The sequence below is a fragment of the Aythya marila genome (genome assembly GCF_965140915.1).
Source record: "Aythya marila genome assembly, chromosome: 17".
Taxonomy (NCBI): Eukaryota; Metazoa; Chordata; class Aves; order Anseriformes; family Anatidae; genus Aythya; species Aythya marila.
In genome coordinates, this window is record NC_139058.1 from 2802457 (window position 1) to 3055202 (window position 252746).

Genomic DNA, 252746 nt, shown 5'->3' on the forward strand with positions numbered 1-252746 from the left:
AGCACAATTTACATCCGTCCTTTGGGGCCAAACCCCTCCGAAAATCCCCCCTCGCTTCATTTAAAGCTGATACACCCAGACGTTTGTCACACAGTTCGGGTTCTGAGGGACATTGTGTAGGCCCAGTGCTCCTGATAAACTTATCAACAAACAGTTGAAACGCTCGCTTATCTGGCAGAACATTTCAACACAGATCTGTGTCAGTGTTACGAAGTTTTTAATTGCCACATTCATGCAATACCATTAAAACTTTTTTTGTCGTGTATTTTACAGAGGGAAGCTTGAGGTACAGAGCAGAACTCCATAGCAAATATGTGGTCCAGCCCCAAAGAGGACTGCTGAAGAGGTGAGGGTTAAGACAGTGCTTGTGCCTTAACTTTGGGCGTGACAGAACTACTCAGGAGCGTTCCTTTGCGTGAAAGGCAGCCTGAGATAGCATTATAAAATACTACTCTGCTTAATGTGCTTTAATTCTTAAAACAAACAACAACCCCCCCCAACACAGGTGTTTCCTCACAACAATCAGAACATTTTCTGTATCTCCCATCTATGCTCCAGGCCATGCCTGAGCACCAGATTGCAAAGCAAGGAGGAACAATGATGCTATGATTTTCTCACAACATTTACTGTACTTGGGAAAAATTGTAACCATCAGAAACCAGGAATGTAAACATTTCCCCACATCTCAAGCAAAGTTTCCTTAAGGGTCTGCCACTTAGTTTCTGTGGAATCATACATTTAAAACTGTTTTGCATTGCTGTTTGTAAACTATAAAAATACTGTGTATGCACAGCAAGACTAATTGTTTGCTGGTTTTTCCCTGCACAAAATTAGAGTTGAACTATAACGTAACATGTTACTAACACTGCATAAGCAATGCCTAGGTCTTGAGCTGTTCCTTAAAATCAGATCTATCTAAAAAGGAGCATATTTGTATTTATAATATTGGTGTAGAAGTATTAGTTGCTTTAAAGGGAGACTCAATAGCCTTAATTAAATAACTATCAAAGTAGAACAGGGTATAATTAGAATTTTTGAATTTGTTATTACTACAGCAGCTCTTTGTCTGATTCAGTACTCTGGAAATTATAGGAAAGCCTGCAAAAGACATGCAAGTGAGAAGGATTTCAGCAGTCTAAAATAACTGTATATTTTAAAATAGACTGCTCAACTGATTAGGTTCTGTTGAAGTGATGGTGTTCCCCTGCATTACAACCAAATGACTGCTTTCTTGCCTCTGTTGTACCACTTTTAGCATACACAGTATGATTAAAGATTAGAAAATGGGAAGCTTTTCATAGCACAAATCCAGCTTACTTTACCTGTGACCTAAGAGATGCATAAGTGCTTTGAACTCACTGTTTCTGTCCATCGCTCCTGTTCCAGTTTTTTCCTTTGCCACTAGCAAAAATAAATAAATCGCTTCTTGGAATAAATTAAGGATCAAGCCACCTTCTACAATTAAAACCTCAGAACTGTAGCAGTGTACCCATTTTCTTCCTTTATGTTCCATTTTACAACTCCATTCTGAGCTACAAACTAAACAGGATAAATTCTTTTATTTCCAACCCTAATTACTCATTGTTACACACACCTCTCCACTTTAGAGCTAGCTGAAACCAAGAGTCAGTCATGCTCAATTAACTTAGAAATGATTCAGGGAATGAAATCATGGTGGAGTTCAAAGCTGTGGTTTGATGTTACCTCTGATTAGTGCAGTTGCAGAAGGCCACCAAAAGGGCGTAGTCCTGCAACCTTCCTTCATCTCACACCAGTCTTCTCTCCAACCTGTAGATTATCCCAATCAAATGGATACACAGCAAGAGGTTCAGTGAAAAAGAACGTAACAAAAAGTGTATTTTTTTTCCTTGATGGGGTAGTTTTCTGTTGGATCAAGTCACTGAACTGACTTACCCTGGGGCTGCAGGAACGCTAGACCTAATGAGGGAGATGCAGGCACAAGGAGAGAGCTGGCCTCTTCAGCAACAAGCTGCTATTGGCCTTAATTAGAGGTAACATCAACCCATTCTCTGGATCGTTTATGCATGAACACTATCAGAGGTGGCAGAAATCCAAGTTTCTTTCCAAAAAACACTATCACAAGAGTACTCATGAAACATTCTGCTATAAACACACTTCTCTGTTTTCTGTAGGAGGGCAGATAAGAAGAAAAGGTTCTGAGTATCATACAATGTTATTTATGTGTATGGAGCATGCAGGGGTGCTACCCTCCGCATTGCTGTTTCTCTAAAACGTACTGAGAGCTTCACATGCAAATCATCACTTGCATTTGTTCCTGTTATCGTACCAGCATCAAAACAGGTTATCACAGAATGGAAATTACGTTAGATCTGCATTAAAAACAACTCACCAGACAGACATAGCAGTTGTGAAATGCAATTTGAGAGGATTGTTAGTAGTCCAAAGCACCAGGGATGTTAAGGCAAACTTCTCTGCAAATCTCACCTAAGATAAAACAACGTTTAATTTCTGCAGATAAAATAAATCTTTATCTTGCCTAGAAAATCATATAATCATTTCTAATTTCCTTAACCAAGCAAAGGTTAAATACCTACTCCTGCATCTAAACTCAAAGTAAGCTATATGATGATAGGTCTTACACAACGAGAGATGTTTTGAAAACCTTTAGAAGTTTATTTCAGCCCATTCTATCCAATGGGAAACAAATGTTTGAGAGTTCAGGAGGAGTGAAATTAACCCATTTCTTCACAAACCCTTCCCAAGCACAACACCAGAGCTCTTATTGAAGTATTTTAAGCACTGTAAGACATGACTGGAACTGAAATAACTTAAAATACATTAACAGCCAGCAAAAGAGCGTTTTCAGATTTTATTTTAACACCATTCAAACTAGCCCTTTTGTCAAAGATCACCGCTCCCTTCTCACAGCATGAGCGCGCAGTTTTCTCTCTATTTCTGACGGTGAGGCAAGCCTACCTCACAGCAGCCCTGTCCCGAGCGCTGCCTGACGGGGAGCAGAACCCCCTGGTGGAAATCCGCGGCGTGAGCTGCTCAGAGGGAAAACAGCTCCCAGCCCTCAGCTGCAAGCAGTTAACCTGTGTCCCACAGCACACGGCTTTAATATTGCTTTTAAATGTTTTTATCCTATCTAATGCAGCTGCGGATATTCTCATCACCCACATCCTACCACCCCCACCCCCCTTTCTCCCCCAGTTCTTTTAAGTTTGTGACTTAGTATTTTGGTATTAATACCCAAAATGATTACAGTGGTATTTCAAAGGTAAAATGTATGGGAGTTTAGCTGGAATCACTTCTGTCTTAAAACAAGGTTAAAAACGTGTTTTCTATGTTTGGAGGTCTACAGATATTTCTGAGACATATTTACTTCCATATTTCAATAATGTGTGCTGGGGCTTCCAGGTGGCTGTGATTTATACAGTCCTTGGTGGGTTTGCTTGAGACACCAAGAGTCTCAGATCGTTTGCATCCCCAAAAAAGATTTAGAAAAATGAGCTGACTTTCTTTTATGTCTCTGTTCTGTCTTTTCTGGTGGACTTTTGTAGGCTGGATGGATGATGTGTTTTTTTGTCTGATGATTCTCTCGTAACATCCATTTATCTTGTACAAGTACCCTGGCCTCAATCATACAGATGTACACGTGCATTTAATTTGAAGATTGAGTAATCTTAGCTGAAAGGTCAGCGTATGCATACATCTTTTCAGGATTATGGATTAATAACGCTCTGGGTTTAACAGACATCTGGAACCCACACTTCAATATATAACCTATACAACACTTCTATATAATAATACAGTTCAATCATCTGCAAATAGGGAGATGTTAGAGAAAGATTACATGATTTTTCAAGATTCTGCAAACAGCTGTTGGCAGATGCAGAAACTCCCTACCTTAAACGCTGAGTTAGAACTCCATCCACGAGACAAGTCCTGCCTTTATCCACGTGTCACAGCTCATTAAAATATGGATTTTTCCGAAAGAGATGACCTGCAAGGCCCGCAAAGTTGAATTTTAATGTGTTTTATGATGATATTGAAAGCATTCATATAATACCTAGAATGTCATTGATTAGGTAGGCAAGGGGTGACTGGGTGCTGCACGAGCATGTTCCTGTTGAGAAGCAGGCAGGGATAGTGAAATGCCCCGTTTTAAGAAAAAACTCAGTCCCCACGGAAACTGCTCCACATCTGAAACTTGCTGCTGGGGTTTGGACTGGTTAGATCAGAGACTGGCTGCTTTCACCGGCCCAGGTGAGATGACACCGAGCCAGGACTGTACCGAAGGTGGAAGAAACACATTTAACGCCCGACATCGCTCTCACAAACTCCTAACGCCGCTCTCAGAGACGCCACCTGCCCGGAGCAAGCAGAGGAGCCCCCTCAAAGCCTCCAGCCCCTGACCCTGGGTGCAGGGGCTCTTTGATGTTCCCTCTGGGGAGGCGAGGGATGTCGTGGCAGGGATGAGCAACACTTCCAAGCCTGGAGGCTGTTCAAAACGCGCAGCCTGCCCCTGCTCTTGCGATCAGATGGTCCCAAGATTTGCTCGGCGTCACCGCAGGGACGGGAACCGGCGCTCGGGAAAGGGAAGGCTCCGACAATGCCAGGAACCGGCAGCACCCCAGCAGCCACACCGGGATGGGATGCGGCCACGCTTGTTTTAGGGCTCGGCTCCAAGAGCACCCACTTTGGGGCTCCCCTTTCGCACACCAGCCCTGGGGCGCTGCGGGGGAACCCCTCAACTCCCCCAAACTGCCTCAGGACCTCCAGGACCCTCTCCCGGTGCCCGGGGACCCCCCATCCCGGTGCCCTGCGACCCCACTCCCGGTTCCCCAGCCCCATCGCGACGCCTGCCCTCCACCCCCCCCCCGCAGCCGCAGCTCCTGGGACTGGATGCCGAGGCGCTGGCAGGGCACATCGCCGCCCCCCTCCCCGCCCTCTTTCTCTCCCCCCTCAAAAAAAAAAAAGAAAAAAAAAAGAAAAAAAAAAAAAAAGAAAAAAACAAACAAAAAAAAGCGCGCTGGTGCAAAATGACCAAACTTCGGGCGAGCCCCGGCCGGCTTTTGTTTGCCCTCCTCCCAGTTTGGGCCAAAAAAAAAAAAAAAAAAAAAAAAAAAAAAAGAAAAAGAAAAAATGCCGGAGAGGAGCTGTTGACAATTAAGTGATGAGACTCCCCCCCCAAAAAATGGAGGCAGAGAAAGACCCTGGAAGAAGACTGGTGTGTAGCCGGCTGCTGCCTCTTTCCTTTCTGCGCCTTTTCAGGGATTTTGCGGGATTGTTTGCGGAGGGGGCGCTGAGCCCGGGGAGGGGTCGGGATTGGGATTATTTGGGGTGTCCGTGGGCAGGGGTCGGTGGGACCCCGAAACCTACCTGGGGAGGGTCGGGGGGGGGGGGGTGCAGTGCCTCGCCCCCCAGGCTTTGGGCTGAGCAGGGGGGGAGCAGCCGGCTCGCAGCGTTGCATAATGCGCCCTGCTTTGAAACCGCGCCTTCCGGCGTGGCTATGGAAACCCCGGGATTATGGAAATCCCCCAACCTGAGCGCTGGGCTCCGGGACGACCCCCCCTGAACCCCCCCCCGGGGTCTTCCCTTCCCCACGTGCGGCGCAACAACACCGGCACCGCCAGCAGCAGCGCCCCCGCTGCCCGCACCTGTGCCGGGGATGGAGAAGGTGCTGAGCGCCCCAAAGCTCGGGGAGGGTGCAGGGGGGGCTCGGATACCGTGTGTGTGTGTTCCCCCCACCCCGGTTCTGAGCGCTCTCCTCCCGCTTTGTGTTTTGCAGCGAGCCCTGGGCAGGAGGAGGTACGACGAGGACCTCTCGGACGTGGAGGAGATCGTCAGCGCCAGGAGCTTCGACCTGGAGGAGAAGCTGCGGAGCCGGGCGTACGGCGGGGACTTCGTGAGAGCCATGGACGGCCGAGGTACGGCCCCGGCCCCCTCCTGTCCCCGCTGCTCGGGGCTGCAGCCCGGACCCCCCCCCCGCCGAGCGCTGCCCGCCCCGGGGATGCGGCTGCTGGGCTGCTGGTCCCCCCCTCTGACCCCTTGCTCTGGGAGCGGAGCCGAAACTCCGGGGGAGGAAAGGTCCCCATGCTCCCCTGGAGTTATTTTGGAGCGAGCTTCCTAAGCTCCTCTTAGGAAAGTTAATGTGGTGGAGAAATTAAATAGCTATCTCAGTTAGGAAGGTGTTTGTTTAGGAGATAAGCTCAACTCTGACCCCGCCACGCCACCGCCACCTTCCTCTAAACAAAACACAAACACCTATTTTTTATAGCTCAGAAATGTTAATTAATTTTCCAGAAAATGAGTGCGTTCTTCCCTCACTTTCCCAACACTCCAGTGGTTGTCACTGCTACACGCCAGCTCTAATAGAATCCACAGCTTCCCTGGCTCAGCAGCCCGAAAATCTTTGGGTAGCTTTCCACTTTCTGGGGAACTTGGAAATAAATGAGTGTCTTTTGTTATTTTGTTGTGGTCTGTGTCTGCTTTGTTCAACCCCAGGAGGGATTTAAATGCTTTGTTGGGGCATTATGAAGAATGGGTCTGCCTTCATAGTTGCTCTGGTTTTATTTTTGCTGTTGGTTTATTTTTCTATACATCTAGGAGATGAATTGAATTTAGGACAATGACAGTGTTTGGTAAGAAAAAAGTCAGGTTATATGAACACATGGAGCTGGTTGAGTGATATTTATTTTCCTTTCCATGGTCTTGTTTTTATTTTAATGATAACTCTTCTTTGATTTTATTTTTTTTTCCCTGCCAGGATTGTGGGTTGGAGTTTTTCTTCCCGATGCTGCAAAGCAGTGGTGTGATTTTGGGGGCTTGAATGCAGTTTGTCATACCTACTTGTTCTCTGGGCTGTTGGGCCATGCATCTGTCTCTGCTTCTTCTGCTGCTGTTGTTCCTGATGTTTGTTGACTCTGTCTCGAATGAGTGTCCTTAAAAATAAAGAAGCTTGTAGTTTATTTGTTTAACTAAAAGCAGACTGCTTTTAAGGTGAATACGTACGAGAAATGAAGACTTATCTACTACAAAAATATTTAATTGGCATCTTAGTTAATTGGGGTATTAATTGCACTTATTTGCAGACTAGTTGAAATAAAGTTTCTGTAACGTTTTTGCAAAGGAGTAATCAGAGTGCTCTGCTTTGGTTACTCTAGGTAGGAATATTACATCTGCTCTTGTCATAATCATGAACTGAACGCAGGGAGGAAAAGATTGTAAAAAGAGAGGGAAATCCATGTGTAGGCATGGGAGCTGAGCCTCTGATCCCTCTACTTTTTCCACTGTGAGTCTTTGCAGTAGAGAAGCATTACCAATACACAAGCTTGAGCCTATTCTCATACTCCCCCAGGTAGCACAAGCACTGGTGGCTAAATTTGAAGAAGTTAAACTACTGGGGTGTACCTGACTCCGAGACATGAAACGTACTATGGTCTTGGCAGTGCCATAGTTTACCTGCTGAAGATTCAAAGATTATTTTCCATTTTGAATGTCTTTAAAAGTCACTTTCCTGTAAGAAAGGAGAAAAGACAGAATGTGGCCACTGTAAAATTCTTTTCCTTTCCGCGGCCAAATGCTCCAAGTGGACTGTAGGGTTTTGCAGGCACTGCTCACCCCAATCTCTGCCTTGTAACTTTCTATTCCCCAAATCACCACTATGGTATCAGACTACAGCATAAAGAAATCCCCAAGGAAGGCCACATCTGTGCGAAGCAACCAGGTGATGCTGGTCAGTGTTAACATACCAAACTTGTGTTTAATTTCCAGTTTGCTTGGGTGCTATTCTGTGACTGCCTCAGCAAAACTATTCAATTTCCCCACCTCCCCAAGTGCCAGCAGCTGTATAAGATTTCCGTATATTGGCTCCTGCAGTTAGGTTTCTGATTAATTATGAAAATGTCATCTGTGGAAAGTAATAATAACCCTGGCATAAGAAGAAGACGTGTTCACAGAATCAGAACTTTGTGCTGTGTTCAAATAATGCTCACAACTTTTCCCCTAAATAAAAATGTAAAGCCTGAAATGTATAATTTAGAAACTGAAGTTTAAACTACTTATTTGCCACCAAAGTGCTAGGGTGATTCCCAGTAATTTTGTTAGGATTAGTTTTTAACTGTTAATTTGGTACTTCATTACAACCTGGGTGTTTCACGCCAGAGCTTAATTGACAAACTGACTGGATTCTATTTGATATGCATCAGTGAACAGGAAAAATAGAGAGCAGCTGGGAGAGTATTGTCTGTCATTTGGTTTCCGGTTTGGACCTAAAATATGCGTTCTCTTTATATTTTTCTTTAAGTGATGGTGGAGGTCTCTGGTGAGCAAAGGAAAATGGGGAGTGTTTTGAGAGAATGTAATGTGAGGTGCCAATGCCATTGTAATTGATTTTGGATTCTTTTTAATTCCTTATCCACACAGATTTTACTTTCGAGTACGTGCAAAGAGAAGCTCTCAGAGTTCCCCTTATCTTCAGAAATAAGGATGGACTGGGAATTAAGTAAGTTACAACCAAATATTGACGATGAATAGATGTTTTTTTTTATAAAATAACTATTATGCTTTGCACTTGTATGTGATATCTCTTGATTATCTCAAATGTATTACAGTTAGTAAAACTGTCAGCACCCCTGAGAAGGGCAATGATTATTTCCCACCTATAAACAAGCAGATAATGAGTTCTATAAAATTTAGGTGTACCCAGTGTGGTTCTACACAATCAAAAATAAACCAGTGATAAAAGTTAGGAATAAAATTAAAATGTTCTTCCTTCCGTTTCATGTTGTAATGACAGAACGACGTCCCTTCAGTTTTTGACTTCTCACTTGTTTTCTGCGTTACAGGTGGAAAGTCAAACGGTGCTTGTCTTTTTCTGTGATAATCATGTCTCTTCCAAATGTTACTGCTTTATAAATATTTAATAGTGTCTCATTAAAATGTGGTATTATTAGAGTCTTTTTGAGGTTGCATTTTGTTAATATCCAGTCATAAAGAATTTGATATTTTAATAAGTGACTCCTGTAAGGTGTTTTTTCTTTTTTTCATAAAAGTGACAAGGTCTAAGAGAAATACTAAAATGATGTACTTAATCAGTCTCGCAATCTAGAGTTTGGATAAATGTCCTTTGGCGCTTTTGGAAATTTTGACTGTGTAACTGATTATATCTGAAGGATAGAAAATTAATTTTGTGAAAGAACAATTACTCACTTTCAGCTGGAACACCTCAAAGTCTGGTGAACTGAGTCCCAACTATTTAATAACTGGATGTTAACAACTTCAAGCCGCCTCAGTGTAACTTAAGGAGAGGGAGAAAGAAGGAAATAGGGTTTGTGGTATAAGGCAAGGGCATGTCTTCTTACTATAAGAGAAAATAGGAGCCACTGTGATCCTTCTGCTGTAATAAAACAGTTTTATGTGTTGAACTCTGAACGAGGAGTGCTTAATAGGTACTCAATAGTAATTACAGTAAGTGTTATTTGGTTGTACCATGATGTTGTATTGGAATATTTTTTCCTTTGGTTACTAAGCCTAGCTGTTTCTCTGTTTAGCACTGGATGCTCAGTCTAGTTTCTTGTTTAAAAAAAAAAAAAATATTGCAGACATTAAGATACCATCTCTTTGTTTGTTTCCCCATTGGAATGTTTTTTTTTTTTTTTTTCTGCTGCGTGAAGAGCTTCTGTTTTTCTGACTTCCTTTTGGCTTCTCGGCTGGGCTTGGCAGTGAGTTGTTTTTTTTGTTGTTGTTGATGATTGTTGCTGCTTTGGTCAGTATGTTTCTTCACCTGATGCTCCTCTTGGAGGAGCAGTTTGAAGGACACATCTACTGTGGAAAATCATATCTGAGAAAACTGATCTCTCTATGTGCATTGGTTTTAGTCTGCTGCTGCTAAAGGACAGGTGGTAGAAGCTTCAAGAACTTCTTTTGGAAGAAGCCACAAGCTTCTGTGAAACTAGGGAGTGGTTGGGAACCAGAGGTAGTGTGATTTGTTTTCAGGTCTGCATGGAGCGCTGGCTCTGGCATCTCCCAGGCAAGCTTTGTCTCTGCACTGGCCTACCAGTTGATGTGTCCCTGTTGGTATGTATGGCTGCAGGGATTCTGAAGCTGACAGATGAGCAAGAGAGATGTTGAGCACCATCTGTGAGCCTTAGTTCTCCACCAGCCTCAAATCAAGCACCCGTTCTTTAGTCAAGTTTGACTGAAGCAATGGGGTCACTGGATGTGATTTCCCTTTTGCTCAGGATTCTGCCTGCATCTTGAGAGTGGCTTGGGAAAACTTGTGGACCTGGAAGTTACCTACAAAGTTACCTTGTTTCTCAACATCTGTAACCTCAAGATATACTATCTATCTGTTTCTTCTTGATAGTTCACTATTCAGGATTCTGTAATGAGGCAATTCCACCTCAGACATTTCAATGTCCCAGTCTCGGCTCATGTCATCATTGGCTTCCCTACTATTTTGGTTTCCAAAGTCTGGAGAGCTGCCACCTGGTGCTCCCGTCCACATCCAGCTAGCAGGATGCTTTCACTGAAGCATCATAGCATGATTCTGACTTTTGGGGAGTAGTCTTTGGTCTTTCTTGATGGAGGAGTTCAGAGACTCCTCAAAGCAATCAGGTCTTGTAATCTTTTTTTTTTTTTTTTTTTTTTTTTTTTTTTTTTTTCCACGTGTTGGCTTGCTTTTCTTCAAGATGTGATAATTTTAGATGTGGTCAAAGTCAGTCTTCCCGTTCCTCTTCCTGGAAGTCATCAGGAATTGTTGTTAAGACCTTGAAGAAGTGAGGGCTTTGGCTGTGTACCTGTCCCTTCTGCGGTCATACCCAAGGTGTATGGACAGGCCAGCTTACAGGTGTATTTTGCTGAGATATAAAAATGGCCTTGCTCAAATGCTTGTGCAGGCACATACACAGCATGAAGGTATGTGTAGGTGTTCAATCCTCAAAGACGACCACTGAAAATAAGCTACCTTTCCTTGTAAACGTTTTCAAAGCAGTCAAATAAATAGCAATTCTAGAAAATGTGCTGGAGGTGAAGTTGTTACAAGACCACGTGCAGCACCACTCTCCATTTTTCAGCTGGAGTTTTGCAGGTCTGGCAGTTAAAATAATATATCTTTGGACTTCTGAACTGTGAGAAGATGGGAGAGGAATAAATACTAAGCCACAGTAGGAGTTCTGGAGTCACTTTCCTGACTGTCACACTGCTTTGGAGGGTGAAGGAGCTTCAGTTTGCTGTGATGAGCTTAAAATAGTTTCAGCAGCCAGGCTTGACTAGCCAGTTTCTGATTCCTACCAACTGCTGCTATCATCCTAATACTGTAGCTAGAATTCACTGCTGGAGAAGAAAGAATAGGTGTGCTGATGCTTTTTTAAGGCTATTTTTGATCAATTAGTATGTGGACAAAAGTAAGAGCAAACTTATCTGATACACGAACTTTGGATGGATCCTGCATGGGATCAGTGGAATTCTCCATTTCACAGTCAGTTGGCTGAACTGGATTTATATTTCTGCTCTCTTCTGAGTCATTGACTACTGGCTGCTCTGGGGGATTAAAATGTTAGAATTTGTAGATCAGTAATCTCGTATAGGACATTCATGTTCTGTTCATTTTTTTTCTTTTTTTTTTTTTTTCTTTTACTGAAATGAGCATGAATTATTAGTCTGAAATGATGTTGTAAAGGAATTTCACACGCTTGGGTGTAAATGCCACTAGAGTGAGAGAAGGCTGGAAATGCGATTTATGTGTATTTTAAATGAGAGGAGTGAAATGCATGAGCAGTCTTTCCTATTTGACACTTGGCAGGATAACATGATTTAATTTTATTTACAGTTCCACTTCTTACATGTATCTATCAAGGATAGCTGGCACGCAATATATACCTTATGTGGATATGCAGATCCATCATTACTGCGTGCATTGTATTCCAGCGAGATCAAAATAGCATCGACACCTGCCTGAGTAGCTGATCTGAAACCTTTAGTCTCATTATCCTGACATTTGCTGCTTGAAATAACGAGTGTCACAGTCTGCCATCTTCCATCACTAGGACGAGACTGAGTAGTTTGCCTTGGGATTTGAGTCGTTTGCTGATGAAACTCCAGAACCTTATGTTCTTCTGGAGGAAATCATGCTTTCGTGGGTCTTGTCCAGCAGTGCTGTTGTTTGTCCAGAGAAGGATGTGCTCATCATATGTGGTGGATTAAGTGATCCGTGTATGTGTAGGGCGACTTTTGAGATTCAGTGGTCTATAAAATCTACACTATAAGATGATTTTTACATTTCTGATGTTTTGATTAGCTGATGATATGTGCTTCCACTTGTTTGCTGTTAAGCAGTCAGCTTGCATGTCTGTGGCTGGCAAATGTACAAAGCCTCGCTGAACAGTTTGGTTACTGTGATTGGAGGCACTCTGAAATGGCACGAAATAAGATGAATGAGGAAAAAATATAATGAAACTTTGAAAATTGCTTTCAAGTATATTTTTTAATCATTATGAGATGTTACTTGTATGGCTATAAGCAGAAAGGTCCACCTGTGATCTATTAGCAAAAGATAATTTGTATCTCTCAGAGTTTTTTGGCTGTTTCTATTCTTGTAACTCAGAGGGAGAACTCAGTTTGAAAAGATGTTGTCTCTCCTGTCTGAACAGCAGTCATCTTACGTTGTATTGTGGTTAATCAGATGGGTATGCTATCCAGAGCTCATCCTAGTAAGGACTTGAATAGGAGACTTCTAGTAAATCTTTAAACTCTCAATAAAATGCAAGTTTGCACCACTGCACGGTAAGATGTTTGCATTTTCTGTTTGCGGTAGCATGGTTTGCGTGTAACAGAATGCTGAAAGTCTCCTCAAATGCAGTTAAGTAGAAATCTCCAGGAGCATGTTTGTGTACATGGAGAAGTGGGTAATTTTGCTTCTGAACCTCAAGGCTACAGTTTCTCCCACAGCTTCAGGTAGGTGTAATTGTTTCTGGTTGCTTTAAGTCAGTGGGTAGTTTGCCATATTGCATTGTTCTACCCCAAATGGTATACTTTGGCATAAAGTCAAGGCACCCTGCTATACTACTCTTCACAACTATTTTTTTGACATGAAATCTTTGGAAGCATTTACAGGCTTTTTTACATGAGATTAATTTGCCTGAACCTTGCATAACAGTGAGAAGCAAATATCTGCTCAGTTCTGCCTTGTTGGTGATTTGGATTTATGTGCGGAAAAACAAATGAGCTAATACTTACCGATTAGTATAGGACTGGTGACAGTCAAAAAAAAAATAGTCTGCCATTACAGAGCAGTAGCAAAGCAGCCCTAATTGTATAATAGTGAGTGTGGCAGTTATGCTGAGCGAGTCTGGAGATGAAGTAGTACAGTCATTTGTGGTCTCAGCAGCCAGCAGAATTGGTTTGAGTCAAAGCTGGACCTCCCAAGGTAACCCAGCTACAAAATGGGTTCTTGTACTTGAAACCTGCTGTGTTCAAGCCTGAAATCCTTCCCTTGGTGTTCCTTTTCTCTAAAGTATGATACATCCTGAGACTGCAGAGGAAAAAACAAGGATATGCCAGGTGTGCTCTCCAAAGAGCTAAACAAGTAATTTTACTGTTAGGGAGGATTGTATTCTTCCAGTCTGGGTAAAGTTTATTGTCAGCTGCCGCTGGAGCTCTCAGAGTAGATTTGTTTGTATGCATCTGGGGTTGTTCTCTCTTTTGGTTCTTGAATTTTATTTTGATTTCTACAGATGTGAAAAAGATTGCCCATCTATGCATCTGACATAAAATAAAGGCAAGCTTCGGTATTTGAACATAAACCTGGCATATTCATATTGCCTCCAAATAGTTCCTTCTTCCCCTACCTCTGCCTTCCTAGTGCTTGGATAAAAAGATGAGCCCTGAGTGAACCCTGAAGGTCAGTGGATTCAGGCTGTTTCCTTCTGGCAAGGGAGTGAATTCCAAAGCTGGGGGGCTCTCGCAGCTAAATGCAAAGATGTGAGGGTTGGCAGAGACCTAACAAAAGATATTGTCCATCCTCTGTATCCCACTAGAGGAAGGTGATAAGGGTAAAAGTAAGTGAACAAACAAGATCTGGCAAATAGTTCTCAAGGTGCATGCATGACACTAAGCGTATATTTTACCTTTACCTTTCAGTGTTTTCTTAGTAGTAAAAACTCTAAATAAAAGCTTGCACATAGGCTCTATAATTCTGATTTCTAACTGAATTGTACTGGAAGTACTTGATACTAGAAGCAAGCTGTTTATCTTCCACCCACGGCAGCAGGGCAGAGCACCTAGCTGGCACTTCCCACAGCGCTGTTTCTCATTACAATTCCTTCCTCAGCTTTTGTGTTATGTGAAGTTTGAAGTACCCTCATTAAGATGAAGTCAATCAACTTTAAAACCCCACTACTGTTTTTGTATTCTTTTTCCATTCAGTCTATGGGTTGCAGACTTCTACTCTCGTCCTGACACTTAAAATTCACTCACTTGATGTACATGAAACTCTAAGACATTGCCTGTGTTAGAAGTGATCATATAATATCAATGAACCAATTATGTTTCCATTTAATTTAGCTCTGAATTAGCCCCAGCTGAATAGAACAGCAACTTCCCTACCCAACAAATACAGCTGAGCTGTCTTCTGTCAGGAGAGGAGGTTTGGAATAGTCATTAAAACAAAGGCTTCAGTTCATTATTTTCGATGCCTTACTATGATGATGTGACTTTAAACAAATTGGTTTACCCTTCCATGCCTCAGTTTGTGTCCGCTGGCAGACTTAAGGAATATATTTGAGGCATGGTGAGTTGCCTAGCAGAAACGAGTCATAAAGGTTTGGGATTTCATTGAAATCACCCCAACCCCTTCCCATTTATCTCACTCCAGTGCTGCCAGTGTGCTTGAAAAGACACCTCTCCTCATTCGTTATGAGTAGGGAAACTTTCATACGTTTGCCAGTGCAAGGATGTTGTGTGCCTTTAGAACTTGCACTGTCCATGCTTCAGTGAGGCCTTGCTTGATTCCACCTACTGCATAATGGACAAAGAACACTATACATTTATTTCTCTTTTATTATGGTAACAAATGTGTAACCATACTTATCCTGACAGTATTTAACATTGCTTTCTTTGCTAATTACAGAATGCCTGACCCGGATTTCACCGTCAGAGATGTGAAGCTATTAGTGGGTAAGTTATTTTGAATGCACTGGATTAACTCTATACAGAGCAGAATTGCTTTGAAATACTTGCCCAGTTGTGTTTGTAGACATTTGTGATAACTTTTGGAATCTGGAAGAAGGCACGGAGAAGCAATTTGTAAATTAAAAAGGCTGGGGAAACCCTAATTAGTAGTTGTGCTGACCACGCTCTGATCTCATGCTGGATAATTGGCCATCTGAAGGAGAGTGAATGCTTTTGCTCTTCTTAACAGGTGTCCTAAATATACTTTTGTGATCTTGGAAAGCAGCAGTTGCATTGATCGAATTCCTTTTTTTGAATCTGGTGTAGAGCATCTGTTTGTAAAAGGTCTGATGGGAGCCCCATCACCTTTTGCTTGTTCTCTCCTCAGACTTTATCAGTGTCAGGCCAGGTCAGCGCGTGGAGGAAGGGTTGCTGAGAGACTGAGCACAAAGCTTTGCAAACTGTCTGTCTTTGATAAGACACAAAACAGAGGAGTGGTGACTGCAATCATCAAACGTTTCCTAGCAATTTTGGCAAAAGAAAAAAATTTAAGGAAAGCTATATTTTGAGTAGGAGATTACACAGTATGTTTCTCTGAAATCTCCTTTTACTTAAGATGGATGTGTTATTTATGCTTGCTCTGGAATCATTACAGAAAAGTGATGCTGCACTCTGCTAAGTCATCACCGTGAAGCTAGCTGAGCTCTGGAGTTGTTAGCTGCAGTCCTTCAGAGACATTTAACTGCATTTTTGTTACCTAGAATTTATTGTTATTTGCTTCCATTTTAACAGGAGGTAGTCTTTTAAACTAGTCCAGTTACTGCATTCTGAAAGAAGAATTTTTGAAAATTACTCTTGAGTTTAATAATCAATAGGGATATTGAGTCTGGGAAAGCTGTAGTTAAGAAAAACAAAGGAGAGGAACTTCTGGCTGGGGTTATCTGTGGAAGAGAGGTTATCTCCAATAACCTTCCTTCACAAACAAAACTTGGCAATGTTGCTTAATTTATGGTCATTTTATAGGGCCTGGAAAATACCTCTCTGGGAGAAAATGTCAAAGTGATGTGGGAAGTGCTTATTTAGTAGCATTTCTGTTGGTCAATCTGCAGTTAAATTAGGAAATAACACGAGGGTATCGGAAGTTCTAACTTTTATGGCTTTTCTAAATACCTGCGTGTGCACGTTTGTAGATACTGAATGCCTCTTCTTGCTGTGGGAAAGCCTGGTGCATGGCCCTCGTATGCAATTTTCTGTGGATTTGCTCCATAGCTGATAAGCTGCCATTTCTGTTTCTGAAACTGCCGGAGCTGAGGCTCTGAGATGTTTTGGAACGGCGTCGTGTTGCATAACAGCGCTGTTTTTCCTGTGTAACAGTCAAAGTGTGGGAGTTGCATTTCCTCAAGATTGATGTCCCCTGAAATATTAGGGGGTGGAGATTCCTGTGTACATGGCCAGCAAAGCAGGAGGATATTTATAAATAAAATTAGATTTATGAAACAATGGAGCAGAAATAACAATCATAATTAACTTTTAGATTAAATTAAATGTAACAGTGTGCTGTTTCTCACAGCTGGTTCAGCAATCCATCCGTATGGTCTGGGCCAGATACTGCACGTCATTCTTTTTTTTTTGTACTGTGTTTGGACAAACTCCATTTGGAGTCATTGTACTGAGCCTGTAATTTGGGCCATAACATTGTCACCTGCTGGTTTTTATATTTTGAATACAGTTGATGACTTCTGGCATCACAGGTGGAAACTTCTGTTTGTTTGTGTTTTTGTTTTTTTTTTAAAGTCTAAAATATTTGGGGAATTGACTCTAAGTTATACCTTAAAAAAAAAAAAAAAAGGTTATTATGGGTTATCATCAGTCACTGTGGAGTTTGTGCTATATGCAACTGTCACATTGAGACTGAGAGCAAATGGGTGCAATTCCCATCTCTAATTTCTGGATTATGTACTAATGACTTCAGGAAACACTGGTGAACAACCTTCATAGTGCGTATCATTGACCCTTTTTTCCCCCCTACTTTTACCTTAATATATGTGTTGCACTCACCTTGTAATGTTCAAGTAAAGCAGGTGAAAAATTCTTTAATATCTCCCGTGACCATTGCTGCGTTTTTGGCAGACTCCTCAGATATGGACCACCAGGTGGCTGTGTTTCCGAAATACAGGGTTTTCAAAAGTTTTTCAAAGCCTTGCTGAACCTGGAAGTGGAATTTATGTTTTGCAAATGTGGAGTGATCATAGCTGTGTTTGAATGTGTGGGAGTTGATGGAGAACATAGCTTGAAGAATGTTGTGTTCTGCGTAAACTTGTTAGTGTTTATTTTTAAGTGCTCATCATAATAGTATGCTGCTGCTATTTCAACTTATCCTTTGTTCTCTTTTCTTCTTAGAATCGGGTAAGTACATTTGCTACAGAACCTATTAAAGAGGTGGTGGTTTTTTTGTTTGTTTGTTTTTTTTCAAAGCACAAATTCCAGAGGAAGGTACTGAGCTTTTGGTCTCAACTTTTTTTCCTCAAATCTCACAATAATCACATTATGAATAGAAAGTATCAGCTTGGGCACCTGTAAGTCACAAGGACTTATGACATTTGGTAGCCTAGATTCTTAAATTTCACTTTGAAAACTCTAGTCTGTAGCAATAACAGGGAGGAAGAACAATAGTGATTTTTCTTTTGTTTGCTCTTTGTATTTAATTGAGCACAGGTGTCCTCTTTTAAATTTAATCAGACTTCCAAAGAAACTACCATTACTTGTTGGCATTTTGTTTTGGTTTACTTTCATTGTTTAAAAATGCGGATACCAGCTGTTACTTAGTTTGATAATGTTTATGACCAGTGTGTTAGCACCCATGTATAGTGTGCACAGACAAAACACTCTTCCTGTACAGTAGCTTTGCTTTAAAGAACAAACACTTGAAACTGCACAGTTGGGATAATAGTTACAACGAGACACCTACCTGATATGAAAATTATCCAGCGTATTCTCGCAACCTGAAACAATGGACTCGTTTCAGCTGTTGGAATTTGTCTCATCTGTGAAACGGCTTTGAGCCAAGAACACAAAGGGAGAAGAGCAAAGGAATTACTGGCCTACTTGGGGACTTGAGACAACCCTTGAAAGAAGGAGACCTCTGTTGTAATTTAATAACAACTAGGCTTTATAATTTAGTTTTCTAAGGTAGATCTGATTACCAGTTCTGAAGAACATAATGTCGTTATCTCTTCACAAGTTGACTTAAAATTTGACAGTTGTTGGCCCTCCTAACATCTCCTTAAACATGTACCCCATCTGTACTAAATGTTTGAGTGTTATTGTGCAGTCTTGTTTTCACTCTTGGCATGCCATGCTGCTGTATTGTGATGCTAGTAAATGCACGGGGCTACTTAAAGAACAAGTGCACAGCAGTATCTAGTTAAGTATTTTTACTTTATTCCAAAAATCTTGCACACTTGCAGTTGTTTTTAGATCTGCATTGTATCTTCATGTCCTTTTGTATTTGAGACTTTGTGCCTTTCTTTTTCTTCCTTTCATAGTCTCCTACTCCCTTGTTTAAAAGGCTTCTAGAAGTTCAGAGAACTTAACGTTGTGGTGCTAGGCTGGAGCAGACCCCTTGTAGGCGTAGCTTTGTGTGCCAGAATCTCCCCTCGTCTCCAAAGCTGGGCTTGCAATCCAGGCTACTGACAAAAGGGGTGATTTCAACACATGCTGAGGATTTTAAGCAGGGGGGAAGACTTTCAGTTATTGTGATCCCTGAGCTGAAGAGGTTAAAGTTGTGACCACAGCGGTCACTTCTGTAGGATCAGCAGCATTGTTGTGTGGAATTCACCGTGCACAGCCAGGCATTGTGTCAGTGGGAGCAGTGCAAGTACAGGACTTAGGCTGTTCATGGGGTGGTCTAACAACTCACAAGCTTTTTTTTTATTTAACTCACTAAGAGTTTATTAATAGAATTTAAAAAATAAGTATGGTAGTAGCAAAGAACGTGCTATCAGTCATGAATTTTGCTATTAAAATCTGGCGTAGACTGAAGTGGGCCATAATGCTTATGTGGATGGAAGATGTTTGGTTCCCTTCATTTAGTTGCTTTGTTCTCCTCACAAGCTGTGGTGAAAAGCTTTGGAACTTTTAACTTGTATAAGGATCCAAGGAAAGCAGCAAAGCTCTTAATTGTGATAAAAATTTGTGCGAGATTTTCTGGAGATAGAAACTTGTCCCTTCAATTCCTGTGCTGTGCCCCTGCCAGACCATCACGTTGTCAGCCAGGCCAGCATCTAGCTTCTGCTGCTGCTGCCCAGCATGTGCCCTGGTACAGCATCTCTATCCCCTGTGCTGCCCGTTGGCACCGCATCTAACAACACATTTTTTTGGCCTTGCCAATTAAACAGCTCTAAATTGGTGTCCTGTGCTTCTCTTCCTTCACTCCCTACTTGCTGGCCTGGGCTTTGCTCTTTCTTGCAGTGAGCCTCACAAAGCTGAACCGGTAGAAACCTAACCCAGCTGTCCTCCTCCCTCACGGAGATGGGGAGGAACTTCCTATTTTTCTTCTTTTTTCCTCTGGTTTAGCTCCTGTCACTAACTGGTGCCGGGCTAAAACACAATGGGTGCAGCCACCTGCCTCGGTGGGGAGCATCCCCCGAGTGCCTGCAGTGAGCCTTGATCCCCAGACTTCTGGGCAGTAGAATAAACAAGAAGATGGCATTTGATGCTCCCTTCCTATGTTTTTTTTTAATTGTTGTTGTTCTTAGAAATAAAAGTGAAATATTATAACACTGGCCTATGTTTAGCATGTCCGCTGACTTGCCATTTTGGAAGTCAAACTGTCTCTATTTTTAGAGCCGAGCTTCCTGTTTGATCTCCCTTTAAGGTTGTCCTTTGCCTAACACAGTAAACCTCTCTTTATACAGAGAGAAAAATGTCAGCTAAACTGGGATAGTTTTGCTAAAAACAGTCCTGTTTGTGTCCAGATATAAACAGCAGTAAATCCACTTTGAACGAATGTTAGAATAAAAATTAAATCTCTAAAGTGTGGTGTCCTGAGCCCTCACGGGGTGCGCTGGGTGGGAGGACTGAGCTGGGGGCGCAGGGCAGCCACGTGCAGGCCTCTGAGCTGGACCCTTATTTCCCTTTGTTCTTCTGTGCCCTCTGGTGGATCTCAGAGCTGTGGTACGTGTTTCTTTTAACTTAAATTGTGTTTATGCTGGCTCTGAAACGTGGCGAAGGCCGTTAATAGCTCCATTTGAGCAAGGGCTCCCTGCTCAGCTTCCCATCCCTCCCGAGCTAGTAAAGCTTTCAGATTTCCTAGGGCTCTGTCCCTTATTGTTCAAGTTTGGCTCCTGGTTGTAGACAGCAAAGGGCATCCCTTAATCAATTCTATCACGAAGGGTTAAAATAATTGATGAAACCTACTTCTAGAGTAGCTCTGCCCAATTGATTTTACTTCCCAGCTTGCACCTCTGCAACAGACTCTTCCTGCTTTTGTCTGTGCCTCTTGTCAAAGATGGCACCTAGCTTGTCTCTTGGTTACTGGCTGTGATCCTTTGGGATTCACTTGTGCTTGATGAGTAAGCTGCTTCAGGGGAGGGAGATGTTTCTTCTTTAGGCAGCAAATCCACTCTAGTGAACCCTGGCATCGCCACTTCAACTCTGAGTCACATCAGCTGCAGCAGAGGAACTGCCACCCCTTAATCCCACACCATCCAGACCCTCCACAGCCAAGAAAAACCCTGGAGAGCCAAGGATGGGGCTGGTGATGTGCTGGAGCTTTCCATGGCAGCAGCAAGAGGTGCCCTTTACTAGCTGCAGATCCGTGTGCGTGTGCTGAGGCGAGGAATACAGCCCCTGTGAGGGCAAGAGGCTGCCAGGGTCACTGAGCTGCTGGGACTCCATGGGCAGCATCAGGCTTGGTGTAGTCAGGATATCTGGGAAATGGCTAACAGGGATGGTGCATCATGTAAAATGCGTGCAGACTGTCGGAAAGCCAGCCTGAACTGAGATCTCACAGCCTCTGTGTGCTCCTTTCCCTCGTTCTTCACCTGCCTCCCCTTCTGGATGATATTTAACCTTCTCCTAGGGGTAGGAAATAGAAGAAATAGAAACGTCTGAATATTTTCAGGAGAGAAAAAGCTGGCGGTAAGCCAGAACTGCTGGGAAGTGGGCAGTGAGCATGAGGTTGTTAACCTGTAATTACAGGTCTCAGATTTTGCAAGCGGTGCTCCAGGACTCATTATGCATGGGCTTGTTTGATAGTACTGTGGCTTAAGAGAAAAACATCCCCTCAAATTGCTCTTTAATTTGGAAGTCAAGAGACTTCCAATTCAAACCTTAGCTCTTCTGCTTGTAATTGATAATCGGGCACGTTTAACAAACCTGTTATTGAACTGGGCCCCGTATTTTTAATTCATCAGGTAACTGCTGATTTTTCTTTCAGAAAGTATAATTGAGAGGCTGCACAAGGTCGTCTCCAGCAAGGCTAAGATCAAACCTACACTGTACTATGGCAGATCCCAGACTCACAGCCCTTCAAATACAATTTTTCAGTACCAGTGTGCTTAACCCCTCTGGGCTGTAGCCCCTGCTTTAATCCCCTAGCCATGGAAGCGAGAAATCAGGCTGTCTAATTCCAGGACTGTTTAACAGGGCTTTGCTGCAGTTGGTAATTTGTTGAGTAGAAAACAGACTTTCTCCCTAGGTAGTAAAGCTTAAAAAGTTAAAACAAACAAACAAACAAACAAAACCCAACCAACAAACAAAAGCTAGATTTAATGTGCCTTGTTTCAAGCACAATACCGAATGTAAGGATTCTTCTGCTTTTTCAGACATAACAGAACTTTCTCCCCATCCTGCCTCAAGGTGGCAACACTAGGTACAGTCCTGAGCTCAGACCGAGGAATCAGCTCCTGTTGCAGCGGTGTTGCAGCACAGTTTGAGTGACAGGCCAGTGGGGCTCTTCCAGATTTACGCTGTATATATATATATTTTGATTACAAAGCTTTATGGTCTTGAGTTCCTTTCCAGAATCGTTATCACATCTGTCACTGTCATTGCTATCAGTGGCTAAGGATGGTTAATGGAGTGATGAAATCCAAGCTATCATTCTTGCTGAAATACTGTTCCCATGCACACAATAGGCCAGGTGCTGTAACTGTTAATAATTCCCTCTGACGGCATAATGTAGCTCCCCCAATTTTGTTTTAACATTATTTATTTAGAGTTATTTCTTCAGCAATGAAAATTGGTTTGGAGTGATTTTTTTTTGGAAGTGTCGGGAGTTTGTTTGCTGGAATCCTCTCCTGGAACTGAGGTGGGTCTCTCACAGGCTGCCGTTTGCTCACACGTGAATGAACTGCTAGTTAAGATAATGAAATTTCTGGGAGAGGTGAAACCTTCCAGTTGGCCAAAGAGAAGATTGTGGATTAATCTGTGTAAAGCTGAAGGCTCGCCTAAAACTGCTGTTCAACATTCTGGTGCTAATGAGGCTTGTCTGTCTGCCACTCGAGAAGCTGGAAGGATGTCCTGTAGTTCTTGGTTGGAGATCCAAAGTGGGGGCTCCCTCATGCAAGGCATTTACTGCTTTCAACTCCACCACCACCAACTGGAATCGAGAATATTCGGCAATCTGTATGAGGTGTTCAGCAGTTGATAGCATCCAGTTATGCAAGGTAGTTTGCTCTTTATGGATAATTTTTGTACATGAGCAAAAGCATCTTGAGAGGCATATGGATGTTTAGAAAATTGCAGAGTATGATTTGGAGAGCTGTTTGTCTTGCATGCCCCCTGCTACCATTTTATATCAGTTCTTCATAGATTTTAATGTACTTCTGCTTGTGCCATCTATGTAAAGGAGGGAACTACTCTCTCCACCTTTCTGAAGTAGACTCACAGGTGACTTGCTCAGTGTCATACTCGGCACGCAGCCCGGTTCCAGGTTAGTTCCCTGCTGACCGTTTGAGCCGCTCAGGACTCGTGGAGGGTCTGATGCTGGTCTCTTGTCCTCTAATAGCAGTTTCCCTGCAGTTGTTGAGAATTTACCCATTGAAAGCGAAGCAAAGACAAATGTTCAGGAGTGTTTCTGTCCGTTTGCAGGAAGCCGACGGATAGTGGATGTGATGGATGTGAACACACAGAAAGGTGTTGAAATGAGCATGTCTCAATTTGTGAGGTACTACGAAACACCCGAGGCCCAGCGTGAAAAACTCTACAACGTCATCAGCCTGGAGTTCAGTCACACGAAGCTGGAGAACATCGTCAAGCGCCCCAATGTGGTAAGGGATCCTGTGGGGACAGTGTTTGTTTTCAGCTTCTTCCCAGTCACCAGTTGCTTTGTGAGAAATAAAGCGTGGAGTTGTGGGATGAGCACTTGAGACAAAGTGAGATGAAGCACCTGCAACTCTTGCCCATTCAGGATCGCGCTTTTACCTAATAGAAAGCCGGTCTCCTTGACAGTGGAACTTAAATTACATGAATTAGGTACCTGGTGAGCTCTTAATCATGCAATTTGTACAGATATGCAGTTCTTCTGGAGGTATTTAGGGGGAATTGCAAAATTAAATACCTGTCTGTTGTCTTTGGTGTTCATGTGTAAAGGTAGCCTAATCCAAAATAACAGTAGAACTTTTTTTTTTTTTTTTTTTTTTTTAAATTCCTAGCTTTATATTTTACATTTATTTGTGTGCATTTTAGAAAGGTGGAGGGCTCTTGTGACTTTATTACCCGATGGAGTCACCGGCAGTGACACCATGATCTTTATTAATAAGATCATTTCATTTATCACTAAAACATGGCCATGTGTGGGTGAGGATGAGAGTGTCAGCTCAGTAGTACACAGTGATGCAGCGGAGGAATTGGCGTTGGAGGTTTCAAAGTGTCTTCTCAGGACACTTGGCAGAGAATTTGGATATCAGTCCTGGTTGTTCAGAGGACAAAGGAACTTCTCAAAGCAGAATGAGTGCTGCTCCTTCCCTTTCAGTCTGCTCCTAGTACTAGACGATCAAGGTGCTGCTGGGTTTGAAACTTTAGCTCTATGATGTTTTTTTTTTCAAACACTTTTCTCATTTCTAAATGCTGTTCTAGTTACACCAGCAGGTTTTTTTCACTGGGGACATCTCTTGCCTATGCAAACAGTATAAACACCACACTTGTGCCTGAACAAGTCAAAAATAGATGGCAGCTTTAATCACTGATTTCTGGATATAATTCTGAAGTAGGCTTTTGTGTTCTGTTACGCACATATCACAACTTGAATATTAAGCACATATTTAGAAGTTTGGGCAGGTTTTTGTTGTCATTCAGACACCAGCAGGCAGTTTGGAGGTGCTCTGGGGAGTTTATGGTGTTGAGCTGATCCTAGTTTTTCCAAGCACATCATGCTCACTGAGCTTTTAGAACATCTGTGTACATTTCCTGAGTGTTCAGGACTGAAAAATGCAGTTAGGTAGCTGTTACCCCGTGGAAATGAATATCTCATGTCTATTTAATATGGCCTGAGTGCACAGTGCTTTGTAAAAGCAGCAATATTTGGATCTTGCATCTCTGTTAGGTATTGAAGTGAGGGATAGAAGAGAGGGTGCTGGGGGCTGTGAGAAGCTCAGTACACCAAGTCAGATACTAACCAAATACTACCTTGGTAGGAGTGGATCCCTTGAATGCTGCAGGGCTCTTTCAGCCCACATACGGCAGAAATACTTGATTCATGTTCCCTATTGTGTAAAGGACTGTGGGCTGCAGTTCAGGATGTGGGAATTACTTCAGAATCTGGGCAGTAACCATCAATTTTGTTTTCACGTACAGCCGTGATATTAATGGAATTGGTACTACTTCCACTGGCAGCACGATCTCCCCTTGCCTCTTCACAAAGTACTGTCTGTTATCAGCAGGACCAGGTGCAGATGGACAAATAGCTGAAAGCCAACTCCAGCCTGCAGGAATTTACCACGCTGGCTGCAGTATCATGAAAATGCTCTGGGGATACAAGCTGTTGGGCTGGCTCTTACAAACAGCATTCTTGTGATACTTTGGGCCTTTTAAAAGACCAAGCAGTCAGGATGCTAAGTCAGGTGCTGCCCATGACTGAATTAGACCTCTCAGTTCTTGCTGCACACAGGCAGAGGACGGCTTTGTGACCAACACCTAGGATAGGACTTGCATCCTTGTTGACCCACACAGGGAGATTCATTCGCTCACCTGAAGTTTTGGAGCTGGCTCAGGATGTGCAGCCACGCTGTGGCCAAATGCAGCACTGCACCTGCCTGGCCGGACTTCCCTACTTCACTCGAGTTTCCCGTTTTGAAACCTGCACATGTGATCCACTTGCATAATCAGAAGGGAGTGTTATGGATACCTAGCACAGGCTCCATCGTTAAACAGACCAAAGAATGAGTCATGGGCTTGTCCTTGCTGTGGTTGCGATGGACAGAGCGAGCAGTTCGTGCTCTGGCATCCAAAGGAGATTTGTTTCAATGTCCCTGAACAATCTTCAGTTTCCATCTCCTCTTCATCTTGCTGGCAATATCTTTCTCACTGCTCAGCATTCACTGTTTTCCTTCCTAAAAGTCTGGCTCTTGGACAAGAACTTTGATGAATTTTATTCCAAGGTAGAACAATGAAGGAGGTGCATGGTAGGCGATAAGGTAATTACCCAAATCAGAACGTCCAAAACAATGGGGTTAATAATCCTTGAAATGTAAGGCATCAGAGTAATGTAATCTCTTTTCTGTTTATATTTTAATGTTCATAAATGCAGTTTCTAGGATACTGGCTACAAAAATGTATTTGAAAACAGACAACAGGTGATGCTGAAAGAGGTTATGATGCTCACAGGTGCCCAGAGGCCAGACTTAACACCCAGTTAGATCGGTGGTAAAGCCCTCCTTAATCTAGGCTGCACAGGGCTGAGTTGCAGGGATGAAGTGCTGCTCCCAAACAAGTTGGGTCCCAAGGACTCTCACTGCAACAGTGAGGTTCTCACTGTCTGTGAACATGTCAGCTGCTGATCTGCTGCTGTTGCTGTTAGAGTTTTAGCCAACAGGAGTAAATCCTACCATGTGCTCAGTGACTAACACTTGATTTTGGTGACGCTTTCAGGTGGACTTAGTTGACTGGGTGGATAATATGTGGCCGCAGCATTTGAAGGAGAGACAGACGGATGCTACCAATGCCATTTCAGAGATGAAATACCCCAAAGTGAAAAAGTAAGTTTTTTTAAGTCTTTGAAATACTTTCCTCTTGACCTCCTTGTTTAATTCCTTTTGAACTTAAAAGCTGGTAGGAGAGGAAATAATGATTTATTTATTTTTTTCAGTGAGCAGGAAGGGGGATTGATATGGTTGACCTGCTTGAGCTGTGTAATACTGATAGACTGCTCCAAGCTTTGAAGGAGAACAATTTTGTATTTGAGAACTTTATAATGGATACATCATGTTCTTAAAGCCTGTGGTGAAGTTCTTTAGGAACAGAATATTCTATTTTTTCCTCTGTATTAATGTTAAAAGTTCTCAACACGTTTTAATCTAAATATTTTTAATTGAGAAGCAATCTAAGGTTTTAACACATTTTTAACCAAGTCACTTCAAAAAGTGCCTTTATTTCTTTATTTCTCAGTTTTGAGCAATTGTTCGGAAATGGCAGGCTATCTCTGATCTGAAATAATATTGATGTGAGGGGTGGTCAAACACTGCAACAGGCTTCCTAGTGAGGTGGTTGGTGCCCCATGTCTGTCAGTGTTCAAGAGGCCTTTGGATAATGCCCTTAATGGTATGCTTTAGCTTTTCTTTAGCCCTAAGGTGGCCTGGCAGATGTACAGGATGATCTACAAAGGTCCCTTCCAACTGAATTGTTACGTTTTATTCTCTAAAAGTGCTCCCTAAAGATATCATTTCACAAGATACAGATGTGCCATACAATTCGCACAACATAATTCAAAGTCCTTCCTCTGTGGACTGGGTTCAGATCCTTCCCAGGTTCTAAATTACTAATGGCTGAAAAGTTATTAGCTGAGAGATGTTTCGCAAAACGACCTTGCAGTCCATTTTTAATAGGCGTGGATCTCCCCCCAGCTTTGTCACTGCCATTCATAGGGTTGTAGGGGAAGTAGGGGTTGCTGCTAATAATGTAATAGCTGTTGACCTGTATGGCCAATGAACAGCATTTAATCCTGGAAGCCCTAAGCTGCCTTCAGTGCTGTTTCTGGTTTAGACGCATTTTCTATTGGCCAGACCTAATGCTGGCAGCATCCCAGGCTCTGTTGTTGAACCGACCTCTCGTGTTTTGCAAACCGCTTAGAACTGTTTCCAAACTGTAATGTCTAAAATAGATTGATACCAACATATACAAAAGAGTGTGCAGTCACAAAGTGATACGCAGCATTTAGTCTCTTACTCTAAAAATACATGTTCTGGAAGGTGCAGGTCTCCATAACAGAAGGGGCTTTGTGGCAAGGACTGGAGGGAAGCCCTGTCCTGCAATGTGCTCAGCACCACTGATTTTGGTGGAAGTCAAAGCTGCTCTATCCTGAAAAAGTACACTGCTTGTTAGGGTAACCAGATAGGGATAGGAGTGCCAAATTTCATGCGTGCATTTAGAAATGTCCTAAGTGACTTGCCTAAGGTCACACGATCAGTCAGTGTCAGAGCAGAAATAGAACCCAGGCAACTTGCTTCCCAAGTGGTTAGTCTACTAAATAACATGCTTTGTTTATAATAAGCTAAAACTAAGAAACAAAATCATGATTTGGGGCTTCAGGATTCCTGGATTGTACAAGGTAAGAAATGAGGAAAACTGTCCCTTTCCTAGTACAGGCATTCTCCAGATGCTGAAAAAAAAATGCAGCAAGTAAACAAAACAAGGCAGAAATGCTTTAAAGGATAAGGTAACAACATGACTAACAGAATTTAGCAGAAAAAGCAGAGTATATTCTTGCAGTTCACTACTTGCATCATGAAATGCCAGATGGTAGGTTTCAAAGAGGGATTTTAGAGAAGTAGCAATTCAACAGATTCTGACATGGAGCTTTTCCCATTTGTGGGGGATGGCCTAGTAGAAAGGAAGGGATGGCTGATAAAGAAGCAGACACATAGCCATTGAGGTTGCTGTCAACTGGCAAAGTGAAGGTGGAGGTTGACAGCTTGATAAACTAGTAGATGTGATAGGTAAAGGGAAGCTAATCAGTGAAAGACTGAGTGCTTGAAAGGTGAAAACAGTTTGTTGTGGGTAAAAGGAGTTACTGTGCGTGAGGATTAAAGGCAAGGGTGATGCAGCTGGAGTGAGGGTGTATGAGGATGATGCTAGATGACGATTACTAGCATCATCTAGCAGAAAGGCTAGAGAGATGATTTCCAGCACTGGTGGCACAAAACTCTCATTGGTTTGAAGAAGCATTAAAGATAAAATTAAAAACAAACATTGATAGCCCAGGAACATGAGAGAAGTTGTCCTGGATCGGGACAAAGATGCTTGGTGCTCAGTAACCTCCCTGCTGCTGCATGCTGTCGTAGCTGCTCTGAGAGAAGTGTGAGAACAGTGTGAGCATAAAATGGTGCTGCCCTTCAGTAGACTTCTGAACTTCCACTGTGTGCAGTTCAGGCAGGGCCTTTCTGAGGTGGAAGTGGTTTCTGTGTGCTCAGTTACTCAAGAGATTTCTCTTCCATGAACTTGCCCAGTTTAAATATGAACTCCTCCAGAGATTAGCTTTCTCCATCCCTGGGAATTCAGATTGACCCTTTTCTGTATGGATACCAGTCCCAACTATTGCTGGGAGTACCCAGAGGGCACGAGCCCTTATTAAAGAGATTGTGTTCAATCATGGAGCTAAATGTCAGTGCTGTCACTCGCTTCATGTGACCCATTCTTTTTCTGTGAATCACCGATATTCATATTCTTTAATACGGACTGTTGTTGCTTAGGAATCGGATTGTTTTATTTCATTCTTGTTTTAAGCGTGCTCATAATACCGGGAGTTTGCAGTATGCGATACCCACCATTAACGTGTTCCCTACAAACAAAAAGCACTCCAGCGAGCGCGTTGCGGTTTTGCAGACACAGATGGCATTACCAGACACAAATGTCTGTCTTGGCTCCTGCACGTCGAGTTCCGTGCTGGGAGTGAAGTTAGAGAACGCTCCATCTGCTGCGCTGCTTCAGTTACTAGGAGCACTACAAGCGCTGGAGACCGCCCTGGCTTTCACTTGGACTTGCACCATTAACTTGAAAAATAAATAAATAAAAAATCAGGGTAATAAGGTTATACTTCTATCTGTAAGTAAATGACTACTTTCCTAACGAGAGCCTTAGAGGACTGAATTAAGTGCGGCAAGAGTTTATGTCGAAAATATGTAAAACTTTCAAAGTACTACCTCTTAAGCAATAAGACAACAGGAGAAATCAGGGGGCTGGCCAGCTGAGACTGCAATGTGACAAACTTCAAACTGATAGAAGTTGGCATTGCCCCTGAAAAAAACAGTCCTGTGCCCACATTGTCCCATCCTCATCACTAGAACATGTCATTGTGCAGCTGCAAAGTAAACTGGACTGGGGACTGGTCTGGCTGAAAACTGACTCAGAAATAAAGAAAAATTGGTTAGTTTTCAGGCCATCCTAACCACCACATGGCTGCATAAATGCTTGTGCCAACTGGAGAGCAGTGCAGAAGTGTGAAAAAATCATAGCAGTGGGATCGTGGTCAAAGCCCTTCTGCAGCTTGCGCGAGGTGCAGGACCATGAGAGAGATGTTGGGGAGCAGAGAGCTGCTCAGTGCTGCTGAGATGAGGAAGCCTGTTTGCACAGCAGCTGCAGTCAAATAGCAACTGTGCCAGGACACCACAGCTATAGAAACAGTAACAGGCATTTCTGAAAACTTGATAAAGTTCGCACTGGGGAGCAAATGAGGATGAAACCCTCAGTCCCTGCAGCATGCTTTTTGCCTTCAGAATTCTTCCTATTAAAATACCGAAGCACTGCTGTAATAGGTCTTTTGTATCGCTGTTATCCTTCAATTAAGGATGGGCTATTTTACATGCAACATCCACCTGTTCACAGAAGGGTGCTGCTCTGATACTATATACTCTGTGTTAGCTGTTTCTTCCTCTGCCAGGCTGTTATTCACTCATCCATTCCTTTCTATTCATCTCTTTACTGAGCAGGAATGGATTTAAGCAGATGCTAAAATGCTTTTCAAACTGTGGTCTAGTTGGAAGCTGAGGGTGTGCCTCTGGAGACAGAAATTGCCCTTTGATTTGAGGGAGTTTGCAGGTCCTGCAGCGCAGCCTGGCACTGGTTTAAGCGTTTGTGATACTCACATGCACTTTGTGTGCCATTTTTGAATAGCTTTGGATAGAAAACTGCTCTACAGATGTAATTAAGGACAAGAAAATTGGGCCAGTAAGCACAAGTTCTCAGTCAAACTTTTTAAGCTAGCAAAGTAAATAGAATTTAATGTCTTCAAGTCATTGGATCCTCTTGGAGGATCAAGGAGCAAGTCCAGCTTGGAGGACTTGCAGTGTTACGTGTATAACTGAAATAAATGCTGGCGTTGAGAATTGCTTGTGGTGAAGCTGAAGCCGAGCAGCCATGTCACAAAGATGGAGAAATGAGTTGCATTTGCACAGGCACCAGAAGGCTGCTCCAGCTCCACGTGCTCACAGGGCAGCCAGGCCAGGTCTGCAGCAAAATGGCAGGTTTTGGTTCATCTCCTCGTGCCCGCCGCTGCCTCCTCAGAAATGTAAGCTTCCAATTAAGAGAGGCCTCTCAGATCTTAAAGTTCAAAGGTAACCTTCCCAGCATTAGCTGGACACGAGCTGTAGCGGCGAGGTTTGCAGGCAGCCTGAAATGGTAGCTGGGTGCAGTTCTGCTGTTCCTCTCTGCGGGCTGCTCGTGCCAAAATCTGATGGCTGGAATGTAAATAACTCCTTCCCTGCGAAGTCCCCGCATGCGGCAGGAGGCACGCGGGGATCGTGAGTGCTCCGGGGCTTGGTATTTCACCGGGGCTTGGGGTTTTTACTGACACCTTGGTTGGGAATGGGGTGAGGGTGGGATGAGGATGGTGCCACCGCTTCACAAAATCTCTGGTGCAGGCTGAGGTGAATGGCAGAAAATCGGCTTGCTCTTATCTGGGGTGTTGTTTTTGTCTGGCTGACTCAGATCGTAACCCCCCTCAGGGCAGGAACCGGCTCTTTTATGTGCTTTTTGAAGTGCCTGGCGCACGCACCCAGCTTAATGATTAGTTACTACTTCATCTTGATAGGTGCTGCTTCGCTCGCACCTCAGGCTGGAGGAGCGGCTCGCTGAGGGGGGAACGGGGCTGTGGGGCTTCGCTGGGCCCCGGGGAGAGCGGCCGCAGGTGGGTGCCCGCCATGAGGGGACACCAGGGCCCCCTTCCGTGAGGGGAAGCTGTGGCCGTGAGGTGAGGGGAGCCCGGGGCCATGAGGGGAGGCCGCGGCCATGAGGTGAGGGGAGGCAGGAGCCCTTTGGGCCTTCCCTGCTGAGGGGAGCCCCAGGCTGAGGAGGCCGAGCGGGGGCCCTGTGGGGCTGGGGGCGTTGCAGGCCGGCCAGCAGCGGTGTCTCCCGGGTGACAATGGTTTCTTTTGTCTGGCGGCGTAATTTGTGGCTTTCGGTTACAGGGCCCCTGTGTGGGAGCGCTGCTGCTGCTGCTCGTGGTGGGGGGGGGTCAGGCCCGTTAGGAGCGGGGCCTGCTCCTTCTCCCCCGCTTTGGCACTTGCAGCTGGCTCATGGGTGTGCGGTATTCGGTTTCAGGCTTAGGGATTTCAACCAGCCGGCGCTGCTCCTGGGAGGAAGGAAGAGTGAGCTATACTTTTCTCATTGGCCCGAACAAAAAACAGAAGCCTCTGCTGGGGTTTGGGAGTGGTTTATGGGCTGAGCTCAGTGGCAGGGGAGCCCTCGCAATGCCAGAGGGAATAGAGCCGTATGGTGCGCTGTGCCTCTTGCGAGAGACAAGGAGCTCAGCTCAGGGTAATGCTGCCTCCGCGTGTGCTCACGCGTCTCCCCCGAGTTCATGTGCATGTGCCTTGCGCCTTTGCATTTCCCTGCCTGCGCGTGTGCCTGCGCCTGTGCGCGTCCGCATCCCGGCGTGTCTGCTGCTGTCTTTGTTTCTCTGTTTGCTTGCGGGTTCGGAGCTCTGCGTGGCGAGTGCATTGTGGGTTTGCCTGGGAGTGCGGTGGCCGCGCTCGCTCCCGGAGCGCTGCCTCTGCCTTGTTCCTGCGTGCCCAGCTGCTCCCCGTGTTTGCTCAGCGGTTTGTCCTCGCTTGCAGCATCCCCCCTCAGCTCTTTCGGGGGGTCTCTGTGGTTGTTCTTCCCTGCGAACTCGCAGGTTACTCCATGTTCCTTCGCACCGTTTCGCTAACTAACAAATCCTCCCAGGTTTTGGGGGGAAAGCTCCCTTTTCCCTCGCACCATAGATCCTTCCTCCAAAATAACAGGACGTTAACCTGAACGATTCCAGGCTGGTGGAGAGCATAAAACAAACTCTTCAGTGGGGAAGGGAACCTCCCCCTCCACCCCCCAAGAGATTACAAGCAGCTGCATATTTTAAAACCTGAACTGATGCTATGCAGGGAGATAAAAGTGGAGCGTGCAGGGGCTGGATGTGGTGGCCGTTGCGAGGAAAATTAAAGTTGGGGCATCCTTTTGCATCGCCTGTGCTTTCAGGGTGTACATCTGGCAAGCTGCTCTGCCCGAGTGCTGCCTCGGGCTGTGCTCCTCTCACCCATGTTACCTGCTCCGGCCCAGGGCGCTGAAGCTGTGACCTGGAGGCGCTCAGCGGGATGTAGTTTCCAGATTTCTTTCAACATGGATGCTGTGTGATGGCTCTTTTTTTTTTTTTTTTTCTTTCTTTTTTCTTTTCTTTCCTTTTTTTTTTTTTTTTTTTTTTTTCCTTTTTGGGCGGGCGTGTGTGAGGGGGAAAACCTGAAAAGTTGAGCCGTTCCCCGAATTAGCAGCTGTTAAGCGACGAGAAACCGCTCGCTGAGGTTAGAGCGGAGCGGTGTAAGATTAGCCGTGGCGTGGAGCTGCGCGGGGCCCATGTGACTGCGGTGTACATTGGAAGAGGAAGCTGTAGAGGTCAATGCAAAGGCATTGTGCCAGGCTCTGGCAACGAGGGACGTTGCTGGATGGCGGAAGATCGCTTTTCAGGCTCCTCAGCCCTTCGTTAGCTTCTTGAGGCTGGACAAAAGCAGCCCTGTTCGATGAACAGCAGAAATTAAACGTGGAATGGCTCGTTTGCGGATGGAAAGGAAAACTGTTTGCTTTCCAAATGCTTTGTAGGTTTTTGTTAACCACCATGTGTGGCTCTTACACTGAGCCCACCTTTATTGGGGTGGAAATTGCACTTAGAGGAGTTTCAAGAAAATAACAACAACAAAAAGTTGCGTGTTCACCGTTCTCTCTGCCATGGTGTTTTCTCAGAAAACTAATTTTTAAACGCTTTGATTTGATGGTAGGATAAATCCCACTATTTTCTCTTTGAGTACAAACAGATCAACAGCTTCAGCTTCCTTTTATTGGCTGTTGAGGACTAAAATCAGGCTGGTGCAAGGCCATTTTCGCCTTTTAGAACGCCTCGTGTCAGCGGGCAATTGTAGGTAGGTAGCCCAGGCTTAGAAAATTGTTGTTAATGTGATGGATTTTACATCTGACCTTTTGCAAACTGGCAATAATTGATTCCATCAGGATTTTAATTTTTACTGAAAAACAGTGGTTCTCAGCGCTGCCCGCAGACTGCGAATTTCCATGTTGTTTTTTGTTTTATTAGCAATTATTCAATCTGTGACTTTTTGCAGCTTGGCTCGAAGAAAGGCAACTTCCTTTCCGGGCTCCTTTTATTGTTTTTAATTTCTGTCTGACTTGTAATCAACAACATCTTGGTAGAGGAAAAAAACATAAAAGGAGAAATAAATAATAAAAAAAAAAAATGTATTTGGGAGGGAAGGACTCATATTTTGAAATGGAGCATATTGAGAGTCTAGACAGCTTCTTGGCTGGCTGTGATTTTTGAAGCATCTGAAATACCCCAGGGGCGGAAAAAGCTCTCTTCCTGCTCCTGCAGGAGGACGGATTCCAGAGCGGGCGAGGGGCGAGCGGCGTAATTGCGCCAGGAGAGGCTTTAATTGCGAGACGGAGGCGCAGGACCTTTCGAAGCCCGCAAATCGACCGTCTTCATGACAGCATTGCGCACGGGTCCGTCAGCTGGGCTCGGGATGTGGTTGCTTAGCAGCGGGCTCTTATGTGCCCACCGCCGCGCTGATTTGCCAGCCTCCCGCAGACACATGGTAAGGTCCTTTCCAGCCTATCATCTAGAGGGACTTCTGCACGCCGCCTGCATACTGCCGAGATTCTCCCTACCTGACTGTGATGAGAAAAAGACACAGTTAAACGAAACCTGTTTTCTTTCTCCTTTTTATTTTTTTCCTCCAACTCCCCTTCTGGTACTGTTTCCGTAACCAAAAAAAAGAAAAACAAAAACCAACAACCTAATAATAATAACAATAATAATAAAAAAAAAAAGCCATGAAACGGAGACCGGAACAAGGAAAAGAGGTTAGTGGGTTAAGTGGTGTGTGTTTCCTGCGTTTGCAAAGGTGCCTATAGTGAGAAGGGCGGCTGTGTTTCGGCCATTAGTTACAGATGGTGGCTGGAGGCTTGAGATTCGTGCAGCGAGATGAGCGCTCGTGTGTATCTTGCCAGTGATGTCGACTTTAAACCGCTCTGAAAACCTGAATCAAGACGGCATAAAAAAATAGAGGATTTGATAATACCCAGCACTGCTGCCAGCTGGTTCCTTTATGCCTTTTGATGCAGAAATGCCTAGAAATGTGAACAAAAAGGAGTTAATCTGCCAAATGAGGTTTCTGTCCCCAGGTCCTTGCGGAAATGGCATTAGTGGCAAGTAGGTAATTAAACGTGTGGGAGGATTTATAAGCAAATTAGATTTTTCAAAACTTTGCTCTTTGAAGCTATTTGTGTACAACTTTTGCTGAAGGTTGTGTCTCAGTGCGAAGGAGAGCATTAAAGAGATCACCCCAGGGATAGGCAGTGGCATCAGAAATATTTCTGCACAACATAACTTTTATTATTTTTCCATTCCTTAACTCTGAAAGCTTTCTTTCTAGTTGTATGAGCAGCAGACTCAAACTTCAAGATGCACGTTTTTCAGCAGAAACCTAATTATAGTTACTTTGAGACAAAAAAAGCACTGTACTATAAATGCAAAAACTTGAGTGGATGGAAACAGTATCACACATGTTACCTCTGCAAATTAAGGCATGAAAAATACTGTTTCAGACTGATTCATTTTTGTCCTTTGCTCTGTTTTCAGGTACTGTTTGATGAGTGTGAAAGGATGCTTCACTGATTTTCATATTGATTTTGGTGGCACTTCAGTGTGGTATCACGTTTTCCGTGGGGGGAAGGTAGGTGAACCTTGTCTGAAATTTATTGTTAATCCTCTGTGCCTGTTGTGGAGGGATGGGGTTGCTTTATTTCATTTTTCACTTTTTTTTTTTTTTTTTTTGGCTAGTCAGTTAGCAGTCTATTTCATTTACCTTTGTTGATGTACATGGAGTGTGCTGAACTAGAAGGACACCATTCACCTTTATGAAACAAGCAAGTGCTTTATTTGAAATATCTAATGTGTTATTCCTTGGTGGTTTTATGCTTGTTATTGCTGCATGGTTTAGAAGCGTCTTGCAGTGAGTACATGGCTGTGTGTACCCTTGTTGGGTCAGAGTGCCCTCATAAGTCTCCTTCTGTAGCTAGAGCTTTTCAGTTTCCTATTAGAGATTCTGTGTTCCTTTAGTGTGCACACCCAGCCTGAAATATTGCAGAATACAGAAATGATAGAATATACAGTGTGTGTGGCTACGTTCACATCTTTGCTATTTTAGGTTGCTTTTTCCTCATTCTAGTGTAGACAGCATATGGTGGGCAGTGAAGTAAATACAGCAGATTGAACATCTTTGTGGTACAGGCACTGGTCATCTGCATCCAGTGAAGTTGTGCTATGCCAACACATTTTTCTGAACTGAATGTAAACTGTGCAGGCAGCTTTTGAATAAGATGCTTCACGGAAGAGAGATGACAACTGACAGTTACCTTGACGTTTCCAGCCCCTGTACTAATTGCTGCTGCTGTCTGCTCTGGATTTCTGTGTACAGTACCTGGAAATCACGTGTTTTATGCAGAAAGCAGGCTGGGTGCTATGCATTCCTTCCTCTAACACACGATAAACTCCTCGGAATTTTTCAGTTGCGTGTTTTTGTTGATTGTTGGTAATAGTTAAATCGTTGCTTTATTTTTAGATCTTCTGGCTGATTCCGCCTACTCTGCAGAATCTAGAACTTTATGAAGAATGGGTGCTCTCAGGAAAGCAAAGTGATATCTTTCTGGGAGACAGGGTGGAAAGATGCCAAAGAATTGAGCTGAAACAAGGCTATACGTTCTTCATTCCTTCAGGTATCGTTTGTTAACTGGTTTTGGAATCACTGGAATTGTGCTTGACTAAAGTTGTCTGTAAAACAATTCTTCACATCTGAACCCCATGCTGACCTCTGTATTTCCTGGGCAAAGGAAAGGCAAGGAGCTGAATGCGCTTGATTTCCGAGCAATTGTCCCATTCAGACTGAGGAAGTGTATGCAGTGATCACTTGGGCTGTGCTAGGGAAAAGGAGAGAGGACTTGGGTCCCTGGGGCTGTCAGTCCACCTCTTCTCATCGGGGTCTTTTGTTACTGTTATTTGTCTTATTGGACAGGTACTTTTCTGTTTTTCTTATTCTGAGATAAAACCAGTGTTAAATGTATTCAGTGACCAGAGATGTCAAGCCTCTGGCACTCTTCTGGCAAGTTTCACCTGCGGTTCAGGAACCTACTTCTTTGCCTCTGTCTGTGGTCTGAGGTGGACTGAGTCCTTGATGGAGCCTTGTGGTGAAACAACTTTTATTTTATTGTTGTAACTCTTCAAGACTTCTGTCTGATGGAGGTTGTGCTGAGTCCAGGCATCTTCCAGGAGCTCAGACGTGCTTTGTTTGTACACTGCTGCCCACCTCAGTGGCTGCATTGCATGATTCAGCCTCTTCTTGCAAAGCAACCAAATAGTTGCTGCTTTGAAGGCTGGTGGCTTTAGGCCTTTATTCTGCTGCCTAAAATGGATTAAGGATGGTGCAATCTGTAACGCTCTTCATTTCCAATGATATCAGGCTTTGCTCTCTTTGAGTATTACGGGACTGCAAGTTTCTTTATAATGGTATAATACATTGCTTCTGTCTAGCGGATTTTCCCAGGGAAAAAAATATGGATAGCCTTTTTACGTGACAGAAGGACTGGTTGGTAGTTCTTCAGCTTCTAGAATTACTCTGTGGGGATAAGATTATTGTATATATTTTTTAAATTTTGGAGACAGATAGAATGCAGGTCACGAGAAGACACTGATAATGTTCCTGCTAACTAAGGAGCATTATTAGCATCAACCAAAGGCCACAAATTTGCATGTTTGGTAAGCATTTGGCAAGAATCTGCCTGGGATGTGACAGGCAGAATGACTTGGAGGGTGTAGGAGTTAATCCATTAAAGGAATTAGGTCTTCCCTTGAAGCAGGTCAGAATGTGCTGTTACTGTTTGAACTAGGTGTTTGAGTGTGCCTGTGCTGTTTGCTTAGATCCCGTTACTGCATCTTTGTATTTATCTTCGTTCCCTTGTGAGCAGCCTCCTACGAATAAGACTTTCTGTCTGTTAGTTCAGTCATGCTCAGCAGTTGGAACCCAGCAAGTTGTGGGAGCCTGAACGGGACACAACTGTAACATGGTGGCTGGAGCGAAGTGGTTCCAACTGTGTTTTTTGACTGTAGTTTCTGTTTTCCTAGGAAAGCCCAAAGAACAGAAATGCCAATACCTCAGCCATTTTAGGCTCCGTGCCACGTTTGAAAGGCATACATGAATAATTTCTCCTTAAGCACCTCATGGATTCCACGGTTTTGTTCTGGTGTATTTTGTCAGAAACCTTTTCCACAAATCTCTTACTTATGTGAAAGGATAATATTTCCCCGTTTGTTTTAAGAGCGTGGAAATGCCTAGTTAAAAGCTGTTCCAGGTCAGCAAATTGAGCATAGCCTTGTAAAACAGGTCAGTTCCTGTGACCTCTTCCCTCTGGTTTGTGAGAGTATCGCACTAGTTAATGTTTGAATGTGTTTTGTATGCACTCAGTAACCGCTGGTAGTGCTCAGCTTCTGGTGATGGGTGCCTGTAAAAGCAGCGTGTCCCCCACTTCCAGCTGAGCCTGATAACCTCTGAACCAGCCTCAACTCGGCCGCAAGGCAAATACCTCCTAATGACAGGTCCGGCCTCAGAAAGTGTGTGGAGTGATTCAGCTAGTGCTCAGTTGGACTGCGAATGGAGAACGTGTCGGTGACGGGCCTTTTTGCATCAAATCTCCCGCTGTGCCCTCATTTTCAAGTCCTTTTTGGGGGTGGTCCTAGCGATGCTATTATATCATCACAGGGTAAAGGATGAAGTCGGTAGAGAAGACTGTAACAAGACACATGGGGGAGTAAGATCATGGGCTGGTGGGAGATGGAAGGTTTCTTTGAGAATCTAGGATCAGCAGTAGATCCAGTAAATCCCTGAAACTACAAAGCACTTGCACAAGAATGGGAGTTATTCTTACAGAAGGCATAATTATAGTGCTCACCAGGGCCTCAGGGTATTTCCCTCTGCATCACCGCCTTCATCTTTTCAGGATTAAGTTTAAACCAGTTAATTTCTACCTGTGCTTCTAACCCTGGAAAGCACCAAAAGGCACAAATCACAGCTGTGGTATCAAGGAGAAAATGAGCCAGGTATTATCAGCGTAGTGAGTCGTCCTGGGTCAAAGTGCATCTGGCAGTGCTTTAGGAGTCCTTCCTAAGTATGGGGTGGAGGAAGTGAGCTGAGATTCAGAGGGATGCTGTATCCAGTGCCCTGTGTAGGACCCAAGCTGCACTCCTCATGGCCCCATAGGACTTCTCCAAGCAAGTGGTGCACTGTTACCAGCTCTCACTTCCCACTTTACCAGTTCCCACTGGTGAGTTAAGGATGATAAACTGGTAAAGTCTGCAGTAAAGTGATAATTTAACTAGGAACCCAGCCTTTTCCATTAGTACAATCTAAACCGATGTCAGAATTTAATTGTCAGTTGTCACCCCTTCATGACTTGTTGGGGTTTATGGCTCAAGGTGTGAGAGCAGCTGAAGGCTCAAGAGGGGGGAGGAAGCTACAGTAACTACTTGAGACAGCGAATGATTTTAATTTTTTTTTCCTGTAGAAATCCAGTTGTTTATCTCCAGGAGGGGAGATGTCTTTGTGCATAAGGACAAGATACTAGTGAAGAATGCTGTGGCCCTTGGGTGTTGGCACTGTGTGTGTTTATCAGAAACAATTTAACCTTTCATATGGTTGTGTGTTAACGTGGGTGAAATTTGATCGAGGTAACACATCTCGCTGTGATGTAGCGGACGCTGCATACCAGACCTACCTGCCAGACAGAAGGGAAGCTCTTTGTAGAGCGAATTTTTCTCTTTTCCTGTGTAAGCTGTGAGGGTCTTGAAGAGGAAACCATAATCTCTGTGTGCAGCTATTGTCTCAGCAGGGACACAACATTTTATCAATCACAATCAAATCTAGAGCTTGTCCAGCATTGTTTGTGCTGTTAGCGTTCTTCTGTACAGTGTTGTGTGTGTTCAATGGGGGTTTGCACTGAGGACGTGCAGAGTGGGAGCATTTGGAGTCCATTGTGGTGTTGGTTATGGAGAAAATGTTCAGGTGTTTGGCATCACTGTGGCAGGGATGGACTGAGCAGTGTCCCTCCAGACTTCTTCCACTCAGGATTTCTGTAGGCTCTTGTCTCCGGCTTGCATGCAGCCACTTCTTCAATTACCTCCTGATTGCTCCCCTGCAGCCTGCTTGCAATGTACTGCTCACTAAGTCAATGAAAATGTGCTACCTGGTTTTTGACTATCTTTAGTGCCCGTCTTTTTGCTTTGAGTGTAAATATTTTTCTCGTTTTACATCACTGCATAACTTCACTGGAACCTGTTCTCTCTCCCCTTCGTGCCCTTCACCTGCCACTCCATTCTTCATGCTCTGTAAACCATCTCAACCATCTCTCACTTTTATCCTTGTGCTTCTTTTATATATATATATTTTTTCCCCGAACGGTTGCTTTATGCATGGAATTCCCTTCCCATCTTGGTTCTCTGAACATCACATTCATTCCTCTTGTGTACTTCTAAACTTCACTGTTGCTTCCTAAAGCTAAGCTCAAAATTAAGCATACACAAAATGAAAAATTGATCCTTTTTTCAATCCAGGTGCTCTTTTGAGTCTTCTAGTCTTGCTGACTGTGTTGTTTTGATTGTAAGTGCTGGGGGTCTGACAGGGATATTGTCCCTCTCCTCCTTCCCTGTTGTCCTCTACAAACAAGATCTTGCAGTAGCTGGGAATATGCTAAGCTTGTTTGCTTTTTTCTCAATTTCCTCTGATACTTCTCTTCCAAAAAAGTGACCTTTTCTTGTGTGTGTGTGTGTTTATGCTTGGTGTAGGCGCTTGTACCTGAAATTCAAGAGTGTTTGCGCATGCAAAATCAGGGCCTGTGAAAGCAGGCCAGCTTGTAGTCTCTTGAGGGAAATCTGTCTTGCAGTGTTTGTCTCTGTTGCTAATATTGTGAAGTAAGTGTGTAATTGTGCCTGGAAAAGGTGAACTCAGCTGGTTTTGGGTTGTTACCAACACTGCTGTCAGCTTGACCATGGGTAAGCTTGCTTTGGGTGTCTTTTACTGCAGGCTTTCCAAATCTGCAGCATTAATGTGAGTACAGGGAGGGATGTGATATAGTGTGAGTGAACTGGTAGTTGGGAGAGCTGTCTCTGGGGGGAATCGTCAAGTAGCCAGGCCATTCTGAGTGCTTTGGCTGTTCTTTAAATCTCACAGGAGCAGTTCAAGTAATAGGCCAATATGGTCCATAAAGAAATGCACAGAAGCCACCATGCATTTTTGATTTCCAAGACTCGACCGATGTACTGCCACTAGATCTTGTAGGCAACTTTTGAGCTTTTAAGCTTTTAGGCTTTCCTGTGATCAAAATCCAGGTGAGGTCACTTGCTGTCAGCTGGGCACGGTGTTCCTTTCTGCCTCCTCTCCAAACTTCTCCCTAGTGTTGCTGCACACTTAGGAGAGCTGTGTCTCACCCTGCAGTTAGCTGCTCCCCACCAAGTAAGCAGTTTTTGTTTTATTTTGTATGTTCTTTACTATAACACGCTGTGGGGCCTTGTGCGTGGAAAGATGCTGTTATAATCTCTCAATTTCTTGAGAGATGAAAAATGAGCCACGGTCTAACCAAATATTCTCATTGTTCTGTGATGGTTATTGTGGTAACATTAGAGTGCTCCAAAGTTCTGGTTCTCAGTCAAATACAGAAATAATGACTTCTCTTGGATGAACGCTTTTTGGGGGAAGGAAAGTAGCTGGAAAGTGTTAGACTGTGCTAGACTCTATGCTGTGGTTAGCAAGCACTCAGAGCGTTTCAAATACTGTATCTGTGGTTATCAATAAGATTCTGCCTGTTACGAGCGTGTGGTCCTAGGTCACCTCCGCCGTGCCAGTCAGTATTTGATGAATTATTGTGTAATGGGGCCAGAAGGTAGCACAGAGGCTTTCTATCAAGGAGAATGACAGGCTATTAAAATCTGACTGGTAAATTTTTTTGCAGGGAGTCGTGCTAGGGCTGCATAGCTGCCTGGCTATTTTCGGTTGCTGTTCACTTTTTCCATTTCAGGAGCTTCCACTGACATTAATGGAAGCTCCGTGCCTGGAACCTTTAGGGACCAAGCGATGGAGATCAGCGGAGAGCATCAGAGAGAGTTTTTGCCTCAAGTGGCTACTTTCAGATGGAAGGTGACAGCATAATGTTGGATTTTAGTTCTGTTCCTCTGCAGTGCTCTACCTGATTCTTATCAAATTATGTAAGATTGAGAATTGCTGGATTACTTGTATTACTGGGGACAAAAATCATTAATTTTTTACTCTAAAAATGTAAGGATGATGTTTCCTTGATATACTTGGTTATGGGTACTACTGTGACCCAATCATTATTCTTTTGAGGTCTGAGAAATTATATCTGGTTTCTTGGCATCCTTCCCCGTAAGGACATGTCTTTTGTCACTTTTGATTATTATTTTTTAAAATTTGTTTACATATTTTTTGCTTTTCCAGACAAAGTTGCTGTAGAATCACAGGAAAATATGTATGTATGTATATCACAGAGCAAAATACCTGTTCAGTTACTACTGGAAATGGATGCACCATGGTTTTGGCTTGGTGTTTGTGGTCCGTTTGCTCTGTAGCTTTCTTGATAAATTCATGTTCTGCTTTATTATTCTCGGAAGGACGATTCCATTCTTGAAGATATAGCAGGAATTTACAGGGCCCTGAAATCTTCTAACAAGTTTGTAATGTTTAATAATACTTGTTTTATAAAATTCAGAAGATAATGAGATAGTATCTTTCTTTTAACTCTTAAGAAAAGCTTTTTTTACTGTTAATTTTACCTCCTTGATTTGCTAGAGATGATAACATCTAAATATTCGTGTGTACCTTAGTAGCAGTGGAATAATTTCTAACTGTAAACCAGCTGAGGGCATTTCTGAGTCTCCTGAATAAGATTCCTGCCCAATGCTGGTTTTACTTCATAAGCTAGGGGTGTTTTGGGAAGGAAGAAATGCTCATTAATCATCAAGAGCTGCAACAAGAAAGATCACAGTGGCTGGTTCCACGTTCAGTTGCTCGTTAGCCTCTTTCTTAGACAACGGGTGCTGGTTCAGCGGCGTCTGCTGCAGTTGGGGTTCGGCCTCACCAAACAGGGATCAAATGGAACTGGTATCAACAGGCTGGTTTGAAACCAGTCACCTCTGAGGAAGGTTTCTCTTTATTGACTCATCCCTGAGGCCACACAGTAGGTGTCACATCTGTGCAATCTAGCAGTAGCTTTAGATAATGTTCAGCAGGTGCTGCTTTTTTTTGTGTCTTTCAACCAAAAATTAACAATATCTTATTCCTCTGACTTTAGCATTTTTTTCCTGCCCTTAAACCCTTTCTTCTGATAACGCTCCAGTGCTTTTTTAGCGCTAAGGATGAAATTAAATTTGTGGTATTGTATTCTGTGTTGCATTCCTTTTCCTTTTTTTTTTTTTTTCTTTTTTTCTTTTTTGAGAGAGAGGAACAGAGACAGAGAGAGGTTTCTGGGTTTGGGAATGCTGCCAAGGGGAGAGATGTTATCTCCTGTCTCGCGCTAACCCATGGAACATGCAGGGTTGTGCAGCAGTACCTGAGTTGATGTAGACAGTAGAAAGCAGCTGCGGAGGAGAGAATTGATGACTCCCTTCAGAGGTGTCTCTGCTGGAGGCTGCGTGGAAAAAATTTTGCTGTGAGAGCTGAAAGATGCAGACACAGGTGAGCAGATGTGACCATAGACATGGTGATGTGACCATATACATGTCAACAGACCTGTCAGTCCGTCCAGCAAAATACCGGCGTAGCTGAAGTCAGACATGCAGGGTGTGTTGATGTGGATGATATCAAAGCAGTCCCCTTGGCCTTCATTGTTGTCTTAGGGATTACACACACCTCTGGAGGTCTCTCTTCCTCTTTACAAGCCTCCATAATTGGGAAGCTTCCAACGTGGGTGTATTTGTTAGCAAGTGGTCACAGTGAGCGTTCATCCTCCTCACAGTTTATTTCTGAGTCGTGCTTGCATCGAAGCTGTGGAAATTAATGGCATGTGCCATCCAAGTTTATCTGCTCTCAGAGCTCGTTTTCACAATATACAATGCTCATGGGAAGTGTTTCCTGCTCGTCTCTTTCCTCCTACTTCTGGTACTGGTGTCTTCAGTTTGTCTCTGTACACAGACTTGTTAATATTAGAACAGGAGATTTTCTTTTCCCTTGTAGCTTCTGTGCCAATCTTTCTGGTTTTTCCTACCTTGTCACTTCTCTCTCTTTTTTTTTTTGTCTAATCTTGCACATAGTGTCCCGCGTCCCTGGAACACACCTCTTTGTGTTCATTTCTTTGCAGTCTCAATATTCAGTGTTCCTCAGGCGAGCTGAGACTATTTTGGGACGCAGTGTGACTGAAGAATGCTCAGCAGCCGGGTGGCCAAGATCTGTGTTGCCAGCAGGTGACTCCTCTGTCAGGCCTGCATCCTCTCACTGGTAGAGGGGCTGTGGGCTGGATCCTCCCTCTGGGAGCAAATGAACTGCTGGAGATGTTAGGGTGTCCCTGGGGCTTGGCTGTGTCCCTAGCTCCATGCTTCCACATTGTTTCTCCACGAAGGGACAGTACCCACGGCATTGTCCTTTCTCATCCCTGAGAGCCACGCGTGGAAATTGTCTTACTCTCTGCTTTAGGTAGGAGTGGGGAACTTGACTTCCAAGGGCTTTACGGTAAAAGGCTGTCTATGTGTTGCTTGGTCACTGGTTTATTTTAACTTTTTTTTCCTGGTGGCTTTTTGGTGGATTTCAGTGCTTTATTATTGAGAACTATATTGTAAAAAATACTGAGAACTGTGTCATAAAAACAAAACAGTATTTTCAGTCTAGTTACTAGAGATACGTGTGTCTTGAAGGTCCTAATGCTTAGTTCATAAGTCAGGAGTTTGCATCTGTCAGTTGAAGGTACTAATTGTTTGTTAAATGAGTAGCTACCTGGTTTGGAAACATAAGTAGGAAATTCAGTGTATGATCTGCAGAACCAGAGGTTTTCTCACATATTTTAGTGAAGACTTTAGTTTGCACCTCTTCCATCTTTTCTGTAAGGACAACATTGAAACTACATTTATGCTCATTAAGCTTTCTGTTGAGTTTTTGTCAGGTCTGGGACACTTGTTTTTGCTTTTTTTGAGCATTGGCTACAGGCATTTATTGGTCTTTTCTAGCTTCTCTCAATTATATTGGGACTGCTACTAAGGAAGTCTAGAGGCTGTTAACGGTGACATTTAATGGGGACAGAGTTGAGAGGTCAGAGAAGGTGTGATGAGACTGAAACCCAAAGAGCAAAGAAAAAAATGAAATTGATTGCACTCCAGTGTGAAATTTTCACTGAGGAAATAAAATTTGTAGGAAGAGGCTGCTGTGGGGTTATATTAAAAACAGACACTTGAAGAACAATAGCACTGATGGTGTTTCATTTTATTTCTTCTTAAAATGAAGGATTTTACCTTTCTACCTTTCCTACGTGTCTAGAGAGCTCAGTTACTCTTCTTACTTGAGCTGTGAGTCTCTGGTAACAGGTTGTATTTAGAATGATGTTGATGATTCCATTAAAATACCTCGTTGCATCTGTCAGTCTGTGTTTACATTGAGTGATTTATGCTGGGAGGTGTGTGGTGTAAACAAGTGGCGAGGGCTCCTCAGTGTCCTGCTGCTAGCTGGCTGCTTGTGGCCTGTCTTCTGCCACCGCTCAGCCCTGTGGCCATGGATAAGTCGTTGCACTTGTTGGAGCTTCAGCTTGTTCACCCCTGGAACTGGCAATGAAGCTGAATTATCACACAAATTGACCCTGAGTTGTACCACCTATCCAATAAATCAGCTTTGGGGACCCAGCAACCCCTAAACTGCAGAAGTCTTTGATACCTCGTGGAAGCAGTAGCCCCAAATTCCTTCACCTTGCATCTTTTTTCCTTCCCAAAGACTAGGATCGGGAGTATCATTTATTTTGCAGTAGTTTGTTCTTAGTACAGGCTGATTGATGTATTTCATGTGAGGTGATGAACTGCTCTAACTGTGAAGTGTTTTCATGTTATTGACATGCATGGTTGCTGTACTACCCTTACAGGGAAAAAAAAATCCTTTCTAGTTGGTCGTTCTTGATTTGGAAGTAATAAACGTGCTGGATGATAGTAAGTGGCTTGTAGCTGAAATTACACTAACAGGAGCAGGAAAGATGCAATACCTAGAGCTGTCAGCACCACGAGCCACCTGCGTTTTTCTCTGCATCCCATTTACCACGTGGAGTCAGAGTTGTGAACTGACGGAGCACTGGGACAGGCTGCCCAGAGGGGTTCTGGAGGCTCCATCCTTGGAGATACTCCAAAGCTGCCTGGACATGGTCCTGGGCACACAGCTCTCGGTGGCCTGGCTCACACGGGGGGCTTGGAGCAGGTGACCCCCAGAGGTCTCAGCCAACCTCAACCTTTCTGTGATGTTAACATTCAGGAAAAAATGTATCCAGAGTGATGTTTCCAGGGAAAAAATTCTCATGTTGATTTCTTTTCCTTCCTGACTCTCCTACTAATACGCCCTTAAATGAAAGCTGCAGTTCTGCCATCTGCTGGGGCTCGGGGACTTCTCAGGTGTGCCTCTGCAGGCCTTCAGGGTCTAGGGATTGCTGCAAAAGGCTCCCGTGGCTGCTTGCTGGAAAGCCCTTTAGGCAGAGCAGCATTTTCCTGCTCCCTCAATGATCTTGAAGTGAAGGAAAGCCACCAGAGCTTTAATGGAAAGTGCTGCCCAGTTAGGAGAAAATTGACTGTCCCTGATGTTGCTTTTATCTGCTGGTTTATAAACTGTAATACTTTTCATTAAAAATCAGGAAAAAAAAAGCCTCAGGTCTCCACGGGGCCCAGATCATTAGCAGGATCAATCCTTTCACCACAGAGATCAGAGGCTCCAGTCTTGCATAGCCAGGCCTTTGGCTGCTGGCACACCAAGCAAACAATGCAGAAGCGGACGAGCTGTGTGTGGCTGCCTGAATTGCTACATCTGGATTTGTTATGGCAGAAAGTTCTTCCCTCACTTTGGAGCCCGTGAAATGAATTCAGGCCCTTCCAGGATAGGGTCAGAACAGTCAGCTCAGGTACTAGAAATGTTAAGTCCTTTAACTTGGGGCTGGCAGTGAGGAAGATTTCCAATTGCTGCTTCAGGAAGTTGATAATAGAACATAAAACTTTCACCCCTGAAGGAGGGCTGGCAATAACCTGAAATTGTTGACACCTGGAGACGTGTGCGCCAGAGCTGGCATGGCAGAAGTTTGATGTGACTCAGTCCAGTTGCGCAGCCCGAGCCCACCAGCACCACCAACATGATTTGCAGCCCTAGTGGAGGTGCCAGGAGATCATCTGAGCGCCAAGTGTACTGAGCAGGCTGAGTTTGCTTCTTAGTCATGGATGTGGTTGAGTCACAAGCTTGCGTGTTCTCAGTAAACACTGAAACCGTTCTGTGGATAAATAGAAGAACTCAACACACAGAGGGTTGTGAGACTGTGCATCATAAGATGCCTTCTGCTATTATTAGTCTTAGAGTGGCTATGAGCATACTATTTAACCTTTCGCTACTTAACTTCTCTTCCCCCCTCAGAACGGGGTTTATGGGGTTGTTAAAATGTGATTGTAAATTGCTCTGTGATGCTACATAGTGCGAGGCATTCTCAGTTCTTTGCTTTCCCTCTCTAGGGTGGATACATGCGGTTTATACTCCAGTAGATTCTCTGGTGTTTGGTGGAAATATCCTGCATAGCTTTAATGTTCCCATGCAGCTTCGCATCTATGAAATTGAGGACAGAACAAGGGTAAGGATACTTGATTCTCTTCTTAACTCTGTGACCGTGGTCTGCCCGTTTCTCTCTCTCCCCCGCTTTTCCTTTCTGAGAAACAAGAACTGATGGGATCTCCATGCCAGAATTGTTGGGAGGCAAACATGAAATAATGAGACTTTCAAATGTTGGTGATTTTTAGTGATGTTTACTCATCTGTTTTTCCCTACTTCCAACAGCCATGCCCATTCTGTATCTTTTGTCTGCCTGCTAACCTTTATAAACAAACTCCCTCGTGCACACAAGCATATTGACCTCTACAGGGCAGTTCCTTTGTACCAGTACACTCCTGCTAACCTCCTGGAATGGATACCAGGGCTGGAGAATAATGGGACAAGGATGGTTTTACTGTCCGCAGCTGAACTGAGAAAGCTGTGGAGGAGTTTACTATGAAACATCATCTTCTGTGCTTCTCAGGATTTTCTTCTGCAATGACTCCATAGAATGCAAAAATTTCATGGGGCTAACAAGAGTCTGGGCAGGGGCATTAGTCTGAATGGGGATGTTCACCTGGCTGCAGCAGAGCATTACATCTGGAGGAGGTTTCTGTGCAGCCTCATGAGGAGTGAAAATTATGCCCTTGATTAATAAGCTTGACACCTAGCTGTCATATGCTTTGCAGTTCCATGAAGCAGCAGCATCTGAAGGAAGTGCCAGTCTTTTACTAGGCTATTAAATAAACCGTGTAAGGCAATCACAGCATTTTGATGTAAATACGGACCAGTATGTGTACAAATTTAGATGGGGCTTTTTGTGGCTGGCTATTTTGGAGGCGCTGCACTGTGACAGTGCTGGTAGACTGCAAGCACAGGTGCCAGGTCAAGCGTTTGTGGAGATTTGGGCTGGCAAAACACACAGCGGGAAGCTGTGATGCTTCTTCACTAAAAAATCTTAAAATGGTGTGTGTTGAACGTCAGCTCATTGTGTTCACCTCTACAAGAGGGCACAGAGCTGGCTCCAAGTGGGCTTTTGCCCCAAATCCCTTTGCTTGCAGTGACAGTGCGTTAGTCCGAGACAAATACGTGTTGTTTCGAAAGGCATCTCTGGCTCAGTGAGAGGAAGGGTGTCCTCCCCTCAAGCCTCTCTCTGCCAGTGTTGTGTCGGGAACAGAGTGCTCCCGTGCTTCGCAGGGGTACGGGGCCTGTTAGTCTCCACACTGCAAAGCGGTGGTGGGAGAGATTGGTTTCCTGCCGTGATTGTAATGAAGAGAAGGAATCTTAAGTAGAAGAATGAATTCCTGGTGGAAGGCAGATGAAGGCAGAAGCTGAAATTCGGAAGAATTAGAACAGAGGGACTGCAGCAGAGGGCAGAAGTAGAGGGAAAGGCCATAAAGGCCAGAGTAGAGCTCAGCCTGGCTTTGAATAGGTGTTCCCAAGGCAAGAATGTGAAATATCTTAAAAATAAATAAGTAAATAAAGAGTATAAGGACTGGACCAGGAAAAAGTTGGGATGGCAGAAGCAGGAAGGGACTCACCAGCTTCTTTTGCAGAGTGAAAGGCGATGGGATGAGCTGTAGGAGTCCTTCAGAAAAAGGACTGGCGGCCAGAGTTGAACTGTGGCTAAGTTCAATAGAGGAGCTCAGCACAGGAAGGTTTTTAGAGTGGCTGTAAGTAAGAACCAGCAATACACACTGGATACGTGCTGCAGCTGCTCAAAGGAGAGGCGTGTTGTTGCCATGAAGGGTGCTAGCACAGCTAACTGGAATGGAAAAGACAATTTATTTATTTCCAGTGATGTCTGGAAGGGAAATGCTCTTTTTCCTGATATAAGGAGAGCTGGCATCTTGTTCCCACAGGACCTGAGCAACCCAAAGCCACGCACATTTTATTAGAATTGCAACTGCTCAGCAGTGCTTCTTCATGTCAGGTCCTTCTGCTTGGGAAACTGGGGGCAGCTTTGATCTCCTGAGCTTTTATACCAGGCGGCCCCGTTAGTTTTTTGGTAACTTTCAGGATCTTACTGGGCAGCTACAGTGAAGTGTCTTTGAAAAGTCACTACTACCGTGATCCTGTGGGAAGGTTCTGTGGGTGTGATGTCTGCCTCTTCAAAAATGTCCTGTCACCATCTTTTGGAAAGGGGTTCTGTAACATTTGGAAATCCCAAATCAGACCGTTACTCTTGTTGGGTTTGATTTATTTTTCTTCAAAGTATCTGCAGTTCTTTATAATTTGCCCTCCAAGAAATACTTGAGTGCTTTAAAAGAGACTAATGAAAGCCAACAACCCAGAACTTCCACAACTTTACAGTAAGTTTCAGCACTTGTATGTTGCTGTGCCAGCGCTGTGTCTTGCCCAACCCCAGGCCTTTGTTCACAAACTTGTGCTTGTGGGCAGCTGTATAATAACAATGCTGTGTGAACAGCCAAAGACTAGCAAGAAGTTCAAGACAGAAAATAGAAGACTTGCAACTAAAGCATGCAGAAGTTTGATGAGAAAGAGGCAGAAAAATCAATACTGTTATTTAGAAATAATAACGCACGAAACAACTAAAAATATCACGCAGGAATCTTGAAGGGGCAAATGTTTTCAAAATAGAATTCCAGTGTGTACTACTTTATTTGCTTTGCCAACCAAATTTTGTAATTTCTTTGTTCAAATAATTTTATTCATACAGGAGCTAGAATAGCAGACTCAGTACAGTATGTAGTTCACACAAATTTGGCGGTGTGAACATACTGCAAATGAGTTTCTCATCAGTATTGATCTTTCCATTGTGTATAGCACAGAAGTAAATTACACGATGTGATTGACGAAGTAATTTGCCACGCTCAAATCAAAGTGTAATACAGGTGTGTTTCCCTTCTTCATTTTGCAGAGAGCAATTTTATGGAGGTTTCGCTGTGTTTAAAGCTGCTATATAATGCTTAATCATCTTTGATTGCTGATATTCAAAGTCATTTTTATGCTAGGTGTAGTTGTTATTGTCTTAGCAGCTAAGACAAGAATAAATACATGGTTGAAACGGTAATGCTGATTTACAGCCTGATAAAATTGCCTAGTTTATATACTTGTCATGCTTATTCTAGCTTAATTTCTCAAATCCCTAGGAGACTTTTTAAGAGGGTTATAGCCATTTAAAAATAGTTTTAAGGAGTAATAAAAAACATGTCTATTGTTGGAAACAGCTCCTAATGTGCAATTGAGGTAAACAAATATTCTCCAGCCTTACAGTTTGTAGAGACTCTCATTTTGCAGTCTGGCTTTCCTAGAGGCCAATTAACAGCTAGTCAAATAGGCCAAGCTGTTTAGCTCTCTGCTAGACCAGCTTGAATAACCGCAAAGCAGGCTGCCATGCAGAGATTCATCATCTTGGCACAGGGGTGTTACAGCTCGGTATTACTGAAGAGGAAGAATGTGTCAAACTCACTCCCAACTCGTCTAAATTTAACGGCGTTAAAAGACTGGAACATGGATGGGGACAGGAGCACTCAAAATACATCTGGAAGGTGGTCACTCACAGATGACGGTGTTTGCTACTGATGTGGTTTTTTGGAACTTTGGATAATATCTAAAGTGGATAGATGGATTATTTTGTAAATAATCGAATGTTGTTTTTCAAGATTCTGATTAGAGTGATTAAACACAAGTAGAGTTTGTACTTGTAACAAAATCTTAATGGGTATTGTGGAAGAGAAATGATTTTGTAGGGAAACTTTGTGCCTTACTTCCTACGTTTTTTTTTGTTGTTGTTTTTGGAGGGAGGTACAGGTCTCTAAAAGTATTTCACTTTGAAATAGATCATACTCCAGAGAGGATTTTTCTCACTGTACAGGAATAATTTTAAAAAATTATTCTGTGGATTGTAAATTATTAATCATAGAAGTTAGAGCTGGAAATGCTGGTTAGATGTAGTCTATTTCCCTGCTGGTAGGGGGTTTAGTCCTCTGGCAGAGTCTGTATCAGGTAGGACACTTTTAAATGATCACCTAACTTCCCCCCAAATAAGAGTTCGTTTGACCGTGACTGTACAATGGAAAAATTACAGACTTGTATGTAACACAGCTCACACCCATCAATTAAGAAACGTTCAAGGCTATCGTAAATAATGTTCCCTGTGCTTCTTCATAAGGCAAATTTTAAAAGATTTTAAAGCTCTGTTGGACTTACTCTAATGGCGAAGGCCACGGCAGGTCTCTGCACAGCACCTCGTGTTGGATGTGGTAGCTCTTAGTTCAGAAGGCTTGCAAAGGCAGAGCCTTCCCAGGCAAACAGTGAATTACAGAGGCATGGAGGGATTTGCTGTGGGTTGGAACATTGATAGTGAGGCAATTAGGAACTCAAATTGAATATTAAAGATTGATATACATAATGGGAGCACTGCATGCATTACTGCCTTGTCTTTCACATTGAATTAACATTGGTAACAACTAAATTTGGTGAAGCTCAGAATCTGTCAACAAATGTTGAGCAATGATGTCTTTAATATTCCCAGGCATGTGGCTGAAAACCTTTTGAAGGCAAGGCTGAGGGGTGGAAGGCGGCTTCCTGTTTGTAAGTCAATTCTTTGCAAATTTTGTTTCCTGCAGTGCTCTCTTGGAAAAATTTGAGTTCCTTTATTAGCATATATTTTAGCATGGCTAATTTCCCCTGTGTTCCGTAATAGTGATACGTGACTCGAGCTCTTCTTTATGACAAATAACAAAACCAAAGGAAAGAAATTCTCGACTGCAAAAAGGCCCTGGGGTTAAATGTTCTCACATTTAGGGGGATTCTGGTTGGTTGGTTGGTTATTTTTTCCATTTTTTTTTTTCCTTTGGTGTCTGTTCTTTATAACAAACATCAGGGAAACATATGAAAAGTTGCAGCATTGCTGGATGCATGACCCATCGCACCACACAGTTCAGATTTGCCAGCTCCACTTGTGGAGGATTTAAGAAATCTTAACTTTGGGGAATTGCCATGGAATATCGAAGTCCTACACTGTGATACATTTAGTGGGATGACGCAGTGTGTTCTCCCTTAATTACATGTTGTTTCACTGCTGAAAGTGCTTGTGCTCCCTGTGGGAGCAGAGGCAGGTTCTTTGCCCATGTTGGGGACAGTTTTTGAGCCTTCTTGTGTCTTTGGCGTGGCCGAGTGGATGCTGGTGTCACCAGGCAGATGTGCAGACTGGGCCTGCTCTGCAGAGCTGGATCTGAGTTTCCAGGTGTTGCAGTAGTGGGTCTCTTTAGACCTCACAGCTTTTTGGGTGATGTGTGGTGGGGTGGTGGTTTTTGTTTTCAATCAGTTAAGATAATGGTCCTTCTAGTGCAGTCCAGCTTTTCATTAAACGTGGGTGGACACCTCTTAGCTAGGGGAGCAGTTAAAATCCATAAAATGCCTTAAAGCGATTCTTAAATACCAGCACAATGCATGCATGCAAACCTGCAAAATGCAATTTCTGTGTCACCAAGAGAAAAAGAAGCGTACAGAGCAAGTACAAGTGCAGGCAAGATGCATGGCATCCGTTTCTAACAAATCACAACCAATATTTCTATGTTCTTGCATTTGGGGACCTTCCTAGGTTGTTCCTTGGTACAGTGACCTCCCATGGATAGAAAACTATTGGGGAAGACGAGGAAACCCACTTCGTTTTCTTCTGAATCTGAAATGATCTCACAAATGCATACCATTACAGATTAAGATTTTTGTGTACAAACAGGTCTGGGATGAAAGAAAAAATGCGCAGCTCGACAGTCTTTTGTCAAAATCCCGCTTTCAGTTTTGTTTGTAGCAAAAGTTAGCTCCCTACCAAAATGCGAGGTGTAAACCACAAAAGGGATTTTTGCTTTTAATGTGTATACTAATCATCAAGAATTTGTGTTTGTTCGTTTGTTTAATCAAATTGTTGGGAAGGTGGTAATTGGAAAAAGATGTATTTCCTGCTTGAGTCATTTTAGGTAGTGCTGCCATTTTGATTTAAAAAAAATGATGATAATATAATCATGTGCTAGTGCTTTGGAAATGAAATAAACCACTTCTGTTTTAACTTGGATTTTAGTGACTAACATCTGTATGTGACCACCCTATGTTTACACAGAAGGTAAAGAATGCCGTGGGGGCCATCCATCAGTTTCATGATTTCACAAGAACACAAACCCTTTCCTCTCCCGCCACCCCAAGAGGATACAAATTAGTGAACCAAGAAATGATGCTATCATGGCAGGCAGGCAGGCGGCCTCCTCGCTTTGTATGCTGAAGGCATCCGTCTCACGCGGCTCCCCCCGCCCTCCCCTCCCCCTGCTGCATACTGTGTGTGCTCGTGCTAACACGATGAGAATGATGGCTGGCCCTTGTGCTGCAAACTTCTCCTCCCTTCCCCGTGGACTGACGGTCTCAACCTTGCTTTCAGGTGCACGCCAAATTCCGTTATCCTTTCTACTATGAAATGTGCTGGTATGTTCTGGAGAGATACGTGTCCTGTGTGACCCAGCGCTGCCACCTCAGCAAAGAGTACCAGAGAGAATCAATGTTAATTGGTGAGTGAGCCTGGTGTTAATTGGTGAGTGAGCCCGGTGTTAATTGGTGAGCGAGTCCTCCGAGCGCGTGTTCAGAAACGATGCTAGCACCTTAGGCTTTGGTTGCTTTGGTTTCTGCAGAGATATTAAATTGCACTGGAGAATTGTGGAAATTCTGGTGAACTGTTTCTTTATTTTGAGGTGGGGAGGTTTTGGCTCTGAAGCATTTTCATGAAGTACCAACTTACTTTGAATGATATTTATTGAGCATTCCTTAGCAAGTGGATCCTAGAAAAAACAATTTTTGGATGCATCTCTTTCTTGGTTTCAGTACTGTTTGTGTTAAGGTGATGTGCCAAACAGTTGAGGATTTACTGCTGTGTTTGGCACAGTACCTTAGTAGCCAGAAATGTGTGCGTTGCAAATGTGCTCTGGTAGGATGGATATTTAGTCCTTTTATAGCGTGTCTCCTCCACAGAACGCTCCACAGTCACTATACCTGGCTTCTTTCTCTTCTCCTTTTTTAAATCTTGACTTCAATTCTGTCTGTTTGGTGACTGACTTCTGCTTCAAGAGAATACCAAAACCAAGAAAACACCTACACAAATCTACATGATCTATAACCTCAGTGCAGGGAGGTCAAGAAACCTTTAAAACAGCTGAAAATGGACCAGAGCAGAGATGGATGGACGTGCCTGCAGCGGGAAGGCATTGCTTGGTGCTGCTGTGAGCTTTACATCAGTGTGTTGCAATTCCAGTTGCTGCCTTTCTGAACTGCCCTTTTTTCCATCCCTGTGTTGGAACAAGGCAGCAGGCCATGTTACCTCCCTGCTTTTAAGCACAGAATGGCTGAAAGGAACATGAGCACCAGCTAAATCTTCACTGATACGTATTAAGTCTGGAGGAGAACTAAAGTATTTCTGTGCTTCCCACCCCAAGATGCCAGTTGGAGTGAACTTGGACTGTGTGGAACTGCTCTGGACAGGAGGGAAATGATTGCTCTAGCATAATCTTCAGTAGGGGTTGAAGAACGTATAAGCCCATAAGCCCCACTCTAGACATATTTTCTGTCCAAGACTGACTTAAGGGACCTAAAAGGCCATGTAGATCAGCCAGAGAATTTTTTGGGGTCCCTGGGAACTTGAGTAGTACACATTTTGTGTCTTTGCTCCATGAGTCCCTGATCAGAAGGGATTAGTAAAGCAGGAATTCCATGTGGAAGAAGTGTGATGTAGGGTCATCCTAGAGCAAAGGACAAATTAGCCCTTCAGATCTGCTCTTCAAAAAAGCAGCAACAAAGCTGGTAACTGTGTGCCTTGGAAAATGCAGAACCAACCTCCCGTAGTGAAAACCAGTGGCATGAGAAGAGGCTCTTCCTGGTGGCAGGGTGAGGGTGCCAGATCACCGAGGTGTAATTGCAGAGCAAATTAGATGTGGGGAGTGGATGGTTCAGGATATTGAGACAGGACCTTTTCCAGCTAAATGACCAGTGTGAATTGAAGCCCAGCTCAGTGATTACTGATAATGGGTTGGTGATCCCCATGAAGTGTGTCTCAGTCCGGTTACTAGCTGAGAGAGGCTGAAATCATACAAAAGCTCACTGGGAACTGCAGTTGTCCAGCATCTAGAGGGAAAAAGATTGTTCTGCATGACTAAAGAGTGTCAACCGCAAAGGCATCAGCAAAAGCAACATTGGCAGCAGTTTCTGGGTCTTCTTGCCTCTTTGTGGTGGCTTTGGTTGTTGGCCTGCTGGAAGGTGAATATTAAACTGTTTACATATTGATTCAGTGCGGTTTTATGGTCGTTCCAAGCTAATACAAGAAACATGCTGCTCTCATAAGATGAATCTCTTCTGTGAACCCTCGAGGTCGTGTGGCTGCCCCATGAGCTGAATCAGCTCAGTGACCCGACTGAAATGAATCCTCCCCAAAAAGGAACACGTTTGTTATCGGTAGGACCAATGAGCTGATCTCACCTGCAGCCCTGCTGCAAGGCTGCTAGTGCCAGCTCAGTGCTGGAGTGCCTGCCTGGCAGACCTTGGGCTGTTGGTGCTGTCTTGAATGAACTGGTTCCTGCAGTGTGCTCAAGTGGTATCTGCTGACAGCGTGTGGCTCATCCACCTGCCGGCTGTCTCTTGACTTCAGGGTATTAGCATGCTGATAAAATCTCTGACATTGACATCCAGGGCCTTTCTCTCCAGGAGTGACAGATTCCTACTTTGTCAGGCACTCGCTTTTTATTTCTTAGCAAAATCTTAACCTTAAAATAATTATTTAGCTGGAGATTGCAGTTCAACAGCCCAGATCTCCTGCTGGATCTTTCACTACGGCATTTATCAAATTCTCTGCAGGAGTAAAGGGACATCATTTACCTTGACAAAGCTGTGATGTTTTGTTTTGCTTGAGTAATACTGTTTCATATACTTGTTTGTCTTTCTTCTACCTGGTCTCAGTGTCCAGCCTCTTGACTCAAATAAATCTCCGTGAACTTCAGTCCTTGAATTACACTCGTTTGTCCTGTGGGGTCTGTATCTTGCTATCATTCACCTGCTATGGGATGGGAGATCTAAATGAAGTCGCTACTCCAAAACCCCACTGCTTCAGTTTTGAAGTTTTTCTTCAGAACTGTTAAGGTCCTTAAATTGTTAAATGCTCTTCTCTTCCTTAGAGACTTTCCTATCTGCAAGCAATGCCTTGATTTCCCATGAGAGAGTATCCCCTGACGAAGAATTTCCCGTCGTTCTCCTTAAAGAGTAATGAAACAAAGTACTTAACTTCCCTGCAGGCCCCTCAATAGATTTAATTGTCTTCTCTCCTCCTTGGTTTCAGAGAAAAAAATCTTCATGTCCTTGCATTGATTTTCAGAAACTTCTCTTGAAGAATCAGTGTTTCTACTGCTTATTTTTCCCTTTTTTTTTTTTTTTTTTTTTTTTTTTTTTTTTTTTAATTTTCTTGAAGTACTTTGTTGTGAATGTCTACTTAATAACTTTCTTTTGGGTTCCAGAACTTGTTTTTTTCCCCACCCCTAAGCTGTGCTGCTCTCTTTCCTTACAAACCATTCAATATAGTGGGCCCACTGGGTCTCAGAAGCCGCAGAGATGACCACAAGTTGATGAGGACACATCCTCCAGAGAGAGAGCAGCATGCTGCCTGTGATGTCTGGGATTCACAGGGTGGTGACTTTCATAGAGTCAATAGAAATCCAGTTCTCCTCTTTGGGGAAAAAAACAGGCACTACTGTGGTGATAGAGAACATCTTGGGAGAATACAGAACTGAGTTCATAATGATTTGTGCTTTAAGGATATCTTTAGACCCCTCGTGTTATGTTTTCATCGCGTAGTATTTATTTACCCTGGCATGACGGCTGCCAAATTCAGAGTGACTCTTTCAAGATAAGACCTACTCAGGAAAATGTATTCCTGTGATACCCCTGCCAATGCAGTTATATGCTAATATAGCAATTTTTACTGTTCTTTGTATTTCTGTTTCCTAAATGTCTGGACTCAGAACTTCAGAAAACAAAAACCAGCCTCAGCATAGGTGAGGCTGAAACCTTGGAGTGTTCCACTCCTGAAATGAAAATGCCAGCCCTTCTGAAGGAGTCAGAGGAAGGCTCTGTGGCTTCTTTTCCCATTCTTCAGGCCTGGGACGAGATTTCAGGCAGTTGCCTCCTAGGTAGTGAGTGTTCTTTGTCTGATCTCTTCCACAGAAGGGCAAACACTCAGGGGAATGACGGCACGACAGAAATCACAGGCTGCTGTAAAAGCACACAATCTCTTTCTCCCCCTTTTTCTTTTCCTTGTCCCCCTCAGCTGTGACATTTGTCCTGCCAGCTGAAATCAGAAGGGGATCCTATTCGGGTTTCCACCTAGATTTGAACACGCGCTGCTTCAGGAGGGATGTGTCTTCATTATTTTTACTCTTATCATGAATGAGTCTGTACTGGTTGTTTTCAGCCACAATTGACCTTCAGCGAGATACGGATCTGGAGAGTGAGCTGACAAAGAGTAATTGGGAGAAAATACTGGGCTATCAGAAATCCACTTTCTCTGTAGCCTGCAGCTTTTAAGATTCCCATTGCTAAAATTTTAACGGGATGGCTCTAACTATATATTAAGCCTGATGGATGAAGAAAATGTGCCCTATGGCATGGCGAAGGAGCCATGTCGTCTTTTTTTTTCCTCTCCTTCTTCTCAGAGGATGGAATGGGTTTGCTTATCGGTAGGCAGGTACTGGACTACATTGAGTGGTATCTGTATGAGGTGCTCCACACAGCAACACATTTCCAGTATGCACAGTTTTGTTTTTTCCTTTTTTTTTTTTTCTGCTAATGAAAATGTAATTTCTGTCTTTAGCAGGCCAATAGGAACTGCTACTCCCAAGCCACAGTGCCAAGGTTTGAAACTGGGAATGGCAAGGTAGATAATGGACACTGGACTTTTGTAAAGAGTTCAGAAAGATTTTGTACTCATACCTCACCCTCCTCCCTGTCTTTTAAGTTCTGTAATACAAGTCACTTTTCAGCAACGAAAGAAACTGTGTGTAATTATCTTTCTTGTACAAGTGGGTGACTGTGGGGAAAGTTAAGTGATTTGCCCAGAACCACAGGGAAGTGAATTGCTGTAGGGAAAAAAACAAAACAGTTTTTTCTAGCTTTCTGTCCTGTGGTCAAGCCTGTGCTGCTGCTTCTCCTCACTGAGTTCTGTCATTGATTGGTTGTGTAATGTGGTTTTATTCCCTCAAAATGGGGAGTGTTGAAGGTCTTTTAGGGCTATCTCAACTGGGTGGGAGCTTGGACTGGCCAACCACTCTGAAAGTGGAGTCCCGAGCAGGTATTGGTTGGGGCAGTGGCTCAGGAGGAGAAACCACAGTTGTGCTTAGCAGGGGCTCCTTTCCATGGAGACGCTTCATAAACTAAAATACTACAAGTCAGCGGAGCCCTGGCGATATAGTGCTTAAAATGCCCTTCTTGACAAAGTAAATGCAGATTTCGTTTATGTAGGACATAAGTGTACAGCATCATAATTCTGAGTCAGATACTGTTTTCATTACAATGAATAAATAAAACTCATGGCATGTTGCATTACACCAAAACACTTGGAAACACAAACTGAAACTTCCTCACTTTGAAGTTACCCATCCATTATTGATTCCCTTGGAATTTTTTAATTGTTTTTAAATTAGCAACAGTAGCAGACAGTTGCTGCCCTTTGAAAGCAGTCCACTCTCGCTCCCGATGGTGTAACAGGGCTGTAATCCCCTGGTGCTCCAGCATGGGCCGATGCACTTCGGGTTATGAGCAAGCCCCATCCCCATGGGTAAAGTTAGGGCCAGTCATCGTGTAACTGTCAGGCTGGCAAAGAACTGGCCCTTGTTTGGTGATGTTCATTCATCCTCAGGTCAGATTGGGATTATTTTTTGCATGTGATTATGCTTGCTGATTATCTGTACCCAGGTGTAGCTGGGCCAGCAGTGCCTGGTTTGTGCAGGCAGCAGCAGCTGGCAGAGCTGAATTGCTGAGCCCCACATGTGCCTGCTTCCCGTGGGAATAGCCCCCAGGATGCTGCGATGCTCCTCTCCTCTCCTCTTTTGCCTTTTGCTTCATTAGATTAGAGCAAGAGACAAAAAGTGGAGCGCTGTCTCAAAGGCTGTTTTCTCTTAGCGCCTGAGAATTCCTTGCAGTAAATTATTCACACCTCCATAACGTGATCTCCTTCTCTTTCCTTAAGCTTTGGCTACGCTTGCGATTTGCCCCACTTACAGCCAGCAGTTCGTGTTCAGCAGAGCCACAGCATAGGAAGACAAAAGCACGGTTTTCTTTGTAGAGTTTTACCCCAATTTCAGTCAGTGGCACTGCACTAGTACCACTAGCACAGTGGTACCCGCTTTCACCTGCTTCTCTTTCATTGCTGGCTTCTTCTCCCATCTAGCCTAGGCTTCTGTGCTTCAGGCAATTAATTGTTAAATGCTTCACCAAGGCAGTGTGGCCTAGAGAATGGGCTCCAGCCCTGAATCCAGCAGTCTGTGCTCTGATTCCCAGTTTTGCCCTAGATTTGGTGTGTGACAATGAGCAACTCGTTCTCCCAAGCATCTGTTTCCTCAGCTGTAAAATGGGAAAATGACATAAGCTGATTACATAGCCCCTTGAGGTGGGTGAGCGTGCTAGCTACTGTGCACAAAGGAGAAAGCAGTGTCGAAGAAGTTGGATAACCTCATGTTTTTAAAACGTCCTGGTTAAGGTGTTTTCTAATCCTGTTTATTTTTCTAAGAGCAGCTTGGTGGGGGCGTGTGAGCACAGACCAGAGGGGAGGAGCTGCTTTGGGGCGCTGCGTGCCCCCACCTCAGCACGCAAAGCAAACTGCTCTGCTGTGCACGGAGCTGGATTTGGCTGAGAGCAGCCTTGCTGGTTGCTGGTATTTTTTATGAGTGCTGTATTTTCACAGGCATTTCAGCTTAAATATGTTTTTCAGGAACGATTTTATGGCCATTCTGGTTCTGAGGAAAAATTCAGATGTGCCTGAAGGAGCAGTCTGGACAGAAGTCCTTGAGTTTTGTGCACGCTGTGCCATTGGCATGCTTGCCCTGAGGGATAAAGTGGCCAACTCCTTTCTCAGGCCCTAATGCCCAGAGGTGCGCCTGGCCCTACAGAGCTTTTCTGTGAAATTGCAAAGCTAAGCAGGGAGGGTAGCTGCCCTAGGACAGGTACTCTACCACTGCCTGTTACATCTTTGTTACCTAGCTGACAAGCAACATGTGTTTTGTGAGAAGATGCAAGAGGCAAGGAGTTGCTCTGTGACAAGAATCAATTTGCCAGTTTGGAACTGGGCTTTGGCATTTGTTTTGAACCTCGCTGTTAAACAACCGGATGCTGAGCTTTCTTTAATGTTCATTTAATCCTTCCTTACGCATGAGTCACCTAGTCCTGATCCAAAACTACTGCACAGCAAAGCATGAAAGTACTCAGGGTTTTGGCTTGCTGAAAAAAAAATAAAATAAATGAAAGAAACTTTTAATTAATGTTAACTCATTTTTCTGTACGACTTCCATTTCCCTTGCAGAGTGTTTTTGTCTACAGCTTCATCTCCTACCCATTTCAGTCAACGTTAAAATCCACATTGACTTAACTGGGTGGTGCTGGTGGTAACTGTATTTTCCACACAAGTTCTTGCTGTTGCTAGCCTGCATTCAGTGGTGTTCACTTAATAAGGGAAATTGTGTCTAATAAACAAGGGAAGAGCAGCGCTTTAGAGAGTCCTGGCTACCAGTTTCCTACGTTGCTTTTACTGCTTGACTGCATGCAGTTGGGCAACAGTGGGGATTTTTAGGGGAAACCTAGTATAAAGCTAAGATTAATGGTTCTTTGGACTTGGAAACTCGTATTTAAATTTTCCTAAAAATTTTCCTAAAAAGTACCTAGAACGTATGAGGGACTGCCTTAATTAAAACAATATCATGTGAGTGTCAGTCCTTGCATTTCTCAGTGTGTTTAGGCTTCTTGTACATGAAATAAGCAGAACTGTAATCCTCTGCCTCAGAAGAGCACTGGGTATGCGTGCAGTAACAAGTGGTAGTCCTTGTTTTTACTAATTGGTGCTTGCAAAGAGAGAGTATTGGGAAGTTGATTTTTTGCTGTGCAGAGCTCGCGTAAAAGTGATGATGTGCTTCATTTTAACACGCTTTTTTTTCCCCCATAATTTTCCCTCCTTTCTTTGCTAACTTTCATCTTAAAGCTGTAAGATTACTGAATCCGGTCTTTTGGGTTTGTGGGAAAAGTGACTGTATGTGACTTAAGAGCTTGGCGTACTCTTAGTTGAAGGCACAGAAGGTTGAAGTTTTGAAGAAAGCATAATTTTTCCCTTAATTTTTCCCAGTCATTTGAACTGAGCAGATGTTAACAAAAACCAAAACCAGCATTAAAAACAACAAGAACAACAAAATTGGCTGAATGCAGCTCATTCCTTTTGCATGCTTATCGAGTAATGTCAAAGGGCATTATCCAGTCCACTTCTAAATAGGCAGCTCCTGGCCCCAGTCATACAAGTGTTTAAGTTCCAAACTATATTGGGTAAAGCTTCAGCGTTCTTTTTCTACCTTTCAGATGCAAGAAGAAAACACAGCCTAGATAGCTACTCATCAGATTCGTGGTTAGACATGGATGAAGAATCTTGTGATGCCCATATCCAAGAGGAAAAGGATGACAGCTTGGATAAGAACTCCAAATCCCTGATGGATGGCTCCTCCTCGCCCAACAGCACGCACTCAGAGGACAAGGAGGGTGCAGGGAGGAAACAGAAAGCCACAGTAATGAGGTACCTAAAAAGAACTTTGTCTAATGAATCAGACGACAGTGTAAAATCCACGACCCCCACGGATTATCCCAAAACGCCAACGGGGTCTCCAGCTACAGAAGTTTCAACCAAATGGACTCACCTCACAGAATTTGAACTGAAGGGTTTAAAAGCCCTGGTGGAAAAGCTTGAATCTCTTCCAGAGAACAAGAAGTGTGTTCCGGAAGGCATCGAGGATCCGCAGGCTCTCCTGGAGGACATGAAGGTGGGTGTGATCTCTCGCTGATCCACACAAACTGTACGCTGTGGGCAGGGCACAGGAGAGAGACAGGAGGAGGTCAGAAGGCAAAGTGCTGCGGTGTAGGGGTGGCAGCTTGTGTGGAGCGACCCCCTCGTGTCAGCCTGCTGTGCCGTGCTGAGGGAAATTATGCCTCTGACAAAAGCCATCTTTGCACTGGGGAGGCAGCTGTTCGCAGCCTGATTTAATTGATGCGCTCCTTTCTGACTGTCGCAGCTGTGCTCAGGGGCCAAAAGTTTACATCCTTTCAAGGCTTAGCGCTTGTTATGGCCCGTGTGTAAATATTATACCTCAAGAAGTCTGTTTATATTTATGGTCTTAATCTGCCCCTTTTGCTCTAGTTTCTTCTCTGGAGTATCTCTAACTGACACGTACAAAATACGCGATTTTAATGCAGAAGATTATCTAATGTTTGCTGTTGCGTTTTCTTTTCTTTTCTTTTCCCCCCCCCCACCTATTTCATTTTCTTTTCCTCCATTGCCCTCTATAGGTTGGTAATTATTCTCCGCTGGTACAATTCGGAGGCGGTGTGAGCAGTGCATGCCCAGTAGTGACACAACTTCTGCTCAGATCTGTAGTGTACTGGAAGTGGTACTCATAGGAGGAATCTGTCCCTGTGTCCATAAGACCAGCACAGCCTTGCTGCTTCCTTATCCGCAGCATCCCTCTGAATTACTTGCTTAGCTTTTCTGCATCTTGTTTTCACGTTGTATAAAATAGGCATATTAATGCGTTTTTAAATAAAGCTGAGACCAGCATACTCCTCATTTTGCTTGTACTTGTTAAATAAGGCTAAAATTGTCCTCTAGTACTGGATAGATTTGATACCACGGAAATTTGGCCTGATTTGAAACTATTGGTATTAATTCATGATCTTGTGTTTGGACTGCTAGTTTCGTGCTGCTGCTGCATCGGGTGTAATTCTTCAGCTGTGCGGGTTCTGTACATGAGCTGTGTAAGGCAAAGTCTGAGGGAAAAATGTGTTTATACGGTAAAAGGGGGAGCCTGTATTTTTTTTAGTGCTGGTGCAACAGCTGCGTAGAAAAGGCTTCAAAGCCAGCTGAAGAAGGCTGGCGTACGCAACGTGCAGTGGAAGCTTATTCCGCAATCTTGGAGCCTGGAAGTGTGATACGCGGCACTCGGTTTGGTAAACCACAAGAGCTCAGAAAGTCTCTTCTTGCAAAATCAGCTGCTTTGTGTATGAAAGTGGTGTGCGTGCCCACAGTCGTGGCAGCAAGATTCACAGGCTTGCTTTGTGATCAGTCACGTTCTAATCGGAAATCAAAATGAAATTTCACAACCAGGGGTTGAGCTTGGGGTGAAGGAGGAAGAACGGTAGCGTTACTTTTCTGAGCTTCAAGCACAGACCAAGTTCCACCTAAAAATAAACGGCCCCTTCTTGAAATCCCAGGAAGGGGTACAACATGATAGATGGTACAGATGTTCGGAGTGTGATCGTGCATGCTCTTCTGGTGACGTACCCCGTACGCTGTGACACATCCCACTAGAGCCCGGCAAGATGCCATATGGGAGTCTGCTTTCAAGCACTTCCTAGGAGCAGGGCTGCTTTAGTCCTCTCCAGAGCAGTGGCTTCACAAGCTAGAGGTGGAGAACTTTGAGTGGATGTTTAAGAAAGAGGTCCAAGTCATGCACTTTCAGTGATTTAACCGTGCTTTAGCCAGTATTAAGTGGGTATTTGCCAGTTTATTTTGTTCATCTTGGCAGAGTTGTGATCTTGATGTTCCATCTCCTTTCACAATTGCTCAGAAAATTGCCTGCATCTCAGCTTCCCTCCCCGTGCCAGCACACACTGTAACCATCAGGATGTAGCCCAACATCTGGATCTTGATGGTTCCCTGCTGGTTCAAGAGCCCATGACCACATCTAAACATCATCCATGCTGCAGAATTGTTTTCTCTGGAGTCACCTCTGTATGTTTGGCGAGCCTGGGACTGATTAGTCAGGGCAAGGCTCTCAAAAGGACGTTGACTGACAAACATTTGCTTGAATGGCGTTGAAAGCACTGTTAAAGAACTTTCTTTTCTTACCCATCTTCATACAGAGTGGGCCCACATACATGTATATGGCAGCCCTTAATTTTCAGAGAATGAGAGTGAGTACAGCTCAGTAAATAATGAACCTTCCCCCAGCCTGCTTCCTCCACAACTCCCACTGCAGTTCCGTTGTCTTCTTGCCTGGTGCTCTGAAGGATTTGGGGCAGTTTGGGTGAATTGTGCTCAGACCAGTGGTTGCCTGAGTTATGCTGCTTCTCATGTCGGGACTGGAGTTCCCCACGCGGCCCTGCCCGTTGTTTGCCAGCAGGGTGTCTGAGAAAGCTGCCGACAAGGTGCATCTCGTTGCCATCTCATGCAGGGACCCTGTGGGGACTGCTCTCTGTCACCGTGTCAGTCGTGCCAGAAAATAAATGGTAGAGCCAGAGCATCCTATCTCCCTGTAATCCCTGCGATACCGAAGCATGAAGTTTGTTTTAGTAGGTTCGTTGGCTTTAATAAACAAAAACAAGCACATCAGTGCGTGTTTGGGGCTTCCACCTTCAAAGGACAGAGCTTACTGATGGAGAAGGTGCCGAGTGACTGATTTCAGCCCCTTGAGTTCCTCTCACATAACGATCCTTGTAGGGTTACTGTGCTGCTCGGCGTTTCGTTCTGTCCTTGCTGTGCAAGGTGTGCTCGGACCCGCGGCTGAACACGGAGATACGAATGTTCCCCGGGGTTCTCAGCGGTGCTCAGCCCTGCAGTACTCGTGTGTGCTTCACGAGTGCTAATTGCTGAGCTGTTGTTATCTCTGGTTCACAGGTGGGGAGCTAACGTGTGAAGAGATTCAGATAGAAGTGACCATAATTTCGGGTGCTGTTTTTCCACACCTCTCATGTGACTTTCGGAGCAGTTATTTAAGCGTTATTTAAGAATGATATTTGCAAAAGATGATTTTAATGGGATTGAAACTGCAATTGCTTAACGTTTCTGCAGCACGGAAGTTCTGAGCTGTAGCATCCAGTTCCCAAACCAGGCGTGAGAAGAGAAGGTGCACATAATTCTTGACTGCCTGCGGAAACTTGATTTAAAAGGTTTGCTGTGTGTCACTTAGAGACATAATGGCAGAGGAAGAAATAGAGTCCATTTTTCCAGAATGGTGTTTATCTCCTTGACCACCAAATCATATTTCCTCTTACTTTGCTACCAGTTTTCCAACCTGAACAGCAAATAACGTGGGGATTTTGCTGATAGCAATAGCAGTAGAGTGAGCGGAAGCCCAGCACCTCTACCTCAGCTCTGATGAATATCCAGAGCACCCGTCATGTGTGTGATTGAATGGAGGCCGAAATCCTGTAGAAAGAGCTTTGGCTTTGCAGATCCTGTGTGCTGGGACTGTATTCAGCTGTATTCATGAGGCTTGTGTCATGGGCAACCTGAATTTTGTGCACGTGATGTATTAATAATGCAGCCTATAAAAAGCACCCTTTTAGTGCTCCCGCTTGAGAGTTATTTTTAACAAATGTGTAGCGAGAACATGCCCTGACAGAAAGTCCGTAAGTCTGCTTGGAAAGTCTTAAGCAAGTTTCTTTCTGAAGAAAATCAAACCCATGTTTATTGTAGTAGCTTTATTTCTTAATGAAGTATGCTCAGGAACTTTTCTGTATGACGTGCAAGTCTTTGTGCCTCGGTAAGATAATTAACATTTTTGGAAGACAGGACAAGGGTGATTAAACTGGAGAAAGGAAACCGTTTTATTCAGTGATGCAAAGTTTTACAGAACAACTCAGGGTAACTTGTAAAGAATTCATGCTTTCCTGTCTGAAGCAAGGATACAGTAAAGGATGGGTGAGTGGATCACTGCTCTTGGTGGTAAATACAACTACAGCTATATGCAGCTGTTTAATGTCAAGTAGGTGAGGCTCTCTGAAGTCAAGTAATTTATTTTCCTTATGGGAAGGGAGAGTGAAAACTAATCTAAGCCCGTGTAAATTCCTTACATGTCATCTAAGCTCCTAACTAACTGTGACTATCTAGTGGGGACCCAGCAATCCAGAAGTGTCCAGCTAATGCCTCTGCAGATTGAGATCCCATTTATCAGCATGATCGATGGAGTGCAGCAAGAAAAGGGAGGCTTATTTGCGGAGCACAGCACAGGCCTCGCTTGAGGAGCAGGTCAGTTCTTCCCTCAGCTCAAACGAGGAATTAAATAATTGCCGGCTGCAGCTCTGCTGTATGGGAATTGTGTCCCATGAGCCTTGTGTTCACCACCAAAGGAGCTTCTCAGAGGCTCCAAGCAGCGATTACTGACAGCAACGTTCTCTCCCTAGCAGATGGCATCTGAACAATCGTCAGAGGAGATGCAGCATTGTCTGTATCCAAATATCTGTGGCTGGGCTCTGTGTGAGCGTGTATGTGCAGCACATGTGAGGGGAAATCATTGCCCAGGTAACACGTCCTCTCCCTGAGGTGCTCGGCTGTCCCAAGTGGCAGAGGAACAGCAGGCTCAGCAGTGTAGCTGGTGGCAGGGTGAGCAGCCAGGAGATGCTCCAGCCATTGTTGCCACATCGCTGCTGCTGATGTTACCTGTTGGAGGCACACACAGCCTGCAGTTACACCTTGTTTTCCATCCATCTGTGCACCCAACCATGCCTGCTCCCTGTCTTTCAATTAAAAAAAAATAAAAATGAAGTAGCAACTGAACAGTTAAAGTACTTACAGTGAACAGATGATGAAGAAAAAAAAAAGGGATAAATATTCTTAGATGGGGACCCCTGGGACTGGAAGAGTTTCATTGTGCCACTTCTCTGTTTCATGTTTAGCTGCCAAATGGTACGGCAGCCTGCTAAAGATGCAGTTGGGGTGGACTTAGGCATGAAGAAGTGAATGGAGAATCAACCATCTTACACCCTGGTGTAGTTTGCGCACCCCACATCAGAAGGCAGGTAAAGCTGAGCAGTCTGCATCCCACATTAAACACTGCCAGTGATAGCTGTCTGCATGCAGGCTCTGATTTCAGCACACGGCGTTTCTGTTGTGTTGCTAGCAGGATGGTAATGCCTTTGCTGCTGTTGGGAAGGAGGATTGTGAGATCTGCCTCCTAATAATGCCACAGACCTTCCCCACTTCAAAGCAAAAATGCTGCTCTGCTTTCGAAGGGACTGTTGAAGTCCATTAGGGCAGAAGAAACTCAGTTTGCAGAGCAGAGTTTGTCAAATATCCGCAACTCCTTGGCAGCAGCAGCAGATTCTTGTGCAAGACAGATGATATCTACTGAAATATGTTCTTACTTTTTCTTGCCAAGAAATCTTACCCCATTCTTATTCTGATGGCAGAAAAACACTCCCTTTACTGAATGCATTTCAGGGGAGTCATTCCTTGCTGTGCTTGTGAAATTCATGGCTAAGCTGGATTCTTACATACTTACTCAGTTTCTTTCCTTCATACCTGCCGTTGTCACCACAGCCTTCAAGTGTAGTGAATCGGGCGGTTTTGTGCTGGATGAGCATCGTGTTGTTTGTCTAACTGAAGCCCCACGGCTTTTCTTTATCTCCTTTTTTGTTTTTCTTTTTTAGCAGGTGAAGTGTGCATCCCCCAGCCCGTTGTGTGCTGACCTTTGGCACCAGTCAGTGCAGCTGTGGCTTGGTTATGGTTCTGCTGCTGAGACATCCGTTGTTTTCAGCTGGCTGATACGATAAACTGACATAGTTTTAAGTTTCTTCTTGGATAATATTTTCATGTGATGCATACGATAAGAAGAAACCCTCGGTACCCTGCCAAGTTCCAGGAATACGCTCTGCTTGCTATTGAACTTGGAGTTTCTGACAATCATGAGTGGAAATGTTAAGGTTTTCCGTCTCGCAAACTTCCAAATTTAAGAGTAACAAAGTAATGAGGGATGAATTTGTCCTTTGTTTATATGGCTCTCAAGCTGCCTTCTCGCTCTGGAGAATTTGGGCTTTGCTATAAAAATACCAAGCCCTCTCCATTTTTAGGACTGAAAACTGGCTTCCAGAATGTGCTCACAGTTACCACGCTGATTGCTGCCTCAATACAAAGGGGCTGTGGGAATGGAGGTGCTCACTTGGCCTTGCTCTGCTTGGTCAGGAGTTAGTTAACTTGCCGTTAATTAACCTGTCTGTAGCAGCTTTTGGGGCTGGGTGTTTGCTGCCTGCCTGTGCTCCACAGCAGGGACAGAAGCCTGGAGTTAGGTGCCGGTGCTTGGGCTGCTGGGGTCTGGCACAGGGCCGTCGTGTGCCCAGCCCTTGGCGGACGATTACAGACAAATTCCAAGTGTGTTTCCTATTAAAAATGCCTGTATTTTAAGCTCTCTTTGTATAGTGTGTGAAATTTCTCATTATTAAATTAGAGAGTGCCGGCAGTGGTGGTGGTTCTGAGAGTGCCTGGTGCCTGTTGCTGTCTAATTAAGTTTTTTTCGAGAAGTCGGTATAATTGGGAGCAATGGTGTTGACTTTCATTGTCTGGGGTTATCTCCGAAATTCTTTACAAGGCGGTTTCCAACCTGCTGCCCTTGTTTGTGTAGTTGGAGCAATTTTTTTCTTCCTTAAGCTGTTAGTGCTTATTTGGGCCTCAGTTTTCAGCAGCTGAGCAGGATCCCCCTTGTTTGGGGTTTGTGTTTGTCGTCATCTTCAGCTGCTGAACTCCACCTGAAGAGCTCTGTAGCGAGGTTAGTAAGCGTGTAGGGAGTTGGGGAGCATGGACGATTCCCAGCTACAGCACCAAGTACACTTAAAAGGAGTCTTCCCCACCTCAGCCTTGGGTTGTGTGGCAATGGGAACAATTCTCAGCGGCAGAAGCTGTGTAGGGCAGCACAACACACTCACGAGGTGTCTGGGCCAGTGCTTCAAGGCAGAGGATTTGGTGGGGTCACGAAGACCAATCTTTTCCCTTCATCCTGTGCCATCCCAAGTCATACGGTTTCATAGTGAATACTCAGGAAACTGAACGTCTTATCCGATTGCATGAGTGAATTAGGTTACAACAGCTTGGCCTGCCCTTTGGTGTGGAAGGAAGGCCGGTGGAGGTGTTGGTTGTGGTGGTTGCTTGGGTTTTAGTGAGCTAGAGTGTAAAGGGAGAGCTAATGGTTGGCATTACCAGTGGAAAGCACTGGTGTGTCTTCTGGATACACCAATTTTGAAGAAATCTGTAATATTTGAGACGATTCATTGATTGGTTTTGCCGTCTGTTGTGCAAGAAACTGCACTTCTGGCATTTTAACAACGTGTGAGCTTTGTTGTGAATCGGAAGCTCTGAAGCAAAATTAGCTCGCAGAGGTGTAACAAGTCAGCAGGGATCACGTCAGTCTTTTTCATCAGGGTAGGTGTTGTGTTCTGTAAGTCTCTGCACTCGTCAGCTGGAAAAATATTTCTCTGGTTAATAAAGACCTTTTCGTTCGCAACAGAACATTCTGAAGGAACATGCTGATGATGACCAAAATCTTGCCATTTCGGGTGTCCCTGTGGTCAGCTGGCCCAAGAAGACCCCAAAGGTAATGAGACACAATTCACAATTCCTTACTAATCGTTGCCAGATCCTGGTGTTTTCTAGCTGTAATCTGACAAGTGGTTTCTGTGATACTTTGGCAGCAGCTAGCGCTTTTAACACGAAAAGTTATTTTTAATAGTTTTATGACCGCGTGTTGAAGCAGCACACATAAAGGTGCCTCAGTAGGGAGAAATTAGTAGGGTTTCTATTTTAAAAAGGATTTTTTTTGCGCCTTACTTATCTGTATAAAACTTTGATATGTCTTAGTCATTTACTAATCATAGTTAAATTTGAAAATGTTGATGCAACATTTTGTGTAAATTTAAATGCTGCGTAAGTCCGACAGACTGATCACTTAGCAAATACTTTGATCTGGATGAGAGGATGTTTTTTGTGTCATACTGCACAAAATTTTTCTCATACACATCTTCCACTAACTTTGGAGGGTTTTTTGTCTCTGTACCTTCATTTTTCTTCCTACATATGGGAGTAATTCTCTCCACTTTGCAGAAGAACAGGGAGGTTTGCTTCATTAATGCTTATGAAGAGTTTGAAATAATTAACTAAAGAATAATGTCAAAAGGCTGAATGTTATTTATAACAGTGGTATGTTTACCACACTCCAGTTATTCAGCGTGCTGTAAAAGCAGCTTTGCTTATTTGGATGATGTCTCATCGCTTCTATTTTTATTGTCCTTTTTCACTGAATTAGTTTTATAATACATAATTTCTTTAGAAATCCTGAAAGGGTCAGTCAACTTTAATCAGGCTTCTAACTGAAAATCTGTTGTTATTATCATTGTAAATAACTTTCAAATCATTAACTGCGAGTGAATTATTTTCCCTGTTCTCTCTTTGCTGGTGTACTTGCTGTGGCTTGGTATATAATCACTTGTAGCCATGAGAGTTTGCTGGTTTCAGACGGGGAGTAGGAGACCATGGACTTCAGCAGCCGCTAGGGAAAAGTGGAGCAAAGGCAGCATGAGATCCTGCTTCTGCCTTATTTCTGGCTTTTAGCTGGGTGCATTTCAGATAAGGTACAGCTTGCTAAATGCCAATTTCCCTTTTACTTTGTAATAGGTCTGTAGGAGCATGCATTGTGTTTAAAACATTGAGTTGTTTAAAAACAACGATTTGTTTAAAAACCTTGAGAGGAATAGATGTCAGATGCTCCACTCCTCTGCTTCGATAGCTGCTGTTCACCAGCCAAGTATACTTTAAACATCAAATAAAAAAAAATATGTCTGGGACCAGAGGAAAACTGGTGTGAGAAACTTAGAAAGCAAAACTAAGGAACAGTTGACTCTTGTGCTCAATTTTTTGAGCTTGTGTTAGAAGTAAGCATCTTAATATTTGGAGGGTTTTTTTCATAAGCTTTGGTGTTTGTTCATGTTCTTGTTCACTTTATTTTGGAATCCTTGATGGATGTCTCACTTCTTATATTTTATTTCTGTGCATTGGCAACATAAGTAACTGTAAAAGATTGAGATTCTGGTGTTTTTTTTTTTTTTTTTTGTGATTTTAATCTCATTCCTTTTTGCAAAATCCATCTTGCTGCCTGCAAATTTGTGTATGTGTATTTGTTTTTTTTTTTTTTTTTTTTTTTTTTTAACTTTCTGGTGCTTATTTTCCATCAGCCTTTTTGGAAGCAGACATTTTTAAAGGCATCATTCCTAGTGCTAAGTTATAATAACAAACAATTCTACACATCACACAAATAAGAGGAAAACTTTATAGAAAGTCAGAGTTTAGCTTGAGATTTGCAAATAAAAACCATTTACTTACCATAGTATTCATACTTATTTTGCTTAATCAGTAATCAGCTGGTATTATGCTTAACTTGAAAGGTACACACAGGTTTGGCTGAATGTTCTGCAAAAGGAGTTTGTTGGATTCCCTTCTGATGCACAAACGTGTGCATCACCTTTCATGCCACAGCTATTTCCCTTCTTGGAAGCAGAGGCGAAGTGAGCAGGCTCAGAGGACGTGTCTTAGTGTTGCATCTTTGGGCCCCAAATTAAAATAAGTTGGAAAGACAATGTAAGGGAAATTTGTATAAAAGCAATGGTGTAAGTGGTTAAGGTTCATTATTTCTCCTTTGTTCTTTGTAAATCCTGATAATGAAACAGATTTTACAGAGAAGAAACCCCTAAGGGAGAGGGAAACTCCCTTTAAAATTGGAGTGTAGCTGGTGGAGCAGGTCTCCATGGCTGGAAGATTCCACAAACGTTGAGGACAAGGCAGGGGAGTAACGCCCTGCACTAATTTTGCTTCTGTAGTATGGTTCTTCTAGTATATAGGAGAAATGCCAAATATTTAAGAGTGCCTTTCCGGAGATACTGATGTGTAAAGCAAGCAGCAGATAGGATGCAGCACGGCACTGGCTTCTGTGGGGCTGGTAAGATGTAGCTGGTGCACCAGCTTCCAGGGAAAGGAGGATTGTCTGCTTCAAAGTCCTTAAAGTAAGAGAAAGGAAATGGAATTCAGAAAGAGGAGGCAATAAACGAAAAACGTGTCTCTTACTTTCTCCCAAGAGAAGCCTCCAGAAGAGATTTAGAAAGACAAGAGCAGCAGATGGAGAAGGAAGAATAAAGCCGGCACTAAATGCCAAAACATTTCAAAGAAAATGGAAATGACTGTAAAGAAAGGAAGGGAAGAGGCTAGAAACAGCAAGAGAGCAGGATGAGGAGAGAAACAAGTATGGAAAAGATGGAACAAGGAAAACGTAGAGCAGAGGTAGAAAACTCTTACTAAGGTAAGAGATCCCCGAAGAAGGAAGGGACAGCAAAGAACTTAACTATGTGAATAACCCATGTTGTGAAAGGGCTTGCTTAGTTATGTTGACTTCCTTCTGAAAGAGCGTGCTTTTAATAATCTGAGTGATTTTAGAAGCAGCAAATAATATTTCTATTTAGAATTGACTCACAGGTTCTTTTACACATCGTTAATGTGCATGACAACAGTGTGTGCAGTTCTGTGCTGCAAAACCATTGTTTGAAGACTGAAATTCCGGGTTTTAGGAAAGAAATGTTCACTTGCCTTGATTCACAGCTCACAGCGGACAGGGCGATGGGCAGACACTCAGCTGAACGCATGGGAGTCCCATCCGTGTACTGTGCTCCCCTTGTGCTGCATCCATCGCTCACGTCTACCCTTTCTAAAGGTATTTGAGGCTGTCTGTTTTTCTGCAGCTCTCTCAAAAACTTTGTTCACTGAGAAAAGAAATGGAAGTATCGGTGAGATGTATTGGTGAGGAGATGAAACAAGGAGGTGACATTTGAAGGTGTAATGTACAGAAGGGGAGGCAAAGGTCTGCATTGTGTTCCCAGCTCTGCTGCAACCTTCTTGGGCTGCATGCAGCAGGCAAGTGGCACCTCTCCGCTCCCAGAGCTTGTTCCTGGTAGATGCTGCTGCTTCACATCCTGGGTTGTGATGTGGAATTACTGTTTGTAAAGATCTGTGGGAAATTTCAGCAGAAAGTTTGGTAGCAAACCATTTCATCTGCACAGGGATTAAGGCTAATGGCTTATTAGAGGAACCCATAGTATGGCCCAAGCAGCAAACGTATTTTTTCAGATCCTTTCCTATTTCTGGAAGACAACAGTCAACTACAGGAGCACGTAATTACACTCTGTGGCAGTGCTTTCAGTTTTTATTGTGATAAAGATCTTCAGTTGTCTATGAAGAGTGGCTGTAAAGAAGTAAAACGTGTTTGGACTCTGTTGCTCTGTGAAGGGTTAGAAATGCAGACTGCACCAGATTCTCATCTCTCTCACCTGGCATAAACCTAAAGGCACTGCATTTGTAATGATAGCAAGTGTCCAAATATGTATAGCTCTGGCTGTGAGCAGGAGATGAAGCTGTAATTTGCAGTGGCTGGTTAACAACACTGGAAAATGTGGCTGGTTTTCTGACCTCCCTGTTCCTACGCTTCTTCTGTGTAATTGTTGCTTCATGCTTTTAAAAGAAAATACTTGAAAAGTATCATAGAGCAGTGCTAATATCCCTACTTAAAGGAGTACTATTAATTAGTATATGCTACAAATCGAAATTTTAATTAAACTGTGTTTGTTTGCTTTTTTAAACACCCTTCCCTGCAATTGCAATGCAAAATAATGTTTGTAGCTATGTATTGGTGTGTGCGAATCAGGAAAAAAAAAGTGATTTTAAAAAATGGTTGAGGAAGCACTGACCTGGACATACTCGGTCAGACCAGACGGTCTTTGTATGCAGCGTCCTGCTTTGACAGTGGGCAGCCCCACTGTTAGAGGGGCTGTAAGAACAGGGCAGACAGCAGTCTTTCCTTTGCTTAACTTCACAGTTAAGCTAGAAGGTCGTATCATCAGCTTTGTTTTGCTGTCCCTTGGTAGGTACTTTATTTCCCATGAATTTACCTAATAATTTGTGGAACCTGCTGATCTTTCTGGTAGCCATAGCATCCTGCAACAGTGACCCCGTTGTTTAATAAAGTTCCGTGTAGAAAAGCAGAAAAACAAGCTGAAAAACACCAGGAACTTCAATGTCTTCTGGTATACAAACCATACCATATGTTCTATCACTATTCTAGTTCCACTACAGGTGGTTTTGAGATGAGGGCGGGTATGGGACTCCAGAACCACATATAGAGTTCAAGATGTGATGTTTGAGAGAGGAGACTAGAAGAGCATGCCTTGTTCAGCATGGCACAACAAAGCTGAAGGGGGAGATGATTGCTGTGTGTAAGTACTTCAGGGGATATAAATACCACGGGAGGAGAAGAGTTATCTAAGTTAGTGGACAATGTTGGCATGAGAACAAGTGAGTATAAACACACCATAAATAAACTTAGTCTGGAAATAAGGTTTCTGATCACTGCTCATAGTCTGAAGCAAATAGCGTGCATACATGCACACGCACAAAGTAGACTGGTGGGGAAAAGGGTGTTAGATTCTTCAGAATAACTTGTATTTTAAATAATAAAAGGCAGTGATGGTTTGTCTGGATCTGGATCCCATAATGGTCCTTTGGCACATGTCTGCTGCCATTTTCTAGCAAGGAAACTTCTCTCTTCTTGGTATTTCACATGAATAATGCTGGGAAGGGAAGATGATCTACCAGTTTCTAATAATAGAGCATCTTTATGCATAGCTCCAGTTTTATGAACATGTATGCAACTTTGTGCATGGCATCAAATGCCAGAAATAGTATTTAAATGGTCTAAGAGTTAATAAAATTGGAATGTATGTAGAAATTAGAAAGAAAAATAGCACGAATTCAAGAGGTTGGGTAAACTTAAACTTGAAAAAAAAAACTTAGCTGTGGTTAGCACCACTGATGTTTCAGAAGTGTTGAGTGTTGTTTTACATCGGGTTTTCTTTCAATTCAGAGGAAGAGGTGCTAGGTGGACAATGAATGTTTTTGAAAACCTTTGAATAAAAACTTCTAGTTTTTACTTGCTTGCTTACCAAGAATTCCTACCATAGCTACTGCTAGGCCAGCTCCTCCCAGAGCAGCAAGAGCACTGAGGTACTCGTTCCAGCAATTAGTGTTTTAACCGGAGTGGTGTCTGAAACAGATCTGAGCACGTATAAATGGCACAGCATCAAAACAGCATCAGTTTCAGGAGCCTGCCCGGGGGCTACCACCAGGAAAGCTACATTCCTAGCAGCAGGAAACCTGTGCCAAATTCCCTAGGACAGAGCAGCCCTTGGAGAGCCATTCAGGGTACTTCCTGTGAAAATATGAACATGTTAGAAAGCAAAAACTGACAATTAAAAGCAAGCATTGAACGACTGTTTTTTTAGTTTAGTATTTATAGTGTAAGAAAACAGCTAGGAAGGTGGAGAAAGGGAAAAAAAAAAAAAAAAAAAACAAACAAAACAAAACAAAAGGACATCAAAATAATTCTGTGTAATTATTTTGTTTATATTATTCTGTTTATATTATTATTTCTGTGCTTCAGCCTCTTCCAAACATTAGTTCTCGAGACAAATTCATTTCTGTGGGAACTCCACGCAGGCCAGAGGAGTTTCAGGGTTTGGTGTATGTATATCATACATAATATCCCCAAAGAGCTTCGCTTCTATTGCCTCAGCATTCTTCTAAAAGCTTTGCCTGGTGACTTGACAGATTATTTCTCACCTCAAGAGGCTGTACTTGAAATATTGTGTCCCTTCAGGGAGTAATTATAAATAGCAAGGACTTGAATGAGCACCTTCTTAATCTTCCATCTTTGACTTAATATTTTCCCTTCTTATCAACTCTCAGCCACTTGCTTTGAAATTTGACCGATGCCTTTATGTGATTAATACATCAAACAGGTAAATTAGAGCCATTTTGGCTCTGAGTAGAAATTTGAACAGATTGGAAAAAATGAGCAGACATCTCTATTTTCAAACTGTTGTGCTCCAGGTATCATAGTGGAAGATTTATGTGTTCTTCCCATTGTCATTCTTCCAACATATGCAAGAATATTCAGTAACATCAATTTTTTCCAACTAAGGTCTTGACTGCCATTTTTCAAGATTGCCACTTTATTTCATGGCAGTAAAAGTACTGATGAAAAAACTGCGTGAGTCCTAAGACCTTTTCTGAATGTGGTGCGCGTGAAATGGGTTGATGGGTCTCAAATTTTATCACCAGGAGCTGGACTACATGCCTTGCCGAGTTGGCCAACAAAACCAAACCAAAAGCTAAGATTTGAATCTGATTAAATATTTGAGCATCCTTAGGCTCTCCCCCGCCCCGACATTAAAACCATTCAAGCTTTGAGTTCCGTATCTGAGATTTAATAGTTTTGTTTCTGGATCGAAGCACATTGGCAGAGCAACGTGGAAGGCGTTTGTCATTCCACGGTACGTGCTGCGCAATTATGGACATTAATCCTGCGTGCACTTTTCAGAACAGAATTGAATTGTATGTTCTGTCCCTGAGAAGATGGCTTCCTTTTAGTTCCATAGCACACTGAAATTAAAGTCTGCTGAGAATATAAATGAGGTCTTGTTTCAACTTTATGACTTTCCTGCAGGCACTGGTAGACCAGATCTAAGAGGCACAGAAGCGCTCTCCTTTTTGAAAATTAGCTAATCTAACAAAAGAAATAGAGAAGGTCTGATAAAAGTGAAGCAGCTTTGAGACATAGTTAAGCGTGTTTTGCTTGTTTTTGTCCTGCATGTTTCCCTACAAATCCAAATAGAGGTTGTAGTTGACAGCCCAGCACCTGAGCTCTCATGAGGAAAAACATACTTGAGCGCTTTCTTTGCTTACATTTCAGTGTACCGTTTGTTTGCCACTGAATGTTTGGGTTTGGTCTCAAGGTTTGAGAGCTGCTGCCAGACATCGGACACAACTGATTGTCTCAGCAAGAGCGTTTTGTGCTGTGTGTTGAGAGTGCAGAGCTACTTAAAGGAAAGCAGGTTACATATTCTGGTTAATCCACTCTTTTAGCTAGGAACCACATTTATTTGCATGTTCCTCCACAGCATGGCAGTCATTTCTTACCTTTTTTTGAGCCTACTTCACTAGTTTTTGGATTTACTGGCAGGACATGGCTCTTGGAGGTGAGCCCTCTGTGATATAAGGATTTGTGGAAGGAAGCATGGCAGGATTTTCCTCATTTCCCAGCAGATAGCCCCAGTCATGCCATGGCTCTTCATGTAGAGAGTATATTTGTACATCCAGATCTCAGGCACTGTTGAGTTTCTTGGTACCTCTCCATTTACACAGATGTGATGCTGTGAAGACCTCAGTTCTGTATCAGCAGGTTCCCAAGATGTGGAGCTTTTGCCTTGTTTGACAGACGAAGTCAGTGTTTCAGCAAACTTTCTGTGGTCTTATTATATTCTTAAGATGATGGGATGGCTTTTTTTTTTTTTTAAACAAGGCTTCTGAGAAAGATTTGAGTGCGTGAGTTGCCACCAGCACGTTCTGTCTGGGCTCCTGTTGTTTCATGTGTTGCTCCTCAGCTACCCTGTAATAGCCCAAGGTTGTCAGTCTTCAAGAGAGTCGTACAGCCCTTGCCTTCTTTGCCTCTCATGTGTTGGACACTGACTGGGTAGAAAGTATGTGCAGGAGGCATTATGTGGAGGGAGCAATCAATAGATTATTTCATCTTGAGTTACTTTATTTGATCTAAGGTTGATCAATCGGATGGTTTATTAAAGAGATTGCAATGGATACTCAGGGCATCTGATGACTACTCTTATGTCATAGTTCAGATAAAATAAATAGTGGGAAGTAGTAAGATCAAGACACGAGATGGATAGTTGAAGACAAAAGGTTGCCAGACTGTTTCTGACAGTGTTGAGAATATGACTGAAATACTGGCCAGAACTCTTGAGAAAAGTGTTATGAAATTTGACCAGGCCCAACAGTTAGGATCATATCTCATACGAATGGACACTTGCACCAAAATAATGATCCTTAGAAAGCTATTGGGTAACTTTCTTATTCTGATACAGGTCAAGAAGCTGACTCGTAAGCATCTCAATGGGTTTGTTTTTCAAAAACATACCTACTGGCCTATAGAAAGCAGCACAAGCTCAAATCACAAGATCTTTTTTCCAAGAACTTACATATAAACCAATTTTGCATGTGTTTTTTTTTTTTTTTTCTAAACTGTTTTCTCTTAAATATTTTTCTACTATCAGCAAAATACAATTATTCCATAAAGAAACATAGAAAGCTTCAAAAGAAGGTTCAAATCAACGGTATATTTGTATTGTATTGAAAACCTTTTTCACCTTGACTTGGGAATCATAGAATCGTAAACTTCAGTGTGTAATATGGAAACATGGGTGCTGTTTAGCACTGAGCACTGATAGCAACAGCTGAAATCTGTTGGTAGCAGAGATGCTCGAGAGCAAGCACGTACAGTGCAGGTTGTAGTCCTTCTGTCCATCCCCATCTTGGTTTTACTACAGGGTATTTGCATGAGAATGAAATCTGGTTGTTTGGCACTCACCTCCTCCTGCTGTTTATTCTTCACTTGAGGTTTATTGTCTCAGTTGGTGACAGTGTAATTGATTTCTGTGGAGCTGGTGGTATTGATGAGACTTACATGGGACTTCAGGAGGGACACAATCAACACAACAGTTCAGAATAGGAAGTACTGGCTGTTTTCATGCCGTTTCTGTTAAGGCTAGTTCAGCGGTTCAGTCTAGGATGTTATTTATTCCTTATCACATCACGCAAATTACATCACACAAAGCTGAAGTACGGGCACAGTTACACCAGTACAGGCATGGCTAGGGTCGGTACTGCTTGTTTTGTTTTCTGAACTGCTGTAAACCGTAGCAGGACAGTGAAATGTGCACTGCTAGAACAATTCGCACAAGGGTTGCTCACTATTTGTTGTAATTTAGTGTTCTCCAGAGTAGACAAGCCGAAAGGATCAAGCTGGAAAATGCTCTTTTAATAGTTCTTTCTGTGTATTAAATATATCTTTGAATGCTTAGCTGCTCTTGTACAAGATGAGATTTTCAGAGAGCAATTACAATTGGAAAGGTTCATTTTGTTGCGGTGTTTCCCCCCCCCACTGATTCACAATTTGCTATTTTATGTCATATCCTATCCGCTTTCTTTTTTTTTTTTTAATGCCAGCTCTGCAAAGTTTACCTAGCATTTGAAAATCACTCTGAGATCTTGGCGCGTGCGTCTTCAGTGGTTAACGCAGGCCTCGTAATTAGAGCTAATTTGTCAGTTGTGTTGCTGTTGCAAGTGGCAGACTGGAACACGCTCGCGGGTGGCTGGGGAGCGCGGCTCGATGTGACCTGCTGCAGCCCAGGTGGGCTAACGCCAGTATCACCAGTGCTGGGGCTTGTCACAGATGAGAGGAGGAGGATCTATGTCATGATTTAATTCGTTGTGAATGACATTTCACCGCAGTGTGACTGGTGGATTGTCCTTGGGGGATGTCACGAGTTATTTTTTCTCCCATCTGGATTGTGGAGCTAAACGTGGAGTGGGGAGCCTGGAGTGGAACCTGAGCCTGGGCTGGAGGCTTGGCCTGCCCCAGGCAGGTGTGGGACCCAGCATATCCTTCCCGATGTTATCTGTTCTCCTGCCCCTGCTGGAGGCCGACTGCTTGAACCACAAACACCGCGGTAAGCGTGTCGGTTATCCTCGCTTTGTATCTTTAAGCTCTCCTTTGTAGGCCTCTAGTGGGAAACGCATCCCCCCTTCCCTCTCTCCTCCAGAAAATGTTGGATTCTGATCCTACCTTGTGCTTCTGAAAGCCAAGGCCTTAGGCACATGCCTTGCGTGCCTCAGCTTTCATCTGCTCCCGCTCTGGGTTGAGTACGAGCACAATGGGGGAGAGAGAAACCTGAGGAGACGGGCTGAACGTAGCCCATGGCACGCTGGAGAGCCACACCATAGGCTGCAGGTAAAGGCCTCGCTCCTGGCATCACAGCAAGCAGGGTTTGGGAGAATACCATCGCTTACCCATAATGGGAGCTTGATTTGGCAAGAGGACAGATCTGCAAACAAGAAATGGATCTTTAATGCGTTCACAATAAGGAAGGGGTGTAATGACGCGATTCGCTTGGCTTGTCCAGCAGTCACCTGTAACTGTGTTTAAAGCTGGGCTGAACTTTGCTGCTTAAAGCTGGGAGGTGAGGCTCTGAGGGGCAAAGGCACAAGGCAGCATCGCCGCTCGTGTGCCAGCTCCTGCCTGTTGCTGCCTCTTCTGCTGGGCCACCGCCGGGCCGGTGCAGCCACGTGGTGCTGCAGCCCAGGGCACCGAGCCGCGACTCGTTTGGCAAAAATCCTGCCGCGAAGACCATTGGATCTGCCGCTGTATGGCTTCTCGGTTGCTCGGCACATGCAAATATTTAATCTCATCTTTAATTCTGCGTTGTGGGCGTCGGAGCCAGAGGCGAAATCCTACCAACTTGCATGGAAGCGGGACTTCCCCTGCAAGCAGCAGGCCCAGCGGCGCGATGGGAAACCCAATTCTCAGCACCCTGCTTCAGGCCTGCCTGCCTTGCCCCCCAGCAGTACGCCCTCCACCGTGCCTCCTGCAGCCGAGGCGCTGTCCTGGGGCTCCCCAGCAGCTCCCCCCGTGCCCATCTCACCCCCCCAGAGGGGCCTTTATCCCCCTGGGGCCCCTCTGAGTTGTGCAGGGCCAGGGGTGCAAGGGTTCAGGGGCAGCATCCCCAAAACCCCAGCTCCGTGTGGGGGTGCCCGGAGCCGTTCCCAGCCCGGTTCCTTTGTCTCCCTCTCAGCCCGTGCAGCGCCGCTCGGCCCGGCTCAGCCAGGCAGGGCCCCGCTGCTAGAGGGGGAAAAAAAAAAGGGGGAGAACCGGGGGGGTGCCGGGGGTGCCCCCGCTGTCCCCGCTGTCCCCGCAGGCCGGCTTTGTGCGAGCGGGCCGCGATTGGCCGTGCCGCCAGGGCCAGCCCCTTCCTGGCTGCCTGGCATGAATATGCACGGCCCCCCCCTTCCTCCTCCTCCTCCTCCTCCTCCTCCTCCTCCTCCTCCTCCTCCTCCTGCATGTGTGTGTGTGTGTGCGGGGAGCGGGGCTCCGCCAGCAGCGCCGCTCCAGCCATGTCAGCTCGGCTCCGCCTGGGCCCACCATGAGCCATGGCCATGTCTGGAAGCGCCGACGAGGAGGACTACGAGTCGGAACCGGAGCCCGAGCCCGAACCGGGACCGGAGCCGGGACCGGAGCCGGAGCAGGTCCGGAGCGGGCGGGCGAAGTTTGCAGCGGGAAGGGAAGGGGAGAGGAGAGGAGGAGGAGGAGGAGGAGGCCGGGCCGGGCCGGGGGAACAATGTGGGGCCGGCAGCGGCCCGGCTCGGCTCAGCACGGCCCCGGGCACCCGGCGGCGGCTCCGGGCGTGGCGGCGGCCCCGGGAGGAGCGGGAGCGGAGCGGGAGCCCCCGGCGGGGCCGGGCCGGGCCGGGCCGCGGGGCAGCTCCGTGAGGGCCCCGCGCCCCGCTCCGCCTCATGGGGGGGGGGGGGAGCCCGCGGCTTCTCGTACCCCATCGAGGCTCTTGGGAGCCAATTTGGGTATTTTTTTACCTCACGAAACGCCTCAAATCGCCGCGCGACTTCGGGAGTGCTGAGCCCGGTTACCTGGCCGCGGCTCCGGGCACAGCCTCCTCGTTGCCTTCCCAGGGATGGGGGATAAAGGGGAGGATGCGTGGGGAAATGGAAAGAGAAGTTTTATCACTTCGCCCAGGGTTTATTCCCTGAAGGGTTCCCTTTCCCTCTGGGGGGGAAGGAGAATAAACTTTTTGAATTTATGAAGTAATCTGTGAAAAATAATCCGGAACGTGTGTTCTAGATCGCGCCTTTTGCTCTCTAAGAACTGCCTAAGCAATTAAAAATGCACCAGGGATAGAATTAAACATGCGTCCGCAATTTAAACACAAACTCGATATTTTTGTTCGTAACTCAAGGTGTTTTGCTCTTTGAAACCACCTCATAATGTGCTTTTAGGGACCAGTTGGTACGTAGGCCGGGCATTGAGTCTGCCCTCCGAAACCCCTCTCATCCCTACCAGCTTTACTGTGCTTTTCTTTATAATTTCCCCAAGAAAGCAGAGCTGCAGGAGCTGGGCCCGGGGGACAGCGGCGTGCCCCAGGTGCTCCCCGTGGTGGCAGATCCAGCGTGGAAGCATCAAGAGAGATGGGGCTGCGCCGCCCAGGAACCTCAGCCGGGTCTTGGAGGAGTAACTTCATTAAGCCTTTGCTTAATGCCGTGGGTGGTGTGGCACCTAGCAAGTGAAACTGCAACTCTCCATGTGTACCTGAACGGCACGGCTCCCATACGTGGGTAGCACAGTGGCTTTTATCAGTCACTTTCTTCTGATGTTGGCCTTCAGCCTCTCCCCTTCCCCTACTCCGTGTCTGGACTGAGCAGGTAAAGCCCGCCGTGTGCTCCAGCAGGAGCACAGATAGGATTTACCACGCTAAAGTGGTAGCTGATGCTGGCAGCAGGGCTCGGGAAGGTGCATGCCGGGCGTGTGTCCTGCCTGCTGGGGGAAGAAGCGTGGTGGTTTTTGTTGGGCCAACCCCGATGGTTGGTCCCACAAAAGCCGTGTGCGTAACCGGACTGCGAAAAACGCTCCCGGGCGGTGGTAGTGGAATTTCTTCCAAAGATGAGAAGCCGTGTTTGTGTGATGTGCCCTAGCTTTGTGTAGCTTCCTGGTGCCTTTCTTTTTAAGAGCTCCTACTTTGGATGCGGCTTATCTACAAACGCATGTTTTTGCCAATGTGTCTTATTTCACCCTCCAGGCCTAACTTCTGCCTCCTCACCACCAGAGGAAAATAAATGGGGGCACTTGCTTTGGCACTGACGTGCCAGCTTATCACGCCCTGCACAACGTCGCTGCGTTGGCAGAAGAGCTGGTAGAGTGCTACTTACGTGCAGATGGACCTGCAAGGTAGAAACTTTCCCATTTGGTTGGGAACGAAGAAGTTCCCCAGGTTTCCCTTACCCCGATGTGCCCCTTACTGCTCGGCTTGGGCCAAAACCTGTCTTGTTGGCCACATCCACCCAGCAGGAAGGTACGGGTGATGTGAGCATCGCCACCAGCAGAAAAGAGAGATCTGAGTTAGCACGTGTACACTTTGGGGCAGATAGGCTGGAGTCAGATGCATCGAGTCTGTGGCGTTGGCTTGTGCTCTTCGCTTTGTGTGGCTTTTAAGGATGTTACTGGCCATCAGCCTGATTTTTGCTGCCTTACACTAGCTTCCTCCTCGTTGCCACCGAATGCTTGCAGCCACATCACCCTGTCCTTTCTTCCTCCTTCCTCTGGCTAGGGTTTGTGTTAGTGGTTGAAGGAATTGCATCGGGATGCAGCACCTTACAGAGGTCTGTACAGAGGACTGGTGCCCCTCAAGTCCCCAGGTCCTCCTCTGTTTTGTTGCTAATATTGTTGCGTGGGTTTGGTCGGCATAACTGGAATCTGTCCCGTGCTACAGCAGGAAATCATCCCGGTCTTGGGAGCGGAAGGGATACGTTTATGTGGCACAGCACCTCGGAGCAGTGAAAACCACAGCTGTGAGATGTCTGCTCTTGAAGAGATTTACGCAGTGGGATACATAAGCTGTACAGATCATACTTGGGTAGGAAGTGAAGTGCTTCGGGGTGTCAGAAGGGCACTGCAAGTGCCCTTGGATGTTTCTGGAGGCGCTCAGGCTGAAGTTGTGGTGCGGTGCTGCTGGCAGCAGCAGGCAGGTTGCTGAAGCTGGGTGGTGGAGCAGGACCCATGCCCGCTTGTAGAAAAGCTTGTTTCTGGGCTACAGGCTTCATCAGCCTTGCTTTTAGGGCAGGCCAGGACTCCTCCCGGACTGGCTCAGGCTGTCAGCTGATGTTCCTCTCCAGAGCAGAGGCGTTTGTATGCAAAATTGCCTGGTGACAACTCCAGCAGAGCCCGGTCAGCGCTGGGATAGCAGTTGGGGAACATCAGCACCCACTTAGCGATGCATTTACAGCTGATAGCTCTTGAAGAGTTGTCTCCAAAGTTTGATTTGGTATTTTTTTGCTAATCTGAGATCTTTTGAGTTATTCTTTGCAGCTGTGAAGGTCAGAAGCATGATGCTGTAAACACCAAAGCTGTGATGCTGTTGCAGACAGAGTGTGGAGTTCAGATTGTATTGCATCCGATGGCCAAAATGTGCTCCCAGCACCCAGGTGTTGTATGGGTCATGCTGTGTCTGGTGCAGGAGCAAGCTCTGAGCATTTAAATTTTGGTTGGTGTGGTTACCTTTGTGTGTTTCATAGTGGTAATATGGGGAAAAAGCCAGCAGAATGCCCTGTTATCACAGCTTGTTTTAGAGGGTAGTGCCAGTCCACCAGCTTTCTAGGTCTCAGTGTAACAGAAGTAAGTATTTAGTCTATTAATCCTAATAGGTTTCGGGAGCTGCTTGCAGAGCCTTTGTTAGGAGCCTGGGAGAGAGCTCGGCGTCGCCTCAGCATCCTCCTGCCCCTCTTCTGGAGGCTCTTCTGTGGCCAGAGAGGTGCGGGCAGGTTCTGCGGAGGTGCCAGAGAACACGGGACTGCTTTTGGTAGCAGTTCAAGCAGCTCTGCCTTGACCCTCTGGTGTTTTTTGTATGAATAGGGGAAAAAAAATTCTCTTCAGGTATGGTGGAAGCCTTCTCTTTGGGACAGCTGACAGCGGTGGCTGCAGGACAGCTCCATGGAGTCATCCTGGGAGGGTGCTGAGCTGGGCAGCCCCTGAGAAGGAAATCTCCACCAGGTTAACTACCTGGCTGCTGTACCGTGAGCCTGCAGGCTGAGCTGGGGGTCCTGAGGCATCTCTTCCCTAGCATCCACCTGAAATTCATCGGGCTGGCTGCCACGTGCTAAATAAACCCCAAGTCGTGTTGGAGGCTCCTTCTACCCCCCCTGAATCCCAGCACCTTTCTGGGAGAGCAACCCACAGGCCAGCTTTTCTTCTGTTGAGGTTTATAAAGCGACCGCATTCGAGCCCCTTGAAACTGGATACGAGTGGGAATTCCTGCTGGGCCTCTCCAGCCCTGCTGGCTCGGATTGGGACATCCTGGTAGGAAACTGGGGGAGGATCGAGGCTGGTGGGTTGTAAGTGAGCACAACCCCAGCTGGTCCAGTTGCTTGGGTTTCCTGAAGAGCAGTGAAGAGGGCTGGGCACAGATCCGTTACGTTCAGCGGGGTCAGAGCTTTGCGTGGCTGCTTTCCGCTGCGTGGTGGTGATTTACGAGGAAATCTGAGTTGTGTGGTGTGCTCTGGCTTCCCACTTGTCCTTACAGCTTCACCTGCCTGCTTCTTTCTTTTATTTGTATTTTTTAATCAGGATTCTCCGTTTCTGCGTTCAGCGATACCTTTCCACTACTTGAAACTTCCCAGTGTCCTTGAGCTCAAGAGAGTCACCAGAATTGGGGCTTGGCTCGTGCCACTGTGGCAAAATCAGGAGTTGCCTTTGGGCTGGGAAAAGCACCGAGTTTGAATTTTCCTTGCGAGAGGTTGCCTTTAAAAAAAAAAAGACCGTGCTGATGGCATTGTAACTGCTGTTTGCCCTCTTAAAAAACTTAATCGTGTTCAAACCTAGTGGGAAGGAGCCGGGCTAACGCAGAACCTTCCACGTGCTGTCGGCAGACGGGAGCTGCCCGGGTTGCTGAATGTGTTTCAGTTGAACTTAACTCCCTTCGGTTCGTTTTTCTCATTTCCTCTGCTGGTGGAAGGAGGTTGTAATAGAGAGAGTGGAGGGGTGATTCATGCCGAGGAAGGAAATTATCTCTTATCTAGGTGCTAAGCCAGTCCTGCCACAGCCGACTTTAGCCTTGAGAGGCTGCAATGTTGGTCTAAAAGGCAAATATTTATTCTTTAGAGTGTCTGAAATTGATCTGAAAGCTGTGTCTAGTGCAGTTTCCGATGGGAAGCTACACCTCTCTGCGTTCACAGAGCACAGCGGGATTCAGCTTGCGAGGAGAATAGAAACTGCTGTGGAGGAGCGTAATTAAAAACTCGCAGGGATCCGTGTAACGTCGTCAGCTGAGTAATGCTTTCTCCCACCTCGGTTACAACAGTGGGTCTGTGGGAGAGGAGGCAGAGAGGTGCAGCTCCTTGCTCTCTGCTGTGTCCTAAGTCACTGGGGGCTTGCTGGGACGGATGGGAGGAAGGTCAAATGCTCACCCACGTGCCTTTTTGTCAGGGTTACCATACAGCAGGACGCTTGGAAGCTTTGGCAGTACCAAGCCGAACGTGTCCGTAGCTCTTTCTTTTAAAAGCTGCGGTGGAAATTGCGCGTGGCTTTCTGTAGCCAACCTCCTCCTGCCTCGGTGACTGCCCAGAATTCAGCACAAACAGAAAGTGAAACTGGTTACGTTTGGCCTCTGTGTGCTGGGGGGCACCGAAAGTGGAGGAGTTGTGCAAATACTAAACCAGATGAGCTCTGCAGTCCTGTCACTGTCATCTTCATGGTGAAAGTTGTCAGTGGTAAGAAAGCCACACCAATCAGTGGGTAATTACCCCGTATGATGACACCGTGCTTGGCGATGTTTGGCTTGAGCTCTGTGTTCTTGTGCTGAGCAGGGAGTTTCTCATTTAACGTGAAATTCAGATATCTGGAGTGAATATGTTGCAGTTAACCTCATCATTTAAAATCTTTTCATGTTCCTTTAGCTTCTGCCTCAAAGGTCATTGAAATCTAGACCCGGGATGCCCTTTTTAGCCTTTGCACAGCATCAGTTAGTGTTCTGGTTTTGAGCACTTGTTAGTGTTGGATAGGAGGGGAGCTGTTCTGGAAGGGGTTTTGCAGGATTTGTGGTTTATTTCCTGGCTTGTCACTTGGCAGCAGTTTGTGCTTTTCTTTTAGGGAGACTGCTGTGACTTGAGCCGTTGTTGCAGAATGTTTCCCTGCTGTATCTAGCCTCGGAATTACTTTTGCTGCCTCCTTGGACTCTTCTGAAGGAGGAAAGTAGACCTGACTTAACCTGAACACAGTCCTAGGAGCTCCCTAGCCCAGAGCTCTGCACTGGCACGGGTCTTATCTTTGACCTAAGCCAAGAACATTACTTGGGGCTCGGTCCTGCATTGAGTTGTGCATAAATAGTTTCTCAGCGCCCTCCTGTCGTGTTGGGTTTACGATAGATTTGGCATCTCTCACTTGCGCCTAGGTTTCTTTGTCTTTTTACAATGCATCTTTCCCTCTAAAGGTGACAGAATTCCTTTAGCTCTAAGAGTGATTGCGTGCATCTGCTGGGTATTAGCCATCTGCGTATGGCTGATACATCTGCTGGCTTTACGTCTGCGCCGTGTGCGGCTCCTGCCCAAGGACTTTCTGTAGCTCAGGTGTTCCGTGGGATGTGCAACTAACTTTTGTGTGTCTGGCTCTTTCAGAACAGGGCGGTCGGACGGCCCAAAGGGAAGCTGGGCGCTGCCTCTGCGGTGAAGCTCGCAGCTAACCGGACGACCGCTGGAGCCCGCCGGAGGAGGACGCGATGCCGCAAGTGCGAGGCGTGTCTGCGGACAGAGTGCGGCGAGTGTCACTTCTGCAAGGACATGAAGAAGTTCGGGGGGCCTGGCAGGATGAAACAGTCCTGCATTATGAGGCAGTGTATCGCAGTAAGTGCACCTGCTGGTACAGCTCGTTCGGAGATTTCTTTCCTACAGCTTCCTCTCCTGGTGACAAGGTGTGGGACTGAGCCTAAAACTCAGTGATGTGGCTTTTGTTCTCAGTAGTCTAGAAGGTAGATGTGGAGGTCATCAATTCGCCAGAAATTGGCACTCAAATCACACTGAAATTCTGGGATTGTGGGGAGAAGAGCGAGCGGGAAGTTATCATTCAAATTTGAAGAGGCCTCTGCGGTTTGAGCCTCTGAAATTTCTAATAAAAGCCACCTTGCAACAATCTTTACCACCTTAGCTGCTTGACCACCTCAAGATGTGCAAAAGTCTTTGGCATCCCCCAAGACTTTGGCATTGGTGACCAGAGGCTACTTGGGATCCAAATTTCAATTAATTTGCCATTTACCTAAGCGTACAAGAGGGGTCTGATGGAGAAGAGCCAAAGAGCCATCCATCCCGGGGCCTTCTCTTCCTCAGGGACTGGAAATGGCTGTTGGGGGATGCGGTGAGTGTCAGAACAGGACAAGTGGTAGTCAAAGGCAGTTTCCTGGCCTATTGTGATGTGTTTCTTAGAAGCTTCTTGAGTCGTAAGTGATAGCTTTGTGTTTAACACGTATTGACAGATTAGTCTTCCATGAAGTTCTGAATCATTGCTTTCATATCGACTGTCACTGAGCTCCTCAGGCCTTTTGTCCACAGTGCTCTCGTTGAAGAGGAAAAATTAGCTTTGGCTTTCTCATAATTCTTTGGGAAGGCCTTTTGTGTAGTGTTGTTGAAGGTTTTGTTTTGGTTTGGTTTGGTTTTCTTATTTTTTTGTGTGTTGTTTTTTGTTTATTTTGTTTTTAAGGGAAGGAATGTTGTTTATTCATAACTGAATTACACCATCTATCCTGATTCCTCAGTAACTCTTGATTCAGTCTTGTTACAGTTCCTTTCACTTACATTTTTTTCTCTAATCCTGATGAAGACACTGAAGTGGTGGCATTTTTAAATGGCTCGGGTCAGGTTTTACTAACTGATTCGCACTCAGGGTTTCCAGTAGTTGCTCCTGGTAGCCCACGCTGTGTCCTGCTCTAAGCCATGCGGTGCTCTTGACAGAGGATTGGATTCAGCTCTCCTGGATCTTTGAGTAAAGTGCACAGAATATCTATCTACCTTTCCTCTGAGTGCTTTTGCAGCTCAAGTGTCTTTTCTTTGAACACTTGATTTCCTGGAGTGTGGCATGAATCGAACAGCATGGATGAAGAATTTATCATTCTCCAGGGAGAAGAACTAGTGAAATCATGCTGCCTTTTTAGTGGAGGGATTACATTAGGGCTGCAGTGTGCTTCCTCATCCTGCCTGTAGAAGGAAGTTTTCATAGTAAGGTGTTTCAGTCTTCACACAGGCTGGGCCTTGTGGAGGAGAGGAGCTGGGTTCTCTCCTTGCTGTGTGCAGTCATCTTCTCATCCCCTCTTTTCTTCTGAAGAAGTAGTTTCCAGTTGTTACCTGCAGGTTTATTTCCAGGAGCCGTGTTTAGAAGACATGGCTCTGTAGTCGAGGCACTTTGCTTCCTTGTCCCATCTGTGCATGTGCTCAAGGGATATCTGCTCTTTGTGAGGTCTCGGCGGTGTGAGTAACGGTGGGAATATTGCAAACTTCCTTAGAACAGCGAGAGCGCAGTAAATTAACAAGTTGAACCGTTGCAGTTTTTAATGGTGCCTTCCGTTTCTATAGGCAATCCAATTGTCTTTACTCTTGTTCATTATGTTCTCTAACAATCGCAGCAGTAATATATTGTGGTACGCATCCAACAGCTCCCAGCTAAAGGAAACCACCAAAGCGAGGCTCTGTGGAAGTAATGATCCCCACAGTGCTGGGACTGTGCCTTCCTCTGCTTAATAACACTGCCGATATTAACTAGGCGCAGGCTTTCATTAAACTCAGAAGCCTTCAGAGAGCCAGCACTGCCGCTCAGAGAACAGGAAACTCCTCTGCATCACTGCTTCAATCAAGGGAGGAAGGAGGAGGGCCTGGGACACTTGCTGCTGCGTCGAGTAGGTCTGAAGGAAGTGGGGGGCTCTCTGCTGGGAGGTCAGGTTGTGACAGCAGAGCTGCTGTTCACTCCAGCAGTGGGACAGAGCTAGGTGGGGCACAGAGGAGGTTCCCGAGACACCCTTGCTCCCAGCAAGAAAAGTTGTACTGCTTCTGGGCTGTTTGTTCCTCGGGGGTGGATATAAATAGGTGTCGTGTGGGAGATGGGACAGAACAGGAGGACAGAGCTGTCGCAGCTCTTAGCTTTCCTCTGGTTCACCTGCTGGCAGAGTGGGATCCTGGGGATTCTTCTTGTGTGCATGGAGGAAGGTTGGGAATTCAGTAACATTTGCAAAATGCTTTGAAAAGGGACTGTGGGTAAGTACTGGCATGAGAAAGCAGAAAAGCGTTACCACATCTGATGCTGGTGCGTGGGGCAGCACGCTGTGCTCTATTGGCTTACCATAGTTAGTTTTATCCCTGTCTGAAACTTCCTGAAGGATGGGCTGTTGCTGCAGAGGTTTGATTCAGTGTGCAGTTTTTCACTTCCAGTCTTTATTTGCTCCATAAATGAGAGAGCCTTGCCATGAAAAGCCACATCTCTGCTTCCAACTACTTAATAGTTAGGGAGTTGCAACCTGATCGATTCCATTTCACGTTATAGCCAGCTTCTTACAAGGATCTTCCGTTTATTTCTTGTAATGGCTTGTACCTTATTGCAGGAAACAAGAAGTTTGCTCCTCATTAGCACTAAGGTAGCTTTTTAATTAGACTGGCATTCAGTGCTTTGACTTGGGTGATGGATATAAGAGATGCTGCAGTTCCCTTTCTGCTTCAGCAAAAGATAGGAAAAAAAAACACAGAGCTTCTCACTTGTGACACTTCTGGAAGAGGAATTCTCTCTTTAAGTGCCTGTGCAGTGCTTTTTGCAATGCTTTGGGAGCAGGGCCTCCTGTAGTAGGCTATCAGTCAGCGAAAGGTCTGTTCTGGGTCTGTCGTGGGCTTGCTGTGAGGGCTGGGTTGGGTCCCACAACATCTGCCTGCCCTGCCTGTAAAACAGGGGCGCTGCCAAATTGCCAGGCAGCCTGCGAAGCTTCACGGATGTGAACGGTGATGTTCCAGGTTGCTTCTTTTGCCTCCCATTGTACGGTAGAAAAGTGACACACGTGCCAATGTCTGTGTCAGCTCACAAAAAAAGAGACCCGCAAAAAAAACCCCAATGCTTTCATCCCTGCAATGCCCCGTGGATTAATGCTGCTAGAGGGAGGGCACTTTGATTCCCTCAACACGTCCTGCGATGCTTGGTCTGGGTACCCAGCCCCAGTTACCAGTTTTTCTTGCCTTTGTTGATGTGCTGGGACGGAGCCTTCAGCAGTTTGCACAATTAAGCCCTATTTATCTTCTCTTTGGAATGAAAATACTGTAAATGCATTTTGAATTCTTCTGTTCCCATATGTCTTATGTGCCCTGATCAAGACTTCCTTCTGATATGTGTAAACAGCCGGTGTTGCCTCATACTGCTGTATGTCTGGTGTGTGGAGAAGCTGGGAAAGAGGACACTGTGGAAGAGGAGGAGAGCAAGTTTAATCTCATGCTAATGGAATGCTCCATTTGTAATGAAATAATACACCCAGGATGCCTTAAGGTGAGTGCAAGGATGTAATACCTGTTGGAAACAAGCAAACTAAAAGTAGATTAGATGTCACCTTAACGTAAAAGTAGGGCACAGAAGTTAGAAAACTTTCACGGTTTCGTCTTTGGAAACTGAGTGAGCGCAGAGTTGGGGTGAGAAGCAGGACTGAAGCCGTGGCGTGCGTGGTCCTGGCTGGCAGGAGGGAGCTCTCTTCTGATGTGACCAGCATCCATCCCCTGGCTGCCCAGAGCAAGCCTGCAAAACGTGCGTGCATGCAAGTGTTTTATTTATTTTTTTACTTCTTATTTAAGTGAGGTATCTCAGCTGGCACAGGAAGCTCAAGGGGGCAGAGGAATCTACCTGTACGTAGCGTTGGATGAGTTAGTCACAACCCAGCAGCTCCTTCCCGTGTCCCACAGAGTACAAGGAGCAGTTTGCTGTCTGGGTTTGTCCAGGCACAGAGCTGCCTTTTGGTGGCAGCTGGCTTGAAGGTGCTGTGAGCAGAGGTTGCAGTAGGACTGCAGCTCTAGAGAACGAACTGAGCAAGGTTCAGGCTGCAGGAACACTCAGCCTTGGCTGCCTCGAGCGCTGCGAGCAGATACCCTCCTCGTCAGTACCAGAAGTGTGATTTTGGGCAAGTCCGTGTGTCTGAGCACTTGGAAGCCTCCTTTCTCCAGAGCTGCTCGTGTCTCGGCTGCTCAGCCATTTCCTGTTGCTGATTTGTTTATGGTTAAAGTGATTTGCCAAAGCAAATGTGCTCTGACATACCGTGCCCCACGAAGCAGCCTTGGGCCCCCGGGGATCTCCGGGAGGGGAGGCGCGTTCCTCGTGCAGGCCCGGGGTGCTGCTCTCCGTGCCTTTCACTGTCCCTGCACCTTGTGCTGAGATTCACCAACCGACCCGTGTGTCCCTAGAGCAGAAAGCAGGTGGCTTTGATACCCACAGCTCCTGCCACTTGAGGACTCGGGGAGCTTTGCTTGCTTAAAACAAAGCTTCAGGGGGTGAGAAAGCGAGGGAAGGAGCTGCTCCTTTCTCGGGGTGCCCCAGTTCTGCCTTGCAGCTGCTGCTTTCCTACTCCAGCCCCCCTCAGAGTGCTCCACACCCCCCTTCCCTCTCCTTGCAGTGCCAGTTACACTTTTTGGCTGGGTCCAGAGGCTGGGATTGTTGTCTAGTGGCAGTTCAAGCGTGGTTTCCTCTCACCGTACCACATCTGGGACTGGTTGCACAGGATGTGGGTCAGATCTGTGAACTCAAGCAAGTGCTGTTTGTTCCTTTATGCATATGTGATGTTCCGAGTGATGTTTTGGTAACTAGGAACAATGTTGCTCGAGGTATTGCTGAAAATGAAGCGGTGGGAGACTTGCAGCATGTCTTGTTTTTTTAATTACTCAGTGCTTCTGTTGAGCTGGAACAGTGGGAGAGCTGGTGGTGGTCAGATACCCAAACAAAAGGGCTCCAGGAGGATTTCAGAATCACCTTGGAAGGCGAGAGGAGAACAGCAAAAAGCAAACGGGACCTTTTCCTTGGTTCCCTCCTTGCTCTTTGTTCCTGGGTTCTGCAGTTTTCTGTGAGACAAGAGCCTGGTGCTTTATTTATGTGCTGCCCCCTGATGTGGGTTTAAAAGCCCCGCAGACAGAGTCCCATAAACAGCCCTTGTGGGAAGTGCCTTTGAAAGCAAATGTGGCCCCAGGGCAGCTGCTGTGGGTGCCCACCGAGAGGAGATCCCCTCCTGGCCTGCTCAGAAAGCAGGCAGCAGGAAGACGTGTGAACTGTGGGGGTTGTCTCCAGCAAACATACTTTTGGGGGAAACCAGCAGAAATTGGGCAGGGAGGGGAGGAGTGAGGGGAGAATTCTCTCCGGGGTGCATCTCCAGGGCTCGGGCACACGCACTGGGCTGCTCGTGGGTAGCTTGCTCTGTCCTGTTCCAGCTTCCCCCTTTGGCTTTACGTGTTCGTGGTGGGTTTTCTCCAGGAAAAAACAGTGTCAGGGGGTGGCCTCTGCTGCGTCTGTCTTGTGCTGGTGCCTAATACTTGAGCTAGCTTTAATGCTAGCTTCTGGAGGGGCTTTTACAGCTGATCTTTAAGAATTAAATGATCCTTAAGGTCCCTTCCAACCCGAAGCATTTCATGAAGGAAGCTGGGGTGCATCCGTGCTCTGCCACACTCGCAGCCTCGAGGAGCTCCTGCGGGTGCCCCACTAGCACAGGGCATGTTACACGCCTGTGTGGGAGCTGTGTGAAGGGCAGCCAGGTTGTGGCATGTCCTGAGGAGTGGCACGGGGTGCTTTCCGACACGCTGCTGCTTTTCTTAGAAAACACAATACCAGTGTGAGCGCTCATTCTGCCGAACAGCTTCTTAGGAAAATCATGTTGGCAAGCCTTCCCCCAGCACAGCGCTGCTTCCAGAGGAAGCTGCTGAGCTTTTCAGAGGGATATTGCCTTTCGCTGGAGCAGAGCGTTCGAATTGAACCAGTATTGATGGGTTTCTCTTGCTGCAAGTCCCGTTACTAGTAACGCTGGTTAGCTCGGGTGACCAAGTGCAGTGTCTGATGCTGTTTCCTTAAGGAAAAGGGGTTCGTTTTCCCAGTCAGATCCTCTTCTTTTTCATCTTACGTAAATGTAGTGATAACGATGGAAAACAGGGGATATTTTAGTTGCATTGACAGAAAAGCAGAAAGAGTAAATGAAAAATAAAGACCTTTTCCAGCACAGCTGCATTTCTGCCCCTGTCTTCAGCCCAGGTGTGTCCGTGCCTGGGTTATTTCAGTCTTGGTGCTGCCAGAAGTCAGGGCTCTCGCTCAGCGATACCAGACCGGCATCCCGGGGTACTTTACTCCCCAAAAGGCAGCCCTCCCGGCAGGACAGGCTCACGCTGAGGCTTCCTGAACCTCCACCCTCGTGCTGCAGGTACGGTCCTGAGGCTGCCTCCCGCCGCGGCTCAGACGCCCACCTGCTGGTGGTAGCAAACACCCAACTGGCTCCCACCCAGCCCAGGAGGCTTGGGACAGATTCGGTGGCAGGTTTGTGTGTGTCTAATTAGTTTGCTTACAGTTCCTCACATCTGTTCAGTTCCTTCAACTTCACAGAAGGGACGGAGCTGTAATGCTTTCCCTTTGGTAGCATTTGTTCTATATTCGGTGCGGGAAATAACTTGTTCCCAACTTGGGCTCGGGCCAGGGATTGTTCCCCCGAGGCAGAGATGTATACAACAGCTCCTGGAGTATCTTACACCTACCATGGGAAAGAAGGTTCAAAGGCGCACAGTTGTGATAAAACCAGTATTTAAATTCTGCCCACTTCATTTACTCGTTTATTAACTCCAAAAGACTTGCTGAGAGAGACTGACATGTCATCACTCTTGCTGGATGGTGAAACTAGCAGGGCTGCTGTCTGGCTCGGGGACTGGAGGAAGCAGTTCCCTAAAAGCGGGGCTCGCTCCTGCACAGCCAGCACGTTTTCACCCAGCTGGGAGGAGGAAATGTTTCAGAAACAAGAAAAATCTGCAGATCTTTGCCCCTGCCTGTTTCAGCAGCAGTCTCCTGCTACTGTGCTGCCGATGCCCAGCTGTTTGTCTTGACTGTAGACAACAAAAACATGCTGCTACAGCCACGAAATCATCTTCCCGTTTTCCCCTCAAGGCTTTTGTCTAAATATATATCGAAATCCTTGAGATGTGAATGTGCCATCAGTGAGCATATGTGTTTGTGTGGAGGTGCTTTTAGCCTAGCTGTACTGTTCCTCCTCAGTTTCATTCACAGAAATTTCTCTTCAAGCCACCGATCTCCTGTTTGGAGAGTAACGAGGGCTCCCGTGTGGAGAGGCAGAAAGCAGCCTCGCAGCCCTCTGCTTTCGGCTGCGATGCAAAATGCAAAATGTCCCTGTCCCGCAGGGGTAGCTGAGCAGTAAGAGCTTCTCTTCCTCGTGCTGGCTGGATAACTGGGGGGTGAGGAGCCCTGAAAATGATTTCATGTGTCCAGTCTTCTGAATAAGTGTGTCTGTTCTCCAGCTGACTTGGCAACCAGCGTTTTTACTGGCACATGAGCTTGGGGGCTGGGTGCACGGGGCTGCGAGCTCCGGCCATAAAGAAAAATATTTCAAGGAACACTTGATTACAGTGCAGGGTGCTCTGCTTCTAAAAATGCCTGCCAGTATTAATATATGTGAGAACGTGTGTATGGGAAAAATCCCTTCCTATGAAAAGCTCAGGCTGTGCCTTGCTTTGGGGTGGGGGGGGACATGGGATGGGGCCTGAGCTTTTCATATCGAAGTGGGAGGCCTTTGGAGATGGCACAGTTACAGCCCTTCTTGGGGGGAGCTTTGTGTTTTGTTTTCTGTTTTTGCTTTTTTTTTCTTTTTAAATATTTTTCCAAGAGCAGAACGTCCCCTGTGTTAATTAGGATTGCCCCTGACCTTCACAAAACCCCAAACCTGAACCCCATGTCACATACCAAGTTGACCAGCATGCTTGCCTCCCGTCGGTGTTACCACGAGGGTGGTTTTGTGGGACTGAGGCTGTGCTCAGCACCAGCACCTGTGGTGATCGGGGTTTCTTTCCTGTAGCCATCGGGAGGGCAGCAGTCGCTCAGAGAGAACGAAGAGCTGTAAGAGATGCCTCTGAATGATTCTGCCTGTAGACTTTTACAGCTTCCTGTGGCTTGCTGTGAATTGAGTTGTGCCTCTCTTTCACCAGGTGAAGGAATCAGATGGTGTGGTTAACGATGAGCTGCCGAACTGCTGGGAGTGTCCAAAGTGCAACCATGCAGGGAAAACTGGAAAAGTGAGTTTAATGGGGATAAGTGGTGCTGGAACGACCTACAAAATCTCAAGCTATTCCCTCTGGCTTGTAGATACAATTTCGCCCAGTACCAGCTTTTGTTTTTGTGTCTAATTCAGTTGAGTCAAAGGAAATAAGCTCTTGGCTTTCTGTTTGTTCCCCAGTCGTTTTCTTTATTTTTCCCCCATGCGCTTCACCCAAAATCTGGGGAGAATGTAGGTTAGTTCTGTGCATTGCTGCATGTTAAATTCTAAGATGAAAATACTTCTTTGGATTTTGTAAAAGGGAAAAAAAAATAGGCAAAACCTGAAGTGTTGTTTGTTTTCTTTTTTTGTGTTTTGTTTTTTTTATTTTTTTTTTGTAAACTGAAACACTGCAAGTGTGTATAAGAACTTCTTAAAGGTTGAAACTACTTCTCCTGTAACTCCTTGTTAATGCTTTTGTCTGTTACAAAGTGATCAAGCCACCAGTGCTGGAGACAACTTACATAAATAGCTGAGAAAGGCATGAGATATAAAGTTTGTTTGTGTTTTGTGTCTCTTTGGCGTACAAGCAAAAGCGCGGACCAGGATTCAAATACGCATCAAATCTCCCAGGCTCATTGCTGAAGGAACAGAAAATGAACAGAGACAATAAGGAAGTAACAGATGCTGCAAAACGGAAAGGGGACTGTGAAGAAACTCCCAGGCGGAAATCTGAGGAACATTCCAAAAAGACTCAAGTTGACTCAATACTGAGGAGAAAGTCAGACGAAGTACATCTGCGGAGGAAAAGGAAATTTGAGAAACCCCAGGAACCCTCTATGAGAAAACGGGTATGACAAAACACCCTTATGTACGTACGCAGATGCGCGTGGGCTGGTTGGGGCTGATGTCTCTTGCCTTCTGGCTTGTACCTCGTCTTGAAATCCCAGATTGCTACAAAAGAAACGGCGATGTTTTACCTTCCGCCCTGAAAACTGCTAGTCTAACAGGACAGTAGTTTGAATGGTGAAGCTCGGGTTGACATTCAGAGGCTGAAAACACTGGGCTGTGGCTGTTGGTTTATTCAAAGTACTGGAAAACCCACTTTAACTAAAAAGTCACTACAAGATGCTTGGAGTAGGATCAAGGTGAAAATCAATTTTTTATGGAAGCCTTTTCATCTTTAGCCACTTGGTGGCGCGTGGCAGCATGTTTTGTGGCTGATTCACAGATGTACAATGCTCGTAACTGATCAGAGGACCTTTAGAAATGACACCTTCTGTAGCCTGCAGAGAGGAGGAGCTGCTCACAGCAGCATTGTAGGCAGAGCTTCTTCCCCGAATTTAAAAGTCAAAGCTCTTGGGCCAGGCAGGGACACTCCGAATTGTCATGTGGATTACAAAACACACTAATAAGGACATACAGAAATGCTGGTTTGCAGAGATAGAATTGAGGACCTAGATTTCAATTCTTTCACTAATCATCAGATGGCTTTAACACCGGGATCAGTAGCAGGTTTTGTACTGCTTGTGTAGTTCGCTAGGACTTGGTAGTCAGTCTGCCCCTCACGGCTTGGCAGAGGGAATGCTACGGTACAGTAAATACAGGGATTGTTGGTGCTTTGGTGGAGTGGGAGAGCAAAATTCATGACACCAGGTTATGCACATCTGCTTTCTGGCCATGATTTCCTTTTCCCATCCCTGCGGACTCACTGGAGTGTTTATGGATGGCTTGAATTGCTCCGTGAAAGCCCCCCAGCGTGTGAGGAAGGCATTGCTGGTCACCAAACCTTCAACAGACAGCAGAACAAATGTCATGTTTGGGGGTTTTTACTTGTCTTTCTTCCAACAGCTAAAACTTGGACAAGAAGAGAAACTCTTCAGGAAGAAGGTGCTTTGCCTTTTTAAAAGATGTGTTCTCAATCCCTTTTCATCCTTCTCACATGAGCCGAGTGGTGAGCCAGTTCATCAGCCATGTCTTTATGTCACAGCAGGCATCTTTGTTATGCCATATACATCTTGAAGTTACAGAGTCTCTCTCTTGCAAGCCTTTACGCTCCAGAATAGTTAGCTGCAGTGTCTGGTTCTGTATGTCCTGGGTTTGTGTCCTGTATTAAAACACAGTTGAAAGCTGTGTTTTGATGACACCAAGGAATGAAATCCCGTTTCCGTACTGATGTTTTGCTCTCCCTGCGTGGCTGAGCCCTGCCCCTGTCACGCACCCCCTCAGCAGTCTGTGTCACAGCACACTCACGAAGCCCCCCGCTGGCACAATATTGATTCACCTCTCACAATCTGCTGTGATAACAGGACTCTGATACCTTTAAGTTATGCGCTCGTCAGTACCCTGCGTGAAGGATGCTGCAAGCTGGCAGCAGTCTGATGGTTTACTTCTTTTCTTCTAACCTGTCATTAACGTTCTGCGACCTCTTCCTTTATAATGTGTTTAAGGACAGGGTGATCAGCTTTCTCTGCAGTCTGGAACACAGGAGCAGATCACTGACTTGATCCCAGTAGTTCATTGCAAAGGGATAGGCATTCTGACACAGCGAGCGTGTTCACAGCAGTTCTCCTTTCCTTGCCAGTCCTGATCTCTTCTCATTAAATCTGTTTCATTTTAACAGTTGCTAGCTTCTTCTTGCATGCAGCGATCAATTACTCCTGAAGTCTTCCTTGCTTTTGGCTGATCCATCTCCTACATTTCCATCCGGTGCGCATCCAGGAGAGACTAGATTAAAGCAAGCGAGCGAAGCGCGGTTCGCTTTTACGAACAGTGACCAGGGCAGGGAAGAAGGCGCCAGCCAGCCCTCGTGAGCCCGCGTTGCGTCGGAGATCGTGGCAGCGTGAGGTCCCGTCCGCCTAGCAGTGTCAGAGCTGTCAGTCGCATCCCCTGTTCTGCATGCACCGGAGGTGGGGGAAGCTTGAGAAGATGAACCGAGTTCAGTAGGACATAAAGGGGCAGCTAAAGTGTGGTTGACCGAGGCTGTGAGTATCCAGCAGTAAAGGCCACAACAGGAGCACAGCCACAGTGCGAGCCGGGGATGGCAATCCAGGAGCTTTCAGAAATTCAACTTCTGGCCATTGGGCACCCACGTGTGTCAGGCAGTGTTGACAGTGGGAGCTTTGCCCAATGAATGCGTCCCGAGCCTGGTTTCTTCTGGCCCGTTGGGGGAAAAAAACAAACTGTCTATCGTACGCTGTTCATCTCGTGTATGTAAATTGTCTGGTGTGTAACGATAAGGCCCTTAAATCTGCAGGATTGTGCATGCTGAATCAAGGCGTTTATCGCTCCCTTGGAGTCCGGAGAGCCCATAGCTGGCCTCGTCATCCCTGTGATGGCACTCGAACTTGATACCTTTGGCCGCCGAATGTGCCCATGTGCTGGGACGGGAGGGGCGCTGTGCTGGCAGGCAGCCCGGCCCCCCGGGCACGGCTGTCCTGTGGAGCATCAGCGTTGCCCAGTGTTGCCGGGCGCCTTCTTGCTCAAATAGTCAGCCCTTGTCTCTTCCTTTTCAGCGGCGATCGTGGAAGGCTTCAGATGACCGAGCTGCCATGATCAAACCCCTGCGGCGCCTCAAGCAGGAGCCGGAGGATGAGCTGCCAGAAGCACCCCCCAGGTCCAAGGACAGCGACCAGTCGCGCTCCAGCTCGCCCACCGCGGGTCCCAGCACGGAGGGCGCCGAGTCCAGGGACAAGAAGAAGTTCAAGATGAGGCGGAAAAGGCGGCTTCCCAATAAGGAACTGAGCAAGGAGCTCAGCAAGGAGCTCAACCAGGAGATCCAAAAAACCGAGAACAGCCTTGCCAATGAGAATCACCAACCCATCAAATCCGAACCGGAGAGTGAAAACGAGGAGCCAAAGCGCGCTTTGAGCAACAGCGAGAGACTCCATAGGTTCAACAAGGGTTTGAACGGGACTCCCCGGGAGCTGAGGCACCAGCTCATCCCCAGCCTGCGAAGCACCCCTCGGGGAATAACCCGGCCCCCGCCTTCGCTCTCTCCTCCCAAATGCATTCAGATGGAGCGGCACGTTATCCGGCCGCCTCCCATCAGCCCCCCTCCGGACTCGCTCCCCCTGGATGACGGGGCAGCCCACGTGATGCAGCGGGAAGTCTGGATGGCTGTCTTTAGCTACCTCAGTCATAGAGACTTGTGCATCTGTATGAGAGTTTGCAAGACCTGGAACAGATGGTAAGGAGCGGGGGAACCGAGCTGGGTCTGATGGGAGGTGGGTGACTGGCAGTGATAACGTCCACTTGGAGAGCTGTGCAGGTTATTACTGAAACTCTGCTGAGCACAAGGGGAGAGGGTGCCCAGCAGCATCTGAAGAAGTAGCTTGTCTTCTTCTGGTGCTCTCTCAGAAGCAGCAGTTGCCGGCACTTCTGGTGGGAGTTTTGTGTTTGTGCACCGGGCTGCTGAAGCTGTAGCCCCCAGAGCAGGCTGTTCCGTACGGAGACACCGCAATGTTCCGCGTGCTGGAGCAGCCAGCCTGGGTCGTGCTAAGCCTTGGTGTCATTGTGCCCCCAGGAGCTGCTCGCTGCTAGCACAGTTGTTTTTGCAGCTCAGCCATTAAATATCTGTTGAGATACAGTGAGGATCTCCCGGTGCGCTCAGTGTACTCCAGCAGGTCCATTCTGATCGTTGCCCTGTAGAGGGTACACAAAGAGCGATCCCCGTTGCTGATTCTCTACCAGCAGAGCTGGTGGAGGAATCCTTCATCATCGCCTTTATTTACAGTGTGTCTGTTGGGTGCTCAGGGCACCGGAGTGTAAAAATTAACAGTGAGTGACTGTACCACAGCAGGAAGCATTAGTGGACAGGTTTCCATGTTTCACTGAACTTGCAGTAAAATATCTTTTTGTCATCTGAGGTTGGGCTGTGGTGTGCACACAGGTGGGCAAATCAGGCAGAGGCTCCTTGGTAGCACAGTGCAGTAACAAACTGGGTAAACACCAAAAAGGTCGATAATTTGGGGCAAGGTGATGCCCATGGAGCCCCCCCTCCCTGGGTTTCTTGGTGTCACAGAAAGGTGTTAGACTCTTTTTCCACTTAAGCACAATATTTTCTAGTGGAAGATTCAAGAAAATCTGGAGTCTCGCAAACCCATTCGGGTTTCTTGTTGGTGGCCCTTAGAGAACCAGAAAGACAGTGTCAAAATGCAGAAGCCATCTAGATGGCAATAATGCAAAACCACAGAACCAGGAGAGGGGGATCTGTTTTATAAAATTCACTGGGTTTAGGTGGAAAGTGCGGGGAAAATCAGAACAGTAACTTTTAACCAGTCTTTTTATTCGAAAGATAAGAAAGAAGGTGCTTATGTTCAGGCTAGGAGATGGATTTTAATAAACAAACTGATGACTTAAAATGAGATCCTAAGTTGCTGACACTTGTAATTCCGTAGAAATAATTCCATACTTTATTGCATGGTACATTTGATGGAGAAACTTCAAACCTATATAGCGTTGTTTCTATTTGCGTGCTCATCTTAGCACCACTGAGCCTTATTTTGGCTATTTCCCATTAAATGCTGTAGCTTTCCCTCCCGTTCAATGACACCTTTTAAAGTCTCACAGAAATGAAAACGAGTGCCAAATTAAAGCGCTGTTGGCTTTTTTCTTTTTGGGTAGGTGCTGTGACAAAAGATTATGGACCAAAATAGATTTAAACCATTGTAAATCCATCACTCCACTTATGCTTAGTGGCATTATTAGGAGACAGCCTGTAACCCTTGATCTTAGCTGGACAAATATATCTAAAAAGCAGCTGAGCTGGCTTATCAACAGACTGCCAGGTAAGTGACGTTTTCTTGATCAGTTTTCACCAAATCTGGCAAACCCGTTTGTATCTAACCTGCAATCTCTGAGGGATGGCTGGCGGGATCCCTCTTATCTGATGCGAGGAATAGATATGTAGGGATGAAGCATCAACATGTTAAAATGAGCCCAAAAAATAGTTATGCTGTGACTACTTGGCGTTGTAGGTAGAGTAATTTGAGGCAGGTCTCAGTCTACGGGTAACATTGCTGGGGGGAGTGCCTGTGCTGACTTGATCAGCGAAGCGTGCGGCTGAGGGCTGCTGCAGAACTGTTCTCCCCCACAGGAACGAAGTTGCAGGAGGAGGGTGGGAGGGAGGGCTGGGCAGGAGGAGGCTCACGGGGTCCCTGCTTGCCCGGGAGCGCTGGGATCGTTTCAGAGCAGCACTGGGCTCACCCCAGCCTGCTAGGGATATCAGATCACCGTGCACGCCTCTCTGGGTAGGCCACATGCTCCAATTTCTTCTGTATCTGCAGGTCTTCGAGACCTGCTGTTATCAGGGTGCTCATGGATAGCAGTGTCAGCACTTTGTAGTTCCAGCTGTCCTTTACTCCGAACTCTGGATGTGCAGTGGGCAGAAGGCCTGAAAGACGCCCAAATGAGAGACCTCTTGTCGCCACCCACAGATAACCGGCCAGGTAACAGGCGGGGGGAGCGCGGGAGGCCTGTCCCATCTGCTCTGTGGCACGTTCTGCTGCTAGTCCCACCTGCAGGGGGTGGGCAGGAAGCCCTGCAGCTAGCACCGGCGGGGTTCTGGGCTCTGCTTGAGGTGGTTCAGTAGTGAGTCGCAACACCTCGCTGGAAGCCGCTGGGTATTGAGTGATGTTCTGACTGCTGAGCAGTCATCTGAGCCACTGTGCTGGTTTTCTGTCTGACTTTCTTCTCTTCAGGCTGCAACGGGTGTACTTTAGAGAGTATGGAAACACTTTCTTCCAGTTCAGGGAAGGAGCAGTTCTGTGGGTCATGCCACATTCGCCCGGATTTCAGCTCAGGTGAAATTTTGAGCAAATCAGATCTGCTTTCTGGCATGCACTGCACAGCCTACTGCTTATTCCCGACTTGTAATTCCGCTGGGCCCCTGCAGTTACTTTTATCCCTTTTTGTTTTAAAATCAGGAGGTGGTTCTTGCCCACGTGCCTGTGCCAAAAATAGACAAGTGTTCCTGCTGATGTCCCCTCCAAAGCAACAGACAGGCAAAAGCATCTGAAGTTAACTTAGGGCAGCAGTGTTGTGTGTCACAGTGCATTTCCTAGAGACGTGCAGATGTTCGCGATGCAGCGCGAGGCTCGGAGGAGTGACCTGCCTCTCCTGCTTTCCAGGTCAGATCGACAACCGGAGTAAGCTACGGAACATAGTTGAGCTGCGCCTGGCCGGCCTGGATATTACCGATGCGTCTTTGCGGCTGATCATAAGGCACATGCCTCTGCTCTCCAAACTCAATCTCAGTTACTGTAATCACGTGACAGATCAGTCTATTAACCTGCTGACCGCAGTTGGAACCACCACGCGGGATTCGTTAACAGAAATTAATTTATCAGGTACGCAGCACGAACTCTGGGGAGGGGAGGATGGGAATGGCTCATCGCTGTTAGACCTGTGTGAAATACTCAGCAGTGGAAATGGTTTTCCCTAGCTACCTCTATCCATGCCCCCTGTGTAACAGCCCCACCAGTGCTCCATTTCTGTGCTGCCTGTGTAAATAATCCCGCAGCTGCCCGGCTTTCCCAGGGCCCTCCCTCCTCTGGCTGATGTGCAACAGCCCCTCCCTGGTGGGAGCCACGTGCTGTTACCTCGCTCATCCTCCTCCTCCTTGTGGGATTTACAAACGCTGCCGCTCTGTGCAGCTGGTGCTCTGCTTTATCTCAGCAGTTACACAACAGAATCTCAGGGATCAGAGCACGGCAGCCGGGCTGTTTGGGGTGATTTTGGTGTCAGCACAGCACAGGAGCAGAACAGGCCTTACTGCGGTCAGGTTAAATTGTCCTTGTGCTGAAGAACAAACCAAGACACGCTGTTACATTTATTTCTCTCCCCTCTTTTTTTTTGGCAGACTGCAATAAGGTTACTGACCAGTGCCTGTCTTACTTCAAACGTTGTGGAAACATCTGCCAGATCGACTTGAGGTACTGCAAGCAAGTGACAAAAGAAGGCTGTGAGCAGTTCATAGCAGAGATGTCAGTAAGTGTTCAGTTTGGGCAAGTGGAAGAAAAACTTCTGCAAAAACTGAGTTAGTTAAAGGACCTGTGTAAATACTGGGGCGGGGCGGGGGGAGGGATGGGACTAAGAACATGTAGGGATTTTATTTTCAATTGGGAACTTGGAATATTGGAAGATGCCGCAATTGGATTTTACAACTCTTGTCAAGGAGAGAACAACGTTAAACTACCCATGTTAAGAATTTCAACTTGTGCCACTAATTCAGTCTACCTGGGATGTCCTGCACTGGCTCTTATGCAAATTCATAAGGCGACTGTTATTGATGATAATTGTTCACACCCGGAAGAAGACTGATCTCCAAGAAATACTGTTATTTAAAGTACCACAGCATGTGCTTGGTAGTGTAAATTTGATTTCTGCTTTTCATTTCTTAAAACAACAAAAAAAAAGTTGGTGTCATTAAAGTGGACCACGCACTGCATTTCTGCCTTCTTAACACATTTTGTTTTGTTACATCTTACATTATGCAGAACTATTTTTGTACAAAAATTGTTTAAAAATTATTTATGCAATGTTTGAATGCATTACCAGTGTTTCGGTTTTGATTGCCAATTTTTATCTTTACTTATGGTAGGAGAGAACTTAACCTATACTTCGTAGACAGTATCTATCTACAAACGTGCCCAGGTCAGGAAAAGTAGGTTAATACTTTCAACTTAAAGCATGTTTTAATGGAAGTTTATATCCTGCTTTGTATACTTCAGAAGTGACATAAGCATGTTGTGGAAATAAGGTGTAAATTATAGTTGAAGTAAAACACTTTGCCAAGTTTTATCTGTATAGAAATCACCTTTTTCTCAAAATTTTAAAAATTCCAATTTCAGCTTTTGCACATAGGAGGGTTTCACTCTGTAGCATGAGCTCTTGTACTCAATATAAAATTAATTTATACAGTGAGTCCAGCAGTAGAATAAATGGTCAAACGTAGTCTCTCTTTCTTTGAAGTGTGAGTTGAGTTCTCATTTAAGGTTTATAACATGGTTATTTCCTGATTGTAAAATTCTGCATTCATAAGTGCCATTGTTGTAAGGTGTTGTTTTCGTAGACCTTCCTGATGCAGTTTTACCTTTGTTGAATTTGTATAAACAATTGTACAAAAACAGACACTGGCTCTGAGGGCTTTTGTTCCAATTTGGGATTGCCGGTGGGGAAGTTGTGGGGACTTTAGGGGTGGGGAGTGCTTGTAATTAGTGCAATTGAGCAAAGAGAGCAAGTAGAGGGACTTCTTGCTGAGAAATGGGACTTGTTGACTTCTCTTTCATGTGTTGTGCAGAGCCAGAGAAAGTAATTGTACTGAGCAAGACTTAAAGCAGAGAAAATTGCCTGGGTGTGTGGTTTGCTGTGTGTAGTGTAACACAGCCAGGTCCTGGTTCTGCACGCTGAGAAGGTAACTGCTTGCAGCCTTGGTGAAAGCCCTGACTTCTGACACATTACAACCAGGCTTTGGCCTGTGCCTCTATGGTGGCCTATTCCGGTACCTTATTACTGAGGGAAAATAGAATACACATACCTTCTTCAAGCTGGTGTCTGCCACAGTACGTACCTGTAAAAGACTGTTAAAGCGCAAGCTGAATCTCCAACACCTCCTGCGGCTGGTTAAGAAAAGAGCCAGAGGCTGAGAAAGCCCATCACAAATCTTTATTGAACTTGTGTGGCTAATGATCAGCATGGAAGTAACATATATAGTAAGTCTGTCTTCATTAGCTTACCCATTGAACAGAGACTCCAGGAATTAAGTATCATTAAAAAGTTACTTCTAAAAAATAAAGCCATTGAGAGGTTTGCTCCCTTCTGAAAAATAACCAGCAGTGTCTTTAAGCTGCATATTTTAATTTAAGGAGGAGCTACTTTCTCTTTTTCAAGCCAGCCACATAAAAGACGAGAGCAAGAATGACAGGCAAGGTAGCAGAGGTAAGAATTATCAGATACTATATCCATGGCAAAACATCTTCGTATCCATTACTTTGCTAGCATGGGGGAAATTTAAAGACAAAACTGTGGCTTTAGGTTCTTTCCTCAGCTTTTTGGAGCATGAACTTACTCTGTTAAGTGCCAGCATGGCCATGCTTAGGTATCCCGTCCCCACAATTCTAGTGATTTTTGCAGCTATTTTCCCTAAGAAGGCTGTCACAGATACCCCACAGGCACCGTTAAAACGTTTGCTCCAAGAGCACACTTACCCCACTGCGATGGCACGGAGCCCTGCTAGAACCCGGGCCAAGGGCTGACAGCAACACAGGTCAGGCAGCAGCTGATCGGAAGCGTGATTACTGGTGCCGCAGCCTTGGTTAAAGTCCATGAGTGTGAGGTTTTAAACAAACACCAGGCTTCCTTCCCCCTATCCTTAATAAAACCCTTCCCGTTTAAGGTTAGTAATACCGTACATTCCACATGTTAGCAGCAAGTAGTTTCATGACCCTGATTAGTATTCACAGTAATATCAGCTTGTCGGCACATGAAATACAATCATCACCTGTAAGTTAATAGTTACAATAGGCATGAGTGGATTAAGAACCACAAGAATATGGTTTACTCTACCCCCTTTTTAAAAAAATACTTTATTCCTAAACTGAAAACTAAACAAAGAAAAAAACCCTTAGTATTTGGACACCACATAATAGAGCCCTACATAATGACAGCTTTTTGCACACTTAGAAAGAATGGCCAAGACAATACGCTGGTAATGTCAGACATTCTGAGCGAAGCAATCACCAGAAAATAGATTGCTTAAGGACTTCTGTGCAGGTACAGTTAATGGCAGTGCTTTCTACAGTCTTTATACTGTTACCACTGTTGCAGGAACAGTGCCGGAACAGTTACATTCTATATTTAATTACATAAGAGCTGAATATTCAACTGATAAAGTTGTTGCTTTTAACAGGCTAGACAACCTAACACTAATTTGGTCAAGCAAAGGTGTTTTCTGCAACCACTTGCTGAGTACTGAATGCGATAAATAGGGGTGGTATTCTTCAGAAGAGAGCAAGAACTGCTGTAAACAGTTTGACTCGGACAGTTTGCAGGTTTAGAAGGTAAGTCAGGCAGCTCTATTACTGTACACACAGGCATCGGCTGGTCCTGCCCAACCATGACTCAGTATGCTGTAGAAAAGTGGTTCATAAACTTCTGTATCCTGATGTTCAGACTGTTGTGGTTATTTTGAGAACTAAAAAGCTGACATATGCCCCAAGGGTCAGCACTCCTGCCCCCCAGAAATCCTGGTGGGATGACCATACCATCCACTTTTGGTCTTCGTTTATGATTTGAACACATGCACAGCCCGCACAACGTACTGTCGGCAGATGGGGCACTCGCTCATTCTCTTGCCGCACTTTGTGCATGTGACCATGTGGCCACACTCCAGCAGGACGCAGTCGATCACTGCATCCATGCAGATCCGGCACAAGTTGTCGTCATTATCGTTCAGCTGCATCTTCTCACCCTCTGAAAAGCAACAGAGAGAGAGGTCACATATTCAGGCCCTGAAAATCCTTTTAAGTTCTAGCCCAGACAACAGCTAAAACACCATTAGTTTAGCATCAAGTTGTGCTGCTCCATGCTTAGAACTGTTCTAATTGAGAGCTAAGAATTTCTATTCCTTAACCTCTACATGAACGTCTGATTCTCGACTGAGCATCTAATGACAGTGTTTAAAATTCAGAGCATGCTGCTTTTCCATTGCTGAGCTCACCTCACTTGGCAGAATACTTTCCTTGTGATTATACACAGTAATACAGAATAAAGTGAACCAAGAAACCAGAAGCATGAGTAAGCTGTGAAGATGGCAGAATTGAACAAAGCCTGTCAAGTTTCACTGCAAACAGACATCTCAGTAACCGTGTTCTGTCAGACCATACTGAAAAAAAATGAAGTTTAACACTTGATTTCAGACAGGTTTTCAATTCTAGTTTAATCACCAGACTGAGGTCTCATTTGAGCCATGCTTTGACATTCATTAGCAGTACCACCAAAGAAGTGAGCAACCATCACCTTCAGAATCATCCTTCTCCACCCTGATGAGCTGATTATTTCACACCTGACTACTGCAGCCACCACAGCCAGCAGCTGGCAGCACCTGGCTGTGAAGCAACCCCAGGCTAGCAAGCTGCTCGCTGCTGTCCTCCCTTCCTTACAACCTGACTGGTGGATGCAGGAATGAAGAGCCAGGCAGGAATTTTTCAAGCCAGTGGTGTCTCAAGAAGTTGTTTCTCAGAGCACACTTTGTTAACAGAAATCAGACTGTAGCTATACTACAATCATGCAAGTGAAAGACTCCAATTGTTGAGTGGAACAGAGGTTAGAATATCAGTCATTGAGCTGCAGCCACGGGAGCACCTTATCATCAAAGCATGGATTGAGACCAAACCACTTGAACTTGGACTTTTGCCACTGTAGCTTTTAATGCTGTACCACAGCAAAAGACCTGAATTACTTTGGTCTGTTGACAGCTACAGAGAAGCTCTCTTGTTAATGCCTTGTGAAACCTAATAAAGGATGCGGAGGTGCCAAGTTTCACGTTCTCTGAGAAACTAGTTCTCTGTTGTGCAATTTTACCTTCCCTGTGAAAGCTGAGCTCTCTTATTTTCCAAAGCTGTCTTAAAAAAAAAAAAGGCATGAATCCTGAAAAGCTTTACGCACTAGTACGGCATTCAGCTCTCCTAGATGCAGCTCGAACTATGAAGACACATTGTCAGTTGTTCCAGAAAGGCAGACCAGGTTAGATACCAAGTCTGTTGGCAGAACCAGCTACTGGAACCCAGGAAAGGAAGGAGAGAGTTAAATATCAACCTACGTGTCTTGTGGTTTTCCTCGCTCTCTCTGTATAGCCTGCTCACTTTTTCCACAAGTTCCCATTTCTCACAGCATCCTGAGTAGTTGACAAAGTTACACGCGAGTATTTCCTTCAACTGCCGAACAGTCAAGCCTTCAATGTCTTCCAGACTTGAAATATCAGACAAAGATGCCCTTGCTCGTTTTCTGGACAACCCAGGAGTCTGAAACACAACAACTGCATGTTTTTAAACGTCCCGGTAAGTTCAAAGCACCAGGTTTATCCATCTTACCACCACAAACTACATTAAGCTGCAGCAGCTCAACTGAAGTTGTATTCTTTTTAGAGCAAGTATTTACAGATATGCATTACTAGACAGTTCTTCCAACATTAGCTCTACACCATGATACTGAACAGTGACAGAGATCTAAACACTTTATGGTATCACAGGCCAAAAATGTATTCTTTGCATAGTTCTTGTCTTACCTGCTCCTCAGCACTTTCTTCTTCTTCGTTATTTATAGAAGATGTTTCAGTTTGTCCCTGTGTACAAAATGAAATTAATCAGGATTTAAAAAAAACACACATGATCCCTTCTAAAATATATTCCTTTCTGCCAAACTAATCACAGATGACAAAGACATTTTGAAGTTCAATTGCTACTAATCATTACCAATTTAAGTCAACCCTATCATCTAAGCCAGCAATCTGATCTAGTAATCTTCCATGTTCAGGCCAGAAACACAAGAGGCATTTTTCCAGCCACCCCCAACTGTACCAGTTGGTCTTTTGTTTTCTTTTAACATGATGCGTATCCATTAAAAAAACACACATAAAACACATTCTAGTTATTGTACCCGTAAAGGTGTTCCATTTCCTGTGCTTCCCCTTCTGTTTGCAAGTTCTCCTTGAGAAGACACCGATACAGACATAGAAAATGGATGAGTAAAAAACCCAGAAGTCTGTGACCGTGATGAGCGCAAGCTACCAGCGTCCGTATCCTCCCCAGGACCTAACCCATGATGGCACAGCACAAGATCCACCAAGTCTTCTTTCTCTCTGCACGTATCTGTGGGTATGTTTCTGAGAATAAGGTACTGACGCAGATCCTTTACTTTGAGTCGCATTAACTGAGGTCGCTGAAACGCTGTTTCTTGCAGCAAGTGACAAGTAGAACACCTTCTGAGATTCTCTTGCGAGACTGAACAAACCGAGCAAAAATCCTTCTTGCAGTCACAACACACATGCTAAGAAGAAAGAGGAAGAAAAAAAAAAATTCAGCTGTTTCATAGAACACAAGCCTATAACCCTATTCTTTCTTTTTCCAGACTCCATTATTTATTATGTGTCTTTCCACCAATTTTGACATACATCAGTTTTAGGATCTAAGTCTAGCAATTGCCCTGTCAAATAGTTCTGCAGGTGTTCCAAGTTGGTCTGTTGCTTTTGTAGCACTACCACACACTGACTTGAGATTTTAGTAAGTAAAAACATTATGAATAAATAACCAAATAAAGTATTCACATTTTAGTTTACAAAATAAATGAAGTTGAAAGCTAATCAATGTTATGGTATGTTAAAATAGTTTTGAATATACCACCACTGCTCTTTTCACGAGTCCAAAAGCCAGTATAATCCCCAAACTTTAAAGAGCATTCTTCTTCCTCACTCGATTCAATGAGCTGTATGTAGGTCTTAAACATGACAAATCAGGCTGTAGGTAAATAGCCTGCAAGCACTCAGATGTCATTTCTGCAGAGAACTGTGTTCGGAAGGCTGGCCGCAACATACAAAAGCTCCAATTGAACTTCCAGCTGCAATTTTACATGGTTCACCGTGGATGCACTGTGAACAAACACAAACTCAACCCCAGAGTTTTCTGTAAATTAACATTAGCTCTGGAAAATGACCCTACGCAACCTTTACTTCCACAGCGTGCTTGTATGCAAACAATGGGGCTCATGGAGAAACAGGACACAGAGGAAAGGGGAAACTAAATAGAAACTGAGGGAAGAGGCTTTATGTTTCTCCAAATGAGCTGCAGAGAATTAGGTCGCTACGTGGACAAGATAACGCTGCTGGATGGCCATCACAGGTAAAGGTATTACCAACAATCTCAGCTTTATTTATCTGGAAACTTCACTAACCCACCAGCTTGGCTCCAAATGAAGCAAGAGGCCGCTGGAGTGCAATAGCATTTAGTAGAACTAAGCCTGTTTAGGAAACAAGGAGAATCATCCCAGGATTTCACAGGAAGAAGCTGTGACGCTAAACTGAGTTTTTAGCTTTTCCATCCTCCAGTTTATTCATCTCAGCTCCCCACTTTTATGTTTGGTGTTACCTTCAAAACCAGATTTGCCTTACTATTCAGGATTCTGAAATTAAGGCACATATCTTACAAGTTAGAATCAACTAATTTTCAGATCAGTCCAGATCCAACATGTACCCGACTAATGACCATCAGACCTCTTAGCTTCTAATCCTGTCTGACATTAATTTCCTGTAGCCTCAGAACAAGGCACTTTCACCCTCCCTGGCTATCTGCCTTGGGCTTCCTCAACTAAGGAAATAAGATCCAATATATTCATATCACAATATGCCTACAGATTAGTTCATATTAGTAAAAAATGTTGTGTAAGGAAATATACTCACTTTTTTCCTAAAAACTGAGAAGGAAAGTCCACAGGCTTTGCAAACTATGTTAGCACCTGCTGCAGCTGGAGACGGGTATGCCGAGAAGTCTGTATTTGGTGCAAACCTGAAGGGGCCAGCGCCTCCCGCAAAGCCAGACTGTTGGCCACGGACAGCTCCAGTACCCATGACTTCATTCAGCAATCCACAGCAGGAAGCCCACATGGAAGTAGCTCCCGCCTGCAAACATCCATAGAGCAAAAAAAATTAATATCTTAAAGCCCACGTCACGTGTGAGTTGCTACTGAAGAGCCACTCCATCTGTCATCATCCCAAAAGCATGTTGTGCGAATTCCCAGAGCACGAGGAATTCAGTGCACAAACATCTGCACAGCCCAGTAATCTCTACTTCCCAGCTGCAAACCAAAGTAGGTAAGATTTGCTTCTGAGACGCGCTGGCTTTCACAACTCCTTTTCTAGCAGAGTTCTGCACAAAAAGGGTAAGGAATTTGAGGAGGTAATGCAAGAGCAGAACAAAGAAGGAAGAGGCTAACAGCTAGTCTTAGGTGAGGGCCGTGACCTGAAAGGACAAGCCAACAATACAACAGTTTATCATAATTAGAGCAGAGCTGTCCCCCGTGGGATCTTCTCCAGAACTAATTCAGTTCTTATATGACTCACAGTGAAACTCTAAGAAAACATTTCTGCTTCTTCAAACTAACCAAGCTTTATGCAAAACTAGTTCTGCTCTAATTTCTCTGAGGGAAATATCTTCCAGCCCTCCCTGGACTTGCTGTTCTGTTGTCTTATAGAAAATTTAAGAAAATTAAAGTAACTATGAATCACCTTATTCCACAATGACTTCAGTTCAGTTTTGAATCAGACTCTACTATCTTGAACTCTAGAAAAATAGAGTAAGCAGATCTGTGGAGCTCTTTGCTACTCCTTTCTCCTTGGAAGCCTCTAGCACTAGATTCTCTATCAAAGCGCTCATTCTACTTTACGCCAGAATTTGGAACCCGTGTTGCTCAGGTCACACATTTAATTACGGTCATGTGGCTCACTGAAACCCCCTGAACAACAACAGCAAGCAACCAGAAGCATGCTGGGTTCTTTTTGGAAGGAAGCCGAGTGGTACAACTTTCCAAACATAATTTTTAACTATTCTGGTAAAAGCTGTTCTGTTTTTTATTCCAGGACAGCAACTCCCTTCCCCTCCCTCCCCAAGCACAAAGGCATGAAGTTAGTGGTTTTGAGCTTTGTAGTTCTTGCTGCAAAAGCTAAACCAACCAGAACGCGCACGTCAGCTCAGTAATGGCAGTGCTCCTCTAGTAACTCCACTGATTTCTACACTCAGGTGCTTAGTTCCCCTGGCTGAACACAGTCCTGTTACATTTGTGGGAAGTTAACGCAACAACTGGCAATACACCAGGACGCCTTTCTCCAAACGACTAAGCATTAAAGGCAAGAAAGGAGTCCTCTGGTTTAGTGGGAAACTACAAGACACAAGGCCATAGGACTAAACATGCTGTACTACACCACTGTTGTGTAACTGCCTTATGTATGGAACATCAAAAGTATCTCTCCAATGTACACAAACCTCGTGCTTTGCTTTTACTCCTGTAAGCTGACATTACAAGCACTGCAATACGAGCAGAACACCCCACGCGGTCAATCATTTTGCTTCTAGGCTGTATGACAGGTAACACTGTGAGCAGTAAGAACATCAAATGCATACACAACGGATTGGATTCACCGGTCTAAGGTTACAGGTATTTCGAGAGCAAAGGCCACCCCGGGTGTGACAAAAACCTCTCCCAACCCGGAGACAATCTTCCTAAGCCGGCTGTGAGCAGAGCCCAAGGAGGGTGAACTCCCACGACCCCTGACCCCAAACCAGACACAGGTATCAGCAGCACGCGGCGTGCAGAGTTCACCCCGTCTGACATGTGCTCAGACCTTCGTGATAATCGTGAAGCAATCAGGCTAAGACTTGCCTTCTGCTTCTCAATGACAAAGAATGGAAAGGTCGATGTGCACTCCTATACAAAACTAATCATGCATAATTATCCTAGCTTATTAGGCAAGAGTTAAATAACTCCTCAGGACTGCATTCTTCAAACTAAGGACTTAAAACTTGGAGCCCTCTCAGACTAAAAGCTGGTCTTTGAAAAGTGTTCTTCCTCACCTTAAAGGAAAGTTGTCAGTTACAGAAACACGACTAATTCTTCACATATCCTTAAAAATTGATGAGTTAGCTTCATAGCTTAAAAAATATTTTATAAATAGCTGCAGGCAAATTAGCACAAAGATAAAAACCAGTGACCCAGAAGCGTGTCAGAATTCAACTCGCTCCCTTACAGGACTACTGCCTCTTCAGAGGGCCCCGGCAGCAGCACACACAACGAGGCACTAACACACTTGCTTCTTAAACTTTATTCATGAGCTTCTAACAACTGATCAGACATCACCATCCACACTAAATAAATACCTACTTAGGAAGTTCATTAGCCACTTTTGATACATGAAGATTGTACGTATCAAACGGAAAAATCTTATTACATTTTCTTTAAGCCTGCGCTTGTGCAGCTGAAAGGTGAGGCAACACGGCATCGTTAATTTTCTCCTTAACCTAAGTCAGCTGTGGATTCTTTCTAAGCACTAATGCCATTAAGCAATAATTCAATTACAGAGTATAGACTCTTCATAATACTCTGTAAAAGAAATGAGAGCATGCTGAAAAGCACCAATACAAGACACAAATGAGACACGCTGAAACTAAAAACTCCCTCTCTTGAGAACTAATTAAAACCTAGCCAATTTCTGCAGCAAGAGCCTTTGCAGCTACACCAGCCACCACTTCCTTATTCTCTTCTCACACTGCCATCAGTTATCTTTTCTCTCCATACTATACGTACATCCTATTTGGCTAAAAAAAAAAAGTGTTTGAATCCCTCCAGTCTTTTTTTTTTTTTTGACTTTAAGTGCCTTTAGTAACCTGACAGGCACTGCCATCCACCAAGGAGCTGGGAGGCTGCCCGCCTGCTCCTCACACATCTGTGCCAGCAGGACTTGGTATCAGGCGGTGTCAGCGCCAGCACGCCAAGCACAGGGTGACAGGAAGGCTTTCTGTTGAAGCCCAAATGTCATTAATTTCAAAATATTGGATATAAATCCATGCAACTCCTAGGTTTAACACCTGAGACCAGGCCGAGCTTTATCAGGCTCCCCTCAAAACCCACTGAACTGGGAGTGCTGTGAACGGCACCCCACAGCCCTGGCCTAAAGGCACCACAACGACAGCGAGGAAGCGGCTGTGGGGAGCCCCCTGTCACGCCGTCAGCCCCTATCACCCGCTCCAGCCTCCTCCAGGCCCCTCACAGCCCCACCAGTAGCCATGTGGAGCCTGAGCTCGGCCTCAGGCAGCATCCCCAGGCCCTCTCCAGGCTGCTCAGCCAGCGGAGGCCCCTCAGCGAGGCGGGGCCCGGCCCAGATCCCCTCAGTATCCCCCCGGGAGCCCTGAGGGCGGGGCGGGGCGGGCCGGGCGGCGTGAGGGGAGTGGGGAGGCGCCACCCAGCCCACCAAGGTCCCTGTCCCGGCCCAACCAAACACCACTTCGCCCCCTTTCTCCCTCCCTCCATCCCCCCAGCGCGGACAGAGCCGCGCCCCGGCCGGAGGCGCCGCCGTCACCTTCATGGCCGCCCCGCGCCGCCGCCGCCGCCTCAGCCGGGCGCCGCCCCCGGCCCTGCGCCGCTCTCCGGCGGGCCGCCTCACGGAGGGCGGGCCTAACCGCCGCGCCACATCCCATTGGCCGCTGTTCCCCTGACAGATAGCGGGAGAAGCCAATCGGAGGAGAGGAAGCGCCGCCGGCTGGGCGGGGGCGGGGGTTGGGCGGGAACGGGGCCGCCCCTCAGCGGGGAAAAGGGCGGGCACGGCGGGGCCGTGAGGTGACGGGGCCGTGAGGTGGCGGCTGGCAGGTGCCACACGGACTTCGCCGCCTCGGGTCGCCCTTTTAGTGGTCGTGGGGCGGAGGAAGAGGCTGGCTTCTCTCCCTCGCCACAGTCTTTGAGAACTGAGGAATTTTATTATTTAAAAATCCAGTTTCGGCTGGCTTCCAAGGACCTCTTGCTTTATCTGTGCTAGGAATGGGGTGTGTCAAAAAATAAAAATAAAGAATGGTGTATAATAACTAAAAGCTTGCAGCCAAATAGATTTCATTTAAAAAAAAAATAAAAAGCCTTGAGGCAAGCTTTACATAAGAGCACACAGAGCCAGGAACAAAAGAGGCTGCTGCCAAAAGGAGGGATGGACAAAAGTGGCTGAAAATAGATTTTGACCACAAACCCAATTTACTCATACAAAAGGTTGCGTAGAGTCTCTAATAATTTGTGCAGGCTGGATCTATTTTTGGAGCAGGGCTCATGGAAGAACTGAGTCCAACAAATGTATGTTATTGCCACCAGAATGTCACAGTCTTGGCAGCTCCGGCAACAAGAGTGGAGCCAGCTCCTGGATTTGCTCTGTTCCCATGCTTTTGTTCAAACTCAGGTTGTCTCTTCTTGGAAGCATTTATGTTTCTCGAGAAGCTTCTGATAGACTATTAACTTTACACGTGTTTTAATAAAAGATATTGTACTAATATTTTTTTTTCCCAACAATAGCCTGCAATTTTAGTCAACGTACTCGAGAAGACAGTTGGAAAGCTTTATTTTCTCCTATCAGTGGTAGAACAAGAGGTGGCACATATCCCACATTTCTCATGAAAGAGATTGCTTTAAGACACCTTAAGACACCTTGTTTTTTATAAACTTTTATGTCACTTAAACTCAGTTGATTCAGAGAGTCATCCCTGCAGTACCGAAGTATACGCAGATATTTTGTTAATGATCTCACACTAAAACATGAGAGCTCCTCATGCAGTTGCTGTAAGTGACATAACAGCTCTGTCCCACAGATGAGAAAAAAACGAGCAAAACCTAGAGTTTCTCTTTTAGCTCTGGTGAGGACTTGTGACAAGAAATCCTCCCCAGCACAGATGTTTTAGTGAGCAACGTGGGCCTAACGGAGCTGAGATCTGGTGACTGTGCTGACAGCTGCAGTTGCCACTCCCGCCTTAGCTTGGGCAGATCTTGATGATTCATATTTGTAACATGTGATTTGAGATCAGTTTATCATGTCTAAATTGTAACCACATGAATTGTTTTTAAGCAAGGGACTTGACTGCATAAAAACCAGTTTAAGAACAGAACCCCAGCTGCTACTGTGTGGCTGACGAGTGGCATTTGTGGAGGTTCTATTAATAAGAATCTTGCCCTTGCTGAGCCTCTGGATTGTGCCAAAGAAGCATTAAAAGATTTAAATCCATTAATGCTAGATGTCCCATTTACTTCTGTCATGAAAGAACAAGTAATGATGACTTGCTGCAGCTCTGTAATCCCCCAAGGTTTTACACATCATGAGAGAGTGAGGTAGGGAAGTGATTCTTACTAGGAATCATTTTTTTTTTAATGTAACAGTTTGCAAAATTTTACGTTAATGTTGAAATAAAAGTTAATCTCTGGATTTTATCTGGGAATTTCAGACTGGTTGTTACCACGCATAGTAGCACCAGGCATTACAGTAGTCACTTTTTACACCAGAGACACAATACTTCGGGATTACCTTTTGAGAAGGTTTTCAGATTACAGAGTCTTGGTTCAGCAGATTTAGTGCTGCACTAAAATACAACAGTTTCCAAATCTATGTGCCAGCTATTTAATGCTTCATAACTTCAGGTACATTACACGGGGGCTTGAGCCTTGTTCTGGTGTGATAAAGGATGACTTTTCAATTGTGTAACTTAATCTTTAACTTAATATGACCAACATAATCTCTTGCTGTCTATTTACAGGGCTGGTTATTGGGTATTGCGGGTTAATTTAAATATACTTTAAAAACGTATTTTAAACTTTACACAATATACTGTACAACACGCTGAAGGTTTATCACTTTCATTTGCATGTTGACTTTGGAGAGTTACACAGAAACGTCAGGATTTGGGCCAGATGCGTGTCACTTCCTTTTTATGCCAACTTCTGCAAACGCTGACCGCAGCGTTGGGTCTCTCTTCTCCCACTGCTCCCTGGCAGCCAATGTTGCTATTTCAGCGTTTCCGCCCAAGCTGTCATGCTTTGTTTTCAGGAAATACCAGTAAATTAACTCATATAACCTCACAGCTGTCGCTACTTCCTGCTCTTCACATTCAGATATTATAACAGAAGCTCTTTATATTCAGATATTATAACTAATGAGCATTAGTTCCTTGAGATCTAGGGTCATGCCAGCAGCAACTAACCACAACACCAAGTTTCTTAAATGGAAACGAATCCTCGGAAATTACTCCTGGCTTGATTTGCCTCCTCCTCCTCTCACAGCCCGCAGGCATGAATCCAGAGCAAGTCAACTGAGATCCCTGGGGACACGCAGATGTCTAATAACAGCGGTTTGGGGTTCTCTCACCAGAAATGGAGCTGTTTTAAAAACCGGGTGTTTTGTTGGAAGCACGACACCACAGGGAGGAACCAAAAAGCACCGCCCCCCCCCTCCCGGAACGTCTCCCCGCGGCCCCATCCTCCGGCCGGCCCCTTGGTAACGGTGCACAACCCCCGCTCCCGATTGGCCGAGGCCCCTCCCACGTGACGGCGGCGGCGGCGGCGATTGGCTGGGCGGGCGCGGGCGGTTGCCTTGACGACGGGGCGGCGGGTGATGGCGGCCGGGCGCCGCCATGGCGAGCGTGCACGAGAGCCTCTACTTCAACCCCATGATGACGAACGGCGTGGTGCACGCCAACGTCTTCGGCATCAAGGACTGGGTCACTCCCTACAAGATGGCGCTGCTCGTGCTCCTCAGCGAGCTGGGCCGCTCCGGCTCGCAGCTCGGCCTGCTGGAGAGGCGGCGCCTCAACAGGCTGCTGCTGCCCCTGCTGCAGGTCAGGGCCGGGCCGGGCTGGAGGGGAAGGGAAGGGAAAAGAGAAAAGAGAAAAGGAAAGGGGAAGGGAAAGGAAAAGGAAAAGAGAAGTGGAAGGGGAAGGGAAAAGGAAGGGGAAGGGGGCTGCTCCCTGGCACCATGGCCTGTTCAGTTTTGGGCACCTCACTACCAGAAGGACATCGAGGCCCAGGAGTGTGTCTGCAGAAGGGCTCTGAGGCTGGTGAAGGGCCTGGGACACAAGTCCTGTGAGGAGCGGCTGAGGGAACTGGGGGGGGTTGGTCTGGGAAGAGGAGGATCGGGAGAGACCTCATTGCTCTGTGCAACTGCCTGAAAGGAAACTGTGGAGAGCTGGGGGTCAGCCTCTTCTCACAGGTAACTGTGGTAGGACTAGAAGGGATGGCCTCAAGTTGTGTCAGGGGAGGTTCAGGTTGGAAATGAGGAGACGTTTTTTCTCAGAAAGAGCAGGCAGGTGTTGGGATGGGTTACCCAGGGAGGTGGTGGCATCACCATCTCTGGGGGTGCTTGAGGAGAGGTTGGACGTGGTGCTTAGGGACATGGTTTAGTGGTTGACATTGGTGGTAGGGGGAAGGTTGGACCAGATGATCTTGAAGGCCTTTTCCAACCCTAGTGATTCTGTGTCACTGTCCTCTCCAGGGTCCCGACATGCCGCTGTCACGGCTGCGCAAGGCCATCGAGGAGTCGTGCCCACACCTGGCCAGCTCCGTGCACATCAGGTGGGTGCCAGGCCCTGGCAGGCAGGGAGCTGCCCAGCACAGATGCTAAGTGGTGCTGCAGCTGGGGCGTTCCTACACTCTCACATCAGCCCCACTGTCTCTTGATAACCTCTCTGCCCATGTTTACGTGCCCAGTTGAAAGGGCTGTTTGTCCAGAGCGCAAACATGCTTCTGCAGCTTTCCTAGTTGTCACAAACAAGTTCTGAAAGGCACACAAATCAAGCATTGAGGAAATCTAGTTTAATTAAGTGTCTATGATAGAAACCACTTGTTTCAACATTAGCTAATTCAGAAAATGACAGCTTTAAAATCAGTATTTTTTTTGATTCCTAATTTTTGTTAGAGTAAAAATTCCTTCTGTTTGTTCTCTTTATTACAATAGCAGTTTAAAAAAACCTGATCATTAATTAGATTCTTATTAAAATTTAATGTGTTTTGATTTTATTCATTATGTAAAAACCTTCTGGACATAATGAACTATCTGCCTTTTGGATCTGTCAGTGCTTATTCATCTATACCTGAAATAGAGGAATATTATTTGATGTATAATGTTTAAATCCTATTTTTTTTCCCCTTTTTAGGTTGAAACTTATGGCAGAAGGAGAACTGAAAGATATGGAACAATTTTTTGATGACCTTTCAGATTCATTTTCTGGGACAGAGCCAGAAGTTCATAAAACAAGTGTAGTAGGTAACTAGCTATTGCCTGTACGCTTTAGTTGATATGATAGCTGTTATTGAAGGAATTCACTCAAGATACAACTTTGTAACCAATAATTTTCCACAATCTGCAGTTCTTGCTGCTGTTAATTGTTCTGCGATCAGATAATCTGTGAGCTTTGCCACTGAATTAATTAGAGATTTATACTGAGCAGACCTGAATTTTATCAATTGGTAGGCTGAGATGAGACACTTAAGCTAAATTAAATAGTGCAATTTAAGGTTATTACACTGATTTGTAGTCTCCTCTGAATTGGAAACCTTACCTAAAGGTGTCATAACACAGATGTTTTCCTTTGCAGGCCTGTTTCTGCGCCATATGATCTTGGCATACAATAAACTTTCTTTTAGTCAGGTCTATAAACTTTACACTGCACTTCAGCAGTATTTTCAAAATGATGAGAAAAAAAGTGGAATTGATGAGAATGATATGGAGCTGACGAATACAGAAGAACAGGAGGGGAAAATGGAGAAAGAAGAACTTGATGCACCTCTAAGGTGATATATTAATACGTTAAGTCTTTTCCACTTCTGTCAGCAAATTAGTTGCATTTCAGATTGCTTCTGTACACATCAGTGTAAGCTGAACCTTTGTCCAGGTCAAGCTTCTACTCCTGTTAAACTTCGCGAAGTCCATGGACGCTCATCTGTGCCTGTCCTATCACAAATGCCACATTACAATCTGGGATAATTTAATTTTAGTGCAAGTGGACAAATTATAGGAACTTCAGCTGCAGTATTGAGATGTAGTGTACCATAAACTCGTATTCGCTCATATCCAACTTAGAGCAGGATGTCGCCAATTTGTCTAATGCATAAAGTTTAGGTCAAGGCCAAAACTTAAGAATATTGGCTTAAAAATTCATGAACAGTATTTTTGCTAAAGAAGTGATTATCATAGTAATCTGATCTTGTTGATTTTTTTTTTTTTTTTTAGGCCTGTGTACAGATCACAGAGCTTGTGCTGATGTTGTTGGTTTGCGGTTACTCAACTTTAAATGGTTATTGTAGTTCAGCAATACACACTGAATCTGGTTTCTTTCCTGTAGCAGCTGCTTACTGTTTTCTGCACAGATAATGTTAAAATACTGCATGTTAAATGTTAAATATTATGTTTAAAATACCGATTTGCTTGAGGAGGAGGGGAAGAAAGGGGAAGTGATGTCACCTTTGTATTCAGAAAGTTCTGTCTTTATATTACTGATTAAGGCATGTGAAGAGGAGATAACCAGCTGTGTGTGTTTTGTTTTTTTTTTTTCTCTCCTGGAGCCTAGTGCACTCTGGCCGAGTTGGGTGGCCTCCCCGTTTCCGTGGTGCCACCCTGTGGTATCATTTGTAAATGGCAGCAGTTGTGCTTGCTCTCAGAAGATGGCGGTGCCCCATTCTCACGCTCACACAGGGAATTGCAGCCTAAAGGCCAGATGCTGCCCATTTTCCTTCTGTACAGCCCGCTGCTGAATGATTCTTACCTGGTTATGCTAGGGTGTGATGTGCTAAAGCTGTTGGAAAGAGCACTGCTGCTTCCAGCAAGGAAAGATTCCTCTTTGAGGAAAAAAAAATAAGCTTAATATTTTGGTTTCTCTTTTTGCTTTTCTCCAAATAAAAATAATGACATTTATTTAAATAAAAAGATGTATGGGAGGCATTCCACTCGCTAAAATGTTACACTGTAAGAATAATCCTCAAAGTATTTTGTGTATCCATTTACTTAAAGTGTGCTTTTAAAATTGTCTTCATATAAGCTCATGCTTGGGCATGCTCTACTGTAGCTTGAGTCAGTTAACAATTTTGGAGTCTTGCTTTGTGCTGTAGCTGTTGTCTTTCCATGGAATGAACTTTGGGCTGCTTTGCAGAGCAGCTGTTTTCTGGAGTGATGTATGTGGTGAAAGTGCCAGTTCATTTCTTTGTGAATATCTTTAGAAAAAAAGGAAGAAGAAAAAAAAAAAGGAACCAGACATTTAAGTATATCACCACAAATCTTGTATCTGCTGTTGTTGTTTTTGTTTGTTTGTTTGTTTGTTTTTAAATACATGTGTATTTGGGGTAACATTCATACTGACCACAGTCTGTGCAGGCTGAAGATTGCAACTAAACAGTGTAAAATCACTTGGATTGTTAAGTTTGATGTGGTGGATTTTATTCTGTATTATTTTTTCTCCTTTTATTTTCCTTTTGTGCTGTTGAGCTCTACTATCTCATAAAAATTCATAAAGCGAAAGTGTGGAGTGTCTGATAAAAAGTATTTTCTCTATTTCATTGCCATTGTTTCTAACCAGAGTGCTTTTTAGCAGGGAAGAAGAGGTATCTTGCAGTGGGCCTCTTTCCCAGAAACAAGCAGAGTATTTTCTTTCTCAGCAGGTATGTTAGTTCTGAATGAAGTTGAGTAAATGATCTGTAAGATGATCTTCACCTTCAGTTTTATCCACAGTGTCAAAATGATGTTTTTTTTTAATATCTGTTAAAGGTTTGTTAATTATCTCAAATGTAGTTGCTCAGTATGAGCACTTGGGGTTAGAATTGTTTCATCTAAGCATGTACACCAGATGATGATATTTGATTCTGAGAAGGTCACTTCTGTTCTGACTGCTTGCTTCAGATGTGCTGTCTGCTAAATGTGCAATGTTGTTGGTTATTTCAGCTGGTAAATACAAAAAGGAGCAAAAATACAGATGGGCACCATTGTTAGTAAATGCACTGGGTGCTTATAATCATTTGCTAATAAAATAACATAATATGTACCGTTTCATACGCATTTAAAAAGCTCAAAGTGACTTCTCAATCCCACTAGGACCTTTACTTTTAAGGGTTGTTGCATCTAGCAGCCTGACCGCAGCAAGGTTCTGCAGCTCCACGCCCCCTGGTGCAACCAGTGGCAAGGCTGAATGTTACCTGCTACCCCAGTTCCCTCTGGCTGCTCAGGGTGAAGGTCTGTTAGGGGAAATGTGTGCATACTTTTGCACCCTTGCTCTCTCAATTCTGCCAGTAGTTGAGCTTCAAAACTCAGTTTATCAAGTAACTGTCACCTGGATTGCCCTGTGTCTAGTTCTGGCACAGGCACGCAGAGTCCTGCAATCCAGCTCCAGTTGCTGGCACTCTAGCTGCCTTATACACACGTGCACGTGGAATGGAGAGCCCCTCATCCAGGAGCAGTTAGAAGTGAGATTAATTGAGAAGACAAGACAGTTATGATTTACAGATTTTTTTTTACCTGTGTGTATAACAAACCTTTTCTCTCCTAATTAGAATATTTTGGAGGAATCAGATGCTTAGGATGGTTCTGAAATGTGAAGTCCTTTTATTATTCACTAATGCTTATTCCTGTAAATAGATTATTAATTTTGCTTATCAATTGATCTACTTCCTAAAGCAAAATATGGATTCACTTTTGCTTAGTTTGGTGTCCTGATTGTTTTTTGTTCGTGAAAGAAGCGTGTAATTCCAGTGAGCAATCTGCTGTACTAGTTCTTAAAAAGGAAACTTAAAATTCTTTAAGTACCTTTGAACAGTCATTTGAATAAGCTTTTATTTTACTCAGTCTCTCTGATCTCTGGAAAGTGAATGCTGTAATATAGGATAGAATAAAACTGCCACGGATGTTTCAGTGTCATAATAGAGCTGTTCTGAAATCTTCTTTAACGCTTTCTCTGGAGATGACAGAGAAAATGACAATCATGTACCAAAATGTATTCCTAATGCTCCACTTGGAGTTACTTAGCATTGGTTTCATTTTTTTCCAGGCTTCTTTACTAAAGAACGATGAAACAAAGGCTCTTACTCCAGCATCGTTACAAAAGGAATTGAACAACTTGTTAAAATTTAATCCAGACTTTGCTGAAGCAGTAAGTGTCTTTTTCTTCATCTGAAATGGTTTTAAAGGGATTTCTTCATATCTCTAGGATGGGATTATTTGGGAGTATTTTATTCTATATTGAAACATAAGCAGATGATGAAAATGTGAGCAAGTTCCATGTAAATGTTTAGTAATTCAGACCGAAACTCCTGAAGGTACCGAAACCTCAATTAAGCTAAGTACTTAACAACATGTCTGGCTTTATGCATAGAAATAATCCTCTTAATTTTGGTGGGTCTGTGTCAGTGCATTCTTATTGAACTAAATCTAAAACTTTTTTCCTCAAAAATGTCAGGCCTCACACTTGCATAGATTAAAAACTAGCATTGGGTGGAATACCTGCTGATTTTGATTTTTGATGTTCACTTCACTTCTGGAGCTTAGCTGCAATTCACAGTGAAAGCAACAGACAGCTCATGTTGAGAGTTGGTTCCAGACCTGCACTGCAAGCATTTGCCTTGTTCCTAGAGAACTTACTCTTGAGCGGGTGCCTTTCTTTCTGCACAACATTTGGAAGCCGTGTTCATGCTTCTGAGTACCTTCCTGAGTGCAGACACAGTAGAAGTTGTGCCTCCATTCCCACTCAGCACATAAATACAGGCATTCTGCCTATGCAGATGTCTTGGGCTGGGTGGAATAATTCTCATGGCCTGATCTTGGAAGATCCTGTTAGGAGAATGACCAGCTCTATTCAAGAATTAGAGAAGTTCTGCACATCTCATTTTATCAGTATCATTGTGACTTCTGGTCAGCACTTTCCTGGCCATATCTATCGCTTCATGCTTGCACTTGCTGGACAGTAAGACAACACATGGTAAGTATAAACCAAAACTTTGTTTTAATAGCTCCATATAGTTGAAACTGATTTTGTTTCAATTTTTAGCATTATTTAAGCTACTTAAACAGTCTCAGAGTGCAAGATGTCTTCAGTTCAACGCACAGCCTTCTTCATTATTTTGACCGTTTAATTCTCACTGGAGCAGAAAGCAAAAGCAATGGGGACGAAGGTTATGGTCGGAGTCTGAGATATGCTGCTCTGAATCTAGCTGCGCTGCACTGCCGCTTTGGCCATTAGTAAGTCAAAATGTTGTACTGCACACTTAAAATTCATCTCACTGTATCCCCTAAGTACTGACGGATAGGCCTTCAGTTCATTTTGAAAATCTGTTTGAGAGAAGGGACTTGTCTAATTTGATAGCAGCTATAGTTGGCTTGGAATTTTCTTGTAATCCTGATTTGTTTTGGTTTGTTTTTATTTTGACATTTATTTGGTTTCCATAATAACCGGGCCATTTACAGCACGGTGAGAGCTGACATTTGTCTGCATCCGTTTGTGACCATTTCCTAGGGATTTAAGTTCTCCATTGCTACATTTCCATGACCTCAGAAAGGTCAGTGGACATAAGTGCTTATTTCCAACTATATTCCCAAGAAAGTACAGTTGTTCTTCTGTTATATTCAAATCAATATAGAGCTGATCATCTGGAAGAAGAATAATTAAAGAAAAAGCCATTTAGGAGATGCATATTTTTAAAAAGCCGTAGCGGTGGGTGTTATTTTATTGATAAAGCTGGCTCACCTATCTCCATATACAGTTTTCATTTATTGGCTGCTTCTTGGATGGATCCTGTAAAAGGACTGGAGATGGAAAGGAGATAAGAAAAATTAATGACCATTATTTCTATATAGGGAGATACTTAATGTTGCCCCTGTTCAAACACTAATTTGGCACTTTGGCATGTACACAGGTTTGAAAGCCTGCTCAGGGGTTACAGTTGCATTCTTGTAGTGGCTTGCAGATGCCATCGTGCTCATTAGCCTTGGGTCTAGAATATGTTGCTGGACCGCTAGGCTTTGCCGTTCAGTCTTTTAAATCAGTTTTCTTCTGAGTGCGATATGCATAATTTAGATCAGTATTCCTCTGTGGTGTTGTAATGCTGTATTTTAAGCACGGTGGTGATCCTAATACGTTCTTTTTTGTTTGCTGATAGTCAACAAGCTGAACTTGCGCTTCAGGAAGCCATCCGAATTGCACAGGAGTCTAACGATCATGTTTGCTTGCAGCACTGCCTGGTAAGATAGCCATGTTGAAACAGAGGTTAAGTCACCTTTGTCTGTTACCTCAGCCTTTGAACTGTTGCAGAACTACTCTTACAGTAATATTTTGTCAAGCGGATCAATAATTTGAAGGTGACTGTCCCGCAGTGGGGTGATGTTTTTAGCAGATGGGTCACCAGGAGCAACAAACACTGGAGAGTAGGGAGATCACAGGACAGTTTTGTTGTGACTCGGGTTTACTTCCTTAAACAGGAGTTGTGATCCCAGAGTTACTCAGTACTAAGCTCAAAGTTTAGTCTGATGTGCTTTAAAGAGCTGAAGTATTTCATAAGCTTTCTTCTTACTATCTTCTGGATTTTCACAGAGTTATCCTCCTTTTCACCAAACAAAAAAGGAGGAAGGGAAGACTTAATTTTCTCTCTATTTTCTTCTGTAATGAACATCAGTACTGTAATGAGAGAATCTCTGCAACCAAACTCTGGAGTTGCTGCATTCCACAATTGACTGTATAATGGGTTTCTGTGCATTACTCTGAAACCTCCAGTATTGACTCCAGTATTGTGAGGCCCATGCCCAGCCAGGCTAGACTTCTGATATATTTTGGTGATTCCAGAATTTTCATGCATTTCGTGCAATGCTGTAAAATGCTGTAGCGATCAGCTATTTGCAGTGACATTTTAACTTTTTCCCTTACTAGAGCTGGTTATACATCTTGGAACAGAAGATATTTGATAGCTGTGTTCTGCTGGAGCACTCAGTAAACAAATCTTTACACTTTGGTTTGCCCGTAAGTCTGTTTCATTTATCCTTAACTGTATTCTAAAACCTTTATATGGGAGTGAAGGGGTGTATGCATGGTAGGTTTTTTGTTTGTTTTTTTTTGGGGGGTGGACAAAATTATTATTACAAAATATGTAATTGAATTTAAACCAACCTATTTTATACTCCAAAATCTACCTGTTTCTATTATTTTGACTCTTTATATTAACAACCAGAATTTAGTTGCTTTATTGTGAGTGCATTATCACAAGGCATACTGTTTTTCCTTCTGCCTTGTTTGTTTTTCAGGCAGGAGAACTGTGGCCACTAGCCTGGCCCTATGCACCATTTAGGTCCATAATGCAATCTGCTGGTGCTCAAGGGAGGTTCTTATGCCTCAGCCTTCCCTGAAACTCAGTGCTGATGCCTCTGACAGAGCTTTGAATGCATTTACTTGTATGGCTCTGGCCCAGCTGTGAAATCTTGCATGGTAGCCCTCCCTTTAGATGGTTTTATGCCCTGTATCAATTGCTGTTTTCCCCAAGATCTGCAACCTCTTTGAATTGTTCTAAAAGGAACTAAACTGCTGATGTTGGGAGATGAAAGCAGACATGGCTATTTGGTGGGGAAGGGGAGGAAAGGCTCTCTGTTTTCACAGCTGTTTCATCACTGGAGAAATCCAGGTACAAGTCCAGTCATCCTCTTTAAGACTCCTGTGTGGAGGAGTGGAAATTACCTTTCACATCTATCAAACTGGCATTCATGTATGTGTGGGTGTGTGTAAGTGTGTATTTAAAGAAATGCCTGGAGCAGTGTTCCTTTGTCTGTGCTGAATAACATCACATCTTTTTCTTTGGGATTTTTTTCTTAATTTATAACTCTTGCTCTGGTATAGTTCACAGGTGTAGTGCGTAGCTATCATCTATCATCTTTCAATGACTTTCTTTTATGTTTTTTTTCCCCTCTTCCCAGTACCTTGCTTCCCTGGGAATACAATCCTTGGTTCAGCGAAGAGCTTTTGCAGGAAAGGCTGCCAACAAACTAATGGATGCCTTAAAAGATTCTGATCTGTTGCACTGGAAACACAGCTTGTCAGAGCTTATTGATATTAGTATAGCACAGAAGACTGCCATTTGGAGACTATATGGCCGCAGGTATTTCATTTCTTTTCAACTCTTGGGTGAGCTCACTGTACTTGGTAGCACATAATGCATTCTGAGTTATTTATATAGATGTAACAAGTGACTGTGTCTCTCCAGTGCACTAAAATAAAGCAATCAGATAGTGATTTGGTATAGGCTGGGTTCAATTATTTCCATTTCCTTGTGTTCATTCAAAAATCATACTGGAGAAGAGATTGAGTTTGCATTTAGTAGTGGCAAATAGTGCATAAGTCATTGCCGTGTCCCCATTTTCAGCATCACTGTGCTTGGACCACGTGCAGCTTTTGGTTTGTAGCGTTGGATGTGCTTGCATAGTCTAGAGTTCCTGGGTAGCAGTTGTTTTACAAGTTTGCATTCTCCCCCAGGCCACTGGCTTACCCTGAAAATCAGTCTGTAGACCACAGTCATAACAAGACTCTAGATTAAAAAATGGTGGTTGGTTGTTGCTTGAAAGCTAAAAGATGTTTCTCTTGCTCAAGCACCATGGCACTTCAACAAGCCCAAACATTGCTGAGCATGAACAGTCTGGAGGCTGTGAATGTGGGCGTTCAGCAGAATAACACGGAGTCCTTTGCTGTAGTATTGTGTCACCTGGCTGAGCTGCATGCAGAGCAGGTGAGTTTTATGGCTAGTCGCACAAAAAGTCATTTGGTTGAGAGGATGTGTGGGTGGTGTTGACAGAGAGTGCGAGACTTGAATCATGTTTTCTTCTGCCTTTAATGTCTGTATTAGGAACAAAGAAAATAAAGGGCTTTTACCTGGCGAGTTCTTGCCATGAAGGTTGGGTCGAAATCAAGGGGAGCGGTGCTTGCCCTGGTCTGTTTATCAGAGTGCTGTTTTTGTGTTACAGGGGTACTTTGCAGCTGCTTCTGAAATACTGAAACATCTAAAGGAGAGATTCCCTCCCAATAGCCAGCATGCACAGGTAGAATATATGCGATTTAGCCTGTAACTTGCATAACTGTTACACAATAGGACCTGAATTCATACCCTCTTTACTCTGGATGCTTTGGGTTATATGTTTGCTGATCTCATTTGGCTCATGACCCCTCCCAAAGCCACATAGCATAAACTCTGCTGTAAAAGCATGAAGAAGAAGCCTTTGTTTTAATTGCCTCCTAAGAAAAGGCTGATTAAATAGAACTGTAAGTAACAGAGGAATATACATCTGCTTCATGAGCACACACAGGAATCAAATGGTCTACGTCAATTTGGAGCTTCAAAGTACTGTTTAATTAGTGGTAATTATTTTGATATATTACACTCCAGAAATAACTGAGAAGAGGCTGTTTTTGTGCAACACTGGGAAACGTTAATATGTCAGTCTAAAAGGCACTGTTTATTTTAAAGTGTTTAAGATTCTATTAAATTTAGCTTGGTCCTTCTCTTTTTGTTATAGAACAAGTCTACTATTTTAAAGTAATAGTAATGGTTTTAAAGCTTTTTTTTAACTTAAAATATGGTCAAATAGGTGAACTGTGCCATTGAAACACTACTCCAGGCCTAAGGATTTCTGTTGAGGACTGTAATTTAAAAAATACAGTAATTGGACAGTCGAGTTAGTTGTGTCTAGACATAAATATCCACGGGGGAAATAAAAATTAAGTTCTAACTTGGGGTTAGACAGTGAGCAGGTGCAACTTCTAAAACATGTTCCTGGATGTTCTTTGTTTAGCTTTGGATGCTGTTTGATCAAAAAATACAGTTTGAAAGAGCCATGAATGATGGCAGATACCATATAGCAGATTCTCTTGTAGCAGGAATTACAGCACTTAGTAGCATTGAAGGAGTATACAGGTAAGAAATCGTGAATCCGCATATGTTTGCAGGTGTATCCCATGAAGATAATGAAAAACATAGCAAAATGGTTGCTGGCAATCACGTGTGTTTGTGTTCTTCCCTTTCCAGAGTTAATTACAGTCGTGTTGTCTAATGTGTAGTGCTTATTCCATTACAGTATATCCTGTAATCATAATTTCTAGTTGTTTCTCTGGACGTTCTAAGAACAGGAATAGCACCGGTGGATTTCTTGTTGTTTTAGCGGTGTAGATCTGGCCTGAGAACACAAAATATTTCTTCAAAATTTGCCATGGTAGCTGTAGTCAAACCTGAGCACTATGCAAAATTTTATAAAAAGACAGATCTAAGGGACCTAAGGCCAAATCTCAACTCTGATACAGTCAGAGCTTGAGTTATGTCTTCATCTGTGTCCTAGTTTCCACATCCGCAAAATGGGACAATACTTTTTTCTGTCACCTCAATTTGTTCTCGTTTCTGAATGGAAACGTTAGAAATAGAATAGGGTTAAAACTTGTTATTTGCTGAGCATGAAGACAGTTTGCTGTTGAAATAAATTTCTTGTTGTTTTGCAATGAGGCAAAACACCTAAAAACATAGCCGGTGCCAGTAAGCCGGAAGATCGCTATTCAAGCTGTGGGACCTGATGCTTGTCCTTCTGGAACTGGACTGTCTGTTACTTCCCTGATCTTTAAATATAGCACTCAGTATATGGGTTTGGGGTGTTTTTACACATCCCCTACAGCTATGTATTTGTTTTTTTATTTCCTTGTTCTCACTCTTTCCCTCTCGCTCTGTGTCCTTGTTAGCTTATGCCAATTTTAGCTACCTTACATCATACCTGTTTTTCATCCACAAATAATTACTTCTGCTTTCCAGTTTGCATGCCCTCCCACTTCTGCTGCCTCTTTGGCCTTTGTTTTTGGCAATCCCTATTTTCTATCTAAAGCTGTTTCGTGAGTTTGATCCTTTCTGCTGTGAGTTGTCCAGCAATCAGAGCTACTTGGTTTTCCCTCTGCCTCTGTGCATAGCACGAACATGCTTTGTCAGAGTGCTGTTCTGCTGTCACAAGAAACAGAGGTCACAAAATAAAGACCTGTTTTACCGTGTTCTGAAGAGCAGATTTGTGTTTAAAATATTTATATATCAGTGATGTCTTCTTTCTACCACGGCAGAAAAGCCATTGTATTGAAAGCCCAAAATCAAATGTCAGAGGCGCACAAACTCTTGCAGAAACTGTTGATCCACTGCCAGAAAATCAAGAACACTGAGATGGTGATTAGGTAAGAATGCTTAATTTTCAGAGTATTAAAGCCACTTCGCAGTGATTAGAATCAGCCACTTCAATTTGTCTGTGTTCGGACTTCACCAGTCCTCAGGTTACCTAAAATGATTTGGAGATTGTGAAATAATTATTTCATTTGTTAAACATGGTATGGAGGAATCCTCAAAATATCACGGAATTGAAACCTAGCACCACGTTATATATGTATATGTAACCTAAAAGGTATTGAATGTTTGCAAAATGAATAATAAGAAGAAACATGAATGTAACTGTGCCTTTGTGCCAACCTTCAGAGTAGTTAATGTTATTTCATCTTTGTAAGGAGGTGGGATTTCCTCTTAAGGGTGCAATTTAAGTTTATTGTATGTACAGTAATGTAATTCATAATAAAATCAATACTGTTACGGATGGAGTAATTGGGAAACAAGTGGCCGTGTTTCATCAAAAGAAAACAGTTTATAGTTCTCTCCTTCTCTGTTGATTAGCGTACTGCTGTCAATAGCAGAGCTCTACTGGAGGTCTTCATGCCACACCATAGCCTTGCCTGTTCTACTGCAGGCTCTGGCCCTCTCTCGAGAATATAGTCTACAGTACTTGGCTTCTGAGACTGTGCTGAACTTGGCTTTCTCCCAGGTAGGTTTGATTTGTGTTTTCACAGGGCTGTGTGGCAACATTTTTGCTGGGGATCTGGGTACAGTTTTCACTCCTGTGAGATTTAAAACCATAACCTTGTCGGAATTAAATTATCGATTCTGATGAAGTACATTCTAAATGTAAAATCTTTTGGGGAAGCTAATAAAAGTTGAGTTCCATGTGTATCGGTAAGATGGGTAGCTATTGTATATACTTAAGTAGGCAAGCATAAATTGGCCCTGCATTCATTTCTCCAGTTGTTATTTTTATGCTGTTTTTTCAGCTTTCTAGTAGCACAGTTTGGCATGTGGCTGAATTAAAAATAATGCTGGTACTGGAGTTCAGTTACACTGTTTATTCTGAGCTGGCAGGGACCTGGTTGTCAGCACTGACTGGAGTGGAGGAGCCATGCCTAATCATTCCAGATAGTAGTTCATGTCTCCTAGTAAATTTTGATTTACAAGAAGATTGTGGGGAAGAAAATGACGTCCTTGTCTGTAGCATTGCTGTGTTGGAAACAGATGTGGCTTTTGTGGCTTATTCTGGTCTTCGCAGAAGGTCATGATCTCACCAGTAGATTCCAGCATTAGACAAGCAAAGTTTCTCTTTCAGCTGATCCTTGGCATTCCTGAACAAGCCCTGAATATTTTGCACATGGCAATTGAACCTGTCTTGGCCCATGGAGCTGTACTGGACAAAGGCTGTGCCATGTTCCTGGTGGCCAAGTGTCAGGTGGCTTCTGCAGCTTCCTACGCTCAACAGAAGAAGATTGAAGGTAATGTGAAGAGTTAACTCTTCCCCACTGAAACTGCGCTCAGTTGAGAGATACAAACCAGGGCATATATTGGAGTCCTGCTACACAATCACCATTAATGAAGTTTAAACGATATAGGGGAGTGTATTACCTGGTAATCAGATAGGAGAATTAATTTGGAATTAGTTGTTCAACAGATGCAGTGTTTATAACAGCAAGTTGTTTATGCGGTTTATCTGCGTGCTTCAACACCCGTATTTTGCAGCAAAGGTTGAATAACAGACACTAGCTGAAGGACCATGTTGCTAAGACACAAACTGTTTTGAAAAGCTGAGGAATTTATAATTGGGCTCCTTAGAATGGAGCTGCATTGCTCGGAGTTGTTGTTGTTGTGTTATTTTCTTAAGTATGACTGTCCCACCTTTCTCACAGCTTTGGAATCCGCTATTCTGAATCTAAATGAAGCTAAGACTTACTTTGCCAAAGTGGACTGCAAAGAGCAGCTCAGAGATGTTCTCTACTTCCAAGCCCGGCTGTTCCACACCCTAGGCAAGACCCAGGAAAGGAATAAATGTGCCATGTTGTTCCGTCAGTTGCACCAGGAACTGCCTGCACATGGTGTCCCCTTGATAAATGCATTCAAGTGACGCATTTAAAGATGAGATTTGTTTGTTTTCCTCTTTTTCTTCATTTTTTTTTTTTTTTTTTTTTTACAAATGTCTTTTTACTATATTCAGTCATTTGTGTTTCAGAATAACTGCCAATAAATCATGGTCTTCTATGGAACATGCTTGTACTTTGTTTGCAATGACTTAGGGGAATGCATAGGTTTTCACCCATTTTGCTTTTCTTCTGTGCTTGAAATTAAGAATTGAAAGAGGGGGGGGGGGGGAAAGAAAGGAATCGACTGCATTACAGACATGCTGTGGGGAGCAGCACTGTCACGATGAAATCTCTCAGTGACATTTTCAGAATCAGCGCTGCCCTTATGAACACCGGGGTACAAAAATAGTGAAAAATGTAGGTGAGGCTTTTTTGTGCTCAGTTTAAGTGGTACAGAAGGGGAAGTCTCATGTGAATGCTTTCCTTTCCTTGTGCTTAACCTGCCCATCATCTGTGTTACTCTGTAGACATGGATGGTGCTGGCAGAAGGGGAAAACAGGATTCAGTTGGAAGGCTTTAATGGTACAAAGTCCCGGCACTGTTGCGTTAGGCATGTCCTTGTGCAAAGAGTGGCTCAGAAAAGGAAAATGTGCAAACAAGAGCAAGAGCCTTAGCTCAGCTGAACTACGTTTACTGTGTGTGTTCTTCCTTAGGTGCTGGCTATAACTTAACCTGCGCTGATTTTATCTGTGGATGACCGAGGACCGCAACTAACTCAGTATCTGATCCGTTGCCATCGAGTGTAAGCAATTAAATCCTTGTTTGGGGGGGAAAAACAATTTGGATGCCATGTGGGATGTCATGGGCAGGTGGGATTGCACTGGTGCAAGTGCAAATGTGTGTGCTGAGTGAACCCTGAGCACAGGGCTGCCGCCGGTCCCTTCTGCTGGTACATCCTTACACCCCGCTGCTGTACAAAAGCTGAACCTCCTGGTTGTAAAGGCAGACAGGTACCGTGGCAGGAAGCGCTCCGTTAAGCCGTGGGGCTGGTAGCGATGAGAAAGCAGCTTTGGGACCAAAACCTGCCTCTGCTGGAGCCCTGCCAGGTGAGGCAGGAGGATAGTAATAATAATAATAATAATAATTTAGCCATGTTTATTAAAATGAAAAGTGGTCCGTGTGCCCTGAGGGATGCTGGAGCCCCTTGGGCCGAGGCCCGTTTGCAAACCCCGTGTGGGGACAGAGAGGAGGCCGAGCTGGGGACCCCCCAAATAAATAAATAAATAAAATAATATTAAAAAAATATATACAAACATCCCCCCGGTACCCCCAGGGCCCGGCTGCTGGCGCTGGGGGCGGGCAGGATGCGGCTGCCCGAGGGGGGCGGGAGGGGGGAAACCTCCCCTTCCCCGGGGCGGAGCGGGGCCTCCCCCCCGCCTCCCTGCCAGCCTCCAGCCTCCATCCCAGCCTCCGTGCCCGGCTGCCTCCCTCCCTCCCTCCTTTCCTTTCCCTCCTTTCCCTCCTTTCCCTCCTTCCACCGGAACGGAACCGAAAGCAAAGGCGGCGCCGGGCGGCCCCGCTCCGGCCCCGGGGGCCGCACCCTTCCCCGCGGCCCGGTACGGTCCTATACAGCCCGGTACGGCTCGGTACGGTCCTATACAACCCGGTACGGCCCGGTACGGCGCGGTATCGGTCCGGCCCACTCAGGTCGGTGCCTGCGGGCGGGGCGGGGGCGGGGGGGTTGCGGCTGAAGCCGAGACAAAGCCGAGCCCGGTGCTGGGGGACGCCCCGGTAGCAGATCCGGCCTGCGCGCGGCTCCGCCGTTATTTATTTCATTTAATTATTATTATTTTTTTTTTATTTTATTGGGGGGGGAGGATCGGTGCTGGCACTGCCCCCAGCCTGGGTTGCGGGGTCCCGGTGGCATCCCGGGAGGGGGGCTGGAGGCTGGAGGCAGAGGGGAGGCCGGTGCCAGGGGGCTCCAAAGGGGTCTGGGGGCTTTTGGGGTTCCCCGGGGCTTCCCCTGAGCCTGCAGGGTTCATGCAGAGAGCAGCGAGGCTCGCTTCACCTTCGGGACCAAGTTCCCATCTCTGCTGCACGCCACTCGCTGCCCCCCCCCCGGGGAGCCCTGCGGCTCCATGCCCCCCAGGGCTGAGGGTCCCAGCCCCTCCCGGCCCCCCGCCACGAGCCCTTGGGGTGGGTGCAGTGCTTTGGGTTGGGGCAGAAGGATGGAGCCTGCTCCAGGGAGCACTGGCATCGGATGTTCCAGGGGTAGGCGGCCTTAATGAGGCTGGGGAGGTAATTCGGGGGAGGTTTTGCTTCCAGCTTGGCCCCAGTATCTTTAATTAGTGTTGGCAGCGTGCGGGGCCATAGGGCGAGAGGCTCAGAGCCCATCCTGATGCCAGGTCCGACGCTTGCACTCTCATTTTGGGATGCTCATTGTGTCCCACTGAAGCAACGTTAGGCGGTATCATCGCCGTTAAAAAGAAATCTCGTTCAAGATGCTTTTTTCTTCCAGTTTGAACCTGCCACGGGATTTTCTGCCCCCACAGTGCTCCCGGCCAGCCTTGGTGGTTTCCTCCCCAGCTTGTCCCGGCCGCGGCGATGAGAAGCCCGGGGACACCCGGCCTCGGTGGGGGCTGGGTGCCTCATTCCAGTACCTCGTTATTTTGGGTGTCCTCCGACTTCTGAAGAAGCCGCTGAGAGATTTTTTCCGTTAAAAGTCAGCCGGGGATGCATATGGTCTTTGTATACTACGGTGACTAATAGATTTCTGGCAAGGTCCGAGCTCGCCCGTAGGAAGGGAAGCGGCGCTCGATGCCCCGGAGCTGCCGCTGACACCGCTCCTGGCACCGGTGCTTCCACCGCTCGCTGGGACCACGGAAAGCAAACCAGAGGCCAGATTCTGCCTGGCCGGAGCTGCCCCAGGCAACTTCCAGGCTGCTTTCAACTTCTGGGAGCAGGGGGAGGACGTGTGGGGGGAGCCTCTGCAGTGCAAACCGGCTTTGGTTTAGGTCTGTGCTGAAATCAGTAATTTTTGGATCGTTTTTTTGGGTAGCACGTGAGCTGATCCCCCCCGAGTGGGATGGATGGAGGTGGCGGCCTCTGCTTGCTTCTGCTGTGAAGGTGAAAATGGGGCTGTGGGGGGCTCGGAGCATCCCTCACCCTGGTGTTTTAGGGTCCGTGGGTGCCCCCTGGGCTCAGGCAGGACTGAGTGCCACCTGCGGGTGGCTGTGCTGTGTCCCCATGCTGCTGAGGGGCTCCTGGCCAACTCGGGTTAGGGTCAGGGGCACGATGTCCACAGAAACAACCCCCAGAGGTCTTGACTCTGCTTCCACCCTGAGCTAGGCATTGGTTTCTGTGTGCTCTGGCATCTATCAGTGTGGGGCCTACATGGGGACCCCGCTGGGTCACCTCGGTGGCCACGTGGGCTGTGTTGGTGGCTTCATCCTTGCAGGGGCCACTTTTGTCCCCATTCGTTTCCACCAAGCCACGTGGCCACGGTGCGAAAAGGAGGGATGACGCCCGGGCTTCCCAGCCCTCTTTCCCTTTAATGCCCCTCTCCTCGGTGAATTAGATGCGAGACTGATTGCTTTGATAATCCTGCTGCAGCCGCTATGGGTTAGACGTGGCTCGCAGCCAAAAGCTGGCCCGATAAATCATTCCTATACACCAGGCTGCTACAGTTCCTGAGGATTTTGTGGCATGTGCTTTTTGCTTTTACGTAAGGATCTGCTGGATTTCACACCAGAACGCGCCGCTTTTCCCTGCACAATGCTGGGGGTGGGCGGGTAAAGCCCCCAGGCTGTGTTTCTTCCCTTTGGCTTCATTCCCCCACAGTCAATTTTGGTTTTCCTCTGCCCAGTTACACGGCTGTCTTCCTCCTCCTCTTCCTCCTCCTCAGCATCCCTAAGTGCTTATTAAGGCTAACTGGCTGCGTTATCCTTAGAGGTTATTCCCCCTCCCTTCAGTAGCTGGGTCTCACTTTTGGGTTTTGCTTGGGAATGGCATCCCGGCATCCTCTAAAAGGCCGGATTCTGCATCCACCCTTTATTCCGTACAGACAGAGGGGAAAAAGAAAACCACAAAACTTATTCTCCACCGTAGGAGTTGTGAGGATGGTGCTGGGGTGACTTTTAGCCTCTTTCCAGAGCCCTGGGACGCCTGCTTGAATTAATCAGCCCTGAGCTGTTTATCCTGCTCAAGCCAATTAACTCCATGGTCCAGGGCACGCTCGCTTCCGAGCCTTATTTCACACCTCCACTTTGCTGTGGCCCGGCAGAACGGCTCTCGCGTGGCCACCGGGAGGAGATGGGGACGGCCACGTCCCCCCTGGGGACCAGCAATCCCCCGGGGGTGGCACTTGGCCGTGGTCCCCCTCGGCGCTGCCTTTTTTGGTGCGTTTTGCCCGGGCGGCCGCGGCGCTCAGCCAGGGTGCAGGGCACGGCGTTTGGGCCCCGGCCCCGCTGGGTGGGATGGCTATTTATAAACGCTGCCTGGCGCGCTTCCCCAAGCGATGCGGGCAGATGGAAACTGCCGCCGGGTCCGTCCGGGCCGATTTGGGGCAAAATCAAGGGGAAGGAAGGGTGTTCCTAATTATTTTAGCGTATTTTTGAGCGTGCTTTTAAACGAGCTGCCGTGGTCCTAACGGGTTCGTACGTCTTGGTGCTGGGATGCGCTGCCAGCTGCACCGGGGGAGTTTCGCAGCCGTGGTTTCGCTGGCAGCGCCCGCGGGTCCCGGCTTTCTTGAATAACGAAGCCCCGGCCAGGAGCGGATTGAGCGGCGTTTCTGAAATAGTTCTGTCCTTGTTGCCGTTCGGCGGCTTATTTATAGCTGTCGCATCGCTCGCGCTTCTCTGGAGCGGCGAGCTGCGCTGTGCCGACTCGGCTGCGCTCTCGCTTCAGTGCCGGGGGTGAAATAACTCAGGTTTACAGATCAGGGCTGGAAGTGGCAATTTGGCCTTCAGAAAGTCTGGAGGAGGGGGGCACCGCTTGAGTTTGGCACTTGCCTTGTAATCGGTCTAAAGCACTTGTGAGCTGGGTGCAGCCTGGAAACTTCAGCACGGCCGAGCGGAGCTAATTTTAACCTGCGGCCCTGCCAAGGTGCAGGAACTGGGCGGAAAACCCAGCGAAGCCTGGTCCTGGGCACTGACCCGGGGTGGTTTTATTCATTTGCAGCTCGTGGCGACTCGGAAACCTAGAAATTAGAAATGATGGCACAGCACGGCACAGGAGGAACGGGTGTGTGTCTGCTGGCCCCATGATGTGCTGCTAACAGAATCACTTTCTCGTTTCTTCCAAGGTGCAGAAATCCTGTCCTTGCCAAGGAGGAAGCAGGGAGGAGGAGAAGCCGTGTGGATGCGGCGCGGCGGGCAGAGGTGGTGAGCCTCAGGGCTGATCCCGCACCCCGCGCTTGGTAAGTGTTTGTACACCCCTGGGAGCAGCTTCGTTTGGGGGCAGTTTGGCAGAGATCTGCCCGTTATGAGAAGGAGAGATGGGAACCAAGCGGTGTTTTTGTGTGCTTAGTGCAGGGCCTGCTCCTGCCCACGTAAAATACCACTTCGGGGGCCTGGTTGCTGAGTTCCCATGGTGGTGCTGTGCCCTGGGGGTGCTTAAATAAAAGGGGTGAGCAGAGAATTAGCGGTGGCTGATAAAGGGGGAAGAACCCTGCCTGGTGCCACTTGGTTTCCTCTGCTCATTTCACCTAACGTTAGCTGAAGCCATTTTTTAGGTGTGAAAGCCCTTTAGGGACCTTCCCCATGCGGGATCCTACCGGTAGGTGAGGGAAGGGCACAAAACCTCCAAGCCCTGACGCAGCCCTTGTGCAACACCATCTTTGCAGGTGCACGTCCCCGTCGGAGCACCGCCGGCTGCCGGGATGAGGCCGGCGGCCTCGCCATGCCTTCCTGCGTCCCCGGCAGCTCCCCCACGGCCCCCCGGCCCCCACGCCACGCCGGAGGGCGCAGCCAAGCACCCGAGCTGCCGCTGAGCTCCTGCCGCCGCCGCACCATGGAGTCGCTCATCGTGGTGACCGAGTGCGAGGCGACGGGGATGGCGAGCGAGGAGGAGATGAGCATGGCCACCGGGGAGGATGGCCGGGAGCCGAGGGCGAAGCTGAACCTCTCCGGCCGAAAGCTGTCCCTGCAGGAGCGCTCGCACACCGCGCACTCGCCCAGCAGCAGCGACGGCGCCAGCGAGCGCTTCATCTACCCCTCCCTGCCCTACTCGCCCGTGACGTCCCCGCACTCGTCCCCGCGCCTGCCGCGGAGGCCGACGGTGGAGTCCAACCGGGTCTCCATCACGGGACTGCAGGTGAGGCTGTGGGCCTCCTTCCTCCTCCTCCTCCTGCTTCCCTCCCTTGTATTTTTGGGATGAAGTCCGCAGGAGTGTGGGGGGAGGGTGGCAGGATCCTGGTCCATCCCTGGCTGTGGGGACAGCCCCAAGCTGGGGGACAGCACAGCTCCCTGGGTTAATGCAGTGGGGAGAACGGGTTGGCTGCGATTCCCAGTGCTGCCAGCTCGCCTGGCTGTGTTTTGGGGAGCTGGGGTGCGGAGCAGCCAGAAATCAGATCCTGGTCCTGCTTAATCTGCCCAGATGCAGGCAGCTTCACTCTTTAGCTCCTTTCAGGAATTGGCAATTTTTGGGTTTACCCTTAAAAAAGACAGACCTCAATGAGGCTCGGAGAGAAAAATTGTACTGCCTGCCCTGGCCTTCTCAGCACCGACAGCAAACGGGCAGCAAACACCCCCAGGGCAGCACTTCGGCTGTTGAAATAAAAAAAAAATTGGTGCCGGGCAAGCGTTAAAGCCCCGGGGCTGCCAATCGCCGCCGCCGCCCTTCATGCTCTCGTTTCGCATGAGCGGACAACGCCGCCTGCCCGGCGGTGAACGTTGGTAATTAGCTGTCTCTAAACGAGCCGGCGCGTGGCCGCGTAGCGTTATTGCCACTGAACCTGAGCTCTCCAGCTCCATCCTGGAGCTGCCAGCTCGGGCGTGGAGGGCAGTGGCCACGCGCCTCAGCTCCTGGCAGATTCGCCCTCTCTCCCCGCAGGACTGCGTCCAGCTCAACCAGTACAAGCTGAAGGATGAGATCGGGAAGGTGAATATTCTCTGGCTTCAGGGATGGGGTGGGAATTCGGGGTGGGAACGCGTTGGTTTTGCTCTTGCTTTCAACCCGGTGACATCGATTGTTGAGTTTAGCCCTTCTCCGTGGCAGCTCCCCTGGCTCCATGCTTCAATGCTGGTCTTTTGGGGTTGTGCCTGTTGATTTATTTCTTTTAGTGATCATTATTTGTCCCCTTTTGAACAAAATGGGGTATCTGAGCCTTTCTGTGTCCTCCTGGGAGAACTGTGCTCCCCGCTGACCCCCAGCATTGCCTGGGCTTTGCAGAGAAGCCTGGCTTGGTGCTGGTTTTTGTTTTTTTTTGGATGGGTCACCCATGGCTGTGTCCCTCTCTAGGGCTCCTACGGCGTGGTGAAGCTGGCCTACAACGAGGACGATAACACCTACTATGTGAGTGGCACACGTTCCTGGAGCACGCAGTGGGGACAGGGATAAGGATGGTGATGGGGACAGGGACGAGACAGGTCCCCTCTACTCACCCATGCCCGGTTTTTGCCCCAAATCTCACCGCTTCTCCCTTCTTGCAGGCAATGAAGGTTCTCTCCAAAAAGAAGCTGATGAGGCAGGCGGGCTTCCCCCGTAAGTGGCACCCGGCGGCATGACAGCTCCAGGGCAGGGGACACGGAGGGCTCGGAGCCATTCCCACCCCATTTTTGCCTTTCCCGCAGGCCGCCCGCCGCCCCGCGGGGCCAAAGGCGCCTCAGAGGGCTGCGTGCAGCCCAAGGGGCCCATCGAGCAGGTCTACCAGGAAATTGCCATCCTGAAGAAGCTGGACCACCCCAACGTGGTGAAGCTGGTGGAGGTGAGCGGGGCGGGCCACCAGGACATCAGCATGGACGGAGGAACCATGGAGGGGCTGGGATTGGGGTAGAGGGGCTGGGCAGCTTCCTCTTGTTGCAGATTCATGTTTTCCCTGTTACGAAAGGTCTTTTCTTCCCTCCTCCCCCCACCTAATAATTTTCTTTCCTGCACAGAAGGGAAAGTGCAGAAATAATTTGCTTCCTCTGAGGCTGCGGATCAGTTTTGGGGAGGAAGTGGTGTGCCCGTGGGCTCTGCAGCCGCACTGCCCACCACCCACTGCCTGCGTGAAACGGTCCAGAGGAAACAAAAATTGAGAATTAAGGACGGGCAGGCTGGAATTCATTTGGCTTATGAGTCAGATGATGCTTCCTGCGTGTCTTAAATATTTATTTCCAACTACATCTTTTCTCTTCTTCTTCCCCCACCTTGTGGGTAGAAGCTCCGAGATTAGCAGACCGAACCCACATGTTTTTAAATTAAAATGTCATGAGCAGGACCCGAGGGTGGGTGGGAGCTCACAGCCTGCCAGCACCCCCCTCCTTGCCCGCCCTGAGCTCCTGGGGGGGCTTGGTGCAAAACTGAGGTGGCTGATGCAAAATAAATTGCAACATTTCACTTGCAAGGCAATTTCTTGATTTTATTTTTGTTCATTGTCTAATTTCCTTTCTGCTTCTTCTGGCAGGTGCTGGATGACCCCAGCGAGGACCACCTGTACATGGGTAAGTGCCCACAGTCCATCCTCCCACATCTCAGTGTGGCTGCTTATGGGGCTGGGTCTCTGCGGGGTGCACGGGGCATTTTTCATATCTTTACCATTAAAATAATTGCTTTTGTGCTGGGACCATGCTTGCAGGAGCTCGCACCTGTACGTAATCAATAATTCCTGTTCCATTCTCTGTTGCAGTGTTTGAACTGGTGAAGCAAGGGTGAGTTTTCCCGATTTGCCCCCCGATGCATTAACATGGGGCCCCTTTCGGCACCTCCAGCCGGGAGCCAGCTCTGTCCTCTGCCTGTGCAGCCCCGTGATGGAAATCCCCACCCTGAAACCTCTCAGCGAGGACCAGGCTCGGTTCTACTTCCAGGACCTGATCAAGGGCATTGAATACTGTGAGTGCGGACAGCACCCGATTCCACATTTTTATTGTTCCTACTCCCGGGGGCTTGGCTCCTGCCTCCTTCTGCTGCATCCGTCATTTCCCTTCGATCGCAGTGCACTATCAGAAGATAATCCACCGGGACATCAAACCTTCCAACCTCCTTGTGGGAGAGGATGGGCACGTCAAGATCGCCGACTTTGGTGTCAGCAACGAGTTCAAGGGAGCCGACGCCCTCCTCACCAACACGGTGGGCACCCCCGCCTTCATGGCCCCGGAGACGCTCTCAGAAACCAGGAAAATCTTCTCTGGAAAGGTATTTAATAGCGATTTTTTTCCCTAATAACCCTCCTTGCACATGCTGTTGCAGATCTGAGGATGCTTTCTTCTCTCTGCAGGCTTTGGACGTGTGGGCCATGGGAATCACGCTGTACTGCTTCGTGTTCGGGCAGGTAATGGTGTTTGGTAGTGCTGGTTTTGTTCTGGTGCCTGCATCCAGCCAGGCACTGGCTGGATTTTGGGGGCAGGAGCTGTTGTAATAATTTGGCCATTTTTAGTCAAATGTTATTTTCACGGCTTTTCAAATAAGACACTGCTATAATAAGAAGCCTTCCAGTATTTCCCTACAAGCATCTCCTTGTTCTCCCTGGGCCCCATGAGCCCCCAGCATTCTCCAGGCTGCCCTGCTCCTGCTCAGAGGCTGTTCCTCTCCTCAGTGCTCTTTTCTTTGCGGCAGTGTCCTTTTATGGATGAAAGGATCCTGAGTTTACACAATAAAATCAAGACCCAAACGTTGGAGTTCCCAGACCAGTAAGTACTCAAAAAAAAAAACAACAAAAAAACAAAAAAACCACAACCCCTAAACCATCAGCCCTTATTTTAAAGCATGTCTGTGCTGTTGTCCTGGGCAGATTCAAATTTTTGGGCTCTCCCAGCTCCATGCATGTGGGTCCATGCTCCACATTGCCCAAAACAGGGATATTTTGGTTGTCTGGGGAGGACAGCGGCTCCATGCCTGGGGCTGGGTCCCCGTCTCATCTCTCCCCTCTCCTCTCCCAAGGCCAGAAGTGACGGATTTCTTGAAGGATCTGATTACGCGTATGCTGGATAAAAATCCCGAATCGAGGATTTCAGTCCCTGAAATTAAGGTACTGCCCCCAAAACCTGCTGGTGGCCGTGGCCTCACTTTCATGGGGCTCTTCTCGCTCGGCTTTTTTGGGCTCAGTTTGCTCGCGCCAGGCTAGGTTCTCCCCATGTGCCCAGGCCCCTCCCGGGCAGGTAAGTCCCTGCTCCTTCCCCTGCTCCGGGGCCCGCTCAGATTTGGGACCTTTGGTGCCTCCAGAAGTCACAGGCAACGGAAATCCCCTGAGCCTGGTATTTCCTCTGCTACCAGGCAAGTACCTTGCAACAGCCTTTGGCAGGAGATTTCTGGTCCTTCGCCCCTGCGGGAACCTGGAAGGGGCGAGAAGCTGAGAAAATGGAGACGAAGGTAGGGGGAAAGGATTGCGGGGGATTTGCCGAACCGGTCCGTGCTCCTCCAGCGGCTGCCCGGGACGCCAGCTGTGCGGGCAAGGAGACCAAGGGGTTTCTGCCTGGATTAATTCTGATCCGAGCCCGGGGCTCGATGGGGCTCCCCATCACGGCTGTTCCTGCGTGCGGTCTGGAGGAAATCCCCTCTGTAAGATACGAGTGGCGATAGGTTTTCTGTAAAACCCACGGGGACGCGGTGTTGCGGCGCTGCACGGTGCCGAGCTGGGACGCCGCGTCTCTCCCGTGCTCCCTCGCATTTCGGAAGGGTACAGGCGCCGTAGCTTGGGCGAGGAGATGCGTTTGCCAGGCCTGTTGTGGTTGGAGTTACGAAAAAGAGGCAATCGTCCCTGACAGGCTGTGTTATTAATTGAAGTTGCACCCTTGGGTCACCAAGAACGGAGCGGAGCTGCTGCCCACCGAGGATGAGAACTGCACCCTGGTGGAGGTGACGGAGGAGGAGGTGGAGAATTCGGTCAAGCACATCCCCAGCCTGGCCACCGTGGTGAGTATGAGCAAGGCGTGGTGAGTGCAAGTGAGGCACGGCCTGCAAGCGTGCAGGCCCAAAGGGGAAAAGCCCAGGATGAGAGCTCTCTCCCAGTGTGTTTCCTTCAGCCCCAGATAATTCAACGTGCAACTCTACCTTTCTCGTGCAAGACTAAAAACCAGCTCTTGCTCTAAAGTGATTGCAGCTCAGGGTGAATCAGGGGAGTGTGTTCCTGGGAACCTTTTTAAATAACGCACTGCCTGTGGGTAGATTTGAATTTTCTCATTTGCATTTGTTCCTCAAAATTACCCTCCAGCCCCTGATCTCCATACATCCAACTGCGGGCATCACACTCGAGTGCCAGCCACACGTGGCTTCGACTCTTGAATTAAATTCCTTCCCCCACGGGACCTGGCTGGCACGGGCATTTCACATGTGTGAGGGCTCTCGCTGCACGGTGCTGAGCAGATGGAGAGCCCAGAGAGGGAAGAGAAGCAATAAAAATTCAGCTGGGGGTTCCCAGGTGCCGAGGGAAAACTGCACTGGTCCCTTTCTTCCCCTTTCCCCGTCCCTTTCCATTGAATTTTTCAGCCAGATAATAATGGGCAAATGGGGATTTGCAGTTACGGGATGCAGGAATCAGTGAAACCTGCTCCCCTGGGTGGAGGAAAGGATCCCACACTTGGTTTTGCTCTCCTGCCCAGCCTCGTACCAAGCGTGGCTGTGATCTGCACCCTCATCTGTTGTACCACGGCTTTCAGATGAGGATACAACCTCTGCGTTAAGCAGTGGGAGGCTTGTAAACGTGTGTTTATTTATTTATTTTCTTTTAAAGAAAGGGAATTTTGTTTTCAGTAGTTTAATTTGTTGAGCACAAGGGTTGGGTGTTCCTGCTGCTCTTGAATGAAAAGAAAAGCAGTAACGCCCTGCCCAACCCCAACCTGGTCTTGCAGATCTTGGTTAAAACGATGATCCGGAAGCGATCCTTTGGGAACCCGTTCGAGGGCAGCCGGCGGGAGGAGCGCTCGTTGTCCGCCCCTGGGAACCTGCTGCCGTAAGTGTGGGACGCCCACGACCTGCCCTGCACCCCGGCCAGGATGTTAACACGTGCTCTGTCTGATCACAGCTCCTTTGTGGGGCCTTGGGGGGAGTTGGGTTTGTGGTTTCGAGCACCCCTGACCCTCCCCTGGGGTGCAAAGCTTCTTTTCCTGGTGTTTCCAGCCTGTCACCAGGAAGCTGGGGTTGGGGGAGCGTGGTCAGGGTCATGAAGGCTCTGCGGTGGGGACGGTGCTGGTGTCACCTTCTGCTTTGTCCCAGATGCTCAGCAGGGGTTAGGGGGCTCCTCTGGAAACTCGTCCTGCCCAGAGGTGACTTGTCCTCAGCCCAGGTGACCCCTGCTGCCCTTAAACACTCCCCACAACTCCCAAACTATGAGACAAGGCTCAGTTTGCCTCTTTTCTCAGCCACGTTTTCTTCTTCCACACTGGAATGGGCAGGCTGAACAGCAGCACATTTTGTTACCCCTCTGGAGCAGGGTTGGGATATTTCTGGGTCTCCCCCATCTGCCCATGGGGCCACTTTTTCCTGCAGTCCTAAGGGAGGGGGACTGCCAGGAGCACTGGGAGCTCCAGCCTGGCTCTGGTGCCTGCCCAGTCCTCCAGACACCCACAAAACGACATGTAGGGAGTAGAGGCAGCTTTCTCCTCCCTCTGTCCTCACCCTGCCCCAAACAAATTGCGGTGGAGGAGGCTTAAACCGCTTACCGTCCTTTTAAAGCAGGAAGCAAGGCAGTGAAGATAACCTAAAATGCAACGACTTGCCCAACGTGGGAGAGGAGGAAGTCCTTTCGTGAACGGCCGCTTTACGGTTCTGTTGAGCAACTCGGTCCGGGGCATGTTACAAAGCGTGCGGCTGAGGATGAGCGACATTAACAGAGCCCACACCAAACGCAGCATGACGCGGCGCTATTTCAGTGTAACGCTGGGTGTAGAGCTTACATAGCAGCATGTTGTAAGACATCCGACTCCCGTATCCGTCATAACCATTGAACATCTCTGATTGCTTGGACCGCAGACTTCTCGTGGGGGGAAAAAAAAAGGTGCTGGCAGATCCCGGAGAGGTGAGCGATGGTGTTGAGCAGCAACAGTGCATTGCAAAAAAAAAAAAAAAAAAAAAAAAGGCAGTCAAACAAAAAAAAGCATTTGGAACTGCTTTTACCTGGTTTTTCATGCCAAAAAAATTTCCAGGCACTATCGCCAACGTCCCAGGGGTGTTCTATGCCCATCTCGTGCGCACGTGCAGAAGTGTGAAGCTTTTGCAGAGCGGCATGCGCGACAGCAAAACGACACTCACGCACTTGGAGGGTTCACGACCTGCCAGAAATGTTGCATCTATTCCTCGTCGTCCTGTTTTGGTTTTAATTGACACCTTTTTAACTGCATGAGAACAAAGCAAAACCCACCTTTTCAGCTTTTTTTTTTTTTTTTAAGAATGCCTACCTTTGTGAGCCGAGTTGTATTAAACAGCATCTACAGGATGTTCAGAAAGTGAGGCTAATTGCAGCGTTTGAGGACGCTGCCTCTCCTGAGGTCTTGGTGTTGGTGGGACTGCCAAGGGGTAAGTTCAATACTCAGTGTATGAAAGGAAAAGGTACTTAAGGGCTTAAGTTCAGTCTGAACTATTTTTGCTGCAGACATAAGAGTGAAAGGTGGTGTTTAGCTGAATGTTTTGAACAGCAGAGGAAGCACTAACAAAAGTTTGTTTCTAAATCTTTTACTTGATCTAGATAGCTATACTAGTAACTATAAAATTCAGGGTAAAATCCTTCACTTCCATGTACATTACATGGTTTACTACAATTAAAAATAATACAACTTATGCTATTTTTTAAGTATAGACTTAGGGCTTGCTTAGACTTTAAGATCTTAACGAAATACATAGATTAGCTAGTAATTTTCAAAGAAACCTTTGTTTTCCAAACTCTTCATTTGGATTTTGGGGCCAATGCTGTGTACTTTTTGCAAGTTCGTTACCAGTAATTTGTGAATGCCTGTGGATCAGAGACTTGTTAGTAAATTAAGTGTATACCTAATTCATGGATTGTTTCTTATGAAGAGCTCCTTCACCTGCAGTCAGATTTCTCTGATCATTTTTGTGGTGCTTGTTGAAAAAAAAAAAATAATCGTGTAGTGGGAGAGACTCTGGCTTCTGGACTCATGTTCACAAGGTCTCTGTGCTCGGCCAAAGCTGGAGAGCGGCAGCGTGTAGGTGAGCTGGTGGAGATCAGGGTTTGGCTGAGCAAAGGGGTCCGGGTAAGTACGGCTGGGCTGTGGCTGGAGCATGGGACCAGGAGGAGAAGGTGCTTTAGGAAACTGAAGTGTTAGGAGTGGTGGGATGGCTGCCTGCTGACCCCGCCACAGCTGCCCCGTTGTAGGCTTTTAGGACGTGACTGTTCCCTTGTCTTCCGTCACCTTGGGTGCTGCTGGCAGCAGAGTGCTGAGGCTCTTGGCTGCGGTGGGACCTGGCCCAGTAAGTCCTGGCTCTGACAGGTCCTTGTTGAAGTCGGGTGGTGTTAGTGAGCGCACAGGTGCCTACACAAACTGCCCCGTACGTCTTTTGATCACCTGAAGCAATGCTCCCCGAAGGTCGCAATTTGTTACTGAAAGATTGTGCTGCTGGCCTCTCTCCAAAACCAGTGCCTCTGGTTTGTGGTTTGGGAGCAGTACGGTGGATTTGGGAGCCATAAGATGCACTGTTCTCCTCCCATTTTTTGTCCAAGGCTATGCCAAAGCCCTGCAGCTTCAGCTTTGGGAAAACCAAACAAGTAACTTGGGTGCCAGCACTACTACCACTGCCTCCTCCCCTGTCTCTGAACAGAATTTGTTCATCGTGGAAACGATGATTGGGAGTGGGCATCTTGGTTCTATAACCTTGTAAATGGACTTATTCTGAGGGAAAAAAAAAAAAAAAAAAGAAAAAAAAAAGGGATCTGATTACTTGTAGCTGGTGTGTAGTGATGTGTGTGGTGTGTTTTTGTTAGAGGTGGGTGAGCTGTAGCGATGCTCCACGCTGAGCATCTCCAGCTGGTGATTTGGCAGGTGCCTAGCAAGACGGGTTAAATTCACCAAACAGGATTGCCAGGTGCAATGCAGCTTCTGAACAGAACCTCCACCAGTTCCTTAGTGCCCAGTCACAGTTACTGGGACTCAGATGCTAGCATAGATCGGTCTTATGGACAGTGTGGGCTTGGTTCGTATGGATCCTAAGGCTCAGCACTTCCTGAAGGTGCTCTGCAAAAGGCTTGGATCTTAGTGCCAGCTCTGGTAAGGCTGCAGCCAAATGCACGTTTCCAAACGAAACTCGATGTAGATTTTCTTGTTGATTCGTTCTGTTGAAAGCGTAAAGCTTGGGTGTGTGAGGAAGATGTATCTCAATGCATGACCTGTTAGAGAAGCAGTACTGTATGTTTCAATCTGCCCAGTTCCCTGTCTGCTGTTCCTTAGTAATAAAGCTCGCTTTTTTCTTATAGTGAAGTAAACATTTTGCTTGTGCCTTGGAACTGGGCTACAGCTTGATTTCCCCAATTCCCCTCCTTTCAAGCGAGCCCAGTGCTGACTGTGGGGTTAATGCTGGGTACGAAGCCTTTTGGGCTCTGAAAGCACACACAGGAAAGTGCTATGGGGAAACCGGGCCTCTTGTGCTGAGTAGTTTTCTTGGTGGTCCCCTCTTACCTATCAGGCAACTGATCTGTTTCTTTTTTAGAGTCCTGAATATTGGCAAATTTTTATACTGTTTGTTTAATGACCAAGGCTTGTGTTCCATTCCTACCCCTTTATTATGCATTTAACTTTATCAGGTGTATCAAGTTTAAATACTGTGTATTTACCACTTTTAAATTATATTACCGAAGAAGAAAACAACTAAGTGTTTTTCCACACAGCTGTTCAAGCTTCTCTGTACAAGTTGAAATAAATGACATGCAACCACACCCTGAATTAGTTGATCAAGGGGAACCGTTATCCTGTTTGACTGGTCTTTATCAAACAGATTTTGCTGGTTGAAAAAGGAGTCTGAAAGCTCCTTCCTATGTTACTGGAGCCTGGTGCTGTACCATTACTGGGGATCTTGGACAAGGAGGAGACAATGTGAATTATTTGTGGGCTATTCGTGGGCACAGACTGGAGAGCTGACTCTTGGCAAGACATCATTTGAGTTGTTATTCTCAGCTTGGTGCTCAGAGCAGCAGCAGGCAAATCAAGAATGAAACAAAAACAAAACTCAGCTTGCAGGATGCCAAGAGGGCTGATAGAAGTTAACATTTTATTAAAAAAGAAAGCAAATTTTAGCACAGTGGCACAACAAAACAGAAAACAGGACTTATAACCAGTAAACCACGTACCGTAGCACAAGGGAATGGGGCACCGCTTTATCTCAGTTGATGGCCACTGGAGCTTGGGGACAATTAAATAGAAGGAAGTCTCACCTAAACATCACCATCCCTCATGGTGAGGAAAAGTGACCTGATAACTGCTCTCCTAAGGTTAGGCAACACATGCCAGGAGCCATGTTTGCTGTAAGGAAGAGCCTTTGCTGCTCTCTGCTACCACTGAGCTCAGGGAAAGGAGGACTGTTGAAATGACAATGATGTTATCCCAAGCTCATCTGTGCAGAGGTCTGGCACAAAACCACGAGGCTCTGTATGTGCTTAGTGCAGTTCACCTGGAAAGAACAGACAGATCCAGTTCTCCTCTCTGGGGGTTGGTTCTGGCTAGCAAAAGGTGGCGAGTAGTGAAGAACATCCCTTTCTTAGGTTTGTTCCCCCCTTCCTTCCAAGGAAGAGAGGGACAGGTCTCACAGCAGGGTCAGGGAAACATTCACAGCGTCAGTTCACAGCAGCAGCTGGTGCTGCAGCAGCAGGAGATCAGGAGTCGGTTCCGTAGGTCTCGCCGTCTCCCTGCAAAGATCAGAGATTACGTTTATCTGCCAGAGAACTGTTCTTCCACTTCCTCTCACACAAAACCCTCTCTGCACAGGCGATCTACTCTCTGCTACTGGACTCAGACTTTACAGTGCCAGTGGCAGCAGGTCTTTTGACTCAGAAATCCTCCTTTTTCTGCACTGCCTACTGAGCACAGGGCTGCAGAGCACAGCTCTGCCCTCAGCACCAGCCAAGGAACCCCACCAGAGGCAAGAGGAGGGCTAAGTCCTACTGGCCTGATGGATCCTTTAGCTCCTGAAGGGGAGTGGAACTGGCCATCAGCAGCCTGGTTTCAGAAAACACCTGCCCAGGGGCTGTGTTTGCTTGCAGCAGCAGGAACCTCCAAAGGCTTTGGGGGGATTTGAAAACAGCAGAACTGTCTGCAGCTTGTGGGAGGCAACTGCCAAGGATGGCAACCCAGAAGAGAGATGCAGTGGGAGCACAAGTTCTTGAACATACACTTCCCTCTCTGAGAGTGGTTGCCCAGGAAACACAATATTTTTTTCTAGTGCTTCTCCCCACAACAGCTCTGAAGTAAAAATGAGCTGCTCTGAGGACAAAGTTTCCTCACAGCTGTGGTGCAAAGCCTGTGTTTGATGTGGACTTTGTACATCCTGTTTCAGAATGCTTCCTCCTCTGATTCCACAGGCATCTCGCCCTGCTTTCATTGATGCTTACCATCTCATAATCCTCCACATATTTGTATTTCTTCTCCCGATAGTAGTATTTCTTCTTCATGCAGTTCAGGACAACAAGGTCGCATAGCACTGTAGCCTAGTGGAGATTGGAAGAATTTAAGGCAATGATCCTCAGAACTCAGCCACTAACCCAGAATTCAGTCCTAGTGCAGTCACTTACCACTCCGAACAGCGCTAAGCCAGAGCCAATGTTAATCATTGTAGGAATTACATCAAATTTTCCTGCCTGGAAGACAGTTACAAGGCTAAATGTTTTTTCTGCGTCTCTGAAAGCCCTCACCCCACAACCTCCAGGAATGAAGTTGCCCTACCTTTCCAAACACTATGATATCAAAGCGGATTCCATAGGCTTTGACAAGTGTCCGCGATTCAATGCCACTGCTATCCTTGTAGTATTTTGCAAACCTAAAAAAAAAAAAAAGGTAAGTCAGAGCTTAGCTGGAAATATTGAGGTTCCTTATGTGATCTTCATGCAGCATCCAGGTGTGTTCCCCATCCCAAAAGGATGGGCTAAACATTTGTACTTCCACGGATTAGTTTACATGCAAGCAAGCACATACAGGAGAAAAGCCCAGAAGAGGCAAGTTTAAAACTGCAGTTAGCACCAGCCCAGTCAGGAGACTTCTAAAGGATAGAGAAAGGAGGAAGTTAGGTGAGCAGAAGGACAGATGGGGAGAAATTCAGCTACACATGAGAATCAGCCCCTCACAGAGGCAAGCAGGAGGCTGTAGGAGCACAGCAGCCACAAGAGGGCAGGGCCGGGAGCAGGCAGCGCAGGAGGCAGCAGAGCTCACAGCTCAGCTCGGCACACAAAGGCAGTTCCTTGTCCCACACAACGTGACTCGCACGCAAATGACACGGAAAAGGAATATGAACAAATAAGTGAGATTAGACTTACTCTGTCACATGGTTCACTAAGCCAGGAGGAAGCACAGAAGAGGGTAGAAGAGAACAGGAAGGATTGGTAAGGGCAGGCACCATGGTCTGCAATTAGCAAGAGCATCTCAGAGCCTGCACCAGCTGGGCTGTGATATCCTCCAGCCTGAATCATCTGACACCCCAATACCTGCAGGCCTGGCACCTCCCAAACACGGACGTGCTCTGTCTGCATGGCAGCAGCTTTACTGGTGGTACTGAACCCACCCATACCAACCAGCACCCGTACGTGGTGGTGTACGCCAGAAGGATGCTCCTGGTACAGATCTGGTCTCTGACTGACAGAGACACCTTCTAGAGGCTAGTTTTTCCCTCACCTTGTACAGTGAAGGAGGCCCTTCAGCCTCCCACCCCCGTGCTCCCTGCCCCTTACATCTCACAGCACCAAAGAAAACCTCCAAGCAAGTTTTACAGCATCAGAGGAAGTCCAAGGACCAGCTGCAACTGCCAGAGGAGCGCAGGCAGCCTGCAACACTGTGCCAATGGCAGGCGGAGCCACGGGCACAGCAGGGTCCCTTCCATTGCCACATTACCTGAAGTTGTACCCAGGTGAGACGGTGTGGGCAGTGTCCTTGTTGTCAAGGCGCCGGAAGGAATATTTCGGCACGCAGTAGGAAGCACCTCTGTCAAGGTTGCAGTCCCAGTTGATCTGCAGCCCCATGACTCCACCCTGCAGAGCAGAGGAGAGGAGCTGGTGAGCAGTCCAAGAGCCTGAGGAGCCTAGCACAGGGCTCTGGGCCGAGCAGGACCCTGATCACTGGTTCATGATGCATGCCCAGTCTTTCCCACTGCTACAGGAGAACATAGCCCCACCAAGGCACCCAAGGCCAAATGTTGCTAAGTAGAGCTGACTCTGCTCCCTCTGGCCAGGGCAGCTCTCCATTTTGCAGCTAATGCACGTCCCATGGCTCATGCCACCAGGCGGGGGGGATGATTACTTACTGCTCCTATCCTACACACCCGAGAGAAAGGTCTGCCAAATACCTCCACAGCCATCTCCTGGAAGTTCTGCCCTGCAGCTTCAACTATTTTCCCTAGGCGAAAGATAGGGCAGAAGGGATCTGTCTTGGAGTCATAGATGCAGTTCTTGAGGTAAGTGGAGTTGATAGTGGGGAGGATGTTTCGTCTATAGGGGAACAGAGAGAGGAGATCTGTTGCATCTTCTTCCGCTTCTCCAGCTCCCCTTTACTGTCCAGGAGGCCAGGCAGCACAACGCCTCGCACACTACTTACTTGGTGAAGTTGAATTTGGGATACCAAATATTGTTCTTCACCAGAATGGTGAAGTTCTCGGCTCCTTGCAGGAATGCTGGCCTGCAAAACAACAGAAAAAAATAAGTAAGTTTCATTTATATTTTCACATACAAGGTCTTCATCACTGCAGGGCCTTTGATGATAACCTCTTTAGCTTTTCCCAATAGTAATGCATAAGGAAACACCATTGGTTGTGGCAGAAACCAGCTGTGTACTGCTGGCCTGCTCTCAGGAGGGCCACCACAGAGTAAGAAGACAGAGCTCTCACTTGGGTACATGATAGTCATCCTCCACGGGGCACCATGCAAAGACTTCACAGGTCTTGATGCTGTCGTTGTAATTTACACATTTCCCAGTTTGGATGCCTGGAAAGACATGCACATGGAGACACTCCCAAGGAAAAGTAAAGAGGTAGTATTTGCCCTGTGATGTCTCCTCACTCTTTAAGGTGAAAGCAGTCTGCTCGGAAGGGAAGTGCCACTGTCTAATCCTCATTATTTTCCATTGCAACTTGTAGTACAATTTCAGAGAAAGAAGCGTTTTCCAAGTCAAATCCTCATCTATGCATGTGAAACTGCTTCATGGACTTAAGGTCTTGAAAAAACTCTCACACTGTTTACTAACTCACCAAAGCACACATCCATCCAGTATCCACCCAACGCAGTTAAGCCCATCTGCTCTTCCCTGGAAGAAAAATGTGAGCTTCCTTTTCAGTTCTCTTAGGTAGGAAAGAATGAGAACAAGGAGACTCAAGTGGAATGCTGCTTCCTTCACAGGAGAGTGGGCACAGCGCAGAGATATCACAACACAGAATGAAAGAGCCCTTGCAACAAGTTTCCTACCATTGCTGTGGGTGCTGACATATCCTGGAACACAGCTGTTGTTCTTGCTGCACTCTGTTTTATCATCTGGAAGCTGGACAGGAACAACAATTAAACAAAACTCCAAAACCATCCCTCCCCACACTCCTGACCACACCACGTAGGATTAAAGCAGACCCTGTACCTACCTCTGGACATCGGCCCTGGGTCTGGTTTAGTGTGAATATCATGTTGGTCATGACAAACACGCTGTTCTCCTCCTGAGCATGCAAAGCGAGAAGGAAATTTAAGAGTGACAATACTATGCACAGCATATCCACGGCACTGCCCCAGATGTCAAAATGTCTTTACTGACAAAGCTGAGATGGTCCTGCAGAGGGGGCTTGCTAAAGGAGCAGGATCCCACGAGTATCGCCTGATACCACTGCCTTTGGGCAGACGAAGGAATGTGGGGCTAGCAACCCCTTCTGTCCTCCCACTTGGCCCCTCCTTTACAATATGAAAACAGATCACAGAGCTATTCTGGGAGTTACAAGGCATGACCAGGAATAAAAATCCAGCTGCAAGCTTGTTCACGACTCTCACTTTTTTTTTTTTCAGTATATCTACTGAATATTTGACCAGTCTTGGTTTGTTTCTGCAGTGAACACCACTTCCATTACTTTCAGATCTATATGAGTTGGGATCTGTTCTTTCCTCCTGCTCAATTAACATGCAAATACGATCACTCAGCCAAAAACTGGCTGAATACTATCACTTTCTGCACCACAACTGACGCAGACAGAGTGACCCACAACTAGCAGCTTGGCCACGTCTGCCAACCCTGAAGGCCACGTACTTCCCACACAGCGCAGATTCCTGCAGACACACCACCAATCAGTAACTACAGCAATACCTCCTGTTCAGTTCCGGATCAGATGAGTGGCAGGCTATTCCTTGGGCTTCTGCCAACAAATTATCTTTGAATTGTTTGCCTTTGAGAGTAAGAGGGAGGATGTGGTTATTGCCACAACTTTTTCCTTAAGTCTGCAAAATTATCCTTCATATGCATACACACACACACATACACTTTGCTTGAAACAAGCTTCCTAATCTGCTTTATTTGCTACATTCTCTTGTATAAAGGCTATGCTGGAGCAAAAGCTGCTCCAGACCTCAGTGGATTTTGGCAGAGCAGCAGCTGTTTCTTAGAAAACCCACCGTCTGCATGTGAAATGATTCATACCTGAGGAGGGATGACATAGTCAGCTACATCCCAGACCCTGGCTCCCAAGGAGGATGTGTTTGTCAGCGTTACTCCTTTCACCTTTGTGGTTACAGAACTGACCACAGAGTCTGTTTCCTGGTAGCCCTTCTCCCACACAAAGACCCAGCTGCAAGATAGGGATTGCAAGAAAAAAATAAAGAAATCAAACCACACAGCACACAACAAAAAGCAGCTAAACATCATAAATTAGCACAGGCAGTGGGAATTTCACCTTTTTCCATATGTAACCTGAAAAGGCAGGTCCATATAGTTTCACAGTGTTTTGCTACAAAAGTCACAGGATCAGCCATCTCCCTTCTGTTTTTTTTTTTAAGTGGTTTGGCAGTGTCTCATTACTGCATAATTGTATGTACGTCCTCCCACTCCCACAGGTGAAGATCAGTTCACAAGAGGGGAAACAGCACAGGGCTTTGCCATGGTCTCCACTACAATCGCCAAGCAAACATCACCTTGACTCGGGGCAGTCAGGATGGCCCTTACTGCTGTATAGGTGGTGGGTCAGGCCCTTTGGCTCTGGTCCACACCATCTATTTTTGGCTTTTTATTTAGGTATTAAACGAGAATAGGATGAAGTTTCCTTTCACCAGCTGTGTGCAGGAACAAGAAAGAGACAGAGAGTGCGCTGCAGAAACCCCCTGTTAGTGAGAGGTGTAAGGATGCAAGAAAGCAACTCTCAGGATAACCAGTTCGTGACTTTTCCCAACTACATGCCTTAAATAATTACAGTTTTCAGGTTTCCACTGGCACTTACTGTAAAAGCTATACACTCACATCCTTTGCTGCCAGTGAAGGATCCATCTCCTCAAAAAGCATTTCAGAACAACTGGAAATTAGGTTAACTTTTACAGCTTATACCGATATTTCATATCTTCTCAGACTGGAGCAATCCACACACAAAGCACAATCTTTGCTCCTGTGACCAGGAGGGGCTGCCCTGGTTTTTCCTTGCTCCTAGGGATGGGGCCACACTGCAGGAGTAATTCCTGTCAGTAAAACATTGACCTGCTGCCTCCCTGGTCTCTCTCATGGCGGGCTGTCCACCACCTGGTTGCCAGGTCTTTCCTCACAACACAACGCTCTTTGCCTCGTGCGAGCTTTTAAATGTTTTAAAATGCTACCTGGGACCTGGCGACAGGTGGGAGGGAAAGCCACCAACCCCTCTCCAAACTTTACGCCATTTACATCCTTCTGAAAAGTGATTTGAAGCAGCCAAGACCCAGTTACCGTCACCAACAGGCACACATCTGCCCTATTCCTGGAGCTCACCCCACATTTCTTCCCCCAAAACGCCTCTATCCCACACATTTCTTCCCCCAAAACGCCCCCATCCCACACACTCCCTCTCCTCAGGCACGACCCCAGCCCTCCCCTCAGCGCCCCGGGGGTCGCTTCCCGCCTCCCAGCGCCTCCCTGACAGAACCGGGGACCCGGGCAGCCGCCGGCTCCTTCCCCTCAGCCCCGGGGAGCCTCCGCCTTTACGGCAGCCCCAGACCGACCCCTGCTGCCCCCTCAGCCCCTCGGGACTCCCATGAGGAGCCTCCCGCCCTCCTCCCTCACAGCAGCCCGCCTCCCTCAACGCCCAAGCCCCCAGCTCACCCGATCACGTAGGCGAGGATGGCGAGCTGCACCCCGCGGTTGACGAGCCCCACTTTGCGGCTGCGGATCAGGACGATGCGGGGGGTGTCGTACTCGAAGAGAAAACTCTGCACGGCCCCGCACCACACCATGGCGGCGGCCGGGAAGGACGGGCGGGCTGCCCGCCGCCCTCCGGCCCCACACGGCGGGCAGAGGCCGCCGCCGCCCCGCCGCGGAGCCACAGCGCCCCGAGCAGCCCGGAGAGCGCCGCGGCAGCCCCCGGGGCTCGGAGCGGCTCCCGGCGCTTCCCCAGCTCCTTCCCCGCCCGTTCTCCACAAGCTGCCTGCCAGCCGCCCCTGCGGCCTCTCCCCGGGCTGTTTTCGGCAGGGTTAAGGGGGTGCCCCGCGGCCCTGAGTCCTGTGGGGCGCCCCGGGATGAGCCGGGGCAACGCTCTGCCCACAGGCTCCCCTCAGCTACCCCGGCAGGGCAGCGGGGGTGGCCTGGGGCCTAAAAATCCGTGTTAAAAGAAAGAACTGGGCACTTGTGGGTCCTGATTTTTTTTTTTTTTTTTTGCTGGTTTGTTTGTTTTTCCACACTCCTTGTTAGCAAGGTTACGGGGAAAGAAAGTAGCAGACAAAGAATTAGATGAAGAGAGCTCACCAAGTGGCGGTGGGGTTTTCAGACATTGCAAAATCATTGAAGAGATTCTAACTCAACTAATAAAAATGCTCTGTTTATTGCAAAGCCAGTTAAAAGTGACAGGAGAAAAAAGGGGGGGGGGGGGTATTAAAGAAAAACATACATGAGAAAAGTGAAAAGAACTTAAAAATCACAGTTTTAAGTGAATATCCATTGTAATTCTTCCAAAAGGAAAAATAGCGCACATGTCAGAACAGGAATGCATTAATGCCAACTGTAATCTTTTCTCACTCCAGATATATAAAATGATGCAATGTGAATGTTAATACAATTAATGTATATTACAACTGAAGATAGAAATATAGCTGACAATCTCCCAGCCATACATCTCAAAATGTATGTTGGGAATTGAAACGGCAAACTGCTGGTTTAGCTCGGAGAGAACAAAGCTTAGTTGAAAGGAGTGCAAAATATACACGTTACAATCCTTCTCACCCTGTTTCTACAAAAATAGAACATGGCCAAGTACAACAAAAAGAAAGAACTGAAAAGGTGTTGGAGCACTGATTAATCTACCCTAAATTTGCTGTTCCTTGGCTGTGGCCTTATGCATCACTGTAAAAAGCAACTTGCACTGTGCTGCATGCAGTAGGAGGAGGTGTAGGAGGCAAGGCCTGTTAGAAGCTAAGAGCAAACAGGAGGACAAAGACTAACATTAAAATTCAATGAATATGAATGAAATGCCTGAAAATATTAGACAAAGATGGTAAAAGTACTTTCCACTGTAATTCCCGGTTTAAGGTAAAAGGACCAATACAAAGAGAACAGCTGGGCTTTTCAGAAAATGCTTTCTCTGTGCCACTGAAATCTAAAATAAGCCTGTTTAATCTGGACAGACTGTCAGGCCTTTAACAGCGAGTTATGAAAATGCATACTCACTGGCCTCCTTCCAGAACCTCTGATCCAGAGCTGCAGCAAGGTGGTGAGGCTAGGGGAGAGAAATGCTCAGGACTACATCTTCAACTGATCTTTCTTTTGGGCTTCCTTCTTTCAGGGGTCATGCTTTTAGATGGTTCTTGGCTCCATCTTATTTTCAGGGTGCTGGTCATCTCCTCACTCATCTGGGAGTCTGGCACACGCCAAAGCAAAGACAGGAGACCTGGAACCTCTCACTAAAACGTAGCCTTAAGAGTTCACCCCAGAGGCTACATTTCTAAACCACACAGGGTGAGTCACAGAGCGAAACAAAGGGAGAAGTACGTACTTTAGCTCAAGGTACTTGTTCCTCTAAGTCAAACAGTAGGCAACAGTCCCTCTCTAATGACAATATACAACAATTCAGCTGCACAGCAAAGATTTTGGGAAGTCACACACTTTCTTTTTCTTCTTCTTTTACACGTATCAAAAAAAAAAAAAAAATCCTATGAAAGAAATCAAAGGTTAAATGCCCAAGGTAAGCCACAGCATGAGCTCAAGTTGTGCTGCTTCCTCATTCTATCTTAAAACCAGTATAGTTGCCATCTGCTTTAGGATAAGTACTTCTAATCACCCCTCTGCAGCAACTTGGGATGACAGCTCTGTCTTCCAACTCAAAAGAGCCAAAACGCCAGTGAACATACTGCTTGTAAGCAGCATGACGTAGCTGATTGCTGGTATTGTCATCTTTCAGGTCCAGAAAGGGGTCTTCGTAGAGAAGGGCTTTATTCAGGGTTTCTTTGGACAGCACCAGCTTCTTAAACCAATAGGTGGTTGTGATGCACGGCCCATCTGTGCTGCGGCAGCAGAGCTGCTCGTGGAACTTCTGCGTCAGATTGCATTGGCCACAGCAGCACCACTTGGGGCACTTTGGAGAACGGGTGCTTTGCATTAGCCAACTAAGCTGAGATTCTTCAGTGTCATGGTTCTCCCTGGGCTCCTTGGTGAAGAATCTGCAAGGATCACTGAATTTCACAGGGTGATTCTGCAAAGCAATTCCCAACATAAATTAGATGATAAAGCATTGCTGCTGTTTCATCCATCTGCAGAGAGAATTTACAAGTGATCCTCACCACTGGGTCTTTCATTTGACACAGCACAATAAGTATAATGATGATAGATCAGCAGATCTGGAGGAGGCTTATCTTTCTGTGTTGCCAACGCCCACCCTTGCAAAATCGAATTGACACCTTACAAGTTGTTTCAACACCAACACACTCCCACTAGCACATGCCCACTACAGGAAAGCAGCAGTTTTTAGCTGACTCTAGAAAATACATCCTCTGGTCACAGGACTTACTAACTTTAGGGGGGCAATAGGAATCCATTTTTAGTCCCTCAGGATCTAATCTAGAAATATGGGGAAGGGGAAATCCAAATCAGTTTGATATGACATTCCTCAGTTCTCCTTTCTGAAGAGGGAATCCCAAAGGTTAAGTGTCTGCCTTTACCTCAAAAATGCTGCCTTCAGCATACTGCAAGCTTGTTTTCAGAGGCTTCTTTATCAAAATAACATGTGGCTTATCAACATAGGACACAAGCATCACCTGTAGAGCAGAAGAAATGAGCACTGTCAGCTGGAATAGTTACCTAGAAAGCTGGGGATATAGCACAGTTTTGCAGTCTGTATGCTGACAACAGTTCCCTGCAACTGTGTGCTGCAAGGGTAGATGTATCCCAGTATCTGGGATAGCAAGGACATGGGCAGCAGCAGGGACAGACAAAGCTAAGAGGAAGAGAGGTTATGGAACTAACTGTAGCTAACTGCAGGAGTGCGGTTGTGCAGGGCCTTTATGTGGAGAGTTCATCTTTGCCTTTCTTTAAAAAACATGTGTCTAAAATGCTGGGGAATTAGCAGGTGTACCCAAGAGTAATAACTGGTAATGCCTTGAAAAAGAGGAAGAGGAAATTCAGGTTGGCAGGGAAGAGCCTTTGAGCAAAGCCCTCTTTGTAGATAACCCTTCTGTGACCTCCTTCCCCTATTTTAAAGGGTCACTACTCCCAGCGTGTTTCTCTGATAGAGATGGTGTTGCTCTGCTCTGCCAATGATCTATGTGCAGAGCCCACTGCAGCCATGCAGTGCACAGCTCCATAGAAGCTACCTGGAGATTCTCTGGCATGAAAAGGAGGAGGCAGTTCCCTTTGCCAACTCCTTTATGCACTGGATCCCACAATCCCTCTCACAAAAATCTCTGATCTCCTAAATCCACAACTGCAGGCTGCACGCAGGGTGCAGAAGAACAAAGCCCAAGCAGTGAAGCAGGAATGAACCACACAGCGATTACGAAGGGTTTGATCTGTGGCATTTGTGTGTCTACTGAACAGCAATTTGCATTCTTTACCTGTTTTGGCTCCAGCACAGTCTCATACTTCTTCCTGATTATATTATCACAGAATGGTATTTTGCAGCAGCAGGAGCAATTGTATAAGAAAAAAAAGATTTCAATGGCAGTAAAAGCCTGCATAAGAAAGAAAAGCAAGTAGTGATTCCACTTTCTTAATGAGACTGGAGTTCTCCAGAACTGGCTCTATTAACACAAAAACCAAGTCTCTCACCAAACCAAAATAGGTGATTGTGGATCCAATGAATGTGAAGAGTTCAACACTTCCAAATTTTCCACCCTAAAGGAAGCATAAAAGAATATCTGGGTAGCAAGATCTATAACCACTCACTCATCTGAATGCCAGTTCTCTTTTTGTCCTTTCACAATGATTCATCCATCCAATCCCAAGATTACATAAACTATCTCTAGCACTTTGCAGGGGAAAATAAACAATTTGAGAGGGAAACAGCGGTGACACACAAGGTTCATGATAGACAAGATACCTGTTATTCTTTGTCTAAACAACAATCCTGTCTCTCTCAACCCTGCTATTTCATTCTCAGTTTTGTTCTCCTATGCCAATTGAGTTTAGATCTACTAATCTGACATGACTTCCTTTCCAGAATGATGGACAGAAGAGGGGAAAGGGGAATATGGCAGACGTAGGGCTAAAGAAATGGTAAGTTTTTTTCTCTCCTCCCTCCACAAAGAAAAACAATTGCATTTACTGTGCCAAAGACGAGGATATCAAACCGTATTCCATAGACTTTGAAAAGTGTTCGCTGCTCCTTTCCATTTAGTAGCTTGTAGTACCTTGCAAATCTGCAAAAGAAGTTCAACCATGGGTAAAGCAGTTAGAAAACCCTAGCAAGAATATGTGAGGAACTGGCAATGGCAAAAGTGCCCATGTTCTTAAGTCTTTTAATGCTACATTTTCCACTACCTGCTCTGAACTCCTGAGGACACTTCAGCATGCTGGATTATCACTCATTTCCAACTCCTTAAGCAGCAGAGAGTGCCAAGAATCACATGGGCCTTTATGAACTTCCAGTTTCTTATTCTATCAACAACATGACCCTCCTGATGCACAGCTCACATCAGCTTATGGATAAATAAACAGTCACAGAGCATGCAACAATGAGATCTTTTTCAAGCCTGACAATGAAAAGCTGGCAGTACAGACAAAATCATTACATTGAACTGAAAGACTTACTAAAACACACAATGGCACTAATTCTCAGCTACTGAAAACAATACCGTATGTCTTTTGCCTCAGACTCGCTGTCAGGATTTAAAATGCTGTGTTGTTCTTGACTGGTTTACTTGAGTGATCTCTAAATCCTCTTCTCCTTCATTTAGATAAATAATTTGAATTGCAATTTGCTGAGCTAAAGGGCTGCAAGGTTAGTTCCGTGGGTGTCAGATACTCACAGATCACTCTGTCATTGTTAATCAAAGTTTGTTTTTATAGTTGGCTGCCTGTTCTACTACAAGAAGAGTAACTGTGTTTAAGAGGATATGTCTAGCATAAATACTATCAGCTTAGCCTTCTGATTTCCAGTGTCTTGGTTTACTCATTCAGATTATAGAGACATCTCAAGAAAAAATACTTTTTCCTCCTTTTTTTACTCTTTGGGTTCAGTCCCTGCAGCTCTGCTTTGCCATCTTGATGCTAACGAACCAGCCCAGAGCAAGCTTTTACTTGATTCCACTCTGTATTTCGCATTCCCTTTGCATTCTACTCCAAGGTAAGTTTGTCAGACTTTTAGACTACTCTTAATCAGCTTCCTAGATCATTTGCTTCTCATTCACAGAGATACGATATAAAATTCTCTGAAGGAAAGTCACTCAGAAAAACACAGCATAATGTGTTCTGCTTTCTTCTTGCTTGCACAGATATGAAATACCCTTTTTGCTTGTGCTGAATGGTTCCAAAGTCTGTGACCAATGCATGTTTTACCAGCCAGCTCTTAGCCTCCAAAGCTTGCAGGTCATTTAGGCTTTATTTTAAAGTTTTCCTAACTGTTTTCAGGATCAGAGGTTTTCTCTAGCCCTCATGGTAGAGGTTATTTCATATTTCTTCTTGATGGCATACAAGCTTTCTTCTCTGTAACAGCTTTGTGCTCAGAGATGACCTGTTGGGAGCTTTCTTGACCACCGTCTGAAGCTTTGCTCCCTTGCACCTCAAGTAGTTATTTTCTTTTAGAAGGCTTACATCTTCCCATTCAAGTCTATCACAAAATTTCCTCTGGAACTGGGCTAAAAGCAATAGGACTCCATGCAGACAGGTTATAACCTGCCCAGAGTCCCCATCTGGACTGCAGGGGAAGCAGCGTTCTATAACCTGTTTCTTAGGGTTTTTTAAAGTTTTCTTCTGCTACTGATGCTGGGCTGGATGGACCTCTGATCTGATAGTATGTTACATTCTTATGAAATGCCACACTGATGAATAAAAGTTTTCTTGAAAAATATTTATTGTAGGATCATTTCCTTTGGGTAATTCTACTGAAATCAGCAGCCATTTATACAGGTTTGCATACACCAGCTCAACACTGGCAGAGTTTGTGCACATTCTTCCCTGAAACACCCATGGCTGTTTTAAATGGTATAATGTTCAAACTATTCATCATCCTTCAACTTTCACTGTTTTCACTTTTTGAATTGCTGCACAGACCTACTCTGCACCTCTTTTTTAAATTTTGCAGACATCAGAGAATGGCTTTCTTTTGCCAATAAAACCCCTTGATTAACAGCTGTAGAATCAGGCCATCTGGATGTTGTCTGGTATCCTGTACACCCTCCCAGCAGGCTTGCCTGTGTTCTCAGATGAAGCTCACTTCCTGGATACTAGAGTTTTACTTCCTTTCAGCACACATTTCAACTGCACCACAGCAAAATAATCTTTCCACTGATATTTTGATGCTTAAAAAACAGGATTTCGGGCAAACCCATTCTTGGCATTTTGACCCTAGCTGTTAATCGGATACTAATATCCTCAAAACTACTCCAGTCTTCCTCCAAAAGCCTAAGAAATCCCCTTTGCCTGCAGAAGTCTATTGAATAGAAACATCGCTGGCCTCGGCCTTGTAGAACTGTCCCACTTTTAACTTGTGTTCTCCCCCATCTCCTGTCTGTGGTTGTCAGCTGAGAGGGAACACCTATTTGTTCCTTGTTTGCACAGCTCCAGCAGAACTCAGCTTTGACGTATATTGGCAGCTCTTTGACAGCTCAGACACTCATGCTAGCATCACCGACATATGAAAACCCACGATAATAACCAAAGTCAAAAAGTGCCGTTACACAAAAATTTTGTCCTAGATTTGAGGGATAACTTTAATTTTAAACATGCTGATATGCATTTGATAAATTGTGTAACTATTTAGAACTAGAGTCACAACAAGATTTTTTGTCAGGATTTCTCGTAGGTCTGCTGTATGAACACAGAACCAAATGCTCTAATTTACTTTTAAATATATCTTGATTCAGTGAACTGTAGGGTTACCCAGATGTTAGCAAAACATTTTATTTTATTTTATTGCCTTAGGAAACTCACAAATTTAGGTAGTTTAAAGCTTCAATTACCATATGGTGGAACCTGCCCAAACTATTTTCTGTGTTAGTTCCCAGAACACTTGTGGAAAATTTCTAGGCCTTTCAACACAGAAATAAAACCTCCTACCATACAACCATGCTCACCTGGAAAATGACCATGATGATACAACTGCAGTAACTGCAAGTTAAGGACATGAGCACTGAAGCAAAGCAGAATCAAATGTTCAGTTGTTCCAAGCTGTCATCCTCCATACCTCATCACATCTTCGCTTCAACTCAGAAAACACCTTACTTGCTTCATCTAACATTTTTTACCTGAAGCTGAAACCAGGGTATTGGGTTCTTGTTTTGTCATCAAGGCGGCGGAAACCATACTCTGGACTGCAGTAGTAAGACCAGCTGTCTAAGTTACAGTCCCATTTAATCTCAATGGCAATTATTCCTCCCTAGGAACAGAAAAAGTAAGTGTGAGGACTAGTGTGATTGCTGCCTTTGCTGAACTTTTTAATGCCAAACATAAGCCACTATTTGTGCCAGTCCGACTTTTGGATAATTTTTTCCTGAAGTAACATGATTTATGATGTGCTTTGGTAGAATTGAAAGATGATCATGAGTGACAGCCTTATATAGGGCCTGTTTAAATGAAAGGTGGTACAAGGGCCTCTACAAGCTACAGTAATACAAACCAAATAGTGTCAACTCTGTCAACGCAGGTTTCATCCTGTGAGATGGTAAATACATTTATTTTTTAAAATGTGAGGCTATGTTGGTTCTCAAACAACCTGTTTCTAAACCTAGAACACTTTCGTTATATGGCAGTCAGCAAAATATTCAGGAAGAAAAAGAAAGAAGTTTCCACACTGAGCATAAAAAAGAAAGTAGTATCACAGACCTTTACTGCCACCTCTGAAAAGTTCTCTTTTGCTTCCTGAAGGATATCTCCCAGACGGAATATTGGGCAGAGAGGGGAAGTTATCTTGTTGAATGTGCAGGAAGAATTGAAATTTGGTGAAATATTTTGTCTGTGAAGAACACATAGAGTTGTTTAAAATTAAAAACAAAAGCTGGAGCAGCTATAAATACAGCTAAGGGACTTCACTCTTAATAGAAGCTGTGTTAAATGTGCTCAGATAGTACTTACATGAGCTTTTGTTTTCACATCTACCAGATCTATATTTCCCTAAGTGAGATCTACAAATCAAGATGAATTCTTTACTCTTTGAATATATCACAGGCAAAATTTACCTGAGTAAACTAAATATTTTCACTTTATAATCTGGATCACACAACTGTTACATTGTACTTTAGTCGTTTTAGCCCAACATAAACCAGTATATCTGAACGAGCGATTTGATTGTCCTGTGCCTGGGAGGCTGTGATCCCAAGCTCTTCTATTTCTCTTGGTTCCTGAAGAATTAATAGGACTAGAGACTTAACAGCTGTTGCTCATGCAGATAAAGCCCTGAAGACAGCCTTTCTGAGTAAAGAAGGTGACAATTTACACAATCCTTTCTTTAGAGCACAACCACTCACTCTTCAGAAAGCATTTGGGAATGTTTGCACTTACACGGTGTAATTAAATTTTGGGAAGTGAATGTTGTTCTTTATTAGCACTGTGAAGTCTTCAGAACTCCTCAGAACAGCAGGGCTAGAAGAGAAACATCAAATGAAGTAACTTCTTGTACTTAAATGCATCATTTAATGCTATGCTAATTTATTACCTGGAAAATTGTCAGTAGGAAGAAGATTTTGCTGAGAAAGAGATTGAAAAGCAGAATTAAGTGACTCAGGGAACCAAGAAAGATAAAGGTCATTCTCTTAGTTTTAGATATAAATTGTTCTCTCCCTCTTGCTCTTGCTTGTGTGGGCTGAGCCTAAATGTGTGCTACGTGCAGCTAAAATATGAGCTCACAAGACTTCTCATATAACTCTTGCTACAGAATAGTAGTAAGAGCTTATACCATTTGACAGCTGATTATTTCTGCACAATGACAAAGGCAGTTTCATTGCTGGTCTCCGCAGACAGGTGGTCATTTATGCCAGAGCTGCACAGCTAGTAAGAATATAAGAATGAGCCATGCTCTTATTCCTAGAGGATGTCTCTGGAAGTCAGGTGTCAATCACATCATCAAAGACTGTTCTGCCTTTCTAGAAGATACCAGTTCAAGGGCTTACCCTGCAGACTGTGGGGAGACAGTGGTTTGTGTCACTAAATATGTTGGTGAACTGCAAACACCATGGGAAGCAGGCTGCCAGTCCTACCCTTCCTCAAAAGTCATTTCTCTGAAGCTAATGTGGCAGGAAAGAAGGCACTTCTCTACAAGTTGCCAGCTGAGTAACCTTGGCCTAGATTGCATGAGACAATCTCTGCTACACCCCAGGACTTGCCTGGGCTATAGAAGAGTAACAGATGCAATTTTTAGCAGTATATGTCGTGCACAGGGACAGTGCTGGACTGGAATATTCGCACAGCTCCGTTTTGAAAATGAGTCAGGAAAATTTTAATTTTCATCAGGACAGCCATTCCAAGGGGTGTAAACAGTCTTCAAAGCAGTCATCCATATCAAGGACAATGCTTCTAAGCATGCAGTATTTTTCCTATCATTGCACTTTGAGCAATGCCTCTGCATCAGAGATCTATGATGACTAGAAGCACATTAGTTGGGTGACAGTTTCCATGAAGGACATCTCACAGCATCTCCTAAACAAAGTCAATGAATGAGAGACGTGGCTGCAAACCAATTTAGTACTTGCAGGTACTATCTGGACATAAAAGCTTCTGAAGAATTTCAGTGTATAACAGTCAAGACATGAATAATGTATGTTAACTGTTAAAGAGCTAAAAATGAATGAACCTATAACGTGGAAGTGTCTGCAACTCATCCACTGGGAGGCATCTGAAATCTGATCCAAAGATGTTCTGGAAAACGCGGTGTAAACACCTATCCTTGGGCCAGCTAATCTGACAGCTGTGCCCTGTCTGAAGCAGAAATTAACAATCAAAAATAAAAGAATCTTCTTGCCAAAATGCAATAGCTTTGTTTGGCTCCTTTGTTCAGCTCCAGCCATAACTAACGGGAAGGAAAAGGAGTACTCCTGTATAGCTCATGAAACTTATCTTTCAAAAGAATTTGGACAATAAAGACAATCATGGGTGTAACCAAAACCCAACATTGCTCCCTCAGTATCTCAACCAGACGGCAAAACTTCCTGGGCTCTGACCTTTCTCTTATATATTGTTCTGGTAGCAAACAAACACTCAGCTTTGCTATTTAGCAATTCCTCCTTTTTTCCTTGCCAATGAAAATTGTGAAGGAACATTTTACATCAGAGGTTTGGATCAAACCTCTCATCCATTATTTTTGGTCCCTGGTAGTGATCAACTACTGGCACTGTAGAGGACGATTAGGAAACAAGACAGAATGTGTCAACTGTACAATGTAATAAACGACAAAATTCCCTTTGGAACACACGGCAGTAAGCCTACACAACATGGCATTTGGAAATGACTGGCAGTCACTGAGACTTTATCAAAAAAATCCTAAGATTCCAATAGCTCAGGAAGCTCATGCATATCTTTCCAGGATGCTGTATGAACAGTAATATCCTTCCTGTTTCTGGGCAGAGCCTTTTTTCGGATCACAGCTCTGTCTGCAAAAGTAATGGCACTTCCTTTAAAGAGCTGAAAAAATCTCAAAGTTGCTGCAGGAAGTGTTGTGAGCCCTGGATGGAACCTGGCAGTGGAAAAACTTCTCAGTCTCTGACATAAAGAAAAGATGGGATACATACACAGAATCATGCTTGTTATCTTTTAAAAGCAGTGAGTTAATGGAAGTGGTAATTGACCTGGTTTCTTACATGTATATTTCAAAAGCTGGTTGAGAGAAGCTAAAATTGATTACTCATCCACTCTAAGTCTTAGAGCGTAATTTCCAGCATCTCTGTAGAAATCAAAACGATTATAAAATTTCTTCATGCTTTGGCTGATACAGAAAGAAAATGGACCAGTTTCTTCTTGGAACACTGCACACTTATGCGATTACAGAGCAAGATGGCCACAGGGCTCCTCCATTCCACTCTCTGGGTCACAGCAACATTGTTCCCCAGAGTCTTTTTCCTCCAGTTTTCTTCAGCTCACTATTATATATTGCCAGCATTTCATCACCTGTCTAGAAAGGATGAAGATCCTGTTCTTCAGTCTGGAGAGGACCCCCAAATGCTACTGTGCAGCACAGACAACCAATCCAGTGCTACTGTTCTGAGTGGTAGAAGCAACCCTGCTATGGTAAATGCACACATGAGGAGCTTCTACACCCCAAAGCTCTGAGCCTGGCAGAAGAGAACCCCAAGTCAGGAAACCTATCTCACGCTTTCCTTGACATTTGAATTCATGACCTAAATGCCTCTAGTGAACTCAAAATGAGCCTGTGACATCTAAAATTGTTTTTCTGGAAGCTGTATGACGTTACAAACCGGAGGCTTCAGCTTCACTGCACAATCAGCAGGACAATTGCAGAAGGAATTCATTTAGATAGAGTAAGCATTAACAGTATGGCTATGAAGAAAATAGCTGTTTTACATGAGATCTGTACGTGCCTGAGCAAAGTGATTATCCTAAAATCGTATGACTCTGTCAAAGCAAATCCTTTTTTTTGACAAAAAAAAAAAAAAGGTATATTTTTTACTTACACAGGGGGGTGTTCCTCCATTGGCACAGGGCACCATGCCATGATCTCACAGGTTTTAAGAGTTGCATTATACTGCACACATCTTCCTGTCTGAACTCCTGTAGAGAAAGAAGCTCTTATTCAGCAAACACGAGTTTTGCACCATATAGAGAGTTTCCACATGGCAGTGGATTCCTCCTCAAATATAAAGCAGAGATTTTGACATTATAAATTCTTGCAGCTTTCTGTTCAGGACCAAATCATGGTCCTGCCACACATCATCAATCCTTATTTAGCCCTTTACTTGAGTCAACAATGCTTGCTGTTGTTTGGACTGAGGATGAAGTACTTTCCTGCAAAGTTTTACATGAAGTTACATATCTGAGTCTTGGTATAAACTGAGAAATTAGCTGTTTCAGTCAACTGAATTAATTAACAATTAATTAAACAATTAACAAGTTTAATTCAACAACATAAGCAAATTAAACAAGGATATAAAGGTAAGCAGAAAAACTTAATTCTTTCTATATTCCTGGAGAGTCAGCATTTTTTGTGAGTGCCCTGTCTTTACCAGCTAAAGCGCTAATTCAGCCAGATGCCTGAATTCAGGAATCCCAGCACTACAAACAACTCACATAGCTGATGAAAACTGTAAGATATCTTCTGGACAACTGGCCCTCAAAAAACGACAGATGTCATTGTCTCATTCTGAGAACTAATTATCATGGGGATGTTACAGACCCTTCAAAAAGATCCTGTAGTCACTCCCCTTGCTGAGCAGTCACGAACTTCAATGGGAGTGACTGGGAGTCTTAATTCACATCACGGTCTGCACTCCTCTTCACATTTGCCCTTCCTCTGCTCCCTTTCACTGTTTTTCTTTTTAGAAAGGGCATATACAAAATGGTAAGAACTCTGTTTTGTCATTTCAAAAATAGGTTATCAGATATCTCTCAGGATTCTGTATTGTTCTACTGCAATTCTTCTCCAAGTTGGAACTTGTACGTTCTGCACTGGTCAATAATGCAACAGAAGGTAGTACCCACAAACAATATTTAAATCTGAAAATGCCATTTACCTACCATTACTGTGGACATCTGCACTCCCTTTTTCACAGGACTTGTCTGTAGAGCAGATAGCTTTGGCAAAGGGAGCCTGAAAAAATGACATAAAAGAGCAATATAAATATATTCCTCTCCACACCTATGTAAAAAGTCTTTCTTAACTTCAATGCAAAAACAGTAAATAATGAGAAAATAATGCAGAGAAAGTATAATCCTTACTTATTATTATGCTTATAACAAGCACAAGGCTAAGCTAGCTGAAAAAAAAAAAAAGGAAAACAAAATATTTTTCTCGCTTATAATAACACTTTCCTTTATTATGTCCTTTCCTGTTTTGTGTACTCTTTTCTGCACTACTAGGTGCAATAAATCTAATACTGGACTATTTCTTTGTTTACTAACAGCTCCATAAACTTTTGCCAGTTAAAGTCAACTTGTGTTTAGGAACTACTCTGCAAAGTCCCACTTCTAGGCCAGGCAGATGAATGAAGAGGAGAGCTGCAGCTGACTACCACATTCGGGCTACAGAAAGGAAGGAAGGGAACATGTAGGAATGAGCGACAGCAAGAGCACCATACCAGCAGAGAAGCCTGATAGCACTTCTCTAACTCTGTCATCCCTTCAGGTTTTTCTCAAGACCAGCAGCAAAGCCAGAGAAGCTACACCAGCCTGAATGTCACCACTTCCTGAAAGCGATGCAGGTACATTTGGCAAGGTCATTGCTACAAGGCAAAGTCACAACTGACAACTGAATCCCCAAGAAACACCAGAGTAGAGGAAAGAAATGGAGCAATTAAAATAGATTTTGCATGCTTTCTGTTGAGATACAAGCATTAAAAGCAGCAGTATTTGCTTGCACAGGATGGTCCCAAGGACAGTCCGCTCTTTTACATCAACGTTAGTATTTGCTCCTAACTACTGTCTATTTGTATTCAATAACATCATCCTAAATATAAATTACCAAAAAAAATATAAATATATATATTTACCTCAGGGCATCTGCCTTGAAGCTGGTTTTCTGTCTGAATGATGTTGGTCATCACAAAAAAAGAGTCTCTCGACTACATGGAGAAAAGAAAATGAATCTGATTGAAATTTCAGAGACTTGTTTCAGACCTCAGTCACTCCAGATCATTACCTGGAAGGACTGTGAGGCTGTTTCTGCTCTACCACCCCCCTAACAGACATTAAAATTCAATCTGGCTTAAACAGGAAAAGCCAGGGACATCATCAGGGCATAAATGAGCAACCAGGGCAAAAAGGCCCTGATTTTTTATTTTTTAATCTGGCATTGCAGCCAAGAAAAACATGCTGGCACTAACTAGTAATGATACTACTGTGTTTAGTACCACTATACTGGAATAAATCTGTTGATTTTGTAAAAATTCATAACAAATAGCACCACAGAATTATCATAAAAGATGATAATCTTTTTCCTTGTACCGGGGAAGAAAGGGTAGATTTGGTTTTGTAGACTGCTGTCTCACTTGTAAAGTCTCCTTTAATGTTGCTGCTCATTCCAGGAGAGACATATCAGGAAAAAAAAAACACAGATGTACCAACAGAAGTTGAATATTATACTGACATTAAATTAAGACTTGCCTGCATTGGTATGGCATATTCTGCTGTATCCCAGATCCTGCTGACTGCATGAGCCACTCCCTTCACACTAGTGCGAACTGAGCTGGTAACTTCTTCCTTCTCCTGATAGCGCTTGTGAGCGATGAGGGTGTAACTGGCAAGATTAAACAGAAAGAACAGGTACACTCATAAAAATAAAATTGGGTCAGTTTTTTTCTGTATCATTTTTGGACAAAATGCACTGCAAGATAAAGTCAAGCATTTTCAAGTAACTGAGAGCCTTTTGGTGTGAGACTGATGCATCAACTGGGCCAAAGTTTCCCTTGGATTCACCTTTGCAATGTTCAGCTTTGTCAGGAATGAGTTCAAATACACACAGAGAATTTCTATTTTCACCACTTAAATGCTATAGACAGCATTAGGTCACATCCTGGTTCTTCAGATGCCATTTGTGAAACACCAACTAACTGCAAGGGGGCTTAATGTCATCCAAAAACTTTTGCCCATGGTGCATTACTCTACTTAGACTTTGACCTTTTGTGTCACAAACAGTAGTGTCCTCTCTATATTTGGGATTTACATATATTTTTTTGGGGGGTGGAGAGCTTAAAATACTTAGTCTTTAACTTTCCAGAGTGAGTACTCTTGCATGTCATTCTGATAGCTTTAAAAATCTTGTCCTAATGCTTTTACTTCCTCATGCATTGTGTGTGTTAATAGAAAGTCATCTCTGTTTTTATGCTGACAGGGAAGTCATTTCACTCATCTAATTCATGAAAGAACTGACAACTTTGAAAACTATTGTATGTTCAGAAGGTACTTTCCTCTCTACATAAAAGTACCATAAAAGGCTTTATTTGACAAACAAACTGGCTGCATAGCCACAGCAGCCAGCACCATTTCAGTTTAACAACAGACTCTTCTGGAGGGAATAAAAGTTTCTGAAGGACAGAAACCGAAAGCAACAGATCAATGCTCCTCCATTTATAGTGTCTATTATAACAGTGTTTCAGCCTTTTCCTTCAGGAGAACGGTACTTTGGGATAATCATGCGTTTGGAAATTGGCAGTAGGAGCCCAGGTCTGAGCAGCAGTAGGTGCCTGCATTTCCTGCCGAATTGATTCTTACTGAGATTGCGATCAGTGTGCTCAATGTCCTGGCGTGTTGCCCTCCCATAAGAAAGAAACCAACCATCTAAATTTGCAGACTTTGTTCAGCAAAGACTTATCACTGAAAACAGCCCTACTTTGGGAGCAAAGAGGAAAATCTGCCCTTTAGAGGCAATGAATTACTGCATATTCCTAGAACACCTTATTGTTCTTGAAATCTGCTTCAAGGGCTAATTTGGCTATTTCGTCTGTTAGGTGTATCTAACCCTAGATAGGAGACTCCAGAACAAGATCTAATCTCAGAAACACTGGTGTAAATCTGAGATTTTTAGTGCAGGTAGTGTGGTTTTAATAGAACAAAAATGAGAACCACACAGCAATAAATGAAACTGAAAGCATTTGTTAGTAGAAACCCAGCTCTGTCCTAGTAACCCCACCCTGTTAAGTAACCTCCTGTGCCCAACTCCCACCACCAGGTTCCCACTGCCACATCCATCTTCCAAGAACAGCCCAACACTAGAACAATGGTCTTGAGTTGCTGCCACAGAGCTCAAAGCACTAAAAGCCACGTTGCAAGCCAGACAACCTGCGAAACAAGCAACATTTCTTAGTGTACAACACCGTGTCCCATCACCCTGCACTTACCAAATATATATGGCAATAACTACATAAATGAACCACTTCGCACATACACATCCAACGCTCCGAAAGCGGATCGATTTTGGAGAGTCATAGTGAAATGGATCCTTCAGACAGCCACACGAGACCATCGCTGACACTTCCTTTGAGAATGAAATTTCTAACAGTTGCAACTGGTTGGTGCTGTCTTTTTCCACTACTTCTCAAGCCACACCACTTAAAGGCACAGGCAGAAACCTATGCGAGTACCGGGGTTCCCCAGGCCTTCTACAGAAAGGCAGGTAGTGGATCAAGGACTGATATTAATCACAACTAATATAAAGAAATGGCAGACAGGATGCCAAACACCTTCTTTACCTGTCCAGAGAAGGAAAAGGACAAATTAACCTGTTTTAGTTTTATAAAATAAGGCGAATTCCACTAAAAAGCAGTCTGACTCAGCCTGTTGACAGAAAAACAAGCTCTTTGCAGCCACCCACGTTTATGTACGACAAAGACAGTTTTCAGAGAGGGAAGATTTTTTGAATTCCCTTCAACTGAGTACCCCTAGTGTAAATTTATGAATTCAGACTTTTTTCAAAGAGAAAAGTCAAAATGCCAGATGCATTAATGCTGCTAGTATGGTCCCCAGCTAGCCCAGCTTTCTACAGTTAAAAAGTTCTGGTTTGGAAAAAAATGAGAGAATTTCCTGCTAAGTTCTCAAGTCCTACTTGTTCAATGTCTGGGGGAGAATTTCCTTTCACTGAATCAATCCAGACATCAAGCCTGACTTTGAAAGCTCCGTGAAGCAGTAAATACTTTCAAGCCCCTGACCTGACTTGAAGAAGGATGTGAAGCTTTTATATTGCTTAAAAGGCTTGATTCTTCTGTGTGAATTCAACACTTTTTTTTTTTTTTTTTTTTTTTCAAAACGCTTCAGCAGGAACAGGATTAGGGTTCACATTAAATTTGGAACAACTACCGTGGATCAAACCACGGGACTGTTAGCACAGGACACTTATTTTGTCTCCAAGAATGGCCATAAATAGATGCCTAGGGAAGAACGTAAGGACCAAGAAAGCAAAAAAATGATTCTTCCAAATAGTTTCCCAGTCTGTTTGCAACTCAAGGACACCCTTAGTCAGATATGATTATTATTTTTTTTTTTATATTCAGTAACCTTTAATAAATCTCCCTTCCATTAACTTATCCAGTCTTCCAGGTAAAATTTTAGCATCTTCAAATCCCTCTAGTAAGCATTTGCACAGCTAACTGCACATAGCCTGAAGAGTCACAACCGTTGATTTGTTTAGAGAAGGAGCACTGAATTTCACCCTAGAGCTCCAAAGCTGATTGCTAGCACTGCTTGTCACCTTCTGCCAACAGCACCATCCCTCTGCCACCTGCAAACAGCACCACCAGCACTCAATCTTTCTGCTCCTCTGAAATCCCACAGACCAAAGGCCTTAAAATACAGTGAAATGGGAAAATGGAAGCTCACTAGTTTCTACCATAGAATTACTGTGCAGCCTTCCTCACATCAAATCCTCTTCCAGTGTGCCTTACTCAACATCTTTAAAATGAGCTGATCATTTACTTCCCACTTCCTTGGCAAGCTGTGGGTGCATCACTAGCTCTGGTTTACATGAGGAACTGGGTGGCCTCAGCCACCACAAAAGAACCTTGCTGGGTGTCCCTTGTCCACATATGCAAGGGGGAAGCTGAGAGCTACAGGAGCATAACGGCAGAAGCAGCAGCTCAGACAGTGAGTCCCTGCACTGGGAGACAGCAGTACAGGAAGGTCAGGAGGCTCCTGGCCATGCTCCTCCCACTCCAGAGGTGTATTCCAGGCACCAGTGCAGCTCTTCTCCTCAACAACCATATCAATAGGCATTTGCAAAAATAAACTGGGTTCTGGTTGCACCGGGAGCTGAGCACTGCACTGTGAATTATGCTGCTTGGCTTTCCAGGAGAGGGCACTGCTACATCAACACGCAGGCCAGCACCTCACTGGAGGAGCCTCCTTGTGCATTGTATGTCAACAGCCTTGCAACCCTTGCTCTCAGCATCTCCCACAGTGAGCAACACTCTTGCAAGCAGATGCTTTGCCTGAAGCTGGGGCAACTGTAGAGATCAATCTAAAAGGACTGAAACCTGCACGATGTTGGCCTCCTTAGCCTGACTCCCCACCTCCCAACACTTTACATCAGTGCAAAGAAGGTGCCATATGCTTCCAGACTGGACAGATGCAGATGACTTTCATTTCACAGGGTTGACAATGATGACACAAGGAGCAGAGCAACAATAAAGCAAGCTTTGGGGACATCAGTGGCCACAAAGATTTTCAGCTTTTTTACCTCAGGTTGCATGGGACACAGTCCTGTTTGGTCTCAGGATAGTTTTGTGTCAGGTAGGATTAAAAACAAGTTCAGCTAGCTGACCAAGTCCCTAGTCTGAAGGCAACACAAAGTATGCAGTTTGGCTCCAGCTTCTGATATGCCATAGTTCCATGCACAAGCTGTTCAATGTGCTGCAAGCCAGCTACTGGCATCTGGCTCAGGGGCTCAAGGAGCAGGTGTGAGGCCACCATCTGATGCTATAAACACAGGAGAAGGAGCTGTAACGAAGTAGAGCTGTTGAGGTGGGACCTGTAAATCTCATTTTCAGTCAGAGAAAAGAAGACTGGATCAGAATATATTAGATTAATAGGACTAGGTTCCTTCCTCTTGTAACAGAAGACCCACACAGAGGCACAAAATGTATAAAATCTGCAGAACAGATTTTTTTTTGTTTGTTTGTTTTTTTGTTTTCCCCAATCTTTTACTATTTTAAATCACCTAGGATGCTATGGCTGTAGTTGTGATTAACTATTCAGAACCAGTTTTTTTTAGCTGTTAGAATTGTCTTAAATGCTTTTAGCACACAGGAAGAGGTCACATTCTGACCACAAATATGCTTGATTGTTTGAGACATCAGTGATCATTCCTTATGCTTTTGCTGACCACAATCCATACCGCTACACTTGATATTAGTGACTTCAGCAAGCAAAATACTGCTATGTACTAACAACTGCCAAAGCTGCAACTGGGAGGAACTAGAAACAGACCTGGGATGCATTTAAGTGCTAGAATAGCCAGAAACAAATTGATTTTTAATATAAGCCAGTCAGACCTAACTGTACGTATAAAAAAACACAATAGCTATAATAAAATAAATTAAAAAAAAAAAAACACAAGAGGACCTGGATTGCATAAGACATGCTGCAGTAATTGGTGTCTTCACTTCCTAAATACTCTCATTTTCACATTAACGTCTTCCATCTGTTTGGGATCTGAACTCAGCAGCTAGGCCGGATGCATTCATCTTCTTCTCCATGGATGTTCCCATATAAGGTGATCTCTCTTTGCCTGTGGAGCACGATTTCAATTTGCTCAGGTTTCGTTCCTCTCTGATTTGCTGGCCTCTATGGTCGAGCTCCTCTTGCAGTTTTGTAAGGCAGTCATCCACGCAACAGTAGCTATAAAGGGAGGAGAAAGTAATGAAGATGTGCCTCCAGATCTAAAGAGACCTAGATAGCTTATTTTGCTTCATTCTCTTTCTTCTGCACACTGCCTCTGCATGATACCCTTTTAATAAGCAGTTTCCATAAGCCTTTTCCATTCAGTATAAAACATGAGCCCTATCCAGAGAATTGGACAGAACTCTAGGGCAGCACTGTTGCAACAACTCACTTGTCATTAGAAAACTTTGCTTCAAATTCTGTATAACTCTCTATGCAAACTAACTTGGGAATTTGGAAAATGCCTGCAGAATTGTACAACAAATATGTATGAACATTGGCCTTCAATTCTGTGAGACCTGATCCAGGCATCACATCACCTCAATTAAGATCTGAGTTCATGGATTTTCACCACAACAGTGATACAATCTCATGACCTTTTTTTTTCTTATTGTTGTGTTTTCTAATTTTCAAACATCCTTCCTCTTCTTTATCATCTCTGTAACACTAAGGAGACATACAAAGAGGGGAACTGTCCTTTATTTCTTAGAAGGTGTGAGGAATGGAAGACTTAACAAGAATCAGAGCAGCACCCTCCCACCGTGCCCAGCCCAGATCCAGATCCCTCTCGCTGCCCTTGGCACTGAAGGCACAATCCATTTTCTCCCCTGTACTGAAACAAGGATGTGTTTCTGTATTTGCAGAAACATGGCATTTCTCCAGCATTAAGGAAGTACTGCCCAGGATCCATGGGTCTGCCACTTCCTATTACCTTTCTGTGCAGTCTACAGGGAGCAGAACTGGTCCCCAGTGCCTCCATGGGAAATACCCTTCTCATTTGCTCCCTCTGTGTATTCTATATGCTCAAAATACTCATCAGAAGAAAAGCGTAACTGATACCAGGAAAGCATGACAAGGGAAAGTAGATCTCTTCTGGGAACTTGTAGGTAGATACGATTCCTAAAGGTCAGTATACAGCCTGAAAGCACAAAGGAAACATGATCTGGTTTTTAAAGTTCAAATCCAGGAGTCAGGAGACTCGGATTATGTTCCTGGCTTTCATGCGCAATCAAAAGCTCCTCATCCATCCCCTCTGTGACTGAGTTTATCCAGTTAAAAGCTAGGACAGCAATGTAGTGTCACTTTTCAGGCTCTCAGAGAAGATCAGTAAATTAGGATTTTATGAAGCATTTTATATTCCTCAGAAAGAAGAAAGGAGCTAATCTAAGATAGACGCAGTACTTAGAATTGCAAAGCGTTACATTTATGATTGCTATTTACTGAATAAAATTCCGCAGTGATTTACAACCTGTGCATTTCAATTGGCACCAATTTAATATGACTCACTGCGTATTTTACTCCATCATCTGTGGACTCACGTGGGTTTCTAAGACAATCCAAAAAGCTAATTGTAGTAGCAGAGGCTCCAAAATCCACCTATTTGAGGTCTAAATGTGATTTTTGAAGGATCTGCAATTTAAAAAATGTGCAAATTGGAGATACCACTTTCATGAACAAGCTCTGGAGTCTATTTTTGATTGTTTGGTATTTTTGAAGTGCCTGTCCTCGTTCAGATGTGGTATTGCTCACACTGACTGTGTGCTTATTGCTCTGCTGAGGCACACTGGCAACCCAAGGACATAATTTGCCATTCCCCCCCTCACGAAGCGCCCCGTTTTCCACACAGATCCCCCGTGCTTTCCTCCACAGCACGGAGACAACCATTCCAGTCACGCACACCAGCGCCATTTCCCATCTTTTTATTGTGCCAACGACCGCCAGAAACCCTAACTGGGTAACGGCAGCAATGCTTTTATACATCTACACGCCACAGCATCCCCCTAATAAACCGGGGTGCTCATTATACGCGTTAAAAGGCGAATAAATTCCACCAGCGCCCCGCGCCGCTCTGCGCATGCGCAGCCCCCCTCCCGCTCTCAGCCGTCCCGGCGCGTTGGCTGAAGCGCGCGCGCGGCAGCGTCGGAAGTGACGCAATCGCCCCGGCCTGGCAACCGTTACCATGGTAACCGGGAGGCGCTGAGGGGAGGTGAAGGCCCAGGCGGCCCCGGCGCCTCAGGGCGCTGCCCCCCGAGGGTCTCCGAGGGTCCCGGCCCTTCCCTCGGAGCCGTGGGGCTGCCAAAATCCTCGCTGAGGTGGTGCCTGGCCCCGCTGCCCCTGTCAGCCCTCCCCTGGTCCCGCCGAGGCCTCCTCACATCACCTCCGGCCCTGCCGCCGAGGCTCGGCCCGGCCGCCACCATGAGTGACCAAATGCAGTTCATTGTTGAGAAGCTCAATCAGGAGCCCTTCAGGAAGAGCTACAATCTGATCACGTTTGACTCCTTGGAGTCCGTGCAGCTCTTGCAGCTGCTCAATGATGTGCTGGGGGAGATTGACCCGAAGGTAAGGGGGGCAATCGGAGCTGCTCAGGCCTGGGGAACTGCAAGCGTCATGGATGGGCTCGTCACAGAAACTGCGCTGAATGCTTTTATTTAGGTCTGGCTCCGTGTTCCTTGTGGCATGTTTGGTTTACCAAAATAGCTTGTATGAATCTTCCTGGAAGTAAATGTGCCTGGCAAAAATCCTTTTTGTCTCTACATCAACGTGGTTTTGGCAAACAAGCAAATGGTTCTTGGGCCAGGGATACTGGACCCTTGCCCCCTAGAGTCTGATGACTATATTTTATCTTGGGAATCAGGACACAGATCTTACATTGCTTCAGACTGACAATGACTCCATTCTTAAGTCAAAAGTCAGGCTGTGTCTTACGCACTTACACAGGACAGCGACTGATCAAGAACTGAGCCTTGTGATTTCTCACTTGTGATAGATATTGAGTTGTTAACTGCCTCAGCCTCGAGGCTACCAAAGGTGTGTGTGAGATCAGAAGGGTTCATTCACGTACTTGGGTGCAGATACATGTGCCCTGGTCTGGTAGGATCCCAGACTTCCTTGGTGGAAGCAGATGGTTTGTCTGTATAGAAGCAGTCCTGTGAGCAGGGAGAACATATGCCTAGAATAAAATTACCTAAATACACATGTAGGAGAAAAATCTGTTAAAGAGAATCAGAGCTTGGTGATAAAAAAGAATGTTCTGTATGGAACATCTCACTTCATTGACGTATCATATGAAAAGTAGATGAAGTCAATTCTTTTAATGTTACCAGTTAATTAACATGATTTGAACAAATACTGTTTATTTGTTTATTTACAACTATGTAGCATGTTGTTGACATCAGAGAGGAGCTGCCAGAGCAAACAGCTAAAAGAATGTTGACTCTCCTTGGTATCCTTAAATACAAACCTCCAGGAAGTATATCAGACTTGTAAGTATCTTTTTGTCTATAAATTGCAGCAAAATGTGCTTTACATATTATGTGCAATGACCTGTAATTCAGTAGTTTTTAAAATTTTTGACCTTGACTATTCAAGCGGGCACCTGTAGAGCTTCAAAGATTGTTCCTCGACTGTCCCCATGGCATATGGCTCCAGTGGTGGCAGGAGAAGGCTCCTGCAGGTGTAGGGCAGCCTCTGGGGCTCTGCTGCAGTGGCCGCCGTGCCCGGGACCTGCTGTGAGAGCTGCTATTGCGGAATCGGCCAGGAGAGGGTGCCGCCTGCCTGGCAGGGTCAGTCCTGCCCCGTCCCCTTCAGCCCAGCCGCACAAGGTTGCCTTGCACCGTCCTGCTTCAGGTTGTAGCCCCCAAAACCTGTGATCTTTCCTCATTGAAGACTATACTCTTCCTGAAGAATATCTCTGGATAGGAAGAGGTGTTGGTGCAGGCTTTAGGCTTTTTATGTGATACAGGGTTTTTATTTGCCTCATGGTAGCAGAGTTAGGATCATGACCAGCAAACTGGCATCATGAGTGCTTTTTGTTTTAACACCATTAAGAGAACCATTAGGCAAGTGGAGAGAGGATGTCAAAACATTGCTAACTGTTCCCAGCCAGCATTCTTGAGTTTGAGATTTATTGGTACGTGATGTTTGCTTTTTCTTGTTTTTGTATAGGAGTGCGTTTCGCCAAGGGTTAGTTACGGGAAGCAAACCTGTAATTCATCCTGTCTTATACTGGCTTCTTCAGAGAACCAATGAACTCAAGAAAAGAGCTTATCTGGCACGTTTCTTAGTAAAATTGGAAGTGCCAGTGGAGTTCCTGCAGGATGACACTGTGGCTGACGTCAATAAACAGGTAGTAATTTTCATGAATGCCAATGTTTTCTTGACATTAATTAATTGAAGTGCCAGTAGGAGAAGGGATAAATGAATCAGGGAGTTACCGTTGAAGTAGATGTTCAAGTGACTTATGCTAACAGTTAAAAGCATGTTGGAGTCAAGGGTGGGCGACAATTCATAAAGAAAAGTATATGTATTGACCTGCTTTCTTCCGGTAACCCTGAGATTGTATGGTAATAGGTAGCATTGAATTAAAAGGTTTTAAGCTAATTAAATACTATGTGCTAAATAATGGCTAAGACAAAGACTTATTATTTTTTAAAACACTTTTTTTTCATTCCTGTGATCTCTGACATGGATACTTTTAACATTATAAATTACCACTTTAAATCAGAAAACAGTATGACCAAAAGCCACTGCTTCCTAATTGTCAACTGATTGTATAATATTTAGCCCCTAATATTTATATTAGCATTACCCCACTTCTGCTTCAACCATTTTTTAATTTTTTTGTGTGTGAATAAATCTTTTTTTTTTTTTTCTTGGGCTGACATTCCTACTCATTATGTTCCCACTTCTTTTGTGAGCATTAAATGTTGATTTTAGATAGTGAGTCTGGGTGGGTTTAAAATGCAAAGCTTAAAGTGAACCAATGTTATGTTTTTACATTTGTGTTATCTGAGGTACATATTTACTTAATTTTTATCCAGTTTTCTCTGCCTTTTGTTATATATAGTTGCTTGTAAAATCCCAGCGTTTTTTTAACGGTTGTAATAGGTAACTCCATTTATTAACTGTGCACCAGCAAAGCTGCATAGCCTGACTGAAGCTTGACTAAGCCTTTTCCTTTTTTTGTTACCACTTCTACCATATCTGATTTATAACTTAGAATAACTAAGCGGAAGTAGCATGGAGAGAAAGGAATGCAGATTGTAAGTTTTTTCAGTATGTCACAGTCCCAATATATATAAATATCCAACTCCATTAATTCCATTACATAAAATGTGTTCCTTTTTGGGATTACAGTAATGTAACCATCTTATTAAAATAATACCCTACTGATTTAATTCAGAACAGAAGCTGGGGTAATATAGTGCCTTTATGTAATTTAGCATAAGCATGCAAATAATTTAGATACTAATGAATTAAATAATTTTGCCTAGGTATTTAGATAGACATGCATGGAATAGTGCATTTTAATAGAAACATTTAAAGTACGAGAATCTGGAAATCTTAGAACATGATCAAGTTTTATGGGTGTATAGAGTCAAACTCAAGTATAATTTTGCAAATAATTTTAAAAAGATTGTCAGAATACCTACCACCTTCCCAGTTGTATTGTGATTTGGACATCGGATTGGCTGCAGTGTATAATTGTAAAAACAAGCAAATCTAGGCATAAATCTAGTTGTCCACTCTGAAATTAGTAGCTCCCAGGTGCCAGGAATCTTTTTTTCCGTGGTTTAAACCTGGATGTTCTTTGGTCATTGAGTGTGTCACTTATTTCAGGTGTGCGTGGGCCAGCTGCAGAATGTTTTTTACTCAGTGAAAGTAAAAAAAAAAAAACAAAAAAACCCTTTATTATGATTTGGCAAACTGTGCTGTGCCCTTGTTTGAATTTTGCCATTGGTCTTGAAATTTCATATCCCAATAAGGAAGAGGCTTGCTAAACTCACTTGTTGAAAAATAGCGAATCCACACAAAGGAGAGCTGTTGGACATCAGCAATCACGAATACAGTTGCTCAGAGATTCAGAGATTACTTGCTGTTTCATTATTAGCTGAACTACTTCTATAAAGCCTAAGTAACTGTAGGCTAGTTGCTTTTCTGCTAGTACCTTTTTTATTTTTTAACTCATTATTCATCATCCAGCCTGTGTATACCTTCTTATCATAACTTATTTGTTTAACTAAGATCTTTCTATTATTTAATCTGTTTCTCAGTAGCTGTTTTGCTTTTTTTTTTCTTTTTTATTTTTTTTTCAAATTAATTTCAGCTTGTCAGTGTGAGCCTCATAGTGAAACAATCAGAAACAAATGAAGTATTTCTAGAGGCTGGTTGCTCAGGGTTTTATAGAATAGGATTGCTGCTTCACCACTCAGGGATATGTCATCTTTGTTTGAACTGGCCTTTGCTGTTGCTATTTTGTGTTCAACAGTCATATCAATTGCTCTTTCCAGGAAGTAAAAAATGACTTGATATTCTCTGTTTAGATTTCTCCATCTTACTGAATGGCTGTTTCTGTGGAGATTATTCTTCCCTATATCTCAGCTTGCGTTTCTCCAAGTTGAATCTAAATTTATTTCCTATCCATATTTCTAAACTCTTTCTGTCCCCTGTTATTTCTCTGCCCACACAGACTTTCACACTGCCTCTCAGTTGAAGATTACTGGTGGGCAACGTACTGGTGTGGAGCTAGCACACTGTCTACTTCTCTCTAGCTGTCGAACTACATATATCAATCTCTATAACATACTGAGGGCACGATTATGCAATATGTCAAAACTATTTCTCACATGTTAAGTCAGGTGTGCTCTCGGACTGCTTTGCTAGATAGAAGTTCAGTGCTCTATAAATTCAAGCCCTGTTGCTTAGCTCAAGCATCTTGTTAGACCCAGCTCATCCTTTTTAGCCTGATAATTTTAACATGTGTGATGTACACAGATTTGTAGTAAGAGAGAATAATTTGTTAACGTAGCTTTGTCCCTTTCAGCTAACATCTTATCCTCCTGTTTTGAAAATACAGTATGCATTGCAAGGGAAGAGGTGAAAACATCGAAGACGTTGTGAAACTTCTCAGTGTACCTTCAAATGGAAGATAATTCACTGACAGTTTTTACTTTTGTTTTATAAGTTGATAAGCTTTAGTGGTGAAAAATCCCTTGAATTCTTGTCTTCACCTTATTTCTATTTCTATATTTACTGTCTCAATAGTAATGCAGCATGTTGGTCTGAAAGCCCATAGCCCTAGAGCTCATTCTGTGTATTTTTATCTCATTTTATAGTATGAAGAACTGATGGAAGCATTTAAAAACCTACATAAGGAGTGTGAGCAGCTCAAAACATCTGGTTTTTCTACTGCAGAAATAAGAAGGGTAAAAATATGAAAAAATAGCACAACTTTTGAGATTTTTTTTTGAATGTCAGTTTTATTTTTCTGGTTCTGTGGACTCACAGTGTGGAAGTTGTAGAGGTCAGAGCTAATAGGCACTGCAGTTGCTTTTTTGAAACTGTTCTCTGTTGGCAAACATTAGAAAGTCCTCTCTCATGCTTAGAACTGAGCTTTCTGAAGCAGATTGGGAAACAAGGCTGCCAAGACTGTGTTCAGCATGATTTTCAAATATTAGAACTCCTTATTTTTTGTGACCACAAACTGATATAAAACCTTTTCCTTTACTGATACAGGGTAATAATGTCAGAGGTTGTTGAATGAATTAAGGACTTAAGTCAACAAAATGGTGCTTCTGTGTGGCTAGGGTGTTAAGTAAAGATATTTGCCCCATTTCAGCAAAATATTTAAGCATGAATCCAGCTTTCCAGTAAGACACACACATAAGTTAAGCAAGTTTTGAGATAAGGACTAAATTGGAGAAGTTATTTCCTTTTCTCTCACAACTGTCAATCTGTGGAGTCCTGCTGTTGTAAGATAGGATTAAAGGAGGATAATAATTGGGTACATGTTTTAGAACTATTAAGTGTTTCTTTTAACAAAATTTTAGTGGGAAAAGTGGAAGCAAACATCACTCCTTTGCAATTTCATGCAAATTATCTGCCAGGAAGTGTGTGATGGTGGTAACCTTTAAGAACATGTGACCACATCAGTTCTTGAATTCATGCTGATTTTTGCTTGTTTCTGTTTGTTTTTTATTTTAGAGAAATACACAAGTTTTTATTTTAAATGTTCACATTAGTACTCAAGGATGCAGATAAACTATTGTTAACATAAAGAGTATTTGAGCTGAGGAGGATGTAAGAGAGATGAAAGAGACTGGAATCCTGTGTGTTCTGATCATAGATTGATAAAATTATAACCAGTTCAGTGTATTCAGAGAGGAATTATGATTTTCATGTTGGTTTGTACAGTATTTAGTCTCATCCATATTATATAGTAAAATACATTAACATTTATTTATTTTTGCTGCCGTTTAGGATATCAGTGCAATGGAAGAGGAGAAAGATCAACTCATCAAAAGAGTAGAGCGTCTTAAGAAGAGGGTAATAAGAGAAGTAACGCTGTTACATTTCAGTGTCATAGTCCTTGGCTTGCAACTCTGATTTTGGAATGCAAACAAGGATTAGGATAAACATACCGTATGTCTAGGAAGGAGTCAAATAACTAAATGACCCACAGGGAATCTCCCTAGGCGTTAGTCCAGAGCTTTTAAGAATCTTGAGTCCAGTACTTTGCTGTCATTTCTGAGTAGTAACATGTATGGAAAGGAAGTGCTAAGTGGGCTTGTGAGACATATGATCTCTTTTAATGTATTTCTCAACTATCTGACAGTAACATGCACTATTTATCCACTTGCTGTAGGTGGAGACAGTACAAAATCATCAACGAATGCTTGAAATAGCAAGACAGCTTCGCTTAGAAAAAGAGAGAGAAGAGTCTTTGGCTCAACAGAAACAAGAACAAAAAAATCAGGTATTGACATAAGAGAGTACCTATTAAAATAAATAATTGTTGACATCTGTTTGGGGGTCATGCGTATAAAGAAATAAATCAGAAATAAACAGAGTTTCTCCCAACATCAGAAAATTAAATCTCGTTTAAAATAGAAATAGCTGTGTACATTTTAAAGGAAGAGGCTTGACCCTACAAGTTTTGAACATCTCATTTAAGATATTTGGCTGCCTCAGCTGCCCCTGACATAATCATTTAGCAATCCCAGGAAATGTTCCATGACTTATTGTGGTAGCACCCAAAGAGAGGTCATTATATTTATGGTAGTGAGCAAATGTTTCCTTAGTTTGATTATATCTCTGTACACTTGCACTAAGATTTCAGCGGCTAAGTGATACAGCAAGTACCCCAACTTTTCGCTGTGGATCAGTGCAGAGGGAATAAATATTCAGGAGCAACCTTTGGGTTTTGGTCCCTAAGTCTGACAAAGATGATGCTGTAGGAAGCACTGGAAGCAGCTGGAATCTGACTATAGGGCAGGGTTTATTCCTAAGATATGTTGTGGAAACAAGATTCTTTAATAATAAGTCCAGCACCAGACTGTTGTATCATCTCACCAAATTCTGTTGATTTCAAATATAACATGAGCTTCCACACTGTATTAAAAGGAGAAAAACTCAGATTTCTAATATTGCAGTCTATATCTGGATTTCAAATTAATGTGAATCAGGGTTTCAAGCTGTTGGGTCTTTGCTTGAGGGAGATCACAAGTAGAATGAAAGGGATGTCTATCTAATTCCACTTCTTTTTATGCCTTTCCCGAAATTGCAGAAATGCTATTCACTTGGATGTTGTTTGGCAACAAGCTTTGCAGTGTGTTCTCCACTTGGCTCAGCGTTAGAATGGTGGATCGCTGTGACAACTCAGCTGCCTTGCAGGAACTGCAGTAAAAGATAGCTAGAATCAGGGCTGCAGTAGAAAACTGTCTTTTTTTTATTGTTGTTTTAATGTTCAAACCACTTGAAGGTTTGGTTAAAAAAGAGTTGAATGATTTTCTGCCATAGAGAAAATATCACTTGGGAATACAATAACACTTTTCTTAATTAACACTACAGAATATCAAGTCAATCCAGGCCAATTGTTGAAAATTTCTTTTGGCATGTTCCCTTGCGAACCAGCTGCTTATAGCTACCATTTTTTTTTTTTTTTGTATTTGGGGTTCTTTTTGATACCTTTTTGTTTTCATTGCTTGGATATGCTTTTCAAATGAATTAACTTATATGTGTCCAATTGTGTCTCAAAAGTTGTTCCATGCAGAGCAGAGACTGCAAAGAGCACAGCTCCAGCTGAAAGAGATGCATCATGCAGTAGTGGATTCAAAACCTGAAAGTAAGTGGTAATCTATAACGGTTGGGGGTTTATGCTTTTTCTCTGTTAGAAATGAAATCAAAACTGTATGACTGTCAATAATATGGTAGTGCCAAAAAGCCTATAGGAATACTGAGAAGCTAACAGAAGAAATAACTTGTGTTCTGAAGTCACATGCTTGAGATCCTAAGGCTGAATGTGCCTTGCCATAAAATGCCAGGTTTAGTGAAGTTTTATGTTTTTTGTGTTTGTAATTGAGCATCAGTGAAATACTGCTTCTTAAAATTTTTCTCAATGAACGTACAAATACACTGAATACTATGTTTTAGTCAGTGTAGATTTGTGGGATTTTTTTAGTTTCATTCAATAAAACATTCGCGTGAAGGGCTTTAAGGTCTGTTTCTTATTGTATTTTTGTATGGTATCAAAAATAAAGCCACTTCCTAATTAAGCTTTTATAGAGCATGGATTTTACACACACACATGTATATACATACACACATACACCTATACGTAAGATTATGTACACTAGATACTTGTATATTAATGTATAGACTTAATATAAACATTTATAATATATAAAATACTTTGTTCTCGTGATGTCACTGTAGCTGAGTTATTTGTATGTTGCTGCATTACATTAATAATGTCAAGACTGCTTCTGCTCATTTTCAGTGGTATCTCAGTCTGCAAATAAACTCAACAAAATAAATTATACTACTTGTAGAGTAAGTTAGTCCTCTATGATCATTTATAAAAATAGCAGGTGGGAAGGAATTGTGGTTAGTAGATTAAATGCATAATAACTATCTCCAAAGGCTACAATTTTACAACATCTAAGCTGCTGATGGTGTAGTTACTTTGAAGGAAATGTAAGAAGGATTAGCCTGAGTCAATGTAGGGTTCAGTGTTTCTGATGCATGTGACCACAATAAGGTTATCAGTAACCCATCACAGGATTGATACAGGTTTTATGCGCTGTTTATACAGGCATTGTGGATCATCAATATAGAAAAATTCTACTGTATGGAGGATTGTATTGTGAAGGCATAAGACTCAGAATGGTTCTTTTCCCAGAACTTTTGCAGTTGCATTCGAAGTTGCTCTGGTAAAAAAAAAGCCATAGAATGATTTTTGTTTTATCTACAAATTACTTCCCAAATGATAGCTATAGATTTAAATTTAGCAAAGTAAGTCATTGGCCTACTTTTTCAAGTACATTTAGTATTTCAGTTGCATCACAGAACAGCTTTGGCAGTTGTTTTGAGTTAGAGGATTTTTCTCAGTCAACAGCATGTTATGTTTTTATTAGTTCATAAATTTTATTTTTTTTTTAAACAATGTTCATCAGCTGCTGAGCCACAAATGGAACTAAAAGAGTATCTGAACTATCTTCTTTACTCTGAGGGACCTGCAAGTAATTTTGTAACCGTTCCATTTTTGCAGTAGCTACCAGAGAGTTTATACAGCAAAGCTGTGTCAACATTTCTATTTCAGTTCCAGGGGTATTTTTAAGGCCAGTGGAAACTTGATGGGTTCAGTTCACAGAAGCAAAGGTAACATAATAAAAAGTCAGTAAATATGTCGTTTAATCATTGAGATGAAAATAAAGTTTACTCATTTAATTCCCTTGTCTTGAGTCCTGCTTGCAGGGGAAAAAAAAGTGTTTAGATGATCTGAAGATAAACTTGGAGTCATTACTTAAGAAAACTTCTTTTGAAATTTTGCCCAAACAAAGACTTCAGGACTTAGCTTTGTAATTGCTTTTCTCCATACTAGTTACAAAGACGCTGCTTGTCGTAGCAATTACAGAATGCTTTTTTATTTATTTATTTTTAATAATTAAAATTAGGTGACCAAAGTGCATTGAGTAGGATAACATTTATTTTAAAAGCTTTGTTGGTCTACAGTTAGCACAATTTATTTTACATAAAAAAAAAAAAAAAATCCCTTTGGCTGAAGTTCTGTATCTCAGCTGCATACTCGCATCAGTATAGCTTGTATGCTGACAATTCAAAGGCTGTTTGGTAGTTGTGGATTTTCTGTACAAATCAGATGCTTTCCCTTAACATAATTGAGTTCCATTTTTAATACTTAGGTGTTTTTACTTCCAAATCAAGATAAAATTATAAAAATTGTTGTGAATGAGTGGAAACTTTTTTATATGTCTTACGGACACATGCTGCTTCAACTACTTCATCTTATAATTACTTTAGGATGACACTTTTTAAAGAAATGTAAAGGAATTCTTTAAAGGATGCAACTAGCATGTATTTAAGAGTGGCGTTAATATGCAATTAGCATCAGTCTGCTTTAGCTGTACCAGGGAAGTATAATTTATGGTTAGTAGTTTACTTACTTTTAGAATCATAATAAGTTATTTAGAAAACCTTGTACTGTTTCATGAAAAACAGTTGATCATTGTCAAATATCTTTCAGACTAAAATTGATAACATTGGTTTCCACAGTGCACTCCTTCCTTGTTTATTAACTTCAGTACCACCCAGCATGTTGCCTAATTACAGAGAGGGAGTTCCTGCTGCTAGTACTGACATGAATTTCTGATTTTTTAAAATTCATCTTTCTTTGTTCTGGATATGAATAGTATTTTTATTGATACTGATCACTAGTTTGAATAACCTAGCCCATGATTCCTCATCAAGGTTGCCGTTTTTTTTGCTTGGAATATCTCTGCTGGAACAAACACAAATTGTGAATGCCAAGAAGTGAACCGAATTACTGAAATTCTTTATCTCTGTCCATTTTACAGAACTTTATTGTTCATTTTATTAGCAGAAATATCGAGAAGTAGATGACTAGCTTGAAAATATTGATTAAAGAATGGGTTAAGAGGATTTTTGTTGATAAACAGTGAAATGTGTGATTTATACACTAAATTAAGTTGGTATGGAACAACATTTAGAGCAAAGAGAACATCAAAGATACCAGTTAAAGAGGAAATGTTTTATACAGATGTCTCTTTTATATCATTTGAAACATTTTATGAAAAATAGAAACTTAGGAGACTATTACTAATATCTTCTATTTGAATGAAAAGGTTAACATTTTTCTTTTCGTTAAGTTTAAACCTTTTCATTTGCCACAGAGCTATCTTTCCCTAAAATTCCAAGTTTAAATAACTTCCTTTCAAAACTACAGACCAGGTTACAATTATGGCAAAGGAGAATGCTTAGGTGGAACTTGATAATAAAATTGCTTATAATTATCTATCGGAAATACAATCACTGTCAATTCATACAAGGTTAGGGGGAAACCACTTTTAAAGTGGTTTAAAAAACTAAGAACTCAGCACGACCTATGTTAAATGGATTAAAAGGAGTTTACTGGAGCTCCCAGGGTCAAAGAGTTGGTGCTATCCTTGCATTTAGTTGTAGAAGGAAATGTAACAGAAAAGTTGTTAGCTCTTTTTTTAACTCAGGTATTTCTATCACTGCAAAACCGCATCTGTGGTTTAGAATTTGAGATGGTCGTTGAAAGTTAGATTTCAAAGAGACACAATAATATTATAACATGGAAAGCATGCCTTACAGTACAAGATTCAGGAAGCTGTTTAATTTTTGAAGGAGATATTGAAGGGATGATCTGTCATCATCTGTCATTATTTGTATGTCCCAGATCTCTTTTTAATATGGGGAAATGGGAAGTGATATCATTAGAAGCTGTGGACTGAATCACTTAAATACTGCTTTGTAGAAGATGATTGCAGACAGGGAAGTGAAGGCTTTGACGTTTAGCAAGTGAATGCCACGTGGAAGTCTATTCTACACCTGCCTTTGTCATAGCCTTTCTATGTGATATTAAACAAAGCGTTGGTCAATAACCTATAAAATGAGCGCTCCTTTTTTTTTTTTTTAATTATTAAATCAGTTAGTGTTGCAAATGTTTTTGGTATAGAATACACAACTGGTAGCCCATTGAGGGGAAAAAAGTAGTAATCTGAGCTCAAGGTGGATCAAACTTTAGCTCAATTAGCAGAATTATGCAGGGAAACTTGCCTTTTTCCTACATGACTGAGCAAGCATCAAGAAACTCTTTCTCCCACCCATCTCTTTGCAATAATAATAAAAATTGAATGGAAAACATGAGGAATTACTGTTAATAGCTCTTCACATGTAAATACATGGTTGGCACAGTCTTGCTAAAATAGCCTTAGGGCACGGAGCCAGGCTTTTTGTGCAGCTTACGTATGTAGATTTTGTAATCATAAGTCAATGTTAAAACATTAAAAACAGGGTTTATGTGTGTAATGGAAAGATTTAAAGTATGCTTGCTTTTCTTTCCTTGAGCCTGGGAATATGAAAAAGGGATGTCTTTCACTGAAAACAAATCTTAAAAGAGCTGCCCTGTGTTTGTTTTCTAAGGTTCAGTTAAGCAGCAAAAATAGCTCTTAGGTAGTTACTTCTCCATATGTCAAATCATATAGGAGGAAAATATCTCCAGAAGTATTTAGGAAAGAAACTACATTAGTCATGAGGGATGTTGACATCATCATGTCTTTCCCTGTCAAGATGTCAAGTTTTAACTTGCTTCATTGCTTGGTGCACCTTCAACAGCAAGCGTGAATGCAGAACCAGCCAGTGTTTAAAAGAAGCCGGTAATAGCTCTTGGGTTATCTGTGAAGCAAATCTAGATAGTGATCAGGGTTTTACCCTGTGAAGCCAATAGGCCTCTGCTCTTTTGAAAGCAATCATTTAGGCATGGTTGTTTCCTGAGTTTAGTGTCATATCTATGATGAATTATTTAGGCATATTTATGTGGTTTTATAAGAAGGCTGGAGTAGGATGAGAAATAAGATATGGTATGTATGCAGATTTTCTTTTGCTACCAAGAGGAAAGCTAGAAAACAAGAAATTAGTTTGATTAAACTGTTAATATTAAATATCAGGGTAATTTAATTGACATCACTTTGATTTCCACGCCAAAGTTCTTGGTTATAAATATCTAGTTGGGAGTTGTGCTTCTAGTCAGTTCTGAGGTGATAATTCAGCTCACGGTGTACGTGGGAAGCTTTGCTGCTTTTGCAGAGGTGGTGGATTTCTAGTGAGACTTGAGAATGTAGTCCTTCCTGCACAGCTCTCTGGTGGGCCGAGGAAGACTGGAACCCAGTTCTTTTGCAGGAAAGAAGTGGGAATTTTCATGGGTTGATTAATGTTCCCTCTGAATGTCCAGGGGTGTTTCTCAGGTTACAGCTGTAGCGCCCAGTGCCTAATGGTTATTGCATGCATATAGTAAGTACGCTTTCCATTCTGAAATTAGTACTGATGCTGTTTATTTTGTGCAAGATGAATGACCTTTCCACATAGAGGAAAAGAACCTATGACATTGTTGCTTTTCATAAACACAGAGATCAACAAACCGAACTGCTGGAAAAGAGGAATTCCCACTCATTTTTAGTTTGCGTTGACTTTATTTTTTTTGCAGCACTGCTTTCCCTAGGGTCTGTTTCCTTTCTTCTCATTCTCGAGGCTTTCTTAGAACTAAGAATGGCTTATTTCCTCTCTGGCAGCTAGACCAAGTAGCTTTCCTTTCAGTCTAAGCTGAGAGCAGAGGCTGAAGAGGATCTATCAGTACTGTTTCTAGAGGTAAATAGTTGCAAAAGAATGGGCCCCCCTTTTCCAAGGCTTGTATTTCACTGTGCTCTGTTTTCTTTTGCCAGTCAGTGATATGGTCAGCAGGCTCTTTAGCCTGAGAGCCAAAACTCTTCTTTCAACCTGCATCCTTTCCTCTGTCTGTTTCAGCAAGGTCAGCTCTGTTATTGTATCTCTGTACTCAAGCTTTTCTTTGTGTAGAGAAAGACAGAGATTTGAATTTCTTGTTTTTCTTTGTGTTTCATAGTAATTCCATGTTCTCAGACAAACAACAACAAAAACCACCCCACTCCCTCAGCAAGTAGTTTTAAAATGTACCCAGGATACGTACCTTTTAGTCATCTAGATCATGAAAAATACTCTGAAATACCTGTTCCCACTCTCATCTGACATGTAACTCGCGGATCTTACAGTAGTCCTTAGTAGAGGTGTCTTGGAGGAGTAATTGCACTAAACTGCCTGTTGTCAGCAGACGACTGTGTAATGTAATTTAAATAGCAGCTTCATTTTATTCTGTCATATTTTTCTAGCTGTATATTGCTCTTACCTGTATATGCCTATGTTTATTTATAAATTATCTGTAAAGGAGGTTAAATTACTTTACCTAGCAAGAGCCAAGTCATAAGCATGGTATCATGCAGTGTGCATCAGGCTTGCATAGAGAAAAACTTAAGTGTCATTGCTTTTCTCAGTAGAATTTTTGACATTACACAGCATTTTCTTCTTTTTTTTTTTTCAATTCTTTTTTTTTTTTCAGTATTCACAGTCAATATACTGTCCCAAGACCGAACATTTGTTCATGAAAGAAAAAGTAGTCTGTTCCTTAGAGAAAAGCAATTTATAAGTGTTACAGCAATATAGAAGACTATTAAGTGTATGTAGGCATCCATTTAATTCCGCTCATTTTAAGGGCAAATTTTAGATGCCAAATTAGAACAAAAGTTTTATTTTAAGGAAGAATTTCCAAGTGTATAACAGGTCTTACATGAGGCTGGCCAAATTAAGATCTTTGTTCTATTTTGAGACACAGATAAAGGATTCATGCTGAGATAATTTCTGTCTGTAGATGATGTAATTCACATGAAACAATGACCCACGTAATCTATGGGTAGAACTGGCTTCAGGATGCTTGCTCCTCTGCGCCAGCCTGGGAAGCTGTAAGGGATACAATCTTCAAAGGAGCCCTGAGCAAGTCAGCACAGCTGTGATGTGTTTTGCTGTCCCTTACCCTGAATGCATATAAGCAACCCAAGCCTAGCCATCAACTTTTTGTTGTGAATTACATTCTTTATAAATTTTAAATGTAACACAGAATCAAGTATCTGGATGTGTGAGACATGCACAGGGTTATCAGTGTTGTGTGTTGAATTTTAGAACTGATTCAGCTAGACTTTCGTCTAAGGGTTTTACTTGTTCATTGATTAAAATAATTTGTTGAGAAATTAATAGTTACATGTTAGAGATGCAGATGGATAATGAATGTAATGCATATTGTATCATTTAACAGCCAGATTAAAAAGCTAAAACGAGTAACTACCTGTTTCTTTGAGTTTTGAGAAGAAGACTTAAACGTTGTGCTGTTGTTACTGTAATCTGCTGAATACTTTAATATGTTGGGGAAATGAAACTTAATTATCCTCTACATGACTTTGGCTATAGACATACATTGATTTAATCTGTTTTTAAGGTTTAATGAAGAAACTGGAAGAGGAGATAAATTTCAATTCATACCTGACTACTGAAAAAATACCTAGGGAGCTTGAAAGCAAAAAAAAATCAGTATATTTCTTACAAAAGACAGTTGGAGAGCCAGCTTTGAGTCAATCAGATCTCAATGTACTTGAAATGAAGGTAAGCACTTAATTGGTGTTCCATACCATCTCTAGAGTTCTTGTATATTGCAGTTTTCCTATCCTTACTTTACACCCATGAAAAAAGGTTTAATTCCCAAAGGAACATCTTTCAGCTGTAAAAGAAAAGATGCGCTAACTTGCTGAATGCAAGCTCTTAGATAAGTTAAAAAAAAAAAAAAATCAAACCCCAAACCACAAAGCCCACCCTATCCTTAAATGCTATATAGAAAATCATGTTAGCAATTTGCTATGGTATGAGCAGAGATGTTAATTCAGCGTTAAATGTTTGAGCAAGTTAAATATCTGAAAGAAAAGTTGTTTATGGAAAAACTTAATTTATAACTCAGAAAAAGAGCAGGATTTATTGCCACTTAAGTACATTTGTATTGTTTTTATATTTGTATCATTCTAAATTCAAGATTAAATATGTAATGTGGTGGTTTAGAGGAATTTAGAGTAACACTAATCGTTAGTATTTCTGTTGATGGTGTTGAAAGTTTACAACAGTCTTAGCTAGGGTAGGAAGAGCAGTTCTAAGTACTACTATGTACACTGTTCAGTCTTAAATGTCCTCTCCTTCTCTCACCAGTTGGAGATCCTAGAATTATTAAAAAAATAAATTACTATGAAAGACAAATAGGCAGAAAACAACGTATTTGTAATTGATCAGAGAATGATTACCCCATGGAGGTGTGAGGGCTGTCATCCACCATTCTTCTGGTGTCTTATAGAGAGGTTTAACAACTTCATCAACATCATGATAGCCTGCGTGTGCCTGCATGCATTTGCTCTGTGGCACATGTCATACTAATGTAATAAATGCCCATAGTTTGGTTGTTTTTTTTTTTTTTTTTTTTTTTTTTTGGATCAGTCGTGAATCAGCAGTTGAGTGTCATCAAGAATACGCTCTATTTTAAGGTTACGACTACTTTTTGTGAAAGAAAAAATAGTGACAACCCAATGCCATTTTGAATCCTGATCGTTATAACTTCTAAGAATGACAGCATTATTAAACTGTAGATTAGGTCTGAAACATTAAACTAGCTCTGTGATTCAGCCTCTGCTTTCCCAGTTTCTTTCTTTAAATCAAAACAACATTTGTGGTTGCAGTTATTTCTTTTAGGCATAGTTGAAGCCCTGTTTTACACCTATCTTTTCCAAAAGTATTCTTAGGATTTTGGCAATATTTCAAAGAGCTTCAAGATTTCTTTTTCACCATGAGGTAACCTTTTAATTTGTTATATTTTGGAAGTGTGTTCTTAACAGATAATAAAAACATGTCATATACTTGGCTGTAATCACAGCATGGCCTTAGCATTTCTTTCAAAGGCAGTCTTCTATTATCTCAATGTCTTTAAAAGGAGCTGAATTGCAGTAAGTATGATATTATCATGCATTTTATAATATATAAAACAGGAATTTTATTAAAAAAATTGAATCCTTATGCCATCTTCAAATTCAGACCTGTTCTAACCACCAGTAGGAAAAGAAATAGGCTTTTGTAAAGGAACAGAATTTACTAGTGAGTTTCTTCAGGTGTTGGACTATTCCTGGTCATATTAAGCACTTTATTTGAAATATTTAGCTTTAAAAATTCAGATATTACCCATAGTGATGTTAGGGTAATGTCCAGCACTGCACATGTATTATGTTTTGACTTTGTTGGATTTCAGCACATATTTACACTGCTTGCTTATCAACACTCATCTAGGTAGCAGAGAATTAAAGGAAGGTTGCTAGGGCTGTGGTTCAATGGCTGATGAGAGCCCCAGTTTAGCATTAAGTCAGGAGTGGAAAAGCTGGAATCAGTTCACTGGTGTAGCTGTTTATTAGTTTCCCAGTGCAGTTAAGTTTCAGCTAGAATGAAGATCAACAGTTTGAGCCTATGGACAAACAGGTGCATTTTGCGTCAGTAGAAAAAAGGTACCAGAGAGATGGAATATAATGAGACTCTTCAAACCACTGATGCAATTTAGTATCAGTTCAATTTTATCTGTTCCTCTTTAAACTTCTGATAGATACTTGAGTGAAAAGGAATTTTAGTTAATATCGCTAAAAGCACATTTTCATATAGTACATGACAACACTGTTCTTTTTTCTCCCTGTGTGTGCCAATTTACATGCGTCTTCTGTCTACGTGTACCACTTTACTTAATTTTCAGAATAAGCTTCATGCTTCTGCCTTATCATAAAGGCACAGAACTGGAAATAGAAAAACATAGTCTCTTCCTGGCCAATACTGAATGACTCATTGAGTTGTTTTTTTTTTTTTTTTTCTTTTTTCTCTATTTTAAAAATGGAACTGGTAATATTTCCTTGTAACTGGGTTGTTAGTCTGGCTTGCAAAGCATTTAATTCTTGGAGAAGACAAAGAAAGAAAGCTCTGTTTCTTTTAGTTTTCTGCTCTGTTTTTCAGATAAATGAAGTAAATGCACAAATAAATCAGCTTATTGAGAAAAGAATGAGCAAATATGAGCCAATTGATAGTAAATTTTCCATGTATCGCCAACAGGTAAGGAGGAACAAAGCATTTTTTAAGTAGAAGCAGTAAAGCAGTTTTAGTCACTGACTATTTGACAGACTGATTTTTTTCTTTAATTTATTAAAGCATAAATCAGAAGAAATAAATAATAGTGCATGACAAAACCAAAATCAATAGCTGTTGAATATATGTATGTTTAGGGCTTAGTCAAACAATTGTTTTCAGTCATTCTAGTGAGTTTACGTCAATTGCTGTCCGAGGTGTTGCCCTCACAGTAATTCTGGAAGGATCATTTTGGAGGAGCTATTTTGGTAAGTCTCCAGCTGTGGACAGATTCTTACAAGGCAGCATGTGGGCTGACTGCTGCAGTCAGACCTGGATGCAAAGCTTGCTTTGTGTTTGACCACATGCTACTTTTCCTTTTACATCTGTTAAGAAGGTATTCTTTGATTTTATTATTTTTTTTCATCCTGAGGCTATAAAATAGTCTCTCTATAAAATGGGCTCTGTGGTCTAGTCTTAGTAAATTTGTAAGTTATAAAAAGGATTTATGAAATCTAAGATTTTTGGAGCTCACGCAGAAACATACGTGATTTCTTTTCCAGCCGACCTGTGTAGCTGCTGATTTTATTGAAAATTTTCATAATGATGCTTATGGTGATGAAAAAAAATAAAAACCAAAAAGGCTTGGGTAAAATATTCAGTGGTAGGAAAAATTGTGATAAAATGTATACTATAGTTCAATCACATATGAAATATGAAACACCCAATTCTGTTTTGTAAGAGATACGCTTCTTCCCTAAAGAAAAGCCTGCTACATAATATGCTGGTGCCAAAGACCACCTGGCTAGTGATACTCCTAGCTATTCTAGGAGTTCAGGTTGCTGCTGTGAGTTGAAAGCATATGGTGGTCTTTGCTTTGTTCTTCTAGGGACAACTTGCTTCTGTTTCACAAAATAAACATATATATTGTACTACAGTTTGTTGCTGCAGATAGCTCATGAAGCAAAGAGCTGAGTGGATCCCAGCAGAATTCTGTTAGATATATCTGTTAGAAATAAAGCTGGCCCTCATAATGTAGTGTGAGAAAGCCGTTACGTTTTGCTTCATTTTTTCTGATTTTTTTTTTCCTTCAGATGAAGAAACCAACCATGCATCCAAATTCAGGCGCATACATCTAAATTCATGTGTTGTGTTAAAATATACTTTGGCAAGATAAAAATACTTTTTTTTTCCTGAACTAATGTATACTTATGTTCCTAAATCTGTTGACTTCCAGTCAAACATTAGGTACTTTTAAATATTCTGCCTGGTACAAAACATTATTTTTTAAATGCTTTATCTTCTAGACTAAAAAAAAAAAAAAGTAATCTGTAATCTACACTATTTCTGTACTGTACTGCTTTATTCATTCCCTTTTAGCTATTTGCCAAGATTTAGCGGCTAGGTTCTGCTGTTAGCATAACATATTTCTGTAGGTTGGAGTAGGTTGGAGTTATAAAAATCTGTATTATGACATTTGTGAAATCTTGGATATCTTTCCAGTTAAGCCATGTTGATGTATCTCACATATGCACAAAAAGGGACTAAATAGATTAAATGGAGCAGCTAAAATGTGTACCTTTTTCTTCAATGAAAATGAAAAATGAGGTGAAGAAACATACATCCAAAATGTAAAGTAAATCAGCATGAATCTGAGAAAAAGGCTAAGATAGAAATCTTGGCTATACTAAAGAAAGTTGGGAATTTGCAATTCGCTTCAATGAAGCTGTGGTTTAACCCGATGTGTATAATGTGTAACTGATGCTTTTTTCTTTGCAAAGAGATACGCTCATGTTTCCTAATGAAAATTAGTTTGCTACAATTGAAATGTGTTTACAGTGGTGCCGTGCCTGAAATTTAAGTGTTTATGTTTTACTAATGATTAAACAAGTCTAAGCAAGAGCAATTTGCACTTTACTTGTCCTTATACATTTGTAATATTCATGCAGGCATCTATAATTTCCCGGAAAAAGGAAGCTAAGGCAGAAGAACTTCAGGCTGCTAAGGAAGAGATGTCCAGCATGGAAAGACAGATGCTACAAAAGACAAATCAGGCCCAAGAGTTAGAAGGCTCTGAAGTTTTGAAAGGGGATGAGGTATGCAGTATAACTGTGCACGTGAGGAAAAGGAAATTTGTAAGAGAGATTAATTTTTTTGTTAACTAATAGTTTCCATTTAACTTCACATTTCAAAAACTGCATCTACAGTATCTTATCCATTTATATAGTATGGTGTCAAACTACATGGCCTCAGCACTGCAACAGGCTGGGCTCTGCTTTTTTATGTATTCTCAGTAAAAATTGGATGACAAACAATGTATATGAAGACATTTTTGAAGTGCAGATAGTACAGTGCTGTCTAGTGCTTTCTAATGCTTTCCAATATTTATGCTGTAACAACACTTTTTTAAATACTTGATTTGTAGCTGTTTTCAAATTAATAATTTAAATTATTCACATTGTATCTAATAGATTATAAAGTACATGCAGACTTAATGTTGGGCTGTCTTAACATTCCAGAGCTTTGAGTTAAAATAATGTCAATATCATCACAATGGTATGATGATAAATAACTTTAACCAACTATAGAAGTCAACAAGACTAATGAGGGGATTAGGACTTAAAGTGATTAGTCATGTAGATCAATTTAATTATTCAATGTATAATAAAAACCTACAATGTTACTATCTATTCTTTATATGATAGATGATCATAAGGTGCAATACCAGCAATTACCAGAAATGCAGGGTTTTTTTGTGTGTTTATTACCCACAAATGCTTTTACTTCAAATAATATTTTCATAGACCCACCCTTTAGGTGCATCATTCTCTGAATTAGTGTATCTCTTTATTCCTCATGTACTGTCTTCATTTGTACTGCTATACTTTAGTAAGAGTAACGCTCTTTCCTTTCTTTTTCTTTGTCTGTTTCTGTGCTTTTTTTACATACTACTCAGTACGGTGAACGCCCTTTGTAGAAGGAACTCCCTTCCTGATCCCATAGGACATGCCTGTTCCACAAAAATCTGTTTTCTTTTAAAGGAGTCTTACAGAGTAAATAAGTATGGGAATGTATGTGTCCACTCATGCATAAAGACTTCCTGCATATTATGGAATCTGTGCATATTTCTCTTGTGCCTTCTTGCCTGTCTACCCTTCTCTAAATCAAGATGAAAACTATAGATGGAATTATCATCCAGGGTTACGTTTAGAGCAATGAATATCTCAAGTCTGCTGAAAGTAACTCATGCTACAAGACTTCAGCAAATCTTTGAAGAATTAACATGTTGATTTCTCTTACTATGATGTACTATAGACATTCATAGGTAGCAATAGTAACAAGACCACTGAATTATACTTCTCTCCACCACAAGGTTTTTATCTCCAGTGGGCACCTTGATAGAACCTTTGACAACTTTAAGACAAGAATAGAAAGCAGATAATCTGTGTTTCTGTCATGGGAAAGAAATGTTTAATTAATCATCAGGAATGCATTACAGAGACATCACATATGTTTTACATTATCTGTAAATACACTTGAAAGGTAAGAAATACTTGCGCCTACTCCTGAGCGGGGACAACATACTTTGATCAATAGCAATTTAAGGAGAGCAGGGCAGGTGGGAAACACAGTTACAGAACCTAGGCTTGATAATGAAAAAATTAAGTTAACTGCCTGATACAAGGAAGAGGCTCAATACAGAGGGGAAAAAAAAAAAAAAAAGACCTGTTTTGAACATAACATGCATTCCTTTTGTTCAAATCTGTTCTACTTTTGGCTTTTTAAATATTTTAAGTCTTCATTTTGATGCATGCAGAATACATGATGGAGCACTTTGGGCAAAACATCAGCTTAAAATAAGAAGTGTTTGCCTTTTTCTAAAAACCATTTCTTGTTCTGTAAAATACTTTCTGTATGTTGGCCCAAGGAAGCCAGCATTATATGATCAATGTTCTGTTCCTGTTTATTAGTTCATTATTAGGTACACTGTAGTGGCACTCACAGGCACTCCAAAGCAGTAAAAAGTGTTTTCTATGGCTTAAAGCTAGCAAAGAATTTGGATTCTTGATGATTTTGATTGCTTCATTTTCAAAGGTCACAGTTACCTCCTCATCTGGAAGAAGGAGATAGTGATGTTATTATTATTTTCTTAAATGTCAGCTAACAAAAATGCTGCAAAGGAGTTTGGTGCTATAGTTTTCATATCTCCTTAAAGTAAATGCAAACACGTATTATAGAAGCAGTCCTGCTTCACAGTCAAAGCTGTGAGAAGATGAGACTGATAGATGATACAAATAAGTTGTTGGGGAAGAGGTGATGAAACAAAAGTGAATTGAACAGGTTATCTTTCATCAGTAAGTTTCAGTTCATCGCTCACCTAGACAACCTTTCACTGTAGATTTGTTTCTAATGTGATATGTTTTTCAATTTGTATTTTCTGTTTCACCGCTCTGTTACTCCAGCTTTGAGCCAATACCAAAGGAAATCTTGATTAGTGTAATGGTGAATCACTACTGCACTACGTATGTTCAATAGAGACAGACAGGTTGTAGATTCAACCTTCACTTTCCACTGTCTGACAACTGAGAGCTGCTTTTATGCTTTCTTGTTGCAGTCCCACACATTAGTATTTAGTTCCTCCATTTTCGAAAAGGAAGAAAGATTTATTTATCTTTTAAAACAAATAGATTTGCTGTCTTAAGTCGTAAACAGGCTTTAATCCTGTCACATTTAACTTATCTAAATGGTGTGTTTAAGTCAAAGAATTATTTTTCTCCTATGCTCAATGTTTCTCATCTTCTCTTTGTCTACCTTTACTGCATCCTCTTACATCATAGCACCCACAAGATTTGGCAATCAAAGAATTAGTGCCTTCCTAGCTTGTGCTCCTGTACCACAATTTGGATCTTCAGTTGAGGTGGTCTTAGCACTTCATTCACCCAAAGGTCAATCCTGGCTTATGTTTTTAGGTGCTAGTATTTTGCTTTCTCCTCTAATCATAAAAAGGAATGTTACAGCATTCCAGTTGGTTCAAGAGGTTGTACAGCTAAATAGAACTTAGAAGAAACAGCAGGGAATAATCAATTCATTTACATCAAACACACACACAAAAAGGTAGGAATAAATTGTCTGCTTCAATGATTACGAAATCTTTTTAAGTACTTCAAACAAAGTACAATGAACACGGGGCGAAGTTGGCAGGCTCCTAGCTGCAGCTGTCAGATCCTGAAAATTAGGGAATCAAATGTTGACACTTAGAAGGCTAGATGGTTCAATTACAAGTGATCCTAGGTAAAGCTGTGATATTTTTAGTTCTTTACACAACACATTGTACTTTTCAGAGTTCAGCATAGGGCCCCAAGAGCCTAGACTTTCCCAAGGTATCAGAATAGACTAGTACCATGGCTGTGCTTAGCTACAGTAGTTAAAATAATGTTTTTGAGAATGTGATATAGAAAGTCCTATCTGTTAGTTAGCAGATATGTGAGGTTTGCGTATTAATGAGTTAATGCATATTAATTAATGCATATTAAGGAGTTTAATCTGTTCATACAGATGCCTGCCTGTACCCTGGTAAAACTATAAAAAAGGTAGAGGTTGATACCCTTTGAAAACAGAAAACAAGATGTATGGCCAAAAAATCTGTCATTCTTCCTCTAAAATGATTGAGTCAATCCAAATCGATGAGAAACAGTTTTCAAGCCCCAAACTAGGCAGATGGATTTTTAAGAGAGTAGCTGATAAGGAGCTCACTAGTTGACCATTAAATGGCTTAAACCAGACCGAGGACATATTATCCTGTTTATTACCTTTCCCCTGACCTTTTCATTAAAGTCCTAGGTACAGTTATATTCCTGTTTGTCAAAGGCTCCTTAAACATGAAACGCGGAGAATAGATGGCAGCGAAGTCGAGAGAACAAAAGTGGCAAATCTGTAGGATTCTTACAGAAGCCAGAAGCTTTTTGCTGTAAGAAGTTAACCATCATTTAAGCCAAATGTATGCGGTGATTCAGACATAAAATATAGCTTCACAGAACTGCATGCTCTTTCAGCACCCACTGGCATGAATAAATCATCGATTTTATTGATCTGTGCATTTTCTGTGATAACTGAAAATGTTTTTTCATTAAAAATATTCTGATTGGCCCAAATTATTAGTAATGGCTATTTTAATATTTCTTTCCTGACCAGAAGCAAGCACTCCTAGAAAAGATATCCTAACTCAGTGCTAATGAAGAATTTTCCTGATCTATCTGTCTAATGAGCAGATTATAGGATACTTTCTTTTCAATAGATTGAGATAATACTGGTTGGATCTTTTAGAAGTTTGCCCTTCTGTGTATGAGTTAATAACTATATCCAACAGTGGCTGTACTTGCTCAATTTTAGAGCCTCTTAAAAAAAATTACTGAAAATCTGTCATGATAAGGAACTTTTCCTAACTGAATGTTAATACTTTGGACAGTCTGTATCCCATTAATTGGTCTAGTTAAAAAAATTAAAACATCTGCTCCTTAATTAATAGAAGTAGAGATAATCAACTAAGATTTTCTGCAGTTACTGTCCTTATGCAAATGTTATTAACAAAACTGTTTATTTGGAATCTTCTTTTGATTTTGTGTTTCAGAAAGATTTTTTTTTTTGGTACAATTAATACTTTATTTTCTGTAGCACTTTCATGTGAAGAATATTTTGATGATTATAATACAATCAAATTGATACAGTAATCCACAAAACTTCTAATTGATTTGAAAGTGAGGGATTAGTCTGTGGTCTGTTCTCTTCTGTAAACAAGTTTATCTATTTTCTCCTTTAATGATAATCTTAGAATAAGAACTGTAAAAACTTCACATAGGGCAAGTGTTACTTTTAAGGAGATGAAAGGAAGGATTTATAGTTATAGTATAGGCACAAGCATTCGAGGAGCTGGACTGTGATCATTTGATAGTTGCAATTCAATTTTGTCATATGTAAAATTACAATAACACTTACTTCAAAAAAGCGTTGAGAGAGAACCTGTTGATTGCAATTGCTTTCAGCTAAAGTAAGTGGAGAAGTCTAACATACCAGAACTGGTGGATTTTTCAATAAACATGGAACACAATACAGGAAATCTGCCCAGGGATGCTAGATACCTGCCTGCTACGGGACCTTATATGAGATAGCAAAGTCCTGCTTCCATTCAGTCTGTTTCACAGTCTGGATTCCACGCTTTTTATGTTACAGTCGCCCATAAAAATAGCCAAGGGGGAAAATCATAATCTTTCGCTGCTTTCATTTGGATAGTTTTTATATCTCAGGGGGCTCTGGCTCGGCTAGCAAACATGAGTCTACAGGCTTGTTTACTTTAACTGCTAACTCAGTGCCAACATTTGGTCCTTGTCCAGTCATTTAATCTTTGAAGCTTAAATAACTATTTGCGTTAAGTTGCTTGAGAAAGAAAAGCTCACTGGCGGACACAGCCTCGAATGGTGCATTACTGGGGGCACTGACAGATCCATGGGAATTCTGTAGGTTGAGCCTGCTGAGTTTCTACACAGGGAGCAGTTGACCTGCTCTATGGGAAAGTGCTGTTGGTCAAAAATGCAATCCTTTTGGGTGGTTAACTTTACTTTAAAGTGATATGTCTTGACATAGCTATTCTTTCTTGAACTCTTTGTAGTATTTAAACCGCAGTACAATCCAATCTTTTATAGCATTTTAAGGGCTTGATTTTTCACATACATATAGATGGGAGCGTGAGATATACAAAGCTTGAGAAGTAATGCTTACAACAGTGAAAGCACTAGTATTTTGCAAGAAATTTATTTGTAGTTTTTGGAAACCTAACAGAATGATTCTTAGCTTTTAGACTGGAGAAACCTAATTTTTCCTGAAGATCCCTATTAGCTGCTGACTTAAGTGGAGTTAAATCTAACAGCTCCAGCTCTGCGTTTGGCCCTGGATCTAAAGAAGGTTTCAGTTAGTGAGATTTTGAGGGGTAATCTGTGCCACAGTTGGAGTAGGTGAAGTCTTTTGAAAATTCTGCCAAACTATTGATTGATTTTCTACAGGCATTATATTATCATTTTGCTGCTGTTTTTTGTATCTTGTTTCACCTTCTTTGTGGGGGGGGAAAAAAAAAGTTATGTGAAAACTTGCTTACTTTTAAAAAGCCAGAGATTGCGGTGAAAGATAGACATCTATCTCCTAAATGAATAGATTTCACTTGTCAGTGTGAGCAGCTTGTAGTTCATTTTGCATGAATTTTTTATTATATAGACTTAATCAACTAATAATAGAACTTCAGTGGAATCAGTTCTTTAATCAACAAGATCCTTTGACTCCCATTGTAAAATACATTATGCTGTGCATATTGAATATGCAAATACTCTACCTCCCACTCAAGCTATTTTCAAGACCTTAGAAGTAGTTATAGAAGCGAAGAGAACAATAGTTTGCTTTTCACCCTGGGATAAACTGTCAGAAAATTGTTCAGTTTTGATTGGTGTATGTGGTCATACAAAATAAGTTTAATCCTTTACATAATTTTTTACTATATTCCACTGATCAAATGAAATCTCTTAGGAACTACTCCATCAAGACCAAAGACTCTGCTCCTCTTAAATTTTCCTTGGTTTGCTGGAGAGATTCTATTTATATTCTTATAATCTCTTGAAAATCACAGAAAACTTGGTGTTACCTAAATGAGAAAAAAAAAAAAAAAAGTCTTTTATATTAACTAGGAGGATAGAAGTGAATTTGCTATGAAAAATAATTAATTCTGGTAATACCACACTAATTTGGCAATCATATAATGAAGACAGCAGGACTGTAGCAGAACTGCCTCCGTTGTGCAGTGCTGTGGCTTAGGTGACCTTGTCTATCCTTGTCCTAGGTAGTACGCACAATGTAAAATGGTATTCCAAAGCCACACATAGTCCAATCTGCATAGAGCACATTGAGTAATTTGTGGGTTTGTTCTTTCACCAAAAACGTTTATAGCTTTTGGCTTTAAAAATAGTTGTGGAGCATAGCAAGGGAGAAGCAGCTTTGGCCTAGATATTGCACAGGATGGCAGATGAACAGGGTTGATTTCATTTTGGGCGTTTTGCCCAGGACACTTTTTATAGAACATACAGTTACTCTGGGGGTTCTGAGTCTGTGGTCACATTGCTTTTTTGAATTTCTTCTTTAGAAGGGAGAGTGGCATCATTTTGCAAAAACAAGAAAATAATGTAATTTCAAAATCTAAGTTCTTTTGAGTTTTAAACTCCTATCAGTGGTAGCAGGGCTCCTATTTTCTGCCTGGGCCTGCCTGTTTTGCACTCACTCTGTACATGCTGAACCCTCCTCAACGAGGAGCATTCTGCAGCCTATTCTTACGCTATTTACTCTAATAAATTGTATTTGTTTTCCATCTTTGGATCTGAATGCATTTAGAGCTGTGACTGGCAGCTCAAAGAGCTAAGCCTGTTTGACATATGGAAAGCATTCAGGCAAAGAAAAACATTACATGTTTCTTTCAACACCTGATTTTTCGTATCTCTTACAAATTGAGCACACTTGGATTCTGATATAATTTAGTGAAGGCTGCTATCTGTAAGGATATGAATTATTATGCTTAGTCTTTAATAAAAATACAAATTCTCCATTACATTAGGTTGGGGTGAAACGTACTGCATTTCTTTGCTTTTATTTTTCTGTTTTTAAAACCCTAGCTTGTGATATCATTTAGTTCTGCAACAGTCAATGCAACAGAACATAAAATTGTAACTATTGAGAACTAGTAGTCAAAAAGAAAGCTAATGTTTTTCCCATGCTCTATTTTTCTGCACTTTCTTACCATGTTTCTTGGTCTGCAGAGCTCTCTGCGGGTAGGCACTGCTGAGATCTGGTGCTCTGTTAAAAGTGCAAATTCCTATTACATTACCTTTTTATCATCCATGATTCTCAGAACATTTTGCAAACAGTGATTAGTTTTCCAGCTGTCAACCGGTGATGAGTAGAGCTGAATGATCTCTGTATTACAAATGAGTGAGCTGGGATGCGGAGCAATATAGCTGGTTTTCTTATCTCACACAGCAAACAGAGAGCTGGAACTAAGTAGACCCTGGGAATCCTTAATTCCAGTCCTCTATTTTAAACACTTAACCTTCAATATGCAGTCCAAATAGGATAATTACATGTTATATAGCAACAGTCAGTGATGAGGTCCTTTTTTGCTTTACATTGAATGACAAATGCTTCGATTCTCTCTCTTCTCTCTCATTCCAGTTTAAACACTATGTTAATAAGCTCCGGAGCAAGAACACATTTTATAAAAAGAAGCGACTGGAAATAGCAGAAATTACAGCTGAGTATGGTATCCTCCAGAGGACAGAAGAACTTCTAAAACAGCGCCACGAGTCTATTCAGCAGCAGTTGGTAATACAGGCATTTACTACTCCCACAGTCCATCATCCGTGCTTCCCTGATAACTAGCTATATAATAAGATAGATGCTGTTTTGTTAGTTTCTAATATATATCATCCTCAGTGCTCCTGCTGTCATTAGTCATTAGGGTACAAAATTTATTTTTGTCTGTTGATTGTGCTAAGCTGCTGTACTTTATGTTCAGCAACTTTTTTTTTTACAAGCAGTCATGAATGTTCTGCCATTTCTTAGAATGAGGGGCTTGACCCTGCTTTTTGAAGTCAATGGTAAATCTTCACTAACTCCAGTTAGAGCAAGGCTGGATTCTTAAATTAGTTTTTGGTATCCACATACATAGTAAGGGCTTTGAAAATAATACCAACAGCAAGTAGGATTCAAGTTACTGCTACGAAATATATAGGAATAATGTTTAAAAAAAGAGGGGGCAGGAAGTAAAGATTCTATCCCCAGAAAATCTAGCAGAAAATGTGTTTCACAGTAAGTGAAAAATGTTAAACTGGATGAATGATTTTTCTAGGCCAGAAGAGTAGAAATCTTTTTGCTCTTCTTAACTGTAACCATGTGGGCTGTATACAATCATCCCAAATGCAAAGAGATTCATTTTTTAGCTCACAAAAATCAATTGTTGTAGAATTTTCTTTTAATATCAGTACTCTTGTTATCAAAATATTTTTATTTATATCTGTTTTTGGTACATGTACATATTTTGCATTTTTTAAACATAAAACTATTTGCTCAATTAAAAAAAAAATACACAAAATAGTCTGTGAAAAGATATTCACATAGTTGCAGTGGATGATGTCATGGTATTTCAGTAAGGCACTCACATTTAATTAAAAATAAAACCAGAACTGCTACTGGGTAGAAAGAAGCACCTAAGCAGTAGGATCAGAGCTGTTCTCGTGATTGCTACTCAGCTAGAAGGAGGGTGTGTGGATGTATGTTGTCACTTACGATGTGTTTATTTACAGCAGGATAACTAACGTACACCAGTCATCTCACAATATAATCACTGCAGACAAAAAGCACTAAATGTTTTTTTTGTGATGCAGCTACACATGGTCAATACCATGTTCCTATACGAGTCTGACCTTTTCTAAACTACCTTGTAGCAAAACCAAAGAGCTTTGACTTCATAACGTTCTTGTTATCTGTAGGTTCATTCCCGGTGCATCCTGCCAATTCTACATTCGTACCCTCAGATGACTAGTGCACACGTTTTCCCTATGATATCAAAGATACCTTTCCTAGCCTTGGGCACAATGACCTGTCAGACTATACCCTGCTATTAAAGTCAAAATGCTCCCATCATAGTAGCAGTAGCTAATAGTAGATATAAATCTTTTCTTAAACGTATGGTTATAAAAGGTTTTGGAGGACAATGGGCTTGGAGTTCACAGATAGACGACGCTTTTAGGAATGAATATTTTGCTTTTTAATAAATTGTGGATGCATAATCAACACATAGCTTTCAAATTAGAGCTCTTCCTTACATACTTAATGAGCAAGCATTGCTAAATACCATTACATCAGCATTTAATTAAATGTAAAGTTTATGTAAGTATATTATGTAGTATATTACTATAGTATAGTGTATATATATATAGTATTACTATAATGAATACAGTGTTCACTTAGTTTAGCTTGACAGTTGTTTATAAAATAATTAGCTACATTGCATCTTCTGATTAAGCATCTAGTTTTACAACAGAGCCTGACCTAAAGCTTAGTTTACTTTGTGGAAACTTTCTGTTAATTTCATTGGGTGTTAGATGACACAATAGTGGTGTATTATAGGAAGTTGTTATTAGCTTGCTGTACAGGCCCTAGATAAAAAGTCAGTTGTTGGAGCAGCTAAATTATTAATCACTTTCAAAATAAGTTGATTACAGTACGTTTCCACTTCCTTTACAGTATTTCACTTCTTTGAAGGAATTTGGTTTATTACTCAGTTAATGGACTCACACTCAGCCTTTGTTTGTGTGTGTGTTTGCAGCAAGCAATTGAAGACAAAAAAGGTATTTCTGGATATAGTTACACTCAGGAGGAGCTGGAAAGAGTATCTGCAGTAAAGAGTGAAATGGATGAAATGAAAGGCCGAACACTAGACAACATGTCTGAAATGGTGATTTTTGTCTTAAATTGTTGTACTACTTCAATCTCAATTTCTGGTTCCTCAGAGTATAAAACTAACTTTAATATTTTTGGTTGTTTTTTTTTCATTTTCCTTTAGTATATGTTATATAAACATAAACATATATAAAAACGTGTATTTTCAAACAGTATAGACCTGCAAATGTATATTGGAAAGGTTTACTAAAATGTACATTTCTTTTGATGAGTGAAGAAGAAATTTAGAATTATTAAAAAAAAGAAAGAAAGAAACACCTACTTCCCTCCTCTTCAGAAACAGTAGAGATATCGTCTTGGTTTTAACTTTTTTTTTGTGTGTGTGGTTTCATATTTGTTCCTGCACAGTATTTGAAAAGTTAAGAGGTTTGAATTGTTAACAGAATCTTTTTTTTCCTTGTATCACTGGAGTTAAGCATTCATTAAAAACCAATATTTAACATTCCCAAAGAGCTAAATATTTTTTTCTTTTTCTGTGTAGCCTAACTTTCAATTATACTTAGATCTGTGGTCTTCCAACTTAATACATAGCCACAGAAGCAAAATAAAAGAGCCCAAAGCAAAACAGCGTTCTTTGAAATCATTAAGGCACGTTAGAAATAAAATGGTATAATTAAATAGAATGAATCTCAAATAGAAAGCTGGATAGAATTTGAATTTTCAGTATAAATATTTTAAATTGACTCTGTTTAAGCATGTTCAAATTTTATTTAACCTATGCAGGGTGTGTTTGTTTGTTTTGTTTTGTTTTAAGGATCTCTTTTTTTTCAGTCATGTCTATACAGCTCATTCCTTTTTCCCACTCCTTAAGTTGTTTAGGTGTCTGGCACATAGACTGTCTTCTGGACATGTCTGTGGTGTTCTCACTTCAAACAATGGAAACAGAATTTGTCTGGTTTGTGGTACTGACCCTACTGCAATATGGCCTCTTTCCCTTAGTTAATTAGGCCTGCGCTTATGTTTTATTATACATAGTTCAGTCTCCTTACGTCACATGTTTTTTCTTTCCATATTTTGGTTTTCTTTTTTCTCCTTACATGCCCAATCATGTAAATGTAGTATTAATATATTATTAAAGTATATTATTTTGTCACTCTATCAGGTAAAAAAACTGAATACTATGGTGGCAGAGAAGAAGTCCAGCTTAGCTCCTGTTATCAAAGAACTGAGACAATTGCGCCAGAAGTGCCAGGTTAGTAGAAAAACTTCAGAAAAGCTTTAAACAGTGCTTGTTAATGAGTTAGGGTAGGCAGCAGCAGACTTTGGGAGGCAGTCCTATGTTTTGCTCTGCAAATTTGTCCATGTAGTCAAGTGTTACAGTTACAGCAGGAGTTTATTGTATGTACAGACTTCTAGTGTTTATATGTCTATGCACATCCTCTCCCTCATAAGGCACCAGTAACTTCATGGCAATGCAGTTTAGAGGTTGAGCTAAGACCACATAAAAATGGAAGTCAGAATATGATTAGTTTGATTCCACTTATCAGATGCCTAAATGCTTCAAATAATGCAAATCCCTTGTGTCTCATCAACTTTATTTAATTGCACACCTTGTTTTGTGTGTTTTTTCTTGCCTTTGAAGTAGGTTTATTTTAATCTATTAAACCTTCCTCTCATTCTATGTAAATAAGGTCAAAATTACAAAGAAACATCATTTACAGCTCTCTGTTGTGTTGTACAAGGACATAATCAACCCTGAAGGAAAGCTGGAAATACCAGAATAGGTCAACAGTGATTTTTAACAAGCAACAAGAATGGAATTCTTAAAAGCTGACAGTACAGGCACAAAATCAGGCAAATATTTTGTCCTTTATAGTAATTTCTAAAAATAATCTAAATAATTAAATAAAATAATCTAAAATGTAATTACTATACCAGGGGAAAATTTAAAAAATCGTAGTTTGAAATCATAGCAAAGTTAATTTTGAAATTAGTTTCAAAGCTTTTTCTGCTTTAAATGGATTGCAAATAATATTTAATTGATCTAAGACCTATATTAGTCCGTATGAATGACAGATTTCTCTCATTGCTCTAGAATTAAATAGAGCTATGAAATTTGTAAATTCTTAATTTTCAGTTTTGTAATTATATTTCCTTTCTTCTTGCAAACACTGCCATATTTGTCTACCACATTAAAGCTATGGCTGTGGCTGTAAAGAGGAAATTTGCATGCTGTGTTGTGGTGTATACAGCTGATCTGCCAGTATGCAGCTTTACCATGTGTAATAAATAATACCCACGTGCCAGCTAGTTTTATGTAAGTGCTGGTGAGCATGCCAATAGCTGAGGTTGATGTGTGACACCAACAAGAACGGAGCCTGCTTGAATGTCACATGTCAGTCAGTTGAAGGCTTTATTTATGTACTCTTTTGCCCTTTTCACATAAGGAATTAACTCAAGAATGCGATGAAAAAAAAATCCAGTATGACAGTTGTGCAGCAGGGCTAGAGAGCAATCGCTCCACGCTGGAACAGGTAAGATGGTGCCTTGGTCACACATTAATAAATGCTGTGCAACATGTTATTTATTATATATATTTATTATGGTTTGATATATCCCTGTCTTCCCTTTTGATATGGAAGCTCACTGCAGGTGGAAATGAGTAAGTGGTGATCTACAACTACATAAATCATGCATGAAGCTGCTGTGGACTAGCTACAGACCCACACATCTCCTGTTCTGAATGAGCTCAGTGGTACATCGCTCCATCCACTGAAGTCCAGCACCGGTTAGCAAAAGTATTGTAAAAGATCCATCTGCCAGAAATCCTGCTGACCTAATAGTATCCGTTAGGAAAGAATCTGACAACGAAATGTTAAGGATTAATTTGTGAAGACAAATCTTCAAATGCATTTAGCAGATTCACTACATTAGCAAAACCAATCCAATGGTTAATTAATGCACTGAAACTGATGGCAAGGATACTTATTAAATGTGATTTGTCTTGCATTCTTGAAAATTATAGACAAAAAAAATAAATATATATATATATATATTTAAATGCAGCCATATAAGTATAGCTAAGGGCTTGTCTGTATGTAGTTTACATATTGCTTGCACTACAACACTTCTAGGAAGGGAGGTACCTAAACTAGTTTTATACTCTGATGTGGGGTCAGTATTAATGTACATGAATCTGCTTTATCTCACTAGATTACCTCCTATGAGCTTTGTCTGGACTTGGATTTCTCAAGGGTTTGCCAACATAAGTAATGTATTTTGCAATAAAAAAGGTGTACATTTAAAGTGTAGGTGGATATATAGATATTCTTTCCCTGCAGTAAAAGTACCTATATATGGTTTAATCCAAGAATAATAAAAGAACGTACAGATGAACCTGCTATGAGGTAGACCTTCTGTAAGAACTATTTTGCAATATCAACCTAGGCTTTTTCCTTGGCAGACAAACCTTAGTCATGTTCTAACACACGATGACAATCAAGTCCACTGATTAGGCTGGACGTGACTGTTAGCAAACTTTTGCAGCGGAACTGGTGAATTCAGTTTTCCAGCTGATGGTCTGAAATTCATATGGTGACACAGCTTTGGAGTTGACAACTTCATTGTGGTTTGGGAGTACATGTAATCCAAATTCCATTGAATTACCAATATTCTTGGTATGTTTTCTTTGACCGTTAAGGGATGGGACTAGCCCCCTATCTACATACCCCTCAACATAATTATTGATTGCTAATTGACATACCATCAACGTGTTCATAGCTTCTAACATACGTTTTGCAGACATGTTCTAGGAAAGGAACCATATTTAGCACTTAAGATGTGCTTAGAAACAAGACTTTTGGTAGTGCTTGTGTCTTGTAGAAGATTTATTAGTAAACAACAATTAACAGTCTTCTCTAACTGTGACTGAAACTGCACATCTAAAAATGTTACCCTTTCAGTTATCTTTCCCTTTAAGAGAGATTTCTGTAAAGCCCAAATATAAACATTTAAGAAAGGATCAGTTCAGAATTATGCCTGTTTCTGTTATGGACTCTCGTGGTTTATATAGCAACACAGGGCATGTACTATGGACTTTGAGTTATGTTATCCATTGAAATCTTATTCCTGTACTACAGGAAGTGAAAGGACTCCTTGAGGAGTGCATTCAGGAAGAAAGCAACTACCGTTATGTAAACTGCATGAAGAGGGTAAGATCACAGGAAGGACTAAATCGTTCTTTGTGAAATGAAATAGGAATTATATATTTTTAAAACATTTGTGTCTTCATTTATAGAATCTAGAAATACAGCTCCAACGTGCTAAAGAAGAAATGAAGATGTACGTCTCCCCAGATCCTCAGGAGAGGCGAAAGGCAATTCGGTAAATGGATTATTGTGTTTCCTTGTGTTAACTTGAGGGATATTCATAAACTAAGACTAAAGTTAGGAATTTTCTCACTGGCATTTGAACTGAAGGAGTTCACCTGATAAATTTAGAAACACTATAATAATCTAAAAATAAGCATCTTGAATTCCAGTATATACTGTTGTAAACCTATGAATTCTCTCAGACATACCAAAAGATTTTCCCTTCCTGCTGGAGATTATAGGCCCCAGATAGTGGTTTTAACTTGCAGCCCCTGCTGGCAAAGGCTCAGAAAAGCTGTGCTTCAGCTAGGTCCCGCAGGAAGTGTGACTCTACCAGACATAATCCCTCTGCCAAGTCTATACCAAGACTCCAGCAGGCAGGAGTTGGTCTACCACCTCTCAAAGACAGCAACCACATGCTGCCCTCAGATTCTGGCCAATTCTTACAAATCTACTGTTCTTTCAGGTGTAATAGCTATCACCATCCCTAGTACAGAAATGGAGGACTTCATAGACAGATCCGAAATGCATTTTGGTTTGCTACTATTTGCAGTTTTCACTGGAGGTAGAATGATTAATGTTCCATACCGTCACAGTAACCTTCATTTTTACACTCAATTTAATTGACAGAACGATTGCTTCAGACTGAGAGGTTTTTCAGGACCCCTTGCCTTTGTCTGGTAGGAAGAGAAACAGAAAAGGTTATGAATTGAGCTGATAAATTATTTTGTGTAGTTTTCCATTTCAAATAATGCAGTCCTGCCAAAAAGATTGAAATGTTTTTTGAGAATGAGATATTTTGGTTTAATTATCTGTGCAAAGAAATCTAAATATTACCATGTCATACAGATTTTTTATGCTTTACAACATACCAAATATTTTTGTAAAAGTATCCTGTTTAAAATTGTGTATATATTAAATCTTTTCATACAATATAAAAGTTGAAACAAAATTTAGGCAATAAAGTCCACAGGCTGGTTCAGCCCCACCAAAATTAAACACCAGAAAAAAAACATAATGAAATATTTTTAACTTTCATTTGATAAAAGTGTGAAAATACCTGTTTTATTCTTCATATATTTTTTTAATTTTAGAAATTTGTATGAAATAGCGATCCTGTTTTCCAGCTAGTTTTATTTTTGACCAAAAAAAAAATCTTAAATTCTAGTTTTCAACGAACTGAGCAAGTTTAAGTTGTTGTGACTAGATTTATGAAGTTGTCTGTGGCTTTCACACAATAGTATTTATCAGTCATGAAAATATTTACCCAAACAGTAGATCTATAGTAGTAAAGTTAAGGTCTGCTGTGTTAGACCAATAAGTCTGTTTTTGTTTTTTGTTTGTTTGTTTTTATTTTTATTTTTTTTACATTTTTAATGAATGGAATGAGTGAAAAACATTTTGATCTTTTGAAAGTACGATTGGGCCTCCTCAACAGTGCAGTCACACTGTCTAAAGGAATCTCTGCAGAGTACACCAGTTTTAGTTCACTGCAGAGGGGACAACAGCTCTGCCTTGTACCTCTCCATCTCACAACCTGCATCAGTCAGCATTCCTACAGTTTGCTTTATTGTGTAGGCTTTAAAAAGCCACAGCAATATCAATCTTTAACGTGAGGCCTCTTCCTAAATTCCTGCGTTTGTATTTCAGAGACGTGACAGATTGTTGCTTGAGATCTGTATAAACTGTCATGTCAGAGCTGTGGTTCATGTACAGCTTTCTGTGCAACATGCCAAAATGCTTCGCAAAATTGTCCCATTCACAAAACGATTCAAAGACATGACTGAGTGGTAAAGCAAAGACAAAACTAAATTAGATAAATAATAATCATTCTGCATTTCATTTTAAAGCTTTAGACAATCCATCATGCAGATGTCACAGCAAGAAAACAGAACCACTAGCTTTTTATCACTTCTTAAAGAAAATGGAAGAATAAGTTAATTTCCCAAGATATCTGTCCTCTTAGGTCTCTACCTCTCAGAACAATTTCTGGACAGTTCTCTTGCGGTGGTGGCAACTAGGGAAGGAACCGTAAGTGGGTAGTAAACACAGAATCATGGAATGGTTTGGGTTGGAAGGGACCTTAAAGATCATCTAGTTCCAATACACCTGCCAGGGATACCTTCCACTAGATCAGGTTGCCCCATCAAACCTGGCAAACAATCAAATATCATTCAGTATCACCTGAGGCAATTTCTTCACTCATTGGGGAAGTGGAGTGGAAAAAGGCAGTAGCTGATAGCTAAGATTTTACAGGCTCTGGAGTGGGGCCATTGATAGAGACAGCCACATGTCAATGAGAAAACTCCAAGGATTCTGTCAAGAGACACTGAGAGATGAGATCGTCTCCTCTGTCAGATCCTTCATAAACTAGAAATTGTCCTGAGGCACCTTGAGAGTGGTGCCAGTGGAGCTGCATCTCTTGCTGTTCCAGAACATGAACCAGAAGTTGCTAGGAAATGAAAGGCTAGATTAATATCCATCAGAGGCCTTCTGCAAGGATCCAAGCCATGAAAATAGTGAAATACTATGCAGAAAACAATGTAGGAAAAATAAGAGTAAGAAATGAATTAAAACCAATAATGTTATGGTGAGAGAAGAAAAAGATGTAAAGACATAAAGTGAGTGGAGGCTAAGGAGCTTCTTACTCTCACAAAATAACAGAAAGCTGAAGGATGCAAAAGATTTATTGAATGAAGGCAGATTTAAAAAAAAAAAAAAAAAAGAAGCAGAAGGGTAAAAAGAGAAATAGCTGTGAGAAAAATCTTAGTGATGATGTGAACATTCATTAGTATGAAAGGCAGCAGAGCTCAGCCAAGCAGCTGAGAGGAAATGCGGGTCAAGCAGCAGGCACTGGCCTTTTATGGCCTTGCAGGGAAGGGGAGGGTCCGAGTTTATTCACAAATGTTAAGCAAAAAAATGCTCCAGCTCAAACACTTGTGACAGAAACATCCACAATGTCGATACTCACGCAGACAAGCCCCCAAATCCAAATGCTGGAATTAAGGGTGAGTCCAGCTATGTCATTCCAGGTATGGTGAGGAGAATGTGAACAGAGCATTATCTCTGCTGTCCCTGCTTCACTTGCTAACTGTGGGCACAGAAGCTAGAGAAATCATCCCTCTCACGGTGACTACACACATTTCTGACCTTCCGTAAGAGGTCGCAAACCAGTTGTGTTTAAATGAGTTACAACGAAGTTCCATATAGAGATTTTTACAAAAAATGAGAAGATAACAAAATGTTTCTAGACATCATTTTAGAATGTGAACGTATTTTTCAGCAGGCACTGGAATGTAAACGGAGTGAAAATGAACCATAAATAGAACAGCACTTTCCTAACAACGTATTGAGCAAAAAATGTCTTAATTCCAACACTCTTTTTTTTGAACATAAACTCTCTGTTCCGTGGAGTCAGTTCTTAGGAATGTGAAAAGTTAATTTTCTTCTCTAAAAATAGAAGTTTGTGTGTTGTTTTTTTTTTTTTTTTTTAAATGAAGTTATCAAGTTGCATTCTTTCCAGTCATCATTATAAATAGTAAAGAAAAACTTACTAGGAAAGACATCTTATTTTCTGATGATTACTTTGAAAATTCTATTAAAGAAAAAGAAAAGCACGTGTTCTTGAGGCCAAATGTGTGTGAACATACGCTATGCGCCAGTGGAAATGAGAAGATTCAGTGTTGTTCTGATTTGGTGAGGATTGCTAGGGATCAGCTGTGTCTGCACAGCGCTTGGAGCAGTCTCAAGACTGCTCTGATTTGTTCTGGCTTGAATTGTCCGAGAGTGACAGATCATAAAACGATCCAGCTGCATTCCTTGCACATCCCTTCTGCAGGGAGGATGGCAGGCAGGACCAGGTGGCCTGGGGCCCAAGTGCTCCAGTTGAAATCCTGGAGTAGCTCATAGAAATAGAAGGAAGGGATATAAGAAACATGATGCATTGGTTCTACACGGCTGCTCACTATGCTGTAGCAAACCTTCACACTGATAGCAGAAAGGCTGGTATTTCTTTCTGGAAATTAGGATTTCGCTATACCTAGTTCTTCTATCCTGAGCAATTTGAAAATTTCTTTAGATGAACTGGGTTAATTTTTATTCCACTAGCAAAAGCTCAGTCTCTAAGCGTACCATGACACATGAAATACAGTAATTTATTTTTAGATTGTTATTGTCCTATTTCAAAAACAAACAAACAAATACAAACATAGTAATGTATCTGAATCACGCCGTTATGGTTTGCAATATCATATTGTCAGGTTTCATGTATTAAGTTTGCCTGTGTCAGAAGGCGACCCAGCCACTTGTTACAGGCAAAGGTGTACAGCCAAGATTTTTAATAACGAATGTCAACAGTTACACTTCTAAACCTATATTTAGGCACCTAAATGTGACGGCTGTCTTCGGAAGGTGAGGGACACACAGCGGTTCTATTGCAGTGACTGGATTTGTTAAACCTGGACTGAACTGCTATTCTTCATTCCTCTACTTTCCCACTCATTCTATCCCTACATTCATGGCAATTAAGGGCTGTGGATTTGTAAACTCTGATGTTTGTACAAATTAGGGCCAAGGGCTAAGCTTAGAATACCACTAGCATAAATACATCATTAAAAAGGGATCAAGTATGTCTTATCTAAACGATCTTGCTGTTGTCTTCAAGCTGGAAGCAGCAGTAATTATGCCTGCTTTGAAAATGTAAGGGATTTTATCCAATACCACTTTTGCCAGCTGCACAACTGAGAGAATCAAGGCAATCCCTGATGTCAAGGATATGTTGTCTAATGAATAAAAGGTTCCTTCATGCTTTCTCTTCTGACTATCTATGCATGAACCTCATAATACCTTCAGAATTTTCCATGGTTATATCATTATTCTGTCCTATTATTTAGAACCAAATAAAATCATAATAAAATTATCATATATTTCCTTTAGAGAGCAGTATACACGAATGATCCTTGAGCAAGAAAACCTGGGGAAGGTAAGAATGAGGTTTTTACTCTGTAAAAACATCACACAGTTCATATTTTTGTGGGCCTTACTACCAAATGTTGTGGTCAGTCTTTTATAAAAAGCACATTGCAGCCTACAAAGAAAATTCCATTACTGCTGGCAATGGTAATTAATACCCTGAAAAGAGATCATGCTCGCTCTTCAGGGCTTGATTTCCTGCAGAGTATAGCATGAGCCACTTGTAAAAGATAGTCAAACAGCTTAATGTGACAGCACATTCCCTGTAAACCATTTGGATAAGAAACTGAAACATGGACATAACAAACTGTGCCAGCTCAAATTTTATGTTGTATATAAAGCAACCCGTTGAAGACAATAAATTTTGAGCCTGTCAGCTTTATCACTGTTATTAAAGGCCAAGGGATCATCGTTGTAGCAGTGCTAAACAAAAGCAGTTGTCCGTTTTTAATCTTGCATGAAGCTCAGATCAGCGCGGAAGAAGTTAGGCTTACGATTCATGCTAAACATCTTTCTTTTATTAGTTTTCTTTTTATGAGTCAGTCTGTGAGTGATTTCTGCAGGTTTGGGCCACCACTATTAATGATCAATAGCAGGTTTTGCTGTGAAACATTAATTTCACGTCTATAATATGATAATATGAATGCATTGCAGGCTGCAACTTGACACTGCAAGAGCTCTGTATGGAAATAAACTCAGATTTCTACCATAACTTCTCAAGTATATGAGACCATTATTTAGGCGGTTTTAAGACACTGAAAGGATTGTCAATCCATACAAAGCAGATAGATAAGTCCCAGGTGCTGATTCATTTATTGCTTGCAAGGAGTGTTATTAACTTGAACAAAAGGTAATAATATTTCAGTAGCATATAAAAATCCTTGTCATTCCAAGCTGTCTTTGTAAGCAATTTTTGTGGTTTAAAACCGTTTCAGTAATCTAATATTTTTGTATTTTTAACAGAAATTACGAGAGAAGCAGAAAGTTGTACGGGAAAGTCATGGGCCAAATATGAAGCAAATTAAAATGTGGCAGGACTTTGAGCAGTTAATGGAATGTAAGAGAGAATGTTTTCTAAAACAACAAAATCAAACAGCCATTGGTCAAGTCATTCAGGAAGGAGGTAAAGATAGGCTTGTATTATGAATTCTGCCTTTTTTATATCAGCATAAAGTGGGAAGACATTGCATTGACTTCTTAAAGGTAACCTCTTTCTCGACATTGTTGCTTTCATCATTTCTGAAAAAAACTGTTGTATTTTATTTGGTTTTGGTGGATAAACAAGGAGGGCAACTAAGCACTCGATGAAGCTTTTCCTCCATTGTTTAAGTGACAACAAAACATGGTTAGGAAGATCTGTTATGAAATCTGCACTAGGGTGAACCTCATCGTAAATCTGTTTTATGAGTCTGGGAATGGCATGCATCTGCAGAGAGATCAAAGGGGAAAAAAAATCCTTTTCCAGGGTCACGGAAAACTTATGTAATTGCTCTGCTCCTTATTCTGTATCTCTAAGATTACATTTTTGCAAGGTCTGGGACTCAATATTGTATAATTGTGGACCTCCTGGCTTGGCCCTCTCCTTCCCTATTGTATTTATTCATCTAGTGTGACTGGCAAGAATGGAGCCATTTTCACTCCGAGCTGCACAGACCTTGCCTGCACACTCCTAGTCATACTTTCCTTGCATGGTTGAATTAAACTGATTGTGCTTCCAGGAGACAGTTCATTGCTACAGCGTCAGGAGTAGGTTCTGAGAACAATTACTTGGATTATGATTTTTTTTCCATTGTCTTTTGTTGGTTTTAACAAATGCATTTTTCTTGCACATATACCTTTTTCTCATTTTTCTTAGTTGTCCACCTGTGCCAGCTGTGGTCCCCTAAAGGCTTTCTCCACTGAGGGCATCTTGCTGTTTCATCTGTGCAGTCTGATTCCAAAGTGGTTGCACTAGCCAAGGAAGGACATCCCAGGGAAGGAGGGCTATTGATGGATGTAAATATGGCACAGTGGTTCCTGTATACGTCCAGCTACACCAAACAGGTAGATATGCAAGGCTCCCTCGTACTGTGGTTTTAACCTGTGAGCCACAGGCAACTGCCACTGCCCTTAAAATTGCATCGTGAGACCCATGGCTGACCCAGGGTAAAAGGAATGCAGATGAGGCTTGAAACTGTCCCTCACGCTTCATCATTTCTGATGAGCGCCTCTTAGTCACAATCAAAGACTAGAAGCAGAGAGATAAGTCTAGGTGACGAGAGCTCCTGCTGTTCTTCTTTAGTCTCTTGGCTTAGTGAATTTCTAGATAGGTTTTTTTCTTCTCTTTTTTTTTCCTATTTCCTGCCTAAAGTAGAATGGACTTTATCACTGATAGTTCTTTCAGATGTAATTTGGACACAAAAAATTACTTGGTTTTCTCTGATACATACCTATGAAATCTGCTGCTGTTTTCTCTATCAAGAGAGAGTCTGGTAACTGTACAGTTCCTAGTTTGCCTTTACATTAAATATATTTGATAACAGAACTAAAATAAAATATGATGACTCCATTTTGGCTGTATGGTTTTATTTTTCACATTTTGTAGGTGAAAGAAGTGATAGAAGATAAATGCTTTGTGCCAAGTTTCTTGCTGGGTTACAGGAAAAAGAGGTTTGGAAAGCTCAGGGTCATTTAATGACATTTATTTCAGATGCCCCCCAGAAGGTTCAAAACCCCACCAATGCCTAAGGAGCACGTCCACAGATGCTCAGGACATCCTCATGTAAGCCCTCCCACACTGCTGAATAGCTGAAGATAGTCTTTCTCAACAGCTGCACGCTAATCTTTCCCATGACAAGGAGAAGCAGCACATTCTCCCCTACGCACATTTTCAGGGAGCGTGAAGGGAAGGCCGCTGTGTAGGACACAGGCACAGGTAGAGTTAGCTGAAGTGAGGGGAAGGCGATGTGTTGCCACCAGAGGCTGCTTCCATGATGGCAGCAAGAGAACAGGCTGGAGGAAGGAGTGCAGTAATGGAGCTGAAGGGAGACCGTATCAATCAGGAAGGGAGAAGCTCAGGAAAAAGGCATGTGCAGACTACACAGTGTGGGCACAGCCATCTCTAGAGCCATCTGTAAATTTTCTTCTTGCTAGCTCTGTAGCATCATTACCATCATGTACCACCATCACCACACATCACCCGCATTGCATTGTAGAGCCTATAGGTCTGAAGGTTATGGGAGTCATGTACCTGGACTTCCAAATGACGGTTTGCTGAATAAATGCCCACAACAGTAAGATAACATAGACATCTAGACATAAGATGTGCTGAAAACTTGGGATAATCACCAAAACCGGGCATCTAGGTTACTTAGGATGCAGTGCTGGAGGACTGCCTGTGGTTCAAAGCCAGCAGAAAAAGGGGGAGGGAAAGGGGATATCATACATTTCAATTCAAAACTTTTACCAAAATCCTAAAAGCTCTATTTGACTAGACCATTTATACAGAGATTTATTATGTGGATTAGTCTGCTGCCCAGGCAAAAGTAATGCTTTTGAAATTCATAGCAATGATGTAGAGTAAGACAGTATAATCATTTTCTGTTTTTCAGTTCAGAGTTACCCTAAAAATAGTTCATCTTTCTTCCTTGTAAAAACAGTTTATTGCTAGTTACTCAACGATGACGTGATTGTTGCTCTGATCTGATTAGTGCTCTGTCATTTGTACTGCACCAAGAAAGGGCACGCAGATTATACACTACAGCAGCAGCAAAATTACTTTCTGAGATGAAGCAGAAAATCATAATAACTGTTATGAAAAGAAAATTGGAAAAACTCAAGCTATTTTTAGCTTTTATATAAGTGGACATTTAATAAATGCAAATTTAATGGATTCTGTTCACTGGCTTTTCCACATAGTTTGGGATTTGATGGGAGCATTCAAAAATCTTTGAGTTTTGCAATTGTATCTTTACTTCCTAACTTGCAACAAAAAGCTTACTTCTGTTTTTTTTTTTTTTTTTTCTGTTGTTATTATTAATAGTCTAGCTGGTTAATTAATAAGATTAAACATACCATAGAGAAAAAATACCTGCCTTTCCCTTGTGAAGGCTAAAATAAATAAAAAAATGTGCACAGTTAAACTTGGGGTCTCAGCACTTACCAAATTTCTTCCATTTGGAACACCGATCAGAGCAGTCACGAGCAGCAGCTTACTTTGCTTCAAAAGGCTTCTCCTTATCTTTATCCAGAACTGGATGAGAAAGTATTCCAGCTATAAAAACTCTTGTAGTGTTGTGCAGCTTTGCATTAGTTAGTCACGTTGACGTCAACTGTCCCTAGAGCCACAGGAGATTTGCACATAGTGCTAAGAAATGAAATAGTTACAGGCATCAGAAACAGGCATGAGAAAACATCACATTCACCATATTATTTAACCAGCCATTTTATCATCTGGAGATCAGATTATTTTGTTTATATTCACAGTACCATTTTACCTCCATAGGAGCTATAGTAAGTAAAGTAAATGTTCTTAGGCTTCCTTAAGTAACCCAAATCTATGAATACTTACTTGTACACCTTTATTCGCATAGGTATTACTGCGAGTAAAGTCATGTATAGTTGCCTACAGACATCACAGTTAGGTGCTGCTATGGTGTTTTATTATGTTTAAATATAGTGATTTCCAGAGCTTTCTTGATAAGGCTTTCCTACAGCTGTGATGGTGATCACTGTTATAAAACACAATACGGCAGAAGCATTTAGAACAGTTCAGAGCCTAGAAAACAGCCTTATGATGAGCATGAAAAACTGTTCTCCAAATGACTTGCTGGTTCAGGAGCTGGAAATGAAGTCGAGAGCCTTTTTTCCTTAGATCACTGTTTCTTGTCTGGCCCAAATCAACAGCGACTGAAAATTCTCTGTTATACCCAGTGGCTGTCCTCAGCAAGTGCTCTAAGCCGAGCAACTTGGCAGTATCGCTCCAGTTCCTAAATCACCACTCTGGCAGTGTCTGGTGAGCCTGGAGTCAGCGGCCACGAGAAGGCAGGCAGACACGGCTGGGAGGCCGCAGAGGCTGAAGTGCTGTCGCCTGAAAGGTGTCACCTTGGGAGAAAGGTCATGACACGTGGCCGGGGTGGTGTGGGAAACTGGAACGCCGTCGTCTTGGTTGTGGATGAGGACAGCACGGATGCTTAGAGATCTGCTTTCTCTCATTGGCCCTGCCTGGATTTGCTCAGATTTAAGTGAAAAAGACAAAGAACTCATTCTCAACGTTTGCCCTACATTATCTTTTGTAGCACTAGGTCTCCTGCTGAAGGAACGCTGTTAACTCTTGAGCTGCCTATCGCAATCGGTAATGGGAACAGATTTTTTTTTTCAGGGATGTGTCAGGGTTCCAGTGAGGAAATACTACATGAATCAACATTTTGTCACAAGGTACTACCTGTCTTGACAACATCCAATTGATTAATTGTTTTTTAGCAATCAGAATTTGACCTACTTTCAGCTTGTTTAAAGAGTTCTTTAAATCTTCAGTATGAATTTAAAAGGGGTTCTCCACATTCTCAGTGTCTCTCTTTCTTTAGTGTTAGTTACACAGCAACAGTCTCCAAAACCCCAAGGCAGCCCATCTTATTCCAAGGTCATTGGGTGAAAAGGGTATTTTTCACAGTCGCATTACACTGATTTTCACGATTGTAACAAAAAAAAAACACGCTGTCAGCCACGGTGCCGCGGTAACGTCAAACTCGGTGAGGAGCTCTGGTGTTAGCAATCATACTCCAGATAATCAGCAGGAACTGTGAGACAAATCGTGCAGTCCTTACTCTCACAAAACCCTTACTGACTTCAGTGGGAGTTTTGCCAAAATAAGGTCTGCTGGATTTAGCTCTGTATTCTTCCTCCTGACAGAACAAGTAGGAATTAAAAGGGCCAGCATCAGATTTATGAGACAGAGGAAAAAAAGAACTATAATTATCTTTAAAGTAATGACTTTCATCTAACACAAATCAATGTTCCATTAGACACATTCTAATTTATAACAAAAATTGTTTGTGCAAGTTTTTCTCAGCACAACCAAAATCCACAAGTAGTTAGCAATACGATTTGATTTTTATTAGACATGTATGAGAGGCTGTCTTGCACAAATCTAGTGCTGGAGTACTTAGAGTGTTTAAAATGCAGCCTTATGCATTACCTTGTGTTTAACGGCATTATTTTTATTTATTACAAAAATAAGAAGTATATTTTTACCTTTTTTAAAAATCTCCATTTCTCATAGTTTTGAGAAAAGTGTGTTTTTGCAAACTGGGATGCACACAACTGGCATTTGCTGAATGCCAAGAACTAGAGTACTTTTTCTGCAAGAGGATCTGCACAAGCCAATGCCTATTGCACCGTTTCAGTTCAGTCTGTCATTACAGAACAACATTTCATTTTTAAGCTTCTAAATTTTATTGCAACTGCTCAGGTCTTAAAAACACTCATTTATACAATAAGCACTTAATTAGGTCTACTTCTAAAACAGGATAAAGCCAAATCCTGCACATTTTGCTAATAACGGAAAAAATGCAGTTGATAGGAGTATGGAAAATGGGATCTTACCAATTTTCAAAGATAAATTCTCTTCTCTCTCCCTACTTCTTTTCCCTCTAATGGAATAGAAAATACGCCTGGCATGTAGGAAACAACAACAAAACTATAAAGGCATACATCTTATACAAAGAATAACATGTAAGGGAAATAATAAAAGAAATAATCTCACAATGTCTTTATTATATATTTTACAACTGGTTCATGCTGAAAAAATCATGATTGAGATTTTTCTCTAATTAAAATAAGTCTGAATGCAATTTTTTATCAGATTACTGTTTTTTAAATATGTTGAAACTCTAAGGTTATAAAATGGGAAGAATAAAGCAGTTTATTTGGTTTACATTATTGCAGCATTTTCTGGCAAGTAACAGTGTTTAGGCATTTCTTTGGAGTTAGCACATAAATCTTAGAGCCATTAGTGATGAATTAGCAAAAGCAAAAAGGGTTGATTAATTTAGAATTCTAAAAATTGAAGATCTAAAAATTAAAAATCATGTGAAAATGATGCATTTTGCGTATCAACTAGCATTTAAATGATGCATTTCTCTGAGACAGCATCCTGTGGACTGCAACATTCAGAAACTGATTTTTTTTAGAGTATATATAAAACATCATACCCACCTCCCTTTTTCCATGTTTTAAAGCTTGCCATGATTTCACAGCATATTTAAAAGAAAACAGAACTGTATCAGAACACTGAAAGTCACCCACAGACAACCTGTTCCACTAATACTTTTACATTTATACAGCATCTTTTGTCCTAAAGGATTTCTCTACTTCATTTTCATTTTATGTAGGCTGATTAGAGTGCTCAGGTATCTGCATGAGTGAGTCAGGAAACACTGAGAGATGCAGTTAATGTTCAGAGGACAGCAACGAAAATTGGGAATTTATTATCTCATGAGCAATGACAAAGTCATCTCAAATCTCCTTAGGAAAATAGATCCCACAGCTACAAATGAGAAGAAAACCTGAATCCTTCTAACAAAGAGATGGAATGTGGCATACTTCGTAGTGGGTTGTTACTGATGTGCCTACTATTCCTTTTGTATTTACCACACTGTACTTCAACCATTTGTATGTGAAATGCATTGCTTTAAAATCTCTATACACTAAAGGTTCTTTTCTGCTTGTTGATTTAATTGCGTGAAGTGAAGCTTGATCATAAAATATAACGAGAGGGGAAGAGAGAACTCTTATCCTGGAAAAAGCACTATAAATATTTTCCTAGGATCATTAACACAACCTTGTAACACTTCGCTCAGTGCGGCGGAAAGAATTATACAATCATTTTATGAAATTTCTAAAAAGTGCTTACAATTCCATCCCAAATATATGTGTTTTTTTTTTCAAGTGTAAAAAAAACATCCTAAAATTCTTAATTCTGTTATCAAAGTTATTTTCAACTTTTGAAGGGATTCACTTGCTAGGGACTTGGCCGTGTCAAACAAATGTTCGACTTTTATTCTGACACTTCTTGAAGAATTTGATTGAAACTATATATGTCTAGATAACACCCAACAAAGTGCCCCTCTTGCGTTTGTTTCAAGATATTTTTGGAAACAACAGAGGCGACCTTGGATGGAGCTGCTTTTCCAATTTAGGACTTCATTTGGTCTAAGAGAGTAAAATTATACTCTTCAATCCTTTTGTGTAGCCACAAACAAAACAGTGTTATTATTTTATGCTGTTGTAAAATTGTTTTTCTGTACCTTGCTAGCAGTGTCTATCTGTTTAGGATAACAATTATTTTCGGTAATCAACAGTTACTTTCAAATGTACATATAAATAGACCTCTAGTGTATCACATGTCCCTTTAAAATATTGTGTAATCAAAATGGGCACTGGTCCTTTATGGAATACCTTTGTTTCTTAAAACTAGCGTTAATAAATAAGTGTTACCCTTTGTCTTTGCTTATAGACAAGAATCTGATTTCAAGCCAGGGCTCACACACACTTGATGTAAAGTCTAAATGAGGAGAGTGGTAATGCTGGCAAGTGCTCTGTGATGGGACTGCCACCTGTCCCGATCACAGGAGAAATATTGTTTGTCAAGCTTCAAGTTTAAAAGCCAAGGTTAGGAGCCAGGTTCTCTGTACATCTAGAGTGGGGTGATTGTTTTCTTCTGACTTTGGTCTGCCAGCTGTGCAATTGTGTCTGCAAACTTTTATTATATTTAATCACTTAGGAAGTTTTAAATAGTTTGCACTTAATTTTTGTTACAATCAATATAGTTTAATTAATTTGTATTAGTGTCTGTTACAGGCACAGTGCAATCTGTAACAAAATGAAATTAGCTTGTTGCAATGATAATGCAGTTTCATTGCTGTGAATAGAAACAGAATTGACAGAGTATGGTATTGTCATTTATCCTCTATAATATTTACTGTCTTAAATAATAATTTAGCCCTGTGTCATCTAATGGTCAAATGCAAAATATAATATGGAAACTAAAGCTGGAATCTATTTGGCATATGTGGTATATGCAAATGCAGATGTAAATCTACTGCTCGGGTATATTGTTTAAACTCATTTGGTCACGCTCCAATGTCAATACATATTTTTATAGCTCCATTTTCTTGTATAGAATCATAGAAACACAAGGTTGGAAAGGACCTACAAGATCATCTAGTCCAACTGTCCTCCTATCACCAATACTACCCACTAAGCTACTAAATTATATCTTGTATAGAAAAACCAGATGCTTGTTAAGCAGGAATTTCCACTCATTATGACTGATGGTTCAAGAGCTAACTCTAGAATATGTAGTTCCCTGATTTTATGGCATTGTCATGTACAGTAGCTGCAGACAGCTTCAGAGAAGTAACTGTTAATTGATCCTGTGAACCTGTATGTATATGAGTATGACTATATTAGCACATGCACAAATCAGGTTAAAATAAACTGTTTGGTACAGCAATTTTCATCACAGAATCTCAAGATAATTTACAAACAACCTTTACTAAAGTCTGTTGACCACACAGCCAGACAAACTAGTTGCTATTATTGTCTAGGTGAACAAACCACGGTACAGAATGAAGCAGAAGCAAAACTAGGAATCTGGTCCTTGTCTCTGGTATGCCCAGGATCCCCAGCTTGATGCTCTGCAAGAAACCTGCCTGAGTCCTCTCCTGACCCTTCATGTTCAGAAGCCCTAACCCTCATCCTAGCCTGATGCTTACCAGTGCAGTTGTCAGCGTCCCAGCTCTGAGTATCCTCGTCTGACCTCTGCCACTCCCTAAAAAGTAACTCAGAAGTAAAACATTTGTACATTTGCAATGTATTAATTTATTGAAATATGTAAAGGAAAGGTCATAACAGGTACTGATAAACAGATATGATACGAATGTGAAGCCATTTTTCTGAAATTTTAAATTAAATTCTAACAGGGAGTTTCAAACTATAAAAAGCATCACAGCTACCTTCACTGAGCTCATGGAGGCAACAAGACCAAATGTGAGATTTTCTGTTATCCTGACAGCTTTTGACAATCATGAAGAGAGAAATACCAGGAGAAGCAGTCCTAAGTAGAAACACGGTGTGCACATGCATACATACATGCAAACAAAGATTAGGTTATCTTAGTTATAAAGCAGTGGACAGCATTTTAGGGCAACTTATTTGTGTGCCTGTCCTGTATAAATTTTTAGCCTTTTACAAGTGCCTACGTTGTGCTGTAATTGGAACATTAATTATACAACTAGAGAAATAACAAGAAACTTTTTCTTAAACACCCAGAGGAAATCAAGCTATTTTTCACTATTCAGTGTTGCTTTCAAAAATTTAAAGAGGCGTGACTGAAAGCACGTGGGAAAACCTATCAGGCTTAGAGCGTGGTGAGGGATGAGAAAGTGTGTGCTTCTGGTTCAGTGCCCTGGCCACTTGTGGTCAAAGCTGTTTCTTCTGCTTGCTTGGTGTAACCTCAGTGTTCCGGCTGCTGGAATTGGTTGGAATTGGTTGCAATGAGACCCTCTCAAATACGCAGGAAGCAGATTTATCACTGGAGCACTAATTTTTGTTTTTATATGTGAGAACAAATCCAGGGTCACCTCAGTTAATGAATAACCCAGTCAGTGGTGATAGGCCCTATTTATTCTGATAAATTTGGCTTTAAACAAAAATTGAACTTTTGGTGATACAAGCGTATATACCACAGGGGAATAAAAAAACATTTTCCCTACGAAAAATACTCAGAGTCAACAACACAAAAGACTTACATATTAATATTGTACGTTGAAGAAAATCTGGAACATCATGGCTTTCACTAAAAAACAACACAAAACAAACAAAAACAAACAAACAAACAAAACACCTTTTTAATGCAAAGTGAAAACTTTCCAAAGAAAAATTATACTTTCTGAAGAAAAAAAAAAAGTTTCCTCAGCAAAACAAAACAAAACAGAACAAACAAAACAAAACAACACTATTAGCTTTAATGGAAATCTTCTCCTTACTTACTAGATATTCAGCCTGTAATTCCATTAGAATCAGATGAACTGTTCACAGCAGGCTCAGTGATGCTTACAGCATTGTATTCTCCCTGGAAAGGCATGGATACTGGGGTTTAATAATAAGGGAATTTTTCTTTGCTACAGCAGCTGCATCAGAGCCAACTTTACCTGCAAATACACAGTGCTAATGCAATTTATCTTTGAAACAATCCCTATGGGTACATCGAGGTTTTATAAAAGGCATTCAACAAATAGAGCGGGTTGCAGTGTTATTGCTTCACTGATGCATAAATATTGAATATCCAAACACAACACTGGTTAATTAAGTTGGGGGTGACTATTGGTCAGAGATAAGGCACACGGTAAGTAAGCATGGATTAAGCCTGCCCTCTTACTGCACATACTGTGGTTGCTCCCTGCATACAATGAGAATGGAGGTTTCCAGGAAATTAAATCCAGCAATAATTTACACCTGGAAGCTAAAAGAAGGTCAACAAATATTAGATGGAGCTTCTTAAATTGCAGTGTGTTGTACAGACTGCATGGAACTTCAAAAACAAGTAAAATAACAGTGAGAACCTTGCATTTAACTGAAAGCATTACTTGGCATATACTAACACCTTCATGGAAAATTGTCTTTGCAAGGCAGGCAGTAAACTAAAATTCACAAAATGATGCTTCAAAACCTGACATACATGCAAACCATGCAGGCACGCACCCCCTGCCGCTAGACCAGAGCCAGCATCAGGCCCAGCCAGCCAATCTGCCAAAAGCAGAGACATCACAAAACATGTTCTGTTTACACGATTTTATTTTCCAACATCACAGCCATTACTGCACTGATGGTAAAACACTCAATCCTCATATCTATGTGCGTGCAGTTGTACCCACCTTGTGCAAACTGCTTGCACAGCTGACTCCATGTGAAGAGTTTTGGAGAACTGACCCATCTGAAACCCCTTTTTCCAAAGGTTTTCACAGCCACCCATAGTGGACACACAGGTCCACAGACTTAGCTACAAGAGTCTGTATGCAGGCTCATGCAGCTTGCATTTTTTTTTTAAAGATAAATTACTACATAAAGTGCTGTCAGTGAACTAGAAGGGTCTACACCAAGAAGAGTGGGCAAGTTAAAGAACATGAAAGAAGCTAGGTGATGGGCAGAGCACACTCCTGCTCCCACTTATCCTGCCTGTGGAACAAAACTGCTGTAAAGAAAACCCAGACTGCCCAAACAGAAAGTTATGCAAGACAGTTGCTTCACATTCAAAAGAATTCTGTCCCAGATGACTTAAAAAAGCCTATGTTGGTATGTTCTTTGACAGGTTAGACTAGCAAAGCAATGCACGTTACTGAACAGTTAGGAAAAACCACCTGGTAGCCCGAAAGAGGTGGGACTGCCCTTCTCTGCAGTACCATTGTTTAAACCAGCCTGCAATTATTGTGAAAACATTTCTTCCGCTGTGCTGGCACAAATCTTTGTGGGGCTGCACAGCCAGCCTGTTATTAACTCAGTTACTCAGCCTATAGCCACAACTGAAGGGGAGAGCAGCAAGCAAGGAGCTGGGAACAAGTGGGCATGGATGAAGAAAGGGGTCTGGAGCTTCCGAGATTGCCTTCACTGTCAGAGAAAATGCAGAACTGCACCAAAGTCTGCCGTTTCTGTTGTCCTTGATGTGCTTCGGTGATTAGCCAAAGACATTCTGAAGACAAATTAGAAAAATAACAACTGTTTTATTAAAAAGCTCATGAGCGAAGGTGAAATATCCCCTTCATCAAAACCTACGTCCCTAATGGGATGTTAAGTGATCGCAGAGTGAAATAAATAATAATTAAAAAATAGACAGAAACGCTGCATCATTTAACAAATGCTTACCAGGCGACCAGTAGTGGAGGGCAGGAAATTAATACTCATAACTTCTGATTAGGTTTGCCAGAGGAGTCACATGCTGCTGTCCTTTGTGTGATTCTCAGAAAATGAAAGATGCAGAATGAGATTAACACATCCAAACTTCCCAAGCTCACACAGGCCTTTGATTTTCCAGGGAATGTTCTTCCCTCCATCGTCCTCCCCTCACAGGACGTATGTATTTGTTAACTAGACCAAGAAGTGGGGGAATCTGTTTTCCTAACAATTTACCTGATGGCATAAATCAGCCTACATCACTTTCCTGATACAGAATCTTGGGCAGATCCCTTCCCACTTCCTGACCAGGATTTTGGAACAACCAAAGAGAAAACAGTCTGCCCTAATTAGTGTACTCCATCATTAACACTGAGCCCTGCTTGTTAGAAGGTAGGACTTCACCACTTCTACTGAGTGTCACCTTAATGTCCAGGCACGTTGGATCTGTTCTGTAAGACTGACAGTTAATGTGAGATAAAATACAGCAATAGGAGGATCATAAAAATGCTTATGCAAAAAACAGTGGAAAGTTCCAAAATACTGGAATGCAGTTATGGGTCATTCTGTAATTCAATTAGACAGTATTTTTCAATCTCTTTAGCTATGTGAATTTAAAATATGCAAAAAAAACCTACTTCATCATGTGTCATGTATATGGTCAGCTTAAGGTATGAACACATGAATGACAGGCACCACAACGGGCTGTTTTTCATACGTTCCTTTGCAAAAACAATACTGCTTTGTTACAAAAGAAGCACTCTTTAACGGTATTTTTCTAAGTAAATGCTTTCCTCCTGAGCTTCATTCAAAATATACATAACTAATACAAATGTAATAATAACATATCTAACTGCCAGCAAATCATGTCATAGCATTACGATATGCTTAACCATTTACAAAAAATGTCGTATAAAGTCAGAATATTTGCTTATGGGAAATATACTATTTTTCTAAGGATTAATAGGATGGCAATTATTAGGGGAATGATTCACTTGTGCTGTATCTTCTCCAAACTGAATGAACTAACCTCTTTTAAGTCAACCAAGTCACACCTAGCTAGGAGAAAAGAGTCCGACCCAAATAATCCATAATTAGATCATCAGCTGCTAACACTATTGATCTCCTGAGATTTGGGGTGGCCTCAGCTGCCCTCATTCTCCAGCTGCAACTCAGACTTCATTCTTGAAAGAAAGGAGAAATTTTAAAAAGACGTGTGGAATAGTAAAATAATGATGTTGACTATCTGCCTTAGAATTGTCTTAATTTGTTAACGTATGATCAGAAATCAGATTATGACCATGTCAAACAGAACAGCAATTATATTATTGCTTACATAACTGGGGGTCTGGTTGCTGCCTTTTATTACAGCTTGCAGGAAAATTCAGGGGCTGTTCAAAGAGATTTAAGTCGATAATATCAGACTTATACTGTCAAAATCACTGCATAAGGTTAAGCAGCAAAGACAGCCTTTCCACAGTTCCACTTTTACAAACCCAAACAACTGGATCAACACTGAAGATATAAAACAAAAAATTTCTGTATTCTCACGTATTGAGTATTTTATGCTTAATGCCTTTAAGAACATGATATTCTTGGAATAATTCAAATTGGTATACTGCGTTTCTAGTATTTCTTTTCCAGTGGTCAGTATATGAATGTAGTAGGTTACACTGAACTTTCTTAATGATATATACTAAAGTAAAAATAAACATTTCAAATTTAGTAGCTTATGATGTAATTAAACAAAAAATGTTAAGTGCAACAATTTTACTTTGATTTAGAATATCTGACTCACAGCACAGCTCTGATGACTATTAAATCTGCTTGAAAAAGCAAATCTTATTGGTACCAGGTACAAATAAAACTCACAATCCTTTCCAAAAATATCTGTATTAAATCCTGTCAAGCACAAACATACTGAGACACACAGGATCCTTCAGAAGGATCAGAAGGCCCTCACACTAACTGCAGGGTTTTTTCCTCATTTCTATGGCATATGTTGTATCAAAAATCACAGCAAAAAGAAATTTCATGCTCAAAACTGAAATTTTTTCTCACATTTAACTCAGCCAAAAATCCTGTGATGGCAGAATTAAATTTGGGTTTGTTCTTAAATGGTAAGGAAGCTACAATATGGAACAATTACTGGTTTTTTACTCCCAACTACAAAGACTGTTACTTTCTCTGAACATTTATAATCATTTTAAAGTCATCTGTAGCTGTCAAATAAATCCATTGCCTCTGCCCAGAATTTCTTATGAACTTTGTTAAAGGAACTTGCGTATGTACTGATCTAGAAGAAATAATTAATCTTTTTTATGTAAAATGCAATGAGTAGAGCAGATGGGAAGTGACATTCACTTATAAACACTTACATTTAAGCAACATCTTAACCTAAGCTGAGGCTCTCTTCCTCAGATGAAAGATAAAAAGTGGACTGCTACCTTAGGGCCAGATCAGGCAGCACATCTAAAAATTAAATTCTAGACTGGTCAGACTCGGGCTGGGGAGAAAACGGTTTTGGTGATTTCAGTGTCTTTGTCTTCCGCCAATATTTTTATTCTCTTGCGGTATAAATATCCTTAGAGGGAAAGATCTCACTGCATGTAACTCTTTTTTTCTGTTGAGTCATTTGGCTTGTTTATGTATCCTATGTAGAGGTGTAGTTTTACAAAATGCCTACTGCATGCATGAAGAACTCCTCTCTGAACAGATCCTCTACCTGAGCATCAGGGAAAGAAATAAATGTGTAACCGATGACATTTCAAGGGCAAGGAAAACAACTGTTCAGAGGAGAATTAGCTGATTTGGTTGGTGTTTATTTTTACTTCTATCTAGCAATCTGCTCTCCAACAGAAGATGCTTATTTGCAGCAGAGAAGGCTGTCTCCTGTTTGGACTGGCGCCCGATCTGGAGAAAAGGTGCGACTAAGGACAAGAGGTATGTCTTAAGCATGTATTGGCTAATGGAATAGGGTCCTGGTGTGGGAAGGGATATTGTGTGTGTCATGCATGATAGCTAATGAAGGATAAATTCTGCATTTCTTCCCATCATGCTTCTCATCCACTACCATATATTAAATCTGCCTTACGCTCAGGAGTACTTATTCCAAACTAAGATATTCCACATCTGGAATTTTAGAATTAATTATTCATCAATAACTTATGTAGGGAAGCTCTAAGGTATAGCTCAGTTAATTTATTTTACACATGCTTACTGCCAAGTTGGAGGGCATAACAATTTCACAAGTCTGTTCCTTTCAAGAACTGTTTGGAGAAACTTTTACAGTCCTGGTATCCTGTAATGAAGGTCTGAATAGCTGCAGATTGCAAACTGAAGTAAAACAGATTGCAGCAGAATGGCGAATAGGTTAAGAAGCAGAAAAGAGCTGTTACTTTTTGCTGCAATCCCTAAGAAAAATGTAAAAGGATAAAATCCAATTCCATCTGCCTAAGGCTCAGCCCTTATTTTTAGGTTATTTCTACTGTAATGATTTTGTCTTGCATGCTCTCTCACGTAAGACATTAAACAATGCCGAGTTACTGATGTGCCAGCTATGGTATCCAGTAGTTACCGAATATAAACCCGAGTGTTTGCTTTCTCCAAGTCTTTGCCTCGGTAATATCTTTAAACATAATAGCCTCTGCCTGTTGGCTTGCTTTCTCATGGGGAGGGTGACAGAACATTTTGTGTTCTCTTATCTTCAATAGCAATGAAACAGGAGGAGCTCCACAATGCGAAACCAAATCTACTGCTATTAATACAACATCCCAACCACAGAGAAGAGATTTGTTTATTTATCAAAGCTAGAGATGCCTCTCTCTGACCTTTCCAGAGCTTGTGTGCTTTAGCTGGGAATAGATTCCATAGAACTGGATGCTCTTTTTAAAAATATACAGTAAAAAACTTACCCGTCCCTGAAACAGAGCCAAGGCTCTATCCCCAATTACATGAAATGCCCCGTAACTTGGAATATTTAGAGTCTAACCAGGGCAACAGTCCGTATTCAGTTTTGATTACTTTGCAGCTGCACAGAGACCGGCCAGCTTTCCAAAGCCCACTCGCCCTTCTTGCTGCCACTCAGCGGCATGCTCAGCTGGCTGTAACCATACATGGGCCCACTTCTCTCGGAGGCCTAACATCTGCCTGCAGCCTAAGAAACCTGCCAGCAGAGCTTGTTTTTTCTTTGCAGAATTAAAAAGTGTTTCAGACCGTACAGTTTTGTTTGTTTTTCTTCTTTTTTTTTTTTTCTCCTCGGCCATCGAGTTCCCCAGCTCAGCACATCGATTCAAACACCGCTCACTTGGTGCCTGCTCCATGACTGCTCGGTATTTCAGCCTACACAGACTGTTAATGAGTTACAGAAGCAAACCTGGGAGTAGGAACTAGAAGCCCTACGTGTCCTGATTCCAAGGCAATAATCATATTATATAAACGAAGAACAATATTTATGCCATCTCCTCCTCCCCCAACAGTTACAAGAAGGCAGCACACAGCCCTAGGAAGCCTCAGTCTTACCTGATAGCTGTGCTTGGAGCGTGCCTGCTTAACAGGGCCCTTCCAAAGACCAGGGCCTATGTCTGCCTTTGTGAAATCCCACAGACTGGGTTGGTTCCCCTCTCTTGCCCGCTGTCCCTGTCCCTGGGCAGCTGCAGCATCCCTCAGCTGTGTTGGTCCAGCGCCCATGCAGAATTGCCAGCCGCATCACCGAGCTGTTCACCTGAAAGGTAACACAGAGAAAAAATCATAAGCAGTCAGTTCAGCAACTAATCTATCTGTCAGTTGTAGTGATAAAACCGCTTGTGGGGCTGAACAGGGAACCTTTTTTTTTGCTAAGTGACTTTGCAGTGCCTGTACCCGTGAGCGAAAGTAAAGGGACTGAAATCAGCACCAAGGTGTAAGATGGGAGCACTGCTGCTTCTTTGGGCAGAAGTACCAGATTTGGGGTAGGGTAAGTTGTTTGTTGACCTGTCTTATGTCAAAGTCTTGTTTTAATTATCACTTACAGTTTTCTAGGCATTACATGCAGGGTCCTGTGGTTTGACAGACCAATTATTAAAGTAGCCTTAGAAATAAAAGGCAAGAATCCAAGATAACTGTCTTCTCTCTCTAACCATTGGGCAATATTATCTATAAATAAAATCTCCCAAATATTATTCTGAACCATATAGCAGCTTGGAAGGCCAAAAATCTGTCTTTCATTACTCTAGAAACTACTTCACACTTTTGAGGGAACTGGTTTAGCAGTGATGCATCCCCTCATGCTCTGACCAACTTCACACTTCATTTTTTATCCAAATCCAAGTAACAGGCTTTGGGGACCTTGTCTGTATTCCTTCCTACTCAAGTCTGTTCCCATCTGCCTGATCCCCTCAGTGACTTTATAATACTTCTTTTGTGTCACCAGAACTACTGCTGCCTCCCAGTCAAACTTCCCACACTGGTCTCTAAATCTGCACTCCCTGCTTTGCCATGTTCAGATTTTGGATCTGCGAGTGCATGAACAAGGGCTTGTTCGGAGGCACAAAATTTACTACGGCCATTTTATATTTTGGGTTCAGACTGAGCTCTGTCTCTGTGGAAAATCGCCAAAAGGTATCTGATCCTGGTAATTAGGGGACGGTTATGCGAGGAACCTGTGGAAAGAGGGCCCTCAGCCTGCCCGCTCTGCAGCTGGGGTTTCTCCCTGGCAGTTGAGCCCGGTGATGTGAGAGGTTAGTCAAGAGTGGGAGCAGATTCCTGTGGGGCTTCACCAGCCAAATTCCTATCTAGCAAAAGGTTGCTACAGCAACTCTGAGCCTCCCGAGATACAGAAATTATTGTAATGGCTGCTGAAACGCCTCCCTTCTGCTCTGAGACTGGATAAGGAAAATCCTTCCCTGTGATACAGCCTGGTTGCCCACTACCATGCTGCCACACCAGCTCTGTACAAGCTCCAGGCTTCCCAAACTTGCTCAGGAGCTGTGGCCACCTTTCACCTGAAAGCAAGATGCAGTTACCCATTTGCATGTAATGCAAACATAGGAATAATAAACCCAAACGCTACACAACTAGCACTACGCTCCCAGCACATTTTTCCCATGGAGAGGATATGAGAAAAAAAAAAAAAATCATAGGATAGGAGTGAATATTCTAATGAGTGAGCTGAACAGAATATAGAAACCTGTACATAGCCAAAATGTGTATAACCAGGGTTTCTCATTTACAAAAAACACATAGATACGAGAAAACATAAACAAAGCAAAAAAAAGGGACAAAACCCCTCATAGCTTCCCAATGACTGTCCAGAAGTTTTTTGGCTGCCTCCAGCCTGAGCATGTTTTCCTCTGGCATTTGGCCCGCTCACAGGTCATTCAGTCCACTGGCGTATGTAATAAATACCAGACAGAGATGATGCTTTGGACAGAATGGGAACACTTGTGACCTAAACAGGACCTGGATCTAGTACGGGGTGGACTAAGGATAACAGGGGCATAGAACCAGCAAGTGTCAGCATACTCCTAAGTGCAAAAACTTTCTCAGAATTGTTCCTGTTTACCTCCCTTTTGCTTTTGAGCTACTTGGTTTGCTCTGGAAGCCGAAGATGAAAACAGCCCAATATCTGTTATCTGAAATCGTAAGAATATCTGTTATCTGAAACAGCACCCGTGCTTACCTGAAATAACTGAATGACTTTTAAAATTATTTCTTTAAAAGAGAGGCCGTAGCTTTTTTACAGTTGCTCAGTTTAAACCTGACCATTGCATTTTGGTCACAACAAAAAAGGATCAAATTGCTCTGGGTACAGATCCAGTAAAATTGATACAGTTACCTCCTGGCAGAATTTGGCCCAACACCCTTGGAACATCCTATGGGATTATTCAATTCAAAATATTGCACTAATCCAATCTTCTAAAGTTGCCAAATGTTGTAATGTCTGGTATCAGCATGTGGCTGATATTTTTTGATGCAAGCTTGGTCTCTAGTTAATAGGGTATTTCTCTGGTTTCTTACTTCCACCAGGTCTGTGAGTTTTTGGGCTAACCCTGAGAAGCCTGAGAACGAACTTTGCTTTCAGTATATCAGAACACCGTGCTCAAGTCAGAGGAAAGTTTTTTTTTTTTGCTTCCTTCAGTGTAGTGTCTCCTGTGAAACTGATTCTCACAGATCAAGAAAAGCATAGCATTTTTAAAACAAAACATTTGTTAACTAAGGATTTCCTGGATTTTTCTGCTTTCTTATTTATACTGTGATCTGGATACTGTGAAACCACTGTTTAACTTCCCGTATTATTTATGGAAGCCAGGCTGTTGCTGTTTCCAGCCCTTACAGAGAACTTTCAGTTTGCAGTTTCAGTACCAGGTGCACAACCCTGGCTTAAATTAATCAGCTGAGAAGTAACACACTGTAAGTACGCAACCCTCTGGCGCCCTGTCTGAAGCTCCACAGGTAGCACCTTTTCTGCAGGCTGTAAGCTACCTCAGTAGTTGGGGTCCCGAATCCTGAAAGCTCCACATCAGTGACATCAGAACTTGGGATTCTCCAACCTTTTCAGTAGGTACAAGTTTGGGAGCATTCCTGTTGTGCACAGAGAGAAATTTGAAGTTTTATCAGCAGACTTCATGCCTAAGCACAGAAACAGATTTTAGGAAACGAACAATTTTTATGAGGCTTTGCATGTTACAACTACTGATCAAAACTCTTCAGTTCACAATAGAAGGAAACGAGCAAGGAAAAATGATTTAAGCAAACTGGATCCAGTTTCTGTGCAGTCAGTGTGACTATTCTGACTTACAACCATGGTGAAAACATCAGTTTGAAGTGTGACTCCCCCAGCACATGGGCCCTGGGTTTGCATGCTGTGGCATTATGTGCTGCCATTCACAGCTGCATAAACTAAGCGCAAGTAGTTTGAAATTGTTAGAAAAACAGAAATCATGATTTTTAATTATTTTGCATGAATAAAAATGACCATGTACGAGACAGTACAGAACCAGGTCAATGAAGCTCACGTGACTGCTATCTAAGCAAGGTTGTTAATGATTGCACAATAGGGAGCTGTAACGAATACAAGAGGATGAGAGAGAGCAACAATAAGTAACTTATTGCAAACTCTGCTCAGGTGCTCCTTTACCTTACAGTTCTCCTGTCTGACACCTGCAGCTTTCTGTCACCTGGCAGAAGACCTGGCATCATTGCACAACCTTCACCATCACATCAACATCAGTTACAGCCGCCAGAAGTCTTCTAGGACAACAGATAAAGGTTACAGCCTGCTGAGGACCCAAGTAGATGTCAGTAGGATGGAATACCATTGTTTTCAAAGGCTTTTTTGAAAACCCGGGGAAACACATCCTCAAAGTCTTCATTTAAAAGTATTAAGACTACAAAACCAAACGCTTGCTGAAATTAGAAAATGCTGGGTTAGAAAAAGAAGCCCGGAATCACGTAATTAAAGATTACTTTAGGGTACATGCTTGGAAAGGCAACCTTTCTTCTGGCATTTTCTAGCTTCAGTGTGCAGCGAATTATTCATATTTTGGCAAAGATGTTGGATATGTAAAATGTATATATTATATATAGAACCGTATTTATCTCTGGTATATTTTTGTCTCATAAATGCAGTTTCCTGTTTCCATGTTAGAAATTACAACATTAACATATTCAGATGCCAGTTGCTGGATTTATTTGCTTCTCGATAATCCAAATGCTGAGCCTGGATGTGCTCAGCCTCTCCATACTTCAGCCTTATCTAGCACTTTTTCTAAGCCACCCAGATAAATTATCTCAATGTCCTGAGGTAAAATGATTCTCTTCTCCAGGGTGTCTGGATTGCTCCACTTTTTTTTTTTGCCACACAAGCATAAGGTCTAGTGTTAAGACCGATGAACAGAAGTTTTCTATATTTCACTAATTTAATTTTTAAAAAAATGTGCAATGCTGTACCAAGAATTTTGAAATAAAAGAATTGGCTTTAAAAATACTGCTTTAGCAGGAATGTGGCCAAGTTATTTCAGTGTGCAACAATCCACATAAATAAAAAGCAACATATGAATCTGAAAATAATCTTCATGTAGAATGAGAAAAGCGGAAAAAAGAATAGAGAAGGAGACCCGCTAATTCATCTTCTTTCAAATCATGTAAGAATGAAACATTCATTTGCACTTGAACAGATTTAGTTCTCCAGAAGGAAGCAAAAACAGTTTCCCATGATTTTTTCCCTGTAAATTTTGTAAAAATCCTTTGAGTTACTAAGTTAATATAGAAGCAAAAGGAACATATTTAACTTTTATGGCATTCAAATTCTGAATCACACACCTCACTAAAAGATTTATTTTCATTCACGTCCTCTTTCTGTAATATGGATGTTCTGCAAAAGCAGCAAAACACTGCTCTTTGTTGCTCTGTTACTGTTCAGTATCTCAAAGTGCTTTAAATGGAAGTAAGTTTCGCAACGTATTGTGCAGACACTTCAGTTTCATTTAGCTCAATACAAACTGAGGCACTGCTAAATCTGAGAGCAGAGTGCAGTGCCTTCAGTAACCCATCTGCACGCCCATTCCTTAGCCTTCCTCCTTCTTTCCAGCATATGCACACTTCCAGAAAATAAAAGGCAGGCAATGCACTTTGCATCCTCTGGCCTGGTTAGGGAACTAACACGACACAGACCCCAGAAAACATACATGCAAGATGCAGGACACTGAACTTGTTAGTTTCAGGAAACCCTGATTGCCTCCATTCAGAGGTTAATGAAAGATAATTGTGTACATTTGCTGTTTGTTACTCAAATATCACTTCCTTATGACAATACGTGTTACCTAATCTGCAAAGGTCAATGAATTACTCTTTAGTTCCTTCCAAATGCCTGTGCAATGAACTTTGCCATTTCTAATACAGACCTCTCAGTAAAGAACTGGTGGTGCAGGTTTGAGGCTTAGAGCACCTCTCAACCTGAAAGCACCTTTCATGCCAATGTACTTCTAGCACTAACCATAGACCTTTGTAACTCTCAGACCCAAGCAGAGACTTCCCTGTAGAGCTGATTCAGAATTTGCACAGAATCCAGCACACACTAAGCACATAAGGAGTGTAGTTACGGTTTTTTTTTGGAATCCTCATGTGATATAAATATGATTACCCAACGTATTGGTCCTCAAACACACGTGGAAGGAGATTTAGGGACACTGAGATGCACTATCATCTGAGGTATGATAATAGGTAATAGCTTGGGTGAACAACTTACTCCGCATTGTCAATTGGATCACTTGGAAAAAAAAAAAAAGAGGAGCAAACATGGAAAAATTGCAGATCCACAGCTGGTTAAAACTGCATAAATACACAGAGGCTGGTACCATTGAAATCAGTCCTAACGCTGCACAGAGCTGCTGACTTTTCACCCCCTGTGGGGCTCCACTGAAATCAGACATGTTTGTAGAGATCCTCAGCACAGCTTACGGGTTTGGGGGCTGTGTTCTGAACCGGTGTGGATAGTTTGAATAGCACTAGAAATCTCCATGTAAAACCAGGACAGCAGGGTTTAACTTAGCAGGTAGTGGAATGCACAAGCATAGCACAGAGACAAGGCTGGGGAATTAGGCTGCTGGCAAGGAGCAGCTGAAAGCTGATTGAACACAACAGATTGGGCTTTCATACTGGACAGATAGGCAGCAGCTATTTAAATGGAGCATTAACAGTTTTGCTCTTAATTATTTCCAAACCTTCCAGCTAATGCAAACTCAGTATGACATGTATCCTGGCCTCATTTACTTGCTGTTTCTGTAGGAATCCAGTTAAAGGAGAGTTGAATGGCTTGTTGAGAATTTCTGTTTTAAATCATTCTCCTGTAACTGCTGGGCTTCTTTCTTCAAGCAGCTCTCATGTAAGTAATCAAATATATACCTCACAAAAATGCTTACTTTCTCCGTTTGAATTAGGATTTCTTTCTGAAATGACGCTGCCCTGCAAGGCAAGGAATGGTCGTCATTCTGAGCCGGCAGCAGGTGGAAGGCCAGGAAACTCCAGAGCAAAAGAGAAACTTTATACCTTCACAAAAGGGAGATTCCTGTCCTCACAGTTGTGGATCATTTGCTTTTTGGTCTGGGATGACCTGAGATCATGGCATTTCTATGTATAGCACAGCTTCTTCTAGAAGTTTTAAAAAGTGTATTAGTCACAAGTTTTATCTCAGATAATTGTTCAATTAGACTTGTGAAAGCCACAAGGGCTGGTTTATACCTCAAAGCACAAAACTAAATAACCTCATAAACCTTTACTAATAAAAACGTCAAATTCAACTCAAACATCCCTGAAATAAGAGAATGACCTTCCAGAATCATGTTCCAGCAAACTGTTCTAATGCAATTACTTCCAAAAATTAGCACTTTGAGCCTTGTTTTCAGTCTTGTATTTTCTATACATCCTCTGATATAGTATCTGCCAACAAAGATTGGAAACCCTCATCAGTACTAATGTAGTATGGATCCAGGGTAGGTATACAACAGCACTTGTGACAACAAAATGGAATGGAACAGAACAGAAGAGAACAGAATAGAAGTAGAATAGCTCAGTTGGAAAGGACCTTCATAGCTCTTGTAGTCCAACTGCCTTCAGGGCTAACCGAAAGTTAAACCATATCAAAGAGGGCATTATCCAAAGGTCTCTTTAACACTGACAGGCATGGGGCATCAACCACCTCTCTAGGAGGCCTCTTCCCGGCCTTGCCCACCCTCCTGGCATAGAAATTTTTCCTAATATGCAGTCTGAACCTCCCCTGGCACAGCTCTGTGCCATTCCCATGTGTCCTGTCCTCAGTTAGCAGGGAGGAGATCAGTGCTTCCCTCGCCATTTCCCCTCCTGAGGAAGTTGTAGAGCAATGAGGTCACCTCTCAGCCTCCTCTCCTCCAGACCAGGCAACCCAGGCGTCCTCAGCCTCTCCTCACAGGACATTTCCAGCTTTGTTGCCATCCTCTGGTCACATTCAAGGACCTTAACGTCCTTGCTGTATTGTGGAGACCAGAACTGCATGCAGTACTCAAGGTGAGGCTGCACCAACACTAAATACAGCGGGAGGATCACCTCTTTTGACCAGCAAGCTATGCTGTGTTTAATGGATCCTAAAGTGCAGCTTGCCTTTTTGATAATCTGTCATAATGATCTATCATAAAGACTGCTGACTGGCACAAATCCAGCCCATCAGAAATCTGTCACGGTGAATTTACAGCCTGAGATTTGTATATTCCTTTCATTAAAAAAATATGCAACGTCTGCTTTTTATTTCATCGTACTCAGGAAAGGAAGAACATCCTCTCACCAAAATGAAGTGAGAATGAATTTAACTGAGCCTCTTTCCTAATCAGAGTAATTGAATTCATTCTTCTTTGAGCCAAAATGGCAAAAAAATAAACTACTGGTACTGCCTCAGTTTACCGTGGTCATGAGGTATCTGTTCTGAATGACTGAGAAATTCAGAATGAATGAAAATGCTCAGAAAAAGAAACAGAGCACAATCTCACACGTGTCAGCCAGGATCAAACAGAAGGATTATCTGGAATGTCACAGTTTCAGGTGGCAACCACAGCTTTACATAAAAAGTGCAAATGTAAAGGGGATAAGTGTTTCCATCAGAAAGCTGGACATGCCACTTATTAGCAGTTGCGATCAGTAGTCTATATTCCTAGCCACATGGAAAGATAGAGGTTTTTCTCATCAGCCAAGATGTCTGTAGAAAGAAGAAACAGAACCAATAGGAGCTAATGGCTCTAGCACTTCTTATTCAGCACAAAAATGATTGTGAAATGCCCACTTCTAGTATTTTGAGGCCTTAACAGGTGTCACAATGTAGCACAGCCCCGAATTTGTCTCAACATACAAGAATGCTGACCATGACTCTCTGTTTCCTTAGGGATGGTGAGCATCCACTGGCTTTGACAGAATGCCTGCGGAATTACCACAGCTCAGTGAGTGTGGACATTTTGAAAAAAGTCCTTAAAGGTGTTGCCTTTAAAGGTCAGTCTAAAGCAGTAGAGACCTTCCAGCTTTGCAAAGCAGCATAAAGATCTGCACAGCAAATAGGAATTAGCAGATCTGCTCATCCCTTCCTACAGCTGTCATAAACAGGCGCTATAGGCACACAAGCCAGAAACAATTCATGTCTTTATCACTCTCAACGAGATTTTCATTTGTCTTTCTGCTTGGTCTTTTCTGACACATTTGAACTGTGAAAACTCTTAAATGTGAAAGGTAATCAAGTTCACACTCGGGAATGGTACATGAACTCAACATGCTGCCCCAAGGCTTAGGCCTGAAGGAATTTCAGCTGTGCGGAGATCCGATGGAATAAATGAAGACAGAAATACAAGGCACATGCTGACATCGCTAACTATGAGAACAGACAGGCATTATGGGACTGATAAAAATAGGATGGGGGTAGAGGTGCATGCAAACCAACATGGCTTGCAACGACAGTGACTCACATTCCTTCTGCACATTGTTCTAGCTGCCATGTCCTCCCCAGATGAAGGCAACACCACCCAGCACAGCTGAGCCCATGTGGGACAGCAACAAGGCTTGCTCTGTTCTCAGAGGCTGCTGCAGAAGTTCTGCCACACCTAAATTATTCCTGGAGTACTTGGTCCTCCTCCTCCACTTTCTGCATGGCTGATTGAAGCTGCAACCTGGCCCTAATTTTGCAGCTAGTCTCAACAAGTACAGTTAACAGCCCAAAGCATTCCTGGCACCCTGGAGCAGACATGAGCAAGTCTTTTAGTAGCTGATACCCAAAAGAGACAGAATATATTTTCCAATTATGGATTTTGGATAAAAGTTAGGAGTTACAAACTCCAGCTAGACAGTTTGTACTGTACCTTCCAATTCAGCTACGGATGTGAAAGATTCTTGAATTTGCAGTCAGAACAAGGTAGGACAACGTCTGCTAATGCTTTTACTTTCTGTTTGCAGAGACTGGAAGAAAAAAAATCTAGTTTCTCCACAATGGAGCAAGTTTTTGTTCCAAGCTTTATTTCGCTACTTCATTGAAGACAACATAGAGTGCTGTATGTTTTTCACATTTCTTGTGCTATAAACAGGAAAAATATATTGTTTTTTCATATTTAACCATCCTCATACCTCATATTTATCAGTTTTTATATTACTGTATCATCTGTGCTAAATGTCGTTATTTTTCTTGTACAAATAGGGCACTGAGACAAAATGCTTACCTACATAAGCCAGAGGCAGAGTTGGAAATAGAATTGTGGTGTTGTGATTTTTTTTTTTTAATTCCAATTCAATATTCATCAACAGAAAATTCAGAATCTTCATTGACAATGCACTTGGATTTAAAACATTATTCTGCCCAGTTTTAAGATACTGTATTATGTCTCCAGATGGCTTTTTCTTAGAGCTATACAGCTGGAGTACAAGTGTTCTGAAATGTCCCAACTGAATTTCAAATGAATATCAAAAATAGGCAAGGATATACATGATACATGCAGAATATGTATCTAGGGAAATCACAGAAGATCTAGTTTCCACTAGTTGGTTATACATAAATTATTTAGGCAATCTTAGTAAGCCTGTTGATTAGCTGGAGGCAAAGATATCTATTTTAGTTGTACCTAGGGTCAGGATTAACTCACAAAACGTGGATGGCATTGCCAATAAAACAGCTAGAATCATTTCAGCAACCTCATTAAAAAATGAAGTAGTCTCCTTTTATCCCTTAAAAAAAATCTTTTAAGCTTTCCTTAACAAAGAAGATGAGATTTTTGAAAATCATGTGATAAATGTCTTCCAAAGCTATACTAGAAACTATTTAGGGTGACTGGAGAAGGAACAGGACTGAGAGCCAGGAGACTATTTCTATTTCTAGTTCTGCCATCGACTGTGTGACTTTGAACCTCAGCGCCTGTTTTTGTGAAATGGGGATGATAATATTTACTGTTCTCTCAGGGATACTGTATAATATCATTTTCATCAAGGCTTATGGAATGCCTAACATCTTAGATTAGAAGAAGTTTCAAATTATTAATAAAATAATAGAAACCGCAATATCAGCACTACTATTAAAAATAATGTTTGTTAATGCTATTCATAATAAATTATAAGCTTGATAGCACGGTTCTCAAGAAAAACCCAACCTGGTCATAGCAGGAATATCATTCTAACACACTTCTAGGAACAGGAAAGCTGCCGGCATAGCTTCAACATGGGAGTGGAAAAGAATTCATGAAGTTCTCTGAGCAATTGTAGGTGGTAGAAATGAATATCTTTTCAATAATGCTTTGTGACACAGGAGCAGAAGCAGCTTTAAGAGCTGAGCAGTATTTTTAAAATATGACTCAGGAGAGGTTTTCTTTTGCTAACAGAATTGGGAAAAAAAATGCAAAAAACCACCCAGGAGTCAAACAATCTTTTAGAAACCAGGAACCTTGAAATAGAACAAGTATTGTAGGTCAGGATAATTTGAGTTCACATGTAACACCATTGGCACAGAAGAAATCTATGCATAATAAACAGAGAAAAGCAGACCTGATCTACTGGAGGCCTTGAGCTCTGAGAGATTAATCATAAGATTTTTTATTTTCTGAGTGACCAAAAACTACCACAAGTAATTTGGGAGGTTAAAACCCCCTTCAACAACCTATCATTTTCATGAAATACCTAGATAGATTGTATTGAACAGCAGAAATGAGATAAGGAAGCAGAAACACGAGAGATCAATACAGCAGTTATTCCACTAAAGCAAAATGCATTCAGATTTGGTTAGAGTCACATTAAGAGAAAATGAAGGCAGTCCTGCAGCTTCTCTTTTCTTCCTGGACAGCCCACATTAGGAAGCTGATGTGAAGACCTTAAGAAAGGTAGGGGAAGGTGACAGACACAGTTTAATTGCACCCATTAATTGCACACTGAAATATTGCCTTTTTAAAATAAAACCCACACAGACTGTGGGTTACACAGACTTCTGATGGTTCAGACTGGAAGAATGTAACTGGTAAACCAAAGAGAGCATTTGGGTTTGATCTCTACTTTTTTTTCCTACATCATGGGAAAGGAAAAATATCCAACATAAAAGAATTTTAAGTATTTTGGAAATTCTATATAATGTATCACATGACTCACAAAAGGGCTTTGTTTGATGGTATAGCAGAATTTTATCAATGTCTGCAAACTGAAGTGTGCTCCTTCAGTACGTTGATAGTAACTGAAGATGAAGTAATCTCCATGACTAAGGTGCTACTCACCTACATGGAGCACATAAGGGTGTCGTGCTTTCAGTCTTGAAAAGTCATAGAGAGTGTGACTTCACTGTGATTCAGCGAATATATTAAATGATAGATATGCATTGCACAGGGGAACTGATCATGGCACAGTACTGTAACACCGGAAAACACCCAAAATATACTGTTTACATACCACCCCGATTATAGCCTCTGATAGTGTCAAGAGATGCAAACCAGAAAGTTTTAAAAATAAGTAGTTCAGATAGTTCACTTCAACCTAAGGCTCTTACTATACAAAGCTTAATTAAATAGAAGGTGGAAAGACAAAAAAAAAATGGCACCTATGAGCTACATTCTGGCTGTCATTGCTGCTCACAGACTTATATGAACATATTAAAAGCATGTACTTTTCTCAGCCATCCTTCTTTCTTTCTTCCATCCTATCACAGGCAGGACCATGCAAAGCACCGTGTCCGAGTAATTTCCATTCTCTTTTCCTTTCAGTGTACAAGACTGGTTCTGTCCCCATAAATATCTACAAAGCAGGAAAGGAATTTGAATTTATAGTGCCCCTAGAGACGGATACAATGGTACTATTAATCTATAGTAATTATTGCCCTACCTTGTAGCTGGTAGTTTCTAGGACTTGTCATTAGCCTGCTAAGCACCAGACTAACTCACTTATACCTGATTAGTATAGAAACAATGTGCATTACACGTTCAAGAGAGCACACAATAAAATCTGAATGCCATGGTAGCATTTCTAATACACTTAATAATCACACAAAGAAAACCATCCAAAATAATTATCTTAAGTTTTAATACTGTGAGAAACCAGGCTGTGTTGTGTGTTTGTGTGTCCAACTTGGAGCTGGCACCGTTCTGAATGCCGGAGGCTGACTGATGGCTTCAAACCTGAAGCAATTTCCTTGCTCTGAAAGTGGTGGCCCGCTAAATTCTACAGGTAAGTAATATGTAGTGTGACCAGAACTATGACATCCCAGTTAGCCATCAGCTTGTTCCAGACATAAAATATAGGGCAATTTTATAACGCCTCCCAAACAGCAAACTCTACCATTCAATCAATATTGTGGCTGACCCCACATCCTTACAAGCTTGGCAGTATCCCTAGCCACTTCTACAGATAGCAAAATTGAGCTCCAGAAGCACACAAGGGATATTTACAAAGGAGAAAAATGGCAGCTAGCTGCCAAATTAATCAGAATTAGACCTTAATTAGATGGAAAATTCAGGTCAGGATGAGAACATAATTCAAATCTCATGGGCACCGACCAGTGCTTTATTTCTAAAGTTGTTGTGCATTTTTAAGACAGCAGTCAAGCTGATTTCCCTTTAAGAGAAATGACTCGGCCAACAAATAAAGATAAAATTATTTTTTCAGATATGATGGATCTTGGTTCTGATGCTCTCTCCCATACTCCTAGATCTCCTATTGACGTCAGTATTAGGATAGGCAGATTTTTCCAAACAGGGAAATGGAGATGATCGTGGTAAATACTCTAATGGATACTTCAGTGAGAAACTAAGTGACTATCAATAGGACGCAGAAATCAGAGAGGAAATCTACCAACACAAACTGTGATCTCTTATTGATATTGGCACCAAGATCAGAATCTGTCTCGCTGTCGCTTTTACACTACTGAGGCAGCAAGCAGCTGCTCTATGCAGGAGCAGTGATCCAGTTCTAGAAATCTCCCAGCAGCAACCCTACCCTTTGTGTTCACGCTCTCTCAGGTCTCTATGGTAGTCACATTCTACCTGCTGCTGATACAGGAATGCACGTTGCCTAAGCAGAAAACAGATAAAGAGTAAACTCAGATTATTTTAATTGTCAAATTTCAAACTCATATTTAATCCCTTATTTTTCTACTGTTTCTGTGTAACTGTTTCATCGCAATATTTTTTGCATTTTGCTGTTTAAGCCATAAGCTTCTTAAAGGGAGGGAGAGGAAAAAAAACCCTTGACATAATACCATGAAATCAAAGAGCAAGCTGACTGGAAAAAAAAGAGTTACTATATTTAAACTGCATTATCCTATCACAGATTTGCAGTTTTTAAACCTTTCCACTTTGATCCAGCATTTTTGCAGTATTTTAATACGTTTTGGTAGATTTCAAGTGGCTGAAACATTTTAATAACTGTAATTTAAGAGGAATAAAATAGTACCGTGGGAGGAAGAAACAATGCCCCCGTTTGTCACTCATGGAGATGTGTGTTTGAAATCATCTGGGGTAATAAGAGCAACGAGTCTGGTGGTCTCAACCTAAGTCTCATTAGGCAATTAGCCAATCTGCAAAAATTATTACACATTTTGGCACAGTTAAGCAGTATAACTTTATCTGTGTCCGCTGAAAGAGATCCAGGCCTGGAATAAAAGGCTATTGCTGGTCAGCACAACAAACTGCCATTTTGTGTGGGGCGCGCCTCTCTCTGCTGCTGGTAGATCCAGTTAAAACTATTAATCTTTGAAACTTGAGCTTGAACTTGATGTTTTTGTGTACAACAAGAGACAACTCACGTTACAACCAGTAACTCTGCTGTGAAGCTGCTTTGCAGCAATATGGATGAGTTAATGTTACTGCAATTTGAAGGAAGGCATCCTGCAGTCCTCTCTCGGGCCAAATTCCCATTTACTTCAATTAGTAAGCATTACAGGAACAGTTTTAATACTGCTGCCTGAAGTGTTGGCTTCTTCTTCTAATATATTACACTGAAAAAAAAAAAGATAGCAGGCCAAATGCATGAATGGTGTACTTCCATTATATGAATGGAATTTCATCAAGGCTAAAGCTTGTTGTGCTCCTTTCCAAGGTAACACTAAAAACAAACTGCAACTTTATTTTGTAACAGCAAAATAAATCGGTTTCCTTCTTCCTTACAGATGGAGAATGTAAAGCTATCTCCACATGCTGGAAATACTTGTCTCCTGGAAGCTTTCATCGGGCTTGGACAGCTTAGGCGCGCTGAGGTGCCTTCCTTCTGATTGGGGTGAAGATAACCATATTCTTTAAGAGACAAGACAAGTTTCTTAGGAAACCTTGTGAATCCCTTGATAACAAAAGATGGGACATAAGACTGTCTTCAATTCACACTTTTAAGTTTATACGATATCAATTGATGCCAAAATTATCAGGTGCTGATTCTGCTGCAGCATCTGCATGGGTATTTGTAGTTCATTCTGCACTATGTTGTGTAGGCCAAGCACTGTGTCTGCAAATATTCTTCAAATTTTCAGCTGACAAATGATCTTTAAGGATTTGAAAGGTATCACTTGTGTAGAAATCCTCAGTGATCAGCTAGCATCAATCTTGCACATCTATGGAAAGGCAGGGAAACAATCCTAAAGGAAATGTAGATCTTTATCGTGCTCTGGAAGAGAAAGACCTAGAGCAGTCTTTGATTCAGCCATTCTTCTCCTGATGTTCACTGAGCTGTAACAGCACCCAGAGTCAGAAAAAACACAGGCAGAGAACTGTACTTTCAGGTTCTTTCCACATTTTATGTAGGGTCTGTGTTCAAAAGATGCAAAAGAATGGGAAGGATCAAGTCCTCTGTTCTCAATGGAAGAGACAGAAACAAAGGAAGTGGAGTTGTCAAGCTGTAGCTGGACTACTGAATCCTAGAGCATGCCAAGAGTTCACCAGGATTTGGTAGAATGCAAACTCTACTCTCCTAGCCACATTTCTGCCTGCGAACAAGTTGAAAGGACACCATATCTACTTTTTTTTACACACTCTGCCAAGTTCTAATTGCACATGCCATTGTTTTGGTATGCTTAAATAATTTTCCATAAGCCTTTTTGGAGGCAGGCACAAAAAGGAAAACAATAATGACATACAAAATATATAACAAAGGGAAATGATTATGAAATAAGACCTTTTTTTTTTTTCCTAATACCAGTTTGTTTTGAAAATTGTTACTGATACTTAATTATATTGCTTTTTCTATAACATTTAAAAATAATACTTCAAAGTAGTAAGAAAACGAAGCGCATGACTTTCAAGTGCTTTACAGGGGTTCTTGTATACAAAGTCTAGTAAAATATGTTTGTGGGGAAAAATGTTGGTGTGGTGAATGTATTTTTACATAATGTTACATATAATGTAAACTGCGTTAATATGGTAGAAGATTGGAAGCTACCCAGGCATACCATACTGCCAGTCAGTGAAATATATTAATTGAAGTAGCTGGGCTTACTGTGTATATATCCATTTGGGAAATTACATGTCCCTTAACGTTGCACATACACATGCTATGGGGACTGACACTGAGTCTATCATTTGGAGGTGCTTGATGACAGAGGTACATATGCACTTGTGTGTTGGAAAACTGAAAACTTAGGTGTGGCTTAATTGGGCCTGTGACAGGCATTCATTGGTTGTTCTGTTGGCACTGGGTGTTTTTTTTTCTAGGACATTGTTTTGTAAGAATATGAATTTCAGATGCATGTGTGCCCTCTGATTTCAGTTATGTTTTTGGGATGATGGAATCATGTATTCATAGAGCACCACGAAAAATATCAAAACAGCAACAAAATTATACAGTAAACTGTATATAAACTATATAGACTCTCATGTTAAC

The 252746-nt window shown here is 43.0% G+C and overlaps 6 protein-coding genes across 29 annotated transcripts; 4 read left to right on the top strand and 2 right to left on the bottom strand.

The window, feature by feature from the left end:
- Window positions 1-4686: 4686 nt before the first annotated feature.
- KDM2B (lysine demethylase 2B) lies at window positions 4687-105830 on the top strand. Of its 15 annotated transcripts, none has more exons than XM_082773841.1 (22): window positions 4687-5215; window positions 5777-5915; window positions 8413-8491; window positions 15116-15162; window positions 23251-23429; window positions 26248-26354; window positions 35486-35579; window positions 36468-36621; window positions 47630-47745; window positions 54100-54226; window positions 62304-62758; window positions 70208-70294; window positions 88090-88314; window positions 91832-91975; window positions 96652-96738; window positions 97280-97549; window positions 100214-100887; window positions 102324-102487; window positions 102986-103147; window positions 103400-103501; window positions 103829-104047; window positions 104560-105830. In XM_082773841.1, exons 1-22 carry the CDS (start codon window positions 5162-5164, stop codon window positions 104739-104741), a joined length of 3867 nt encoding a protein of 1288 aa, XP_082629967.1. In that variant the 5' UTR covers window positions 4687-5161; the 3' UTR covers window positions 104742-105830. The 15 variants fall into 15 exon arrangements, with proteins under 15 accessions (XP_082629967.1, XP_082629974.1, XP_082629977.1 ...); XM_082773848.1 differs by having other exon boundaries at window positions 97289-97549; XM_082773849.1 differs by lacking the exon at window positions 4687-5215 and adding an exon at window positions 5578-5665.
- Window positions 105831-106342: 512 nt separating this feature from the next.
- RNF34 (ring finger protein 34) lies at window positions 106343-115876 on the bottom strand. The gene is made up of 6 exons (XM_082774101.1): window positions 115819-115876; window positions 112150-112368; window positions 110355-110744; window positions 109984-110040; window positions 109519-109720; window positions 106343-108170 (listed from the first exon to the last, which is right to left on the bottom strand). Exons 1-6 carry the CDS (start codon window positions 115822-115824, stop codon window positions 107983-107985), a joined length of 1062 nt encoding a protein of 353 aa, XP_082630227.1. The 5' UTR covers window positions 115825-115876; the 3' UTR covers window positions 106343-107982.
- A 2995-nt stretch (window positions 115877-118871) lies between these two features.
- Window positions 118872-133678, top strand: ANAPC5 (anaphase promoting complex subunit 5). Of its 2 annotated transcripts, none has more exons than XM_082774516.1 (17): window positions 118872-119095; window positions 119749-119828; window positions 120410-120519; window positions 120851-121046; window positions 122837-122906; window positions 124286-124387; window positions 125282-125472; window positions 126390-126471; window positions 127154-127243; window positions 128188-128369; window positions 128858-128993; window positions 129229-129303; window positions 130054-130175; window positions 131351-131458; window positions 131946-132093; window positions 132706-132868; window positions 133280-133678. In XM_082774516.1, the coding sequence occupies exons 1-17, from the start codon at window positions 118892-118894 to the stop codon at window positions 133492-133494; spliced, it is 2274 nt and encodes a 757-aa protein (XP_082630642.1). In that variant the 5' UTR covers window positions 118872-118891; the 3' UTR covers window positions 133495-133678. The 2 variants fall into 2 exon arrangements, with proteins under 2 accessions (XP_082630642.1, XP_082630643.1); XM_082774517.1 differs by having other exon boundaries at window positions 122840-122906.
- Window positions 133679-134232: 554 nt separating this feature from the next.
- Window positions 134233-149468, top strand: CAMKK2 (calcium/calmodulin dependent protein kinase kinase 2). 8 transcript variants are annotated; one of them, XM_082774169.1, is made up of 18 exons: window positions 134233-134252; window positions 138753-138866; window positions 139293-139762; window positions 140501-140548; window positions 140909-140962; window positions 141100-141151; window positions 141241-141374; window positions 142056-142092; window positions 142278-142299; window positions 142392-142480; window positions 142584-142783; window positions 142866-142919; window positions 143204-143277; window positions 143528-143615; window positions 143861-143956; window positions 144371-144499; window positions 145435-145535; window positions 146258-149468. In XM_082774169.1, the coding sequence occupies exons 3-18, from the start codon at window positions 139349-139351 to the stop codon at window positions 146331-146333; spliced, it is 1668 nt and encodes a 555-aa protein (XP_082630295.1). In that variant the 5' UTR covers window positions 134233-134252; window positions 138753-138866; window positions 139293-139348; the 3' UTR covers window positions 146334-149468. The 8 variants fall into 8 exon arrangements, 7 of the variants coding, with proteins under 7 accessions (XP_082630295.1, XP_082630294.1, XP_082630293.1 ...); XM_082774168.1 differs by lacking the exon at window positions 134233-134252 and adding an exon at window positions 134888-135086; XM_082774167.1 differs by lacking the exon at window positions 134233-134252 and adding an exon at window positions 135097-135157.
- Window positions 149469-149785: 317 nt separating this feature from the next.
- On the bottom strand, window positions 149786-173689 carry LOC309884927 (P2X purinoceptor 7-like; the record flags this gene model as incomplete). The annotated part of the gene is made up of 25 exons (XM_082774405.1): window positions 149786-150434; window positions 151137-151232; window positions 151317-151382; window positions 151468-151561; window positions 152626-152762; window positions 153077-153218; window positions 153325-153405; window positions 153614-153710; window positions 154188-154260; window positions 154355-154426; window positions 155392-155539; window positions 157030-157396; window positions 159139-159607; window positions 160074-160169; window positions 160965-161081; window positions 161179-161244; window positions 161675-161768; window positions 164814-164944; window positions 165391-165520; window positions 166066-166146; window positions 169188-169284; window positions 170248-170320; window positions 171219-171290; window positions 171832-171964; window positions 173565-173689. 25 exons carry the CDS (start codon window positions 173687-173689, stop codon window positions 150402-150404), a joined length of 3090 nt encoding a protein of 1029 aa, XP_082630531.1. The 3' UTR covers window positions 149786-150401.
- A 5394-nt stretch (window positions 173690-179083) lies between these two features.
- Window positions 179084-221540, top strand: IFT81 (intraflagellar transport 81). 2 transcript variants are annotated; one of them, XM_082773896.1, is made up of 18 exons: window positions 179084-179436; window positions 180256-180359; window positions 181042-181222; window positions 184212-184301; window positions 185356-185421; window positions 185741-185851; window positions 187135-187219; window positions 194495-194658; window positions 197077-197172; window positions 199134-199280; window positions 207442-207591; window positions 209597-209725; window positions 210833-210922; window positions 212118-212204; window positions 213810-213881; window positions 213968-214053; window positions 218976-219021; window positions 219975-221540. In XM_082773896.1, exons 1-18 carry the CDS (start codon window positions 179293-179295, stop codon window positions 220155-220157), a joined length of 2031 nt encoding a protein of 676 aa, XP_082630022.1. In that variant the 5' UTR covers window positions 179084-179292; the 3' UTR covers window positions 220158-221540. The 2 variants fall into 2 exon arrangements, with proteins under 2 accessions (XP_082630022.1, XP_082630023.1); XM_082773897.1 differs by lacking the exons at window positions 213810-213881; window positions 213968-214053; window positions 218976-219021; window positions 219975-221540 and adding an exon at window positions 212313-212459.
- The last annotated feature ends 31206 nt before the right edge of the window (window positions 221541-252746 follow it).

Bases quoted from the DNA above. Each gene is read 5' to 3' on its own strand.
- KDM2B (XM_082773841.1), top strand. From the start codon at position 5,162: ATGAGACTCCCCCCCCAAAAAATGGAGGCAGAGAAAGACCCTGGAAGA. The intron at 15,163-23,250 runs GTAAGTTATTTT...GTCCGTTTGCAG, and splicing joins AGATGTGAAGCTATTAGTGG to GAAGCCGACGGATAGTGGAT. The intron at 102,488-102,985 runs GTAAGTGACGTT...CTGTATCTGCAG, and splicing joins GCTTATCAACAGACTGCCAG to GTCTTCGAGACCTGCTGTTA.
- RNF34 (XM_082774101.1), bottom strand. The intron at 110,041-110,354 runs GTACAATAACTA...TTTTGTACACAG, and splicing joins GAAATGGAACACCTTTACGG to GGACAAACTGAAACATCTTC. The intron at 108,171-109,518 runs GTAGGTTGATAT...GTTGCTTTTCAG, and splicing joins CGAGGAAAACCACAAGACAC to AGGGTGAGAAGATGCAGCTG.
- ANAPC5 (XM_082774516.1), top strand. From the start codon at position 118,892: ATGGCGAGCGTGCACGAGAGCCTCTACTTCAACCCCATGATGACGAAC. The intron at 128,370-128,857 runs GTATTTCATTTC...CTCTTGCTCAAG, and splicing joins TGGAGACTATATGGCCGCAG to CACCATGGCACTTCAACAAG. The intron at 129,304-130,053 runs GTAGAATATATG...TTCTTTGTTTAG, and splicing joins CCAATAGCCAGCATGCACAG to CTTTGGATGCTGTTTGATCA.
- CAMKK2 (XM_082774169.1), top strand. From the start codon at position 139,349: ATGCCTTCCTGCGTCCCCGGCAGCTCCCCCACGGCCCCCCGGCCCCCA. The intron at 142,093-142,277 runs GTAAGTGCCCAC...TCTCTGTTGCAG, and splicing joins CGAGGACCACCTGTACATGG to TGTTTGAACTGGTGAAGCAA. The intron at 142,920-143,203 runs GTAATGGTGTTT...TCTTTGCGGCAG, and splicing joins ACTGCTTCGTGTTCGGGCAG to TGTCCTTTTATGGATGAAAG.
- IFT81 (XM_082773896.1), top strand. From the start codon at position 179,293: ATGAGTGACCAAATGCAGTTCATTGTTGAGAAGCTCAATCAGGAGCCC. The intron at 210,923-212,117 runs GTTAGTAGAAAA...TTTTCACATAAG, and splicing joins AATTGCGCCAGAAGTGCCAG to GAATTAACTCAAGAATGCGA. The intron at 213,882-213,967 runs GTAAGATCACAG...CTTCATTTATAG, and splicing joins ATGTAAACTGCATGAAGAGG to AATCTAGAAATACAGCTCCA.